At 34.2% G+C, this 288,358-nt stretch overlaps 18 protein-coding genes and 1 long non-coding RNA gene across 39 annotated transcripts; 13 read left to right on the forward strand and 6 right to left on the reverse strand.

The window, feature by feature from the left end:
- Positions 1-48,640: 48,640 nt before the first annotated feature.
- On the reverse strand, positions 48,641-50,283 carry LOC136270205 (uncharacterized). The gene is made up of 3 exons (XR_010707944.1): positions 50,125-50,283; positions 49,823-49,948; positions 48,641-48,740 (listed from the first exon to the last, which is right to left on the reverse strand). It is a non-coding gene; the product is annotated as an uncharacterized lncRNA (long non-coding RNA).
- Positions 50,284-50,306: 23 nt separating this feature from the next.
- On the forward strand, positions 50,307-53,387 carry LOC105324011 (tripartite motif-containing protein 3). Its single transcript, XM_066067104.1, has 2 exons — positions 50,307-50,622; positions 50,828-53,387. Exon 2 carries the CDS (start codon positions 50,828-50,830, stop codon positions 52,577-52,579), a length of 1,752 nt encoding a protein of 583 aa, XP_065923176.1. The 5' UTR covers positions 50,307-50,622; the 3' UTR covers positions 52,580-53,387.
- A 4,044-nt stretch (positions 53,388-57,431) lies between these two features.
- Positions 57,432-62,572, reverse strand: LOC117682873 (uncharacterized). The gene is made up of 2 exons (XM_066065162.1): positions 62,358-62,572; positions 57,432-61,697 (listed from the first exon to the last, which is right to left on the reverse strand). Exons 1-2 carry the CDS (start codon positions 62,401-62,403, stop codon positions 59,203-59,205), a joined length of 2,541 nt encoding a protein of 846 aa, XP_065921234.1. The 5' UTR covers positions 62,404-62,572; the 3' UTR covers positions 57,432-59,202.
- Positions 62,573-66,462: 3,890 nt separating this feature from the next.
- Positions 66,463-72,498, forward strand: LOC105334623 (WD repeat-containing protein 13). Its single transcript, XM_066065163.1, has 13 exons — positions 66,463-66,575; positions 66,680-66,735; positions 67,925-68,013; positions 68,142-68,196; positions 68,536-68,684; positions 69,012-69,094; positions 69,219-69,359; positions 69,732-69,898; positions 70,264-70,323; positions 70,792-70,934; positions 71,229-71,348; positions 71,620-71,738; positions 72,199-72,498. The coding sequence occupies exons 1-13, from the start codon at positions 66,497-66,499 to the stop codon at positions 72,393-72,395; spliced, it is 1,458 nt and encodes a 485-aa protein (XP_065921235.1). The 5' UTR covers positions 66,463-66,496; the 3' UTR covers positions 72,396-72,498.
- Positions 72,499-73,477: 979 nt separating this feature from the next.
- LOC105334622 (uncharacterized) lies at positions 73,478-85,298 on the reverse strand. Of its 3 annotated transcripts, none has more exons than XM_011438148.4 (13): positions 85,158-85,298; positions 82,401-82,531; positions 82,169-82,183; positions 81,750-81,960; positions 81,303-81,373; positions 81,066-81,193; positions 80,533-80,620; positions 79,995-80,128; positions 79,706-79,790; positions 79,258-79,376; positions 78,327-78,470; positions 76,198-77,827; positions 73,478-75,035 (listed from the first exon to the last, which is right to left on the reverse strand). In XM_011438148.4, exons 2-13 carry the CDS (start codon positions 82,506-82,508, stop codon positions 74,829-74,831), a joined length of 2,940 nt encoding a protein of 979 aa, XP_011436450.3. In that variant the 5' UTR covers positions 82,509-82,531; positions 85,158-85,298; the 3' UTR covers positions 73,478-74,828. The 3 variants fall into 3 exon arrangements, with proteins under 3 accessions (XP_011436450.3, XP_011436447.3, XP_011436449.3); XM_011438145.4 differs by having other exon boundaries at positions 74,844-75,035; positions 75,919-77,827; XM_011438147.4 differs by lacking the exon at positions 82,169-82,183 and having other exon boundaries at positions 74,844-75,035; positions 75,919-77,827.
- A 129-nt stretch (positions 85,299-85,427) lies between these two features.
- Positions 85,428-103,779, forward strand: LOC105334621 (cytohesin-1). 3 transcript variants are annotated; one of them, XM_011438141.4, is made up of 13 exons: positions 85,428-85,587; positions 89,901-89,974; positions 92,500-92,564; positions 93,131-93,197; positions 95,777-95,895; positions 96,988-97,068; positions 97,766-97,878; positions 98,182-98,330; positions 98,779-98,890; positions 99,314-99,328; positions 100,726-100,802; positions 102,193-102,349; positions 102,538-103,779. In XM_011438141.4, exons 1-13 carry the CDS (start codon positions 85,554-85,556, stop codon positions 102,678-102,680), a joined length of 1,206 nt encoding a protein of 401 aa, XP_011436443.2. In that variant the 5' UTR covers positions 85,428-85,553; the 3' UTR covers positions 102,681-103,779. The 3 variants fall into 3 exon arrangements, with proteins under 3 accessions (XP_011436443.2, XP_011436444.2, XP_011436445.1); XM_011438142.4 differs by lacking the exon at positions 99,314-99,328; XM_011438143.4 differs by lacking the exons at positions 85,428-85,587; positions 89,901-89,974 and adding an exon at positions 91,219-91,941.
- Positions 103,780-107,890: 4,111 nt separating this feature from the next.
- Positions 107,891-116,820, reverse strand: LOC105334620 (ubiquitin carboxyl-terminal hydrolase 36). 2 transcript variants are annotated; one of them, XM_066065658.1, is made up of 17 exons: positions 116,725-116,820; positions 115,847-115,957; positions 115,288-115,530; positions 115,083-115,193; positions 114,871-114,973; positions 114,697-114,764; positions 114,500-114,570; positions 114,302-114,384; positions 114,100-114,177; positions 113,214-113,307; positions 112,986-113,111; positions 112,765-112,854; positions 112,568-112,643; positions 111,016-112,419; positions 110,750-110,908; positions 110,429-110,640; positions 107,891-110,127 (listed from the first exon to the last, which is right to left on the reverse strand). In XM_066065658.1, the coding sequence occupies exons 1-17, from the start codon at positions 116,774-116,776 to the stop codon at positions 109,999-110,001; spliced, it is 3,210 nt and encodes a 1,069-aa protein (XP_065921730.1). In that variant the 5' UTR covers positions 116,777-116,820; the 3' UTR covers positions 107,891-109,998. The 2 variants fall into 2 exon arrangements, with proteins under 2 accessions (XP_065921730.1, XP_034312287.2); XM_034456396.2 differs by having other exon boundaries at positions 115,847-116,096; positions 116,725-116,800.
- A 6,140-nt stretch (positions 116,821-122,960) lies between these two features.
- On the forward strand, positions 122,961-130,593 carry LOC117684485 (mucin-2-like). The gene is made up of 6 exons (XM_066065827.1): positions 122,961-122,967; positions 123,290-123,909; positions 124,021-124,088; positions 124,222-124,376; positions 126,483-129,848; positions 130,589-130,593. Exons 1-6 carry the CDS (start codon positions 122,961-122,963, stop codon positions 130,591-130,593), a joined length of 4,221 nt encoding a protein of 1,406 aa, XP_065921899.1.
- A 5,636-nt stretch (positions 130,594-136,229) lies between these two features.
- On the forward strand, positions 136,230-153,062 carry LOC136269929 (mucin-2-like). Its single transcript, XM_066065828.1, has 16 exons — positions 136,230-136,263; positions 136,406-140,440; positions 145,708-146,132; positions 146,242-146,309; positions 146,794-146,939; positions 147,156-147,179; positions 147,451-147,567; positions 147,919-148,035; positions 148,257-148,376; positions 148,921-149,037; positions 149,736-149,852; positions 150,580-150,702; positions 150,979-151,095; positions 151,480-151,596; positions 152,540-152,665; positions 152,899-153,062. Exons 1-16 carry the CDS (start codon positions 136,230-136,232, stop codon positions 153,060-153,062), a joined length of 5,967 nt encoding a protein of 1,988 aa, XP_065921900.1.
- Positions 140,449-142,548, forward strand: LOC136270317 (mucin-22-like; the record flags this gene model as incomplete). Its single annotated transcript, XM_066067672.1, has 1 exon — positions 140,449-142,548. A coding segment is annotated over one exon (2,100 nt), but the record flags the coding sequence as incomplete, so codon positions are not given.
- LOC136270318 (uncharacterized) lies at positions 143,911-145,475 on the forward strand. Its single transcript, XM_066067673.1, has one exon. It carries the CDS (start codon positions 144,096-144,098, stop codon positions 145,473-145,475), a length of 1,380 nt encoding a protein of 459 aa, XP_065923745.1. The 5' UTR covers positions 143,911-144,095.
- Positions 153,063-153,129: 67 nt separating the features above from the next.
- On the forward strand, positions 153,130-167,548 carry LOC105334632 (polycystin-1-like protein 2). Its single transcript, XM_066066556.1, has 24 exons — positions 153,130-153,334; positions 153,438-153,584; positions 153,712-153,922; positions 154,048-156,657; positions 156,882-157,051; positions 157,147-157,317; positions 157,545-157,972; positions 158,062-158,388; positions 158,471-158,599; positions 158,731-158,833; positions 159,116-159,360; positions 159,492-159,731; positions 159,825-160,308; positions 161,483-161,646; positions 161,991-162,224; positions 162,341-162,514; positions 162,664-162,824; positions 162,933-163,791; positions 164,132-164,270; positions 164,566-164,792; positions 164,881-165,055; positions 165,216-165,896; positions 166,011-166,571; positions 166,816-167,548. The coding sequence occupies exons 1-24, from the start codon at positions 153,139-153,141 to the stop codon at positions 167,028-167,030; spliced, it is 9,051 nt and encodes a 3,016-aa protein (XP_065922628.1). The 5' UTR covers positions 153,130-153,138; the 3' UTR covers positions 167,031-167,548.
- Positions 167,549-169,064: 1,516 nt separating this feature from the next.
- LOC105334618 (uncharacterized) lies at positions 169,065-184,777 on the reverse strand. The gene is made up of 24 exons (XM_011438135.4): positions 184,630-184,777; positions 181,948-182,544; positions 178,728-181,762; positions 178,427-178,468; positions 178,151-178,282; positions 177,689-177,782; positions 177,144-177,553; positions 176,823-177,048; positions 175,987-176,078; positions 175,737-175,887; positions 175,084-175,446; positions 174,867-174,985; positions 174,503-174,733; positions 174,092-174,262; positions 173,697-173,857; positions 173,130-173,460; positions 172,650-173,037; positions 172,413-172,552; positions 172,184-172,322; positions 171,849-172,087; positions 171,548-171,725; positions 170,651-171,087; positions 170,289-170,547; positions 169,065-170,047 (listed from the first exon to the last, which is right to left on the reverse strand). The coding sequence occupies exons 1-24, from the start codon at positions 184,691-184,693 to the stop codon at positions 169,527-169,529; spliced, it is 8,520 nt and encodes a 2,839-aa protein (XP_011436437.3). The 5' UTR covers positions 184,694-184,777; the 3' UTR covers positions 169,065-169,526.
- A 1,700-nt stretch (positions 184,778-186,477) lies between these two features.
- Positions 186,478-193,512, forward strand: LOC105334617 (calcium-regulated heat-stable protein 1). Of its 3 annotated transcripts, none has more exons than XM_066067188.1 (5): positions 186,478-186,587; positions 188,189-188,321; positions 189,933-190,055; positions 190,446-190,662; positions 191,099-193,512. In XM_066067188.1, the coding sequence occupies exons 2-4, from the start codon at positions 188,191-188,193 to the stop codon at positions 190,612-190,614; spliced, it is 423 nt and encodes a 140-aa protein (XP_065923260.1). In that variant the 5' UTR covers positions 186,478-186,587; positions 188,189-188,190; the 3' UTR covers positions 190,615-190,662; positions 191,099-193,512. The 3 variants fall into 3 exon arrangements, with proteins under 3 accessions (XP_065923260.1, XP_011436436.1, XP_034312291.1); XM_034456400.2 differs by adding an exon at positions 187,024-187,049 and having other exon boundaries at positions 186,546-186,587; positions 190,446-193,512; XM_011438134.4 differs by having other exon boundaries at positions 190,446-193,512.
- Positions 193,513-193,650: 138 nt separating this feature from the next.
- Positions 193,651-198,165, forward strand: LOC105333674 (uncharacterized). The gene is made up of 4 exons (XM_011436761.4): positions 193,651-193,906; positions 194,857-195,056; positions 195,311-195,503; positions 195,853-198,165. The coding sequence occupies exons 1-4, from the start codon at positions 193,684-193,686 to the stop codon at positions 197,727-197,729; spliced, it is 2,493 nt and encodes an 830-aa protein (XP_011435063.3). The 5' UTR covers positions 193,651-193,683; the 3' UTR covers positions 197,730-198,165.
- A 747-nt stretch (positions 198,166-198,912) lies between these two features.
- Positions 198,913-204,381, reverse strand: LOC105333673 (ubiquitin-conjugating enzyme E2-17 kDa). The gene is made up of 6 exons (XM_011436760.4): positions 204,226-204,381; positions 203,533-203,599; positions 203,375-203,406; positions 202,530-202,607; positions 200,706-200,811; positions 198,913-199,218 (listed from the first exon to the last, which is right to left on the reverse strand). The coding sequence occupies exons 1-6, from the start codon at positions 204,247-204,249 to the stop codon at positions 199,079-199,081; spliced, it is 447 nt and encodes a 148-aa protein (XP_011435062.1). The 5' UTR covers positions 204,250-204,381; the 3' UTR covers positions 198,913-199,078.
- A 5,545-nt stretch (positions 204,382-209,926) lies between these two features.
- Positions 209,927-235,253, forward strand: LOC105333672 (visual pigment-like receptor peropsin). 2 transcript variants are annotated; one of them, XM_066065706.1, is made up of 6 exons: positions 209,927-210,074; positions 221,966-222,128; positions 229,500-229,627; positions 230,180-230,276; positions 232,569-232,791; positions 234,096-235,253. In XM_066065706.1, the coding sequence occupies exons 1-6, from the start codon at positions 210,050-210,052 to the stop codon at positions 234,357-234,359; spliced, it is 900 nt and encodes a 299-aa protein (XP_065921778.1). In that variant the 5' UTR covers positions 209,927-210,049; the 3' UTR covers positions 234,360-235,253. The 2 variants fall into 2 exon arrangements, with proteins under 2 accessions (XP_065921778.1, XP_011435061.2); XM_011436759.4 differs by lacking the exon at positions 209,927-210,074 and adding an exon at positions 216,106-216,428 and having other exon boundaries at positions 234,096-235,251.
- Positions 235,254-238,212: 2,959 nt separating this feature from the next.
- Positions 238,213-283,007, forward strand: LOC105348472 (immunoglobulin superfamily member 22-like). Of its 13 annotated transcripts, none has more exons than XR_010707508.1 (10): positions 267,101-267,316; positions 271,626-271,749; positions 271,956-272,123; positions 273,831-273,973; positions 275,357-275,473; positions 276,786-276,852; positions 280,684-280,979; positions 281,065-281,365; positions 281,636-281,919; positions 282,087-283,007. XR_010707508.1 is itself a non-coding variant. In XM_066065707.1 (8 exons), exons 7-8 carry the CDS (start codon positions 281,065-281,067, stop codon positions 281,833-281,835), a joined length of 501 nt encoding a protein of 166 aa, XP_065921779.1. In that variant the 5' UTR covers positions 269,837-270,000; positions 271,956-272,123; positions 273,831-273,973; positions 275,357-275,473; positions 276,786-276,852; positions 280,684-280,979; the 3' UTR covers positions 281,836-281,924. The 13 variants fall into 13 exon arrangements, 1 of the variants encoding a protein (XP_065921779.1); XR_010707507.1 differs by lacking the exon at positions 267,101-267,316 and adding an exon at positions 269,835-270,000; XR_010707512.1 differs by lacking the exons at positions 267,101-267,316; positions 271,626-271,749 and adding an exon at positions 238,213-238,301.
- On the forward strand, positions 240,279-251,903 carry LOC136269629 (immunoglobulin superfamily member 22-like). Its single transcript, XM_066065708.1, has 8 exons — positions 240,279-240,433; positions 241,078-241,220; positions 242,594-242,710; positions 243,776-243,842; positions 250,231-250,526; positions 250,612-250,912; positions 251,395-251,466; positions 251,634-251,903. The coding sequence occupies exons 6-8, from the start codon at positions 250,612-250,614 to the stop codon at positions 251,717-251,719; spliced, it is 459 nt and encodes a 152-aa protein (XP_065921780.1). The 5' UTR covers positions 240,279-240,433; positions 241,078-241,220; positions 242,594-242,710; positions 243,776-243,842; positions 250,231-250,526; the 3' UTR covers positions 251,720-251,903.
- Positions 283,008-288,358: the final 5,351 nt, after the last annotated feature.

Consider the following 288,358-nt stretch of genomic DNA (forward strand, 5'->3'; position numbering starts at 1 on the left):
GTATAAAAAAAAAATTAAAAAACATCTTCAGATCTTGGTTTTAAAATTACTTTATTTTATTTGAAATCTGCAAAATGTTTGACTAAGTAAGCTTTTAAAATCAAGTGTAAGCGTCTCTATAACATGGATTATTTAAGATGGAGGTCCGCCATGCATGGTTTAGCTTAAAAGTTTTGTTAATAGCAAAGAAAATGTTATCCTGAACAAGTTTATTAAGGTTAATACCAACTAGAGGTACTGTGAGCAAGCTCACAATTGATACCCCCCGCTAAGAAAAAAAATCATAACGCATGTAATTTTGCTATAATAGAAAAAATTGGATATAAATAACTGCTCTATTTTTTAAAACTGTTAATGCTAATAGGAGTAAACAACCAATTTTAATCCTTTAATTCCATTTTATTTCAAGTTAACTGTAAAAGAATGAGGACATTTGCATCCTTCCGTTAACAACCATGACTCGAATAAAACGAAATCCACATGTCAAGCAGCCATTTAAACATTTTGAATTATTGGTATACTGAGCCCGATTTTTATCGAAATTTTTTTCCACCTAAAATTTTTTTCATCGGGGCAGGCCATTTTCAGAAAAACGGGGATGAGAATCTAAAAATAATTTTATGTGGACTGAGACAAGCAAGCTTAGTGTCAAATTTTAGCTTCTAATATTTCCATAAATACAAGACATGACACACACAGAATTTAAAATTTTTGAAGTAATGACCTTGAACTTCCTCAATTGACCTTGGGTCAAGTCATGACACACCCTTTGGTCATAAGCAATATTTGTGTGAAGTAAGAACATGCAATGCTTCTCACTAAGGAAGATATGGACCGGACACGAATTTTGCACTTTTTCTGCCCTTAACCTTGCCCAAATGACCTTGGGTCAAGATCATGACACACCCTAAGGTCATAAGCAATCTTTGTGTGAAGTAAGAACTTAATATCTTTTTCCAAAAGAAAGATATGGACCGGACACGATTTTGGCATTTTTTCTCCCAGTGACCTTTACTAAATGACCTTGGGTCAAGGTCATGACACACCCTGAGGTCAAAAGCAATTTTTGTGTGAAGTAAGAACTTCCAATGTTTCTCCATAAGAAAGATATGGACCGGACACGAATTTGGCATTTTTTCTACTAATGACCTTGACCGAATTACCTTGGGTCAAGGTCATGGCACACCCTTAGGTCATAAGCAATCTTTGTGTAAAGTAAGAACTTCCAATGTTTCTCCATAAGAAAGATATGGACCGGACACGAATTCGGCATTTTTTCTGTCAGTGACCTTGACTGAATGACCTTGGGTCAAGGTCATGACACACCATTAGGTCATAAGCAATCTTTGTGTAAAGTAAGAACTTCCAATGTTTCTCCATAAGAAAGATATGGACCGGACACGATTGCACGGACAGACAGACGGACGGACGGACAAGGTGATTCCTATATACCCCCCAAAATTTGTTTGCGGGGGTATATTGATTGCATTGGGTTTTCTGTTAACAATGAACTTGAAACAAATACAAAGTACACCGTGAATAGTGTACATGCAAATATTTAATTTTGATCAATAAAAGTTTGCTCACTGTCTTTTTTCCCTCCTCCTACCCAAAGATTTAATACATTTTTACTGTATATTGGCCCCATCCTAGAGACAGAACCCCTGACCCAGGGCCATTAATTTCATATCATAACTATGCAACCAGTTTTTTTCCTTACATGTGTGGGAGAAGAGAAGACAATATTTGAAAATCTGGCCTTTTTTTGGCATATTTGGCCCCACATGTGGTGCCCCGGCGGTGGTAGAGCCATGTATTTCACAATTTAGATTTCTCTTACCATAGAGATGCCTCACACCAAAAATGGTAACATTTTAAGAAGAGAAATATATAAAATTGTTAACGGACGACGACGAACGAAAACGGATAGCAATAGGTCATAGTTTACTCAGGTGACCTAAAACATGCACAATCCAATAAATTTCTTATTGTTTTCTTTCAATCAGAAGTTTTAAGATTCTAGTTACCATGACTAAAAACAAAACTATTTTGATTCTGATGGAGACACAGATGAGAAAAAGGGTTCTATATCGTGCCAGCACCTACACCTGATACATTGTTGTATGAATCTTTGGACTTTTTCAATGGTAATTATTTTTTAACTTTTAAGAATGCATTTGGTTTTGTACACATCAATACTATGATATCCTTGAAAAAATGACAGATAAACAAGCCTCTCATTTTCTCTCTGCTCACATGCACAGCCAAGGTGATTAGGCAAAACTAAATATGCATGAATGTACTTATATGCACCAAAGCTATCAGTATTAATCAGCATAAAAGGACAATATATTCTAAATATAATACGAAAGTACGAATCTACAGCGCTTACAACGAGTAGAGAGAGGCAATATTTCGAGTGTATGATGAATTTGTACATGTAGTTTGTTTGTTTTGGAAGTTTGATTTTGATTATTGTATTGGGATTAATTTTTATGTTTGTGTGTTTTAAAACGATGCTTTCTTTGGTGATTCATGTGGGATATGAAGATGGTACCATTTGAGACCGACATTATCATGGTTATTTCGTGCAGTCCGTGATTTTTCTTAGTTCGTTCCACTTGGAGTTGAAAGATCTGCAATTGACCGGGTTCTTTCGTAACTTTATTGTAACTAAAAAGTTAGACATCAATCTTTTGGAAAATAAACACACGTGTGTGACTTTCGCCATCTGATCTGAAAGCACAAGCTGGTTAAAACTGACAACCGCCAAATTAGTTGTCAATTTCCATTGTTACATTCATCTCTTCACGCCCCCTATAAAAGGCCAAGAGCACAATTCGTGCTTCACCGCATTCAGGAATTTCATTTACCCGAACTCGTTACATTGAACGGGAGAAGTGTAAAAACTCGTTTCGAACAAATACGAATTTGACAAAAGGAATAATAAATAAAGCATGAAACAAAACAGACTGAATGATTATTGTACTTTGTAGAACTTTTCCTGTGTCGGAACTTCCATAACACCGCACATGCGCAACCCACATATTGTCAGAGATCGTGCTTTGACAGCATGGGCTTTGCAATACGGAGTGTTCTCACTGTTTTGTATAAACTATGTAACGTTGTTATTAGTCCCCTACCGGTTTCACCGGAGGGGACTATAGCTTTCCTCTGCGTCCGTCAGTCCGTCCGTCTGTCTGTCCGTCCGTCAGTCCGTCTGTCTGTCCCACTTCAGTTTTCCGCACTTTTTTTCTTTATGCATTTGAGGAATAATATGAAACTTGCTGAACAGCTTCAAAATGTCAAACTACAGATCAAGTTTACACTTTTGTAGCGTCTGATTGACATATTTTCGAGAAAATTAATTTTTTATATTCCAATTTTTTAATGTTCGGGTTCGTTATCGGGTTCGGTGTGTAACTGAATAAACGAGGTCAGTATGTATAATGTAGTCAGTAATAATATCGAGCGTTACTTGAACCATTCCTTTTCCTGTACCATTCCTTTAATCATTTCTAACAAACAAATAAATTCAATAAAATAGTGTCAAGCATTGTGTTGTAAATTTAATCGGCAGGGTTTTTTTATGAGTTTCTTAACGTTTTGATTTTACAACATTACGGAAATGTTTATTCTATTATTAGTAGTTTCGTCACGCACGAGTGACTTGGCGCGTAGTATAAATAGTTTTTCATGCGTGATTTTGGTCATTGCGACGTTCGTTACAAGGTTGTAAGGAGTTGATAGTAGCCCTCCCTGCCCGCCCTGTACACTGTATTGCACAATTTACATGCTTGTTTATATGGTATGCAATTATTTTATATATACGTTTGTGTCTAATTGTTATTAAATGCGATCTTGTAACGAACGCACCTAACCTATTTCATTTAGTTGTTGTTTTTAAAATTAGACAAGAAAAGATTTATTTTCGGAGGAGTGAAACGAAGGAGAAAATAAGTATTATTATTACAATCGGGTTCGTTGTCGGGTTGGGCTGTTTAACTGTGTGGTTTGATTCGGGGTACAGAAGACGGTAAGAAATGATATTGTGCATAACAGTGCATTGTTTTCACAAATTTTTACCAGCGAATACAGAATAGACTTGGCGAAATTACAGGAGATGAAATAAAGAGTATTATTTTACCTATTTCCTACTGTGGTTTCATCAATATTCGTTGAATACCAATTTTCGTGGATTTCGTTGTTAAGTTGATCCACGAAATTTAATGTTCATTGAAATTCAATTTCAACAAACATTTTGTATTGATAGGATCATTGGCCACGAAATTACGTATCCTTGAAACTGTGGTTTTCAGAAAATCCACGAAAATTGATACCCACGAAAATTAATGAAACCACAGTATTTAATTTCTATATCAACTATATAGTTTTAATTTCCTCTGTTCTTTTATCTCTGATTAAAGCATGACATCTCGTTTACAATAGCTCTGAAATAGTTGTGTGCTTGGAAGCTTTCATAGAATAATACAAACCGGTAGGGGACGTGTATTGCTTATGCAATACTCTCAGAATGCTTGTTTTCCTGCATTGTAAATGACGACTCTCAATCTCGATGTAAATTTAACATTCTTGATTTTCCGATGTCGGTAGCGTGCTCTGATGAATGTCTGAGGCAAGTTAAGTAACGATATCAGTAGTAAATTGCATGACGAATTTAATGGTAATAGTTGTTTTCACATAAGTTGCGTATAACTAAGAGTAATCAGTCTAAAACTAGCGCAGATTTTTGGACGCAATAAATATGCAATTTTTTCAATGACTGGCTTCCAGGTCGTCCATCCGAATTTTTTTTTCAGACCGGGAGCTACAGACCTACAGCTAAAACGCATTCACCTATTCTTTGCAAGTTTACACGTCTGTTCACGATTTATGGATAAAGGAAATAATATCTCAAGTAACTGTAAGCATAACCTACGATATTTATCGTCCTTTACTTTAAGCTCGTCGTCAATTATTCTTTTAATATTGGGAATTTGTTTTTATTCACAATGGATTTTTGGTTTTTCTGTCATTTGAGTTTATTCCCGATCACTTAGGCTGTGACTAACGATGAAGTCAAGAAATTATTCGCGATGTCGTAATAACTTTGCATAAAATTCCGTCATATAATTTTCCAATGACTCCCGTATAAAGGTGTATGGATCTTGACATTGAATGGAACGGATGGCCGAATGTGCGATTGTACTGTCTAAATCAATTTATTGTACATAAAGGAGTCATCAGCAACCAGATTGCAAATGTAGAGGGCAGTACCTACGTTTCTTTTGACCAATACAAGAAAGGCAATTAAAGAAGAACAAGAACAAAAAAAATGTTAATTTTTTTAAAAATACGATTATATAATAATTTCAATAGAAAAAGAAATAATAAACAAACATTCTGAGAGTATTGCATAAGCAATACACGTCCCCTACCGGTTTATAGAAATTTGTGAAAACAATGCACTGTTATGCAGAATATCATTTCTTACCGTCTTCTGTACCCCGAATCAACAGACCAACCCGATAACGAACCCGATTGTAATAATACAAAAATCCCTATCGATTAAATTTACAACACAATGCTCGACACCATTTTACAGAACTTATTTGTTTGTTAGAAACATTGAAAGGAATGGTCCACGCAATGCACGATATTATTACTGACTACATACTTTCCTCGTTTATTCAATACACACCGAACTCGATAACGAACCTGGACATTAAAAAATTGGAATATAAATAAAATATTTTCTCGAAAATACGTCAACCAGACGCTACAAAAGTGTAAACTTGATCTGTAGTTTGACATTTTGAAGCTGTTCAGCAAATTTCACATTATTCCTCAAACGCTTAAAGAAAAAAAGTGTATAAAACTGAAGACAGACAGACGGACGGACGGACAGACTGACGGACGCAGAGGAAAGCTATAGTCCCCTCCGGTGAAAACCGGTAGGGGACTAATAAAAGATATCCCTAAGTAAAACGTTAACGGAATGAAGCCCAACTCCCACCAAATAAAATGCAACGCCCTCTTCCCCATCAAATAATTCTGGTTCAGCACACGTATCATTTTTGTGTTTGGCCTCTATTATAAAATCACCCCCATCATCCTTGGCATCGTTGTCAGAAACTATGTAGGACCCATGTTGCTCAATAAACCCACTTACTTATTCTGGGGAATTGAGTCCTTTACATAAGACTTCATTTAAATGGCATGTTGATGTTAAAGAATACTGGAGAACACTTCGTTTTGGCATTGTTAGGGACGATCCCTACTCTAAATACATGGAGGGCAGAGGCAGTAAGAAAAGACTACCTCAGCCATAAACGTACGATTCTGGTTTTTTTTTTAACCCAAACATACCAAGAAGAGGCCATTGACAAAAGGGGAAATGTACTTGAATTCCTCAAACACATAAACAAAAGCCCTGCAGCGATGCATGCTAAAAATGCCATATCATATTATAAAATTTCGGACAATTTTTTTTATTATTCCTTTTAAAAACATAATACAGGTTTATTATCCCTTCGCCCAACTTGTTGCTAGGAAGATATAGCATCGCCTCTGTGCATATGTATGTTTGTACGTCCATTTTTTCAGTTTGATGGCTAAATTCAAACCTTCTCATGAATATGTAGACATCAAACTTTGTACACTTATTTGGCATGGGAAAAGGAAAAGCCCTATTGATTTTCAAGTCAATTAATTAAACATTTTTTTTAATTATTGTAAAAAACGAAATTAAAACAGGAATTTCATGAACTTGACTTTAGACATTACCGGTAATTTTATGTACGACTTAGTCAAACGTTTCACTACCATCAATCGCAACTTCTTGGGTCTTTCTGGCAAGCTCGGAAAAACACCTCGAATGTATTACCTAGGCGTCCATTACAACCCCCTTTTTATAAAACTTGATATAAATACAACACATTTTACAATCTGTTGAGATGTAAGCTAGACTTCATTAAAGTAAATGATTTACCCTAAAATATAACACAGAAGCGACTTATAAGGCTTTCTAGCCGATACTTATTTTAATGAGAAGCGACTCCATTTTGTATAAAATTCTAACATCCGGTAATGTTGATACATTCGAGGTGTTTTTCCGAGCCTGCCGGAAAGGCCCGAGAAGTTGCGATTGTCACTACCATATGGGGTTAAAATCATTAAAGCTGAACACCGCTCGTAAATAGGCACAATCACACAGGTACCTGCTATATATAAACCCTTTGATTTCGTTACACTCCAATGCACACATGAAACTCGTGGCCGACGGGAGTGTTCCTTTCGTTAAGATTGTTCTGCATTCAATTTTTATTTTACGTGCATATTCTGACGGTACTACAGTGAATAAGAAAAAATTTGAAGCAGGCAAGAGATTAATTCATCCGACTTGCGTTGAAACAAGCAGTCCACTTTGGGACAATTTCCCCGTATTACCTATAATAGAACTAGTCCAAAATTCAGAAGAGACTTTGACAGAGATCGCACATTTATCACCGGAAAATTGTTTCATATCAGTAGCTGCATATCTATTTCTATGGGTTGGCTTACCACAAACAACTAGAATTATCCATCAAAGCACACTATGAATCGGTAGTCAGTAAATCTTAAGCTACATATCATAACGTACGAATCGTTCATGTATAGTTATATGATAATAAAGCTAAAATATCAAACATTGAAGCATATGTCACAGTGTTTTGTGTCTGCTAGGAATAGGAAAACTACAACAACGTAAATGTACCCAACCCCCTCATTTATACACCACAAAGCTTGAGGATAGGGATAAAATAGATAAAAGAGATATATTGAATTCATAGTGGTTTTAAGAATACTTGTGTCATTTTTTTCTGATCTGGTACATTAACGTGTTTTCCTGTATTAATGCATCCTCTCGTAATAATTCATGTTGCGAGGAGTTGCTCCGCTTATCGGTGCCCTAGTTAACTAATGCACTCGTAAACGAGGCTTGTGCTGTGGGGTTATTGAAGCCTAAAACTATCTATGAGGATGGCATCCCAAAGCAGCTGAAGTATGGCTTTTATCATTATGACGAAATCCTGCAATTAATACTTACATATGGCATAAAGCTATACTTATTTATAATAAATTTGATATTTATCAAATACAAAGTCTGCAGATTTATTATCATAATGCAACGAATTATGTACAGGCAACATGACAATGTTGTTGTACTTTCTACACTTGTCTGTCTTAATGTTGTGTCTGTCAGATAGAACATTATGTGAAAATATTTTTTGTTTGTCATATTACACATGCAAGGAATCTTTAGAGCCTTTATTAAGATGCAAAGTTTTGTCAGCTTTAATGCTTCAAAGTTGGTTGTAAATGGCCTCAGTTTGTCACATTTGAGACAAACCCATACTAGAGACCCAGAAAACGGTATTCGAAATGTATTCACAGAACCATCGACAGAAAATCCCAAAGCTGCAAGAATAACAAAGTCAGCAAAAGTTATTCAGAAGGTTGTTGAGTATTTCAGTTTGTAAACATTCATGTGCATACATGTATTATAGTGTTATTAAATGTGTTTAATGAAACTAAACAGTTTTGTGGTTTTTTTATTTGGAAACTGGAGGATTAGGTTTGTGAAATTTGCATTTTCAGTTTGATTTATAAAAAGAGATAATTGTGAATAATAATAGGCAATAGCTCATTAGTTTTTTCTTATTGCAGGAAGAACATCTGATATTCTTGAAATTGCTGCAAAGTGCAAGGTAAAAGAATTTTCAATATATGCCATACCAACTCGTTGCATCAGCAAGGTAGCCTCTGAAGCAACATGTTTAACCTTTGATAGAAACAATCTGTGCTACAAGGGAGAGGCAGTCCTCCATGTGAAGCACTCATTGCATTCCTGAACTTTTTAGATTCTTTCAATCATCCAATTATAGTTGGACATATTATTCAAAGTTTTGACTTGCCTATATTACGCCACCATTTAGGAAGTAGCAATCTTCTTGAAAGATTTAGTGGTAATATAACTGGGTTTGTAGATACTCTGAAAATTTCAAAAAAATCTTTGAAAGATGTTAACCTGTCCAATTACAAGCAAGAGACATTAGTGCAGACTCTACTAGGAGAGGAATATGAGGCCCATAATGCTATGGCTGATGTAACATCATTAGAAAAGCTGTATTACTCAAAATTGTGACTGTCAGATAGAACATTATGTGAAAATATTTTTTATTTGTCATATTACACATGCAAGGAATCTTTAGAGCCTTTATTAGGATGCAAAGTTTTGTCAGCTTTAATGCTTCGAAAATTGGTTGTAAATGGCCTCAGTTTGTCACATTTGAGACAAATCCTTACTAGAGACCAAGAAAATGGTATTCGAAATGTATTCACAGAACCATTGACAGAAAATCCCAAAGCTGCAAGAATAACAAAGTCAGCAAAAGTTATTCAGAAGGTTGTTGAGTATTTCAGTTTGTAAACATTCATGTGCATACATGAATTATAGTGTTATTAAATGTGTTTAATGAAACTAAACAGTTTTGTCGGACTCTGTACATACGGGTACTACATGAATAAATAAGATAATAGTATTATATAATTCATGGTTTTTCCCACATTTCTTGATTATTTGTTGTGTGTTAACACAATTGAAGTTATTTGGAGTGATATGGCAATTATGTTCTACAATTTAGATAGTTGGAATCGTTGAATTCAATGAAAAACTGTATAATGGCAACCATATATAGACACCATTTTTCTAATTTTTTACCTGGCAAGATACTATTTTCTTTTTGAATTAAGATAGGATATCTAATGAATTACAAATGTACCAATTTTGAGTGGGTTTGAACCATTATTTAAAAAGTTATAGACATTTTGATTTGGTGTACTGTATTTTTTCAGTGTTGAAAACAGGAATCAAAATCCTTTTTTTTGTTATTATATACATACTGGTAAGTTCACATGACTTTAAATTGTTTAAAAACATAAATAAATGATAATGATTAATTTCTAGTAAGATTTGGTTTAATTTTTTGAATTAAGTATGGAATGTATGTGATGTTTGATTGGAGAGTTGTTGTCGCTATAATTTCTCTGATAGTGTACCTCTGTTAGCTCCTACAGCATGAACAATATATAAGCAGCATATCAATATTTTCGTTTGTTTTGATTGTTAACTTATTGATCTTCAAATTTAAACAACAATTTCATGGATTAAACCATAAAAACATCAAGGGTGGAAAAACCTTAACATGGTCTTTGAAATCAGGTTTACCAATTAACTCCATGTCAAAATCTGTATTTTTCATGACTTCGAACCTTGCTTAGGATTTTAAACTTGTTTTAAAAAATTCAAACATTGAATTTTTAGTTATCCATATTATATAAAAAATTCATTAATAGATATTGATATCAAAAACATGACAGATGAACAACATCAACCATCATTGTCAAGAGTTTTTTCTGCAACATCTGTTTGCTAACCTTTTCGTCTCACTATTTAAAGATCATTTAATAGAAAATAACATCATTTTATTGGGTCACAAACGCTCTAGATGTCCTGTAAAGTCCCTTTAGTTTCTTCTGATATCGCCGTTCGTTGTCGAAATCTTCTACCGTTTAGGATTACTTTTTCCTAGTATTTTAGGTATGACAGTTTCTTTACGTTTACCTACGTGATTGTACAGTCCTGCAACTTAATCCGAATTGAGCGCTGGGCATGTTTGATAGACTAGGACTAGTGGTCAAAGCATGTAATGTTAATTGAGAGCATACATTTTCTAAATAAAAAAAATTGAATATGAATAACAGTTTTAACAATATCAAAAATTTACATTAAGTATATCGTTTATAGCTTGTTTAACACATCTATCGAGTAAATAACATTTTCCGTATTTCATTCCGTTCCGTTTCGCGTTTTAGCAACACCCGTATCTATCCACAATGTAGTGAATTTGGCAGGATTTGCATTCCAACGCTTTAGCCAGGAATGGGTACACTTACCGTGTAAAGGGTAACTGAAACTCTGGCAAAGAAATATAAAGTCTCTTCACACTGCAGACATTCAGTCACTGGGGGATAAATAAATGCTAATATGGGTTCCCCGTGAAGCCAGGAAGCTTGCCGCAAAAATGTTAAAATGTCAGCTGAATTGTCTTTGTAGAAAATGGTCAGATTTGGGCATCTTTGAAGAATTCGTACAAACTGCATCAGTTTCTGTCCTTATCGATGCAAACAGAGGAAAAGCTTGGCAAATGTTTCTGAGAACATTCTTTGTGGAAAATACTCTGGCTCATGATTGATGATTGCACACAGTGTAGCCATTTGAGCAGGGAATAAGCACATGGAGAAGACATTTACAGCCCCAATCCCTATTTATACCCCCGCTCCGAAGGAGAGGGGGTATACTGTTTTACCCTTGTGTGTCTGTCTGTCTGTCTGTCTGTCCATCCGTAACAAAAATTTCTGTCGCATTTATCTTAGCAACTATTTATCGCAGATGCTTGAAATTTTAACACTGTGTTTGTTAAGGCATGCCATATCGTGGGATATATTTTTGTACCAATCGGACGTCAACTTCCTGTTAAATGACAACTTTGCTTATTTTTTAACCAAAATTTTCAAACAAATTTTTGTCAAAGATTTCTCAGCAACTGTTTATCGCAGATGCTTGAAATTTTTACACAGTATTTGTATAGGCATGCCATATCGTGGGATATATTTTTGTACCAATCAGATGTCAACTTCCTGTTAAAGGACGACTTTGTTTATTTTTAGCAAAACTTTTCAAACAAATTTCCGTCAAAGAATTCTCAGCAACTGTTTATCGCAGATGCTTGAAATTTTACACAGTATTTGTATAGGCATGCTATATCGTGGGATGTATTTTTGTACCAATCAGACGTTAACTTCCTGTTAAATGACGACTTTGTTTATTTTTTGCCAAAATTTTCAAACAAATTTCCGTCAAAGAATTCTCAGCAACTATTTATCGCAGATGCTTGAAATTTTAACACACTATTTGTTTAGGCATGCCATATTGTGGGATATATTTCTGTACCAATCGGATGCCAGCTTTCTGTTAAATGTCGACTTTGCTTATTTTGCATATTCACATCAGAGCGGGGGTATCACTAGTGAGCATTGGCTCACAGATATCTTGTTTTCCAAGGGTATAATGTGAAGTTCTTTCACGTCTATTTTCAATCTTTTGATGTCTGTCATAAGTTTGTCCGCTTCCTCCTTTTGTCCTTTTGATTTATCAGCTTCTCTGGTTCTCTTGTTGGTCATTGCCTAAACGTCTTTTGGTCTTTGGAGTAGTTTTGTGCCCACATCTTTCAGGGTGTGCCGTTTTTTAGGCGGTATCTAAATATAAGCAGTAGAAGGTGTATTATAGGAACCTGTTATGAGTTTTAAAGGAAGAAACTTTACGACAACAAAAATTCAATCGTATCTTAGGTTCTGTGGGCTGTTTCTTTGATCAAACTATAAGGTATCTGAAATTAACAGTTAGTTGCAGGCCTTTGAAGTATAATAATAAATCACTTGAAAAAACTAAAGTTAAATTGTATAAAGAAATGACAGGAGACACTGCCAACAGAAAATTGAATGTTTCATTTGCAATTATTTAATGTTTAATGTATCCGACTCATCATGCTTTCCTGTCAATATCTTTAAAAATATAGTAGTGCCGTTTTTTGTACTGTTTTAAAATCAATATATGTGTACAGGTTTTATTGAGTAAAGGAATATTATTAATGTATGCAATTTTTTAACATCTGTACGATTACAGAAATTATTTTGTGCTTTTATAGATTTTGAAAAATAAATAAATGACTCGCCAACTAATCGCTTATAATAGAACAGGGTTGTATAATGTTGATGGAAATGTTTAGAAATCATCACTAATATTTTCAGAGTTTAAAAGTATTATGTCAAAAGTGTCGGTTAATGGAGCAATATTCTGAACTTGACTGTATTCAAATATACACATGGAGTAAGACACGCTTGAAGTAAGGGTTATGTCTATCACCTTTTGTTTCATCAGAGCTAAATGACCTTGAGGAATTAATGCAAAAAATGTCTTAGTATATAAAGAAATAGGAAGATGATGATGAAAATTATCATAATAACCATAGAAAAAAAAGAGTTCCGTTAAAAACGAAAGATTCTAAAAACAATAAAGTAAATTAAGCAACGCTATAACACTAGGGTTTTTTGAATGAATATCTTTACTCTATCCTCTGACATATTTTAAATATATCAAAAGAAATATGACTTACGACTACTTTCAAGTATTTAAAGCCACTATAAAGTATTCATATAGTATATTTTTTTGCTAGAATTAAATAAAATGTCTGAAAAATTACTTCAAATATTGTTGATAGGGTTGAGTTGTATGCCCGCTGTCCCCTAAACTCATTTGCAGCCTTAACGGCTACAATCGTGTAGCGTGTTCTGACTTCTATTGAACACTCTTCCGCTACGGTCCCCCATATGATTGCGGATCTATTGTCGTATGAGGAGATTTGTACCTTCCTCTGGGGGTTGGTTATTTTGTAAACCTCTCCGATCTGCAAGGTTATTTTATGAATTCAAATTAGAAGTACTAGTAATACTGGAAAAAGTTTGCAATGATTTAGTTACTACTATTTATGTAATCTATCTAAGAACTAAACTTTTATTTAAAAGAAAGAGAAATATAAAAAGAAGGTATTGTATTATGTAACTTTGTAAGCATTTAAAACTAGGCAGATAAAATGTGCACAATTTCTACTTTAGTTATTTTTAAAGAAAGTTTGCCTTTAGATACATAAATACTTTTATATATATATTATATTTGCAGCGGCCTGTAATTGTTAGCATTAAGAGTTTCAAATTAGAGCTAAAAAACAAAAGATAAACTTGCATAATCCACAATGACTGGTCCTACGGAGAGTCTGTCGTTAATTAGGGGCAGAGATGCTGCCTCAGACAGACTCTGGACTTTTTGTCTATAAAGTTGGTAATCATGCATTGCTCCTCTTCTGAAAGGTTCCGTGACGTTTGCATGAGCTATAATTATTGGAAATTTAAATAACGTCAGTAGGCATGTAATGTCATGTGTTTCGAGCCTAACTTATACACATAAAGTGTATCATTTTAATGTATCGTAATAAGGAATTTATCAATAAATTTATAAACACAAAAATAATATTTTTGCAACAAATACTTAAATAATATTTATAATTGTTATGTTACACAAATATATCTATATATGAAGAAAGGTTACGTGACTTCTCGCTCTGTGTTTTTGACAGTATGGTCCCAATTTGGAACATTTGCAGATGGAATAAGTGTTTCTGTTGGGTCTCTGTTGTGTTTCCAAAAACAGTGAGTGTAAAAATTCTTATGTTTTTGGGTTTATAATTAGTATTTTGTAAATAGTGTACATATTGGGTCTATCTGTTTACCTGGTGAATAATTCTCGCCCCTTACCTGTGCTACCTGCGCTGACAGTAGTAACGTTACTAATCAAACCATGACGGAAAGTGACGTCGAGAGTTTAAACTCACTCACGGTTGACAGGACATGCAAACCATTATACCTCAAGAACAGTGACTTACGGTCAATTGGAGGGAAACAGTTTACTGATTATGATTTGATCGAAACTATCAAACGGGTCATTGGCGATGACCTGCTGTGTGTACAATTGGACAAAATCTGGCGTGTTATTTTGAAAAACACAGAAAACAGAAATTCAATCCTGGTGCAGGGAAGTTTTATGATACTAATCCATACACTTCCGGCGCCAAGACCGTTGACCTGAAAATACGTGTATGCGGCCTTTCGTTGTCGATACAACAGCTCTTGAAATGTTTGAAAAACTAGGGGTTAAATTAGTGAGCAAAATCTTATTAAAATACGACGTTCTGAGACTAAAAGAATGACCAGCATTCTAAATGGCACTCGGTTTATGTTTGTTGAACAATGGGAGTCGACAAAAATTGCGGTTATGAACGAAATTCTTGAAAATAAGTGCGTCCAAGTACTCGGAAAAACTGCAGACCGCCAAACAATCCATCTGCTGAAGTGCTCTCTCTCTCTGTGTTGGAAACGACACAACTAGTTCCTCTTCTACTCAAATGCAGTCCATCTCTGCTCATTAGTTCCCGCTTGATCTGTCCAAGGGTCATGAGGCAGGTGTGCCCAATGTAATGCAGCTGTTGGGATCTCTTTGAAATGGTAACAAATAGGTGTTTGAGACGATTGGCTTTCTGGTTTTAGTCTAGGAGGAATGACTCTGTCAGTATCGCTCCTGGGAACTGATTCCTGCCTCTTCGGAGAACTCCAGAGAAGGCGATGTGTGCCGTTGGTTTGGAATTCCAGATGCGTGTTGTGAGATCCCGAAAGTCCCGAAGCATGGTCTTAATTGATGATCCCCTCGATATGTCATTGGCTTCCACGTGCACAACAATTTTCACACAGAAATTTCATCTGTTTGTGAAGCACCTAATAAATTCAAAGTTTGCATGTCCGGAAGTCGTTCTTACAGCACTTCTTCACCTAAATACCTTTTGGACACTGACAGACCAAATATTGTCAGAAATGGTGGCAAGGTTGTTGTTTTAGGCACTCTTTGTTTTCATTAAGCACACATTAGCCGAGTCATGATAAAAAAAACATAGTGTTATCAGCTATATTGAGGATCACCCAATGTTTCTGTAAAATGTCTAACCCAATAATCAAAGAATGGGGTAACCTATCAATAACGTGCACAAAAAATGTAAAAGTTACACCTTTGAATGACAATGGTAATTTCAATTTCTCAAGCACATTTAAATGACCTTCATACCATTGACTAAATAAAAATCTGGTTTTTGTAGCACTGCATTCTCAAATGAGGTTTTGCACAAAAAAGAATGACTAATGAATGTAATTGAAGCACCTGTATCTACAAGAGCATTTGTCTTTACACCACTGATGAAAACAGTGTTTTTCACAAAATTTGTAGCTAAATTAATTTCTGCAGAATTTCTGAGGCGCCCACCCATGCTATGGGTATGCGTGAATTCCTATCTAGATTTAGAAAAATGTTGCAAAAATGGGCTATGTGGATTTTTAGAACACACTGATTCAAAATGACCTTGTTTATAAGGGTGTTGCTAAAACGCGGAACGGAAAACGGAACGGAAAGCGGAACGGAAGGGAAAACAGAAAATCTTATCTAATGTTATTTACCTCATAGATTTGTTAATCATGCTAAAACGATATACTTTATGTACTTTTTTTTTTTTTGCAAGATTAGCAATATTAGATTATTTATTCAAGAATATTTATTTCCTCAAAATTAACAGTACATGCATTGACCACTATATTCTGTCCCAAAATATCCTCGATTCACTTTTTGCTGTATATTTATATATACCTCAGGGTTCAAGCGATTCTCTTTTAGAAGCATTACACATTTTCATTATTCTTTCTTTAAAACGTCCTCTCTAGCTTATCAGCTGGTATAAATACACGGCTAAAAACAAAGAAGTCTACGGGGTTTTTGCATTTCAACAGACCCGGATTATAGTGTTGAAAAATTGTGCAAGGTCTTCTGAGTGACTTCCAAATGGAGAAAAGATGTCAACATTTTCCATTATAAATCGTCCAAATGTGCTGCATGAATATTTTGGGATCGACATACTATAGTCCCAATATATAATCGTAAAATCAAATTAGGCAACGTCTAGAGCTCTCTATTCGGATCATATGTATATAGCTGCTGGAATAAACAACTGCTTAGTAATGCAAACGTAAACAAAATTGCATTGCTAAAAATACTAGTTTCACAAATTACTAGTTTCACAAATTACCGGGTATATTTTAATTTTTTCTGTATTTTAATTTTTAATGTCGTCAGTCCTACGTTTTTTTTTTCTTCCATCTCAATGATACTGTATCGTCTGTATGATAAAAGATCGTCTAGAACACCGACAATTCAATTTTGATGTAAGTATATATACATGTACATCATCATTATATTTGAAATATAAAAATACTCAAAACACGCATAAAACGCTTTCACTAACTGCGTACGTTACGCTGATATGCCAGCAATACCATATAAGAAAAATAAGTAAAAAGTTATAGCTAATTTGCTCGTTTAATCATGTAAATGTTTCACAATTCGTATACATTTGATTTTTCCGTTTCGTACTCAACTAAAGCCGAATGAATACATTGCTATAATTGATAGACATTCATATGAATATTAATAAGATAACAACATGTTGATAATCATTCATTAAATATAAATAAAAGATACAAAGTAAATCGTTTCTGGCCAGGCTATACCCTTTTTAAGCGATAAACGTGATGATATTTTCCATTCCGTTCCGCGTTTTAGCAACACCCTGTTTATAACCATCTTCCCTAGCCAAGGGTTTCTGATCCGCACCGCTTCTCACGTTCGTGAAAAGCGGTGCGGATCAGAAACCCTTGGCTAGCGAAGATGTGTTTATAACATATTACAAACATGACTAAATGCCTTACAATTAAACTTTAAAAAACAATCATCACAGCCACAATTAAAGCACTGGAGCTGGACCTTGGGGATGTGATCGCACGTGGTTCGGCATTCGGTTTAATGTATAAGAGCCATCACATATATTATCCACGAAAGTTGTCAGTGTGCGGATGGTGTTCTTGCACATGAGGACGGCTCTCTTGGTGGGAATGTTCGAACTGATGTTTTGTAGGTTTCCGACGTCTAGGGCCACTTCTTGCGTACGTGTTGGGAGGTGATCTTCTTTCAGGCTTGGGTTGCTTTTGTGGATGGACATTACGGTTTATTCCAGCTGCGCAGTTAACTTGCTCAGCAGACGATCCTCCATCCCCTCAGAAGTAGCAACTACACTCTTATCAGATTTTGTGATTTTTCAGGTTGACTCTGCTCTCTTGGAGATTCGAAATAGATCATCGATGGTTTCCTGGTCCAAACTTTTTCTGCAATTTCGGGTTAAAATCCTTTTGCGATAAGGTTCACCAGCATTTTTGGAGGAATGTCTTCGTCACAAGCTAGCTGTTGTATCCTAGAAATGCTCTCTCATTTAGCTGTTGTTTGATGCCCAGTTCATCAATGGTCTTTCCAAATCTGTCCAGAAATGCTTCTTTGAGATTTTCAATGTTACTTTTGGAAAGGGGAGGCAAAGCAAAGTATTTAAGATGAAACACAAATCTACATAATATTTGTTGTTCGCTGAAGGCATGCAGAGTGCACCTTTGGATTAAAAATGTCCGCCACTGATTTGCACTATTGTTCGATTTCCTTCCCGAAAACTTATGAAGGTTAGCCGAAAAATTGTCCCGTGATCTGGTATCTGATGCTGACAGTGATGTGCAAGATTATGTGCAAGTTTGAAATTGATGCGCGCTGTCAAAATTTAGTAATTGGTCAAAATTGATTGCATATGTGAACATTTCTATACAGAAATGTGTGTCGTCTGATATTATCTAATGATACGTGTAGACTTGGACATTCAAAATAATAATAAGCTATCGAAGATCAGGGGGAGAATTTAAGCAAAAGTGAGCGTCTAAATTTTACACCAGATAGTGCTATTTCATACAGACACCGCTATGTTACTTGAAATTAAGTAATCTTATTTACAGAAATGAGAATTACTTCGAATTCTCTCGATGATGCAATAATACACAAAAACCTTATTTTTAGGTCAGTTTTTCTTCTTATCAGACCAAAAAGTAATTCTCTCGGAAAAAAGTTTACTAATGTATTTTGGAAAAAAAAAACAGAGAAAAATAGGCGGAAGATCATGGTGTTACGATTTTTATTTTCAAATGACAACGGGATATATTTAGTAGGATTTTGGGGGTAACATTGTACATAAAGTAAATTTGCCGCACGTTCCATGTTTTCGTTTTGTTTTATATATATATATATATATATATATATATATATATATATATATATATATATATATATATATATATATATATATATATATATATATATATATATCAAGAAATTAAAGTTCCGTAAAAAGATGACCGCAGATCGCCAGTTCCCAGGCGATGGATCTCCATCGCCAATGTTCGAAGGATGAGTTACGTAATTGTGTACACAAAAGGCAGGGGTCTATAGGTCGATTGTATCAGAATATATGCTCGATAGTCTTTATTTATAATTCAATTATCTGCATGTATAATAATTTTTAATAACATCTAAATCAATTAATGCATTAACAAAGATCGTGTTAATGCCTGTCATCGCACGTTGGAGCATCGCAGGTACATGTAAAATGTTAACTTAGTGAAAATACAGAAATAAAAAGATCTTAAAGAATTTAATAAAACAAAGGAGGAAAATTTAAATACAGTGCCTTATCATTGACGTCTAACGGCGACACACGTAAACTTCGCGTGCTTCTACCTCGCGTTCAAGGCGTGATAACTCTCCACGGCCAAGAGCGAGGAATGAGTTACGTAAATTCATTACACAAAGCTTACGTTCTAAAATGTGCAATAATTGTATGCTTATAATCATATGCTTAATCGTTTTGTTTTTAGCTCACCTGAGCTGAAAGCTCAAGTGAGCTTTTCTGATCACCCGTTGTCCGTCTGTCCGTCTGTCTGTCCGTCTGTAAACTTTTTACATTTTGATCTTCTTCTCTAAAACCACTTGGCCAAATTTAACCAAATTTATCGCAAATCATCCTTATAAGAAGGTAAATATAAATTGCAAAAATAAAAGGCCAGAATGTATTCAAAGCGGAGAAAACCTCGAAACTGTAAAAAAGGGGGATGCATTTTAAAAAATCTTCTTATTGAGAACTACAGAGTTAATCTTAACGTAATTTAGCATAAATCATCCTTAGGGAAAGGAAAATAAAAATTGCAAAAATTATAGGCGAATTCTGTTCCAAATTTGAGATAATTGCGAAAATACTAATAGAGAATGGCTCGTTATTTCATATATCGTAGACTGGCAATTCATTGCGATAGGCTGGTCTTATGACAGGCATCGCCAGTCTACCGCATCTCGAAAACGAGGTTTTTCGTTTGAAGCTGGCAGTTTGTTGTGCAACAGTTCATGTGCGAATATAATCTATGAAACATGGAAATAACAATGGTGCCGATTATTGTGAAGTAAATTGAGGTTAAATATTTCAACGCGTTGTCATTTTCACTTGTGAGGGTGGTTTTAGCTTGTTTTGATTTTTTCGTTTCATTTTGCTTTTTAACTTGGGAAACAATCGCCTTGTATTTGGAACGTAGACTTCGGTAAATAGGCAGTTGATTGTTTACCTGCGAAAATGATAAAATCTGATGCATGGACAACGTACTAAAGTGCATTTCCCTCTGTTTTTATTGTTTATTAATTTCTAATTGTGTCAACAAGGATCAAACAAGGGAGCGACTTTGGTTGAAATAATCGATTTTTGATCGGTAACTTCGCCGGAATTTCTTCCGAAAGAGAATTTAAAGTAGCCATGTATTTCGAGTTCATAATCGTGTAAATTAAATCCAAAGACAATAAAAAGATGTTTATGAATTTGAAAAGACGTTTTCACAGTCTCAGTTAAACCCTGTTGTGATTAATCACCCGCGACTGTCTTATCTTTAGAGGTTATAAATACGGGTGATGCAAACACATATACCGTGCATTGAAAATTACAATCGATAATCATTACATTTCTTGTTGATACTACAATTAGAAGGTAACTTGTAATTATTTAATAACTCTGCCAAATTAATGCAAAATCGTTTGTTTACAGTTATCTTCAAAACTAAAAACTGAACTGTTGTAATTGGGTCATAGGGTAGGACTAATTTCTCCAAAATACACAGTGCATAAACTGATTTTGTGTCACCTGTCTAACTCAATTACAAAACATTTTATCTATATGTATGAATGCATTTAAAAAAATGAAATTAAACAAATTGGATAAGTTTTTAAAAGTTGCCTATCATTCTACGACTGACGCTGAAATGTTTGTTGATCATTGGAATTGTCTTGCTAAACATTATATACTTGTGTACAGAAAAATCAAAAGGATGATGTGCTATAACTACTTTCTGGGGTCCTTTCTCATTTGATAAATTATTTGAAATCTGCAACAATTTTGGTATTTTTCAAACGAGTAAATAAAAACTTCTTTTAAACAGTTCTGACACATTATAATTATGAGGATATCCGTGCATTATCATTATTTTAAAGAAAAAATTGCAGCAGAAAATCTTCTTGGTTTGTAGCCGTTTGTTGTTTTTGAGGGAATATGAAATAATTAATGGGCCTTAGTACAGAACTGATACCTGTATGCCTGACAATACACTAAATTATATAGCTTTTTAACACATCATGTGACAACATTTTCCAGTCAAATATTTTCATTGATCAAGTGAGTAAGGATATAAAACGTCACACAAGTTTACATCAGGTAAACAATTCTTTAAGGGAAGACTAATTAAGTTTTTTACTGTAGCCTTAGCAACTTTTGCCACAGAGTTCTAACACTGCGTACTGCCTTCCAGACTAGCTGGCGATTCTCTGTCCGTCAATCTTTGTTAACTTTCACATTTGAGATATCAGCTGTGAAAATGAAATGTATCTCATCTGCATGGTATATTCATAGAGCTTGGCACACTAAAAATATTCACTTAGATGTGGAAAATGAAAATTACACTAATTTAAGTTCGATATTTTTTTTCATAAGTACCAATATACCAAACAAGAAATATTGCAGGTAAATGGTAACTACCTTTTCCAGTATTTTCATCATATAAAATAAATATGCATTGCATGGCCTCTTAAGACAACATATTAATGAAATAAAATGTTGGCATCCTTTAATTGTGTAGATTCAAAATGTTCAAATTATGATTACACACAATAAGGTAGGCCCACAATGGGTGCTGATTTTTTAACTGTTATACGTCTTAGGAAATGTATGATTTTTTTTATTTTAAATGAGCTAATACTGTTCACATATGTGCAAAAACTGTAGGAAATAATATACCGGTATTATATATATTAATATATCACCATTAATATATTTTCACCCCTACCCCTTTATAAAATATTGAGTTTTAGGTCAGAAAATTATCATGGTACTTAACTTTGCTAAATATTAAATTTTACTGTTCTTAATTATATTTAAGGACACACGAGACGTTCCTCAATTTTATATAATTTTCCTTGATAAATTATTCCTTATTTATTAACATTTAAACCTGTTATTTCTCAAAAATTCAAGGTTTATTAACAGGCTATTTTAGAGCTATAATATTTAGAATTTTCCTTAAAATAGCATGCAAAATGCATTTGAATGCTTATAAATAAAGTCATAGTATATATTTTCAATTGAACACTTTATATCTACATAAGTAAATAAAAAAAGTATCATATAACAGAAAATATAATTATGGAATTACTTGGTGGAAATCTTCACATTGATGAGATAGGAAAAAATAGAAAATAATGGAAGATAGGTCGCGTCTGACCGTAAAGTGTGTTAAGTCAATGTAGTTCGCCATTGTTGCTCAGGTGAGCGATGTGGCCCATGGGCCTCTTGTTTTCTCTTATGCTAAATTGATAAAAGAAAGCTAAACAATTGTCAACTTTATTTAATTAACCGCTTCCTAATAATTTTTATTTTTCATAAGAACATAACATATCCAAAAACGAGTTGTGAAAAAAAAGCACAGGACACTAAAAACGTATTTTGATAAATTTGTAGATTCCAATGTAAACAGGAAAATTATTGTTTGCGACTTTAAAACACTATTATGCAAAGAGAGTTCTTGTCTATTAGCTAAATGAAAGCGGGTGTACATGTTTTCATGTGAAGCTTTTAACTATCATATTATGCAAAATCCAAACAATACTAAGTTACAATTGGACTTATAAGATAATGAAGAACAGCATTTCCAGCGACAGCATTAATCGAAATTTTTACCGTTATTGCGTGGACCCTGAGGTCCACGCAGAAAATATATAAGCGAGGTTATTCCGGATGCTGTGGAGAAAATTCAGCCTGCGCATGAGCTAGCCTGGTTCCTGTGCGTAATGGGTAGCTCAGGGAACCAGGCTAGCACACGTTTATCGGGATCGGGATTACATGCCATATGTGCATAAGCATTCTCTCACCAGAGGTCGTGCTACACAAGCCTCGCTAAGCTAGTGTAGCACGCACGACCTCTGGGGAGAGAATGGTGCGTAAGTTCAAAGGCGCTGTAATTGTAAAGTTGTCGGTAAACAGTACAGAAACAAAGTATTCCTTTAAAAAAAAAAGATCGGCATGAGATATGAACTGTTAGTATTATTAGATAAGTTAATGTTATGTCGAAACTACAACATGCATCAAATAGCATAATTTGCAATGTTTTGTTGTTTTCCGAATACACATGTAACTGAACTTTACTTTTATGATATGCGAGGCTAGAGTACTTCCCGATTAACATTTTTATTTTAGAAGTATGAACCTTTTAAATTCTGAGATAAAAAGACGGGCTATACATGTACGTACATTGTAATCCAACGTACAAATTTAGTGGTTAAAAGCAGGGGGCTAGAGTCGGTGGAATCTCTGATAATCTTAAAGCTTTCACGTTATCGTTGGAAACACATGCAAATGGTCCACGTATTGTAGTCCTTTTTTAAAGGACAGCAACTTGTTTAATTATAAGGCAGAGACTTTCTAGGCGCGTAGATCCCTATTTGAAGGTACTAGCCCCTTTCGTATGGTCTCGAATGAAACCCCTTTACATAATGCACAACTTTTGTTCTCTATGTATTTATGAAATATTTCAATCAAAAAAATACCAAGCTAAAACATGACTAAAATTTAGCAATTTTTAAAAACATAGATTTCGTTTTCATAATTCAAGTGGTATAAATGGTAAAAAATCAGAGGACAACATTCAATATTAAAGATTTTTAACTTTAAATGATTTGCTACGGACCATTTCCGAGCCTTTGTCTGGAAACGAATGCCTCTAAAATATTAGAAAAAGGAAAATAACTCAGAACCGGGAGTTGCGATTTCAAATCTTTTTGTGGTATAGAAACAAAATTTTATTTACAATAAACACTGAAAATTTAAATGAAATCGAAAGACAAACAAATACATTTTTGAGGTTTTAAAAAAGTCTAGAAGAAAAATAACAATAATGAAGAATTACCATCGGAATCGGTACAAGGTCTTTCGCTGGCATAAATATCCTGATAAAAAAATGGATTTACGTGGTGCAATGCAGATACTGTAAACGTCTTTAATTCCACGTGTCTAAAATGTCAACGATTTCCTGTGTTAGTACATTTCATGTTGTTTTTAATTTCACGGATAATCGATTTCTTAATCAAGAAAGGTAAATCCTGACTTTAAAAAAATTTGAAGAGTGATGAACCTGCATCATGTATTTACATTAGTTTCCTTTGAATAACGTAAAAATGAAGCCTAATGCACGATAAGTGCTATGAGAATGATAAAACAAGTGTAAAACATGTAATCTGTTAAAACGAAATGCACCTTTAAAATCAATCATAAAATGAACTCAATATCCACGGTGGCTTAAAGTTCACGGAAAATTGTCTGACCGTGAACATAGTGAAATTAAAAACACCGTAATGTTTTCCACGGCTACAGTCTTCTTTCGAGCCTTATTGGAGTTGACCACGACGCCCCGATCAAAAATCACCTCACAATACTCAAAGAATAATTACTTCTTCAGAACTGCTATGCTTAATATGATATGATATCATCCTGTTACAAATAGGGCCTAAACAATAAAATTTCAAAATCCGACGTTTTGAAAACACCATTGTCAATAATTTTTGCATGTGTTCATTTTTGTGATAGAGGTGATAATAAATCTGTATTGTTGTCCAATGGTGCGGTTTTTTTTCTTAGATGTTTCTTGACTGACATATCGCATATAGTGATGTTATTTGAATAACACATAAGTGATATGTGACATTTTGCATACTAATGAAATACGCTCCCTCATGTTAATTGGTTAGGGAAAACACACAAGACTGGCAACAAACTTAATTCAACAAATTGTAAACATGAAAATAAAATACAATTTTAAATTGAAATGTTCTGTTTCTTTAACAGTTTGAAACAAAAGTTGAACAGTTCTGAAATGTTACGGTGTCATTACACACAATCGGCCAACTTGTTTCCTGCTTCAAAAATATTGACATTACAGTTTGTAATGTTGATCATGGGTTGCGCATTGGATCCACCATTAACTTTGGAAGTTTGCTGTTATTGTCTTCGAATTCTGCCGCGCACTCGTTTCTTCCAAGCCCAATTTCGGTGGATTTAGCGCCATGCTTACTGCACTAGGTTGCTCCTAGCTTGGTCGTTTGTATACTAGCGGAAAAAAGAAACTGTGCATTATAAAATTTAGTATAATTTTTCTATATCTATTGTTTGTATATATAAAATTTAAACAATCGATAATGGTAATGTTTTTGACAATATCGGATGGTAACCGCCCGGGTGCACGGACTTTTTCATGGTTAGTGAGCACCTGTTGTTTATTGAAGGATTTGTACGCACGAGTTTTACGGGCCAATATTGTTTGGAATAAGAACTGTAAAGGATTTGTTTAAACTTTTTTTGTAAAGGAAATCACTTTAGTTTCAACAAAATTTACCCCTTTGTCATGCCACGACTCAACGAAAACCAACGTAATCGTGCTGTTGGGATGCTGCAAGCTGGAATGGCACAAAATACTGTAGCAAGACACTTTGGAGTTCATCGGAACATTATCCAGTCATTATGGAGACGTTTTCAATAATCTGGCAACACTCAGGATCGACCTCGCTCAGGGCGACTTCGTGTGACGTCACGTCAACAGGACAACCACATTAGACGTGTGCATCTGAGAAATCGTTTCCAGACGGCAAGTTTGAGTGCCCGTAGCATTCCAGGGCTTCGACCAATTAGTCCAAGAACTGCGTAACCGTCTGCGCGAGCAAAACATCAGACCAAGACGTCCAGCGGTGCGCCCAGTACTGTTCAACGTCATCGTATCGACAGACTAGCGTGGTGCACACGACATCTGCGATTCAGAATACAAGGACTTGGCCAATATTCTTTTCACCGATGAATCCAGATTTCACGTGGATAGCAGTGACGGCCATTGTAGGGTGTATCGTCGAGTTGGGGAGCGTTACCCGGACGCTTGTGTTGTGCAACGTCGACAATTTAATGGAGGTAGCGTTATGGTGTGGGGTGGAATATCAGCACGTGGAAGGACCCCTCTACAAATTGTCAATGCAAGTTTCACCGGCGTACGCTATCGAGATGAAATTATTCAGCGTCATGTGATACCCTTCATACAGAGACACTCTGTAGAAAGATAACGCAAGGCCACACGTTGCACGTGTAGTCAGGGACTTGTTTGTTCAACAGAATGTCGATGTCTTGCCTTGGCCAGCTGTTTCCCCCGATTTGTCGCCGATCGAGCACGTCTGGGATTAAATGGAAAGACGTTATATACGCCGTTTACCAAATCAGCCAGTGACATTGGTTGATTTAGGCCAGGCTTTAACCAACATCTGGAACAACATCCCTCAAGTATTTCTGAACACTTTAGTGGCATCAATGAGGCGTCGCTGTCAAGCATACGTGAACGCAAATGGTGGTCACGCGCGTCATTAATTTTCTTAATTCAATTTCAAATAACAGTGACTTTGGGGTGTGCTGAAATCGACGTTATTCGACGTTGACATTAATGTGTTATGGGATGTTGTTACGAATTCATGTGTTAACAGTATAACAAAAAATAAAATTTGTTCATTTTAATTTTTAAATGTTTTTTCATATATTAAATAATGCAGTTTCTTTTTTCTGCTAGTATATTTCCGAACTGTCATGCTTCTGTGTCCTGTTCTGGACATTACCAGCTGTTACTCTATTCCTGACAAAAAAAAACAATAAAAAATATATGAATACAGAAACCAATCAGAGAAAGAGAGAGAGAGATTTACCCGATTGAAAAAGATTTGTAGTACATGTTCGTTTGCCCGAATGGTTTAGAGAAATTCCCATGGAAGCCAGCTCTGCTACACATATCCTTAATGATCTTCCCGAGTTTGTTTACTCCCATGACCTGCTTGGAATACTTCAGTCCTTCTCCTGCTAATGGACGACGGTACATGCTTTCCGGTCCAACTATGTCAATGTAAGTTTGGTACACATGAAATAAAATTCTGAGGTCCGTCGGGTCCACAATCATGTGTTCCTTCCTTGGCAGTTAGGCTTCGCTGATTTAATTTCCCCGCAAAGTTCTTGGAAGTACGACCGTAAAATGTAATAGATATTTTGTCACTTATCTTGTCGAGCTTAAAGCTGACATGAATTCATAAATACCCATTATTTCCCTTTTATCTTCGACTACCGCCATATTAGTTGTCGATTTCTATTGTTCTGGTCATCGCTACACATCCCCTATATAAGGCCGAGAGCCCTCGTCATGCTTCACCGCATTCAGGAATTTCATACACCCGAACACGTTACCTTGGACAAAAAGACTTGTAAAAACGCGTTTTGAACAAAAATAATATGACAACCACTTTACTGGCAAGATATATCCAATAAACAACGAAACAAGACAGGCTGAAATCCAGGCGCAGATACTTCAAAAATTCCTCGATAATTGTAGACCGTTTTCCTGTGTATGTTATAACATCGCACATGCGCAAACCACACACTGTGGCAGATCGAGCAATGTCAATTATTGCATGGATTTTATAAACGGGGAGTTTTGTGAAAAGGCTGGAAACGTTACTTTCTTGGATTTACTATCATTTAGGTACTGTGTTGGATGTAGTGTCGCCGGGGTTTTCAAGAAGATGCAGACGTTATGCACTCTGTATGAACGACACACGTGTTCGATGTGCATGCGAAGTAAAGCAGCACTGTGCAGAATAATACGGATACCTTGGAAATCGTTTCAAAGAATAAATATATTTTGTATTTCTTTGATTGCTTTTTTCTTTATTCTTTATTACTAAATTTTAATACAATGTGTAGTTCATGCATTTAGAAGTCCGTGCAACGTAAATGCCTCGATCGGAAAGCAACCGACCGTAACTTTCTCAACCGGTATATATACCCCAGTGGCAGTAGAGGAGCGATCGAAACTAATATGGCGACCACATGCTTTTATGAATTCATGTCAGCTTTAAACTGCTCCGTTACTAATGAACGATGTTCATCAAGACCTCTGAGTCCAAATAATTTACAGTTGTAGAAGAATATTGTGTTGGAATGTGCGACTGAAGTTTTCATACCCAGATGTTCGCCTTCCCGTAACGCGTTCTCCATTTCAGGGGAAACTGGATCCGCCTGTCGAATTGTGACACATATTCCCTCTGTGGCGAGTCGTTTCGTTCGGGCATCTTATGTTTTGCGGAAATTCCGAAAACCCATGTCTTTACCGTCCAAAAAATTTCAGTCGATGTCATTGTACCGCATAAACAACTGGTACAAGGTTTAAAGTGGATATGGGCTACCATCAGCCCCAAGGCACTCGATCACAAAGCAGGACCAAATATTGTCTAAATCTTGTGAGCTGCACGATAGTAAATCAGGAGGTTGCATTTCTAAACCAGAAATAGTGTTTATCGATTTTCGCCAGTCGTCAAACACTTTAACTCCCCAAGATGTATTGCGTCTTGTATTGGTGCTTTCCTGACTTTTGTGAAGCGCCTTTATTTCTGTAGAATTCACTGGTTTGTCGAAAAGTTCCGGGTGATAGGTTCTGACGTCATCTTGTTCAATTTTAATATTATCCTGTTCTTCTAACTCTTTTAAAAAATCAACGTCGAAAGTAAAGTTTCCAAATTCAACATTTTTTCGTCCAATTCATAAAAATATCACCGTATGGCGGGAAAATGTACCAAAACCATTGGACAAATCAGGTACATGATTGACAGCTCGAACATGTACGCCCCACTCGTGCAAAAAAATGAATCGATATATTCTGCACATGTTCTCGTGTCATCCTGTAACTATAACTTAGAATGCATATCCTTAATTTATAACTAGACTTTTCATGGGTGAGCCCTTTGTGCTCAAACTTCATTCACTATGCTATGAAAAATGTCCAGATTATCTGTTTTGAAAAGCCCTTTCTACCGCTTCAGGTTTCAATACACATCCAAAAATAGAAAGTCTACGGGGATTTTGCATGGCATCAGCCATTAATAAGCCCGGGTGATAACGTTGAAAAATTGCCCGAGGTATCCCGAGTACTTCTGAATGGAGAAAAGATGTAAACATTTCGCATTATAAATCTCTTTAAGAAATTTGTTTTCGTTCCTGTAAACTTTAATGAGTGAAAAATGATAATTGTTCAATGAAGATCATATCTTTTGGACAGATTTCCTTTTATCGATTTCAACTGTATTTCTCTCACATGTATGTTTATTTTTATAAAAAATCATCAAAAAGTGATGGAAGCGATAACGTAAGACAGACTTTAGTGCCGAACATAGGACTACATTAAATCCCCTTTAAAGAGTATTTTTATTATTCCTGTAAACTTTCCGGGTATAAAGCGGAAACTTGTAATGGAAATCTAAAGTTTTGCTATGTAATGATTCCAATCGTCTTTCACAGACAGGTATGTGCATATATTATGAAAATCAACGTATCTGAAAGTAGGTGCTGGCACGATATAAGATCCTGAAGGTGGTCTGTTGCAACCACTATTGAAATAAAACCACTATTGAAATAAATTATTTCAGTAGTGGTTGGGAATGTATTTCATTAGAAAAATCACCTTGCAACCACTATTGAAATACAACCACTATTGAAATAAATTATTTCAATAGTGGTTGGGGACGTGTTTCATTAGAAAAATCACTTTGCAACCACTATTGAAATACAACCACTATTGAAGTAATGATTCAATCGAGGTTAGGGATGTATTTCATGATAAGAACTACTTTACAGACACCATTAAAGTTCAACTACTATTAAATTTATTTTTCTTAATTGTAGATGGGAATGAATTACTTATAAATATAGCTATGTCATCACTATTATGTAATACATTTGGAAAGAAAGAAGTGTATATCATATTTGCAAATTATTTTGAAATGCAACAAATAATATCAATTATGGTACAATTGTCACTGCTGTGTAGAAGTAAATAACCAATTCTCGCAGATAAACATGCATATACATTTGTTTTTTTTTAACAAACAATTCAAATACACAATTAAGGTACTAAAGGCTTGCATATTTTATGGTAATAGTAATCAAGACTATGATGTAAGTGTACTTATTTTAGGATTTTCACTGTTGTGCAAAAATAACCAATCCTCGCAGATTAACGTATGAAATTGTTTTCATATTTATCTTTTCCTGTCTCTTTCTATAGATATATCATGTTTTATGGAAATTGTAAATTATTTGTACTAGAAGACAACGTTGTAAATTGCCAGAACTTCTATTCAAAACCCCTACATATTAAAAAATAATTTATAGCTTATATATCATTATAGATTTATGTAATAATGAATATCACTATAAAGATAAATAATTTCAATGATGGTTGGGGATGTACTTCATTAAGACCAATATTGAATGAAATATAAATTATTTCAATAGTGGTTGGGTATGCGTTTCATTATAACCACTATTGAAATAAATTATTTCAATAGTGGTTAGGTATGCATTTCATTACAACCACTATTGAAATAATTTATTTCAATTGTGGTTAAGGATGCGGTTCATTACAACCACTATTGAAATAAAATATTTTAATAGTGGTAGGATGTTATTCTAATGCCTATTATTCCGACTGTGCATAACACTTTCGGTACCAGATGACAGGTGGTATGGGAAACATGACCATATAGAGGTAAATCAAAGAACATCATAATCAAAAAGGAATTCATCATCTCATAAGACATACCTCTTTTCTTAAGAAACTCCCTTAGCAGAAAGGAAAGTGTTACAAACAGGTGTTACAAACAGACATAATAATAGACAAAACTAAAATGCATCATCAACCACTATTGAAATACTTTATTTCAATAGTGGATGAAATGAAAGGTATCCCCAACCACTATTGAAATAATATATTTCAATAGTGGTCGTAGTGAAGTAACCCCCAACCCCTAATGAAATAATTTATATTAATTGTGATATTTATCAATATATAATTATCAATATATAATTATTCAATATACAGGGGGTTTGAATAGAAGTTCTGGCAATTTACAAGATGTTCACAATTGTGCAAATAATATACAATATCACAGGACATATGTTTGTAGAAAGAGAAATGTAAGGGGAAAAATGTAAATTTTCAAAGAAAAATTAATGAAGAAATTCATTCTAAGCTACGATTGAAAAAATTGTTCTAATTGTAGTTGTACTTCAACAGTGTCTGTAAATTGATTTTCAAAATGGAATATATCCCGGAATCCTATTTAAATTTTTTATTTTAGTAGTGGTTGTATTTCAATAGTGGTTGTAAAGCGATTCTTCAGATGAAATACATTCCCAACCAGTATTGAAATAATTTATTTCAAAGTGGTTTTATTTCAATAGTGGTTGCAAAAGTGATTTTTCTAATGAAATGCATTCCCAACCACTATTGAAATAATTTATTTCAATAGTGGTTTTATTTCAATAGTGGTTGCAACATCTGTCGCTGTGTCGAAATGTTGACTATCTCTAAGGGTCCTGTTAAAATAATGGGCAATAGGTTGACTGGCATTTCAGAGGACTATGCTTTTACCTTGACCTACAATTAAGATATTTTCCTGCTGGCATAAACTTTTCCCCCATCTCATAACCCCCCAAATACAGTCATTTTTGCCGGGAGCATTATATTAAGCTAAACATCTGTACAGATGTACAGTTCACTATAATGTTCAATTTGGTTTAATTTTGAACATTTTTTTATAGAATAGTTTTGAAATACCAGTAAGTTTATAGTAAAACAAGGGAACTATAGTCGTTAACGCTGTCTTTTCATCTGTTTATCGGTCACTCTGTCCCGACTTGGTTTACAAGATTTCATATCATTGTTATGGTTTTGACAATTGACCTGAAATTAACCATATATACTTTTACAATGAGGTCAAGTTTGAGTTTTGTTATACTTAAATAAACAGGATGAAGAAACACATTTTAAACAACTCGTTAATTTTTTCTACTCTGGTACGACCTTAAAATTAGATTTTCACAAATTTTTATATTTAATAGCACTTAAATATTTGTGGGGTGTTGCTAAAACGCGGAACGGAAAACGAAGCGGAACAGAAAAATGCTATGACAGTTAATGCTTAAATATTGTATAGAATACACAAATCATATTTTGATTTGTATAGAATACACAAATATGTACTTTGTATCTTTTATTCATATCTTATGAATGATTATTATCAAAATGTAGTGTAACGAACCGAGGGTACGAGTAAATGCTTAAACTTAATTATGGGTCGCTGTTTAATTATTATCTTGCGTCAAGGTTCAAAAAGAATTAACTTTGGTCACAGTTTATAGAAATCGTTGATTCACTTATCATATTCAATTTGCCGAAACTAATATAAATACTCCGTATAAAGTTTTTACCATTTATTGCAACGAACGAATGGTTCTATATAAAAACACGTATAATTATTACTATTATACAGTACGGTTGGTACAACGTTATTAACTCCTATAAGTATAGCGACGAACCAATCCAGGACGCCCTAATACAAAAGTTGTATTACTTTCGTAATAGCAAAAAGACTTGGTAATGTCAATACATACCACTGTCAAGCGAGTTGCTCTTCACCGTCAACTAAACTTTGCTTTCAAAACACCGTCTTTTTATGCCCTAACTTGTTATGTTGATGCTGAGACGTTGACAACGTCAACGTCATAAGCGTCAACTAACTTGGCGCATTTTATCTCATTATAACTATATGATAACGTTGTACCGACATAAAATACATGACATTTAACATTTTTACATTATGATACAAAATTACAATTAATAAAGTTAAATAAAATCAATTATTATTGTTCATTTCGATTGTCATTATTTTTTTTATAAAGAGTTTAAATAGTTTTAAACATCGGGCTCAAAGTCCGTAATATACCGCAGGCATGGCGGTTAGTCAAAACGAAAGTTAACAAGTCTGTATTCTGATGGAATAAAAGGATTTATATAACCATGTAAATAAAACAAGTATGTCACAACATCACACAAATAATTAAAACAAATGATGATTTAGTTTCAACCCAGGAATCGTAACATTACCTCTCATCAATTGAAACGTCCTCGTTTCCACTTGGTTCACTCAATCAGCAAGTTGCAAATGGACGGAACACCGAGTTTGTGCATCACGTTTCACAGATGAAGATGAGTTGATGGTTTCCTCGTCTGGGTTGCTGTACATTGTCTTGTACGATACCAGAAGGAACGCAGTTGGTAGGTGGTTCCATCAGGTAGGGTGGCTGTTTCCTCCTTCCTGATGTGATCCAGGGTTGGTGGGAAAAATGACACTGCTCTGGTCCCCGTGAGAATGGATCTCTCCCTAACCTTGATAAGTTCTTCAGCACAATGTTCTTTTCTGTAACTGGATGAAGAAGAAAAATCTTGGGTCCAGATGGAGGTGGTCAAAGACATTTTTTCCTTCCTGTTCCTGGTCCATAGGTTGCGGATCTCTCCATTCTTCATTCGTCTCGTCCATCCCATCCATGGAGCCGATGATATTTGCTGGTGCGTTACTCTCCTGCATTTCTTGTTCCTGAATATGGTTTGGCTGTGGCGATTGAGCCAGGGGAGAAAGCAGAGGTGAGGTGGTCTTGAATAAAGCTATGCAGGACCTCGGTGACGGGGTGGTAGGTAGCTCAGCCAGTTGGATTGCAGGCCGCTCTTCCTTTACTGGTGTCCCTGGCATCTCTCTCTCAACTTGTGGATGAATTCTATGGTTTCTAGTCGGTCCACCATTGACTGGGTGATACATGCACTTTGCTTCATGAGCAAGTAATTGGCTCTTTCTTGATCTTGACATTGCTAAAACGCATCCATTATAGGATGTCCAGTAGAATCTCTCTCGGATTTTCTCGGTGGTTTTGGCTACTCCCAAGTGTCCACCTGTGGGGTTGTCATGCACTAACTTCATTACCTCAGTGACGCAGGCCCTTGGTACCACTATCTGGTGGTAGGTTTGCTCGTTTTCTTCCCATGTCCTGTAAATCACGCCGTTTCTTATAATTAGGCGTTTCCATTGCGACCAGTATGTTTTAACTTCTGTCGACTCTTTTGCAACAATCTGCCAGGTTGGTCTTCTATCTTCCAACTTCCACTTGATGATTTTGGCTAATGATGGGTCTGTGTTCTGCTCTTTTTGTAGATCTTCTGGTGACTTCGTCATGTACCAATTTTGAGTGCTCGTTTGATCTCTTAACTTCAGTATTGGATTACTTTCAGGTTCTATGCTCTGGTAATTTATTTCTTTCTTATCACAGTGATTACAAGGTGAACATGGACGACGACTTAGTCCATCACTATTACCATGCTGTTTTCCTGGTCGATGTTCAATCTTGAAGTTGTATGTTTGTAGTACCTCTAGCCAGCGGGCTACTTGTCCTTCTGGATTTTTGAAGTTAAGGAGCCAGGTTAGTGCTCCATGATCGGTTCTGACCAGAAAGTCTTTTCCATATAAGTAATGATGGAAATGTTTTATTGAACTCACAACTGCCAGAAGTTCTCGTCTAGTAACACAGTAGTTTCTTTCTGGTTTATTAAATGACTTGCTAAAGTATGCAATAGGTCTCTCTATGCTATCCTCTATCTGAGATAGAACTCCCCCATAGAAAATGCACTAGCATCTGTGTCTAACACAAAGGGTAAGTTCAGGTCCGGGTACCTTAAGATAGCTGCTGAAGTGAGGGCTATCTTTAGGTTTTTAAATGCTTCGTCACACTGAGGAGTCCAACTGAACTGTTCTGTTTTCTCTGTCAGTTTGTGGCGAGGTCGGGCTATATCTGTAAACTGCTTTATGAATTTTCGATAGTATGAACATGTACCCAAGAAACTTCGTACATCTGCAACTGATTTTGGTACAGGCCATTCCTTAATTGCGCTCACTTTATCTGGAGAGGTTGATATCCCTTCTTGACTAACTATGTGACCAAGGAAAGCTACCTGGTCTTTGAAGAAATCACACTTCTTGGGAGAAACCTTTAATTTAATCCAGCTTCTTGTAATCGTTGCAGTACTGCATCTAGATGATTTACATGGCTTTGGAAATCTTTGGAATAAACAATTGTGTCGTCGATATATAAGAGACAAATTTCGAAGTTCAGACCCGCTAATACATTTTCCATTAGTCTCTCAAATGTGGCTGCCGCATTACATAAGCCGAATGGCATGACCTTGAATTGGTAAAAACCATGTGTGGTAACAAATGATGTCTTTTCTTTATCTTTAGAGTCCATCGTTACCTGCCAGTAACCGCTTGCTAGGTCTAAACAACTAAACCATTGTGATCCTCTTAATGTATTAAGTGAGTCATCTATACGTGGTAGAGGGTATGAATCTTTTTGCGTTACTTCGTTGAGTTTCCGGTAGTCGATACAATATCGAATGCTACCATCCTTTTTGGTTTCTAATACGATTGGTGCACTCCAAGCGCTAGATGATGGTTCTATAATTCCTGCTTTAAGCATTCTCTGCACTTCCTCTCTTGCTGCTTCTTCCTTATGAAGAGGTATCCGTCTAGGCTGTTGCTTGATTGGTCTTGCGTCTCCTGTGTTAATTTTGTGGGACACAATATTTGTCTTCCCTAGGTCTGTCTTTGATTTTGCGAATACTTTAATGTGCTTCTGCAAAAGGTCCCTTACCAGTTCTTGTTGTTCCTTAGAAAGGTTCTTGGTACAAGAGTCCCATAATGGTTTCATGTAATTTGTAAAGCTTGTATCTACAGCTGGCTCTATGTTGGTGTCATTCTTGGTTTGTACTTCACTTACATTTGGTTCTATTTCAGCTATAGCTGCAGAAGTATCTTTGTAAATTTTCAGCTCTTGGTCACTAACATTTATGACACGAATGGGTACCTTACATTCTTTGGGTTTTACTAGACATCTTGCAACTAATAATCCGGACTGTTGAAGGTCGTGTTTTGTTCCATCTATGAGGAGTTCTTTATCATTTAGATTTGGGGGAAGTTTCCTTTCAATTATCATCTCACTTCTTGGGGGAATAGATAAGGTTTCTTGAATAGAAATTTTGAACACACTACTTTGATCACTGACAGTGTCGTATACTAGCTTCTGGTCACCAAGTGTAAGAGTTCCTTCCCCTAGGTGTAACTGACAATTATGTTCTCTGAGGAAATCAAAGCCTAGTATCATTTGTGCATCAATGTCAGCAACTATTCCTCTGTGTTCGATTATTTCTCCTTTGATTTTGAATTGTAGTACATCTATGTCAATCATTTAATACATTATTTGATAAGATTTCGTTTGGAATAAATGTGCAGATGTGTAGACATGTTTATTCAGATTATATTCTTTCAAAAAACGTAATGTTTTGATTAGGAAACGTACTTACGACTTTTGAATTGCATTCAAATAAATTCGAATTTACTCCTTTTTTAAATGTTTGTAGCGTATATCTAAATTGTTATAATTTCATATAAATTAATAAATGACATGAATAACTTTAAGTCTAAATATTGTAACTTTTTTCTTGATTTTGTTCATATTAGTCTACAAGCAGATTATTAAAAATATGAATCAGGGTTATTTACACCTTGTTGACACAAGTTGAATTCAAGGGTATACTTGTAATTTTCATATTTATAAAAGGGAAAATATCTTTCAGGGATCAAAATGAAAGAATACCCTCCTTTCAATCTAATGAAGCCGTTCCCAGAAAGAAGAGGGGTAGGGATATGAGTTCCCCTACGAAAGATACTCTTCTGCAACCATCGAAGAAACAGGAAGTTTGTGTTGGATTTTAAAACTTTAGCTTATTTTTTTCAGATGCAACATGATCATCGTGACTGCTCATATGGAACATTTTACACATATAACGAAACATATAATTATAGAGAAATTTATGATACTTATTTATGAAAAATATGATTTAAAAATTTCTGCTATTGTTTTATAGTCCCTTGAAAATAAAAGGAAAGCATGGACTTTAGAGGAAAAGGTGTTCCTAGAAACTTTCCTTAACCAAGCTGGTGGGGTTCCCAATGAGAGGTCAAATTTATTTTGGGAAAACTTTGCTGGAAGGTTAAACAAACATTGTGGAACAAATAGAACTGGTAAAATTCTTTGTTATTTGAAATGCAGGTGTTTATTTGATTTGTTTGCCATTTACTGATAATATCTCTATAACATATTTAATTTGTTTTTATACCCAAATTAATAATTAAATTTTTAGGAGAAATGTGCCGCAGTAGGTACAGGAAAGTGAAATCCCTGTTTTGAAGGTGCAGGTACATGTGGGGTGGCATCGAGATCAATCTGCACCCAGACAGGAAACGCAAACATTACCCGCATTACCCATCAAGAACAAAAAGTAAATTAATTTTTTAAATTCCTAATTTCTGAAGATAAACATGTTAAAAATATTTCATCTATATATAATCCTAATTTGTAATTTTTTTTCTTTTCTTTTTCAAAATTATCATAGGACATCTACCAGTTTCTGGGCAAGCTTAAATCCAGGAAACATATTTAAGAACCAAGAGAAATCGCCAATCCAAGACATGTTAAGGTCTAGGCTTGAAGTAGAAAGTATAAGTACAGATGACCGTGCAGAGTTACTAACATCAGTCCTACACTCTGATGCTACCACTATAGCTGATAGTATATTTAAAATTCCAGCTCTGAAATTGGCCGTACAAAACAGATTTCTATTTGACATAGAAAAATCTGCGGCATCTAAATGTGTTAGATCAAAATTAAGTTACCTGTTTCCAAAAGACTACCATAGTCTCAGAGACTTTTCTTTTGAGGAACTGTTTTCAGAGCTAATGGAGAAACAGCCTTTCCTGCTGAAATGTCTTCTAGCAGTGTCAGTCCCTACCACAAAGATGGAAGTATGCAGTTCAACAGAGTACCTGGAAGGTTTAATTCCTAAACTTTCATTTATTTACAGTAGCCTAATGGCAGTAAGGTTCCACGAGTTGTCTAGACTACAGAAAACTTTATCCATTGTTTTAATGGATGAACATGTTCATGAAAAGGTGTGTATTAAATCTTAAAAAAGAAAGATTATGATGTTAGATTGTGATGTTAGATTTTCTTTATTAAGTTAGGTTCACTGTCAAACAAAATCTAGAATAGTAATTGGTTTACAGCAGCCTACATTCCGATTAATAGGTATCTTAAATTGAAAAATATATTGTTTGTAGTATTAATGGAAGAACATGAAAAAGTATGGTTTTGTGCAATAGTGCCATGTCTCTTGGGATGTATGTTGTATTTACTGCTGCATTTCAGTGATATGGTAATGTTGTCACCTGTTTACTTCAAAGTAATTTGGTACAATGAAGGAGTCAAAATCAGTTTTATTACCCGTATTTGAAACAAACTCTACTGAAGAGTTGGTAAGGAAATACATAGTTGAATAGTAAATTTACAATATCTATCTGATATGTTGTAATATGGAAGTAAAAATCAATTTTCTTAAAGTAAATGAATTTATAGATGACCATTCAAATATAATTTCAAGATATACTGCTGGGTACTAGTATATCAATTAGATATCACTAAACAATTTAAGAACACTACAATCACTCTTTGCAGACATGCTCCATGGTGTAAAATTCATGCAGTATTTAGTCATTACATCATCTTTAATTCTTTCAAGGATTTAATGAAAATGAATCACATGTTTTATTAAAATTTACTCTTGTATTTCACATTAGGTATTTGACCGTCTTCAGGTTCTTGGAGTTACAACTTCGTATGCAGGAGCTCTTTCTGTCATGGAAGATATAGGGAACCACCACATGAATGAAGTTGTCAAAGGGGTCCAAAGCAACAATACTTTCAGAATTATTGGTGATAACTGTAATATTAAAGTAGGAGTAAAACATAAGCAAAGTAAACAACATGGCACAATGTTTAATTGGTTTGCATCGGCCATTATCATGCAGACAAAGTAATTTGATGATCTGCCAGATACCCCACAAGGGGATCCTTAATATCTGCCAATGACAGCTTTTCTTCCAACAGCTGAAGATGAGAGAAGAATTAAGAATGATTATAGATTTCTCATTTCTCAGGTTGCAAGAGACTTTTTACCCAACTTGAAATTTCTATTTGAAAATCTTCCATCCCACATTCTCGGAGAATACAACCAAGAACTAAGTAAACAAAATCTTGTTGTCCCACTCTAAGTGTTGCCAATTAATGAGCAGAAGTATGCAGAGGTGGTGCAAATACTTGACCATTATGAAGATAAAGTCAGTGAGATTTATGAAGCTGCTGGAGAACCCATAGCTCAAATACCAATAGGAGGTGACCAGTTGACTAGAGAAAGATTTTCAGGGGCCAAAAGTTTGAGGGCTGGATGTCTGACAGATAAAGGTCGCTACAGCCACTTATATCCCATCACTTTTGAACTTTGGCACACTGCAATGAATTTTCTTTTGTTGATCTTTAATACAATTTATAATGAGAAGTCTTTTGACAAAGGCACATTGAATGCGGCCAGAATCAAGCTCTCCAGGAAAACTGTTAAGAAGGAAGTGCAACACCACTATGACCATGACAAGGACGTTTTCATTAGTTTTCTCTAAGCGTACATAGTAGAGGCCTTGTGCAATTTCTTTGGCCTAGAAACTTTGGATGGAGAGCCAACAAAAAATATACCAAATGGTGTTCCTGCTGAAGAAATAGAAAAAGGGGTTCAAGATACTATGGACAAATTTATTGATGAGTATGTGTGGGCCAGGGATTCTGATGCCAGCACTGTTACTACTCAGGAGCATGAAGAGATTGTTTCCACGCCATTACAACTGAAATTGCCCAATGAATCAACAGTTGTTATATTTGTCCAGCAAAAACAGAAGAAGAAGGTGCAGAAAATTGAATTTGACAGAGTGAAGCACTACGGACATACAGTTCTCCAATTAGGCTTACTTTACCTGGAATTTCTTGATATTATCAAGGTACCTGACAGAGATAGATTGATGACAACTTTCAAGTACATGATGCAGGTATTTAAAGCACACAACAGCCGCAGCAAATATGCATTGGAGATGTTGAGATATTTATGCCACCAGCAATCATCCTACAGCTTACAAACTTCACACAAGGCAGTGTATGGGTTATTTGTAAATACTGCTGGGAAAGTAGATTCCCATATACCAGCAGACTTAGAGATGGAACATCTCATCAGGAGAATTAAGAAGCTTTTTAAGGCAACGGGGCCAAATAACCTGGAAGGATCAGTTGTGAAAAAATCACGAGCTTTGGCAGGTCAAGCTCAGATTGCTGCTCAGTATGATAAATGCAGTGGTGCAGAGCAAACAAGCACAAGAAGAAGTCTGCTCATGAGGATGAACTGAAACTTATTGGTGAAATGAAAGAAGCTGCTCCATTTACCAGCCAGATTGGCAGAAGTTATGATCAGTTTTCCACCATAATGGCACCGACACACAGCACATTAAATGAAGAGGGCTACATAGCCTGGATAAATTATCACAAGACAAAAATGCAGTTTGAATCTGGGAAATGAATTCAAGTTGTAATTTTAGCAGTTCAATATACGCTTTAAAATGTATGTGTTTGATTACATGCAAGAGTTGACATTTATATGTACATGTACCTTCATGTTAACTAAATTTAAATTTATAGCAAGCAAACAATGTAATTTTTTGCTTTTTCTCTCATTGAAGTCATAGGAAAATGTACCTTCTTTGTGATTAAGGGAACATAGACTTGTTAAGAAATCAATAACATTTTTTACTTTCAGTTCTGTTTATGGGTGAGCTCTAATCTTTGAAGATTCATTTTTTAAATTCCTTATTTTCTTAAGTACATTATATTGAGTAGAATTTGTTGAAATTTGGTAGAATAGCAGATTTCACTTTTTATGATTATTTTCTTTAATCAATCTAAACCGTACATATGGTACATTTATGTGTTGTTCCAGTTTGGACCAAACTTAGAGACGATAAAATCATTTATCCTTTTTATTAGAAGGGAATCATACATTTAGATGATAAGTTTTATAACATAGACAATACGTGACTTTTAATAGCATGAACTGATTGAGCAATGTTTTCTGGTGGCTTGACATACTTTGAAATTTGTTCAACTGTTTCAACATATTCAAATGTATCAGTGATGATATGAATAACATGCTCATTCAAATGATTTTGACAATCACTGACATGTCACTTAACCTATAGGCATTTAAAATGTCGAATAGTTGCTGTCTTTTGGTTAGTGTTGTTATTTTCATATCATCTCTGGACTTTAAGACTTGTGAACATGAATTCGAAGTATCACAAACATCGCAGCAATCCTGGTCTGGAACTGACGCCGTAGAATCAAAGTAGGATGAAATAAATGCTCTCCTGCAGGATTTTCTTTCTTTGCAGTATTCTTTTACAGATCTGTCAACATGTCGTTGAGCAAGATCTGTTCCATTATAACAGAGAATTGCTTCTGCTTTTGAGCCATCCCTCCCAACACGGCCGACTTCTTGTGTGTTAACTGTTAAACCATGTAGATAAAGTTTCTGTGTCATATGTCTTATAATTTTTTTCTGATGTAATAATCACATTTTTATTGCATAAAATTAATTTAAATTTGAATACTGTGTTTGTTATCATTCAGAAGATGATTGATATTACAATATCATGATCCTTATATTTAATGTATACCTTCAAGTGAACTGGGCGGGCCTGCATGTATGATTCTTTTGATGTGTCTAAGATCACAACCCATTCCTAGTGCAATTGTTGCATATACTAGTCTAATGTGTGAATCACTTTTGGATAGTGTATTAACTATTGATTGTTAAGCTGAAAATGTTGAGGATATTAATCACATGAATTTAAAAATTAGATTATATTCTGTAGTATTTAAAATCTATAACTGTAAACAGGTGTTAATGATGATATACTTGAATGTACATGTATATACATGCATGTATGAATTATGTGAATATACTTACATCATGTGGCTGCTGGGGCATGATACTGCACTTCTCTTGCATTTGCACAGCTTGATCTGTAGACTGGACCTAAGAGTCTTTTCGCAAGTTCTATTGCATATCCACACCACTGAAGTTTCCAGTAAACCACTGTTAAGGTAAAATCCTCCTCTTCAGAATACAGTTGAAGCAACAGTGTTTTGAACACAAAATTGTAAGCCTCCTGCACTGTATTGCACCCACCTGTAGATGGAATCCTTTCTTGGACAGCGAGTTTTACATTGTCATTTAGTACAGGGGTTGTATTTAATTTGTTGAAGTCCTTCATTCCTAACAGACTTGCAATTTCTTTTTGTGAATGCTTACTTGCTGTTGCTGTTATTGCAAGCAATTAGGAAGATGAGGCCTTAGCTCACATATAAGTCTAAAGTCAGGTCTAAAGTCTTCTCCTCAGTCCAAAATACAATGGGACTCGTCGACAACCACAAAAACTTTACCAACTGTTTTTCCAATTCTGTCCAAACTTTCAGCATGAAACAGGATATCCTCTGGGTGTCCAATGAAATGAGTAATACGAGTAAACTTCACATGTTTAGTTTTTAAAACCTGACAGACATATGAACCTAATTTGCTCAATTCTTGTTCAATTATAGCATTTAGAGGTGCAATGATAATGACAATAGATTTGATATCTATGCCTATTTACTTGTGAACAATGAAGGAGGGTTAAAAAGGAAGACATTTTGACCTATAGAGTATAGACCAATGTAGACATTGATGAAATATTTCATTTGATTACATTAGAACATGTCTACATACATATAATAAATGGCAAGACTATGAGTAAAAGCACAACTGCGCAAAAAAGGCATGGGCCATTGATGAAAGTATCAAACCATCTAAAGAAGGTCATAAAGCTAATCCACATTTGTTTTAAATGAATCAGTCAATACAACCCCTTTTTATCACATTAGATGTGAATGACAATACTGTCAGAACTATGAGTAAAAGCACAACTGCATGAAAAAGGCATGGGCCATTGATGAAAGTATCAAACCATCTAATGAAGGCCATAAAGCTGATCCACATGTATTTTAAATGAATCAGTCAATACAACCCTTTTTTATCACATTAGATGACTGACTGTTATGGTATTATCCAATACACACAGCTTCTTAAACAAGTTGAAATGAAATGGATTTTATTAAAAACAAAACATTTAAAGGACTAAATAATAATAAAACAAGCTGTAATCAATCTCGACGACAATATATCACAAGTAACATGGTGTTATGCTCGTTATTTTACAGTAATAACGAACGATTAGAAGACTAGGAAATTCGAGCTAAAAATGTGTGTTAAATTGTAATCAGTGCTTGTCTACAGTTACCAATCTTGATATTTTGAAAGTATATAACCTTAGAAGTCTTGTGGATGTGATGGTTAAGTTAAGCCATCGTTTATTTAGAAGCTTCAGACCAATTTATAATTTAGGGGTTCGTAAACAATAAATAAAAATCTCACAAAAATCCATAAAAAGAAGAATACGCTTACCTAATGTACATGTATATCTGATGAAGCGGAATAATCCTATGAACGTTTCTCACACTTCAGAGGTGCTTGTCTTGCCGTGCGAATAGGTGAAATTGACGATTTCTTTTAACCCTTGTGAAACATCCCTTTTTTCCGACATGGAGGTCGCCATTTTAAAATGGCGTCGGCCTTTACCTGACCCCAAACGCAGTGGGGGGGGGGTACCAGACTAAGTAGCGTCCCCCTTAGGATTAATTTTCAATCCGCGCCTGACCTATAGCTAGTAATAACATCAATAGTGAAACAGACTACTATTTTATGCAAAATGTCCCTTGAAATTGGCTCCATAAACTAAGTTTTAATTCAAAACAGACACCCATTTATTATTTAAAAAGGTAATGCACACCAAAAGCATCAAACATGGGTATGTTTTTATTAAGCAACCCAATGTTTATATTTTCAACCACGTGTAGAGTGATTGAACACGAACGATAACTCGGTTCTGGGTATCATCGTTTAGTTTAAATAACCGCTAGATGACGAAATAAGACATATATTTTAATTTATTTTCATGTTTTGACATAAATCTAATTCGGATATGATATGAAAAACGACTGGTTCTTACGTATTTTGAGAATAATATCTGAACACTTACTTGTAAACTTCCGCTCGAAAGTTCACAGGAACTGAGCAGATCTCGGGGAAATCTTGAGAACTTTCATTCGAGCACCTCTGGATTTATTACATACTTAGCAACGATTAAGAAAACATTCCGAACACATTCGCAGGGGTGAACAACATCCACCATCATTGTCAAGAGGTTTTGCTGCAACATCTGTTAGCTAACCTTTTCGTCTCACTAGTTTGAAAATCATTTTATCGAAAACAATCATTTTATTGGGTCATTAACGCTCAAGATGTCCTGCAAAGTCTTTTTTCTTTCTTCTGATATCGCCGTTCGTTGTCTACATCTTCTACCGTTTAAGATTTCTTATTCCTATTATTTTAGGTATGGCAGATTCTTTACGTTTACCTACGTGATTGTACAGTTCTGCAACTTAATCCGAAGAGAGCGCTGGATATGTTTTTTAGTTTGATAAACTGGGACTAGTGGTCAAAGCATGTTATGTTAATTGAGAGAAAATCATACATTTTCTAAATAAATAAAATGAATGACAATTTTAACAATATTCAATATTTACATTAAGTATATCGTTTATAGCTTGTTTAACACATCTTCCGAGTAAATAACATTTCATAACATTTTCTGTATTCCATTCCGTTCAGCCTTCCGTTCCGTTTTCCGTTCCGCGTTTTAGCAACACCCGTATTTGTGGGGTATATTAATTGTTTATTCGAAACACTCAGATTGTATGTTGAAGACAAATATTACAAAGTATACGTACATACCTAACAAACTCATGAGAACCAATAACTTTATAACATAAATCTTATATATTTAATGAAGAAAATCTATACTGACACATTAAGTCTCCTTCGAAGGAGGGGTTGAGAAGCAATCAAAGAATGAACAAAGACAGACAACAAAGCTTTAATGATCGTACCATCTCTTTTCCTTATAAATCTATTATTTAGTTCTCTATTACAATTGAAACAAACGTGCACATGCAAAAAAAAACATCTCTCAACTGTGTGGCTTTGGAAGTCATAAAAAGCTGAGTCTAGAGGAGTCGATGGGTAGAGAGTAAAAAGCCTCCTGTAGGAAATAGGACAGTTGCCATCTTTAAATTTATATAACCTCTTAAGACCCACATTCCATCGCCCAAGTTGAAAAATAATTCAACCCAAATTGTTAACGTGTTGTATATTTGTTTATCAAGATATTGTATCAAATTAGTATTTAAAACAAAAAAATACCTGTAGTACCCTTTAACTTTTTGATTCTTCTTAAAAACGTACAGGCATAGTAATCTATTCCTATAAAATATGGCATTGTATGTGTTACTATACTCTGTCCATTTAAATCCTCGCCTTTATATCATTGATTAACATTTGCTTAATTACTCAATATTTAGAAATACCCAAGGGTTCAAACGATGTTCATTCAAATTTTTTTTTTTAATTCCAGGATTTCTTATGTAAAATGCCTCATCTGACTTATCAGGTTTAATACCTGATAAAAAATGTATATATAACTACTCTTTGGGGCCCCCTCTTTATACAATGAATAATGTAAAATCTACATCAATTTTGATAGTTTTTCAGACACGAGTAAATAAACACTACACCGTTAAAACAGTTTCTATAGTTCTGACACATTTCTGTTGTGGGGATAAAGGAATTATCGCTATTCCTAAGAAAATATTACAGCAGAAAATTATCCTGGTTTGTAGCCATTTGTTATTTTTGAATAAAGATGAAAATAATGGGTGGGCCTTAGTAAATTAGAGTGATGTGCCTGTCAATACTGTAACATTGATTTTTAAAGCTCTTGTCACGTGACAACATTTTTCATTCTAGTGTATTCATTAATCAAGTAAGTGTGAGTTAAGTTATAAAAGTCACACGAGCTTACGCGAGGTAAACAACAGTCATTTAATTATAATGGAGAAGACAAATTAAATTTTTGAATGTTTTTAATTTGAGGAATTCAGGAATAGGATTTTCTTATTCTGGGTTAAAATAGTATTCCATGAAGGTACAATGTCAAAGATTACGCGTATGCAAAAATAAGTGTAAAATTCGAATACTTTACAATATCAAATTTTTGTTATTCTACCGAGGGGCCATATGGCACAATATCTTTTGAACGCCCATTGTTGCTCGGGTGAGCGATGTGGCCCCATGGGCTTCTTGTGTTGTAGGTCCTGCATCTAAGTTATTACTTGTCCTATCTTCACCAAACTTGCTTGGATGATGCATCTGGACCTACTTATGAACTTCAAAGTCTTGGATGCTGAATCTGGGCCATAAATTTCAGATGCTGGAGGAGGTTAAGGTTTTGGAGCAGGTTAAAGTGTTTGGTGTAGGTGCCCTCCGATGGTTATATCTTTATTGGTCTTACTTTATTAAACTTGCAAGGATGGTCTTATGATACTGATGCACATGACAGGCTTGCATGCCGAATCTGAGCCATATGTTTCGGATGGTAAATAAGTTTAAGGTTTTTTGAGCATGTTAAAGTTTTTGGAGCAGGTGCCCTCTGATGATTATATCCTAGTTATTACTGATCCTAACTCACAAAACTTGCATGGACGGTGATGTACTTGAAGGGTTTGAATGATGAATCTGAGCCATAAGTTTTGAATGCTATATGAAGAAAGGTTTTGGTGCAGTTAAAGTGTTTAGAGCAGGTGCCCTTTGATAGACAATTCTTAGTTGTTATTGGGTCAGTTTTCAAATTTGATTAGAAGATACATCATATGATTCTTATGCACTCCACAGGAAAGGATGCTGAATCAAAGCCATAAGTTTCAAATGCTGGTGGAGGTGTAGTTTTTTGTCCTCTACTAAACAGGTCACATGTTTAATAGATAGTAGTACTATTTCGAAATTGCATGGTTGATTTAACTATAATATAAAAAAAATCTCCGAATATAATATTGTATCATATGATACAATATTGTATTATATATAATATTTTATCACATAATTGTATCATTTGATGGTGTAAAATATAACATTGTATCATATGATCTGATATTATATTAAATAATATATAAAATTGTCACATGATGTTGTATCATATGATAAGATACAATATTGTATCAAATTATATTGTATCGAATGATACATTATCATTTTATGTATCATATATGATATAATATCATACAAATATCATATGATACAATATCATAATTTGTTTTTAAAAATATATATTATATCATACAATATAACATCATATGATACAATACTGTGTTGTATTATGTGATGTGATGTTGTATCAAATGAATGTTATGTTATGATATTGAACATTGTATCATATTATTTAATGAAATTAAAAAATTCACAACTCGATACAATACCATATTTTATTTTATGATACAATAATATATTTTGATTCAATATTATATTAGTTCATTATATATTACAGTGTTATATTGTATCATATGATATATTATATTACACAATATTGTATAGTATCATAGGATGCAAAATCAAACTTTTTATTACTGTATTGATTAAAATTGTATCTTCCAATAACGTATGAAATTAATGTTTGATTATCAAACAATATTTTAACATACGATATACGATATTTTGTTTATTAACTATGTTCATAAAATATCATAAAGGTGGTCTCATAAAGGTGATGTCCAGTCTCGGTGAGCTTTGTTATCTGTGATTACCTATGCTTTGCTGTTGTTGATAAAATGAGTGGCAGACGCGGCATGGTTCGACAATGTTGAAATGTTCTGTTCATCAAGCTTGCACAAGTTAAATCTAGTATAACCGAGAAGTGTGATTTGACCTCTAGCGTCTATTAAAACTCATTTTAAAGCTAGCTGTAGTCTTTTAGATACGGCTATTGATTATCGACTGTTTATCAGTAACTAGATAACCAAACACTGCGCCTTTAGATAAAGACTTAGTGAATTCTTTCAGCAATACGTGACAACAAAAGGCTGGATAGAATAGAAGTAAGTTTTAAGTTAAAAAAAAAATGATATCAATTCAAAGTCTCGGAATATTTTCCGTGTCTAACAAATGTAATATGTGAAGGAAGCCTACATGTTTCTTTTTTAACGGTATTTAAGGTGGGTCTCTACACCAAATAAGTGTAGGAGATTTTTGTTGCATGCATTTGTTACCAATACTAGGCACAGTATTCAACAATAATATACCTCAAAATACAATACACTATTTTCTAGAGAATTTTTAAAATATCAGTCTGGTCCAAGATAACCCCTTATTAATCACATTTTTAAACATTCCTGTTTTAAAATTCTTATGAAAGTGAAATGTTATTAAGTTTAGAAATGAAAACAAAAAAAATCATGAATGAAGTTTGTATGATATTTATTGGAATCCACATAAATATGAAACTAAAATATAAAAAAAATTCTTTTAAGGCAAACTGCTGGACAAAATCCCACAAAAACCTGAAAATATAAACAATATTCGTTGGTGAATGGGATGAAGAAAAGAAATTGAATGAAATTGAAAAATTAAAGGAAATACTTAATTATTGCAAAAATCTTGGTATGAAAGATCCTGTTTAAGAGTTGTCTTTCTTTATTTTACATGGTCTCAAATATCTTGGGATCAATTTTTTAATTAATAAAAATCACGAAGAAAAATTAAAAAAGGAACAAGTTTATGTTAAATATGTAGATATAAGATAAGTAGTGCTTATGATAATGTTTGAAGCTGAAAAATCATATTTTTGACGAATGCATTATATATATTTAACTCTTCAGAACAAAATATTAGTAGTTAATTATATTATAAATTGCCTTTTACTTTTTTTATATACAATAGCAATTATAAACAACAACCATACGCATATTAAGGTAAGGTTTGCGGTTACAGGGAGATAACTCACACATTTTCATTGTGACGTAACACCAACTACCCTTTATTTCAGTTATGACGTCAAAATTTATGACATCATAATTGATTTCATTTTTTTTTTATTTCGCGGGTTTTTTTTAGTTTTAATGAAAAAATAAGAGGACACAAGCATTTTCTCAATTTCCACGAAAACGAAATCCGCATCATATGGTTTTGAATAGTGTTTTAGAAACATCAGATTACACATATTCTAAGATACGTTTTTCCCGAAATCGGTGGACTTGGAAAGGTTATAAGATGTTTTCGTTTACATAATAGTAGTCCAAAATTAAAACTTTTGTTGCATTTTATTCTATTATTAGATAGTTCATCAGAAATTAATAAAAGTGAATCATGATATTAATAGTGATATTATTTTCGAACATTTTAAGCATAAATAACCCCCATAATAGTCACATATAAAATGTACATATTTTCACGAAATTGTTTACATTTCATCAAAATGAAAATTGGAAATCATGAACTTTGACCTTTGTAGTTATAAAACGGGACGGGCAAAATTCATTTGAATTTCATGAGAAAAAAGACTTTAGTATAGTGAACAAAATGGTATGTAACTTTGGTACAACCTCTAAAAAATGCAAGCCGCAAACCTTACCTTAATACATACATTAGATGTCCATAGTGATACACATGCATGTGTGGAAATGAAAAACATGCTCCTCTTCAGAATTCTGTCTTTCCCTCATTTGGCTTGCAAATCCGGGCTTCCACTGCTATTGCTACCTAGTTGTATCTATTTAAATCAAAATACATTAGTTTAATGTCAAAGTTTCAGTGAAAGTCTTGTACTGCAAATGTGTTTTTTTTAATTTGAGAAGTTAGGATCAATTCAAGAGATCGTACTACGGTACTTTCGTTTTATATTCATCATACATATATAGTTTAAATGAAAATTTGACATCTGCTTACCTATATCGATAATCCGCCACATATGTATGATCGTCTGTTGCAGATGACATGACAAAAATGTGTTGCCAATAGCAGCAGAGCAGGGAAACTGTATATTATTTAGATTCCATGTTTTCCGTACAAAACAGCTGATAATCAATGTTAGTTAAAGCTTTAAACAGGAAGAAAATTGACATATTTTCTAAGCGTTTTGGTGATTTCATTCCTATCTCACCTCCTTAGTTAGAAGAGTTCAATTAAACGGTGTATAGCTATTTTGTACCACGACATAATGTTATCAATCGGGAACACAATGGCGTTTCGAACGGAAGTCAGACATGTTTTGACGATGTAGCCTTCCACCTTAATATGTTCTTGACATCCTTTGACGTCAGTTTAAATCTAGCACCAAAAACAAAGTATTGATCTTGTCTACAACCAGGAAGTTAATAAAATTACCGGTCTCGTAAATTCCCGTTTTTTCAAAAAGTCTGATAAGCCATCACTTGTTATTGCCAGGTATGTTATTTATTCAAGACAGTGTTCCATATTTATTTGTAAGGCATGCGCGCAACCATACATGTCTTTTCTATACAGTGTTATTTTTTTTATGAGAATAACGTCCATTGTTATTGAACAAAACTTAACTTTCACTTTGGCGTGTTTTCATTTATATACATCTATGGTGGTTTTACATAATAAAAATCATTTTAACAATTTTCAGATGGCAATATCTAACCCAGTAGTGTCAGATACTATCCGGGATGAACCAGTGATTGCTCAACACTTCTTGGTGTGTGGCAATGGGAATTGTGAGGAAAACTGTCAGTTTTATTGCAATCCATGTCACTTATCAATATGTAAGCAATGCAGAGACGAACATCAGAAGAATTCAGACACCAAGAATCATGAAGTGGTTCCTTACCGACAACGCACGCGTGAACTTCCTGTAGAAAAATGCAAGGATCATCCGACAAAAGAAATAAATATTCTCTGTGAGGACTGCCAAGCTCCGTTATGCTACAAATGTGCACTACAAAACCATCAGAAACATAATCTGGCCGATTTAGAAACAATTTATTCTAAGGGATTTACTCATTGCCTTGATGAAATTCATAAAATTCATCAGCATTTTCTCCCAACTACACAAGATATACAGACAGAAATTAAAGAAGATGCCAAAAAAATAAAAGCAGTCATGGATAAAATAAGAGAATCTATGAAGTCTGACGCTGAATCCCTTAAAAGACTGGTGGACTCAGTAACATCAGATAATATAGAACAAGTCAACAAAATGGAAGAGTCACTAATGGAGAATCTCCAGAGTGAAGACAACACATACAGAGATTACATCTCCTTTCTTGAGGATTTTGTCAAAAAGATCCATGCCTACTTGTCCTCTACTAAAGTTCAAAACAATCCGATCATTTTTTCTCTATCTGAACATTTAAATATCCAACCAATACCAAAGACCACCAAACCAGTCCCTCCAGTATTTATTGCTGGTCAATACTGCAAGGAGGATGTCATCAAACTACTGGGTAGAGTAACTGTTCCTGACGCTAAGACAGAGAACAGAGAAATAAAACCAATGGAAACTGCATCTTCACAGTTGAAACCTACAGGGATTGAGGCGAAGCAGGTGAGAGAGAAAGCTGACTTGAAACAAACATTATCTCTGTCTTCCTCTGTCATCGAGGTTTTGGAGTACAAAGTACCAGGTGTTGGCCGAGTACGTCATATATCATTAGGTAAATCAGGCACTCTTTGGAGCAGTGATCATCATGGTAACCTTGTCCAAACAGATCTACAAGGGAATCGGCTACAGGATATACAAACCAGTGGATCTGAAGGCTACCACACAGTCACACAGGATGGGAATCTGATCTATACAGACACAAGGAACAAAGTCATTAATATGAAAACAGTGGATAATACAACCACTGAATTCATTAAAACGGGAGACTGGGATCCAATCGGCATATACTCCTCCAACATCAACGGGGACATACTGGTGGGGATGATAAAGGATGAAGAGGCTAAAGTCACCAGGTACAACAAGACAGGAGAAGAGATACAGAACATACAGAGGAATAACAATGGACAGGAGATGTATAAGTATCCACACTACATCACAGAAAACATCAATGGTGATATCTGTACATCAGACTTAAACAAACATGCTGTAGTGGTGGTGAATAAATCTGGACAACACAGGTTCTCCTACACAGGTCAGCGGTCGGTGTTTTCTCCCTATGGTATATGTTCTGATCTCCTCAGTCACATCATTGTTTGTGATAGTTATTATGCAAATAAGACGGTTGACATCCTGGATCAGGACGGTCAGTTTTTGTCTCGACTTACAACACAACAAGGGGTAGGGTATCCCTGTGGTGTATGTGTGGATGATGAGAACAATCTCCAAGTTGGACAATATAGCACAAACACAGTGACAGTGTACAAGTATCTACAGTGATTATGCCTCTATAAAAATTACTCGATTATAAGAAAAGCTCACCATCTATTATAAATGATGAATTTGAAATTAAGATGATCACAGTTACTAAATGTTTATGTTATGCAAGAGCTTGTATTAATACTTGTACATCAGGCTTGGGGTAAGGCTAAATGTAATGGTAATGCATTGCAATGCATTACATTTTTTCAAAGTAATGCTTGTAATGTGTAATGCCACAAATTAAGCATTAAAGTAATGGTAATGTAATGCATTGCTTTCCAAAATCTAGTGTAATGCTGGCATTACATGGCATTACTTTGCATTACTATGCTTTTCTATGCAAGTTCATTTATAAAACTGTGATGAATTGAATAATTTAAATTGTATTTGATTAAAAATTGTTTTATTAAAAGAAGAAAAATAATTATTGAGATAAAGGTAGTTTAGTTGTATGATTTAAAAAAATCCATTCTTAAATTGTCAATATAACTAGCTATAACAACACAATTGCAAAACATTTTAAGAGTGTTGTTATTAAGAATTTTATATCATTTGAAAAATTTACTCCAATTAGTTGGGCATTCAATGAATTCTTTACTGTGAAGAATGTGTTAACAACACACAATGCCCCCAGGATAATCTAAGTATCAAAACAAATTATTTCCAGTAATGAGTGTTAGTTCAGTTCAGTTCAGTTCTTTATTAACTTTAAGCTATACAGCTTATCAGTACAATAAATATAAACAATATACACGTACAGGTAGGTTAACAGGAGAATGTGGCAGAAGTGTACATATGATATCAACATCTAATTTGTATTAAGTAAATCTTGTCTTATTTTCAAACCAAAGTAAATAAATTTACCCAGATTACATAGTTCCTTTACATTTTCAACATTAAAAAGTTGCAGAAGTTTACACATTGAAGGTTTTTTCCAATAATAAGGCTTAATGTATTTTTGCGATAGCCATCGTATATGGGACATATTAAAATGAAATGAAATTCATCTTCAATAGAATTTGAACATAAAAAACATTTTCTGTTGTGTCTTTCAATATTATAAAATCGACCTGTTTCTATTGACAATTGATGAGAAGACAACCTGAATCTGGAAATACACTTTTGATATTTGTTTGGAATAGGTTTCCTTAAATAAAATTGTAAATCATGGGTTGCAATTAAGTATTTGAAAAATGAGCATTTACTAGAAATATCTAGTTGAAAAAAAATATACTGTGTAGCTTGGTCAAAAATACGTTGTTTAACAACAATGAGATCTGCAGCTGTTATTTTTTGTTTTTCCCACAATTCAAACATACCCGGATTGCATAAAAAATCTTTAACATGATACAACCAGTTTTTTGCATTATGTTTTTCGACACAGTCATATAGTGTATAATAGCAATGTTGAGTAATACAATTATTATGGTACAGTATTTTTTTTTCAGAACTTAACTATGTTGAACATTCTTTGGTACAGCAGAGGACAGCGTCCTAATTCAGAATAAACTGCTACATTACAAGTTGACCTTTTAACTCCCAAGATATGTTTACAAAAATCAAGATGAAGTTTCTCAATATTAGGTGCTTTGAGTGAACCCCATACCTCAGAAGCATAGTTAATGACACTGCCAACAAAGCAATCAAACAATGATAGCAAAGTATTCTGATTAAAAAGGATGTTTCTAATATTTTTTTTTCAATACAAATAATGCCTTCCTACCTTGCTCAGCAAGTTGTTTTTCGGCTTTAGAAAATTTATTATTGTAGTAAAAAATAATGCCAAGATAAGCAAACTGATCTACAATTTCAAGTGGTGTACCATAGATATACCATTATAGAGTATTATAACCCATTTGAAAATAATTTTACTCTCTCTCTCTCTCTCTCTCTCTCTCTCTCTCTCTCTCTCTCTCTCTCTCCATCTTTGTTGTAGTGTTGTATATATTAAAAAGTTTAATACAAGATTCGTGTATTTTTTTCTATTATTGCCTGAACACTCATATCTTAGATTTTCAAACCCGACAGGATGCAGTTAAAAGATGAAACCTTTGAAACTTTGCTGATCATAAAGTTCAACAGCAATCTTGTATAAGTCATTAAATTTGAACCTGATAGTGAACATGAACCTGTAAATATGTTTATTAATACACGTAAGCGTGTTTTATATATGACACATTTGCCAAAACTTTTTATTTAGCTTTTAAATTACTTTAAATTTTTTAAAACTTATTGTCGACTTTTCACAAAGTAATGGTAATGGTAATGCATTACTTTAATCATGTAATGGTAATGTAATGCATTACTTCAAGAAATTTAAGTAATGGTAATGGTAATTTAATGCCCAAATTCATGAAGTTATGGTAATGTAATGCATTACTTTACAATGTAATTCACCCCAAGCCTGTTGTACACATAATCAAGATAATCTGATTAAACTGGTACCTGTATGATAAGAAATAATAAGTTATGAATTTCATTAATTTTGACCAATATAATTTTAATTGGAAAGATAATTTTTTTTTACCACAATCATGACCATATGCCCTTTTAAGGTAGGTTAACGTTAGTTATTTGGTTAGAACGGTTAATTTAGGCACCAAATGGTCTCAGTTGACAATATTCTCACAATTTGCAAACTCCAAAAAACGCCGAATCGGCCCATTAAAATTTTGAAGTAAAACAACGATTAAAATAAAAATGTTCATTCATCTAAAATATGTAAGAAGTTTTAATTGATTAGATAATGTCGTATACACATTTTTGAATTATAAAGAATTCAAAAATTGAGTACACGACAATCGTGTTCTCAATTTTTGAATTTCTTATAATTCAAAAATTTGTATACGACAATACTGTGAATAGATGCTGGTATGATAACTTCGTTCTGGACAATGGGTTTTTTCACATTCTAAAACTCCCAAATTCATTTTTCGTATGGTAGCTTCGCCCCCTGAACCTCCCACCAGGGCTCTACCCTGGACCCGCCGGGGGCCTCAGGCGGCCCCAGACCCCCTGCCGCAGTAAATTTGCCTCACTAGAATATTATCTCAAGCTACGCCCCTGGTATGAACGGACTAAAGTATAGTGTGTTATTTAACACAGAGTTCTTAAGGAGGCTGGGTGGTCAACAACAAAAAATTAATGACTATGTGCATATAGTAAACACACTGCTGACACATCGTACATGTAACACCTAACCCTCTTTGAAATACAATCAAGTGATTTCAAGAAGGTACAGTTTATTTCAATAATTGCCCTGAAATTCAAAAGTTGTTTAAATCTCATGAAAATGCACATATACCATCTTGAATATGTGTGTATACAAAGTACTAAGTTATATATACTTTTATCTTGTTTCAAAAAATAATTACGATTTCAACATTTTAACATATTTCTAAGATTTAGTCATAAATGATAAAAAATGACGCATTTTCTTGACGGGGGTCATTATTCTACGTGGAAAAATTACCCCCGGTCATTATTCTACTGGGGTCATTATTTATATAATAGTGTTGTGTTGTGCATGTACTATGCCTAAATAGTAGTCAGGGTTTGATACATAGTGCACGCGCCGGAGGCGAGTGCACTATGTATCAAACCCTGACTACTATTTAGGCATAGTACATGCACAACACAACACTATTGTTATTATTATGCCGACTGTTGAATATACTGACGTGCTTTGCTAGTAGCTGTGACGTTCGAGTGTTGACAAGTCCCTAAAAATAATCACCGGAAAAGCAAGTGTTTGTTTTTTTCTTCAAATTAATCAATTGATTTGATGGTTTATTTAATCAACAAGTTGTTGTACAACGAAAAGTCAACAAAGGTTTATGTTCTTTTCAAGAAATGAGAGACGTTTTACCTTACCGAGAAAATTCGAAATGTTTAGCAGACGAAATCTCATTGAATTATTTTTCTTGTACATTCTTTATCAAGCTTCATTTAAAAAAGCGTTTTTGTGATTCTCATGTAGAATTTCTTTGTAAAATGTTCAATCAATTTGTTCAAAAGTTTATAAGAAACTTTAACTTTAAAATTCCGTCAATAAAGAAGTGTTTTTGGAAAAATGAATAATTTTAATTGCTTGATGTCAATCGTACATATCTACATTTTATATATAAAAATACTATTAGTTTTAATAACGGCTACTTTAGCGTAGCGGTAACGCTTTGGGCTACAAGTAGGTATGATTTTAGCGTCGTGAATTCGAATCCCGCTGTCGGCGCTTGAAAGATTTTCGTTGAAAACATGTGCCGTGCTCTATTTCGGCATATAGTCCAGTCAATTTAGCAAAATTTGGGGGATGACCTTAAACAAATTGCAACAGAAAATTTTTTTATGGCATACGCATTTATACTTTCATATTATACTTAAATAAAAAATCCACCTAAATCCTCTAGAGGGAAAATATTTTTTTTTGCTTGAAATTAATGATATTTTGGGTCACAAATTTGTCCAAAAATAATTCAAATGATACATTGTGACAAACTTTTATCTTAGAGTTTGCTATTAAAATACATACAGACATAAATGTATTTTAAAAAATTAATAAATGTTTAAAATATAATTTTTTTTAATTTGTTGATAGTTTGAGTAGATTTAAAGTCGATAAAAGTTCATAAAGTGATCCTCATTCATCATCAAAATTAATGTCTCCATCAATAGAATTAGAGCAACTCGGACCACGGCATTCCCCACAACTCATGGAACAAACAATACCATGTCGTTTACAATTGCAACGTTTGGATTCACAATTTGATTTGCAGTTACAGCGAATTATTTTCAATAATTCCTCGGGTGCAGGGGGGAGATGTGTTTTCGTTGGAACCAGAATCCCGTTTTCCAACTTCCATCCCCAGGCTCCAGGTTATTACCTATCCATTGTTGTACTTGATGGTATACTCGGTAAATGTGATATATTGCAGCTGCATATGTCGGTGGGAGACTGCATACTTGTACCTGTTTTTGAACACGGGATGTTTTGGTGACAAATTTCCGAAATCTCAGTATGTCTAGTCCTTCGCAAGGTTGAGCGCCAAACAAACCAGCTATAACATCCTCCCCTGTAGATGCAAGCATTTCTTTAGATGGTATCGGCGAATTTGTAAGAAAGTGAGAGGAAACCTCCTAGTAATAAGCTGAATTAGCTTTTACTTTCTTTAACATTTGTCCCTTACTCAAACCATATATTCTAGAGGTAGTGTCACAACCTGTCAATGCATGTAAAAACAAAATACACTCGCAAACTTCGTCTGTTAAATGTATCTTTGTCTTTTTAATGTCCCATATTTTTCCAGTTTTGTTAACTCTATCAGAAAGAAAATAAACTTCTTTGCTTTCCGCAAGATCCATGTGATGCAATAAAAGCACTAAAAGGTCTGTATCTTCTCCAATAAGAGCGACATTATTTTCTTTTCCTTGCGATAACGTCGTTTGAACAATCAGAAGGTCTGCATCACAGTCTGCATTTATTGTGCAACATCCTGACTTTTGTAGGTCATTCTGTAAGAGGTCGATAAATTTTTGTTTGTTTGATGGATTAGACAGAAACACTTCTTTTTTTGAACGAAATGGTGTATTTTCATTGAAGAAAACATCACGTCCTGTCAGCCCCTTGGAACGTCTGATGTGAGCAACATCTTTGGTTGTGGGGCCGTGTGAGTAACCATCAAAGACAACCATGCAGTTTGAAAATTTGGAAGCAACGTATCTTGAATACATTTGGGATATATCACCAAATGTTAATTTCCAAGTCCACGGTAATTTGTGCAATAAAGACCCACCATCTAGAACATATTTAGTATCGACTGGTAAGGCATCAATCCCGCATTCACCCGACGTCCAAATTGCATCTGCAAGGGTGCTTTTGTTCGCTTCTCGTGGCATTCCCGAATTATCAAACAGAGAAGAAGGATGACTTGACAGTTCAAATTTAAAAAGTTCACTCATTTCGGGAAATGCGTCTCGGGCTACAGTTGTTATCCTCTGAAATAAAAGTTGGGGATCTACTTGGGCAGTTTCATTATCGATTGTTAAGGCTTGTTTAGTGTGCATGGTTATGGCTTTGTTCTTTTTCTTGAAAGAGAAGGTGGTTGCATCATTTCCAGACAATGAAGAAATTACCTTAGATCCAATCTCATTGCATCTATCAACATTCACATCTTTTTCTGCTGTCATCCCTGTTTCGATACTTCGAAGTTGATCAACATTTCTATCAAAAGGGTTTCGCTCCGCTATCCGATTCACAAGCACTAACATGTCTTTATGGTCTCTTTCTTGTCTGCTTTTTGAAGTTTCTTTATGCTGCTCACTTGTGCTGTAGTTCACTTCTGTCAATATCTGTAGACTCTGAGTAATCTCTGCACATATTGGGCTGGACAATAACCACAACGCTCTTTGATACTCGGACATTCCTCTGCCTCTGGTTAGTCCACCTGTTGTTTTCAGACTACGCATCAAGATCTGTTCTATTGATAAATCGGTAGATAATCCTGCCCAGTACTTATTGGATCTGCGAACAACGTGATAGCCTGCTGCAAAAAGACTATGGACATCAGGATGTGTCTCTTCTAGTTCGCACATTTCAGTCAAGTAAATGTATGCAGATTTAACATATAGGTTATGTCCAGCAGCAGCTAAATATGGCAGCATTTTTTAACTGTTTGTAGGTGTAGAAACCAATCCCCTGTCCTTTCAGCTTTTATAAATGTGTGCAGGAGGGAAACCATGTTAAGGTATTCAAACCAAAGAGTAGCTGTGCGATTCGAGGGGAGATCTCTCATAAATCCTGACATTTTGTCTTTTATGCCCTTAAAAACGTCATTTTTACAAGCTTCATCTGCTGATAAATTTTCATTGCACATATCGTCATACATTGCACAAATAATTTGTAAGTCAGGATGCCACATGTGGAAGCTATCATCTCTGCCACTCAAGTCCTCATCTGCATCACCGCTGTCCTTCTGTGCAAGGTTGCAATCTGACGAGTTTTCTGCAGAATGATTTTCCATATCTAAATCTGTGTCATCAGGTTGAAGTTCCCTTGATTCATCGTTTGGATTTTTTCCCCCTCCATTTTCTTCATTTGGAATTTGTATTCCATAAATCTCAGACAGAATTAGGGCATAAAGAGTAGATTCGACCAAAAAATGACCTCTGACGGCTCTTAAAACAGCCTTCCCACTGAGCATATGTACAACGGCATTTGGAGCATAGACACATTCAAGAAGCTCTTGTAAACCTGACCCACCCATATTGTGACCAATGGCACCGAGGAAGCTCATCTGTAAATGAAAACCTCCAAGGCGTATTACTATTCTATTTAAGTCACTTTCTCTTTCATTTCTAGTAAGAAGCGCTTTCCAATACAAGGGTTGATCAAAGGTTATTACGGGCGTTTTGTTGTACCTCGAAGCTTCCCTACAAACAAATTTGAGTGTTGTGTAGATGCAAGACATGTTACTTGGATCAAGGTCTATCATTGGGAAAAAAACTGACGAAGACTGTCCAGGGAAGGTTCCACTATTAAACATCTGTAAAAATCCAGACCATGCAGGTTTTGGATATCTCAACGGCCAAATTATGGATGACATGAAGTCTAATTCCCAAAATTTATTTTTTGCTTCCAAGATTGTGAGTTTGGCAAATGGTATCTTTTTAGTCTTTGTTTTCTGCTGGTACAGAGATACATCAATTGTTCCAATGTTCAGTACTTCCTCTTTTGAAACATCTCTTCTTGGAACTTGAAAATCTTTTTTCACAACTGGTGTTATTGCTGCCATGATTCCCATTCCATGGAAAGTATTCAGACCATCAATCGTACAGGCATTGTGATCAACATTGTCTGCAACAAACTGCAAACAAGACTCCTCTCCAACATCAACCTGAAGTGAATTGCCCTGTACCACAGCAGCGGATGATTGGAACTTTTTAATTTCAGAGTAGGATGTGCAGAAGCCAAGATTATGCAAGGTGTCGATAAGGAAACGAGAGGCAAAGTGTTGATGCAGAACAACACCCAGACTGATTTGTAATGGTGAAATAATGACTCTTGGTCTTGCCGCCTGAATCATCGCTTGACCAATTGCTGCTATCTTCAGATTAGGATTTTTTTCTATGAAAATGCTATCTAAAAAAATTTTCAGTGACAGCGGTAAGAAATTTGTATGAAAATTCATCGATCCTACTTCTGTTGGGGATGGATAAGACTGCTTTGAAATGGACATGCACTTAATGTCACTGCGTATGATCTTGGATGCAGCGGTTATTAGAGCAAACTTGTCTGACTCAGGATCTTTTTTCTGTTGCATGTAGAAGTCATGAAGAATTGATTTAGCTGTGTAACAAAATGTGACAACGTCCAATTTGCCATTGACATCGGTGAAGACAATGTCTTTGTCATATTTTTGTCGAAGCTTTTGCTTCATGTACACAACACTGTAAGGAATTTCACAAAATTCTTCCATTTTTTTAACAAGATCTACTATGGTAATTTGCTCATCATCATTTGCTTCTAAATAATCAGTTATTTTCATGAATGCTTTTTGTTGTATGAGCTCTACTGGTCTACCTGAGGTACATTCCTTTTTTTGTTTCGCTGGTGTTGGAGAAAATGTGCTAGGAATGTTTTTTCTGGTACGGAAATTGAAACTACACGTTTGGTGATATAGAGCATCGGCTGCGTGTAAGTCATTTATAACTCCCAGCCTTCCTTTAACTTCACGGCTCCAACTGTCATTCCTTTCTTCGCAAATTTTTCCAATGGTCTTCTGAAATTCAAATGTTCTAACACTAAAGGCATCGTTTTCACGTTTCCTCTCATTTATTCTAGCTGGAAATCCACAGAACAAACAGTGGTCCCGGAAGTCAAAAGATGAATGAGATCTGAGTTTTGGAGGTTCTGAGGTATCGCTGTAGCAATTTGCTATTCTCCGCTTTGCTACAAGAATTCTTCTCTTATCAGTAAGGAATTTTCTGCAGTCTGTGTGAACGACATCCCCAGGGATACAAAGTATGTCCTGTCCTCTTTCTTCACTTGCTGCATTAATAGTTTTGCTTCCTTTCGAAGTCAAACATACAGTGCTGCTGGTAGCAAGGGGACCATGACATATTTTGCAGACTTCCATAATTGCTGAAAGTTTTGAAAAGAAAAAACATTTGTAGACATGTTACATTTGTCACTCTTGATTAATCAAAATAATTAAGTAACTTAAATCGGAGATTAAATTCTGATTTAAACTTTAAATCTTAAGCAATACACTGAGTAAATAATTATAGAAGATATATTTATATCAACAATTTGACTTTTAAGACAAAATTAATTTTAAATTGAATGAGATTTAAATCCGGCATACATTTAAAATTGAAATACAATTAAATACACTGTATTTGATAAATATAATCATCTTATTTATTCAAAAAGAAATTCATTATTCCATTGCGAAATGGGGAAAAAAATGAAGCATTATGCTGTATTTTGTTAATTTTTGACCCAAATTGCGTTCCATATTTTTTTCCAGTCTGCATGACCCCCAACGAATACGTTTAATTTCGAACAAATTACAAAAGATGGCTGTATTATCTTATGCAGGACAAAATAATTCTTAAATTAAATGAAAACTTTAATTTTGTCTAAATAAATCTTGGCATGTATAACATGTCATTAACTTCGAGATCGTACTACTGACCGATTCGCGTCTGGTGTGGATTTATTATTTTTTAAATGGAAGAAGATCAAAACATGTAAAAATGTTTAACAATATTTTACTGAATATATTCAATTATAACTTACCTCCTAGAAATACTGCAAGGTACAAAAAATTCTCATAAAATCTCATCTCTCATGATGTTGTTGACGTAAGATTCACCAATAATACGTCATAAACTTGAGGTACGGTAGCGCATAAAAGACATTGAACGTATACAAAATATATCGATTTTTTTTTTTGATAAAAAATATTTTAAATTACAATATTTTGAAGTGGATTTTTCTTATTTAGATTACGAACAAAACACCTTTGAACAGCTATAAAAAAAAAATTTGTTGCAATTTGTTTAAGGTCGATACTTCTTCTTTACTGGACTAAAATAGCGAATAGTATGCTTACGCTTTATAAAACCGTTAATACTATGCGAAAATCATCTTCGCTGGCCAAGGGTTTTCGGTCCACTTTGCTCCCCATAAACCCTTGGCGGATTTCATTACGAAAACTCGGTGATGTGGTGGCGCTATCTAGCGAGCAACTTTAGTTGCGCCCCTTGCATATTTACATTTTAATCGCATTAAACAACAGGTTATATACACACTACAGCATTAATACAACTTGAAAACATGTTGACTACCGAATATCGGAACATAATTAACGATGCTATTAAATACGAATTAAGTTATAACCTAGGAAAAGCACGGATTGTTTTATTCATAGTGTTTTGTAAGGACCTGTACCGGGAGTGAAAAAGTCGCCGATTTATATGAAAGCTTTCATGCTATAAAATCAGGTATCGTTGTGAATATTGCGGACCAAAGAAATTAAATAAAACGCTCACTGAACCTTTAAAAGCAATAACCATAAGCAGGAACGTATATACTAACGGGATAGGCAACTTCTACATTCGCCATGTTTACTTCCCGTGCTATCACGCGAGCCTTGACAAGTTTGTAGAACTATGGTCAATCCCAGTAAAATATATAGGTTTTTAAAGCGATCTGGTTAGACCATCGTTGGGGAGGCACTGTACTCGAGAACTTGTGTCTCAACTTGTTAAAAGCACCGAATGTTTTACCAAAGATCACACATGTGTTTTCTTTTAAAGTTTATATTTACAAGCACTGCGATTGGATCAGTTACTCGCAGCTGCAGCCAATCATAAAACGGAGCTTGTCACCGAGTTTTCGTAATGAAATCCGCCAAGGGTTTATGGGGAGCAAAGTGGACCGAAAACCCTTGGCTAGCGAAGATGTGCGAAAATAGATGAGTATTGAATATATAGTGACAAACTGCCAGAAGGCATAGCCTAATAATCTGCGTTACAACGGCTTGACGTCAAATCTATCGAGTATGATTCCCTCTATTTCTTACGGTTTATAAATAATTCATAGGTGTATATTTACATTCAGTGTATATTGCCCCTGAATTTGAATGTGCGACGTTAAATTTTCTATATTTACATCTACCAAGTATTATTTCTCTCTATTTCTCACGAAAACTTATATAGTTAATTCATAGCTCTATAGAAACAGCCAGACTGAAATCTACATCCCCCGTTTATCGATTGGTCGAAATCTACAGCGACCTACAAAATATCACGGACTGCACGAAATATCATGATGATGTCAGACTCAAAGTAACTTTTCATTATCAATTTATTGATTTGTTAAAAGAGAGATGTTAATATATTTACATTTACTTTCTTTCCCTCTATTAAATTGCATTGATTTATTTGAGTGATATTTACGCATAACACAGAAGACCCAATCACCAAATCTGGTGCGTATGAATACAGTCTTCCTTTAGTATTTCTCGAAGAACATGAGTCTACATGACTCACTCTCCTCGCGACTTCAAGCCAGATCACAACCTGATATTATACTTACCGTGGCTGATAAATACTTCTTGATGTAAACATATTTTAACAGTAAAATGAATTCAATTGATTTATTTATTAGAATACCAAAAGTAAATTCATCAAATTACAGAATGAACAAAAAAATTCTCTCATAAGTTATCAAATCTCTGTGCACTATTTTTGTCAGCATGATTCGGCTGTTCCAATGGCTCTTCCGTTTATTGCACATTACTCGTTGAGTAAGGCAGAGATTTAAAAAATTAAATCATGTTTTCGGAAAGAGAATTAATGTAAAAAAACGTAAATATAAGCATTGAATCATTATTTTTTTAAAGATGTGGTCTCATAACTGCAACGGTGTGTGCATACAAATTGAATAACGCGTGCAACGGTGTGTGCAAACAAATGTTCATAACGCGCTAGCGCTCGTTATTCAATTTGTATGTACACACCGTTGCATTAATGAGACCACATCTTTCAAAAAACAATGATTCAATGCTTAAATAAACAGTAAAATGCGGGTTATGAAGGTAGCGATCGTTGCAGAAAAAATTTACGTAACCCGCTATCGCGGGTTATGTATTTTTTCTGCAATGTCGCAACCTTCATATCCCGAATGAATCACCAAAGAAAGCATTTCATTGTTTAAATGAATACTTTTTGCTAATTCATGCACCATGAGCACAGATACAAACGTCTTCACGTGTTTTGAGTATATTTATTTTTGTAAGATTAAATGAAACGTAACTAATTTGATATGTACTTTTGAAAAACAATCGCTAATATATATCTACTCCTCATTAAAAAAGATTTTTCTTCACAAAGTTTCTGGCACTAAATTTTTTGTCGCGTAAGCTTTATAACTAAATAACATGTTAATATGGCTGTTCCATGTATGTTTCATATCCCTGACTTAAAGCGCAAATATGCAGACAAAATGAATACCGCGCTAGCTTGGTGTGTCATAGGACCGACGACATCCAAAAATAAGCATTCAATGCTTAAATAAAACAGCTAGACTGAAATCTACACGCCCCGTTTATCGTTGGTCGAAACCTACAGCGACCCATGAAAAAAGCTAAGGGGAAATAACTTGTTCTGAATGTAGGCCTATGTCTATAAAAAAATAATTGCTATAATTGTTCTTATTCCAACGATTCATTTTATTAAAATGTGTTTGTAGTTTTAGTTTTCTGACACAAATGACAATAAAATTAAACTGACAAGATAGACAAGTTTCTGAGATTTTAGTGTGATCAAAAAGTGTGATGACATGTATGTTTTGTATGATAATTGAATAAATTTAAGTCTTTTTAGTTTAAATCAGTTCAACTTTCATCAGAGAATTTTAAAGCTGACATGAATTCATAAATACGCATTATTTCCCTTTTATCTCCGATTACCGCCATATTTAGTTGTCGATTTCTATTGTTCTGCTCATCGCTACACACCCCCTATATAAGGCCGAGAGCACTATTCATGCTTCACCGCATTCAGGTATTTCATTCACCAGAACACGTTACCTGGTAGAAACGCGTTGTTTTGAACAAAAATAATATGACAACCACTTTACTGGCAAGGAATATCCAATGAACGACGAAACAAGACAGACTGAAATCCAGCCACAGATACTTCAAAAATCCTCAATAAGTGTAGACCGTTTTCCTGTGTATAATATAACATCGCACATGCGCAAACTACACACTGTGGCAGATCGAGCAATGTCAATGATCGCATGGATTCTTAGAAACGGAGCGTTTTTGTAGGAACGAATGGAAACGATGTTACCTTGTTACTTTCTTGAATTGACTATCATTTAGCTAGTGTGTTGGATGTACTGCCGCCGGGGTTTTAAAAATGATGCAGACGTTATGCATTCTGTATGAACGACACACGTGTTCGATGTGCATGCGAAGTAAGGCAGCACTCTATGTGCAAAATATTACGGATACCTTGGAAATTCTTTCAAAGAATAAATATGTTTTGTATTTTATTGATTGTTGATTCCTTTATTATCTAATACTAACATTTTACTACATTGTGTAGTTCATGCATTCAGAAGTCCGTGCAACTTGAGTATCATGGAGTTACCTATACTGATTACTAATTCATCTCGTTCTTTTTCAATAAATGGTCAGGAAAAATATGTGATGAAGTTTTTAATTCTTAATATTCTCTTCTGATTTCAAGACAACGTCTATATAAAAAAAATGCATTTCTTTCACTATGTGTATTTTTATTAAAAATCGTTCAAATGTGCAGGAAAAATATCTTTGGACAGAAATGCATTTTTTACAATCCCGACTAATTAAAGGAACAAGTTATTCGATACTGAACACCCGGAAGTAAAATTAAAATGTAAACATGACAGCTGTGTGGCAACAAGCACTCGCTTTAGATGCAAAGTTCAATGCTTATAGAACGCCGAGCAACCCCCAGTTTAGTAAGATCATTAATTATCTGTAATTGATTTTTAAAAAATAGAAGTTGCTTTGGTTTGACATTCAGAGTGGTTTACTTTAATGAACAATATCGTACATGTTTCAGAAACTTTGTACATTCGACGGAAAAGTCAGCTTCTACGCGAAAGTGCTAAGTCTGGGGTAAGATTACACGTGTCAATATGTTCAAAGGGTTGCCATTCCAAATTAAATGATAAATGAATAGGAATCAAACTTATAAGATATGTAAATTTAACGAGGCCGGGTGTAATATCATTTCTACTATAGATATTTTTATGAATTTTCTTACATGTACTCTTACTTTCATATGAATTATTTTTAGATCAATAAAATATTTATTTATCTCCCCGATTTTTAAGGGGTACGTTTCCAAAGTTATTAAATTTTACTATGGGACCCTATGGGCATTTGTTGAATATTTACACATTTCCCCATATTTTTTTGCCCTATTGATTTTTTTTCCTTTTAAATATATGAAAACGACTCTAAAATGTAACCAAATAATCAAATTTTCAAAATTGTTTACCTCATGGTTTAGTCCAGGGATAATATGAAAAACGACCCCCCCCCCCCCCCCCCACACAAAAAAATTGTTGTATATTATATTTACAAAATATGGGCAAAATAAAACTTGATTATTAATGAAATAAAACATTCAAATTGATAGTATGTTTCTCTTAATGCTCAGTCAGTAAATTCTTTATTTTAAAAATCTATTACTGTCTTAAATAATTGAGGGAATTATACTTTTTTCTTTGCCTTTATGCATTATTTAAGATACCAGGAAACAATGATGTGTAAGCACCATTTTAGCATTTTGCCCTATCGGAGTCATAATATCCTTATTTCTCAACCAATAAATGTAACATGTGTTATAAATTTTGCACAAGAACACATTACAAAAGGTCATAACTTTGCACCTACGGCTGCATGAAAGTAAAAAGATGTGCAAAGTCATGTGCACTCGAACTGTATTTGGCCTCTTTAATTTTTCAATTCTGTTGTTTAATAAACATGTAAAAATACAGATATACATGAGCCAGTGGTAGAATTTGGTATTGCCAAAGCCACCGAATACATTTTAGTTGAAAGGTAACCTATAAACATCACTATTTTTACCCTGCCAAAAGGATTAGCCACAGTTCAAATTATAAAACTACAGTGTGTAATGTGATGGTTCAGCTACCTGTGAAGATTAACATTCACCTGGCCTTTCGAGAATATTATTATTTTTGGGTAGCAAAATTATCTTATTTACCTCAAAAAAGGAAATACATGTAACTGTACAATATCTACTATGCTGCTTACATTTGATTAAAATGTTTGTCAGAGGGACCCTGCAGTGAGGAAAGAATTTCTTCCCATACGTGCTCAACTCTTGACAGCCAAATATGGAAGTCCTGCATACTCTGATCAAGGGTACAAAAGAATTCTTTTTTTTTGTTCTTTTTAAATCAAATATTCTCATAATGTTATTTTTGATAGCACTTGGGATTATGAATAGTCTCAATTGTGTCACTATTTACTTTTTAAAAAATATTTTGTAGGAGCATTAGGAGTAGATCCTTTAGTATGAGAAGTGTTGGTCGTAATACATTAGAGGTAAATAATACTGAAGAATTATACTGCACATTGTTCCAAATTTTTAAAAATTATTTGTTTCTTATTTCATAGGAGACTCAATAAAGAACTGTAATACAATAGCAATCCTAATGAATATCATTGAGAGTGCTGCTGTTACAATTTTACAATTTTCAAGCTTACATTTAAAAATGTTGTTGCAGAAAAATAGTTTTATTAATTTAATTTATAGAACACATACTGATCTTGTTTAAACAGATGTTCATAACCTGCAGGAATGTGTTCCAGAATATATCTTTTTTTATATTTTCTTATGTCTTTTTCTTAATTTTAAAAAAGTGCATTTGTTTTATGTTTTAGAGTTTTGATAATTTGGCAATTTCTGATGGGAAGAAGCACCACCGTCGCCACCAAAGTAGTGGTTCCATCAGAATGTCTTTTGATGGACCCATGAAAAGAGTGTTTGACAGCATTGAACTGGTTCCTACCAAGGAGGCAGATGCTAGCAGGTACTGAAGTTAAGATAAACTGCAATTCTTCATTAAAACAGGATGAAACTTTAATGCTATTCAGCCAACTGAAAAGTGATTGAAAGGTACGGTACATCAATCAATGCCATTGATTTTTACATGTAAACAAAAATTAGTGATATATATGTATGTAGTTTTTAATTTAGTTATTTGGGTATATTATTTATGTTCTTAGCTTAATGTCAATAACTTTTATATGTACAGCGCTGTAGAGTAATTTAATATAAATTATACATGGTGTTTTATAAATTTTGTATAATAATAATAATAATATTTCTGTAAACTCTCTTCTTTATATGCTTTAAGGGCAATGGCAGGGGGAAAGACAATCTCAGAAAACTATGCGTTTGCAGGAATGCATCACATTTTTGACCAACACACTGCTGCAGGTATTGCATGTACCGGTATATTATAGTTCAAAGCATTATGTTGTCAACATCCTGTACCTAACCATAAACATCTAGGTCATTACTTTTGATATTTGATCTCCATCTTGGTTTATTTTTCAACAAGTGAGCAGTGTGAAATTTGCCAATGATGATCGTACTCGAGTGGCCTGCTCCTCTTTAGATGGGACACTGTCCATTTGTCAAGTGATCCCCCCTCCCGCCACTGTGATCTGTATGTTGAAGGGGCACAAGAGAGGAGTCAAAGGTAATTCATGCAATGTTCCAAGAACCATAAACATTATGTCATTCACAATATGCAGAATTTTCCAGCATATGGCTACTAGATATTTGCTCATTTTATGTTAGATATTCCTTGGAGAAAGAAAGTTTTCAGATCATGAATTAGGATACAGGGGTAAACTTTTAAAACTCTATGTATTTATTTAATTTATTGACACCATGAAAAACTGTCTTCAAAAGAAATTACAATACATGTATTCATAACATTTACTTGACACACAAACCCAGCATGCTACCCATGTATTGGTTATATTACTGTAAATTTCAGAATCTTATAAGGTATCTAAAAAAACAGGTAAAATATTTTGTATTTAAAACACATATTGTTTCTGTTTAGACTTTGTTTGGTCCTTGTCCAATGACATTATTCTGAGTGTGTCACTAGATGGCACTGCCAAGCTCTGGGATGTGGCTGCAGGAAGTTGCATCAGAACTATTGAGGATGAACAAGGGGGAGAACTCTTGTGTTGTGCTTTTCAGCCTCTAAACAACAATATGTTTGTTGTATCCTTTATGTACGGATATTTTTTTACAATAAGAGTATTTATAGTTTATGATGGTTTCATAAGTTCTAAGGAAACCAATTTAAGTTACAGTTATATACATGTACCAGAAAATGACATTGAATATGAAGATTGAAATATGCTATATTAGATCCAGTACTGGTGCTTTCTATGATTTAGTTAAGAAAAAAACTGGATACACCTTAGTATTGCAAATACCGTAGTTCTATTTTTGAGAATAAAGTATACAGTAACTAGAAAATTGGATACCGCAAAAATTTGACAAAACTGGAAGATATCTAGTCATTTGGTATGGAAATGCAAATTCTAATGCTTCAGGTGTTATAAATCTTAACTTTTGACAAGACAGGCAGCAGTAAGCATGCTGTGCAAGTGATCAATGTATCTACAGGAAAGGGAGTCAAGGTATGTGCAGATATAACACTGAACTACAAATACTTGTAGCTGTAAGTCATTATATATATACAAGTTTCTGGTACACATACTTGTTGTACCTGCAAATGAAATACTGGGTACATGTACTGTGGAACTTTTACATCATAAACATCAATTCTCATTTCATTTTCATGGATTTGTTTCTATGTGTTTTTCAAACTCGGGTTGATATCCCAAAAGTTTTGTTCTATGACTATCCCCCTTCCCCACCCACCAATTGAGTTAATGATAGCAAGGTTTGACAGTGCATTAAAAGTTTGCTCTAAATGTTTACCCTCCTAGGATAGGTAGATGTATAGGATCACAAATATACATGTTTATGTACCATTCAAAATGTACTTGTAAAAAAAAACTAAAGATGGTTGCTAAATAATTAAACAATTTTTAAAAATTCCATATATTTCAACAGGTATATGTAAAGTTTAATTCTTTCTTCAGGGTGGCAGCGGCAAAGTTACAGGAGGAGTGATGGCCCTGACCTTTGACCCTACAGGTCATATTTTATGGGCTGGTGATGACAGAGGGGCCATCTTTTCATTCACTATAGATATAGCCACTGGAAAGTTGACTAAAACAAGAAGGTACCATTAACATAATGAAAAGCTCAATATCAATTAATAAAAAAACAATTACTCCATTTCTATGGCACAAAAAAGTGGCAGAAAGCAATAAAACTTGATTTTTAAAAAAATAAAAATTTGATTCACAAATTATACAAAACTGGTAATTCATGTGTTCTAACTGGTGTCATTGATAATGATCATAATTCAAAGGTTATTTATTTCATCGGAGGATGGGTAAATATTTTAAAGACTTTAAACTACATGATTATTAATGCTTCAATATTTTGCTACGATAGAGACTTTATTTTTCAGGATAACAGTGTCAGAGGGTCACCCAATCACCAGTATCTCGGCCCGAGCCTGGATCAGCAGGGAAGCCAGGGACCCTTCTCTTCTTGTCAACTCCTGCATCAATGCCATGTGTTTATTCAGGTGAGTACCAGTATATGGCTAATTTATTGTCTTAATGCATTGCAAGTGTTAGATCTTCTGTATTGAGTCTGTTGACTGAAAGCCATGTTTCTATTTTAATGAGTGATGTAAATGTTTTGGCCCCTATTTCACCTCTTATGAAAGCTATGAGGATTTATACGTGTACAAATGCATGTTTACTCTTGAGTTGTTTTTAGCTGAAGTGTTTATATTCTTTCAAACACGTTCAAGATGAATGATTAATGAATTGTTACTACCTGTATGCTTACAGGATTATCACAGATGATGGTGGCCTGCAACTGAAGAAAACTTTCCCAGTGAAGCAGAAAAGGTCACATATTAGGAGTACGTTCTGCCCTCTCATGTCTTTCCGACAAGGGGCCTGTGTTAGTGAGTACAAGTTTTTTTATTAAAAAATATATATAAATAAATTGAAACCATTAAAGCTGAACACCGTTTGTAAATAGGCACGACGTGTAGGATTCCTTTTGTGGTCTTAGGATTTTATGCATTTATTTCTTATTTTATTGATGTTAGTATTCTCTTGACTTGAAAAAAAGTTGATAATTTCATTGAGACCGATTACTGGTAACACAGCGAGGCAAGATGTACATCCACATAGGTGAGACATCTTCAGCAAAATACTTTAAACTGCTTATATAGGGGTTGTAGGGATAGCAGTGAGGAATATTGCGGACAGTGCCTATTTATGAGAGATGTTCAGATTTAATTTATATGAACATGGGCCATTTTCTACTCTAGTTTACCTTCAGCCCATATCTGAAACCTTTGCAAGTACGTACATGTACCTTTACCTTTACTCATTTATTTACTTTTATACATTTTGCAGTTTCTGGAAGTGAAGACATGTGTGTTTACTTCTTTGACATTGGAAAGGACAGCAAGCCATGTGTGAATAAACTTCTAGGTCATTCTGCTCCGGTTCTTGACGTCTGTTTTAACTGTGATGAGAGTTTGCTAGCATCTTGTGATGAACAGGGACTAGTCATTATTTGGAAACGAGAGGGAAAACAAGGAGCATTATAGCACATAACTTGTTGAGGAATTGATGAATATACACTTACCATTAATGTAGATTATCTGTGGTGCACATGCAGTATTGGTAAATCCATTTCAAAACTGTAAGAAGTTTGGCTTTGATCAGAATTAACTGCTTTCAAATTGAAGGTTTTGTTTTATTTATTTTTTCACACAAAATACGCACCTGTCAACCAGAGCTTTGCCTGGTTGCCTGACCATACTTGTGTGCAACATCTCATTCTAAGTAATTCTAATACAAGTGCTGATATACATGTATGTTTAAATCTTGTGCAAGTTATCAAGCCATCGTATTTGTACATGTATCAACATATGCTCTTAATATCTAATTATTAATGTACCATTAAACTTTTGAGAGAGAGAGAGAGAGAGAGAGAGAGAGAGAGAGAGAGAGGAAGCAGTTCATCAAAATGTGCAATATTTATTTACAAATAAATTGTATAAAGTTATTCAAACCTGTTCTTTTTAGTTGCGATGAAATTACACTCAAGACTAAAAGAATTGCCATGGTAAAAAATGGTTCATCAAAACCATAGAATTTTATGTAAAGACTATGCTTTTGCCATCATCATATCTTAGTACTAGTGCTACGTGTATAAATTAAGATACAGTATGTAACTATGTATTGAAAACTGTTGATGATGGAGAAAGGATCACTTAAGTCAGAGGTAAGTCATAAGTACTCAAGCCAAAAGACAAAGTTCTAACAAAGAATAATATCATATCATGTCTGTTTGTAATGAGCTTGTAGATGGGCTAAGAGAATTACCTTGTTTACATGTTTTGCCTATGACAGAATGATTGTATCTAAAACATCTTGATCTGTATGATGTACATTTTGCAATTAAGGAGCACAATTTCCATTTTATACCCATGAATTGAGAATTAAATTGCCCAAATATTAAAGATATTTATTTTATAGTTTTGTAATCATTAATACTTTTCCATAAACCAAATGGTGGTTTGTAAAGCATAAACTGTCTCGACCAAGCTTATATACACTTCCACTTGGTTATAGCTTTCAAATTCATTTTAGATAGAGCTGTTGGGGTTTAAAAACAATAAAAATGTGAAAATTAGTACATAAAAATATTCATTTATTCAAAAGCACAAAGCATGATAAATCTGTATAAAATTGTTCCTCCAGAACTGTTTGTACAAGGACATGATCAACATCATGCATTAATGTATTATAAAAAATGGAAAACTCTGTTAAATAATTATTCTCTGTGACAAATCAACAATACTGATATGTTGGAATATGAATTGGATTAAGAGTTCATAATTTCTTTATAATCGCTCAACATACCGGTAATACAATGGTCATAAAAAATATTCCTTTATACCGGTAATACTACAGATATCATATTTGAGTCTTAATTATCTTTATAGGAAATATTAATACAGTAGTTTAGAGTTAATATCACTTCCCTTTCCTATGTTGGTTTATTTTAACCGGGTAGACTAGATTAGATAGGAAACTGAATATAGAGTGGGTTATTGCACTGAAGTATAATCAAATAAATAAATGTACATGTATATATGCCAATTTACATGCAACAAAGCAACAATATTACATCCATGCTAAAGTATTCCGCATCTATTTTACAGAATCAGCACATTTCCTTCCTTAAGCTCTTATAAAACCCAGTTTTTATCTCGTCTGAAAATACTTGATAATCTGTGCAACCATAAATTTCTGTAAGAACATAATGTACATTATACACATACATTAATTTAATTAAACTGTTAATATTACATAATATAAAGCTAGCAACAGTTATTTCCTTTCACTCTACTAAGTTTGCTTAAATTTGTTGAGGAAAGTAAGAATGCACGTAAAATGAAAATACAGGTGTATTCGTAAAATATCAAAACTAGCATTATAACAAATGGTTCAATCTTAAAATACACAAACACCATCAAATCAAATTTGGCAAGACTTTTTGGGTTGAGTTTACAGACTGACTGAAAACTTTTTTGACAACAGAGCTTCAGAATTCTTCAACATATGTTATAATAATGAAGATTCATCATGTGTATTGTTAAATAAACGTACACATTTTATGGATATGTTATAAATAATATGTCATATATATCCATGCATACTACATTTTTTTGTTGTTGTTAAGTACACACTTGTTCATTACATATCAAAATACTGGTCTGAATTAAAGATTATTAACTCAAGCATGCAGGATTTCTGTAACTAATTTTTAGTTATTATAAATGCATACACTTTTTTTTCACATTTTCAAGAAACATTTACATGTATGTTCATTGGAAGAGTCAAAGTATTAAACAGAGAAAAATTCAACTTTGTCTCTTTCATAAACATCCCTCTAATATTTGTCACCTATAGAAAAGCATTAGCTTAAATTCATAAATTATCAAATTTTTAAAAGAATTGAAAGCTGTTTTTCATGGCAATGAACCCTCTTCCTCTTTATCTGCTGCCACAGCTGCGTCTTTCTCAAGACTTTTTCCAGTACCAGCTGTGCAATCAAGCGTGTCCGACACAGATTGTTTGGAGTCTGGGTCGTCTTCTACCAGCGTACTTTCTCCCTCTGTGACAGTGTTTTGTAGAGTACTAGTACTGAGATCAGCATCTTGGTCCCCATCAGAGTCCTATTTGGAAAAAAAAAGGACAAAATTCCAATTTATTAATCAGATATTCTTAGGATTTTAAGACGCATCATGATTTTATCTTTAAAGAATTATCCACTCAGTATCATGAACAGAAAATACACACATATGGGTAAATGTATTTAAAAAAGCCTTTGGAACTCATGATTTTTAAACTTACTCATCTAGTAACTACAAGAAAAAGAAAGTTTGTACCAAAAGACATTAAAACTATACATAATGTAACATGAACATACATGTGTATTGTATTTGACTAATACAATGTAATGTTAAATTTGTTATCAAGAGTACACATTGTATCCAGTGGTACAGATGTGCTATGTTAAGGAACATGCCAGTCATATATCACTGCATGGTCTCGAGCATTTCTATGCACATTACTGGTACATGTTCTGGGTACATACATAAGGGGTACATTTCTCATGCTTACAAATAAAATATCTTTATATATACATGTACATGCAAGTTTAACATGTAATTTTGTATTATTGTATACATGTATTTGTTGTTTATCTAATTGTTTACCTTCGCTCTCTATGAATACATGTATAACTACAATACTAGCAACATAAACACTGTCTTGTGCTCAGAAAATTATCATGATGTAAACTTTGAAATAATTAAAGTTTGTTTTAAAATATGACAGAGTCCATTTTTATTCAACATAATTTTTTTTTAAAAATTGTTTTAATTCAAAGCAAAACAAAGGTTTTCCAACTTCACTAATTAAGCAATGCAGTTATATTCTCAGAATTTTAATCTTGTTAATTAATCATAAAGCAATGTCAAATGAAACAAAAACAGTCAAACAAATGAAGATAAAAGAAACTTGAGCACATGCACAGTGCATTGATAGCTTAGTTACCTGATTACGTGATTAAATAGATTGATCAGTCATGGATTAAACAAGGTCCCAATCCTCTATAAATGCACCATCTCCATTGGATATGCTGACTGGAGAGTTGGATAGTTCAGTGTCTGATGGCACATGCTCAGACGAGTCTACGTCATAATTGTGAGATAAAGCATAGAAAGAGGATTTATCAGATATGTAGGAGGAGAGAGATGGCGAAGCACTTGAGCGTTTTTTAGATAGGAGATCTTTGACATAGGAGCGAGCAGCCAGTCCGACTGGACTTTTTACCTCCGATTCAGAGGTTGACAAACGATTACTAGTCCTACTTCCAGGCCGGCTGTCGGAAGCCTCACTTCCTGCTTTGGAATGATTCAACGATTCAGTTCCTGAATTAGATGAAGCATCCATGTCAAGAGTCCAGTCTGGAAAATCCATGGACTGTCTTGGAGAGTCTTGGAATTCTTCATCATTCACTTTCCCGACCAATTCGTCTCCTATGTAGTCATCCCACTCGAAAGTGTCCCCAGTGGAACTCGAAAAAATATTCTCATCAAAAGGATCCTCAAACTTTAAAGCTTTCTTCGTGGGACTAGACTTAGTGGAATCTGTGTTTGAATTACTGGCAGTTTCCACGATATTGACCTCTGTAGGAATGTCATCCTCAGGAATAGTATTAAGAGTTCTGGAGAATACATGATTAGTAGGAGGAATGGTTGTTCCTTTTGATCTGTAAATCTCTTTCGCAATGTCTAGATCGTCCATGTATGGATTTTCAGACTCTCTGTCACTATCTTGCTCATCCTCTTCAACCTGAGATTCATTTCTCTTTTGCCCAAAAGCACTAGCAATGCTCATTCGTAGCAGTTTTAATTTTTCTTCCTCATCCTCATTCCCATTGTCACTGCTCATAAAATCCTTCCTTGCCTCTGATTCATTTCCTATATCATCGTCTTCCATCATAAGGGCAAGTGCTCTATCTAGGTCACTTTCAGAATACCGCATGAGATTTTTTTCTTCATCCATGTCATCTGATAAGGCTCTTGGTGTCATTGTCTTTCCCGATTTATTTCCCCTTCCTGTTGGGCTTTCACCACCTTCCATCTCTTTATTTCGTACTTGGACCTCACTTACTTTATTCTCGTCTGTCTGCATTTCAGGCTCACTTGAAGAAACACTATCATTTGTTTTAGTGTCCCTGGCCACAGGAGTACTTGTCAAGTGATCTGAACTGCTAATCTTCAGAGGGGAGTTAAGCATTGGCATAGGGGACTGGATGTTTTTCATATCCTCTAACTGATTATCATAATTTCCTCCTAAGATGTCGAAAGAATCTTCTAAATTTACACTACTATTAGGAGAAGATTGTTCACCTGGAGGTTTCCCTTTTTCTTCAGTCAATTCTCTTTTTGAAGTTTCACTAACGGGACTAGCATCAATATTGTTTGACACATCTTCTGCCAAATGTCCATTTAATGTCAAACTCTCAACAACCTTTTCAGTGTTTAAAGGTACATGTACATTTGAATTAGGAGCTGTCACTGGCTGTGATTTAATTTCACTTTTCACTTGTTCATTAGAGAACTCAGAACGAGGTGAATGGAGACGGGGTTTCTCCACATGATCTTTTGGCTGAACATGAACGTCTGCAATGACAATAACAGGTGATGGCTTAGAAGGGGATCCCACCATCTTATGAACAACTTCTGGCTCTGATGGTTCAATTGGAATGTTTTCTTGAACATTGACAACCTTTGGCTCCTCTTTTACTGGGGCCTGTTCCCATTTTGAATCAAACTCACTCTCCTGTGCTGCCTGCTGATCTAGTCTGCTCCCCTGAATCTCGAGCAGACGTGCATGAACGTCTTCTAAACTGGGGCGCAGCTCAGCATTTACACAACATACACGAATGAGGTCAGATCTGTGTCAAAACAAAATAGATTTATATCAAACTTTTCATTAAAAAAAAACCAGGATAATTCAAGATTATAAAAATTTCTATACTCTGTCCTCAAAATTTCTTGTGTCAGTTTTGATTATTTACGAATATTTCAGGGTTCAACACTATTCATTTGCTGATATGAAATAATCCCAATTTTTTTTTTATAATGCCCCTTTAACTTGTAATGTTTAAAGAATGTGGTTTTGAAAAGTACTATTGGAATTTTGCATTGCAAATGATATGTAGGTACCTGAATGTCAATGAAAACGGTGAACAACTGTTAGATGTTTGTAAACTTTTGAATGGAATAAGAGATGTTCCTTTATAGATCTCTATAAAAAATCTTTCTTGTTATAAGATAAGAAATGAAGAATTGTCAGTGATGGTAAAAAAAGAACCTATGACAGAGTACAATAAAATTCTAACTAGAAAGTTGACATTTATTTATCTTTCCCTATCTACATCTACTTGTACATACAAGGCTTTATGGTCCTCTGCTGCAGTTGTATTCAGACCTACAGCCCTCAGTTTGACAACCTTCTGTAGAACCTCCTCATCAGACATCACATCATAGGGCTGCTTCCCAAATTCTAAAACTTCCCATAATGCAACTCCAAATGACCTAAAACAAAGGAGTTAACAGATGTACTTACATTGTAAAATCAATTAAAACTGAGTACTCAAGTTTTATATGTATATATAATTAAATTTTATTCAAAACACTCTATGTATTTGATTAGAATACTTTCGAAGATATCCATATACTAGAGAAATTCAATCCATTCACTTTAAGGTCAGACGACACGTTCCTCAATTTTAGATAACTTTTTCCAGGAATTTGTTAATGGTTTACTACTACTTGGACAAGCTTTCTTGCAAAAAATTAGGGTACCTTACCAGGCATTTCTACAAAATACTAGAGTAAGCAATTTCCTATATAGTCTTCTTGAAAATACACTTGAATTGCTGATATAAAAATAAATACATCTACAGCACAGCTAAATTCACTATATTAGAACTATATCTCCGCCGGGGCGGGGCTTTGAACTCACGACCTCTAGAACCTATACGCTTCTTGCAGTGAGTGGCCACGGTTCTAACCACTCGACCATCTAGACATATAACCAAATCCAAGTAAATTTTGATCATTTTTTTAAGTAATTATAAAATTATTATTTTCATTGGAACTCTTTATTACGAGGAGATACAAAAAAGATTCTCAAGGAATGTGTCGTCTGACCTTAAATCATTTATAATCAAATGTTTTCTTCAAGATATGGTTTATTCTGAATTATGTATAAGGTACAACTACATGTTGTACAAGTACACAACTATATTGTATGGATCAGTGATAAAAAGAAAGTAATACAGCCACTCTAATCATTGATTCAAAACAGTGTACTTCGTACCAGATATTGGACTCCTTTGAGAACTGAGTGACCTGCCAGATATGGTTCTGTAATTGTAAAGTCTCCGGGGCCATCCAACGGATGGGGAGTAAATTCTGTCCCGTGTCGTAGTAATCCTCCTACAAATGGGATCAAGATAAAAAGAGCACCTTAACACTGATTGTTTTTGTTATTTTTCAAATTCTTAAATATCTGATTATAACTAAGACATATATAGGGCTATTTTTTATAATCAACCAGACATTGTTTGATTATACATCAGCAAAACTAAATTACCAAACATTAAAAAAATTCCTGCAAAATAAAACAAAAATACATGCAAGCACACATGGGAGACAACAAGGTTTTACAAAAATCAATGAAAAACTTTATTCTGAATATTTTTCGTGATGAATGAACACAAAATAAATTAAGATTGTAATAATTTTTACAAAGGTTTAATACAGACCCTGTACTGGTCCTCTGCCACTCCATAGTCCCCAACCTTCACTGACAAGTCAGACATAACCAAACAGTTACGACAGGCAAAATCACTGTCGGAAAGCAATAAGTGTGTGTTAATACATGTATCACTGTCAGAAAGCATGAGAGTGACATAAAAACATCAATTACTGACAACTTTAGTAAATAACATATTTCCAATAAAATAAGTATAACATATATGAATCTTTACGGGCATATGTTAGTACATGTAATGGAATTGTTTAATCTGTGAATAAAAATACAAATATACTCACTGGTGGAGGTAGCCATGCCTGTGTAGTGAGGCCAGCCCCGCAGCCATGTCTACTACAAACTTCAGTGGAGTACCACGCTTCCTGAAAGACTCCTTCTCCGGAACACATCTCTGGAGGTATGACTTCACATCCCCCTTTTAACAGAAAAAATCAAATCTTGAGATACTGAAATCTTTTACCGGGGAAATTTTCATCCACACTTTCTTTCAATTGCATACTCCCCAATTGACAGCCAGCAAATTTAAAATGGAGTCTTTTTTACAACTCCCAAGTTTTTTGCTTTAACAAAAACAGTTTTTTAAAAGAGAGAGAAATCAGTCTTCTAAAGCTGTGGGCAAAACTAACTCAGGTCAAAATAACCCTGTATCAAGTACACCCAAACAAAACATAGAAATGATAATGGTAAAATTTTCATTTACTGTATAAAATTCTGATGGATTTTCATTATTGCTCAGATTGAAATGCATGTATGGAGAGGTACACTGTACTTTTAAATTCTCTTTTCATAACCTAACACATGTACCACAGAAAAACTTACAAATGGAGCTTGCTCCAAGATGACTAGGAGTGGAGGAGATTCTGTACACTGTCCCAGGATTGAAAGAACATTTGGATGCTCAATCTCCCTGTTGCGAGAAAAAACAAATTCTGGAAATAAGCTTATATAAAGCATAAATCACATGTATCTACAATGTTTCCAATTAATACAACGATATTTCATTTATAAAGCATAAATCACCTGTATCTACAATGTTTCCATTTAATACAACAATATTTCATTCTGATGTTCGGTTAAAGAACATTTTGTTTGAAATACAACAATAACAATAACTCAATAAATTACATGTAATTTTAACTTTGAAATATAAATCCAAGAAGTACTCTTTACAGAAAATTCAGTTCAATGGGTCAGTACATTTAACAGTAATATCCATATGCAGACAAATACCTCAACTGATCATCCTTTGAACAATTTAATGCTTCTCTACACAGCACTGAATAGGCAACGAAACAAAGATGGTTCTTAATATTATATGTATTAAACTAAATATTGGTCGAAACTCAACATACCTGTAAGCTACCACTTCCTCAAGAAACAGTTGCTGCTCTGAACTTGTGGCATCGTCCTTCAGTAGTTTTACCACCACCCTTGTCTTCTTGGAACTAACGCTGATTTTCTCAGCATCACCCACCAATACCTATCAGAGAAGTATACATTTAAAAATATTCATGATTCACCCATGGCTGTAGCATATTCTATGCAAAAATCTGCACTGAATTTGTTCTAAGTTTCAAAAGATTGGTTACCTGTCCGAACCACCCTAGACCAATTTCTTTCACATAAAGCAGGTTACCTCGAGGAAACGGTCTATATACAGCTATAAGTACAAAGAAAGAAAAAAAGAAATTACAAAATTGTCACACATGCTGATCTACATACCAGTAAACCGACAATATGGTTAAAAAATAGTGGAAAAATGCATCAATCTCTACAAAGTCATGTATTTTTCTATTCATGTATATTTATATCATATAACTGATAGTAGATGATAATTTTCTTTTGTACCATTCAAATATTTTCAAAATATTGTATGATATGTAACAACACTTTATGCTGGTAGACAAATTCTATATATTTGAGTTTGAATATACACATATTTAATATAGAATATGTGCATGATACATAGTAGTACACTTTAAATGCCCATACAAAAAGTTGAATCAAGAAAAATCTACAAAAAAGATCATGATTACTGATGTGTTTGGCGGTTATCCTTTGTTGTTCTTTCTCAATGCTAGAAATCCGAGGTCGAAGTGCGGTTGCTGTTACAGTTTTGGCAAGAATATCTGGCAAAGGCTCGAATGTGACCTGGTTGACATCCGTGGTGTCTTCAGCGGCACCATTTTGGGCGGAAAATATAGAAAATCCCTGACCATGCCCTGCCTCCACATCATTCTCAAACGTCTGCAATTTGAAACCATCAGTCAAATATTTGAAGTGTATTTACACTTAACATACCTTTTATGTAGGTGACTACATGCAAGATAAGATCTTCCAGGTAGTAGATTAGCTTTTTGTTGTCGCAAAGCCAATGAGAAATGTAAGTGTGAAAGAACCTTTATTTTAAGTGATAACAGAAAAAAGCTTTTATGTTACATAAGGAAATGCATACCGGGTCGTGTTCATTCTGTATAATATCAAAATAAGATTTAATATATAAAGTTTTAAATCTGGAGCAGGAACAAATTCAATTGAAATATACCTATATGATAATGAACTAGTATTGCAATTATATAAATTAGAATTTTTTTTCCTTTTAAAAATCTTGAATTTTTTAAAATCAAAAATTTCAAACTGTGCGTTACCTGGCACAAGTGATATAATGTAGGACAGAACAATCTTACCGAGAATCCCGGAGGAGACTTCTTGAAGAGTTGGCAAACGCATCCAAAGACAAGCAACACCGAGGCAAAACTCACACCAATTCCGGCCAGCACTGCTATGTCCAACATGGTTTATATCATGGGGGGTTTATCTGTAATTAATGAAAATAAGATCTCATGTTATTCATGTCATTAAATCTAAACTATAGAGCTTGTTGAAATATCACATTTCATACCAACAGCAGTTGTCATTATTCAGCAGATAGTGTATTTTTCTATTAACCTCGTAAATTTAATTGAAACTGTTCCTGTTGGGCTAAACTTTACTTAGTATGGTCTACATTTTGACAAAAGACAATTCAAAAGAAAAATGAATAAGGAAGATTTTTTTTACATCATAACTAAAAGTCTTTTACATGAATTAATTTTATGTATCACGTATTAGGTAATTCTACTATACCATTATATATAATGAAGTTTCCCTGTTAGGACCCCTTCATGACAAGATTTAAATAAACTTAAATCTGCCAGTACTCTATATCACAAAGCTAATAATAAAGTTTAGCCATTACTACAGGCTTTCTGGTTCTTGAGAGAAATTTTTAATTCTAATTCACCCTATTTTCAATCTTTCTTAATCATCTCCCTTCATTTCAATAACCTTGAAAGCCCTTCCCACATTAGTATGCTTTGGTTGAAATTGGCCCAGTGGTTCTAGAGGAGATGAAAAGTTAAAAATTTTCAACAACAATAACAACGACAACAATGGACAATGGACATAGGTCTATACATGATAAGGGCCTAAAATTGCCCCCTAAAATGAACATCATTTACTGTAATTTTTTCTGTGTATAGATATACATGTGAAGTTCAGCCAGCGAGCGAAGTGATCTATACTAGCAAGGCATGTGCGAATAGAAAATTCGGACCAGCTGCACATTCATTCTATGGAATTTTTTCTAGCATTAGTTACTCGGACCAGTAATGCCCTGTTTTTATCGAAATAGCAGTTCCCTGTAAATATGGTTTCCCATTTCAGCTTTCATGAGAACAAGCATGATAAAAATAATTAATGACTACATGTATGTACATTGTAAATATACTGCTGACACAACGCCCACAGATATGCCAAATTAAATGAGCTAATGTTACCAATACTTTTAAAAAGGAAAAAGTCTTTATTGAACTTTAAGTTAAAATCTTTATTATTCAAGTTGAACAACATTGTAGCGAAAAGTTTATGAATAATGAAAAGAAGATATATTTAATTTATATTCGAATTCATTTCCTTTCTTTTGCATCTATTTGCAAAAAGGTATTATTTTTTAATAAATCTATAATAATGATACATATTTACATATCATAGACTAATCATAAGCTGTGCTTGCCCCCAACGGCCGCACTGTAAAATATACATTAATATCCATAAGAGATTTGTTTTTATTCCTGTGAGTTGCTCCAAGTAAAATCAAATGATGTTTCAATGAAGAAATCTTGGATTTTTTTTTTCTTTTACCGATTTCAATTGTACTTAAAGGCCGAACATTTTTACCGGGTGGTAAATCTCAGGTGAGGGTGGGGCTTAATTATTAGAGGTGTGAAAGCCTCCGGGGCTTGCAGTCTACCTGTGGTCGTGAACGCTTCTAATCGCTATACACAGGACGCAAATTAATATCCAGGAAATAAAGAATTAGTCAGAATTGGTCTTAGTTTAAATATCTTATTTTTCAAATGACCATACGAAGCGATTTTATACCGAAATGTTATGTGTCGTCCAAATTTTCTCTAAGCACACGTGTGTAACAATTGAAAAAAATGCCGTAAATTAATTCTGCTATAAAAGTATAATTCAGTTCTTTGTGTTTAGCACTTGACATGGTTTAAAAAGTTAAATTTAACAATTATAATAGTATAAGAAAACCATACGATCAGTAAGAATGTGGAATGTAAAGACAGCCACTATACGTCGACAATTAATGGAGTTGGTTTTCCATGGAGTGACGTTTACATGCACCACTTCCAACTGAGTGAATTACCAGAAAATTTAGCTTTAGTAGCACAGTGTACGTTTGTTGTAAAAAGAAAATTTTATATGTTTTGGAGCTGTCCATGCATTTTCGTGGAATTTATTAGGTCACACACATTCAACATAATTCAAATAAAGATTGTGCATATTTTCAATCACTTAATAATTATTTTTCATCAATTTTAATACTGGTAATGTTTAATAATAAATTTTCAATTCCCCCTTTTTATTACATGACGGAAGTTATCAAAGATAACGTTGTTAATTGCTAGTAAACAGAAATCCAAGCAAGCTTCACGCTCGGAATATCACGTCAATCAAACTGGGTGCTTTTGTTTCAAACTTGATTGACAAGCGGCATCATTTTTAAGTTAATTGTAAAGGTAAAAAAGGGGGCGTTTGTAAAATGTTCGGCCTTTAATTGGCAGGTAACTAAAACAATAACTTGGGACAGATTATAGATAGATACCCACAAAATGTGTTGAATCTACTGAGATTTACATAACTTGTTATTAAAGCAAAAAAAAATGTCATTTCTGTAAATTAAATATATATTTTATGTGGATATCATATCTTGAATAAGATCTTAATTTATATTACCATAAGTGATTGGTTTGAGCAACCACTCTCAGGAGTGCAGTGGATCCAAATTAAAATCTTGTCTTGGTTGAAATACAAAATAAATCTCAGTATTCTATAACAAACAAATTATAAAACGAACAATGAATAACTTAGTGTGGATTAAAACGTACCCTAAACTTCTGTAAAATCGGCAACATCATATCGTTGGAGGCGTTTCTGTGGTCTCTGTTTTTTCAATGGATCTCCATCTTGATATTCGTAGCAATATGGGCGTTTTAAAAATGCTAGAGGGTATTCCGATTTATGTTTCTTTTTTTTTATTGAAAAAAAAGTTTTAAATTTGTTTATTTAATTATCTGGCGTTATATTTTAACTCATATAGGTATCTAAACAAAAACAAATTTCTTTTTTCGAAAAATATGCCGGAGAATTCCGGAAATAACCGAAGCAGTCGAGCGTGACAATGGCGCCGATGAGAGGAAGTTGATTTTCAGATTTGACGTAAAGCACCTGGGTCTTTTAAGATATATTTCTTTCCCACATTTTTGTATATTAGCGAGATAATCATGGAGACCAACACAAATACGTTTGATCTGTCTGGTAAGTAGATAATTTTGCATGTTTTATTGTTAAAAATGAGTAACACCTCTTGGTTTACAAACTGACAAAAGGGGAGGATTGTAGCCTATCTGAAAAAATGAGAAAATGAGTCCAAAGTGATTGAACTATAGGCTTACACCCTGCTTCAGAATGGTTTAAATCGTTCTTTGTTCATGCCCTTTGACTTATATCATTAATGTTCATCACCATCATAATTTTTATTCTTGAACACTGAACAATTTTAGAATCCTTGTAGTTGATAGTCAGATTGAAGTAAATAAGACATTCGATATAATTTAGGTACATGTAATATACCCATTTTTATAGGATGTACGCTTATAAACAAATATTTTTAAAAAGTGAGCAATCATGTACATGCAGGGATCTAAGAGGATGGGGGGGGGATCTGGAATACAAATTAACGTTACCATCCCTCCCCCCACTAAACAAATTACTCTCTGAGCGGTAACCCCCCTGGAAAAATATTTTTGATCTCCACATAAGGTATGATAAAATGATTTTAGCATATATCAATAAAACACCATTTGTACGGTGGTTTAAGAGGAGCACTTTAACCCTATATATTGGGTTGGTCAGTGTCATAGTAGGTGTTTGGACTATAAAAACACTGGTTGTTTGTGACTTCAAGCATGAGTGTAAATGGTGTCATAAAATGTGTAGGAAACTATTTTACAGGGATGTACAATAAAAGGTTTTAATGTGTCCCTTTGTTTACCTAATCCTATTTATGTTTTTGGATATGATAACTTGAATAATCATGAAATGAAGAGGCCAATATAGTGCAAGACAAAATCTAAAATGCTGGAAGAAGAAAATGAATGATAGTAATTATATACATGTATATTTTTTTATGAATATTTTATCATTTATATGTGGACTGGTTTGCTCACTGATCTTATTCCACTTGTGTCTGTCCAGAATGACTGATAAATAAAAGCGGAGTCTGGTTGTTAACCATACAGCATTGTTTGTTATAAATTATATTTGCACAACACAAAAATTATCTGAGTCCTTGAAGATATTAATCAAAACATTGTTGCATGTGTCCATATAAAATTATACATGCATGTATTTGTAAATTCATGACTTTCTAGAACAATTCATGACATAGTAATTAATAAAAAAAAATTATTTCAAACTGACATTCTATGTAAGGGTATAAAGAATGTAATTTTAGCATAGCAAAGGAAGAATGTGAAAAAAAAAATTCAAATTAATTGATAAACTTTTAATTAAATTTGCCGTTTCCTTGAAATGATCTCTGCAACATTCCCTTAAAAAAATTTTCCTTCTGTCATCAGGATGTAACAGGGACATTGATTATAATAATAAAATTCATACATTTTTGAGATTTTATGAAGCAAAACAGGTACTTATGAAATTGAAGGTAATTTATATAATTATACAGTTTATTTAATTGAAACCAATCAAACCATTTTACAGCGTGTATATAACATACATTTAAAACATATTTATAAATAGAAATAACTACTATTAAAAGGTAACAAACAGGACGATTTTCGATGAATTGTTTTGTTCTTAATACCGATATACCTATTTAAAAAAAAACAAAAAAAAACAGTAGTTACGGGTGATTGGGATTTATCATGATTTATGTACCTGGTACATGTATTATCAAATTAGGGAGGTATTATGAATTTTATAGTAAATTGGTTATTGATTTATTGTGAATTTTCTTTACATCGCTCACTTTAAAAAACTGCTGTTGATTTATGAAGCTTCTGAATGGGTGCCGGCTGCTATATTATGAATGCTTTTCATGTGCCGGTATATTGACTAGTTTTACTTTATAAGTTTATGGAAACTATATGAAAAGAAAGGACTATATGCAGAGTGATATGCAGTATTATGCAATTTTAAAGAATTTAAATTTAAAAAATTCAAGTTTTGTAAAAAGCTTTAAAAATGAGGTAGAAGATAGTTGAAATCATATTGAAAATAAGTGTGTAAAAGGTCATCAGCACAGTGACGTCATAATGTAGAAATGACATTGTGAAGATTGTCTTATTTTAATAAATGGATTTTTGGTAGCAAAATATGGGTGTTTTCCGATGGTTTTTTGATTGAAAAACATTGAGCGCAGGCTTGCCCAAGTGCCATTTTTAAGTATGATGTGTATATTTATAAGAACAAAAACATATGTAAAAATTGTACTTGAAAAGACCTGCACTTTAAACATCTAATGCAAAATACATGAATAAAGGAAAAATAACAATACGTGTATTTTCATTCGTTTGCAAAATTGTGGGAATTAGCTCATTTAGTTGACATCATAGATAAATAGCTAATGGATGGATAATGATGACTAATATCAAGATTAAAGTGATACGGCATTTGATTTTTTTTATACAACACTGTTTCAAAAATTAGTTAAAATTGGGGGCAGATATTTGACCATACCAAATATAGTCCTTTCCTGTTAAGTCCATGTCAGCTGTAAAGGTTAAACTTACTGCAAACAAAGTTAATGGAGATAACTGTTAAGGTGGAATAACACATCGTCACAAAATGGCTGACCTCTCATCGAAACGACATTGCATTTTATTAAAATTATTTTATCGAATGCAACATGTAACTTACAGTTGCTGCATAGCCAAGTGGATAACGTGTCAGGCTTGTGATCCGTACATCCCAAGTTCGAATCCCACAGGGACTTTTGCTATTACTTATTGTATTGAATTTTTAGATATTAGTTTTTTAATCCCCAAACTGCAAATTTTTTGCTTATTAGACATTTGTACAGTTTGTTTATTATCATATCTTTCATAATTGAATAATTTACTGTTAATTTGAGTGATTTTTTCCAGGTGTGTTATTCCACCTAAGTCCTTAAGATTTATATCACCATATGTGAAGAAATCAAAGAAGAAAAGTTTTATTTTGAAAATTGTCACCCAGCTTTATTTACAGTTGCCAGAATACAAAATATATCATGAATATATGTACTCGAATTTAATTTCCTGAGATCTAAAGGATTGTTAAATCCTTAGATATTTGACCAGGAACAAAAATGAATAAAAATATATATTAAAAAAGGTAGTCAAACAAAGTGCACATTTTTAATCATGCAAAAAATCAGCATTTTCATATATAGTTTAAAACAGAACTTAAATCAGACACTTTATTAAATAGGCCTTTATTGTCATGGCAGGTTATAGCATTTAGAATTTTTTTTAATATTATAGTTTAACAAATACTCTGGCAGCTGTAACAATATTTATTTTAACACTAACTTTAAAGTTAAGAGAGGTGTGTTTTAAAAATATATCTTGTCAAGTTTTTAATAGTTAAAAGAAGCCTCAAGAATTAAAAAAGTTTAATATCTTATTAATATACATGTAGTATATACATACATGAGTAAACGCATGTACGGATCGATATAACAGTGTATAAAAACAAATAAGACCATGTAATAGGTTTACTTCTCAGTAGCAAACAGATATAATCTTAAATTAATCATAAATGTTGTGTGTGTTTATAAATAGCTTTTGTATTCAAAATAACTTTTATATAGGAATGGACTGCAGACCCACATGGAGAACTTAAGCTTAAATTGAATAAGAAATTCTGTCAGTAGCTGGGAACAATTCACAGGGGATTTGATTAGGGGGAGCAGAAACTCATAATATCACTGATAAAGATTGTAAGCCTCTTGTTTTGATGAATTCAACATATGCTAGGTTTCTCATGGATTGTTGAGGAAAACTTTGGGGGTTCATATATATGCCTGGCAGTTTTATTCTATCCACTCGGTGCAGAGTTTTTCCATGTCGCTTCTCAGTGCTCATTCCCCTAGCTGTCAGAAGAAACTGTGAAAAAGTGTTAGATTTCTAATAGATGAGGGAAGACTTCACATATCTAAGATATATGTACCCCACATTTGCAGATAATTAATGGAGATTTCCTTCTAAGAAATTTATCACTGGAGCATAGTAGTGGTTCTAGCATTACATACGAAAATTAATGTATTTTCTGGGGTGCAATTTTCCTTATGACACCATATACATTGGATTAGCAATTTGTATTAGACATGCATCCCCTACTAGGAATTGAGTGGCAGACTTCATTAGAACTCTGATCAAGAAAGGGGGGAGGAAAACATCCAGTTTGTGTTTTGCGCGTGTTGGATACATGTGTTGATCATTGTTTGTGAGAGGGTTTGATGTTGGTGTGGAGTCTGTAGGAGGCTGGATGTTATAGGCCCTGATCCCCCCCTGGTCAGTGGAACCATGCAATTACCTCTAATTCTTCCTGGATGTTTGTTATTACAGATCTGACACTTGAAGAACAACAGCTTCTGGAAAGCATTCGAGAGAGGAAACAAAAGCTCATAAAAGAAATTCAGGTAGGTTTATAATTATTGCTTCAGTATTTTCTTTTACTATTGCTTTAAAACATCTGTAAGTTGTGGAGTATGCTCTTCTGTTTTTGTTTTCATTTATGTTTAACTTATCAAACTCATAGATAAAAATTGCATTGGAAAAACAATTTTGAAAAATATATATAGCAGTTAATTTTTTTTTAATCTATCATTGTACCATGTTTAATTTACAGTTCTATCTTTTATTTTGGCCCCCTCCCCCTTCAATTATATTGGATTAAAAATCATCTTTAAGTACCAGGGTACATTGTTAGGTTAATTGTTAATAATGTGCTTTATTTTGTAAATCTAGATTTTAGATTTATCATTTTTGTGATAAATATTGATTGAATAAATATTTTTAAATGGTTACTACTATAGGAAGTATGGAATTGTTGTCTCCTTTTTTTCTGTAATTGAATTTGCAAAATTTTATGAAATTCATCAGTTTGTGGTTTGAAGTGGCGACTACCAATCAGCACAATGCTTTGTGCTCTTCTCTGTGCTGGTTCAGCAGCTCTGCGGCTTTTTAAGATAATTAAAACAGATTAGAATAAATGGTGTGTGCGAGATTTTGAAGCGCCAGTATGCTGATTACGGTGGCTACAGAAGCTGACAGGCAATTCAATGAGACAAGGTCCAGATTAACCACAAGGTCACAGTGGCGGTGCTATTCTCAGATTCCTGACAAACAGAAGTTAATGATCCTAAAAAGAAAACAACCTGTCTTAAATTAGAAAAAGTACATTAAAGTTTAGGAGGTGTTTTTTGGGGGTTTTTTTTTCAGGTTTTGTTCGTGTGGGGGGTTTTTGAATGGTTTAGTTTTTGCTGATGTCTATAAAAAAAATTTATAAACATCTACCGGTAAATAACAACACCTTATTTTTGGAGGGGGGGGGGGGTTGGGTTGGAGGTTAATTAATAGCTCTTTCTTAGGAGTCATTATTGAAAAAAATTGATATTTTTTTGTTAGTCTTCAGACAAATTGAGAAAAAAATAGATTAATATTGTTCATATACATGATATTTGAATGCCAGGCCATATTTCACTTCCAATGTTTTAGCACTTTTGACTAGAATTTATAGAGATGGTAAACAAATTTCAAAGAAGAAAAATTAATTACTCATCGAAAGACTTGAAGATGCATGATGTATAATAACATGTGACTCATCTTGATGAAAAGAGACTTTTTCCTGCAATTAGAGATACAATTAGGTTTTTCCCCCGCTTGGGTCTCTTTCAGTGCCCACTGTGTTGTTGACATGCATGATGGTGCACAGGGCGAAGAATCGGAGTTATGGGTCAATAAGATTCGTCATCTCGTCCATTGTTTTGGGGTCACATCAGTATTGACAGTTAATTGCCTGATCCGTTAATCACACGGCTAGGCTAGCTGTTATAGTTTCACCAATAACCATTCTATCTGGGAATTAGACTCTCTTTTTTAATGTGGAGAGATTATTTCCTGATCAATGCTGTGATAGTGAACATTACACTTATTTGATTTCCTATGTTAGTCTCTATTGATGGGATTCTGAGGGGACGAGAGTTGTCATAAGAATGCGAATGTCGTAGGATGTGCACTTACTTGTGAATTAATTGTTTTATTTTGTTCAACTATATATTATATAGATGATGAAACAGATTTGAAGGATTTGTGATTTTGCTTTTAAATAATGTCTTAAATTTTGTTAAAACATGTACGTTGTCATTTCAAATTGATATTTGATATATCATGACTATGATGGGAAACTGTGTCATGGATTTTATGGACTGAGGAAAGTAGTTGAAATATATTAAACAAAAAAAGTGATGTCTTTCATCAACAATGTGAACATTGAAAAGCAGAAAATGTGAAAACAGGTTTATATATTCAATTTCCAAAAATGATGCTTATGGACTCTGGTGTGGTTTGTGATGGGACTCTGTTACACTGGGGGAATTTACTCAAGGTATACACACACAGTAAAACATGCAAACCTAGAATGTCTGGAATTCTTTTTTCGTTTGGAAACAGTCAATTTAAGATATGTTTTATCTTTATGTTAATTTTACTCCTCAATATAAGATTAGCGGTGAGACATTTATGGTCACCCAAAATGCTTGGCTAGAAACCGTGTATTGTTTGAATTAGAGATCATTCCTGATAGAATTAACTTAGAAAAGTGAGAAAGAAAGAAACAGGATAGCTTTTATTTTTACAGGGAATAATTAACACAAAGAAGAGAAGAATTTTAGTAATTTGAAATAGAATAAAAACAACTCAAGCTGATAGGAAATGAAGACTTTGAATAATAGGATATGTAATGATCTGTAAAGTGTAAAGATAATGTATAACACTACAAAGTTAAAAATGTTATGTATGTGATTCTTTTCATGTGGAGGGGGGTATTGATAGTTATTTTAATGGATGAATTTTGTGTTTTGTTCTATCAGTAATTGTTTATATATAACATTTGAAATATTAGTTTCATTTTTTTTTATAATCATTTTTTATTTATTATTTGCAGGAACTTAAAGATGAAATAGCAGAAGTCTCCAATGAAATGGAGACCATTGAGGTCTCAGATGAAAGGTAAATATCCTAATGTCAGAGAGAGAGAGAGAGAGAGAGAGAGAGAGAGAGAGAGAGAGAGAGAGAGAGAGAGAGAGAGAGAGATCTAAATATATCTAAGCCCCAAAATTTCTAATCAAGGGACAAGGGACTCGAAGAATAAAAGAGTCTTTTGTTTAAGAACTATGACAGTTTAATCTTTGCTTGAAATCTCATTGTATGCGAGCACAAATGCTTTCTGTTTCTGATTTAAAACACTATGGAATCGCACAAAGATGTGATACTCAAGGTTGCATTGCTTGATTGTAATCAAACAATGACATCATCCGCACCATCTGTCTACTACACAGGGAAAGCTGACATGCCATGTTTGCAGAGTTCCTGCTCTCAAACAAACTCACTATTAGACAAGATTCATTTGTATTGTGTATTGTAACTGGAAATGGCTAATGCATTAAGATTAATATAAATTGCCCACTGTAGTATCCATGATACATTCTTTGGACCTAGATGATAAAAGATGATAAAAAGGATCAGAATAGTTACTTATGGTTCTAATATTTTCTTTTCTTTTTTTTCATTTTTAGCAAAAACAATCCGAAGAATAAGCAAATGTCCATTGGGAAGAAGAAATTCAATATGGATCCAAAGAAGGTAAAGACAGAAAGAAATTTTGGAATAAAAATGAAATGACTCTGCTACATGCTGTTTTCCCAACCAAATTTCTTTCACCACCCCCCACCCCCCTATTTTTCCCCTTCATTCTCAGCTGGTCAGTTTTGAGTGTTTGATTACAGAGACCATCAGACTTTGTTTACATTTACAGTTTATGTTGGGACTTGTCAGAATTATGATTGTTTGTCAGAGTCCCTGTAAATAGTAAGCTGTGTACAGTAAACAGTGTCTTACTGTCTACATAAACAATAAACACACTGTTGATAAACAGGGGGTCTGACAAATGTTACAAAGGCAAGGGATTTTTTTAAAATTTGCATCAGATTTAGTTGCTTCTTTTTTTCAGCCTGATTCTAAGCAAGGATGAAACCAACCTGTATAGGATGTCAGTTTCAAGTAAAAAAAAATTACTACTGTAAAAATTGAACCAAAAAGTAAACTTCAATGAGATGCAATTTGATTAGTCCTTAAGGAATATTCATTTCAGACTGATGATTTCACCATAAGGATTACATGCCTTCTTGTTCAATCTTGAATGAACTGGCCAGTTGTTCTATAAATATGCATTAAAGATATGATACGTAATGATACTTAGTTAGGGTACTATAAACGTATTATATTTTGCGTGTACGATATTTGGTGTAAATAAGTTTTTGAACAAGTTTTCCTGAATGTGACTATTCTTATACATTTATGCATGGCATTTAGCGATGTACTTGATTTAGCAGAAGTATCGTTCCGCCAAAAGCGCTAAATAGAATACACAGCCAAATGTAGTACGTTTACAGTATTACCTTTTCGCCAGTAGTTAAAATGAATCTGAATGGTATTGATAAAAGTGAAGGTATAAATTATTGCAGTATAGACTTGATCTGGAACAAATTATTTCCTTGAACGTTCACTGCGGGTCAGTTGCTGATACTGTTCGATATGCTAATAAGGAAATGGGCTGTCTATTTCATCCAACACTTGAATTTCAGAGTAAATATAAATGTGAAGTTCTGACAAGGGTCAACTTTATTTTAAGGCATTTTAAAATTGTAATTATCTTTTTGAACCTCTGCCAGATAAATTATAGGCATGCGTAAGACTAACAGGGGCTACCCAAATGCAAAAACGGATATCAATGCTGTAACACAAAAAGAATTAATTATTTTGCTCAGCAAAATCTTGGTGAAATATCTCTAAGCAATAAATGTTTTCAAGAATTACAATATATTGTAACAAGAAACAGTTTTCCATTTCTTGAACCGTATTTAGGTATTGTGTTGATAGATCCACTCTTAAATATCATTACCAATCTGCTTCTTGTCTTGTTAAAACTCTTTTGCCAAGGAATCTCTCTCTCTCTCTCTCTCTCTCTCTCTCTCTCTCTCTCTCTCTCTCTCTCTCTCTCTCTCTCTCTCTTATTTATGTATTTATCATTTAGCTTACATTTAGCTTTATTGCATTTTTTAAACACAAGGAAGAAAGTACAATGTATAAAAGTAAGTAAGTTGTTTTTATTTGGATAATATATTAGGTAAAACATATACATATGTTAATTCACACCTTCCTGGTATGGTGTTTTAAACATTGGACATTATTTTTGCTTCCTACATATACATGTACTTGAAAATAGAAGTAAAAGATTGGGTTGTTTTTTAAAACCTGGATTACATAATGTTAATGCTCTTGCCTCAAGAGGACATCTCTTGGATTCAAAGGGCTCTTCTCAATGAGAATATATGTGGGAGAACACTTGAGTTGTGTATTTTCCACCATGAATGCAGACTCTAAGTCCTGCATCTGTTTATTTTACATTCATGTTCTTATTTTTTAAAGTATGTATTCTTAATATTGGAAAAATTTAGAGTTGCGTATCATTGACTAAATCTTAACTGTGAAAGTCCGAGTTTATTATACACATTTATATACCGGATACTAATACTTTATTATGAAAATTGTTTATATTTTCTTCACGACATTTAAAATGCCGTTCTGTCTATTACCTTTGTACCAGGATGCAGCCAGTAAATAAATTCATAACAGCATGTAAATGTTTGGGAACGCCCAGTATATACTGTCAGTCAAGTCAAGTTATTCAGTGAATTACAACCTTATGTTTACAGAGTTTTTTTTACGCAGTTACATTTTATGAGTACTACAAGAAAAATACTGTATACAGGTTCAATTTTCACCCCATGTTATTTTCACCCTTTTTCACTTGCAAACAGTTTTGCTCCTTCGCCCAGACAAATTGTGTTTAATGAGAGATAAATTGAGACAATGGAATTCGCCCTCAGACAACAAGGGTGAAAGGGGCGAAAATAAAACAGGGGCGAATATTTCCCTGTATACACTACACATTAATTCAAACCGTTATTACTTGAGAGCCCAAGTTCCCGATGTACAAAGTTGTGTTACCTAGAAAACAGTGTTTTGTAAAGTTCAAGTAGTTTATCAAATCTTTGCTATTTAGAGCAAAACTCAATTTGGACCACTTCATTATGATTAAAGTATCTATTAAAATGATAAAATGACAACTTGTTGAAATGTTCTTGTTATATATCTTGTAGGGCATTGAATACTTGATTGACCACCAGCTTCTTGTCAACGACCAAGAGGAGGTGGCCAAGTTCTTGTACCAGGGCGAGGGACTGAACAAGACGGCCATAGGGGACTATCTAGGGGAGAGGTATGCTATAAAATGTGAATTGTATTGTTGATTTTGCTTCTTGTCAGACAACCAGATAACCCCCCCCCCCCTCCCCTCCACACACACACACACAAACACACACACATGCACACAAGGAAAAATCAACCCTGAAACACAAGAGTTGACTTCAATGTCAAACATTAGACGCATGCTCTTTTATCCGTTACATGGTCACATGCTGCAAATTTGCAAATTTAACAAAATGTGCTCTACAGTACATTGTGTATTAAGCACATGCATATATAGAAGCAATGTAAACACAGAGCTCTAGTTGAGCCATGGTGATTACAAGGCAAGTCAGTTGGTGGCCAGGTGCACTGCTATAGCGGTCACAATAAAATACATATTAATGGTAAACCGAACACAGATCGGCCTCCATGACCTTTAACCTTCGGTAACTGTCACAATCTTCACAAAGGTGCGAGTGTATTGACAGAAACAGACTACGGCAATAAAATGTTGTGAGTCCCCATGCATACTTTAATTGACCACTGACATCAGGTATTGGTCACCTTGTCACTGACATGGACATGCATGACATCATTTGTTGACTCGATCATGCATGTTTACTGGTGTCCTGTAATGTGTGACTGGTTCAAACGACAGTGCAAACGATTGATTGATTGAGGAAGTAAAGAGTGATTTTTAAATTTTTTTTTTACCATAGTCTTTTGTTTGCAATTAGTCATGCCTTATTGCATGTATTCTGTTACATAAAATATGCACGTTTAATAGAACAAATATGAATTGAGGATAAAGACAACAAGATTATTGTCTGATTCTCATGTCTTCTTTGTGAACATAATAAGGAAATAATTCAGCAGTGCATTACACTTAAAATGTTATTTTGCATTTTACATATTTTATTTTCAAAAAAAAATCCCAGTCTGCTTAACAAATAGAAAGAGATTTTAAGATCAGAGAAAATTCAGATTCATATACAAGTTCTTGTCAACTTTTTGTATAGCGGTAGTAAAGAAAACCATACAAAATTTTAATTAGTTAATAGGATATTTTATCAATAATCAATTCAAATCAGGTACAACTTGAGCTGGTATTTTTTTCTTACAGGAATGACTTTAACATCGCTGTCCTGAAGTCATTTGTGAATCTGCACGAGTTCTCTGACATGATTTTGGTCCAGGCATTAAGGTAGGTTCATTGAGGTTGCTGTATACATGCAGACACAAAGAGTCAATTACTGTACCAGTACATAAACTAAACGAAGGCTTAGAAAAGCACAAAAAAAGACAGACTTGCATCATATCAAGACTTTATGCGAGATCTTTGCTTTGGATCTGGCAGAAACAATATAAAATAAAAAAAATTTAAAAAGGCATGGCAGTCTGATCATGAGTCAGATGTAATGATTTTATCACATGGAACTTACAACATGTGGAAGGATAGTTATCTTTTATGTTCCTCCATTCTGTCTGTGTTAGATAATACAGGGCAAGTGAAATGTTTTCAAGATAAGGTTAATTTTCATCTTGGTTGTTGTGAATAGATTAACACTGAATGCATACATTCCTGTACATTAGGCAATTAGCTGTACTGCTTTTGAATAGATAATGCAGGTATAAAAAATATGCTTTTTAAGGCTTTGACAGTAAGAAAAGATCCTCAGGGCCTCCCTTTGAACTACCCGTACCAAATTTTCTCTCTTGTATTGCATAGTAAAAATATTAAAAACTTCTTATATTAAAATAATCCATAGTAAGAATAAGGAATTGACTTTAAAGGATCAAATCTCATGTTTAAATTTTTCTTTGATATATTGCTATTTCATACTACATGTACCGATACTCTATTTGTTCACAATCTGAGGTATCTTGCTGTCTTTTTCCAGGCAGTTTTTATGGAGCTTCCGTTTGCCAGGAGAAGCTCAGAAGATAGACAGAATGATGGAATGCTTCGCCGAGAGATACTGCGAGCTCAACCCAGGAGTTTTTACCAGTACAGGTATTTTATCCATGCTTTTCTGCCTCAGAAACATTGAGAACTTTAAAGCTTACTTTGTTTCTGCTAAAGCTGCAACATGAAAGAGATCTTTGGACAGCTTGTTTCAGTTGGAAACATTAGTGTTTACTCTGCGATTTTATCATAGCTATAATCAAGTGAGTGAATTCGCTGACAGTTGGCAATGACATTTTATATCGAAATGCAACAAATTAATGAGTTCTTTGTTGCATAAAATTTGTTTGATGTTTTAATTGCTGATTCATAACATCTACATAGATCCGATTACCTTCTGTTTTGTTGCAGACACCTGTTACGTGTTGTCGTTTGCCATCATCATGTTGAACACTAGTCTCCACAACCCCAGTGTGAAGGATAAGCCCACTGTGGAGAGGTTCATATCCATGAACCGCGGGATCAACGACGGTGGTGACCTGCCACCTGAACTTCTAACGGTGAGTCACCTCCTACGCCTTATTAGTTTTTTTCAACTTTTTAGTTGGAGGAGGTGGGTGTCTATCGGCCATGCTTGTGATGTAAGAACTGTTTCTTGAATTGAGAGAGAGCAGGGAGAGAGTATGTAAATCAGAAACACACTTTTATAGTTAGTGTTAATGGATTTGATTGGATTATGGATTGGACTGTCTTCCATAGATATCTTGTATTTCTATTTTTATACATGAAGATGTTTAACTTTGGGGTTTCAAAATCTTCAGCTTGTTATAACTTGGAATTGATTGCTGAAAGGTTTATTTCCAAAGTAATAAGAATTATTATGATAAAATTTGAAAGGTTTTATAAACTTTTTGGGGGGAAGACTTAAATTTATGTGTTTTATCATCTGGTGTGTATGTCAATTAGGTATAAGAAATGTTTAATACTATGAATGTCTATAATTTGTAGAGTTTGTACGATAGCATTAAGAAGGAGCCATTCAAGATTCCTGAGGATGACGGCAATGACTTGATGCACACATTCTTCAACCCAGACAAAGAGGGCTGGCTGTGTAAACAAGGTATAATTCTCCCTTCCTTTAAAAAGGGGTCAGGGTCACTCTTAGGATTCTGGGAAGAGTCACATGGCTCTTATTTTCAGGCCTCTCTTAGACTTTTACCCTAATGAACCTTTCAATTGCATGTTAGAATGATGAATATATATATATTATACTAATAAAAATCAAATTAAAAGCTCAATTCTTGCATTGAAAGTTAGAAAAGAAACTTCAAGATATGTCTGTGCCTGCTAAAAGTATATTATAACTGAATCGTTCTTATACCATTGAAAATGTATCGGTTCATTTTTTGGTTCTTTTTTATTCTTTGTACATGTATGAAATTTTTGTGGTTAACAATGTCTCCAGGATAAAGTCTTCCGTTTGTTATATGGACTCACTGTGATGTGTTTGTGTATATCTCTTTTACCCCGTTTACTTGCACAGGGGCCAAAAAACTCAGTAAGTTTGGTGTATTCTGCCATGTTCATGTTGACTCTTTGTTTTATATTTCATATCAAAAAGACATTCTTTCCTGGTCAAATGTGGCAAAAGCTTTTTGGTGCTTGGAAATTTTTTTTTTTATGTATGTATATATACTTATATACACACACACACACCTTGGGGTGAACTACGTAGATGAGATGAAATTTGGCTTCTGAAATTTGGAAAGATGGGGGAATTGAGTGTTTTGTAGATATTTTTGATAGTGTTTAGAAAATCATGTTTAGAGTAAAATAAATAGCATGGAGAAACTATTTCTAGGTGGTAGAAATTCCTGTTGATTTCTTTTGCTCCAAATTCATGGTGCCTTTGACCAGTTGTTGCACAAAGTAACTCCATTCGAAGCATGTGTATTCCTGCTAATCAGCATTAACAGATCATTCCGCAGTACTAGTGATATCAAAAATATCTATAACTGATAAAATCTGATAAAATATGTCTAAACTTGTACATGATTTTAAATAACTAGTCTAATGAGGGAAAGGGGGATATTAAACTATTAGCATAATGTAATTTGCTACCGCCTTAATATTGCTATATACTTTATAGAATAGTGCTGAGATTGACCCACAATGCAAGAAATTTACAGAACTTAATACTAGCTGATTCTGTAGATTTCCTAATCATGAACCTCTATATTAATGAATATACACGTATATCTATAATATTGAAATGTATTCAAGCCTTCTTACTTTGTAACCTTGGCATTACATTTGTATACACTTCAGTTATGGAGCTGTTATTATGATAAGCTTTATAAATATGATACTTGGGATAGGATGTAGTGTAACTGTTGAGTGCTATTAGTGATGGTGGTGGCAGAAAAAAAAATGTAGTACTGTAACATAAAAAATCATCACTAGATCTTAGAATATTCAGAGCATATCAAACAGATATGTAGAGTGAAGATTTTTTTTTAATATTTTAATTGTATATATATATATTTATATTCTATTTTATCCAAGCACCTAATGGTTTTGTCTTTAAATGTTGAGAGTGAATTGCTAGTAAAGCTATTGTGAACTTTGATAAATCTGTGTTTCACAAGAAAGAATGTCTCCATTGTTAATATTTTTCATTGAATGTGCATGGATTTTTCAATTTATAGTGGGTAAATATTTGTGAGTGATAACTTTATGTTTTGCTAATTATCCTGCATTACATCACATTCTTAATTTTTTAGAGAGAAAAAAATGTAGAGAGATGAAATCTGTTGTGCAATTAAAAAAAACAAACTTAGAAATGGAAGAGTTAGAGTACATGTAGATTTCTTATCAGTGGTATTTCTTACGTAGAGTACAGAAAATTTAGCATTCTTCTTTATGGAGAATTAAATGTTTATTAATACTTTCCAGGTGGAAGAATAAAGAATTGGAAGAGGAGGTGGTTCATCCTTAACGACAACTGCTTGTACTACTTCCAGTTCACAACGGTATGTAACATTGCACTTTAGATTTTTTCTGTGTTTTTTTTTTCCTGTAAAAACAGTTTAGATATAATTTTTGCTGAACAAATGGATGACTTGTACCGGTATTTAAGGTCAAGATCTAGTAAATGAAAGGTGCCTGCAGGTTTATGAAGTTCAAGATATAAATTCTTTTGATGATGCTTCATAGCAATATCTTTGTTTCATAGGGTGTACCGGGGCTTAAATTTTTGGTAAACACAATGAAAAATCATGTTTTAAACAACCATTTTCTATGAAATATGAAGGATAAAAGTAACAAATCTTGGAGTTTTGAACATTTTTGACTAACGAAAAATATGTAGATTGCCTACAGTCTCACCAAGAACGACATCAAACAAGCTCTTGGCCTCCTATTTAAAATGATGTCAAATTGAATATAGGTACCAGGATTACTTTTCCCGTGATAAAATATAGAATGTCAAAATATTGTTTTATTTTCTATATAATTCCTTCAAAGCCTTAAAATACGGGAAAAGATTCATCAAATCAATTATGACGTAATAAGGTTCTAGCACCAAAAAGACAGTCGGGAATCATTTACTAGATCTTGACCTTAAATTAAAAAATTAAAAGGTCGCCAGATTTACGGACATATCTTGTATGACAAGTACTGTGAAATTGTTTACATTGTGCTCTTTGGCGTGACTGGGGAGAGTAAAATTTTCTGCAGCTTTGTGAAAGCACAGTTTTATGAACTCTTGTTTCCTTGAATATTATGATTGTGTGTCATTATCATAAATTCATAATTCAGTGAAGATGTTTTGTTGGTGAGGGGTTTAATATTAAGCTATCATTCAGACATTGAATTTGATTTATTCCATTGTGTCCCGTGTCGTCTGTTTGTGTTTGATTGTAGGGGGTAAGTTTTTTTCTACACAAATTTCTGGTTTAAGTGTTAAGTATACCTCTTATTTATTGTTTTGTTTTGAAGTATGTCATATACATGTTGAACAAGGAAGTATTAGTACCATACACTAAAAAAATTTTATTTTTCAAAAATTGAAATGAATATTTGCGTACTGCTGCTCAGGTACTTGAGCCGTTGGCTTTTAAGCAAACTGAAGTACATGCATCTTGATAATGTTGGTCATCATAAAATGTATTTGAGGTTTTTTTTCATATGCCTTACACAAACATTTTTATATGGAAGGGCTTGAGTAATATGAATGCTTTAAATTCTTAACTGTTTTTGATTGAAACCAATTTTTAAAAACTTTCTAAATCTTGTAATTTGTTAATCCAAATGCTCCATAGGTCTGGGCCGGTGCTTTTGGTTTGGAATGAAGGTGCCTGTATTATCAGGGATACTCTGTATTTAAGAAATGATCTTTTACGCATTTTGTTTCTCTTGCAGGATAAGGAGCCCAAGGGGATCATTCCATTGGAGAATATCTCGATCCGAGAGGTTCCCGTTGACAAATCTAACAAGCCCTTCAGCTTCGAGCTGTTTGCCACGGGGCAAGACATTATTAAAGCGTGCAAGGTTGACAAGGAGGGGAAGGTTGTAGAGGGTAAGGAGAATTCACATGACGAGAAATTTCATTATGCAAAAAAAATTATTGGAAAATGTGTATTTTTTTTTGCAAGTTGTGCTTGGGTTAAATTTTGCTCAGTTTCAATTTGGCTCCATTCGCCTTCATTTAAAATTATGTTGATTAAGATACTGCTATTAGAAATAGAATGTGATTTCATTTTTCAGGCAAACACAATGTTTATCGAATGTCTGCATCCACAGCAGAAGAAAAGGAGGAATGGATAAGATGCATCAAGCAAAGTATAAGCGAGAATCCGTTTTACGACATGTTGGCAGCTAGAAGAAAGAAAGCGGCTCATGTCAAGTGAAGAGCCCATTTTCTCAGATAACTAAACAAAAAACAAAAAAAATCAAAACAAATAACAGGACCCCGCATAAGAGTTGTGAACTGACATATTTCTGTATGTACTGTTCAAAAGGACCTTCGTATAATCACTCCCCACCATTGTGTACATACAAACTGGACCATACTCAGATCTTGTGTTTTATTTGCATTACATGTATTTTTGTAAACTAGTAATATTTCGTTATCTTTCGCTTTAATTCTTCTAATGCTTGTAACTAAGAAAGGAAAAAAGAAATTGTATTCCATAGAAATTATTTAATCATAACATTGGTTAATCTTTTGCTTTAATCCTTTTAATGCTTTTGACTAAGAAGAGAAAAAAAGAGATCATTAAACCAAAAACATTTTCTCATTTTCTTTCAGTAAATATGTTTTCTTGTAAGTATTTTATTGGGGGGGGGGGTGATTTTTTCTCAATGTACATGTGTTTTTCCATGAAATTATTTTGAAATTGGATTTGTATTGGTTATTTTTTAACTGCTCTATACTTTTAAGCACAGTTGAAGTTATCCTGGGTATGCATATTTTTTTCTCACATATTTATTGAAATATTCAACCATAAACAATGCTCATATTGAGAAGCAACTTAAAATTACATGTATAACATCACTGAAATATTGATTGTGCCATGATGATATTTCTTTAATAGATGGGAGAAGTTATTATTTATGGGGGGGGGGGGGTGTTCTGAAGAAAAAAAAAGAAAATCCTTTTCAGAGTAAAAATCTTTTAGAGATAATTTAAATACATGTATTTATTCAGGTTAATTACCTTTTAATTAAAAGGTGTCTAATATTCCTGTGTTCAGTCAGGGTTGATACATGTATGTACATTTATCTTGATTTATTTGCCTTACAAATATAATGATATTAATCTGTGATATTTCTTATGTGAACTGGTCCTCTCGTTGGACAATGTACTAGTCATGTAATCACAGCATTACTCCGCTTTATAATGTAAATATTCAGTTTTGTTTTAATATTCATGAATTTTCATTGTCATTGAATGTATCTGTGTATTGGAAATAGAAATAATTGATTAATAAACAAGATTGAAAGTTATTTTTTTATACTTTTTTATACTTTTTATTGGGCCCTCGCTCTGCGAGTGCCCTATAGTGATCAGTCTGTTCATCCGTCTGTGTGTGTGAGATTGTTTGTCCAGAGCATGTCTTCTCTTAGCTTGGCCAAATCTGGGTCATACTTCACCCACAGTGTCTTTGGGTAAAGGATGTGCAGTGACCTTAACCATGTTTCTAGGTCTAAAGTTAAGGTCATAGCAGAATTATAAACAAAATCCTTCTCCAGGCCATAACTCTCCCCTTGATCCAATTTGGCTCATACTTCACTCACAGAGTGTCCAGGGTCAAAGGTTGTGCACTGACTTTTAATGAAGTTCGTAGGTCAAGGTCATATCGGACCATGCAAAAATTCTTTTTTCAGAGTATTTCCACTAATCCCTATTTGGCTCATTCTTCACAAACAGAGCTTTTGAATAAATGGTGTGTTGTGACCTTGAACCAAATTTCAAAGTTAAATGTGAAGGATATAGCATAATTTGTCAGGAGCATATTCTCTCTTCCTTTGCTGCAATCTAGCTTAAACTTCAACCACATGGTGCCTTTCATCACAGGGTATGCAGTAACCTTAAATGATGTTTGTAGGTCAAGGTCATATTGGATCACACAAAAATCCTTTTTAAGAGCATGCATATACATGTGTATACTCTCCACTTAGCCCTATTTGACTAATATTTTACTTGAACAGAGCTTTTTGGTTAATGGTGTTCTGTGACTTTGAACCAAGTTAATTTGAAGGTAATAGCAGTACTCTTCTTAGGCCTAAGAAAAAGATTGTGTGTTTAGGGTAACACTGATGAAAAAATTAGGTAGGTAGGGATTTTTTTGTTGTATTTTTTTGCATGATGGCACAAATATAAAATCCTAAGAATGTTTGTGTCATATCTAAAAACGGGTTTTTAATGGAAATAATATGAAAATCACAATTGAATAAAAACAGATATCTAAAAATGGTAGGATTGGGGTAGTTTTGTAGGTTAGGATGGGCTACCCTAAACACACAATTTTTTTTTTTAGGCCTAATCGGTTTTAGACTAGGTTATTTCCCATTTGCTTAATCTTGCTCAGATTGAAAAAAAAATGCCAGTATGTAAGGGGTAATGCGATTGAATTTGCAGTTCTCTGCCAGCTAAAAAATTTCTTAGTTATAGGTCAAGGTCAAAGCAAACTTCTCTGAAATTCTTTTCATGCTATTGTCCATTACATCTGTATTTAAGTGGGGCCTTTTGAGACAGTCACCATCTCAATGTTCTAGTCTCGCACCTGCATTTCATTATTGCTTTTTTTATATATATACTGTAAAAGACTTATCCTTGCAAGAGTACTGTTTAGTGTCAGTCTCTGTGAGACTAATAATCAAATTTGTACATAGAAGGCCCATAAGCTAAATTGCTTACCAATGCAATTTAATTAGCAGTACTGTAACAATACCCAAATGTGATCCAGTCAGAGAGATAACTAGCTTTGATAAAGCAATAGAGTGAAAAGTATGTCTAAATTCATACAAATTCCTCCAAGATATTATTTGAAGAAGATATGCGCATTTTGACTTTCATTTGTAGCTCACCGAGACGAAGTCGGGGGACCCTGGCATCTGCAAAACTGGTTAAAGATTTTGGAGCAAATCCTCTACTGGTCCTATCTTCACCAGACTTGCATGGATGGTGCATCTGGATGTACTCATAGACTTAAAAGACTTGGCAATGCATGGATGCTGAATCTGAGCCATGAATTTCAGATGCTGGAGGAGGTTCATTTTTTTTCGAGCAGATTAAAGTTTTTGGAGAGGTGCCCTTTGATAGCCATATATAAGTTACTACTGGTCTCTCCTTCACCAAACTTGCATGGATGGTGTGTTTTATGATACTTATGCACTTGATAGGCTTGAATTAATGCTGAATATTAGCCAAAGGTTTTGGATGCTGGAGAAGGATAAGGTTTTCGGAATTTAGAACTGGTTAAAGTTATTGGAGCAGGTGCCCTTTGATGACCATATCATAGTTTCTACTGCATGGTCTCACTTCACCATACTTGTATGGATGGTGCATCTTATGATGCTGATGCTACTGACAGGCTTGAATGCTTAATCTGAGCCATAGGTTTTGGATGATGGAGGTTACGGTTTTTGGAGCAGATAAAATTTATTGGTGCAGGTGCCCTTTGATGATCACATCTACAGCTTACTCCACTTATATTGAAATCGCTTATTTTGAAATTCCGCTTATTTTGAAATAGAAATAAATCCCCAGTTTTTGCCTATCATTATATATCGTTGCATTGATTTAACGGATATAATGAAATCGGCTATTTTGAAATATCGCTTATATTGAAGACACTGATCGGTCCCCATAGGTGATAATTAGTTGTTTTTATAACGGTTATATTGAAGTACTCCCTGGCGGCTGTCGTCAAGGTTGATGACAGTTATTATGCCAGACTGACCGGTTGATATACAAAGGTGTGAATTGATAAGTTCTCATCATGTGTGTTTTTATACTTCTTTTAAATAGTAAAATTTATTCACTGTTGATTTTTTTACGTATACGGAGGTATTGAGGCTAGACGTAATATGGAAACCCCACGGAAAAGAAAAAAACTTATCTTCGGGCACTAAATATGAGCTAGTTATGGCTATTGTTAAAGGACAAAGCCTAAATTCAAAATAGCTAAGGATTTTGAGATTATCGCGAGTACACTTACGATGATATACAAGCAGCGTTCAGCAGTATTTGAAGCGTTTGAGCCGGGTGATTTTTTCTCTAAAGCGTAAAAGAATGCGACTGGATATTATGATGAGGTTAAAGATAGTAACAAAATGAAACTTACAAAACTTACGGATATAATTTTAATCAAACGTTCAAGGACTAATATTCCATGTAATCTGTTCACTGTTATAAATGAATGATGACCAAATAATTTGTTCGGGTTTGGTTTTCTATGCTTACATCGGGATTGAACTTTCAAAATTGGCTGCTTCATGTTAGTCAATTTCGCTTATATTGAAATATGGATATATTGAAATAATTTGCATGGTCCCCTTAATTTCAATATATCCGGAGTAGGATGTATAAGTTATTACTTTTTCTATCTTTACCAAGTTTGCATGGATGATCTTGTGATACTTATGCACTTGAGAGGCTTGAAGCTGAATCTGAGCCACAGGGTTTGGATGATGGAGGAGGTTAAGGATTTTGGAGCAGGTCACATGTTTATGTAAATAATAGTACTTATTCAAAACTTGCATGGTTGATTCAACTATGTACATGTAAATTAATCACAGAGCTTCAGATACAGTGATCTTTATTATCTAGATGCTTAGGCAGGTTCAAGTTTTAGAACAACTCAAATTGTGTTAGGGTTTTAAAGCTGGTTACAAAATGAAATAAATTCTGTTTATACCAAGTCAGACTTAAACAGTTTTTTTTACTATGGATGTTAAATAGGGATAGCCTTTGATACAGAACTTGATTTCAATTATCTTGATGCTGGAGCAGGTGAAAGTTTTTGTGAGTGGTTAAATGCAATAATGTATGTAAAAATGCCGTCCTAATTAACTTTCATGGTTCATGTAACTTAGGATTTTCAACATAAGGTTAGCCTCAGATACAGAGCCTGATCTCCATTATCAAAGATGCTAAGATACACTGTCCTACCATACTCAAACTTGCGTGGTAGATGTTACTGTGATTGTTGATAAAAGATGTATCATATGTTTTCATTTTATAATATTGAATCATACAAATTTAGTTTTTTCATATATCATGACATTGTACCATATGATATAGCATTGCACAGGTAAATGATATGTACAAGCTCAAGGTCAATAAAACAGTCACTTGATCTTCACAAGCTTTAACAAATGTTTTAAAACAGTATAGGGGTGATTTTATTTGATGATGATCAACAGTTTTAAAATTTATTTGCCTCCTTATTATAAACAGATAGCTTCTACTAAGTATTTGGACACATCCATAATGTCAAAAGTTATTTTACACACGAGATGCCAGTCTGTTCCAAAGATCTACATCTATCTTGAAGAAAACCAACTTTATTTTGGTTAAATTGCACTTATGGCTCTTATATAAAAACACTACTTCCATAATCATAACAATTTATTTGTAATCCATCTTGCATACAAAGTATAAATAAACATAATGTCTCTCAAACATTACAACTTTGCATGGACCATTTGATGAATAAACTTCTCCACAATATCTCAAAAGATGACTTTTTGCTACACTGCCAATTAAAAACATGAAAGAAGTCTTTCATTAATAATAATAAAAAAAACAAAAGAATCAATATTAAATGATCTACAGTTGATTTGATTTTGCTTTCATGTTAATTATTACACTGGTACATAAAAGATAACACTAAAAATGATCTAACAAAAACCGAGAACTGAACAAAATGGCACATTTTTTTTTTAAACATGACCGAGTGTCATTCCATATAAATAATGTACAGATTCATTAGAGAACCTTGAAAGTTCCCTCGATGAGATATCAATGAGAATTCTATGGTAGCACCTTTCAGTGGACATTAGAATGAAAAAAATGGGGAATTTTTGCCTGAGATATTAAATTATGTAATAAAATGTGAATCTTTTGAGAAAATAAGACCAGTCATAAAAACCAACCAATCATGTGTCTCCATGACCATTTTTTTGTTCGACAACAATTTCCGCAAAAAACATAAAACTCTATCTCTTAATAAAAAACAACTTGCCACATAAAATAATATACATGTATATACAACTCATTCATAAATCTTACTGGCAATATAAGTATATTGCATTTTCTTGTTTTAAATTTTTTTTTTGAAATAACTTAATAAACTAAAAAACTCCAACCATTCAATTGAGTAAGCAGTCTTCAAAATCACAATTAATCTTCAAAATCTCAGAATCATCTTTAATCAATCAGAAACTGCATGTAAGTTCTAACTGACCGTAATTATTAAATAAATCGGACACATAATGATAAATAAATATATCGCTTCACAAACATATTTACTTGTACACATTCATTCTTGGTAGTATTTGATAGGTTCATTGTAACAATTGCACTTGCCCTGAATTTTTATATAATGAAGAGACATTTTGAAAATGAAAATGACATTCATCCAAAATCTGTCTTTTTTTCCCATATTCCGTTTGATATGTAGTAAGTTAACAGTTACATGGACATACATATTCCATTTTTTATTTAATAACAGAAAACTGAACATACGAGTTGAGATATTGAAGTACAACAGTCTAATTTTTGATGCATTCATAAAATGGACAATGTACACATAACCTTGTGATGCACCGACGATGAACAGACTCTCTAATCGACAAACTGGTCCATTCAGTTCTCATCTGTGCAGAGAAATTTAAACAACAGTGAAATGTCCTTGTCATGCTAACATACAACTCGGCAAACACCTGAACATTCTAAAAGCACTTAATATCATCAACCAGATACAATGTACATGTATATCACATTCAAAAACTTCATCATCATACAACTACATCTTCAACAGTTTTTACAGAATATAGCATTCTGAAAGTATCAGGATTCCTCTACTTTTAATCTCTACAACACATACAAAAAAAACCCCAAAATTTGGAAATTTTACTTTTGTGGTTTTGTTTGAAGACTAGAAATATGTATTTACAGTCTTAATTGCCTTTCTTTTTAAAGGGAGCCAGACTTCTTTAACACACATACTTCATTAAAATCTTTAACAAAAAATGTCAACATATTTTTGTTATACATTATTGATTCCACATAAACAGTACATCTCTGATCAATTTTTTGTCACGATTCACATTACACAGAATTGTGCTCCGCCATATTAACATCAAATCAAAATGGTACATGTCTTAGATTTTGCTCTAATTACTCATTGATAAATGAAAGCCCACAAACTATATCAAGAAAATTATATCTTTTATTAACAAAACAAAACGAAATAAATAAATTAACTCTGAAACTTTAAAGTAAGATATAAAATCTGTTTATCCTTATTAATAAAGTTCATTCATAGTTTATGCACATTTAAAAAAAAAATCTCTTGAATCCAATTGTTGCTGCCCTGCAGCCAAATATGTTGACTTCCAACAGTTCATGATTTTAGCACACAAAAGTAGGCTCTAATATAAAGCAATTATTTTTCTCCCAACTGGACTAGCACATCCACATGCATCCAAGGAAAATTAGTTCTTGTACGAGGAAAATTTGGAAGAATGATTGTGATGTTGGTTGCGATGATCATCATGACGATCCCTGTGGTGAGTATTGGAGCCGTACCCACCGAAGGAGTGAGATCCATTGACACCCTTGTACTGAAATAAAGAATCAAAGTAGTGAAAATACTGACGGAAGTTAATGGTCTATAGCATTATTTTGTAAATTAATTTTTTTTGTGTGTGTCATTTTTCTGATATCGATATGAGTGCAGCGGTTAAGGCCGCTATGCCCCAACACTGAAAATTACACAGAATGCATCTGATATTTCTTTAGTCAATACCATACCTGACCACAATGGGTATGGCATGAATCATAATGAACAAATTTCACTCTACTTTACCTACACACTTATTTCACATACTATAGCTACATGTACTTGTCTATAACTATACTTACTCTAGGGTTGTCATAGTTTCGATGATCTTGGTGTTTCTGGAAGGGATTGTATCCTGAGTTAAAGCTATATTCAGCGTGGTATTTCTTGACTTTTTTGGTTTTGCCTTGGTCCAGTTCCTCCTCGTACTCATCAGACCAGTATCTCTTGTGGTTTCTTTTCTCGCCCTCGATTTCAGAATCCAGAACACTTTTGCCGCCTTCCCAAGAGTTCACTAAAAAGATTGATTTTTTTTCATTAATTTTTTTTTCTAGTTATCTAAAACTTTATCTTTCACTCACCCTCATTTCCAAATGTATAAAAATGAATATCAATGCATTTACCTGAGGATCCATAACCAATGGCGGAGGACTGTCTCTCAAGTTCTTCAGCCACTTTTGAGGATCGAGTGCCATCCCAAGTACTGAAGGACTTGGAATCACTAACGTTCTTGGACTTTTTGAAACCATCCTTTACATGGTGATCCCAGGACTGCACCAAGACTGCAAAAGGAACATAAATTTTGAATATCTCCTGTCACTTTCTTTACAAATAGACTAATAAGTACGTACATGAAAAACAAGATTCACTAATTTGTTTGAACTCTTACCACTGCTATCTGATTTGCTCTGCTTGATTGTATCTTTTGTTTTCTCCACCCAGACATAGGCCTCTTCATCAACCTTTTTCTTTTTATCTCTTCCAGAATCCTCATCACTGTCGTCATAGCTCCTCTTGTGTTTCTTGCTGCGTCTCTCCTCATCTGAATCATCACAGTGCTTTGAGTGCTTGCGTTCTTTCTTGTGCTTGTGCTTCTTCTTCTTGTGCTTTTTGCTGTGGGCTTCAGTGCTGGAGGTGCTCTCATTCACTAATTGTTCGTACTTCACATCCTTGTGCTCTTTCTTATGCTTTTTGTGCTTCTTGTGTTTCTTATGAGGCACTTTTTCTTCCACGTCTACTTCTGCCAGCAGAGGTTGACTTTCTGATGAGCCAATGTTCTTGTTTTGGTAAAAGGAATCCGAGTTTGTATCATACTTGGTATGACTCTCCTCTTTGTTGGCAGCAAAAAGTTTTTTCACTTGAGCAGACAGTGATTTGTCAGACGCCTCCTGCTTAGCAGCATCAGAAGTAGGTTTGGTTTCTGTTTCCTCCATGACTTTCCAGCCAGGATGTTGTCTCTCAGGAACCTTAGGAAAGCTGGATGCTTCCAATTTGTCTTTGATGTGCCAGCCAGAAGTGGAGTTGACACTTTCGCGACTTGAGCATGAACCAACTGAGGGGCTAGGAGCACAGTCTTGATTAAGCACTTGCCAGTTTGAAGATGTGGCTTTCAGTTTTCCACTGCTGGCGCTTACACACAGAATGGCACTATCGTCACTGTAGGTTTTTGCTCTGTCCTGAGACATTTCATGTTCTCGGGCTTTGTTGACCATCAAATTGAGTCCATCAATCTGTCGGTTGGAGCTATCATGTATGTCTCCTTTCTGCTTCAAGGTGGTTTCCAACAGATGTGTATTTCCAGGCACAGATGTGGTGGCATTCAGTTTCTGATCAAACACAACTCGGTTATCATTTCGGTGTCTCTCACTGTCTTTCATATTGTGGTCCTTGCCATTAACATAGGGGGATTTCCTCCCACCATTCACATATGTTCCTTCCTCTTCAGAATCTGAATCATCGCCATACGGCACCAGCTTAGAGTTTCCCATATCTCCGTTGACAATCTTGGATTTGCCGTTGGGTGACCGTTCGTAAGTAGTGACTTTTCCATTCTTGATCTGTATGACGATTCGCTTGCCATCTGAATTTGCGGGGCTCTTTGCGGCACTTGGTGTCTTGTTCAAACCAAACACAACTTTGTCTCGTTTTTCTGGTAGTGGAGTGGCTGTAGCTGCAGCAGCAGCAGGTGGGGTTGCTTTGTAAGGAGTTTCTGACTTGGGCAAGGATGGACCAATGATTGAAGATGAAGAGGAACTTCTGGCTACAGGAACACCGGTGTCTGTGCTAGGGTACTCTATAAAATATAGTAATGTATAAAATCATCACTCAAAATAGGTGTGATGGATAGTACAGTTCTAAATGAAAGTGAATATGGTAATTTTAATACTTTCAAGAAATCTGTTTGATGAGAAACTATAAATATCTACAGAGAGACTACTAACTTCTTAGCCCATTCAGTAGTTTGAGGTTTGCTTTCTTGTCTACATGGTTCGCCAATGATGTCATGGAACTCACAGGCTACAAGGAAAAATAAAGTTGGTGTCATTTTAAAAATATTTCAATAAAATTAATGATGCATGTCCATGCAACAGGACAAAGTGGCTCAATGTATGGAATAGCATTGTCAAATTAATTTTACCTTTGGTGCGCTAATTTCAGTGAATGCTTTGGTGTAAAACAGGACATAGGCTTCAGCTCCGAGAACTCGATTAACACTAACTTGTTGTACCTGAAAAATGACACAAAGATCTCTCATAAAACTTGACCAACAACAAATTCAGACACAAAATGAAAACAAAATTCCTGAAGTATTGTTCAAATAAGACTTAATGAAATATCCTGTATTGGAGGTTGACTTACATTGGAGTCATTCATGCAGTACCAGCCTCCACTAGAGGCCTTGACATAGCAGTAGTAATGTCCAGAATTAGCTGTGTAGCCCGAGTGTACCAACACAGCATTCAGATGGAAAAGAATTGGCTCACCCTGAAAAGTCAGGAAAAACATCAAAATTAGCTGCTTCTTACAAAAATTCTTTGCTGCAATTTAATGCTTAAAAATTATCAATTCAAGAGAATAGAGACCTACCCCTCTGTTGCTCATATACGGTCTCAGATTTAGTTTCTCAGGAAAGTGTACATGTCTTCCAATTTTTCCCTGTACCATTTTACTGTAATCAAATCTGCAAGGTACAAAAAAGTTCCAAATTGAATAACATTTATCTAAAACATGTTTGATGTGTAATGCAAGTTTCAATTAAAAAAATTAAGTTTACATTATTCTAGGATTAGTAAAGTTAAATGCAAAGGATAGATAAGAAAAAGAAATGAAGATGGATGATAGTCAAAATTAGTACAACTTGAAACATAGACAAATTTACACTTTGCATGCACAGCTTTTGCATTTTGATTTTAAAAAAAACTGATAACAAGAGAACATGGAACAAAACTTAAAGCTCTGCATCATTATTTATAACACAAATATTGTATCATCAACTTATTGAATTTCCATGTTCATATGCATCAGTTATTGGAATTACGTTGCAGCTGCACTACTGCGTCTTGTTTGTCGCAAGCCATAGCCTCCACTGTATTCTACCATCTCTGTATTTCTATAGTAGAATAAAGAGTGCAAGCTATACACCACTAGACAGAGTGCAAGATATAGGTAGAGAGCAAGGTTAGGGGGTGGGCTCTGTCCTTCCTTGAGTGGTATACTGTCTTAACCAAAACTACTATAACATGCACAGATAGTGAGCAAAAGAAAAGGAGGAAGCAGAGGAAGGATTGCATGCAATTAATAAAAAGCAAGTAATGCAAAACAAAACAATGTGGTTATGTGATAGCATGCATATTAATTTTGTGATCACAAAACAATGAAACAGGAAATGCAACGAAATGAGGAAAGCTTTACTCAAGTAATGAAAATAAAAGCAGAAAAAGCTACACATATATAGAAAAGACAGAAGTCCTACCTTTTCAGGGACACTGTTAAAACATTGGGAGGTTTGTGGACAGAGAATCTCTTCAAGGCAGGGACCTTTTGTTTGCATCTGGAAAATTAGGTTTTTAAAGTTGATATTTCGTTCACATTTGCAATGTACATGTATCTTTCAGATGTCAATGTCTTTGAGCACCAAATACAATGTATCGGTACTACACACTTGTATACCTTACCTATTGCACATGTAGGCATTGTCACAATCCAGCTTCTCTGGAAGTACATACTTTTCAAATGCCTTTTCAAGACTAGGCACAGTCTGGAAAAGCAGATAAAGAAACTTCAGAATAAGTTGGAAGTCTTTTGCAGAAGTGTACTATCTGGGGCATAAATTAAATTTTAAAGAATAAACAATTCAGAGATGCATCTTTTACCTTTATGTCTAAACTAATGTCCAAGAATGGGTCATAGGTATTGGATTTTTCTTTACATCGCAGACACTGAACTGAAAACACACAAACCCAAAATTAAAACATTATAAACTCTTAATTTCAATGATTCTATTGATGTTAGAACTTTCAATAGTGATTTTTCATTGAACCTTAAGCATGTCTTAAGTTGCATAACAAACCTTGACTTCTTAGATATCCTCCAAATATTTGGTTGACAACTGTTGTCTCTTTGCTAAATTTGTCTAACCTGCAAGTGAGATTGAATTCATAAAAGTACAAGGTATGCAAACCCTTGCTAAATAACACCCAAAAATTTCTTCCAGGAAAATCAATGTAAAATGCTGATCACTTACTTTGCATGACCATTCAGAATGGACTTCTGCATAGAATCTACAACATATCTCAGGAATTCATGGGCATCCTCCTGTCTACCCCAGTGCATGTGCTTTGCAATCACTGTAATGAAGTATGATTGAAGTGTAGAAAGTAATACATAGTAAAATCACACCTTTTCTTAAAAGATTTTTTATCTCAACACCATTGGGATTAGTCAACTAATTCTTACTTTTTAATTTCTGAAGTATTGCCTGAGGTTTGATGTTGGATCCTGAATTTTCATAGCATCTTTTGATGTGGCGCTGAAGTTCGCACATCATGCAAAACCCTGGCTGTTTGCCTGTTAAAAATATCAGTTGTGAAATCCTTAGCTCAAAATCCTTTATAAAACACTAGAAGAGACAACTGGAGAAAAATTAAAATTTTTTACTTACATGTCTGATTGTGTTCACCACTGAAGCAGTAGTTGACTAGAGGGGCAGTGTAGGCCAGACACTGGAGGGTGGAATTCAGGAAACACGTATTTCCCATATTGACAAGGCCAGAGCCTATCTTGTAGATTTTCTTCCATTGTAGTTTAATTTTATCCTCAGGATACAGAACAGTCTTAGGACTTGGTAAGCTTTCACCACTACTACTTTCTGTTACACTATTTCCATTTGTATTCATGTTTGCTTCTACAAAAAAAACAAATTTACCATGAAATACTTTTTGATGCTGCATATGAATTACAATGCACAATCAAATAATTCTTTGAAAACAACATCAAAAATATTGTAATTAAAGTCATGTTTGATTCAAAGTAAGATGACTCTCTGGATAAATAATTATTTCTTCATAAAATTTTCAAGTAAATTGGGTTTATGTCAAATATTGTGATTATATTTTTAAGACAAGCTGAGGTGTAAATATTGTGAACACTCCAATTAAAATTTCAATATTCACTTTGAAAAAAATAATCATTGCAAAACCATAGAGAGATGTTGCACCTACCAAAATGAAGTTCATGATCAGATCCAGATTTCTTGATTGAATTCAGCGGAATATACTTTGCTTTCAAAGTCTCTTGCTGTAGGGCGTAGGGCTGTCCAGCTGGCTGGAAGCCTATATGTGACAATAAAATCCTCTTTGAAGATGAAACAAGTTGGCTATCAATTGTTCCCTTATTTTTAAGGGAAGACTTTAAGGTCTCCCCAATATGAACAATGTTGTCAGCTGAATTTGCAGGCATATCATTAATTTTCTGTGAATGAAAGAGATTGCTATTATAATGAACAATTAGAGTTATTTTCTAACTACTTGTTTACAGCCACTACTATTAAATACCACCACCAACACAATAACAACAACTATACAAAGAGGAAATTCTAAATGTTATCAAATACACTACACGCTACACATTAACGGCATAATTTTTCACACAAGTTTCAAAGTTTACTGTAAATTTTAAAGAATGAATAAATGGCGTTTTAAACTTAGTAAAACACTGTTCTATGATATTTGCATATCAAAATACTACCATGCGTACAGTCTGATATTTAAAATCACAGGAATATTGCCAGAGTGTCAGAATACGAATATATGGCACTTATCCGAGGTCCTAAGACATTTCACGTATGAGAAGTATCATAAAACATAGTAAAAATAATATTTACAATGATAACTAGGGTTATTCTGCATTACACTTTGCCTGAAACCACATGGAGAATTTACTACACACCGGGGTCTCATCAAAACGTGGGTAAACAACGGAGATTCGCAATTGAAAGGCTATTTTTAAGGTTCAAATTAGGAAGTCACGTATACAATTTGATAGTTAACAACTTTTCAAAGGAATAATCATGCATAAATCATAGCAAAATGTTCATTACCTTTTAGAACACGATGGCCAACAACACACTTTCGAATGCAATATCCGGGCATTTCCGATTGTTCAATCAATTGTCCTGCGCGAGATTTACTTCCGGTGTAGAATTTGAATCGCCTAACTGACGAAAAGCCGAAAAATAAGACATTTCCACATTTATCATAGCAACCAAATGTTAAAACGAAAATCTAATGTTGAGAAAAATTTGTTAGAATTATTAAAAAAAATGAATGATAAGAAAAAAGAAAAAAATGTTGATAGATTTATCTTTAAAAGTCTTTTGGATTAACTAGTTTTTATGAGGACTGAACCCGACGTTAAAAACGTACCGTTATTGATCAGCGTTCATAACGCAATCATTACAATTATCCCACTATTACCTCTGATCCTTTTTTTAACATTTAAAATGAACAAATCAATCAATAATCAATCAATAAATTTTAATTAAAGGTCAATAAATAAATAGCAGCAAATCTAAATTTTATACATTATAGTGACTTGAATGAACATTCACAAACTGATTGAACAAGATCTATTAGACTGATTGATCATCAATTATTCATTCGACTTCATATTGGAGGAATCTGAAGCATATTACCTCATTTTGATTGGATCTGTATTATTTGCATAGTATCAAGATATATACAGCCTACTTTTATAATATCACGGTAACACGTTATCTAAACGGGGGCGGGGGGGGGGGGGGGGGTAATCTTATTCACTCGAATTCTTTTATAGAGAAATAGACTAGTGTAAAAAACATTTACAGATTATTTTTTTTTTGGTCACTTTTTATCATTATCATGAATATTTCTTCAACAAATTTTATATTTTTTTATTATAACATTATTCAAAATGTTCCCCTTTGAGAAAAGCCTATATATGTGTTTTTGTTTATTTCATTATTATTTTCTCTCTCTCTCTCCTTTTTCGGGGGGGGGGGGGGTGATTGAAGGAAGTGATAGACCTGGTGTTTTTCCTACATGTATCAAATTAATAACTTGAAAAAATCCCTGCAGAGGTTCATATGTAGGTCACATATAGAAATCCTCTATGAAGGAAAAACAAGAACGGAGATTGCATCGCTTACCCCCTCGAAGTGCATTTAGCGAGATTTGTCTTTCATCTGAGAGAACAAAAAGTCTTTTATATTGGAGAATCATAAAACGACGAAGAAACAAAATAGAGAGTTCCAGAACATTTTTCGGAAACCAGTCTTGCGATAAAGTGATATAGGAATGACGCAACTTCAATCATTTAAAGACAACCTCTCATATAGCGCCTCTCTAGCTTCCAGATTGACCACTTTTCTGAAAACACCAAGAACTGCATAATTTATTATATGAACTTTATTTTTGTTGCTCGTTTAGTTTCGTACACGGAGCACGATTAATTAACAATTGCCAATTTCAAATAGCAATGAAATTAAGGTGAGAGACAGAGGAGTTAGCAAGTGCCGTATTGTCACGAACGCGCTTGGATACTTCAAAGACAAATCGGAAAACGGCTCAATTACGACAATTTGACTGATCAATGCATAATGTAAGCACATTTCCTTTGTATCGGGTTAGAAACGCCGGGTAAGGTTTCTGTGCGCCAGTACAACAGAAAAACTTGAAGACATTATGACGACGACGATAAAATGAAAGCCTCAAGAAACCGCTCAATTAGTGCTGGGATTCTTATAACTTTCTGTTTTGGTGAGTTTATTAAATATACATTTATAAATTGGGGAAAATATTTAGGTAGTTCTACTTTTTTTTCAAATATGAATTATTATGATATGCATAGATATACATATTTGTAGCTATATAAATAATTGTTATCTCAGTTTAAAAAAAACGACGAAAATTTCGGCAAAAAATATTCTATCCTTTGTTACAAAAACTTTTTTTTATTAAATATTTTGGCATGATTGACGACACAAATTACAATACAGTGCTTTTAAAATGCGGTTTTATTTTAAGAACACAACTTTTTGATGTACATTTTGAATTTTTCCCGTGGCAGTAGTATACATTTAAGTCATTATGACACCCTTACACCTACAATGAATATGATTTACTTTTTGATTGAAAATCAGGCATATTTATCTATTTTTTATATGAGTTACATGTCATTTCATATCTTTTCATGATTTTAACATTGCTTAGTTTTTATATTCACATGCAAACAAACGCAACCTCGAAAGATAAATAGCACGTACCATGAATATTAAACTGTCGTTCAAACAAATTTAGTTTGAGCCTAAAAACTCTTCGTTTTTAATTGTTACTTGTGAATTTCTTTTCAATAGTGGAATTAATTTTGAAATATCAAAACTGTAAGGTAAAATTTATTCATTTCAGTTCTGAAATTTTTCTCTTCAAGAGTATACATTTTAGAACTGAATTCGAACTTCAAATGTTTTGACCATAACTTAAATTTATTAAAACTCAACAATTGTATTTGAATATCTTTGAATTTCATATCAGATAGTAATTAGAAATCATACAAATACACAAATTTCTTTCTTATTCAATTGTCAAATCATTGATTGCAAAATTTCGAACCGTGGACTGATTTCCCTAAAAAGCAATAGCTTCTATGAAAACAAATTTTTATGTTAAAAGAACATAATCGGCCATTTGCTACGGAGGGTTTTTTTGACCATCCCACTCCAACTTTTTCCATTATTCATTTGAGTGAAAATTCACATGGTTTTTTGACAGAAAATAAATAAATAAATAAATGAATAAATTAATATGACGTCAAGCTTCAGTTATTCATCAACTGATTTGATTACCTGATGATTGTTTCATTAATTGGATGAAAATAAGGACTATGCTTTTAAACTAGTTCTCACCCCATCATTGTTTGATAAGGGTAAATACATTGGTAAATATTCCGAAAAGGATACTGTTTGAAGTGATGACACAGCAGTTCAAGTTTTTTCCCTATGTGAGCAAAACAAGCATATATACACACAATTATGTGTAATTAATTATACATTTTCTTGATTCTGTAGAGACATGAGACAAGCTATGATGTAGATATATCAAAAAGTAATGATTAATTACAAAGGCTTGTTCTCTGACGATACTATCTTCTTTATATCTATTAAGATTCAATCTTAAAACTACTCTTCACATTAAGAAAAAAATTCTCTTTTTCTCTTGCCTTGAATTTTTTTGTGACGTTTTTTTTATCGAAAAAAAATCCGCCAACTCTCCCACCTCCTGTGGAAACAAAAACTGGTGGTGAAATCCCTTGATGAAATTTTTAGCGCGATTAACTTACGTTCCCTTTTATTAGACATCCAGTGCAAATATGGAACTTTCATTATTTTACAATAAAATGATTTTTAAAAATCAGACAGTCTTACAATCTACTCGTATGTCGCTCTGGGTCATTTGACATTTTTGCTCAATATTTCCGGAAATAATTTTATTCTTCGCTCTGGATTATAAGCATAAATGATTCATATCGTGGCTTATTATATACTGATATGCTGGATATACAGTGCATTTATGTTTGAGAGAGAGAGAGAGAGAGAGAGAGAGAGAGAGAGAGAGAGAGAGAGAGAGAGAGAGAGAGAGAGAGAGAGAGAGAGAGAGAGAGAGAGAGAGAAAGAGAGAGAGAGAAAGAGAGAGAGAGAGAAATTTTCTACGAAACTCATTTCGAATTGCAAAAGGTGTTAAGATAAGATTGTATTTCTTCTTTCAATTAACTTAAGTGCCAAAAGCATATATTTCATTAAATATAGCCATCGTCTATTTTTTATTCTACTCTCATAAAGATGCACACACTTCACAGAATTCTGATTTACAATGCGGAGATGTTGAAACGGCAAACAAACTCTACAGTGTCGTATAGTTAGACGTTTCCGGGCTCATAAAGGTTTAATGTTGACCTTCCAGTTACTCATTTGCACAGACCTCTAAATTAATTTTAATGAAAAGTTCATCTGACACACTACATAAAGTACTGATTAATACACTGTCTGTAAATTGTTATTCAAAATATTAGTACGCCTGCGTGGTTTGAGCTAGGGATCTATTTGGTCTAATTAATTGTTTGATTCATTTAACATTTATTGATCATCAGCAAAATGAAACTAAAGTTAACAGTCTTATTTATATACATGTATATATCTAGACATCTCTTGTACAAAGTACGATGATCGAAGTTCATGCATATACGCTAAAAATATGTTTTTTTGTAAAAACACAATATTTTGATAACACTTTTTGGGGTTTTTTCATTGTCGTATTAGATTCATTTGCGATATATGAATGACTTTGTTTTATTTTATGATTTGGTTCCCACGTTTAAACTACAGGCTAACTTTTTTTCGGAATAAAATAATTGAAAATCATTGTCCGATTCTCTTTTTTGGGGGGGGGGGTGGGGGTGGGGGGTATGACAGAATGTCTTCTTTGTGCTGTTTCGGCATTCATTGACAAGCTATATTGAACTTTAAAGAAAAGGCGGGGGGGGGATCTAAGGAAACTGTCATTCAAGTACCGCATCGGTCAACCCAAATATGGTGCAGAACAGAAGAGTAAAAAAAAACATCAACAAACAAACGAAAAAAACCCACCCCAAAACAGCATTATACCCGTCGACCTTCTAAACGCAGAGCAAATTATGAAATATTTTATGGGAGCTTTCAGTGTGTTGTATAATAGCAACAATATGGCGAAAGCTGTTGCAAATATTTGCATTACAAAATCATTTTATGAGCTATAAAACAACAACAAGCTAAACTGTTCAATTAAGTATAGACAAAATTGCGATAACCTAATATTGTGAAAATGACGATAACCTGATTCTGGTTTTTTTTCCATTTGTAAAAAAAATGTCGACCATGCGTAGAATTTTCCATCGTTAAAAAGAACTTCCGAATGAAGATTACCGGAGGCTGAGCCTCATTGATAAAAGAACGAAAAAGACCATTTGAATAAAAAATTACTTTAAAAATGCGGATTTTAAAAATATCAAATGATACAGTAACATTGTCTACGTAAGCTGGAGGTGTCTCAATAAGCAACTTGTACATGTATTTTTGTCATAAAAAAACAGCTGAGAAATTGACATGAAATTACGATCATAATAGATATTTTCAAAGACTTAGATAGGCTACATCCAATATTGCTATCGGACGTACAACGGCTCTGCATGGAAACCACAGGACTAAGGTGTCTAAGGGATCTGAGGTGTCTAAGAGATCTAGGGACCTAGACACGATTTGAGATCAACATTTTTATTTTGAATTTTTATATATTTATTAATTTGTTTACTTATGCATTTTGAATGATTGACCAAATTTTGAATGTTAGAAGTCAAGTTACAAGCGAGATAAAAAGGTAAAAGTTCATTATTACGTAAACAAAGTTCGAGTCTTGCTTACAGATCATGTATAGAAACTACAATTTCTTTGACAAAATGCCCCATGGCAAACAAGATAAACTGATTCAATGTGTTTATAGATAATATTATCAACAAATGAAAGCAACTTCTGTTTGAAATTTGTACCAATGCAACCCATATGTAAACAATGACAAGACTCGAGCTTTGATTATAACACAACAAATTTCAAACCCTGTATATTGCTTGTAACTCGATATTTGACTTTCAAAACATTAAAAATGGAAAAATAAAATGAGAAAAATTTGAACTGAAATCGTGTCTAGGTCCATTTAAAGTACGATAGCTAAGAATTTGAAATCGTTTTCTTTTTTCGGAATTCATGCGGGGTTTTTTTCTTGTAAAAGTCTGCCTCCGTTGGTGTCCGTTAGACCCGAGTCACAAACGAACACCACGGTACCGTTCGTGAAAGGGTTAAACTGGACCATTTCTGACGTAATTAGTACACAATTGTTAGACTAGCGCTTGATTGCCGTTTCGCCAGTTTCTCATTCGTTACGCGTTCGTTTTAACTGGTGCTTGTTCGTTAATCAAATGATCGTGTTTAACAGTTAACTGTTTCTTCTACGTAATGTTTCCTATAATCGCACGATTGTTATCTGTTTTTATACATATTAATACCCTAAAACAATGGCGAATTCATAAACGGAAAACAGAAAGACTGTGTCTTCAAGATTTTCCCCATAAATCTGCACAATCCGTGGTGATATCCGAGTGTGCTTAAGACCAAACCATGAGTTAATCAAAGTATGGCAAATTTGTAAACCGTTTTAGAGAATTTTTTTTGGAAATCAAAATATTTATAACTCAGTTTATAAAGTTTACAACCTAATGACAAGTATATCTCAAGCAACTGACTAAGCCTAGAAAAAAGAGGGGAAACTATGGAAAAAAATATTTTGTTTATCGCTATTGTTAATTGGTAAGTGCCCAAAAATATAGCTTAGGCCTTTTTTTTAAAATCTCCTTTTAATGTAATATTTAAAATTTCACATGCAATAATTCACTATAATAAAGTAACCTAAAATTCGAACCTTGCATTGGTAAAAACGAATGATTAAAGTATAACATAGGATATGCGGAATTGCAAAGTGTTTCAAACTCTTTGTTTTAAATAATTTGTGATAAAGAAATCTAATTTTATACTTTGTATATATTAGCAGGAATTCTTGTTTCCGGGGGATTTGTCTCTCGCGGATGGAATCAGACGCCTCTTCGAAAGGACGACAAAAGCAAAAATAGATTCGAAGACGACCGTAGTTCCAGTGAATTGGTCATCGATGCCACGCTCAGAGAGCTGTCACGCCACTGGTTGGAATGCTACTTCAACAAGACCGCTAAATACGATAGCGTCCATGTCCAGGCCAGACGGCTTTTTAGTTTTGAAACATATGATGTTTCTGAAAGTGATCGAAAACTTCTTGAAGAAACAACGCAAGAATACTTGAAAAACAAAAGAACATTAACTGGACATCGAGCAGATGACAATAAAAAACAAGAAAAGAATTCGGAATTCGATGTAAGAGAAAATCAAAGTGGTGAAAATGAAAAACGAACATCGCAAAATCTGGAAAATGAAAGTAAAACGGAAAAAGAACAACAACCCAACAGTAAAAGGGGATTTCAAAAGATGCGAAAGCGCATGCGTCGTGGTGTGACAGAATCAGTATTAGTGAGAGAGGGAATTATGAAAATCACAGATGGAGTGGAATGGAGTGACGATTTCCTGAACAAAACATCCGAAGCGTACCAACAACTTGAGGAGATGGTTCTGACTGTGGTATGACATTTTATTTAAATAGAATGGCAAATGAAACATGGACTGATTTATTTGGTTGATTGTTCATCGTCTAATAACGTTAAAATAACGACTTACCAATTTGTTTTCCAGATTGATACACTTTTCCAGAACAGCCCAATCGCTAGTTACTTTTACGGCTCCTTTATTAATGATTTTAGGTAAGTAAATTCAGTTTTTGCTGATTCAATATTTTAAAACAAAAAATTAAGTAATTGATGCAAAACAATTTGATTATTGGGTGTATCAGTGGAATCATTAACATTTTGTAACTTTTCTTGTTTTATTATGCAGGAAAGGAAGTGTGATTGTTCTTTTTACCATTGAGTTTAAAAACGACACCAATACTACACATACTGATGAAAGTATCAATGAGGCGTTTCACGAGGCACTGCTTAATGCCAGCGCATTCACAAATCTCACTCTGGATCTCAACAGTTCCAAAATAGGTAAATTAAAAAAAAATAGGCCTTTATGACAAAGCTGACTTAAACGTTTCTTCTTTTGTAATTGTTATGACTGCATCTTGAAATAAATGACAACTATATAATTTCTTTAAAATGTTTGCTTTATTTAACAAAGACAGGAAATATCAAAAGTATTCTGTTTCACGGCACCAAAAAATTCGTTAATAGTTTGATTATTTTGACGGCTCTTTCTCTCTCTCGTTCAGTTCTGCTGTAAATGATAAATGGAGAAAATTGGAACATATCGTATTTCAGAGCGTTATAAACGGTTTCCTGAAAAAGAGTTTAAATAATGCACTTTATATGTATAGTGTTGTTATATCAAAGTGCTTCATCCGATATCTTAAAAAAATGCCCGTTTCCATTGATAGCGTATACAGAAAAAAACACTAGTGAGCAACCATTTAGTTTTCTAAAAAAACGCCCAAGCCAAGGCTTTTTTTAATCTTTATTACATAATTCCATCGAAGTCAAGACTCCCGGAAGTGCAAGCACAGTTTTAATTTTGTGTTTGTTTCACAGGAAAATGAACTTTGGCGTCCATTCTTAAATGGAGACCACTAGCATCGGAAGCTGGTGTATAGAGAGTAACTCTAGACATGCAATCATCAAGAATAGCGTTTACTGGTTTTTCCTTTACGACTAGAAAAAATCGAAAAGTATATTAAAAATAGTCAACGCTACTTAACAGTACAATATTCCAACGAAAATTCGTAGGTGATTAAAAGACGAATGGTTGGGGCAGATGGAAGGGGGAGGGTTATTGAAATTTTAAAATTATCATCATATTTCAAAAGGTAATAACTAGGATTTAAAATTCACAACACAAAATGTTACACTAGGTATGTTATTCCGTACAAAACGGTTTTGATTATATATATGTAATACGCCAGTTACCTGATATGCTATTCCTTACACAATGGTGTTTAATACGCCATTAAAAAGCATTAATTGTTCGTGCCCTTAATTATAATGCTTACATATTCTTTGATAGGCGACCGAAAAGTGATCTTTCAATTTATTTGACAACTTTTGAATACGCTCGATCTGTGTAGAATACAATTGTATTCTGTATCAGTGACTAATGCAGTAAAAGTTGCTAGCAATGACGAATAGAGCTCAAGGTCCATGGTCTACTTTAAAAACAAAGCCCACCAAAATGTCTGTTTTCTTTCTGGACAGAATTACAAAAGATATAAATACATTCACAATTACTGATAACTTTCTCAAGAAAGGAAATAAAAATACGACACCTTTGTCAATAGTCTGCTGTCACTTCCAGCAAAAGACATTATGCATCTAATCATTCACATTACATTTTATTTCTTTTTCGTCTATTAAGAGTAATTTGCTTCATCGGATAGTTCTTTGGCAGTTCGTAATTACCTGTTTTGATTTCGATTAAATGTTCGATACCACCCACAATTTGCACTACCTAGTTTCTTTATCGATAGGAAGAAAAATGAGCAATTCTCTTTATTTTCTTTCTCTTTTTTTGTTTGTTTTTGATTGATGATGATCTTTTATTTGTTATGAGACTGTGTGTAATCATCTTGATGACGTGATTGCTATGTTTGAACTAATAGATATCACCAAAAAAAGGGAAAACAAATTTTCATGGATACTAGATAGGCATACTTGTTTAACAAACCTGCAAGTAATGTAATGTTCTGATTTAGTCAGAATCCTTTTGGCCCACCCTATACTTATATTCTTTGTTGTCGTCATTTTCATGGATATGTACATGACCAATTTTTTTTTTAACAAATGACGAACAAAAGAAAACACCTATCTGGATATAATGTGTATCATACCATTAACTAGATTTCTCTGCAAAGTGACATTTTAAGGCTAAATTTGAAAAAAAATAATGTGTTATTTTTAAAAAGGAAATAATCAGGTATCAATTCATTTGTTGAACAAAATATCTATTTTGAGATCAGACCGAAAAAAATCCTCCGCTGTAAAATACCAGTTATTCAGTATAATTGATACAATACTGATAAAAATGACGTTGCAAACAATACTTGCTGTAGTTCATTGTTCTTTCATATCTAATTCCAACTTTATATTTACCAATATCTACAGGTAACGTACAAGATGAAACAACAACAATTCTCACTACGACTGGTTCAACCGTCAACTCAACCAGCACCACCGCCGAAATTGGTGACACCACTGCGACCCAAACACAAACAGATGACATCGATACTACGATTGGCACCACTACTGTAAAAGAAGACACCACCGCAACCTCGAATCAATTAGAAAACACCGACACTACTATCGTTACCACCACAGACACAGGTGTTAACACCACCACGCCAACTGTATTAGCTGACAATACCTCAATGATCGGCACAATCATAGAAACAGGTGACACCACCACCTACACTGAATTAGCTGACACTACCTCAATGATCGGCACCACCACAGAAACAGGTGACACCACCACCCACACTGAATTAGCTGACACTACCACTACGATCGGCACTACCACAGAAGCAGGTGACACCACCTCCTCTCCAACTGAATTAGCTGACACTACATCAACGATCGGCACCACCACAGACACAGGTGACACCACCACCCACACTGAATTAGCTGACACTACCACTACGATCGGCACCACCACAGAAGCAGGTGACACCACCTCTTCTCCAACTGAATTAGCTGACACTACAACGATCGGCACCACCACAGAAACAGGTGACACCACCACCCACACTGAATTAGCTGACACTACCACTACGATCGGCACCACCACAGAAGCAGGTGACACCACCTCTTCTCCAACTAAATTAGCTGACACTACCACTACTATTGCCAAAACCACAGAAACAGGTGACACCACCACCGCTACCCACACTGAATTAGCTAACACTACCACTACGATAGGCACCACCAAAGAAGTAGGTGACACCACCTCTTCTCCAACTAAATTAGTTGACACTACCACTACGGTCGGCACAACCACAGAAACAAGTGACACAACCACCGCCACCTACACTGAATTAGCTAACACTACCAGTACGATCGGCACCACCACAGAAGTAGGTGACACCACCTCTTCTCCAACTGAATTAGTTGACACTACCACTACGGTCGGCACAACCACAGAAACAGGCGACAGTACAACTGCCATCCATACTGAATTAGGTGACACTTCAACTACGATCGTTTCTACCTCAGGTGACAATACTGCATTCCCTGCCACCACAAAAACAGGTGAAACCACTATTGCCACCCATACTGAATTAGCTGAAACCACCACTATGATTGCTACCACTACAGAAACAGGTGAAACCACCACCACTAAAATTGAATTAGCTGACACTACCACTTACACTACGATCGTTCCAACAACAGAAACAGGTGGCACTACCGTCGTCCCTACTGAATTAGCTGACATTACCACCACGATCGGCACCACTACAAACACAGGTGACACCACCTCAATTCCCACTGGTTTAGCTGATCCTACCAATACTGTCATTACAACCACGGAAACAGGTGATACCACCGCCACCAACAATGAATTAGCTATCACCACTACTTCGATGGGCACCACCACAAAAACAGGTGATACCACCTCTATTCCCACTGAATTCGCTGACACTACCACTACGATCAGCACCAAAGAAACAGGTGATACCACCGCCACATCAACTAAATTAGCCGATACAACAACTAAGGTTGTTACCACTACAGAAGCAGGCGACACAACCTCAAATACTATTAAATTAGCTGACAGTACCAATACAATCGGTACCACCACAGAAACGGGCGATACCATCACCTCCACCCATACTAAATCAGCCGACACTACAACTTCAATCATTTCAACAACAAAATTAGCTGACACTACGACTACGCCCACTGATTTAGCTGACACTACGAGTACGTTAGGTGACACTACCACTACAATCGTAACCACAACAGACGCAGGTGACACTACCGCCTTCCGTACTGAATTTGCTGACTCTACCACTACGATCGACACCACAATAGAAACAGGTGACACCACCGCCACCTCAATTGAATTAGCTGCCACTACGAGTACGATAGTTACCACAAAAGAAACAGGTGATCCCGCCTCTACTCCCACCGAAGTAGCTGACACTACCACTATGATCGGCACTACAACACATACAGTTGATACCACCGCTACCCACAATGAACTAGCTGACACTACCACTAAAACTGTCACCACCACTGAAACTAGTGCCACCACTACTACTGCCACTGAATTAGCTGACTCCACGAGTACGGTCGTTACCACAACAGAAACAGGTTATACAACCGCTACGCCAACTGAATTACCTGACAGTACAGTTACGATCGATACCACAACAAAAACAGGTGACACAACCCGAGTTCCCATTGAATTAGCTGACACTATCACTACGACTGGCACACCTGAAACTGACACATATATCCCCACAGAAACAAGTGACACCACAACCACGATCGATATCATCACCACTGAAAAAGCAAATACCCAAACTATCACCCAAACACAAGACACCACAACCCTAGCATTTGACACAGCAACAACAACCCCCCTTTTGAATACCAACCAAGCAGCAGACCCTACAACTACAACCCAAAATGTGAACACACCAACAACAAAATACACTTTGGATTCTGCAACTACAACCCAAAAAGAGAGTTCCGCCAGCACAACCCAAACAGGTGACACCGTAGCAACCACCCAAACAGGGGATACTGCCATCACTCAAACAGTAAATATTGCTACCACAACCCTAACAGATGAAACCGCGACTACCACCATAATTGATGATACTGCAACCACAACCAATACAGGGGACATTCTCAGTACAGCAAAAACAATGGACACCGCTACCTCAACTAAAACAGAAGACACTACCATAATAATTCAAACAGCTGACATGACCACCACAAACAAAATAGTGGACGCTACCACAGCAACCCAAATAGTGGACAAGAGCACCACAACCCAAACAGTCGACACTGCCATCACAACACAAGCAGGGGATACCGCCACAACAACTGAAACAGTGAACATGGCCACCACAACCCAATTAGAGGACATCGCAACCACAACCCAAACAGAGGACATCGCAACTACAACCCAAACAGTGGACACCACAACCCAAACAGTGGACATCGCAACCACAACCCAAACAGAGGACACCACCACAACAACCCAAACAGTGGACACCGCTACCCCAACCCAAACAGTGAACACTGTTGACACCAGCGCCATAATCGACAGCACCACCAACACAGCTTATACCGCCACCATTACTCCAGCAGGTGACACCGTCACTACCATGGAAACACGTGATTCCTCCACAGTTACCAGCACAGAAACAGACGAGAAGACTACAACGACCCCGATAGTTCCCACTTCTACAATAATCGGCACAATTACTGATTCAGCTGACACGACCTTCATCACACAGACAGGTGAGTTTCTTCCAACATCAACGCTTTTTTCTATATATTTACATTATATATATGAATTAATAATATACTCTGTCCCCAGATATCCTGTATTTACATTTTGCTTAATTGCATGATATTTATAAATACCTCAGGGTTCAAACGATGTTCATTCAAAAGTATGAAAAATTTCCAAAATATCTTGGGACAGACTATAGTATGTAAATCATACAAAAATCTGAAATTGAAGAAGCCATATTCATTCGCTACATGTATATATAAGAGTGTTAAATAAATACCCGGTAGATAGCTATAAATTAATTAGTATAAAAAACGTATATCGATGCAAAATGCCCACATCTTTAGGGTTTCCAACTGGGACACAAATCGTTAATAAGGAACGATAATTCTTGCTCGCCTTGTGCCTTTATAGACTTTTCCGCCAACATTATCGGTGTTCTACCCCAAAGCCTCTCAATATCAAGGTTTTTTTTCACTGTCACTGTCATAAAAACATAATGACAAGTAATTACACGAATTATGACTTGAATCTTCTCTCGGGAGGATATCCGTTGATTTCATTCGGTCTTGGAGATCAATGCTGACCCTCTCTGATGCTTTTTGGAATTATCTAGATTATTACGATTTAAATGGACAAAAATCACACATCTGATGTCATTTCTAAACATGTCGTATTCATCAAATGTGTGCCAAGTCTGGTTGCGAAGTGTGCAGATATGTTGATTTTTCTGTGTTTGGTCTAGATTAAAGGTTTGCATAGCAAATTTTATTGCTTCAAAATTGCCAACACTTTGGCTTTTTGGGGAAATACATCCATTAAATGACGACATCTTTTCAAATGAAACAACAACAGCAAAAAGGGGATTAATGTTCGATCTTTAATGCACGAAGTATACCACTTTTTTTCTAGATACATTAATTTTTATCACATTGTAATCTGCAAATGTGATTGTCGAGGTATATATTTAAGCATTGAATGCTTATTTTTGGATGTCGTCGGTCCTATAACACACCAAGGCGGTGCAGGAAAATTGAATACTGTGCGTAAGCATTCAGTTCAATTAAATATATACACAATATACTGACCTTTGGTATATAAAAAAATAATAAGATAAAGCCCCATGCCAATGCGTATAACATCTAAACGATGTCAGTTTTGTTTTAACGGGTGGTCCAATGTTTGTACATAGGCCAGAATTTTGAAATTTCTGTCTTCTACAACAGTCAAGATAAGAAATGAAATAATGATTAACACTTGATTTGTATGCAAATCTACCAAATAACCATAGAATGACATTTGCAAATTTGAGCATAAAGAACATCATGACTTTTTATTTCCATTTACACGAGATCTGTTGTCTGCTTATCCCATATGTTTTAGAGAGGTATGCAAAACTGTTAGATAATGAACACTCACTTATTGCGTGGGTTATCAGAAGAACAATTGTTGCTAACGGCACACTGAATATAAAGTGAAATCGTTTACCTTAATGAAATCTTAAGTTTGGAAATAAAAGATATGACGTAAAAGTGACGTCAGAGAAAATTTTCTTTACTCACAATACTTGTCACTTCATTACTAAACATGTTAAAAATTTATTGTTTGTAGTTGTCTTGGGATTTGTTTATATTTTTTTAAGGGGGGGGGTGTTATTTTTTTGTTTGTTTGTTTGTTTTTTTTTTGGTTTTGTTTTTTGTTTTGTTTTTTATTTTTCTATTGTTGCTATTTGGTTTTTTTTTACCTTGTTTGGAATTGTGGTTTTTTTTCAGTCTATCAGCCAAACATTTGCAAGCTTGTTTTCAATAAATATGTCAAAGATACTAGTAAAATCTCAAGGGAAGAACAATAATTGGCTTGAAATCCCCCCCTCCCCCCAAAAAAAAAATCATTTGGAAAAAAATCAACATGGTCGTATTTAAGATTCCATTCTATTTGAATTATTTTTCACGAAAGGGGTGTTTGAAATAAATTGCCCTAAGATTCCTACTTTATAGAAACCTTTCGCTTGTTGCAATTGTGGTCATAGATTCCATTCCAACTTGGAACAAACGTGATTGTGTCGTATTACGGAAGAAAAGTGATCGAAAATAATTGAGTAAATGGAAATCAAGTTTTCTCTACCCGGGCTGTATTACTCAGAACACAATAAAAAATGCTTGTACTATTTGCGTGGAATGACAGCGATAAGCCTCTCAATTTTGCTGCATATTTTATCATGGCACTTACAATAACGGAATTAATGGCAGTTGATGATGACAATTAAGCTTATCATTTGCATATTTTTCTAGGTTTGATTACGACAAAGTACAAGCTACTACAGTTTAATGTAAATTCAAGACACATAAAAGCCAAACCCATTTATTTTTTTTAATAGAATTCTTTTTACCATCGTATTGTAGATCTTGCCTTATTCTTTAAATGCTTCATGTTTTGCTGCTGTGTAAATGATTTTTCCCTCCATTTCTTTTGTCTGCTTTTTCTCCCGTTGGCACTACACGTGTCTCGTAATTTGAAATGTATTATAAGAAATCAAATGATAAATGACACGATTTTTTTTGTATAACATTGTTATGCAATATAACCATCGTTATTGTGATCGTTTTGGCCTAGAGATCGTTTCATTCGATACAAAGTCGCGATACAAAGTCGCGTTGTGACAGATTTGTAATAGGTAACAAATGATAAACAAATCCACAGCATTTACATTACTAAACTCATACCGAAAAACGCCCCCCCCCCTAACCCCCCCCCCCCCCCCAAAAAAAAACCCAATCGATTTCAATATAAAAATTTGCCAACGCAGACAAATGAAAGTAAAACTAGGTAAGCATGCTTATTCACGATTGCGAATTAACCAATACAATTTAGAACAATGATTGGCATGTTTGCCTTATTTGAATTCATAGGGAAATTAAGTGCCATGTATAAATGACAACACGTTCTCCAATGTTTACACGATTTTATTGCAAGATTAATTTGATTAATTCTATACTAAATATGATCATTTAGAAAGAGGAAAAAAAGATAAGATATATCTAACATCCAAGATAATTTCAAGGCAAATATAATATTTCCTGAATCCATATAGGCGTCCTTTCATATCACTGCAAATTCTTTTATGCTGATTACATTCCCATAAATAAAACGCAATACTGCCGTTTGCCTATGTTTCAATGTTTGTAGAATTCCAAAAGCCTATCTTTTGTGTTTCTCTTGAGATATACATTTGTCATGCACATTTATTTACCCACTATTTTTTTTAGATACAAGATCTGTAACTCTTTTTCTTTGATTGCGCAAATGTTTGACCTTCGTTCGGCCATTTTGTTTGATTTGTCTTTACCGTCGAGTTCTTAATGCGACCCAGCATGTATAATAAACGTACAGAGTAAATCGAATAGGTACTAGAAACTTCGCCGCTTAATATCGTTATATATAATAGAGAAATGGCGTATTAACCCCCATGGAGAACATCCGTTCCTTTTATCATAGTATCGTTTTTCAGACAATAAAAATAATGGTTTCTTGTCATGGTGTATTCAGATACTATTATTCCAGGCCGTGGATCAAATTCCCAGCGTTGAAAATCTGATATGATAAACTTTGATTGAAACAGAAAACTACTTACTTCTATATTTTAGCTTAATCATGATCACCCCCGTGGGTTTGAATAAATAACATTTAATACATAATAGAGTTCAACAGTAAAAAACATAAGACCTTGTTTTATTTAACGACAGGTCTTATTTTGTGTGCATTTGCAATGAAATTGTCAATGAAATGTCAAAACGCTTATTGTAAAAAATAAGACTTTTCGTGTCAGTTTTATCAGAATTTTTGGTTTGTTTTTTTTTTTGATAATCATTATGTCATTTCCATATAATAGTTACAAAATCGTTACATATTGAATGCTGAGATTAACAATGCAGAGAGAGAGAGAGAGAGAGAGAGAGAGAGAGAGAGAGAGAGAGAGAGAGATTTGTATATTTGTTTGAGGTTGAAAAAACCTTACAAAATAACCATCAAGAGATCAATAAGTCTTAAGGTTATACTGTAAATAACACAGACTACAGCTAAAACCGATATAAATCTTCTAAACTTTTTCCAAAAAATGAAAACTATTTTGATACTTCACCTTTCACGCCCTTCTAATTAATACTGCGTAAACAAATTCTCATGAAAATAGTTTTCAAAAGGTAGTTCTACACTATTTGGTTTCATTTCTTCCACTTTGTCATTACAAACAATAATAATTACACTATTTATATAATTTTTGCCTGTATCTTATGAAGGGACGAAGTGCCGTTGTTCGTTATCAGAGTTCGTTAATCACTCTTATAAATGATTGTGTGACAGTCACTCTTATTAGCAATTTTACGCAATCAACCACGAGCTAAAAAAGTGAAACAGTCAAATAGGTCAAGACGCTGAAACCGGAAGTAGCGTAAATAGAAGATGGCGGAAGCAAATGGCATCTGAATTCCTCTTTTGGGCCATAGTTTATCGAGATGCGTGTTAAGTGATATATGACGCTAATTATCTTAAAATCGTGTGCAAAATATTTAGAAATGGAGGTTTTAAACTGAAAGAGATTTTTTAACGTCTTCCTGTTTCATTATATTTCTTTTGTACTTCCGTCGTTTCCCTAATTAAAATCACAACAATTAATACAATAACAATGAATAGAATTATAGCTTTAAAACCAAATGATCTTACTTCGATCTTGAAAGTAGGTTTCAAGCTTTAAACGTTTATGACGGAATGATTCTGATGTCATCGATAAACTATGTCTATATTTATATATGTCAATATAACATGTTTTTCTTATTTTAATTGCATAACAGCTGAATAATGTGAAGCTTATATATCATAGTATATATATCTCTTTATTTCCTGGGATTGAAATGACCAAGCAGCTCAAAACAAAATTTCATTCAAACACATGTAATCTAAGACTAGGCTTTCTTTTGATAGCAGTTATCAGTTGTTCTTATTCGGCCCCTATTTAAGAACAAATTTGGCTGAATGATAAAATTCTTAAACAAAAAATACTGTTTGAAATATGATTATCACAGATCTCCTTCTCAGAGCAGAAGGATTTCGTGTTATAGGATATCGTGAGCTCACTTTTTTTCCAATGCGACAATCTATTTTCCAAACGTCATTTTCTTCCGCCAATTTAAATGATTAGTGATGCTATCTGTTGTCTGAAATCATTATTTCTAAGGTAAAAGTTCTGTACGGTGGACCATTATTTCACCATCTCAGTGGATGCCGGGTACTTTTTGTGTTCCTTTTTCTGTTATTATTTTGTTTTTGTTTTTTAATTCTTTTTACAATTTTGTGACCTTGCCCACTGTTGGATTTTTCTTTCATTTTCACCCACGGATTTTTAGTAGCATGGTTAACCATGAACACCTTCCATTTTTTTTTTTCACAAGTTTCTAGAAAGGACACGTAAAGGAAAAATCCAAGAGCCATATGAAAGTATACATGTAAAACTTCTTTGAGAAAAGAATGTTTCAAAATTCTGCAGTGTATGAAGGGGTTACCAGCAGACTTTGAAAAAGTTTCTGTCATTTAGCCACACTGCCGTATTCTATAGTTTTGAGAGAAGCAACACATATTTAGGAATACAGTTGCTATGTTTAATAAGGTCGTCAGCTTCATCCTGGCTATAAGACGACGATTTTATTGTGTTTTTTAAATTGTTCTTTGAACTCTCCGTGTATTTTAATCAGAAGTCAAATCAACTTTAAGAAAAATCCCCTGTCTCTAGAGAGTCAGTTTTTAGCATGTGGACGAATTAAACAATACCTTTTAAAAACAAAATACTTAGTATCCAGAATATCGCACACATTTTAAAGGGATATGGTCACGAATTTAGACATTTTAAACTAAGCTTCGGTTATGTTGTTGCTTACATAAAGAAAGTTTCAGATTTAGACCTAAAATGGATGTGACAAACACTAGGAACTGTTTAATCATTTATGTTCAAAACGAATTAGCAGACAAAAAAAATCAGCTTGATAATACCTTCTACCAGTATACTGAACCAATACAAAATCATGGCACGTAATTCGTTTACATAACAAAGAATAGTGAGATCGGTATCTTGCTCTAATTTAGAAAAACATCCCTGAAACATTACAAACAATGACAATAGAAAATCAAAATTTGACCAAATTATGACCATGTCCCTTTAAGAAAAATCATATTACTGTAAATATAATTACTATAAATAGTTGTCGTGGATTTTAAGTATTTACCATCTCACTTACTCTTTAAGAGAAAAACTTTTACTATCTCACTTATTCTTTAAAAAAAATACATTACATGTTATTACTTTAACATAAAATAATATATTTTCAACCAAACGCGTCATGTGGGCATTGGCTTTCTTCCTGATAGCAACGGGTGAAATATTAAATAAAAACATACGCACAAACACGTTTAGTTTATAGGAATGTTTGAAGTAACTTCCCGGTACAACTCTTTATGTATCTACCACTTTTCCTTGTAATAGCCTCAAATGATATTTTATATAATATTTTAACAGCTTCGTCTGAGGATCAAACAACAACAGGTGCAGGCCTCAATGTGGATACAACAACCAAACAACAGTCAACTGAATCATCAACTACAATACAATTTTCTCCAAACATTGATAAGACAACACAACAATCTACAGAATCTTCATCAGCATCGTCCTCCGAGGATCACAGATCCACAGAGTCTCCATCCACATTGTCTTCTGGAGATCAATCTACAAGCACGATAAAAACTTCTCCAAATGTTGATACAACAACAACACAACAATCTACAGAGTCTCCATCCACATCGGCTTCTGGAGATCAATCTACCACCAAAATACAGACATCTCAAAGTGTTGATATGACAACCACACAACAATCAACAGAGTCTCCATTCACATTGACTTCTGAGGATCAATCTACAAGCACGATAAAAACTTCCAAAAACGTTGATCTGACAACAACACAACAAACCACAGAATCTCCATCCACGTTGACTTCTGGGGAGCAGTCTACAAGTACGGTACAGACATCTCAAAATGTTGATCTGACAACAACACAACAATATACAGAGTCTCCATCCACATTGACTTCTGAGGATCAATCTATCCACACAATACCGACATCTCAAAGCGTTGATATGACAACAACACAACATTCAACAGAGTCTCCCTCCAAATTGACTTCCGAGGATCAATTTACAAGCACAATAAAAGCTTCTCCAAATGTTGATACAACAACAACACAACAATCTACAGAGTCTCAATCCACATTAACTTCTGAGGATCAATCTACCACCACAAAACAGACATCTCAAAGTGTTGATATGACAACAACACAACATTCAACAGAGTCTCCATTCACATTGACTTCTGAGGATCAATTTACAAGCACAATAAAAGCTTCTCCAAATGTTGATACAACAACAACACAACAACCCACAGAATCTCCATCCACGTTGACTTCTGGGGAGCAGTCTACAAGTACGGTACAGACATCTCAAAATGTTGATCTGACAACAACACAACAATCCAGAGAGTCTCCATCCACATTAACTTCTGAGGATCAATCTACCACCAAAATAAAGACATCTCAAAGTGTTGATATGACAACAACACAACAATCAACAGAGTCTCCATCCACATTAACTTCTGAGGATCAATTTACAAGCACAATAAAAGCTTCTCCAAATGTTGATACAACAACACAACAATCTACAGAGTCTCAATCCACATTAACTTCTGAGGATCAATCTACCACCACAAAACAGACATCTCAAAATGTTGATATGACAACAACACAACATTCAATAGAATCTCCATCCACATTGACTTCTGAGTATCAATCTACCACAACAATACCGACATCTCAAAATGTTGATCTGACAACAACACAGCAATCCACAGAATCTCCATCCACATTGACTTCTGAGGATCAATCTACCAGCACAATAAAAGCTTCTCCAAATGTTGATACAACAACACAACAATCTACAGAATCTCCATCCACATTAACTTCTGAGGATCAGTCTACCACAACAAAAGACACATCTCAAAATGTTGATATGACAACAACACAACATTCAACAGAATCTCCATCCACAACGACTTCTGAAGATCAATCAACCACCACAATACAGACATCTCAAAATGTTGATATGACAACAACACAACAATCAACAGAGTCTCAATCCACATTGACTTCTGGGGACCAATCTACAAGCACAATAAAAACTTCACAAAATGTTGATACAACAACAACACAACAATCTACAGAATCTCCATCCACATCGGTTTCTGAGGATCAATCTACCACCACAATACAGACATCTCTAAATGTTGATATGACAACAAGACAACAATCCACAGAGCCTCCATCCACATTGCTTTCTGATGATCAATCTACAAGCACGATAAAAACTTCTCCAAATGTTGATACAACAACAACACAACAATCAACAGAATCTCAATCCACAACTTCTTCTGGGGATCAGTATACAAGTACGACAAAAAGTTCTCAAAATGTTGACATGACAACAACACAACAACCAACAGAATTTTCATCAACATCATCCCATGTGACTCAATCTACAAGTACAATACAAACTTCTCCAAATGTTGATACAACAACAAAACAACAATCAACATTCTCTTCTGGATCTTCTGGGGATCAATCTACCAGCACAACACCCACCTCATCAAATATTGATACGACATCATTACCAATAGAATCAACATCAAATTTGTCGTCGGAGAATCAGTTTACAAGTACGATACTAACTTCATCAACTATCGATACGACATCACACCAATCGTCTGAAGTCCATTCTACTAGCACAGCAAGAACGTCTGCGAGTATTGAGACAATAACAACTGAACAACCCTCAGAACTGTCGTCTGCTGGTCAATCTATAACAACAATACAAACTTCTACAAGGAATGATGCAACGACGCTACTACAATCCACAGAATCTCTATCTTCATTGTCGTCTGAGGTTCAATCTACGTCCCCAGTACAAACCTCTTCAACGATTGATACAACAACATCACAACAAAAACTAACAGAAGAAACAACACAACAACCGACTGAAAATATATCAACAATGTCCACGGAAAATCAATATACAACATCTGATATCAACATAACAGAAGCACACCATCCCACAGAATCTTCATCAACGTTGCCGTCTGAAGTTCCTTCAACAACCACGAGAGAAATGTCTTCAACAACAACACAAAATCAAACAGAACCTTTGACAACATTGTTGTCTGAAAATCAATCGACAACAAGGATACAAACTTCTTCAAATATAGATACGACAACACAACAACCAACCAAATCTCCATCTACATTGTTGTCTGAAGTTCAATCTACAACCATGACACAAACTTTTCCAGATATCGACTTGACTACAACACAACAGTCAACAGGAACTTTATCAACATTGCCTGATAATCAATTTACAACCTCGACACAAACTTCTGCTGAGATTGATACAACGACAGTGAAACAAACCACAGAACTTCCAACAACATTCCCTTCTTCACCTATCGAAACAACAAATACACAACAAACAACAGATTCAACTCCAGCAATATCTTCTATAATAACAACAACAGAATTTCCAGCAACTCAGCAGTCGGTAGAAATCTCAACTCCCCAAACAACAAACACATCAAAAGCTTCTACAACTGTGCAAACAACATCGTCATTCACAAAAGACAATACTTTGATTACTTCTCAGTCGTCCCTTAATATTGATTCAACAACAACCGAAGCATCCACAACATATTTACCATCAACAGTGACCAACGAAAGCCCCAGAAACTCTGTTCAGATATCTCAAGATACAACTACAATACCAATTACATCATCTGAAGACCAAGCCGCAACTACAACACAAACCACTACACATATCGATTCGACTTCTACAGAGCAGCAAGCGGAACCTACATCTACATCCCTGAAAGAGTCAACCAGTTTTATTCCGTCATCATCAACTAAAGATATAGGCGGGTCATCAACAGTATTGCCTATACCACAATCAACATCAACGATTGAAACTGAATCAACTACAAAAGAAAGTTTAATTCATACCTCAACAGAAATGTTATTATCTTCATCAACTCTTGCTACATTAGGCAATACTGCTGACACGATAAAAACAACGCAAACGACAATGTCAGAAGAAGTTTCATCAACAGACTCACTTACACACAAAACTGCAGAAACCACACCGCCCACAGAAAATTCTACAACTCTTATTTCACAGTCACAAAATTCAACACCATCTTCAGAATCATCATCAACAGTAACTTCAAATACGATGGGTTTACAGACAACAACATTATCAAATGAATCCCCATCAATGACACCCACTAGTAAAACAACTGATTTACTAACAACTTCAGCAGAATATAGCTCATCAACGACTCTTATAGATTCTTCCACAGAAATACCATCAACCATGATCATGACAGAATCATCATCACAAAATAAAATGCCATCAACTACAGTTTCAACGACACAAATGAGCTCAACCGAAACAGCTGCAACATCAGGTGAGTTATTACAAACAACATCTAAAATAGTTTTAACAACATTATTAGAAACATCATCCATCGTTTCATCTTCGAAAACACCATCAACCTTAACCTCTTCAGAATCAATCTCAGACTCAACGTTTGAACAATCGAAAACAACCAAAACAATTACTACAACAACACACAAAGAAGACTCATCATCAGAAAATATTCAATCAACAATTTCAAATATGTCGCCCTCGACTTTAATAGAGGAGATGTCAACGGAATCACCAGAAATTACGTCTACATATAACTTAGGCTTGTCAACGTCAACAGAGTCAACATCAGCAAAATCTAATACAATGACAGCCTCAAAAGAATCCCCTTCAGTAACAACACTATCAGAACAATCCTCCCTTGCCTCACTTGAAATGCAACCAATAACAACATCTACTTTGGCAGAATCCTCAACTACTAAAATTGCCGACGAATCTTCTACAGATTTAGAGAAACCATTAGAAACAACATCGTTAACAGGGATGCAACCAACTGTGACTTCAACAAAATTGCCAGAACTTATTTCATCAGAATCGAATGCCGAAAAAACTTCGCCGTTTTCTTTAATAACCACAGAGCCAACATCAACAACAACGGTAACAGATTCAACTACTGCGACGATTTCAGGGGATCCATCCACACCAACAAACGTAACCACAGAAACAGTCTCAACTGAAACAACTACAAAAACACCATCATCACCCTCAACAGCTATGTCAGGAACATCATCCACAGGGCTTTTTACACCAGAAACGGTTAAAATCACTACATCGGAAGAGTACACAACCACCAGAGAATTTGGTCTTACAAGTGGATCAGCAGAACATATTACTACATCAGAAAAATCTACGACCACATATTTAGAGCAATCAACTGCAACGCCCTTGACCACTGAATCAACAACTACAAAATCACTAATGACAACAACAGATGCAACGATAACTGAAACAACAACTATTCTTCAGTCTGAAACGTCTACTTCAACAGAACAGCCCACGGCAATGAATACAGAAACGATTACCTTATCTACGAATTCACCCACACCTACTTCTATTCCTGAGGTCGATCCAACACATACAACTGCATCTAAACCAGAAGCATCGACAGATGATTTCAAATCTTCAACGTTGATTGAAACATTAATTACGGTGACAGAATCCCCACAAAGCGACCCCTCAACGTTAAATACAGAAGAAATGACTTCACAGTCCCCAACAGATAATCCTTCAACTCTGAGCACCACAACGATTGAAATACTACAAACCACCCGGAAAAATGAAATGGAAGAAACCACAGTAAAATTTGTGAATGATACTGAATTATCAGAATCAAACACAACAGTTTTGGATGGATCAACAACCGATATGGTGACAAAAGAACCGGAAACCTTTGTTTTACATACAGAACAAACAACAATATCAACGGCAGAATTATCATCTACAACAGCGGGGTTTTCAACAGATACAACTTTTAAAGAAAATTTAACAACTAAATTTTTGAATACCTTATCGGCAACAGAACTGTCGACACCAACAGCACATTCACCATCTGCTACAACGACTCCAGTTTCAATTGAAAATACATCATCATCGTCAACTATATCGGTATCATCGACACAGTCGACGATCGATATGTCAACTTTAAATCATGAAATAACAGCAGAAACATCGACGATGTCAACAAAGTTACTTGAAAATACAGAGGAAACGAGTACCATTTTGTCAGAATATACATCAGCTGGAACGACAGCGGAAAATAAAACTCTATCAAATACAACTGTGGCAGGGACATCGATAGGAATCTCTATGGAAGAAACAAGCCCATCCACATCGACAACATATAAGATGTCAACACTAAGTGATACTAGTTCATCTGCAGAAGATGTCACCACATTACATTCACATTCAACGGCTCCATCTATGAATGCTTCACTAGATATTACATCTATATCAACAGTTACAGAATCCTCTTCTACCTTAACACCGATAAAAACCTCAATAGATATAACAACTGTAGTTTCTACAACCGAAGATACAGCTTTAACTACATCGACGACTTCTATTTCAGGTAAGATGGAAACTTCTTGAAGTTACGTAAATGATAGCCTTAAAGCTATATGTTTGACCAATTTAATTTAACATTCATAATAACAATAAAAAGCACGATGTACGCATTTCACAACAAATCAATACATATGAAAGATAAGTAAACCATGATATTTTAGTATGTTTGTTTTTGTTACTTATGAAAATCTAATCAGCAAAATAGAAATTGAACACAACTTTTTAAATTGCGTACAAATTGAGAACTTCATCGACAGAAACAACTCTTTTGTTGGAGACAAAACACACATTTCAAGAAACTATTATATATCCAGGTTTCTAGTATCATTGCATACAGTTTCAGTATTTTTTTACGACGTCTTCCGATCTAAAAGTTAACACTGAAACATATCACGCACCTACAAAAGACATTAGCCAATAATGAGTAAAACCTACAGCCAATGAAATAAATAATATATTAAAATCCAGTGTTACCGAAAAAAAACTTCCGATGAGACTGCATAATTAATAAGGGATTTTTAAAAAGCTCTGGTAAGTCTTTTTCACAACCCAAAGTAAGTTTGAATTGGACATGTTTGCAGATTCTGTAGTATCTTTAAAAAGTGAATTACAACTTCGATTTATTTTTCAAAATTTCTCCAATTGCTTATCATCATTTATTGTTTCAAGTATCTATGTCTTAATCAATGGACACTTATTATATATTGATATTTTTAATGTTACCTGAATATAGCAAAGTAGCGTAAAAATTATTTTTATTTTTAGAGAGCACAACAGAATCTACAGACATTCCTCAAGTAGAAATTACAAATCCAATGATAAGCTCCTCATTAAAAGAAGAAAGCACACTCAACGATCTAATATCTACAACAGAAACAACAAAAAGTGCTATCAACAATGTCACTGGAACATCAAAACAAAATGAATTTGTTTCCTCTTCAGTAAATAATGCAGAAATGTCAACTTCTGACATTTTAGCTACAACAAATGAAATAAGTCCTAGTACAGGAGAAACAGTATCGTTATCGACATCAACAAGCGAAAACATGCCATACTCAACCTCTGTGGGAGGAGAATCGCAATCCACAAATACCCCGTCAAAAAGTTTAGACAACTCCACGTTAACTAAAACAGCTGTTTCTACGTCAACTGCTACTACAATTGGAACATCAACGCAAAATACTTTTTCAAATTCAACAGATAACACATCATCATCATCATTTTTATTACAATCAACAACTGAATCAACGATGACCACAAGTGATAGCATTGATTCACATTCAACCGAAATTCCATCTAATTCAGCATCAACGACATCAACAGTGACATCGGAGACGACAGCAGATATATTGAAACCTTTTGAAGAAACAACAATGTTAAATACACCATCAACTTATTCATCAGTTACTAAATTTCATTTCACAACATCAACACAAGGACCAACAATTACAGAGGCATTATCAACAAGTTCAACGCCAACAGACCATTTTTATTCACAAGAAAGTACAACAGTATCAGAAACTATTTCAACTGATAATACAATCTTAAATATTGAGTCAACAGGGGATAAAATGACAATTAGGGACGCATCTTCAACTTATACGCCTGTGTCAACTATAAACGCAGTGAATACGGTTACCAGCCTTCCTACATCACCGCATCAACAAATGGCAACATCAAATATGAATGATGCTCTAGAAAACCAAACTGTAACAGACGTAACGTCTACTTTTCAATCACTACAAACGAGAGACACGAGAACAAACACAGTTACCACAATTCAAGAAAGTACAACAAATGAATATACGCCAACATCAGGAAAAAGTTCACTTAACACGGATATACCAAGAACTTTTTCAGAAACTGATACGACAAGAGAAGAAACTACGACGGCCTTAGAAGATTCTTCGATGCACTCAATATTTACCACATCTAATATAGAGACGACAAATAGTATGTCAACAAAAATAAATCCAGAAATCCGAAGCACGACGGACACAGAAACTACATCAACGATTCCGTCAACATCGACAATGTATACTCAAACAACTGCCGAAAGTACAAACGTTATAGAGAGTTCATCAACACTTCCATCAACTTCAGACATAAATGTTAAGACGTCTCCGTTATCAGTTACAACAATGGAAACACAACAGACCACAATAAACTTAAGAGAAACATCAACGGAGGTTCTTAGTACGTCAGAGACCAATCCGACCTTAGAAAGCACCGACGACGCCGAGAAGACCCCGACATTAACTTCAAGCGTTACAACTAGCACGTATCCTTTATCTGATGTACACACCTTAGCTACGCAGACAATGGTACAACGCACGACAGACGAAAAAGATAGTTCATCCACATTAACAACAATGACAGCATCGGCCCCAAGGACATCAGGAGAAAGCATGACTGTCACAGAGGAAGTATCAACAATTTCAACAGGAACACTAAATGATGAAACAAGAAGAACAACTTCAGAAACAATATCGAATACGGAAAGCTTATCAACTGTTTCTACGGACACAACTGAAAGTACACTGGTCGCAGAAAAGACTATGGCATTTTCAACGATTTCAACTTCAAAAATAGAAGCAACAGAAGAAAGTACAACGTTGCCTGAAAGTACTTCAGTGTCTTCATCAGTGGCAACCCCAGATAGAATAACAACGACAATTTCATCTAAATCCACACTGGAATCTCAGTCTCAATTACCAACTTCAGCTGAGAGCACGACCATGAGTTTGAATCTAACTACTGATTTTTTGGATCCTGCATCACAAAAAAATCAAAGTCGATATGAAAATGATACAACAACACTTATTATAAGTTCAAGTCTATTGTCTACATCTGTTGCTAATGCAGAAGAAACCACCAATGGCAGTCAGATTTTAACCACAGAAACTTCTTATACAAATAGTTATGAAACAACTAGTATAAGAGGTACATGATCGATATTTGGGTGATTTAGCTGCAATGTTGTTTCAAAAATGACGTATCGTACAGTCATGTTTATTTATATTCATCATAGTTTTCATGACACGTTTGTGAATTATCGTTCCATAATAATGAAAAAAAAACTTTTTTCTAACTTTGAAACATAATTTTTCATAACGAAATAAAAAAAAATCACTTAATTGATATATGATAATTTTTAAAAATTAATAATTCAATCTTTTTTAGAACCTACGACGTCAAACACTGCCATTTCAAGTCAGAGAACAACGAATATTGTTCCCCCATCATCAACGCAAGATATCATTGCTACGTCAGATGTTACGTCACAGACCACTAACACTTCTACAACAGCATTACTATCAACAATCAAATCTACCAGTACCACCCCCTCTACTACAACCAGTACATTACCTACCACGACGATCGGCAGTATTCTGTCAACCATGGTTGGTAACATTTTGACAACCACGAGTAACGCTGGAAAGTTAACAACTTTAGGAGTGTTGTCGACCACAACAACAACAGCACCTGCCGTAATTCCGGATGAGGAAGTATCAGGTGTAATCAAGATTGAAGAAGAGTTTGACCAATCTTTACTTGATCCAACCTCCGATGCGTTTAAAAAGAAAGTTGCTGAGATATTACAACTGGTAGGTTTTTAGAAGCAATAAGTTAAGATCATTTTTTAATACAAAAATCGGAAAAAGATTTTTTCAAACATACATAAAATGTATCACTTTTAAATTAAATGTTTTTCAGCTGGAGAAATTATTTTCAATTGCTGGAATGTCTGATCAGATTGGAAACATCAAAATAGAAGGATTTGTGTAAGTATCTGTAGACATACAAAATTAGCAATCACAATAAGGTAATCTTTGATACCACGTGAAAGTAAAGAAGAAGCTGTGTTTCTACGAAATTATTTAAAACTCTTGCCCAACTGGATGGTTTGCCTTCTCAACGCAGCTTTGTTCGGAGATTGGTTCGTTGAACAAGACCAAATATGATAAAATAACCAAAAAATAAAATCTATTTTTGAAATAACTGGACATACGGTGTATTCTAATAGTCGAGCTTTATTCTTAGTCAATAGTACACACATTTGTTTATATGTGTGTAAATTGATTGTAACATTATATTCAAAAACTCGTTTGTTTTTTTTTTGTAAACTTAACATTTTTTTATTTTGTTTAAAAAAACAAACGGTTTAGAGCCGTTCATTTACCGCTTGAGTCAATTTTTTCTTTCGTAATATATGTTAAAATAATACATCAATTAATATTAAAAGATGTCATTATTATCTATTTTTAGAGAAGGCAGTTTAATTGTTATGTTCAAGGTAGCAATTATGGGAGAATATAATGTCACAAAGTTGAAAGTGGAACTTAACACAGCTTATTATCAACATCGGGCAGAATTGCAGTACAACTTAAAGGAAGAATTCACACAATTCGCAGGTAAATGTACGAAAACAAAGCGCAAAAACACCGAGAAAAAATTACTGCAGATAGGATTTTTGAGTTGGATAATGAAATGGATACTGAAGACTTTGACTCAATACTCAGAAACAAAAAAATATTTTGTTTTGGTTATAACATATTTATTTGTGGTACTTGAATAAAAAGTTTAGTAAATGATGTAAAAAAATTTACATGTGAACTTTTTTCTTGCAGAGAATGGGACGATAATAGGACCGGGTAAGTTTAAAAGATAATACAAATAATTTGTATTTTGATAATAATATATGCAATATGCATTCATACTTTTGAATTATTGATATATATTTATTTTGTAAAATGAATGAACATCATTTAACACATTATCGCCAGGCAAGAGTTTCTGGTACACCCCGCTCCGAAGTTATTGGGAAACGTAGATGACCAAAAACCCTTGGCTAGCATCAAAGAGATAAGCCTTGCAAAATAGCACACTAGTTAACTTTTCTGTTTTTCCTTTTCTTTCTGACAGTTATCAACAACTGTATAGGTATCTCTTGCCCACAAAACACTTTTTGTAAGAGCCGTGAAGACCATTATGAATGCCTCTGTAAGGACGGCTACGTTCTCGACAATAGCGAATGCCAAGGTAAATGACATTGCTTTCGGACTCGGAAGACCTCAATTCCAAACATTGCTCAATAAATCAGTGATGTAAAATGCAACTGAAATTAAAGCCTTTAATCTAAATGAGTAATACAAAGTTTTTAGATTTTAGAGTGCTTTTATTTTAAAAGGATAAAAAGATAGGATATTAGTCATTTTGACTTTCAAACATCGAAATAAAATTTAATTTGCTTTTGAAAAAGCTAAATACATGTTCTGGAAAAAAGTCAATTATAACGCATTAGACTAATGCAAAGATTTCAGCGTCTTAATTAATTGTATAACACACACACAAAATATATATAAAACAATTATATTGTTTTGTTGATAACAGATGTCAACGAATGCCTAGGATATCCTTGTTCAAATCATTTCATCTGTGAAAACACTATTGGGAGTTACAATTGTTTTTGCGAAGAAGGATTTACCCTTGTAGGAGACAGTTGTCAAGGTAATATGTTGATAAGGTTATGAATTGCTTATTTCGCAGACTGTGGATAGAATTGCATTTGTTAAACATATTTCTAAATATTTAACAATGTTAAAATTTGTTTAAATATGCAATAACAACCTAAATTTTTCTCAGCTATTATGACCCCGACCGACCTCATAAATCTTCAATAAACATTCCATTTGAGATATTTATTAATCTAAGATATCGGTATGTTTTAGATATTGATGAATGCAAAGTCCATGACATTTGTCCTCCACATTCAACCTGCATTAATTTTGAAGGAAGTTATATTTGTGCTTGCAATGATGGTTTCGCCAAGAATGATACCATATGTTCAGGTAAAGATACAGTCTTACAAACGATACATAATACAGTAGATGAAATATGTCAAAATTAAGTAAACATTAGAAGACGGTCAGTTATATAATATGTAACTTTAAAGTTGACAGAAAGAGTGTTGTTGAACTAGAAGAATTCCTAAAATAGCATATCAAAGATAACAAAGTAACAAGTGTTTGTGAATTAAATGGTTTTAAGTTTTCTCGCATTAATTATACCCACTTTCATAATAAATGGTTTAAGTTTCCCCCCCATTTGATGATTTTTATATGCAGTTGGTTAATGTACCTACCTTTATCCATTTGTCTGAGGTTGGGTTTTGTCATGAAATAAAGAAAATTGATCATTTCAAGTAATTTTTATTCAGAATTTAACAAATGTTTGTGTTCGTTCATTTGATGTTTGTTCCTTTCTTTTTCTTGATTCTTACGTCTTGAAACCTATATACACCCAATTTTGGAAAAGTAAAAAGAAAAAAAGCCCACATCTTTAATAAGAATCCATAAAACCACACCTGTTTTACCTTTTCTTTTCTTTTTTTAGATGTGAATGAATGTGAAAATAACGTTTGTCCAGAACACTCGGACTGCCGAAACATGGAAGGAAGTTATACATGCGACTGTCAGCGAGGTTTTCAAAGCAGTGGTGGAGTATGCATTGGTAAATGATCAATTATTGTTTTACTAAGCTTGAAAAGTGTAAGACTGTGAAATCGATTGAATTTTTAAAAAAGCTATCCATGTAAAAAAAAACAGGCAAAGCATTATTTCGTAGCATAAGGGTTATTCTTAATTTTCATGAAATCTCAGCCTTAACTATTAGACCCATGTTTTTTTATCTGACCCAAATGAAGTAAAGCAAATCGATTCAAAGAGGGTTAAAAAGAAAACTGTGAATAACAACGGATGGCAGATAACAGTTTCAGTAGCTAACGAGTTCGAATAATGAAATCGGTTTTAACATTATAGAGTGGAAGGAAAGCATTTTTATATTTTAAGATGTATTGGTAATCAAATATTGGCCGATTGTTATTTGTTAAAAAACAAAATATATGAAATTTTCTAGATTATTGCATGCAAATGATGACAAAATTTGAATACAAGTATTGTCCAAATTTCCAATAAACACTTCTTAAAAAATTTAACGTCTTCAACAAGACGCACATTGAAAATTGTATCAACAGTTAAGACAAAAAGTATCTGATTTTATCTTTTTTTAATCCTAAATCATGTTTAGAATGACAAATGCAGTAAAAAATATTATTGGCTATATAGAAAATGATTTAATTGCAAAACAGTAACTTTGACGTAGAAACTATGAATTATTCGTATATTATTTTTAATGTATATATTTTTTAGATGTAAACGAATGTTTATCCAGTGTGTGCCCTGAAAATTCTCATTGTGAAAACACTCTTGGAAGTTACATCTGTTCTTGTCAGCCTGGTTTTATCAAAAATGCAACGCAGTGTCAGGGTAAGACAAAAGTGTGAAAAAGTGAGCGAACTTCAAAAGAAAAGATTTTTTATGAGCTATATTCATATCTTGGTCAATCTATGCAATATCCGTAAATATTGATTCTCGTTTATTAAGGTATTTAATCACCATAAATGGTTACCTTAAATTGGCTACTATCAGTTACAGCTGATTATAAGAACCGTTAATTTTGTGAAATCTAATAGGAGTTTTCCCATTGATAAGTATATAGGAAAGTGGAGATTTTGCAGCAACCCGATAATGCGATGAATGTTTAGATTTCTGTCTAGGTCAAACGGCCTCACAATATGAACTGCAATTAAATTGACTATAAAAAACATTAACGACATCCGAAAAGAATTACGACAATCAACAAAACATTCGCCCACCATTGTTTGCTTAAAAGCAATTGCTCTTCAAAGATCGTGCTCTTTTTTATTGTCATAATAACAATTTGTGTAGTTTTCATAAAGAGTTAATGAATGTTTTAAAACATGGCAAGGTTAATTTGTTTTGTTAAAAGGTGTAGTATTTTAATGTTTTAAATAACATTTTCTCTTTCTCTCTTTTCCAATAAAAAAGAATCATTTCTCTATTATTTGACATTAATAAAAAGAACTTCTTGTTTCTAATAGTTGAACAAAGTTTAAAACCGGTCGCATGGAATTTAAATTATTTTATTATATATCAAATTTCCTATTTTTTTCTTTTTGTCTCAATTTCACAGATATCGATGAATGTTCGTCCATGTCCAATCCTTGTATGGAAAACAGCGTCTGTAGTAATACCAAAGGCAGCTATGTTTGTACTTGCAAACCTGGATATCTTGATATTGGCCATTCTTGTAAAGGTGACACTTTTCAACCTATAAATATGCTTCAACTAGTTTTTTGATCAAGTATTTTTAAATAAAGGCATTGCCATGTGACCTACTAGTATACAATAAAATGTGTTCGTTTGTACTTCAAAAACAAACAAGTGAACGAAAATGCGCAATAGCTTGTTTTCATGATAAAGGTATGTTGTGCGTGATTCATTTTCGCTTTTGTTTTATCATATTTAACATTTTATTAATGTTGTACAAGTAATCAAATAATTTAAAAAGAAATTTTCTTCGTTATAACAGACATCAATGAGTGCAATCTTGGAATATGTCCACCATATTCGATATGTAATAACACAGAAGGAAGTTATATATGTTTTTGTATAGATGGATACCAGATGGATAATAAAACGTGCATTGGTGAGTTGACAGATATTTTGTCCTCTTGAATTTTTGAATCTCATGTACAGTATTTCCATGAAAATTCAGACCAATCAAAAGTAAGCCCCTTTTAGTGCAAATACAAGAATAATTAGCATTAAAGCACTGATCTGCTTTCGATTAGATTTATTTATTGTTGGTCATGCAGATTTCAATTTCTATAAATGTCTGAAAAATTAAACAATTTACAAAATTGTTCGATTATGTTACATATTTGTACATGAAATATTATCTTAACCAAAACTAAGTCAATAGATTGTGAATATCGAGATAGAGACATTAAAAAGACACATAATTACAGTATGTAGAAAAATATTTTATACCACAGACATAACTCTTTGTATGAATACGTTTATTATGTAGATGTAAATGAATGCGACAGTAACGTCTGTCCGGCTCATTCTGTATGTGGCAACACCGCTGGAAGTTACACGTGTGCATGTGATCCAGGATACAAAATGTCGAACGGAGTTTGTCAAGGTAAAATAAAATTTAAAAAAAACCCAAAATCTTGTAATTATGAAAAAAATCGTAGCAAAATAAAAAAGATTGTTATTCATGGTTTTTACTATCACTTGTAGAAGTAATACTTGTGTTTAGTGTTCATATAAATTAAACATTAAATCTCTCTTGAATTGATGATCCAACATTTTCAAACATTGTAGCTTTCGTGAACAAAATGGATCATTTTAAGCATAAACATGTTAGAGTAATCAGTTCATTTTTGTCTAAAAAGAGTTTATTGTCCCTGGAGACTGCAACTATTTCAGGAGACAAAGCTGAGGGAAATAATCGCTTCCGAAGGGGCAATAAACTTGCTATCGGCCGAATACTGTTGAATCATTTTTATTCGTGGGGGTCAATGTTCGTGGGTAGAAAAATTTGTCCTGGTTCATGGGGACGTAATTTTGTAGGTATTGTAATCGGGATAGTTTTAATAAATATTAAACAAGTTATTAATTGTGCATAGGTTCGTGAGGATGTAAATTTGTGGGCAAGGGTAACCTAAGAGATAGACGAGCATTAGTCCGTCACGAACAATGATGATAGTCACGAAAAAGGTATTTTATTATACCGAAGAAAACTAGTTGTCGGTATTGCAGATTTTTTATAATGGTAAACAAAGTAGGGTTATCGGACTTCGAATTTTACGTTGCTACGCGAATTACACCAGAGGTGTTTCGAGTTTAAAAACGAGGGAAATCGAATGCCGCCCGTGAATAGTTTTGATGACTATTCACCATGGGCAGATAAATTGGAAACTGTTTCACGGTTAGATAGATAGTGTGGTTTTTTTTGTTGTAATTCTACAAAAGAAAATATTCTATTATGGAGGTATATTTAAATTCTTTAACTTCAGAGACGGGGTATACATGTATGTTTCATCAAGTGCTGTGTATGTTCATTTTATTTTTTAACTTAGATATTGACGAATGTACCAGTGGTCTCAATGTATGTCCAACGGTGTCGACTTGTATCAACACTGATGGTTCATATTACTGTAAATGCAATGAAGGATACTTCCAGTCTAACTCTTATTCATGTTCAGGTAACTCTTTAGTTTCTCTCTGGGAAAAATAATTCTCTTTTTTCTGTACGAGTCTATACATCATACATTCATTATTGCAACAGTTCAATATTTATTTTTTGTCATTTATATTTTCTATTCAAAAAGTGCGCGTATAATCCCTCGTATGTCTTCGTATGACGAATATAAGATAACTTCATATCGCAAACGTTTAGAAAACCAGCTATCTGATTTGGACTTTGTTTGTTTTTAAGAGAGCAGTGTTTATGGCATCGACCTGCGTATACAGAAAATAAATGGAAGTGACACAACATATTCTGTTGAATTAAATGATTCCAGCACATCGGAATTCCAAACGTTAGCATATAACCTCAAACAAATAGTATGTGTGTTTTCTTTATTTATCCCAAATTTCTGATCTTGTTTATTATATATGTCATTGTTACTGACTTTTTCAAATTTTCCCCTCATACTTATAGACGCAAGTAGTAGTAATGGAATCGTCAATAAGCGAGGGGTTTCTTGGATCTACGTTTCACAAATTTGAACCAGGTAGCATTGTGTCGTCTGGCAATCTGTTTTACGAACCGGAGGTGACGCTCTCATCTGATGATGCAGATATATTTTCTTATAACTCCACTTCAGCATATATGGAGAATTCAATTCAAATATCTGAACTCAATCTCACTGGTAAAGTTTGTTTACTTTTTGCTATCCGATTAAACAATATTTTTTTTTTGTCAAACGTTTGATTGAATTTTTTTTGATAATTTATTTAATGAAAATATTTTAGATGTAAATGAATGTCTTGACGAAAATTGGAATGATTGCTCACCGTATGCTAATTGTACAAATGTACCAGGAAAATACAATTGCACATGTTTTCCGGGTTATTTGGATATCTCAGAAGACCCATTAAAACCTGGCAGGCTCTGTGCTGGTATGTGTGCATGATTTTGACATGAAGTAAATGTTAGTTAAACATTCATGCATGTACAAATTTTTTTTTTCAAATACTGATAAATTCAAGGTTTTTTTAAAATAAAATTTCTTTAAAAACCTTACAGCAATCAGTGATCAACATAAAGACACAATACAAGGACTGTCTGTGGAAACCAACAACACCCATTACCTTGTGTCAGAAAATGCCTATTTCACAATCCGCTTATCACGTGGCTCACACGTGACATTTAATATTTCATACGGGGACGGATCAACCGAGCAAATTGTTTACACCTATGTTTTGACTTTTCTCTCAGTTACTGTATTCAGTCACAAGTAAGTATGACATAGGAAGTGAATATTGTGATAATGTTTTCTTATTATTTCCGACCGATTTTTTAAAATAAAAGACTAAATATTTAGACGAATTTTTCTTGTGGTTTAATGAATTTACTTTATAGATATACAGCGAGAGGAACATATAACGTGTCTGTGTGGGCTGTGAACGAAATCAGTAAAGAGACGGCAACAGTTATCGTTGACGTTGTCAATGATATAAAAAATTTGAATCTGACCTACACATCTACAGATTTGTCTTACGATGGACAGAAAAGATTTGAACTCAGGACACAAGAGACACTAAAAAATGTCAAAATATCTTGGAACTTTGGAAATGGATTTGAACAACCAACGCTGATGTCTTTGTTTTCATCTTCAGTACCACTGACTGTTGATCATTACTATGATGTCGGTAATAAATTAGTCAGAGTTAATGTGTCGAACGAAAGAACCTTCCAAGTGATAGAGAAGACATTTTATATCGAAGAAAAACTGTCAGGTTTGGAAATTGATTGTAGTTCAAATGTTACCGAGCCTCTAAAAACTTTGTATTTGTTTGTACGTTTCCAGAAAGGTTCCAATGTGACTTTATTTATAAGTTTTGGTGATGGAAATAAATTACAATCTGCGTTGCAAAATTACAGACGAAACTCATATTCGAATTATTATCCAACCGTTTTCTCAAACAGTGGAGTGTATAATATCTCAGTGCGAGTCTTCAACACATATTCCGAAATGACAGCATCACTGACAATTTACGTTGAAACCCCAATCAGGGACCTTATTTTGTCGACCGGAAGTGTTGTTGATTTGCCAGAAGGCAAATTTAAATTGTTGTTATCGTTTACGGGAAATGGATTGGAGCCGTGTTGCATGACATGCAAGACATACATAAAGGGGTTTTATCAGCAATCAGACATGATAACTCTTATTAAGAAAACCAGCCCCGTAGAAATTCATACTGTCTGGCGAAATGAAAGCGATGTCGGTTTGGCAGATATCGAAGTTTTGTGTATGAACAGGTTAGGTAATCAAACCTTTACAACTTGGACGACTTTTCAAAGAAAAATTGAGAATGTTTCATTGGAAGTAAGTCAAACATCTATTGTTGTTGGTGGCGCGATTAATGTTACCTTTAATATCGGAGTTGGATCACACATTGAATATCAATATGATTTAGGAAACGGTGTGAAGGATATTGTTAAAATTTCAAATAACCTAGTTAAGAACCACGCGGTTAGTGTTGATAATTACTACCAGCTAATGGGAGTATATAAAGTTAATCTAAATGTTAGCAATCAAGTCTCGACGGTTATCAAAACACTTGAAGTCAAAGTCCTGGAAGAAATTAAGGGTTTAAAATTATCAAAATACTATATGACTTCTGATAGTAAGGAAACTATACATAAAGGATATGGATCAAATAGTGACATATTCCCAATAGAACGCCCGGTAATTTTCGACTCCTCTGTCAGCAGTGGAAATGAAATCGTGTACATTTGGAAGTTTGGGCTTGAAAATGCGTATGTCACTAAAGATGCAAAAGTAACATACAAATTTAAAAATATTGGGACCCATCTGATTTCTGTTAATGCAAGCAATGGAATATTCTTTGCATACAAAGACTTTAATATAACTCTGCAGGAAATTGTTAATCCATATTCTTTAAGTAACGATGGGCCAAAAAAGGCTTATGAAGTCATGACGTTTCTATTGAAGTTGTCAAACCCTGGAACAAAACCATGCTACGTCTGGCAGATGGGTGATTCCCAACCTCGCACTATTTACGGTGATACCTTTTGTGAAGAAAAGGCAAAGCTCAATGCGTATGTGTATAAGCCGTGGAATGTTTCTAACGAAATTCGTCATCAGCATATGTACAGATCAAATGGAACACACAATGTAAATGTTTTCGGATTTAATTTGGTGTCCACCCAACATATATACGACATTGGTGTTATAACGGGCGCAAATTGTTTTTATCCAAATGTTCATATAATTGGAGGAGGGCAACGGATAGACGAACCCGTAAATAGGTTTAGATCAGAATGGATAAATTTAGAAAGTTCTGCAGAAATCAACTGCCCAGCGTCCAAAGGTCCCGAATATCATTGGAAATTCTTTAAAATTACGGAAGGAAACACCTATCTGGACAGAGTCTTCAGTCCATACAATATAAGTACCAATGCAACCGATCACTTTAAAATCTTATTCGAACCAAACACATTTCAACCAGGGCTGTATAGCATTAGTTTAAATGTTTCAATGAAAGATATTCCTGGAATGTTTTCCGAGCATTATACGTATCTTAATATCACAAAAACTCCATTGGTTGTGAGAATTTCTGGTGGGACTGCAAGAAACATTGGATATGACTCCAAATTGATTTTAGACGCACATCAGATGACCAAAGATCCAGACTCTGATAAAACATCTAATTTTACATTCGAATGGAGATGTCGACAGGAAAATGAGGTTTATCCTCCAACGTTAAACTACATAACCCTGCCAACTTTAGACGAGGCCTTAAATCAAACGAGACGTGATGGTTGTTTTGGCACAGGTATAGGAAAACTTCCAACTTCATCGGGATCTTTTGAGATATCTACACTGCTTCTTGAACCACATTCAATAAATGTATTCGAAGTTTATGTAAGGAAGGACACTAGAGAAGGGTTATTTCAACAAACTGTTGAGGTCATTGACGGTGATCCGCCATTGATTCAGATTGTGTAAGTAGATATCATATTGTAATTAATCGTCTATCTCAGGTAAAGGTATCATAAAATTCAATTAAATGAAACAAGATAGAGTATTAGATTAATATATGACATAAATGATGCATCTAACGTATGTGCAGTTTTATTTTGCATTCTACATGCAGTAATTAACCAAAACTCATTTTTAAAAATTGATTTGTCAATAAACTATAGTTTTCTCTCTGGTAAATTTTTAGATGCGTGGAAAACTGTAACTCTAAAATGAATCCATCAAGCTCCTTCAGCGTACAAGGAAAGTGCTTGTCGTGTAATCTCTTTGAAAAGGTGCAGTTTGAATGGTCGCTGTTTATAGAGGAAATGGATGAGTTCAAAATTGTTCCTCATTTTGACTCGTTTTTAGTTACAGGTGAGTTTTAAGTTTATTGTGTATCAATTAATTAGTATTTCCATCACTTATGAATATTTGTTTGAAATAGAGTCCCATTATATTTTATTTTGTAGACACAACATCATCCGTTCTTGTGTTTGAATCTTCCACTTTGACTGGTGGGAAAACATATCGATTAAGGCTGGCTGCAAATATTTATGGTTACTCTGGCAGTTTTACGGAATACGAATTCATTACCAATCTTCCCCCATATGGAGGAACATGTGGTATAAATCCAAGTTCAGGTAATGATAATGTATATCTATGAAGCGGTCAGATTATGTTTGAGAAAGAGAATTAAAAAGATCTATAATATATTATATGCATCTTATATACGGTACTTGCAAATTAAAATAGAACCATGTAGACTGGTCTTTGTTTGAAAACAACAGTTGTACGCATAGAAAAATCCAAATGTTCTTAATGAAAATTACGTATCTTTTTTCTAGAGCAATTTTTTTTAATTTTACAGGATATGCTCTAGAAACTGAGTTTGTTATAAGCTGTAATGATTGGGTAAATCCTGGGGAAGAGGAAACCAAAGGAGCTGGGTTACTCTATAGATTCTGGTCCAAGCTTCGAGGTCGCCAGGATACGCAGCTTTTGTACTATGGCACGGATCCTTACACCCCTGATACTACGTTTCCGTTAGGGCCGGAAGAGAGTGATTTCTTGCATGATGTAGTTATCCGAATAGCAAATCCTATTGGAGAGTTCGTAGAGACGTGGCTGAGTGTTAAGGTGTCAAAGCCAGTAGTAAAGAGTGACGTCAATGAGTTAATTACTCTCTCATCAGGGCAAGATAGCACTCTAAATGGACTTCTTTCTTCTGGAAAAACACAGGAAGCCAAACAAGTCATTGTTGCAATTGCATCGTTAATAAACACATCTCCCACAGAGGTAGGTTTTCTTCAATTATTAACATTTCAATTCAATTTCATCATTTTATATATCATGTTTGGTACTGACTTCTGCTTATTATTTTTAAGATTGGAATTTCGAGGGCATCAGTTATAAAAGATGTCGATACTGTTCTCACAACAACAACAACTACTACGACTACAGTTCCGTCAGCCTCCTCGTCACTTTCCGATTTATCAACTTTTGCTGAATATGACAATTTTACAACATTTATGCCAACTGTGTCGAGCACCACAAAGAAGTCAACAACAGGCAAAGTAACAACCCCAATAACACAATTGCCAACAACAAGAGAATCCCTTTCCACTTACTTTGTGGGAACAACTTTGGATCCAGCTGAAGTTGAGGCAGAAAGACTAAGAAAGGAAGAAGAAGAGAAGCAAAAAAGAATAAAAGTAAATAATTGAAATATTAGAAGGTTGATTTATCAGAAATATACATAACTAATAATTAAATAAATCTATATTTTCTGTATAGTTACGTGAATCGCTCCTAACTACGCTCTCTAATGAGACATCATCCTTGACCTTGGATTCTTTGCAACAGACGGCCCTTTGTTTTAGGGTTGTCACTCATGAATCCTCAGAGTTATCGGAAACGTCACAAGTAAGATTTCAATTAAACTGCTGAAACGAATCTTTTTAAGGGCATTTTGAATCTGAATATTGATTTATCTTTCTTCAATATATTTTTCCTATTTGGCTTTAACAGTTATTTACATTTTACACCGATTGCAGAAATTGGCGGTGGATGCAATATCGGATGTAGCTAACTCGTTCCAGAAAATTATTCGTCAATCCCAAACCGATTCTACAGTTCAGACGTACAGTGCAGCAGAAGGTAGATATTGTTAAATGGATTTTTTTAAATTTTTGTTTAGGAAATCGAAATATGTATTATATGAATCACTGCTTTTGGAAAATAGGTTCATATACCGACAAGTTCTAGCATACACGTTTTAATTATAACTTCGTTTAGATTTGAACCAATGCGAACTAATGTGCATGTTCTAAATCAGCTTATTCGTGGTAAAAGAAAACATGTGCTTGGTGTTTTTTTATATTAAATTATAAAATTATGATTTGATTTTATAGTTTTTGGTAACTTTTATTATTGCTACAGATATTCTGGCCACTTTGAGTTCCGTCATAATAGCGGCAACCGGAAAAGAACTGGCAGAAATTCAGAAAATAAATGAGGAAGATGGATCATTGGGAGATGAAGGTAGCTCTGATCAAGTAAGTGCAACGACAACAATAACAACTACAACAACAACTACTGAAAAACCATCCACAGTTAATGGGACAACAAAACCACCAACGGCAACAAAATCACCCGAGGAAGTTAAAGAAGAAACAAAGCAGAGAGTTAGTATCAGTGAACTAAAGTTCGTTGCTAATATAATTCATAATTCTTGCATTGCTGTGATTTGTAACTGTATTGTTGCCTTTCAAAGTCATCATTACTGATATATGTAAAAACCAATATTGAATTTAAGGTTCGTGCGCTGGCATCTAAAGTATTTGATGTCGCGGAAGTTGTGTACAAGACTATCATACAGGATCGCGTCCCAGGGGAGCCACCAGTCGTTCTCGAGTCCCAACTTTTCACTATGGTAGCTGAACGGTTGACAGTCAGTGATGTGAACAATACTTATCTTGACACAACGACCGGATCCTTTCAAATGCCTACAATGGATTCTATATTATCTGAAAATACTTCTTTCGTCGACTCAAAGGTTTGTTAATGGTAACCATTAAGCTTTGATATTTCTTGCTTTATCTTCCATGATAAACAATTAATTATATCAATCATAATTTTTTTTCTGCAGGTTTTGAGTTCTAAAACAAATCCTTACGTATGGGACTATTCAGCAAAGTTTATCAATACTCCAGTCCTGACTCTGAATCTTTACGACAACGAAGGAAAAGAAATTGAAGTGAAAAATCTCACTGATACCATTACGATAGATATCAGTGTTGACTCTTCAAAACTTAAAATATCTCAAATAAATTTTCCTCTCACATCAAAAGAGACTCTTTCATACCATTACTTCACAGTTAGATCGAACATGTCCTCCGTTCACGTTGTCGTAAAACCGGAAGATCCGGAAACTAAGCTAGAGTGTTATCTCGGGATAGGGAGACAGCCAACATTACAAAGTTATGATTCAAACTTTACAATTCCACATAAGTTGACGTATGAGGTGCCTGACCTTCACCTAAAAGAAGAACTGGAACATACCATATTTTTGCCTCCCGAGTTTGTTCAAGAAAAGGGCATTGGAGCATATTATCTGGGAGTAAGGCCAGTGTGTGAGTCATTTTAAGTTTAAAAATAACCCTACGACAACTACGACACTGACTTTTGGAAAGCAAAATTGATGTTTGTGGCGAAGCCTTAGTAAATAATTTTTTCATAACGTAAATGAAACAAATATCTCGTTTCGTAAATTTTTTTCAAACTGTATCAATTTTCCACTGCAAAAAAGAACTTCTGCATTTACTGTAAAGAAGTTTATTACAAATTTGAAAATGGAACTCATCTTCATCGATTACGATTTAAAACTGCTCAGATTAGGATATGTACTAGACAAAATCTCTAACACCCCAGGCAAGCGTTTGCATTACACTGTTCCTAATTCTAATTTGTTGACCATGACAATGATTAAATACTAGTACCAAGGATTAAAAATAAGAAAGCATTTTTAAAATCTCAATTTAAATTTATTTGAATACTTTATGAAAAAAATCAAGAAAGCACGGATACCCTACGATATAAAATTTACTTCATTAATACCACGTGATTTTCTCATTCGCGCTAATAACAGCATTTCAAAGAAATACCACCACTGAACAAAAAAAAACCTTTGTGAAAGGTTATTCCATTTGTTTCTGTCATCTAGTTCTGCAAAATTTAAGTGCTGAGAAACAATCTCACTCTTGGATTTACCTCGTCTCATCCGTATAGGCCATTAATGTGTTCTTAAATATGTTGCGCAGTTGCGCGTGTTGTGCGGTGTTTCATTGGATTTCCGGTCACACCGTAAAATGATTAATTGTTGTCTGAAAAAAAAACAATCAGTAATCTCTGATGAAAATTTATATTCAGAATAGATTTTTTATTGTTTAGGACATCATAAAATAAAATTTATTTTATGTTTTTTAAAAGCAGTTAAAGGCTGGGAATCGATCGAATCATTTTGAAAAACAAATCCTAAAATCCTATCGAACACGCGCTCCACGATTTTCAACAGATAGGGTCATTGTCAAGTAATTTCTTACTCGATTACAATTTGAGATGAACAGTTGAGTTTTTTAAACAGCAGTCTATAGCGACAACGACTTAAAAACTGTTAAAAAATGTTAAAGACTAGTTTTCTAAATAATTTTAGAAAATGAAAGTGGGGCGCTAGAAATTTTTACCAGTATACAATTGTATAAAATTGTTGTGAATAAAATTAAGTAGCCACTTAATTGTTTTTAACAGACAATGAGACAGATGAAGAGGAGTATATCAATTATGACGATTATTACGTTGACTATGGAATTGTAACACCACCTGATCTTCTAAATTATACCATCAGCTTTGTAACTTCTGGTTGTTTCTATTGGAACATCCATCTTGAACAATGGGTGACAAATGGATGTCAGGTAATTATTAAAAAGAAAATTAATAAATTGTAACGTAATCTTAATGAGTTTGCTAACTTTTATTTTAGAACTATTTTTCGGTTGACGAAAAAGGATATGAGTTAAATCCATTTTATAGGAAAGAATTTATGCTGCTTTTTAATTTTTTCTAATAATCTAATTTTCAATTAGTTAGCACTTGAAATAAAACACCAATCAAACCGGTTATTCATATTCCCGTTCTAATAAAAATACTCAACTTGCACTCATACGAGGACCCATTCATAACAAAATTACTTGCAGTAAATATATCGAACACTAACACATTCAAAACTGTTTCAACAGTATAACACTTTTTGTTTCAGATAAGCTACCTATCTAATTCCAACTACACCAGATGCCTTTGCAATCACTTGACATCATTTGGATCCGATTTTTTCGTTCCTCCAAATACTATTAACTTCATGACAGTTTTTAACGACTTTGAAGCGAAGTTGAGAGACAACTGGGCAGTTCTTGCGGTGCTTTGTTTCATGTATTTAATGTATATGATAGGATTGATTTGGGCTCGTTTTAAAGACAAAAGAGATGTCATCAAGGTATGTATGCAAAATACCAAAAAGTTCAATATATTTTATTTAACAAAATTTTGTTAAACTTATAATTAATTTCCTTTTCATCACTGATACTAATTTTGTTATTGTTTTCTCTTCAGTGGGGTATAGCACCACTGGCTGATAATGTTGTGAGTGACAAATTCTTCTACCAGCTGACTGTCTGCACGGGCATGCGTCGAGGAGCTGGAACGAAATCCAAAATAAGCTTTGTTTTGGCGGGTGACTCATTCGACACAGGTGTTAGGGAGCTGATCGACGAAAAAGGAATAAAAGTGAACATTTGTTATCCTAATTTATTACTCAATAGAATTGACTTGAATCACAAAAAAATCTGTCGAATTTTCCGTTTTTGTTCGATTTCTTTCTCCTTTATGAAAAACAATTTAATTTATAACAATTTTAATGTGTTTACTTTCAACAGACCTGCAGTCGGGGTAGCATTAACAATTTTGTCCTTTCTACCTCTGAATGGTTGGGTCCATTAACATTCATTAGAATTTGGCATGACAATTCTGGGGAAGGAAAGTTTCAAGGATGGTATCTCAGCAAGGTCATTGTCACTGATCTCCAAACATCTGAAACGTACGTACTTTTAAAATGATTAACATTTTCATTGTCATTTATATATTATGATTTATTAACATGCTTGTCGCTTTCAATTTATGCTGGATTTTATTTTGTTACTTACAGATACTGTTTCCTATGTAATCGTTGGTTGGCAGTCGAAGAGGACGATGGAATGATTGACAGACTACTTCCGGTCGCAAGCAAAGAAGACATGACCAACTTTCAGAATCTGTTTATGACAAAAACAAAGAAAAGCTTCACTGATTCTCACCTATGGATCTCTGTGTTTAGCCGTCCTCATCGCAGCACGTTTACACGCGTGCAAAGATTATCGTGCATCTTATCTTTGGTTATGACAACTATGATGGTTAACGCTATGTTTTATCAAGCCGAAGACAGAGTTAAGAACAAGGAATACATCTCGTTTGGACCCTTTGAATTCTCCTTGAGTGGAATTTATATAAGTTTCGTCAGCAGCCTGATAGTTTTGCCCGTCAACATCATAATTGACCAGTTGTTCCGAAAATCAAAACCCAAAGTGAACCGAATCACCAATGCGTTCATGGGTAAAAATGTTCAACCGTTAGCAGCACTTTCTCATATAAAGCTCCGTCCACGGTCACCACCGGATAGCACAAAACTTGAGGACTTTGTTGAGAAACCATCAACGCGTCCTGACAGCGCTAATAGTACTTACTCGATGCATTCTGAATCTGCCCTAATTGAAAAAAGGAAGAAAAGTAATGAAATAGCAATTATAAGTCATCCACAGACAAAGCCGCAAAAGAAAAAGACCAAGAAATTCATGCTTCCACATTCCTGTGTGTACTTGTCATATTCTTTAGTGTACATATCGGCACTTTTGTCCTCTTTCATCACATTCTTGTACAGTATTGAATGGGGAAAAGAAAAATCTTTGAGCTGGCTATCATCAATTTTGATGTCTATCTTCGAGTCAGTTATAGTGATCCAACCTTTTAAGGTATTGTTAAAACTGAGTGAAAATTATTCGTTAAAAATTTTATGCACACAAAATATGGACGATGTAAGTTAAGCTTGTTAATGGTTGTAAGTTTCTTTTTTAAGTTTTCTACATTATCAAAAACAAAATTGGAAAGTACAAAATAACATATGGTACTGTAACAGACCGTTTGAGTGCAATGTGTAATTTTTCGGTACCATTAATGGATATTTCGTTATCTGCGTAACGCCATCGTTAAAATATGTGCAAAGGCATCATTATGTGTTTATTCAGCAACTTCAATGTTAATTTTTGAGATTATTTATGATACAATAATAAGTATTGGGAATTTTGTTTGCAGATTATCATTGTTGCTATGCTCTTGTCGATTATCCTGAAGAGACCAGATATTGAAGAAGAAACTGAAACTAGTGAAGATTCTCAGATGACAAATCAATTATTACCGGATGAAGAAATGTTGTACAAGAATCCTGTCAAATGTATTTATACTTTGTATCTCGCAAGACTGAGGAAATTAATTAAACATCTTGGTTTAAAAACGAATATTTTTTAAAGGGGGGGGGGGGGATTGCATGCTTTATCCATCAACCGAAATTTTTTAATCTGTAGAAATTGTTCTCTAAGAGTTCATTTATTCAAATTATTTTTAATAGTATAATTTTATTGCATTGTTATGATTTTGATACCTATTTAATACATATGGAATAATGGGAGTATTAAGGTATATTTTTAATTTGTATTGCATATTAAGTTTCTTGGCAATTTATTTTGCAGCTGAGAGGCCAGCGTTGAAAATTGAACCACCAGACAAAGAAAAGTTGGCTGAGGCTAGAGAAAAACGAATGAAAGAGATTGCCATGTTCGATATTGTTCGAGAGATTGCGTTTTATTTTGTGTTTGTCGCCTTGATTGTGCTTGTTGCCAGTCACAACAGAGACAAGAAAGCATACAGTGTCAAAGAGGCTATTGATAATATCATCGATATCAAGAAAATAAACACTGTAGGTGATGGAAAACGACTTTTTCTGGTTTTATAAAATTGTCATTATAATAATATACTCAACAACTTCTGCACATTTCTTTTTACAGCGAAACCATGTTCCTGACTTTTGGAAGTGGTTACTTGAAATATTGCTGCCACGGTTATATATTTCTAAACAGTGGAACAATATGTCTGTGGATGATACTGAAAAGCGAATGATAGCAACCAGAGTGGCCTACCGGGTTGGTCCAGTTCGGATTCGACAACAGCGCGTTCGACAAGGTTTTCGATTTATCCTATAATTTAGAAAGAGTGTACATATTATTTCTTGTAAATCGTTTGTTTTATACAACTTCTGGTCATTAAATAGCGCTTTCATACAGGATTTAACGTTAATTATAACAAATTCTTAAAATTATTCTAATTTTTCTTCAAATTTCAGAGGAATGTAAAGCCGTTCCAATGATGTATAAGTTTGTTGAATCGTGTAGCCAAGAATGGTCAGTGACTATGGAAGACGATGCAACTTACCTCGAAGGCTGGAACGCCCCAGTAGTTAAAAATTCCACTATGCTTATAAACTATCCTTGGAAGCACCGATCACTCTTTGATGACGCGGGACTCCCCTTTTCAGGAGAGTTTGGAGTTTATACTGGGGGAGGATACGTCGCTGATTTGATTGGGGACCGAGACAGGGCGATGAAAATTGCCTATGGATTGATGTTGAATAACTGGATAAATCAGTACACAAGAGCAATTTTTATCGAGTTTACCGTATATAACCCTTATGTTAACATGTTTTCTAATGTTTTTATTGCTTTCGAAATGCCAACAATGGGGAAGATGTTGATCAAGGAGTCTGTGAAAACATTTCGGTTATTTTCCTATCTAGGTGGATATGGAGTATTTGTCGTTCTTTGTGAACTTGCAACCTTAGCCATTGTAATTTATTTTATAGTAAGGGAAGTTAGAATTATAAGACAACAGAGGAAGAAGTATTTCAAGTGTTTCTGGAATTGCCTTGAGTTGTTCAACATGATATGTGCAGTAGTGTCTGTTGTGATGTATATTGTACGACACATGATAACACAACTTGCAATGCAGTCTGTTAAAAAGCTAAGAGGTAATGAAAAACGGTTGAGCTATGATATTTTCAAATGGTTTTAATGTGATTGTAATAAATTTCACTGAAATTTGATTTATTATCAATTATGCCATGCGTTATTTTTACTTGCAGATAAATTTTACAACTTTCGAAAAGTTGCCATGTGGGATGAAGTCTTTGGATATTTTATGGCTTTCACGATATTTGTATCTATCATCAAGCTACTTCATCTTTTCCGATTCAATAAAAGGATGTCGATGATAGCAGGAACCTTGAAGTACTCCACTAAAGAGCTTTCTGCTTTTTCTGTGGTTATAACCATTTTGATTGTTGCTTTTGCATCTTGGGGATACATCATGTTTGGACCGAAGATGCCCGAATACAGAAACATGTTCCAGTCATTTGAAACATTGTTAGCCTTTTCTTTGGGAGACTTTGACTATCTGGCTTTAGAGAGAGTGAACCGTGTATTTGGACCAATCTACTTCTTCACATTTATTCTATGCATCATGATTATTTTGTTGAATATGTTTGTTACAATCCTCAATGAATCGATCGCAGCTGTCAAATCCGATGTTTCCAAACAATCCAATGAGCATGAAATCGTTGCATTTATTTGGTGCCGATTTAAAGATTGGGTGGGCATTGACTTCGATAAAATCTTCGCGGAAGTGAAAAGGAAATATATGCTTGGTGAGTGTAAATGGTCTGATTTTATACATTGATTATCGACACTTTGCTAAAACATTTTTTGAAATGTTTAAAAGTATTTAATGCCATTCTATCAAAATGTTTATAATTAAGAATAAGTTTGGTTATGCTTACATTATTAATATTGATGGGATGTTAAGTTACAAGAATTGAAATGTCAATTATATTTATACGTTGATGCTTTGATTTACACACGCATAAGGTAGATTTTTTTTCTTCTGTTTAGATGGCAATAATGGATCAAAGGACAAAGAAAAGACCGAAGACATTGAAGAAAGACTACGCGACATCTCCAAAAGACTTGAAAAGCTTGGTAGTTGCAACTCTGCGAAGATCCACCATCCCCCTCCTGATATGAAACCAATGGACGACACCACAAAGGAAATATTGTTTACGCGTTTGTTTCCGACCGTCAGACACCAGGCCATCAGTTTTCATTAAGCTAAGCCATCTTAAGAGCAACGGGTTACTTTTTCCTCAAGAGATGTTTAGAATAAATATGAGGAGGAGTACTGCTTCATGATTATTGCTCTAAAAATGATTCAGTTGTACAAACTTTACAAGTTTAGTTTTAAGTGGTTAACTTTAAACTTTGTCTGTGATCGCATTTGTTGCAAAGCGAGGACTGCTTAGGTGAATGTTATATGTATATTCGATAAACGACTGTCAATCAAATAGTGAAATGTTTTATCATTAGTATTAATTTATGCATGCAACTATAGTAATTTACATTTAAAAATTCATAGCCCAAGCAGCCCCCGCCTACATACCTCTCAATGTTAATGTTATGTCAAAAATAGCAATTTGATGTTTATATTGTATTAATACATTGTAACTGTTAAAGATGTATATTTTTATGCCGAACATCCAGTTATGAAAGCCCAATCGTTTATCTGATATATTCTACTGTATTTCAACAAGTTTGCTTGTACAAAAGAAAGAAAGAAAAGCATTATAATATGTGTCAGCTAACTACTGAGTTTTTTTATTCCATTTTTAAAAAAAGATAGTAAAGCCATGTGATGAATCAATCTCATTTTCTTTAAACGTAAGCTGAGATAAATTCATAAATATGCATTGTTTCCTCTTATACCAGACTACATATACATGTATTATACTTGACATGTATTGGTTCTTAATTTCAATTTTTCGACCAATACGTAAATACACCTGTTAAATGACAGTGACAACACTCGGGAAGCTCATTCAATCACGTATTACATATATTTGTACAACACGAAAGTTTGTATAAACCGGTTTTGAAAACAAAAAGAATACTACCATGCAGTGGATTTGCAGGGAAAATTCATCGAGATACCAAACAAAACAGACCGACATCCCGGCTCAGATATTTTAAAACTCCGTATAACAACACATACAGTACTCTGTATAGTACTGTTTTTCCTTCGCATATGCGCAAAACAGTCTCTGAAGTAGATTATGCGACGAAAGCAATTATAACTTTTATAACGGATTGTTTACAAGTAAATGAATTACCACAGTTTGTCAATTTCTTGGATTTGTTATCACCTATTTACTTTAATATAGAGAGTCCAGAGTTTACAATACAGAGCAAACATAATGTCATTTGTGGAAACTGCTTGCGTGTTCATTGGTCATGGACACCTCTGTGCAGTATAATTCTTTATTCCGTCAAATCTTCTATTTCAAATTTTCTAGTATGATTTCTTTATTCCCTTTTTAAAAAGTTGGTACATAATTTCGTGAATCTAGTTATTTATAAGCCCGTGCAGTCTGGATGCCTAATTCGGAAAGCAGTGACCGAAAGTTGAGCAGTTGAGGAATGATCAAACATTAAATGCTTATTTTTGGAGGTCGTCGGTCCTAATTAACACACCAGGCCGTGCGGACAAATTATCATGCTGCGCTTGACCGACAAAATCCAAAAATATGCATTCAATGCTTATATTATATTGATGTTAATGTTTGTTTGTACGAATATTTGTGTATCGTCGCTTTAAAGTCATTATATAAGCTCGTAGTCAGGTCAGGAATATAAAACATACATGGAACAGATACATGTATATTAACATTGTCTTTTGGTTTGCTCCCGCGACTAAAAATATGGTGCCAGTAACTGTCGAATTTATATATATATATATATATATATATATATATATATATATATATATATATATATATATATATATATATATCGAATGGGTATGATTTAACGATTATTTTTTATAAGTTCGTATCAAATTGGTTATATAAGTTTAAACGTTTCATTTAATCGTACAATAATAAATATACACAAAGCGCGTGATGACGTTTATACGTGTGCTCATGCGCCGTGACATGGCCAAGTGCGTTTACAGGAAATTGAACATCGCCGATTTCCAATGAAAACACTGAATATAAATACAGAAATATGGTGATTAACTGTTTCATGACCTTATACCAGATTCCGGTATTTTGTATTCATTAAAAAAAGAAAATATGCACATTGTGAAGACTCTTTGATTTTATTGAAACAATAACGACAACAATAACCTGATATGTGATGAATATCATAACAGCTATATATTTTCTTATACAAAACTGGTAAACAATACTGAACATTTTCTTCGGCAAATAGCCTTTCGTCTACGTGAGTCGGTGATAACAGGGAAAGGTGTGTTTAAACTACATTCAAAAAGAAATTAAACACAGCTATGACTTCCAAAGAATGTAAATATTTTGTATCAATTTAGGCTTATTGATCAAATTAAAAATATTCAAAGATGATAAATTATATTTTTATAAATTTCTAAATTAATACAGCTTAGAGTATAACCATCGAACCTGTTTTAGAGATCAAATGTTAGTTTTATAACATATTGACGAATTATTTACTTGCTGCGTACAGCTACTTGACATCTTCAAATATTTAGAAGCAAATAACTAAGAACAATTAGTCTTAACGAGGATGTCCGTTTAGGCAAACCCCATGACTTGTTTAAGTCTTTTGGTGAAGTAGTCAAGAAACTCGTAATCGTTTTGTTTTCCCTCCATATTTTCTTTAACTGTGGAGAAAGCGTCAGCAATGATGGTCAAAAAGATACTCATCAGACCAACGTACACAACCAGGATAAACGCGAAGAAAAATATGGGACCCAGCGTAGGCTGAGCACTTTGCATGGCCACGAAATCAAAGCTGCCCAATGTGAATGCGAACATGGATTCTGCCGCACCCACAACGTTACTGTAAGAAATCATAGAGTTGCTAAAGAGCAGGAAACCTGTTGCAGTGAATGTCCAGAAGTAAAGCAAGAACGCGATGCTGAATACTTTCAGATCTTTGGTGGCGTACTGTACCGTCTCGCCGAGCATACCCATTTTCTTGTTGAATTGTAACAGTTTCAGGAACTGGACTGTGGCAAGAAATACTACAAATCCGCACATGAATCCATACAACTCATCATAGAGGGCAAGGGACTGGAAATTGACGTAATCAGCTGAAAAAAGAGCATATTAATGTTTCCAAAACGAACTTTTGTACAAGTCTTTGACTATGAATTACGTTACTCAGTAACATGGAGTCAGAATTGTTTGTCTTAAAATTTTACTTTACTTTGTACCGACGAAAATAAAATTTTAAGATAACAATTGAAATTTCAATATATTTTAAAATTCTGTGAGATATGAATAAAAAAAAATACAGTCTCAACATATGCCGAACTGGTAACGTTGACTTACCTTTATCTGGATCTTTTAACGCATTCATTGCCAAAGTTGTAAGAATGTGTTTTAAAGCATACATGGCGATGACGGAGACGCAAAAGCAGAGGAGTGCAAATTCAAGTTTGTTCCAGAATCCCTTAAAGTACTTCATCTTTTCCTTTTTTAATTTTTTGATACACCGTATAAAGAAATACAAACTGAAAATTGTATAAATAACTTCGGCAATAATGACCATGACACCTAGACCTCCAACGTAACTCAGCAACCTAAACACCTGTAGAAATAAACGTAAGAAAACTGTATATTATCCGTACTATAAAAAAATAAAAGTATTGCACTGTTTTAATGAATTCATCAGAGGAATGTGAAAAACAAACCTTGCACTCCAATCTTGGAATCGCTCCTCCGGAGTGTAAAAACTCGATCACCATGATCATCGAACCAAACAAATTGATGTTTGGATTATATACTGTGAATTCCAAAAATATTGCTCGTGTATGCGCATCCATCCAGATCTGATTTTTAAGTTCACTCAGCTTTTGCTTGGTTCGATCTACATTTCTCTCAAACATGTACACATATCCACCGCCTTTATATGTGGACATAGTGGCCATGTACGGGGCATTGGCCAGCTTGACTGAACTTTGATACACCCAAGGTCCCGGATTCTTTGGCTTAGTGAGTTCAGTGATGTTTTCCTTATCTGGTTTCTGCCATCTTGGTAAGTAGATTTTAGCATCATCATCTGACCATCCATACTCGTCGCGGCAGTGCAGGATTACTTCACGCATATACTTATTGACTGTACAGGTATCTATCAAAACAAGCAAAAGTAAACTATATATTAAACTATTTAATTTTCAATGTTCTGGCTAATTAACAAAAATCACAAATCGAGATAATAACTATTGGTAGATATAAAACAAGTGAATTTTATGAATTTTAACATTTAATATTGCCGCAGAAACTCTCGATATATGTTTGATCCTTGGCCTTTTAAGTTTCAACTATATTTCACATTTTGTATAATTTTTATTCAATTAGAAATGAGATTTTGTTGTTATCTCGGAATATGTTGTGAGAGTTTGTCTTTGTTTTCAGACTATAATATTAGAATATCATTATAATCATATGCGGCGAGGTGCAACACATAATAAAAACATTTCCTAACATAGTATCTTGTTATAACCAATGAAATTTCACGTTACAATTACTTATAACAGTAAATCAACACACATAACGGTAGGATTGGTTAATTATATCAATAAGCAAACCTGGTTTGACCCTGAGCTGACGTAGGCGAGGGATTCCCACTCGTCTGGAGGCCATGTCATTGATACATCTTTTCTCCCACCACCGTTTGATTTCTGTTCCGTTGTGGTAATGCGTTGCGTATAACGATGGAATCAGTTTGTTTTCGAGCCATACCCAATACTGGTCAACAGTAGTAATCTAAATGCAAAAAATCTGGAGCTTTTTAGAGTTAAATTTTAAACTTCTAGGTTTCAAATTTGATATTCTAATATTTTTTGAAAAGTGTTAGTTAGCCATGCATATTATTAAAGAGTTATTTACCGATTCAAAATTGTGGGTAAATGTGTTTTTAAGATTTGTCGCATATGTGTAGGAGTTTGAATCCCTCTGTTGATACGAGAGAAAGAACAATATGATAACAAAGAAAATATATGAAGACAGTTCTTTCAAGACTTCTTCCATCTTAAGTTCTATAAGACGTTGTTGTCTCGCCTCCTCCAGCGTTGAGGGATCTGGTGGTTGGAATTCTGCGTTTGCCTCTTTACGTTTTGCAGCAATTTCTGCAACAAGAGATGGATGAGCACGACTACAATGTATTTATTTGATACATGACATTCAACAGAATGAATTTTTATTGTATTGGTTTAATGTCAAACCTTCTATTGTTCCATTATCCTTCCCGATAAACTCCTCATCATGTGCTGCAATAACATTGTTCAAGTCTTCATTTGTGTCTTCTTCATCCAAAGCAGGCTTTTTTAGGATACAGGCTATAAACGCCACCAGGAACATTACCTGTAAAGACATAAACAACATTTTAGAATCGATGGTCTGATTTAGAGTTGTTGATAAATGGTTTTGGTTGCCCCCCTACTCTTTCCATACCTTAATAGGCTGCACAACAATAACAGATTGGAAGAATGATAAAAGGAAAGTGGTCAGCCATTCGTTTGCCTTTTCTTTGCCCCACTCTAAACTGTACAGGATCGTGAAAAATCCTGCGGAGGTAATGCTGAAGAAACATACTGAAACAAACGTTATATGAATGATTAAATAGAAAACAAATATACCCATGTGAAATTCAAATTCTTGGAGAAAGAAAGATGTAATTCGATTACTTACAAACCCAAGCAATGTAGATACACCAATGCGGTAGAGTTCCAGGCTTCTTTTTCTTCTTCTTTTTCTCCTTTTCATCCTCGGGTACTCCAACTATTCGAGTTTTTGGCGCATCGTCCTCGTCAATGTCATCATCTGCGCCATACTTAGCTTTTTGCTTGAAGTTTATCAGGTCTGAAATATAGTCCTTAAAGCGCTTCCATCGACTTGGCATCACTGAATCTCCCCAGATCTGAGAGCCGTTGGTAACGTTCTTCCACTTCCCTCGTTTTGGTTGCTGCTGGTGTTTTTGTATGACGGCATTTTGTTTTGGGCGACATTTTTTGAAAAATGTGATTAAGATAAAGTTGACTGGGAATACGAGCATTGTACTGGCAAAGCTCACAAAGAACTGAAAGGAAAAGAAAGTGGATGTCAAAAATTTTTTGTCGAGACAATATTGATACAGGAAGTAGTTTTCCGGCGTATGTGTTGCCTACTTGCCTGCTGCACTGTGAATGACAACGGGCCAACTTTCAGAGCCTGCGACTGCTTTGCATTGTCGTCCGATTTGAACCACATGGCATTTGTTATCATTGTCATAAACAAAAGCGACATGCAACATGAAATGCGCTGTGCTCTTGTAAAGCTGCTCTTGGTGGGCCTTGAAAAGACGGAGAACCAGAGGTGTTCATTGGAGAGCTTCTTGCGGACGTTGGCAGAAAACAGCTGTTTGAAGGCCACTAAATCCTCAAGTCCAGCCACAGGTAGGATCCTGTCTACCATCCCATCATCCTCCTCTAAAGCCAGCCATCGGTCGCACAGGAAAATATATCTGAAAAAGTGTACATCTACCACTAACCAATGCCTCATACCCCCCCCCCCCCAAAAAAAAAAAATTAATACCTTTATAATGCGCAGATCTGAAAGAGGGTCTTAGAAATTAACAAATTTATCAGAAAACGTGCCTCGGACCGCCCTCCCCAATTTTTTTTTTATCCACGCATGGCTTTGTCTCTATTCTTCTTGAAAACATTTTCTATTTTCATGTTTAACTCAATTATAATATACCTGTCACCAGTCTGTAGGTCCGTTATTTGAACTTGGTCCAAGAACCAGCTCTTCTGTTTTCCTCTGCCGCTGTTGTCGTGCCAAATCCTCATGAACGTTAGGGAACCGAGTGGTTTTTCTACACTGCAAATGTAATTCAAGATGCTTCCACTCTCAAGGACCTAGAAAAAAATGAAGACTTTATAACCCATGAGCTGTAGCCTGTTACCAGTTTTCAGAATATACGTGCCTGAAAGAGGGTCTTGTATATTAATATCGGTATTCTTGGTATAGCAAAACAAGAAAGTTCCACTTTCATGATGAAAATCGTCATTATATTTTGACCAACGATAGAAAACAGGAGCGGATCTGGGATCTGATATAATCAGATTGTTTGTCAGATGTGCTTTTGCTACCTTTCTATGACCATCGTACAGTCGTCTGACGCCGCTGTCCCCGTTCTCTCCCGACACGATGAAGCTGACTTTGGACGTGGTGCTGGCGTTCTTACGGACGCCCGTCTGTACCGTCATCTGGTAGTGGTAGTTATCTGACGGCAGGTTGTCCTCCAGCGGTGTGGCTCCCCACTTATAAAGAAAATCAATTATCAACTTCTAACGAAATATGTTTTATAAATTGTCAAAACTGCAAAGTAAGTAAAAGAAATATTTTTTAAAGAAAACATGAATTTAATACTATTCCTTGATCAAAAAGTATCAAATATATTTTTTTTATATTTTGGTTTTTTTTTATTAATTTTTTTTCTTTCCTGGTATTATTTAGTACATGCAATTAAAAAAACATAGATTATGAGGTGTCTGTGATACCTTTATTATGTCTCTTTTATCCATATAACGGGACCAAATTAGTAACATGATATATACACCAATTAGAGCGACGACGGTAGAGAATACAGCAGCATTCTCGTTCAGATTTGCGAACTTTGCCCAGACGTTAGAAAAGTCAATCGTGTTTGGGGGCACTGCAAAATCTCCACCAAAAGATGTCAAGTGAGTGCACAAGCACTCGGTATTCCATTTTGTTGTACCGTTACCAACCTAAAACACGACATCATATTATAATTACTAGTATAATTTATGATTACTTTGGGGGTTTTTTCCGAAGCCACTAATCATAAACGATAGGCCTGATAAAATTCATTTTATTTTCGTTTATTTTATTTCATCTTACTTTACACCCATCTCCTTTCCACGTTTGCGTTTCATCGTCCCAGAATTTACAACTTGGAACAAACGTCTGCGTGGAATAGTTTAAGCACGTCTCACTGCTACCGAAATCTACGTCAGTTTCTAGATAAAAAATAAAATGCCAATTAAATATCAAGAATGGACATATTTCGTAATTTCTGATAGATTTCCGCGTATCTATTGACGAATACAGAACTTACTTGCGATTCCAATGCTGACCCAGTATGTTCCGTTGAGTTTGGTCATGTTCTGGGGCGGGTAGAAAGTATGTAGCAACTGATTCAACACCTCGGGATCCTTGTTTTGATAACCGGGAAAATCGGTCGGATCGTGCGGCATCATTGTCTTATAATCGTAATGGGTGGCGTTCGGTCGGTCTTTAAACTTGAAATAGACGTTAAATTTATCACCTTTTCTATCAGGCCACAACAGGAAGTGGAGCGCAGTGTCGTTTTCCGTGACCGGAACTGGGTGATTGTTCCACTGGGTGGCGTCTTTCGGAGACACGCCCCTAGGAACACATAGCATCCACTGACTTGGCTCCGGCACATCTTCTGCTTTTCCTAGAAACATTGGAAGCATAAAATTTTAAAAAGATATATCTATCATATAATCATGCTAACTTTAATTCAATAATGTAATATCTTATAAAAAGAATTTTTGCATCAAATATATGAAATACTGTAAAATTGGGTATTTTGAGGATAACGTACCGTTTCATATCTTACGTATACATGCTAAAATATGGATGATGTGGGAAAATTCTTCTCAAATAATTTTATGTATGAATTTTAAATCTTCATATTTATGTCAATCTCTTTATACATGTATTCGTCTGATGTTGTTCACGTACCTTGAATCATGAGTCTCATTGGTGCTTTGGTGTTGTTCACTTTCATCTTGCTTCCTCCCCCGCTGCCGGTTAGATCCAGTGATAACACTGACGATTTTATGCCATTGGAGTTAGAGCCCCACGTTTTTGGATTTCCTTTTGTGGTGACCAACTTAATTAAAAGGAACAAAAAAGATTTCAGATGATAAATTCTACTCTAGGGCATCGATATCCGTCTAATATAGAAACAGCCAGAGAGGAGATTACTTACAGTTGTACCGACTCCGCCACCGTCTGAAGATTTCGGAATGACTCCCTCTGGTATCTCAAAACTACCAAAACTCGAGGACATTTGAGCAGGTCCTGAAAGACATTTGAAATCAACCATTCAAAGATATCAACCTTACATTTTAAAGACTAGTTGCCTTTTTGAAAAAAACCCCATAATAATGAATTATTAAATTAAATGTAAGTGTTATACAAACTATTGTTCGCATATTGATGTGCAAATGCCTAGCAGATATAATGCATGTTTTATTTAATATTTATTTTATTTATTTATTTAATATGATTATGCTTTCTATTTTGTTTCACTTATAAAAAGGTATAATACTTAGTGATACAATAAAACTAATTCATACCAACACAGAGATAATAAATACAACGGGAAAATTGTTGTGTTTTTTAACATGATATACTGAATTGGAGTTTTACTAGGTGCTGTATTACCAGAAAGGCGTTCAATATTAATGTACTGGTAAAGTACTACAGGCAATGATTTAGTAATATACACGACAAATTCCTCACTAACAGCTAAAAATGAAAATTATATTGAATGGCTATTAGATTTTGTAAAAATAAAAACGTTCATTAAACAGTCGACAAGGGGTATAAAGATACATAAAATAGAATAGTATTGTCTGCTACCATCAAAATAATAAAGTGATTCAGGTATTTCGAGCGAACAAAATTTTATTTTTAAAATCTTTTCAAACTGACTTGCATTATGTATACGCTTATACCAAAGTAAACACAATAAAACAACAGCGTTTAGTTTTGCATGTACTTTGCACAAATAGAGTCTGGGTTTGTCACAGATTAATATACCTGGTTGATCGGGATCGATATTTTTCAATCCAAGACCCATTCCAGGGGCATTAATTGCGCACTCCTGTTCCAGATCGTCCTCTCCTTCTACTTCCGCTTCCGCTTGCGTTCCATTTCCTGGAAGCGATCTGCGTCTTCTGCGTCTTCTAGAGGCTTCCATCTTTCCAAGCAGCAATCCTGATATGGAATCGACGGCCCCAGTACTAGCAGATGCAACAGATTTATCCTAAATGTAGAAAATAATAATTCAATTAAAAAAGAAAAATACCTTAATTCTTAAAAAAGTAAATTTAGAAAATATCAATAAAAAAATATATATACCGCCTCCAACTTATCCCTATCGAGCAGGTATTTTTCATGTTTGCAGTACTTCAGCAAATACCTCTCGACATCAAACGGCTCCCATTCAATAATGACCTTCCGGAAAAATTGCTCTGCATCAGCTAAAGTAGCCTCCTTATTAATCCACATTATACTATAATAGTTTTTGACGGCACGTCGAAAGGCCTTCTTGAATATGAACACATACTCGTACAAGTCATCAAAGAACCGATGAAGATTGGCGTCTTCTTCCTTCATTATGAGATCATAGGAATCGGTTTCTTCCTGGTTGCCTTCTGTTAGACCATGGTCTGGATTTTGAGCGGCTTCTCGCTTCTTTCTCCGTTTCTCTGCTTCCACTTCCGCCTTGTCTTCCTTGGGTAGCAAATTACTCATCCCCGTTACAGCGCCTGTAAAGGAAAAATCATAAATTGTTCTTTATTTTTTAATGCATTTATGATTGGAATGCAACAAGATTTTATAGGAGCGTTGTGTAAAAAAAAATATTCTTTTTTATTTACACTAATTACTTCTGGACTACTTACTAGCAGACGCATCTCTTACAGAATCAAAGTTGGCATTCCCAAACTTTTCCTTCATTGTAGTCATGCTCTTGTTGACAGCACTGCCTCCAGATGACTGTGATTTAATTAAAAATTGCATAAGACTGGATTGTCCATATCAGTTTATCTTAAAGTATTATTTAGTTATTAAATAAGCTCTTTCAGATGCCTCAATAAATACAGTTTGAAATTTAATGCAATTCAAATATTTCCAATTTATCACATTTTAAAAAGACAACATTCTAGATACAGTATGATTTCTGTAAAATTCTAACTTTATCTCATATTTGTCAAGTACTTGTAACTTCTTACACCAAAACTAATTTAAAGTCTAAAGATCACACAAAAAATGAAATTTATGCAATAGGTGGGGATCAAAAAAGGTGTAAATCTATGAATGAACTTGCAATTAACTATGATCAACAAGCAACACTTAGTACGTACTCGGGAGGAGGAACTGGTCTGGTCGGGGTTAGACGTCAGGTCAGCAACTGCGCTTGCAACTCCTTTGCATTGGTCAAGATTCTCTGTTTTATCGGCCAAATTATCAAGAAGGCCTGTCATAAATTCGCGAACCTATCATTTAAAAAGAATTATTTTATTAACATGTCTATTGTTACAGAAATTTCAATACACTGTCTTTAATCTTCAGTGGGTTTTTTTTTTTTTTTTTTTTTTGGGGGGGGGGGGGGTTTACAAAATGGATAACGACCACTTTACCTCAGTCAATTCTTCTTCTTGATCATCACTGGTGTCGTTGCCCTATCGAAACATTTAATGATATACAATATACTTAAAAATTATAAATACTATAATAATGATTGTTTTATTGCCGTATGTTTAAAATGTTTGGTTTTGTACATACCAGTATGATATATTTGAAAAAAAGAATATGGAGTTTTTTATAAAATTCTTTGAGACTTCTTCTTTTAACTAGCTATAGATTAATAAAAAATCCTCTGATAAATTTTAAGAGATTTGAAAAAACTTCATACTTTTGTGGCCAACATGAGTTACATACCCCTGTTAGGAACTCTCCAGAAACCACTGCTACAGCTCTTAATAAACTCCCACAGTCTTTGATACTAGACATCGCGTCCAGTTGTCCTTTAATGTCTGTGGAATTAGTCAGCTTGATTTTTACCCTCTGGGTAGTACTGTTTACCCGTCCCTCTTTGGAGACATAAAGTTTCATTACAAATTCTTCCGCTGCAAAATATTCCGCGGGAAAAGACACACGGCCATCAAATGTAGAGACAGATTTTGTCATATTTTCAACATTCATGAAACAGTCTCCGTTGTCGTAAAGCTTTACAGGATTGGCCGTGCTTTCTTTCAGCATTTTTTCTTGAAAAATCAATGTTGATTTAGACTTCAACTGTTGAAAGGATAGTGTGTTTGCTTGGTCAAAATTATCGCTTTTTATGCAAATCAAGTCAAATTCTAACCCAGTTTTGCTTTTCGTCACCAAATCCGGATCGCGGGAAGGATTCAAATCAAAAACTGCGTTTGCGTATATGAGAAAATCCGTCTCCTGCTCGCCTGCTATTTCGGCGTATGGGTTTGAGGCTTCTATTGACAAAAACACCTGCATTTCTGTTGATCTTAGACTGTGCCCCAAAGGAGCGACAGAGACTGTGAGTCGGTACAAACCATAGGAAAGGTACACTGCCGGAATAACCAACACATTGTTGTTGGATTCCATGGAACAGACCTCGCTAATTGGTTCCAACTTGCCCTTGTTGAATTTCTCGGCTTTCCAAGAATATGTAAATTGACTTCCTGAAACGCAAGACGATTCTGAAAGAACAGTTATGTTGAATTCTTCCGAGCGAATTCTTCTTATAGGACTGTTTACAGAAGACTTAACATTTTCAAAGTCTATTTTTGGTTTTTGGCATTTTTTGTCATCCAAGTCGTCCACAATGATGGTTTGGCAAAGTTCTGTCCGAACAGCAGAAAAGGCATTCTGTACCCTTGCTTTCACTCGAAACCGTCCACTTTTTGGAAACAGGTGTGCAACAGTGATAATCTCTTCTGTCACTCGAAAAGCGTAAAACTTTGGACGTGGTGCTACAGATCTTCTTTTTCGATCGTTTTCTACTTCTGCTGTAGCTACTGGTTCCGTCGCAAGTAATGTGGTTGGTGTTGTTGTAGTTGAGTTCTGGTCAAACAACAAAGAAATGATTGTTGTCAAAAGACCTGCACTACTGTCAGATTCATCTGGTACTGTTTCATTTGTAAGTGTATTGTTTGAATCATCTATAAGTATTCCACTTTCAACTGTGACATTGCCATTCTCTAATTGTTTATCTGTAAAAGTAAAATTTTCGCTGCCAAAATACACATCATAAGTGACGTCAGATCCGGTATAACTTGTAATGTTAACCTCTGCGTAATCATTTTGAAGAACACGGCCTGACGTAGATGTTTTTAAGTCAACATGAGTTAGATTTTGCCCGACTTGCACTAAACTGCACTGAAAAACTTCACTTATTTGATTTTTTGCAGTGACGCATATTCTATATATCCCCCAGTTTTCGTAAATATACTTATTTTGGAAAGTTGTAAACTTCTGTGTCGTCGGACTTCTGTAGCTGACGTCATCAGCATGGCCGTCTCCGTGTCGAATGTTAAACTCCACTTTGTCTGGTCCTGGCGAATCACCATTTAAGTCCACTTTTAGAATCACAGGAAGGGTCTTATCCGTTATGTTACTGGTAGATAGCTTGATGGTCACAATGGGGACCTCAACTGATATGAGGTCTTCTTTCCGGGAGGTACTTATGTCGTTGGTCATATCCACGATAACAGGATAGTATCCCAGGGAAGGATATTCGACTTCGAATAGCATGCCTAATGGTACGTCTGACTTGTCAATGTAAAACATATAGTTATCTCCAATGCCAAATGAGCAATTGATGAAAGTTTCCAAACCAGCGGGAATCTCTATAGTGATGTTCGTTGTAAGGTACCAAGCGTTGCTTCTTTTGATTGGCGTAATTGTTGCTTTCTGTACAAGATGCTGAACGTAGAAAATGCGTTTAATAAGCGTGATGTCTCCATTTTTTATAGTAACAAGGTTTTCATAAGGTTGCAAATCAAACGAATTGATCAAAATTCCATTTGCTCGAACTGTTGAATTTAACTCTTGTACGTCGTTGCGAAAAATATTTAGATTCTCAAGATAACTCTCAGATCCATGAATTCTAAATAAAAAGGATTCCTCCGTGTTGTGGTAAAGAAATGGTATGTCAAAAAACCGAGATACAAATCTTGTCGAATTTTTGGTTTCCCCATATGCATTTGAACAGTTGTAATCTACGAGATATTGTCCATACAAATCGTACGTATGGTTAACGTACAACGCGTTCAAATAGCCGGATTTATGCGATTGGTGGAAAATGTTTCCGTCTCCATATCTGACGGAACATTCTGTGACGTATTCACCAAAGGACAAAAGCTGATACTCTGCTGATAGTTGAACTTGCAAATGGTTTGCTGAAACTACTGACATCTCAGGGGGAATGCCCTCATCCACGTCTTTTACTTCGAAATCTACAGTTTTTCTCAAAAGAATGTCACCAATAGTTGTGGTAATAGTGATGGTGAACACACCTTCTGAAGCCCAAAAGTGACTGAGGACTTTCTGTTTGGTACTCATCGACAAGCCATCTCCAAAATTAACATCAATGTTATTCATTACCACAAAATTTGTTTCAATTTCAACGCGAACGGTTTCCAGTGGTTTGGTATACGGTCTGTTGTGTAAAGGGTTTACTGTAGCGTTAAAGTGATAACTGTGTGTTGTTGTGCGTCCTGATACAGAGTAAATTTTCCCGACCTCCGACCCGGAAGTACATCGATCGTCTGCTATAACCAGCTGCAGAGCATCAAGATTCAAACATCTGCATTTATCATTTGAACTTATTTCCATGAGAGGACTGTCGCAATGCGTCCTGCAATCGTGAACTGCATTTTTCGAAGTTGACAAATCGAGAGATGAACCTTCATCTGAGCTTTGTAATTTGCATCCTAAATAGTAACCACGCTCGTCTGGAAAGAATATTATAATTCATCACTATTTCAAATTATGTTTTTATTTATTTTGTTTATATTTATGTAATTTTGTGAGAGCACAAGAAAAATTTAATTTACATATGAGAATAAAATGCCGAAATGTATGTAAAATAATAAACATATAGAATAGATGCATGATAAACCGAAAATCAAATGGTTACCTATAGAGTATTCTTGTGGGCTTTTAACTGAATTGAAAATTACAAGGTTATCAATATCAAACAAGTTTGTGCTGTTGATGGGTAATCCTTCTTGATCTAGCCCGATGACAATCTCGGAAAATGGGTCAAAACTGTCGTCATCATATTCCCTCTTTTCGGGGTCGTCCCTCTTCATCAGATAACCATCGACGTAGAGTTTCAGTCCGGCGCTGTCATTCCATGAAGCAAAGATGTTGGTCCAAAGATTGGGAAGCAGTCTGAACTTTTGTCTCCAGACTTTGTCTTGTTTTGAAACTCCGAACTCATACTGGTCGCCATACTTTTGCAGAAGATAAAACCCGTCGGAGAAGAAGGAATGGCCACCGGAAGTAATGATGACAGCTTCCGGTGATGTTTGGTCTGCTTTTTTCGGTTTGATGAAGAATGAGACAGTTATGCCATCGGAGCATTTGTTGATGTTTCCCAGACACCAGTGAGGGTAAATTCCAAGGTTGGCGTTGGAGCCCACTTTGGGGGATGTTCCGGTGATAAACGTGGCATCATTCTCAAGATACGTCAGCTGGACGTCATTTGCAAGAATAGAAGGGACGATTAGGCCTGAAAAAATATTCGATTTGTTTCTTTATTCCGATTCCGATTGTTTGAATTTGAAATTAAAAGACAATTTATCATCATGTGTTCAGATCGAGAGTATACAGACTATTACATTAATTTACTTTTATTTACTTTGACAAAAATGAATATAGTTTTCATTATTATACATGCATATCTAGTTGTGTCTTCATGAACCATGGCATTTATAAATGTTATGGATAAAAACACATCGAATATTATGATAAGCATAACAAATAATTCACGATAAGTACTTGTGGTCATATAGAAGATGTGTTTATTGGACCCACCTCAAAGGAATTTGATAGTTTGATATTGTATTACTATTTGGAAATATCTTCTTTCGTGACAACAAAATTATTTTAAAAAGAAAAGCAAAAGTAACTGTTTCCGCACCCAAGTATATTAAGATATTTAGGAGGCCCCCTCATTGAAATCTTGAAAGTTTCCTCTTAAGACAATCTATTTATTTTTGTGTTTCCAAAAGTGAAAATCAATTTAATTTAGTTACTTTATATATAAGAAAATTTATTGAATATCATAGATGAAAATGATTACTGGAAATAATATTGATTTGATTTTCATATTCAACCTTTCATGAATCATGAAAACCGTTTATGTATTTTAATGATTATACATAAATGTATTACTTTTTTTAAAACGAAAATGGAAACAGAAAGTTTACATATGTTTAAAATGGCATAAGCATCGCCTTCTCCTTTTAGCTACTTATCATGATGCATTTAATGCAGGAACGACATGATGAGTTGCACATCCTGAAAACTTCGATTTTTCATCAACTAGATCAGAATGGACTTAGTGAAATTGTGTTTTTGAACAAGGAAGTTGAGATAAAACGACTTAACAATCTGATTAAGACGGAAGTTTTTGTGGTATATATGTATTTTACAAACACTGGAGATATATGCATTTATGCATCAACCATATACATATATATATCCGGATAATCTTTGGGAGTATTTTTTAAATTCCTTTTAAAACGCTTTTCGTTTAAATTCTGAGGATTTTTTTCATGGAATAAAACAATTTCAAATGAAGAACCCATGAAGTCATTCTTAACAGTTTATTGGGCGCATATTATTCAAATCTTGAACCAGTCGTCCCATATCGTAGTCATCTTTACATACATACATACATGCTTACTTACTTACTTATTTGTATGTACAGCATATGAAAAAAAAACCACTAAAATTATATGTATAATCACCCCCCTACCCCCCCCCCCCCTCCCCTTTGAATATGAAAATAGAATTCATTTGCTAACCTTTTCCTCCTTTTTAAAATAATTTACTTTTCAAAAAAAACATAGTTTTTAATGGGGTTTTATTTTTGTTTTCGTATTTTTATTATTCATTTATTGTTTAGTTATTTGTCTTTTATTCTATTTCCTTTTTTTTAATTTTTTTTCAACTGTTAATTAATCTATGAATTTAAATACTGTGGTTTCATCAATAGTCGTTGAATACCAATTTTCGTGGATTTCGTTTTTAAGTTGATCCATGAAATTTAATGTTCATGTATTGATGGGGTAATTGGCCATGAATTTACATATCCTTGAAACTGTGATTTTCATTTTATCCACGAAAATTGATACCCTTGAATATTAATGAAACCACAGTAGTTTAAGCTGTTTGATTTGTTTTGGATTTTTTTAATATTTTGACTTGTTCACTTTAATTTTTCATATTTTTTTCTTTGTAGAATATTGAAACATGATTATTTTATACATGTTTCTGATTATTTTATATTGCTTATGCTCAACCTCTGATAATTCGTCTATAATATTATTGTAAATATACAACATGTTTTATATTCTACCTTGATATTAATAGCGTTATTGAAATATATGTGTCCCAAATGTAGGAAGCTAAACAATTTTTAATGTAGATACGGAATAGTTGTTTAAAAAAAAAAACAATATAAGAACGAAAATTTTATTATTAATTTTTAATATTGATAGTTAGAATTAAAACTTTATCTCTAGATTTTGTTGGTCTTATCATACAACTATGAATCTCTTCCAGTTAATAAATAAAATGAACTACTTACCGGAAATACAGAAAACACAAAGTAAAATAAACCTAAGTCTCTTTGTCTCGTACTTGTTGTTCATTTCAGATACATAATCTTACAAATAATGAACGTTTTCTCCAAAAAGTGTACTTAGGTCTGTGCTACCTTTAAAAAAAAAGAGAGTCTTGAAAGAAAATCTACCTGTCTGAATAATTCAGGACTTCGATATTCGCAAGCTTGATTTGATTAGACCAAGAAATCGTTGAGGAGCCACTGGGGAATGCATAAGAAAACTTTGGTATTGTTTATTTTCCCCTGCAAATTAATTATGCATGGCTGATTAGTCACTTCGACTCTTGGCCAGATCCGCGGTCACTACCTGTAGTTTGACGCAAGAACAATCACCAGAGGTTTTTAATTAGTACCCAATACCCCAACATCACGAAATACGGGCGTATAAAGCGCCGATTGAAGGTTTTTCGCTGATGAATTTTTCAGGAAAGTGTATTGGACTTGTTCTTGGATAACAAATTTATAGTCCGGTATAACCGAAACATACGGGTACATGTAGCAAAGCAAGAACGTCGATATATATTATAAAAAGGTGGGCGTTATGTATACATGTGAGTGCAGATAGACCCATGCATTGAAGCATTTTAATCCAGTATCTCAGATTCGTTTCTTTGGTTTTTTTTTAAAAATTGGAGAATGAAGGGAGATTAAAGATTCATGGTCGATTGCTCTGAAGTACCCCGTAGCAAAATACAGATTGGTAAAAACTGTACTCACAAATTTATAAAAATTAGATCAAACTTATAATGCACATGCAGATCTAATAAATCTTCACAAGAATCAGGAATTCTTTCAAATGAAACCATAAAGCATACTGCATGCTGATGTGTTTGCCCGAGTAGAGAATGTGCGTACATGTCATGTCATGTTGTATTACGAGCGTGTCTCGAACTCATGACTTGCAGCAGGGACGTATATACTAGTGTATAGTCTCCCTCACTACGTTCGTCCGAATATAAACAATAAAATATACTAAATGAATAAAGACAACTAGAATTACAAAGGAACGCTGTTCGCTAACGTTTATTTAATTTTACACAAAAACATATAATCACCGCATTTCATTTCGTCTGCCATTTTACCTTACTTTTAAAAATACGATTAGCGAGTGAACTTAGAATGCCTAGCCACCGCATGGTCCTACTTTTTATATTATCTGATCACGTGACCCGATACCTTTTCGAGTACGTATGAAAACCAATCACGCACATGATTTATACGTCCCTGTTTGTTGCTTTGAAACTGACGGTTTTTAATTGTATTAATCTGTTATTTATATGTAGCTTTATAGGCTTTAATTCAGAAACAATTCAATGATTAGTAATTTTATTTTTTATTTTATAAAATTATGGCAAAGAAAATCATACGCGGATCTAATGTGGGACCCCCCCCCCCCCGAAAATTTTTAAAATTTATCAAATTCACATAGTAAATTTACCAAAAAGCCCTCCCCCATTCACTGGCAGACAGTTATATAGCCCCCGGAAAAATGTTTTGGATCTGCGCATGGTAATAAAGCAAGTTTTAATGACTTTGAATAGCTATGTAATTTGTAAGAACCTAGTAAGTTTTAAGTACTTGTGTTCGAACTATTCGTATGAAATTATGTTTATACAATAAAATAAGTTAAAACCAACAACCAACTTCCGAATAGTAATACCGTGAAAAGACATTGTAAAGAAATGTTTTGTCTACAGAAAGTGGGGATGGGGGAAATCCCTATAATTTTGTTGCTCCAGTGCTAAATTTAATTGTTTAACATTTAACATGAATTTACAAAACTAATTATAAACCCAATTTCTATTTCCTTTTCATCTTATTAATGATCGCCTTTTATCACGAATAATTATTGATCGACTTACTTACAAAGTGTTCACGTACGAGCTAACAAGGATTTGGTACCCGCCTGTGTATTGAAATAAGTGAGTTTTTGTTCGTTTTATGTAAATCATTTGTTTAAAAATTTTATAAAGAGTAAATAAATGTATTCTTTAAATTACGAAAAAACAAATTAACCCTAAGTAATGAACATAACATCGACAAAAACACAAAACAATTGTTGAAAACTCGAATTTTCTCGCTTCTCACAAAGTTTGGTAAACAAGGCATTTGAAATGCTTTCATTGGTGACATATTGCGCAGTTTTATGTCAGTTTGAGCAAACTACAATCGCTATAAATAGCGAATGTCTTCGTCAAAGCCAATTTCAAAATAATATTTGAAAAATTGATGATGTGCATAATAATCATGTAGGCCTATATTAATTTAAAGAGGTATCAATATTAAGATTGTTTACTGTACAAGAATATATTGAATGTTCTAGTTTTATATAAAATTGCATGTTTATTGACTAAGCAGCTGTTTTAAGAGTATATTGGCCTCTGGTAAGTGGCAGTAGTTGCGATTTGATTAGTTCTACTTAACTCCTCGATTAGTATTCTATAGTGACTGTGTTTTAGCATTCTCTTTTGGGAAGTGGATGAAGGTTATGCCTGTCAACTTCTCTAAAGGGAATATCTTTATAGCTATTCATTTAACTTCATTAACTGTTTTCCTGTTACTATAACCTTTGAAGAATATTTTAAGTGCATTTTTATGCAGTGTTTTCAGTGCATAAGCCAATGAGGCAAGGACAGTTTGACAAATGAATGTTACAATTGATTATCTTGGTACAAGGTAATTTTTATGTGTTGATCAGAGTCTACATACTGTACAAGCATTGTTAGCCATCTAGTAGGAGATAAAGCACAATATATTCTTCTACCATTTCTTGTACCATTTCACAGTATTTATGGCTATTAATTTTTTTTTTGCTCACATAGAATTGCAAAAAAAACTAATTTGAAATTTCAATAGATTTAATTGTTATTCTCTCAAGCTATGATTATTTTGTGATCCTGGACTCCAAATGTTAGTAAAATGGACTCCAAAATGTCGGTTTTACACAGAATTAATATTAATGTTTAATACATAATACATGTACCTTGCAAGGTGCCATGAGATTTTTATAGTAAGAAACAGTGCTTACAGAGGTGGAATTTATATAATGGATATAGTATAAGAGGTTTCATTTTGGAACTGAAAGTTACCAGCTGTATTTCAGACAACAAATACAAGCAAGACAATGAATTTTACATGAACTTGTGCATTTCTTTGGAATTACATGTATGGTTAGTTTCGTGGAACTTCAGTTATTCAAATATTATAAATTGAATCATAACATGAAACATAGAACTTAATTTCAACCAAGAGAGAATAGAAAAATGAAAATACTTAGGGCCTTTTACATTGTTTATGTTAAATATAATGTTAAAAGAATGTGACTCCAAATCAATTTCAAGTCAATAAATGAACCATAAAATCATCTATTTATTATCTGTAAAAAGTTAAAGTTTTATATTAACATGAGTAAGAAAATGTATGAATGTAATGGGAATGGTGAGAAGGAGATCTAAATCAAGTTTTATTTTATCATTTTCATGGCTACTAATTAATGGTTTTATGGGTTGTGTTATTTTTTCAGACATGAGTTCTGCCAAGGATATTCCTCAAACTCAGGCTATGAACAATGCGGTGATATCGGGCTCGCCCAGCAATCACCATCACTTCCTGATCCCCAGCCCCATACCCACCCGCAGAACCAGGACCTTCTCACAGTAAGTCACACCCACCTCTAGCTGAAAGGCTTTTTACATGTGTAGTGGTACATGTATATAAACTGTTGATTCACATGTAGTTTGGGCTTTTTTGACTGTGGATGTAGTGAAGGCTATATGGATTGTGGATGTCGACTGTGGTTACTCTGTGGTAGATCTGATAATTCTGAGATTCATGGTTATAGAATTACAAGGGTCTTGGGTTTGATTCCTGGTCCAGTATTAACTTATTTCATTTTGTGCTGTTGACCAGTGTTGTGCTGTTGACCAGCACACTGAAATTTAATTACAGAAATAGTTCCTGTTAAGGGTATAGAACCTGAGTTGTGCTTTCTTTGTGGTTGAAGGGGAGGAGTGTTGTAGTTCGGGCTCTATGGACTTGATATTGGCCCGGATGGTTAATTTAAGTTAAGAATTCCAGTCAAGAAATACAGGTTCTCATCTAGCCACTAACTTTTTCTTGCCTGTAATACATGTATCAACAGTAATGTGTTCAGAGGAATTCATTTCAGGTTCCAATAATTGATGTAAGTAGTAAGTCACATGCATCAATTGCTATTTTTTAAATAAAGCTTTTGTCAACAGGAACACTCTCAGGCGAGTAAATGTCAGGATTCAGATAAAAATTCTTTACATTTTTAGCATAAAATGAATGTTACAAATATTAAAAAACTGGGTTTTAGTACTTTACTAGCAATAGAATGATCAATTTATGTAGTAATTTCGTTGGCAGCCAATTTCATTCCCTATTTTGACAGGAAGACAGTCGGTCAATTGGTCTGCAATTTTGTTATGTCTGTATTGTCAGCATGCCTATTATTTTCTATATCTCCCATTGATTTGCAAGTGGCAACCACATGAGGCAGATAAGCAATTATGAATAAAAGATTCTTATTGATTTCCAGGGCATAAGGTCAAATGTTTAAGGGTTGATTAGTCGTCAATGTTTTAAGTTCACACTTTGTTTTGTCTTCAAAATTGGCCAGAGATTATGATGTATTGTACACATCCAAAAGAAAGTGTTGATACATCAACAAAGATGATGTACAATGCAAAATTATATAAATCTAATCTAAATGTAGCTAATATTAAATCTTATCAACATTTTGTTATCGAGAAGTTGTGAGCTACCAGTATTTTATTGAAAATCAAAATGTTGTTAAAGGAATTTCTGAAGATTTTCAGCAGAAAACATGAATCTAGGTAGGTAGGTAGAATCCCAAATTGACATGGCTTTCATCATTTGTGAGAATACACTCCACATGGTTGGAAAGGAAATCAGCTTCAGACTGATTCCAGTATTGGAACAATGATTTAGATAACTCTGGATTAGCTTGACCTTTAAAGACCTGTCTTTATCCAGGATGTTTGAGAGATGTCATCAAAGTTACGGCCTTGAGAATGTGAATATAATGTAATTTGATTGAGATGGTTGTCATGAAGTGTTTATACATGTACTGATACCTGTAGTCTCGAACATTAATGCCATGTTATGAAAAGATTATGTGCTCCATTGTTATTGTTGAATTACATATGTGTAAAGAGGGGGGAGCTAGGGGTCAACTTTAATTTTGATGATCAAAGCCTTGAAATGAATGCTGCTATTTTTAGGTCTGAGAGAGCTAAAGAAGGACCAACCTTTAAGGGTAAGGTGAGGGAGTTCTGCCGACAGAAAGGACATGGCTTTATCATCCCAGATCATGAGAAGAACCCCATCTTTGTTCACATCTCAGAGTATGTATTTATACTATAATAAGAACTTTATTTATAAATGGGACCAGTATCTGTCTGGGGAAAAAAAATTGCAAGGAATTTATGTTTGTTCTTTTAGTAAGGATTGTCTTGCTTTGACTAGTTTTTCATTATTCCTTGGATTTGGCAAAGAAATACAAAATAATTGTTTTCATGGTTTTGGAATTAATTCTTTAAATGTCTATATGTTATGGATTTTTGAAAAATGGCCAGGGTAAAATCAGTGTTGCTGTCACCATGCTTGTACGATGTACATATTTAATGTTTTATGAAAATAAAGAAGAGGATTATTTTTTATGCACAATTAGTGACTGTCATAGTTTTAAAATTTGTATATACAATGTACATGGCTCTAAATTTGATCTCTTACAGCATCGAGGGTGAGTATGTGCCCAAGGCAGGGGATGAGGTGACTTACAAGGTCATTCTGATTCCCCCCAAGATGGAGAAGAGGCAGGCTGTGCATGTCAAAATCACCCACCTGGCACCCGGTGTCTCCCACGAGAAATGGGACTCCACCCCCGATCTGGAAGCTCACTAGGAGCATCCTCGTCTGAGCGAGCGAACCCTCCAGCACTGAATGATAACAGTAATGACTTCATTATAATGTTACCCGCAGCATTGACTGAAGTGTTATATATATTATTGAACCTCTATATTGAAATCACAATTATTCTTTACTGTGCACCTTATTAGCCAACGCATAATGAAAATTGGTCTTTCTTGTCTGTTTTTTTTTTTTTTCAATTTTTTGGGGGGTATTTTTTGGCAGAATTTTACAACCTGTAATATATATTAATCCGGTCTTAGTTTTATTATAGAACACTAATGTTTGCACTCAGAGTTGTATGTAAGATAGCTAGACTCTGTAATTATTGCCTGTTTTTAGCTTCATATAATTTATAAACATGATAATTTTACATGCTCATGTAACATTTACTCATTTGGACAGAACTCATAGACAACTGGTAGATTAACATTGTATATCTAATCTTACTTTTTTTGTCATTTTTTTCTCATTTCAGGTTTATGTCAAAATTTGTCATTATTTTTTTTAATGATTCAGAAGATGATACAGCCATTTAGGCATTTACAGACAACAAGTGCATTTAAAGAATTTGATTTGCTTGACCAAAACATTTGTGATAATTTGTCTATTACCTTTTTATATTTTTTCCCTGCTCTTCCACTGAGTTATTGTATTTATTGTTTTGGTTGTAAATTTATTAAAACAAAATTCAATTTTGTGTAAATGGTAAATATAGTAAAGTGTTTTGTTACGTTGTCTTTTATCTGTCCCTGGCTTATGGTAAAAAAAATTTTTTTTTTAAAATGAAAAGAAAGAAAATTGTGAATAAAAACGTAAATAGCCATATGTTTGTTTTCCTGAAAAAATGTGTAAACTTTATCAAAACAGAGGCACTTGATCTATTACTGGTACATTAGACTTTGAAATTGAATCATTTTCTATCAGTGTGTGTACGATTGAAGTGTGCGTTATTTATTGAAAAGTTTGAGGGGGTTTATCGTAATCATTGAAATTCTAACTAGTATTATTCTGGTCATGTTTATTTGTGCCATGTGCCTTTTGAAATGTTAATATCATTCGTATCAAGATTTTTTAAGCGTAAAACAATGTTTGGCCAATAATTGCAAATGATGAATATATCTGTTAGATTAAATTATTATGAAACGCATAAATGAAGAAAGAATCGTACTTTTGACCTTGATTTTTATTTTTTTTGTTAAGTTTTTTATCAATGTTAATATTAATAGATTTTTTTCTTGCTTTTCCAAAATATAAAGCTTTATTTTCAAATTCGTGCTAAACAAAAAGTTTGTATATTACTCAAATAATGTAGATAATTTGAATAATGTTTAATGCATTGTAATTTGAAATAAACACATACCCAGTAGTAAATAATGAATATTCAAATGGCTATTTTTGTGTATACAAGATGATGTTGTGTATTTCTTAGATGTCTAGGTGTAATTTTGAATTAGAATTCAGTCGATGAATTGATTTTTATGAAACAGTGTCTTCAACTTGTGCTTAAGATTTGTTGAGGTTTGTCAGTTTGAAGGATAATATTTTCAACAACAACAAAAAAAACATGTTAATTAAAAACATAGTGCTGGAGAACCATCAAGTTTGGAAATGAAGTTCTGAGTAGTATAGACTTTTTAGGTTTGTACACAGTACTCTAATAATGTAAACCAACTTTTATTTGCGTGCGAGATTTTTATTTATCACTCATATATTTCGAGTATATTTTTTTTTAGATAATCTGCATCTTCATCACGAAAATTAAGTTGCTGCGAACCGGTTTATTTCTTACAGATTGCGAAATTAACTTGCAGTGAACCAGTTTATCTCCGATAAATTGCAAAATAAAGTTGGCGCAAAGAAAAGTTGGTTTACACAACCTCATGCTCTATTCCTATATTATGTGTAGTGATCGTAGAGTTACTGTTCTTGTTTTTTTTTTTGTCTGTTAATCACATTTTGAGGTATAAAATTTATCATATTGAAATTAAAATTAGAGATCAATGCATGAAGTTTTATTTTTTATTTATATATATTTTTTTTTATTCTTTGGTCTTTAAGAAATTGGTCTGAATACTTTTGTTATATTTTTGGAATTTTAAGGATTTGAGTTTTGACTCTGGTATTCAAAGTCTTATTTGAAGGGGGGAATCTAATTTCTATTCATCTTTTATACTTTAATATTTCTTCTGGAATTTTGCTCCGCTTTGGTAGAAAGTACAAAATTTCCGATTTTTTCAAGGAAAAAAATTCTTGTTATGAGTTTTGTTTGTTGAATGAGTTGCATTTACATTTTCCTTCCATTTTCCAAAATTTAATTATATGTGCCATATTATACAAGCTATAGTTGTTCTGTTATCAATACATAAATACACTGTATCAGTGGACATTTCTCTCTGTACTGGTTAAGGAGAGCTGTTCGTACTTAATGTTTCATAGTTTAAAACCCACAGAAAATATTCATGTTTAATTTGCACTGCTTTTTAAGAAACCTCAGAGCAGGAAAGATAAATTCCTTTTGTCTGAAATTACCATATACAACTCAGTCCTTTTTGCGGTATTTTTGCATAAAATCAAATATTTATGTGTTTGGTTGACAAGAAAAGTGTGCTACATGTATATTATGCTCAAATCCTGAAGGGGGTCTTATCCAACCAAGCATTCAGTGGAACAAAAATATTTTTACTTCATTCAAAAGATGCAATTTCAAGGGTTCTGTTAAAATGTAAATGTAGTTGGTGATTGGTACATATTAGGTAACCTGAAGGACTGTTTAAGATGTTAAAATGTTCAAAGTTGTCATGATTATATTTTTCATAATAGCACTAATAGTTACTATGTTGTAGATTCTGTTGTTTTTGTAAGCAAAAATAAACTGTATTAACAAAATTATTAGTATCCTTCTCACATTAATCCGGATTGCATGCTCTTGCACGGCCGTGATTTTAGTGTACCGGTATTTATGACGTCATAACCTTTGTGTACATATTTACGTAATAAAAAGTTGACGTCACAATACCAGTTCTAAATGATGTTATTAGCCAAGTAAATAATCATAACAGGATGAACTACGAAAAGCAAGATATTTTCTACAGCCAGGCACGTAATGTCCTGAATTATAGCGTCAAGAGGTTATGGTTTAAAATTAATCCATTTCTTGAGACCAAAAGTAAAAATGAGCACGATTTGCCAAATAAGTTTATTCAACCCCAGCAGTCGACAGTTCTATGTGAAAAACTTAGTTTCAGCGGACACATAGATCGGAGAGAGCAAGGGGTGCCGGTCGGTAAGTCTTTCAAAAGCTAGTACTCTAATCAACAAATTTTAATTTTTATTAATTCGCAGTCCTTTTGATTAACAGTTTTGTTGGGATGTTTTTTGTTTGTTTTCTTTTTTGTGGGGTGGGGGTTTGTGTTCATCAAAGAGTTATATTTAAGAAATGTATATATTTTTCGTCTAATTCTTTTTCATCATTAAACATTAATTTAGTTTAAGAAATATTAATAAAAAGGCAGGGATAAAAAAATCCCACAAGATTTCAGTCTTAATCCTGATATGTTATTTTTCATGACAAGTACATGTAGTTTTTAATTTGAATTACGCACATTTTCATATGAATTTTTGGACTTTTTTGACAAGAATGTCGAGAACCCCCCATATGAATCATGTTAAATAATATTTAAAGATAAAATTAATTCAATCAAACTATGTATCAATAATAGAAATATTTCTCGAAAATTGTATGGATCCAAGCAATATTGAACTCTCGTCTCGTTCAACCCAACGCTCGGCTGACACCGTAAATCTCCGACAAGGATTTACGGAGACAGCCGAGCGTCGAGTTGAACGAGACTATATTGAAATCTGGCGTAGGAATACAGACGACTACAAAAAATATTTAAATTGTTCGTACCATTTAAAACTTACTATTTCCAAAGTATTTATAAATAAGTTTCCTTGAAAAACAATTCTTTAGCATACATTACATCGAATTTATCAATTATTTTCAAGAACTTTAAGTCTTGTCAGCAGCAATGATTTGTGCTAAAGTCCAAACACTGTTTCACTTTCGGTTTGTCTGAGTAACTGCATAGGAAAGTTGATTAAAATCAACTTCCAAAAATGAAATCAATACGGCCAGACTTCAAATAGAATAGAAAAAATTCTAGCTAACTCACGCGTTAATTTTTTTATTGAAGCGTATTCATTATTATCTTCATTGTATTTTGACTTCAGGAGAGTTTTGGGACTTTCTTTATTCGGACAAGTGGGATCATGGGTGTTCGATAAGAATTCTCGAGGGGCAACTCTACGACTTTATACAAACCAAACTTAACGTATTGTTGAGGAAACAAGCCATAGTTCAACACCGAACGTTCGCGTATGCCAAAAATAAACGAGAAAAAAGAGGGTGCTACAAACCAGCCAACGAAAAGGTTGTTAATTTTTTTTAAATTTTTTAGTTTTCTTATATCTTTCTTACGCCATGTTTATAAAACCCTCACATAAAATGAAAAAAAAAATCAATTGGCTGAAATGTATGCATACTTTTCTAAGACATATGAATAAGATTATTTGTCAGTAGCATTTCATACGGTTACAAACATGCTGCATATCAACGCACTTATGCTTCTAAATGCCTCACTGAGTGTAAAAAAAAAAATCTTGGATTTACGTCTTACTACTCTAGGGATGTGGAGAGATTGAGGAGGTTCTTCTTTTGGAGTTCATTTACTACGGTTGTAAGGTTGAACCCGTACGCCCCTATGGATCCACCTGTAGTTCTTACCCAGGGACAAGCACCACCACTTCTGGCTTCACCCCACGGAGAAGTCCACCTAACAGCGACACAGAGGAAGATTACTTTCCTCTTATACGGAGAGGTTGGTCAACATAACAAATCGAGATTAATAAGGAAATAGAATTAGTTCTTGATAAAATTTATTTTTTGTAAGTGCGCATTCACATATAGGAGTTACAAAGCTGCTAACTCGATATCACATGTATATACTCTTGGATTTGTATGTTAATTTTAATCGCAAAGTTATATTCATTTGACCGTCGGTTTATGATTTTGTTGTTTCACATTTTTCCCTATAGAATTAGAAATTAAAAAACGCAAACAAACTATTAGTACCTCTATAGAGTCAGTAAAATAATGAGAAAGAATGATTTAAGTACTAGTTCTATTTTTTCAATTCTGAATGAACAAAAAATGAATTTTAATTGTAGTATCCTTAGAGGGTAGGACATTGCCTCGAGCATTGCCGCGAGAGAATTCTATGGTCGCCCCCAACAGAAAAGCGCCGAAAGCAGGAAAGACGTCAGGGGCCAAAGAACGGAGTAACAGTCTGGAAAGAGAGAAATATGGAAACAAGGGAGTCAAAACGGTCAACCAGTTGTTTGAGATCATTCCAAAACAAATCAGCACCGACAGCTCGGAGAGTGATTACAGAACCCAACCCCCAGCCCTGAATCTGAAGCAGTTCAGATGTACGGAGAAGATTGTTTATGGAGATAATCTGGACGTGATTAGCGAAGAGACTGAACTCGCCGAGGAGGATCTAGGTTTTGGCGAGGAACTCTACCTGTCCAACAATGTGAGAGAGCCAAGAGCACATGATGCCGTCCAATACAAGTCTGTTGTCAAGAAGTTAGCGGCTTGCAAGGTCGAATTACAAAAGTTGAAGGAAGAAAAGAGAAAACAAGAAATATTTTTAGCTGGTAGACCAGCTACTTGTCTTCCACCTATGCCTAGCTTTGATATCGATAAGATCCGGTTGGACAATGTTCCAGAGAAGCCAATGTTCAAATTCAAGTTTTTGCTTCAAGAAGTTCCCAGTTTCGAGCGTCTGATCACCATATTGGAATCGGAAGATCGTTGTGATGCACGATATCGCCGCTCAAAGCTAATGAATAGGAAAGTCGCCAACAGGTACAACCTCACTAAAGAAGCGCTGCATCAGAGAACACTGGAAACAACAGAACTCAATACGAACATAAAGAAGAGAATGGATATGTTGAAAAAGATCCAAGGGGGTAGTGGAGGTGGAAAGAGAGATATCAAAGATGCCAAGAGCACAATGTCGTCTGTTGCTGGTGCGAATCCAAAGCAAGACAAGCCTGTCATTACCACTATCATCAACTTGGATGACGCAGTCGGGACCATGGCAGCAAAAGTTAGAGGAGTGACAGATTCCAAAGAATGCGGGAATTATATTTTGAACAATATCGGTAAAAAGAAAGGGGTTAAAGATAGAAAGAAGAGCAAAATGAAGACGGTGTCAATATCACCAAGTATTCCCACCACCATTCCTTTAGCGTCACCCAAAACCATCCCAGATATCGTCTTAACGACTTCCTCTGGTCAGAATATTACACTGTCTCAAAAACCGGAGCCTGCTGTTCCACTAGCCAAGGAATCCGTGCCTAGACCACGCGCTGCCATGCCTAAGGAACAGAAGGCTGTCGCTTCTAAAAAGTCGATCCGAAAGAAGGAGAGCAAAGCAGGCGCAAAGAAGTCTGCGTCTAAGGCGAGGTCTGTTTCCGGTGGAAGTAAAGGCAGAGGAAGAGCCAGTGTAGCTCCATCATACACAGAAACCGATACATCGGAAGAGGAAGATGACACCACTGAGTCGTCATGTTTTGATATAAAGAAGCTGAATTTCCGGTACAGCTTCGAAAAGCTAAAAAACACAAAGAATCCAAAGAAGAAAAGGCCTGCATTCTATGACGTTCTGAAAAAGTATTATCGAGTTCAGAAAACCCTTGACGCCCTAACCAAACCAAAGGGCTCTAAAGGAAAAGGGAGAAAATCCATATTTGAAAGAATCCTGCAGAAGCATCCAATCAAAACCGAGCCCGACTTTGTCATTGGGAAGTTGAAGAAGTTCCCGTTTTTACAATACAAGAAGAAGTACATTTTCCCCACCGAGATGGCTAATTTTGCGACCGTTTCTATGGCTGAGTTCGAAGAGAGGCTGTATCAGGCTTTAAATGACTTCATTGTTAGAAAAGAGCATGTGGTCTCCAACATCAATGGAAAATCGGTTACTACCATTACCTTCACAAAAAAATCAACCTTTGATCAAAAGAATCGGCACCTTTAGATTACAGCATAATGAATTTTGGTGAAGGACTTTCAGTCAGAAGCCATTCACATTCATATCAAATCATTTTAAATATATGGATTTTAACTAAATTGGGAATAATGATATAAATAATGTATACAAATAAAACAAAGATATATATTTGTTCAGTTGATGATTTATTGAAAAATCATTGACAACAAAGGGTTTCTTACATAGAAATGAATTGTTGTCCAAATCAATATTTAAAGTCAACACTTTTTTTCAAACACAATAAACATTTTTCAGAGAGCACTTACCCTGTGCACTTTCCATGCAGTCTTTTTCAATAATTATGTCATAACAGTTTACCCATATCAATACTATGTATGATTAGATTTTCTATTCTAATTATTAAATTTTATTTAAAGGCTTGGTTGTAATTCTATACATTTTAAAATTTTACTAACTTCATCCATTTACGTGAAAAAGTAGAAAAGGGTGTTTAAAGTTAATACAACAACATCCGTTAAAAAGTAGACCAAGAAGTTAAAACTCAAACACACAAAAATTCAGTGGGTTTTTTCTCCCCTATTTTGAGCAATTTATAATTTTAAAAAACCCTACAAAACCAAAAGAAATAGACTGTGACCCTTCAAGTACAAGTATGTACAACTTAGAATGTTAATTAACTCAACTGTGTCAAAACTATCAACATCAACTGACTAAGAAAGAAAACACACCTCAGCAATCAAACTACAGTACACATACAACCATACCGACACAGAATTGTACACCAAATTTGCTTCATTAATTAATTATTATGCAGGTAATATTTAGTGTGATATAAATGTATACTGTAAAGAGAAAAAAAAAATAATTTATTAATGTTGAACTTGCACAATGGATACTAAATACTTCAATGTTTGATGTCAAAATGACATACATGTAATTTTATAATGAAGTTTCAATTTTCAAAATTAAATTTTGTCCCTCTTACCACTTCCCTCATATTTATGATAACAATTGTGTTTCTTACACATTCAACTTAAATAAAAATCAGTATTTTAGATTTTTAAATCACTATTTAACATAGTAATAAATATAATTCAGCATGGAGGGTTTTTTTTTACCCCTTTGAACAAAAACCATAGATAGTGTCTACATATTGCCAGACCAATCAAGAAAAATAAATGACCATCAATGAACAAAACAATAAAAAAAATTTTTGTCAAATAAAAAGGACAACACATTACCATACTTTTAAAGTAGACACTGTTAGTCAAGTACTTGCTAAAAGACTACACAAATACTTTCATCAATCTTCCAAGAGTTTTTCATATCACAGTTAAAAGTTAATGTCCTAGGTGGCTAGGCTAGTCCACTGTCCATTAACTGGCGTATTTCTTGGTCCACTCCATGGCCATTTTGTTATACTTGGCCCTATCTGTCTTGTACAGTTTCGCGATTTCTGGCATTAATGGATCGTCTGGGTTTGGATCTGTCATCAAGGCATTTATGGACAACAGGACTGCAATTATAGAAGTCATTTTTTTAATTAATTTTCTAACAAACCTCTATAGAAAAAAAAACTATGTTTAAAATTCATCACTAACTTCAAAGATTAACTATGTTTAAATTTCATCACTGACTTCAAAGATTAACTATGTTTAAATTTCATCACCAACTTCAGAGATTAACTATGTTAAAGTTTCATAACTAACTTCAAAGATTACCTATGTATCAATTATGTTTAAACTTCATAACTGACTTAAAATCATTACCATACACCTTATATATATTCATTCTATGCAGTGTATAAACAGTAGTCAAATTTATGGACAAACTAGGAATGTTATTATAAGAAAAAGCTTTTATATGACCTCCCCCCCCCCCTCCCCTGAAATACATGTAATAAAACCCACAACCAGATCTGCATATTCATATACTCCGATCGAAAGACTGCCAAGTAATTACATACCTCTAATCACATCAATTAAGATTAATTTCTGAGATAAACTAACATCTTTTCAGGATTAATGCCATACTCCAACATGTTCACTTTCAATATGGAGCTATAACCTCTAGATTTCAATAAGAGCTAGGCAAACAGTCCGATTGATTTCGGTCATATCTGCAGACTTTTACTATCAAGTCTCACCACAAACAAATACAAGGGGGATGCACTAAACGAATGGTAAAATTAAGACAGAGATTATGGCCTTCTGTGAACACTTGTCTTTGGTTGAGTTGAATAATAATCTTTCACCAATACAGAATACTCTGAACAATCGAAACAATTTTTCCATCACATTCAAGGAGGAAGCATTGCCTGGTTATTTTCAAAACGAATACATGTGCATTAGAAAAATTTTCTTTTATAGATATTTTTTTGCACATAGGGACTGTAAAGTAACACCTTTTTTTCTTTTTTCTTTTTTTTTTGGGGGGGGGGGGGGCAAAATTAACAATGCAAGATTTTTCATGTGCAAACCCAATGCAGTGAAAATATATACATACACAAAATGGAGCCAGAATTGCTTTAATTTAAAAGATCCAGCAAATTCACCAATTAAAGCATGTCAAATATCTATTACAAAATATTGAACAGATGGCCACTTCAAAACTATTTTTTCTCTCGAACATCAGTTAGGAGAGATAAAGGCACTCTTGAATGCAAGATGGTCTTTTATAGGAGGGTATTATTGACCTTTAGAAACTGTTATCATGTGCAGATCCAGAAAATATTTCTGAGGGGGGAGGGGGAGGGTCTCTGACAGTTATTTGAGTTATCCAGGGGGGGGTTGAGGCATATTTTTGGTAAATTTATAATGTAAATATAAGGAAATTTCAATTTGCAGGGGATGGGGGGTCCAGACCCCCTCTGACCCCTCCTCTTGATCAGCGCATGGTTATGGATGGGGACCACTGATGGCTCTTTAATGGAGGTTGCTGACCTTTCATAGAAACATCTAAGGCTGGGGGTCATTAAAAGTCCTATTTTGGGAGGGTACTGACCTTTAGAAACAGTTAGGGCTGGGGACCATTGAGATCGGAGGATATCCAAACAAATACTGCCATTGCTATTGATGTTTGGGTGGTAAATCTTTGTTGTGAATGAAACCTGTAAAAGAAAATGTAGTTTATTAGTATTCCTTAAAAATATGAAAGCCTCTACTAACTTAAATGTAAGTCCCATCACTGGTGAATATAGTAGAATTGATTTAGTCAACTCATTTTAATTATTTCATATTATTTCCCATACAATGTAGTTGTTTCTATAAATTAATTCCTTTCAAAATCCTGCTTGCAAAAGAGCCAATATGACATCAATGTACGTCAGCTGGTACATGATGATGTATATAAACACAAGGAAATGTTGGTCCCCAGCATAATTAAGTTTGCAATGATATCTTTTTTTTCAACCCTTATCAATACATGTATCAGTATGTCGACAGTCTGGCAACTTGCCAAAGCTCATCCACTTACTCTCATCTTCTGATACAATATTGTTTCCTGAAAAATTTTCCTTTACAGACGCAAATCCCAGTCTGACTGACTACACTACTTTTCCAAAATCCAAGATGGATACACTTGCACTTGTAAGATCAGATGTAATTTAAAGCAGTTTATCATGAAAAAAAAAAGACAGCACTAAACACATAAAAATTGATCACTACAACACAAAGGACAAGTACCAGTACTAAGTCAGGAATAAGGAATCTTCACTAGATATGTGTATCATTGCTCCTCATAAACACACAAGATCACTTGCAATTTAATTGTATCCCAAAAACAGCTACTATAAGAAATAAGCCTCAGCTGAGAGACATCTGTTGCAAAATCACAACCTGAACCTTTAGAACAGCCAATAACTCCCAACATGAATATTTTCAATAATTCTATGTATATTAGTTTATTTTCTTTGTAAATATAACATGAGTCTTACATGAACATCTTTTTTTAATGTTAATTAGTGTTAGTTTAGCATGATGTTCTGTGTTTGTTTTTCTGTGCTTTCATTCTTTGCATCATTATACTTTAAATGGGTAAACATCATTTATTTAGAAATCCATGCCCAGTCTCCCATATATATTTTCTGACCAATGGCATACTGGTTACTGTAGATTCCTAATTTAACGAGAGGAATTAATTTCCGCGTAAAATCGCGAGAAGCAATCCTTGCAGATTTTAAAATCTCGCTTTTATTTTGCAGACAGTTTTGAACTATAAGAAATTATAACAATCAATTAGTGATCGCGATTTTATATTCTCTTTATTTCATACATAACAGGGGAATCGCTGAAATAAGTACTCTTGTAAAATAAGGAATTTCCCATAATCAATCCAACAACAAGAAACAAATTTTTTTTCTAAAGGTACCATATGCATATGAAAATCAAAAATCAGGTTATATGAAAGTTTGCTTGTCTTGTGTTTACAATTTTACCCTACTGGTGAGATTTCTTGCATGAAAGTGGAAAGAAGCAAATCCAAATGGAACATACATCATTCTTGTAACAGAAAAGTTCAATGATTTGGACAAAAGTCAGTATTAGTGACACAACACTTGGATTCCGAAATGCTTCATACAAAACTTTGGTAAACATACAACATTAAAAACAAAATATATAACATATGATTCTTGAAATCTTAATTAACAAGAATAAACTGTTAAAAGAGTGCTAAATCTTTTAATACCTTTTCAATCTTTTCATACCAAATTCATAAAAACTGATTCTCTCATATAATTAACCCAATTATCAACAACATGAAACTCTTAAACTTTTTCTTGCATTAAAAATTCTCTCTTGAAGCTCCCAAGTGCATGAAAATTCTCACCTTTGGAGGTTTAAATGGGTAATCTGTTGGAAACTGTATCTTTAAGAAATAAAGTCCACCAGAGTATGGACTGTCTTCCTATGAAAATATCATCAAAATGATAATATAATAAAATAAAATCATAAATATCTTATATTTTCTGGGTAACTCTTGTATGTATAATTGATAATACATGTAATGATGCTATTAAATTCAAAGAATAGTCTTGTATACAAAAAAAAAGACTCTTTGGTTTCTTTTTGGTCATTTTGAATCACATAATCTTCTCATACTGACAAGTATTATCAAAACATTTGAGTAATTTATCGTGTTCAATGCAAGAAAGAGCACAACTCATCCAAATGTTACTTAGTCTGTGAAGTTTGCATTTGTTAATACTGTGGAATCATTAGAATTTGTGGTGGCTTAATTTTCGTGGCATTCTTGGGTAGCCCTCGCCCACTAAGGACTATGTGCAATACAAATGTATAATCAAATATCTGCCCCCAATTTTAACCAATCTTTAATTAGTATCATATAAAAATCAAATCAAATTTCTACATTATGACGTCACTGTGGTGATAACCTTTTACACCCTTATTTTCGATATGATTTTAACTATCTTCTACCATATTTTTAAAACTCTGAATAAAACTTTATTTTGGGGGGCAAAAAATGTGTAATACTACACCTAGTCCTTTACACCTTCAATGAAAGCAAATTTGGAAAGAGTTATCCTTGTTACTGAAACCAAAAACCAACACATCCACGAAATTGTATTCCCCTGAATAAGCAAAAAGCCCAAAATCCATGAAATTTGGCCCCCGCAAATTTAAATGATTCCACAGTAACAGATTAAAACTTACTGGCCCTTGTATTGTTGCTTTCCAGTTGAAAACTGAAAGAGAAAGGACATTAAATGTGTTAAATAAAATATTTTACATTATTGGGAAATATGTATCTTTTTTTTCCAAGTTTAAAGTAAAGATATCCAATGGTACATGTAAGAAGTTCATGTACTTACGATCTCCTTCTGTTTCTGGACCCGCTGAACAGCCTGCGGGTGGGTCTGATGTAATATCTTTAAGTTCCTGGAAACAAAAATTGTATAAAGTAAAAGGAACGTATGTCGAAACTTTTCAGTGCAATCATATCGGAAAATAATGTACATTTCAATGATTCTATAATGATAATGAAGGCTCAATGTATACTTTTAAAGATCTTTACATCTTTCAAGAGAAAATGAAAGCAAAAGTTGGTTTTTTTTAATGCTTAAGGCTTAAGTTATGAAGATATTTGACAACTTTGAATCAGTTTTTTGAATAGAATTCTATTTTTACACAAGGAAATTAGTTTTATAAATATTTCACCACAATGGTGTGCCAAACACTAGGCTATCGCTCGTAATCATTCCAGGAAAACGGTTAACTATACTATCTTTACAATGGCGACAATGATAAAGCGATAATAGCGTGCCATTAACATGATTAATGTCCATTAGGTTGAGTGGGTATTAAAATAGCCATTCCCCTGACCTCTAAAGAAAATGATTTCAAAATAATTATTCCTGGTCACTTTTTTTGTAGGAGACCAACAAATATACTGCTTACCACACAATCTTAAAATAGATTATTCAATGTGCATACATGACAAAGATCGATTTCATATCATAATAAACTTTACTATTACATTTCATAATTGAAAAAACAACATCTACCTTAGATAATCTTTTAAGAGCCATTGTATGTCGTTTGGATCAATATAAAACAAAGCAACAAAATATTTCACTCGATGATCTATAACTCTTGAGTCCGACTTCCGTTTCGCTACAAACACTACTTCGTGACCTCCTATTGACCCTTATTCGTAACAACTCGTTCTTCTCCGGCGTTTGACAAAGAAAATCAATGCATATTTTATTTTCATTTTAGTCCAAAAAATGAGATTTAACAAAGACTGCACTGTTTTAATTAACTTGGCATGTAGCAACACGAGGAGGGGTGGGGGAGGTTCACTGTTTATTTCCTTATTTTCAATTCACAAAAAGTGGGGGGGGGGGGGGGGGGGGGGGGGGTGGTGCTCTGCTGATGCTACATGTCTGCATATAAATAAACCACTGTACATATATGGAAAAGAAAAGCTTTCTCAAGGTTAAACCTATTAAGAATGCTGAAACATGTATTAGATAGGAATGCATTAATTTAATTTCATTTATTCGGCTAATTTTTGAGTATGGTAGTATTGTATGCGATAATTGTTCACAAGAAAATTTAAATCCTCCAAGAAAATGTCCAGATGGAAGCACAGCTAGCTCAAATGTCCAGATGGAAGCAGAGCTCTCTCTCTCTCTCTCTCTCTCTCTCTCTCTCTCTCTCTCTCTCTCTCTCTCTCTCTCTCTCTGAGAAAAGGGAGAGAAAACCTCAGGTCAATGTGCCTATAGGCCTTCGTATTTTGCTTTTATTCGGCCAATACTGGAGGTATTGTATTTAACTCTCCCAGAAGATGTCCATTTAGAAGCAGGTAAGAATAATCACCAGTATTCGAAAAAACCCTTATCTAGCTAGGAATGTCTTGTAATCAGAGTTAGGATGGAAACCATTATGTATACATAAGAAAAGGGAAAGACAAAACCTTTTATTGTTCTACAAGACTGTTTATGGTATAGCCCCTGTATATTTACAAGATTTAATCTTACCTCTCAAACCAACGCAGCATGGTTAAAATCTTCGTAACGTTGGTAACTTTAGCTTTTTTACACCACAGTCTAGGACAGTTTTATGTTATTACAGCTTTTTGCCATTAACTATTCAGCTATGGAATAACTTACCATTAAAAACAAAATGGAATGAGTCATTTCCATATTTCAAATATGTACATAAAAACAATCTGTAGAATTAGCAAAAAATGCCAAAACTTACAATTATGGAAATCGCAGAGAAAAATATTGCTCACTGTCAACTTAAATATAAATCCTGTAACTTACAAGCCGACCTTTTTATCCTACATTTAAGTGAGACTTCAAATTGCAATTATTGTGGACACACATGTGAAGATAATTTTCTTTTTTTTTCCCTTACTTGTCCAGCTAACATTGATCAAAGATCATTGCTCATTAAGGTTCAAGTGCAGATAAATTTACAGTTTTGCTGAAATTCGCATTTCTGTTATAATGATTTTGTCTTTCAATGAAAAAACGATACGTACGTCAATCAGACAAATTGTGGTTTAATTTTTTTTTCTTTTGGAAAATAGAAACTTTACTTCAATGTGATTGTTTTACTGCTAGCTGGGGAATGTAATGAAACTCATATGATTAAATGATTCCACAGTTTATAATATTCATTATCATTATAATTTTTCTTATTTTTATTGTTTATATGACTTTTATTTAATATAATTTTTTCTTGTTTCTTTTTTTTCATTCTCTTTTCTTTTTTTCCACATTAATTTCAATTTTTTTTTAATGTTGCAATGACATGTTGAATGTTCTATTATATACTTATTATTATATTACATGAGGAATAAGGAATCATTCTTTGAGTATTATGAGGTGATAATTTTGGTTGGGGATAGATTTGATAACGCCCAACCGAAATTATTACCTCATAATATTTAAATAATGATTCCTTATTACTTATATTTATAATTTCAAGCCGTTGTACGATTGAATTTTTAAATATGAATAAGCAAACCCCGCTGGCGCCTCAATTTGTACATATAGTACAATACATTAATACATTAGATTTAATACCTCAGCTATGATATTCAAATTGTACTCACAGAAAAAGCTACATTAGATATTCATTTTGTTCTTTTTTTCTTTTGTCTATATAAAATCCAAAATAATCGAGCAAAAAAGTACCCCCCCCCCAAACAAACAAAAAACACCAAAAAAAACAAACAAAAAAACCAAAAAAAAAACCAGTCAAGACACCAACAGTTTACAAAGAATCAAGAAAATACATCTCTGAAAAAATAAATCAAGTCAACAACGACTGACAATATGGTGAATGTTGGATTTTTATTTCACTAGACTCTTCGATTACAAGTTGCAGTATAACTATTTCTTAATCAATTTTATGCCTGGTATATTTATCTTAATACGGAATACAAGTTGGAATTCAAGGTTACCATATGATGCAAAAGCGTATGTTATGCCTGTTTGTAAATTTCATATTACTCTGACAATTTTTACTTTTCCCTTCACCAGGTCGAAGCACCCTTCACTTTTGGAGCTTATATTTTCCGTTCAAAACCGGAGGATAGATACTCCCTGATACAAACTGTTCCCAGAAAAAGCAGTGCTGCTTCTGTTCATTTTTGACATGGATTGATGCGCTGACCAGTTGATTGTAATGAAATTATTTGTGCCATATGGATCTACATGTTGAACTTTTGACTCAGTCAAAAAGTGTATTACTACATGTAATTCGGGGTGCTTCGGGAAAAGTTTGACCGAAACGCAAAAGGTTGTCGGATTTGCAATGAAAATATAAACCCCAGAACGTACGATGGTTTCTGCTTGGCATATGGATCTGCCGTGGGCATATAAAATGTGGGGTTTTTTTTTTTCGTTTTTGTTGGTTCCTTTCTGTGTTATTTTGTTAATTCGTCAAACAAATTACAAATGTTGAAATAATTTTTATTGTTCCGTTTGAAAATGGTATGTAAGATATTGCACAGATGACATTTGTGGATGTTTTACAAATTGTAATAGCATATAGATATTAAACATAAGTCACATTTTTTAATAATAATTTAACATTATTTGCAAATACCGTAATTCAGAATCTTTCTTGTTTAACGGGATGGTTTTTTTTCTATGGGATTCTATTTTAAATAGAATATAATGCTGAAAAAAATGAAAGATTATGAAAAAAATCTATTTTTGAATTCATCACAAAGAATATTTCAACTAAAAAGGTTGTTTTATATCAGAATCTCCTTTTCAAAAGAATTGAATTGACCAGTTGTCATTTATCAAAGTAATTCGATATATTTTCACATACGCACGACGCGTCGAAAATACTATTATAATAGTAGGTAGCGTAAGAGTACACAATATCAGCTTAGACTTATAAAAAACATTCAAACTCTGTAACCATTTTAACCGATCAAAAGGGTATACATGTACTGATCACCAACTACCCCACCCCCCGCCCGTATTGAAAAGAACTCTTTTTCGTTTTTCAGTAAAAACAAAAAGTAAAGTTTTAAAAAAAAATAAATAATATATAGAAGGAATCCAAACACACCTAACACTGAAATTGATACGTATTTTTCTGGAAAGAGCTAAAATTTATTTTATTACCATATAGCTTGTGCAAAATAGGGGGAGGGAACAAGTGAATGAAAAGGCCCCCATTTGGAAAAAAAATCCTGAATTTGCGCCTTAATGTGTTAATAACGCATGTATTCGTTTTGTTTTAATTATAAAGTACCAGAAAACTGTTCTGGATTTGAGACATATCTAAGTCTTTTACGCTTTCTTGTTTTTTAAATCGCCTATCATTTTCAATCATGAATATGAGTTTCCTTACCTTCCCCAGCTAACTGTAAAACGATCGCATTGAAGTAAAGTTTATATTTTCTAAAGAAAAAAAGAAAAGAATCAAATCACAATTTTTCTGATAAAGGTACGTATTGTAATTTCATTGAAAGACAAAATCATGACAAAGATGCATCTGCCGGCAAAACTGTGCTTTTATCTGCACTTAAACTGAAACTGAAACTTGCAGAAAATTGCCTTTCCTTCAGCCAATTTTTATCTGATTTATTCATTTTGCACCAAATACAGCATTTTTTTTTTACAAATGAATGTAAAATAAGTACATTCAAATTCATGACAAGTAAAATACTCTACGCATTTTCAAGTTGCCTATATGCGCTTACAGAATTCAACTTTTCTTGCATTTGAAAGTCCGAAGATATAATACTGAATTTCATACATGTACAAATGTCTGCATTGGTTAGAGTAATCTTTTATATTCGGAAATCACACATATTATATAACAAACATGTTATATTTCTTCTCATAATAAAAACATATAACAGGCACGCAGTATCGGGGGGGGGGGGGGGGGGGGGCAGGGGGCAGGGGGGCCCCCTTTTTTTTTATTTTTCTTTATTATTTTTTTTTTGCTTGTCAAGATTTTTTGGATGTGTCTGCCCCCCCCCCCCCACTTTCAGAAACGATGCTACGTGCCTGTATACTCCCTACCTAAGAATACATCAATAGGTAGGGGGTATATATACGCTAGGTGCCATGTGTCAACAATTAAGGACTCAGCAAATTAACTATGAGATCTACCTTAAATTTTAAGATATAATTTGCTAAGCTGTAAAGTGTTTTTTAGTAAAGAAATTATACATTTCTTTTACCTTTAAAATTTGGGCATTTCTCCTATATTTTTATATAGGGCTTTCCTTTTAAAAGTGACCAATACAGTCTAAAAATAGCCAAAGCAATCGAGCCCTCTTACAGAAGCATGGATAGACGATTCAAATATTTAGATACGGTAGAAAATCAGCTAAATTTACGGTAACAGTTCAGAGTTTGTTTTCTAGATATTTACAATACATTTGCTTATTATATTAACAACTATATTTATTATACTTTCATGTTAAATACTAAAATCTGATTGGTTTGGACGCAGTTGGTAATCCGTTCTATTACCCTCAGCGTTAGCAACACACTTGGCAACGGGTAACACAACGAATTGTTACATGCGCGTAAACTATGCGCGTATGGCTCGCCGTAGAATTCACTTCATTCTATATAAGAGCAGCAAAATTTTCTTTAAAATTAGACATTCAGTACAATAAAATAAATAATGCCTGTTTGGGAGGGTAACTGTTGAAATTGACACCCCGAGAAAACCATTGTCAACCTTCGCATCGGTTGACAATGGTTTTTTCGGGGTGTCAATTGCAACAGTTACCCTCCCAAACAGGCACTATTTATATAATACATGTAGATACAATTTTTATGATAGATTTGACCACGCTCCGACCGAAATTATCACCTCATGATATTCAAAGAACGGTTCCTTACTACTCATATTTATATTATTTCCAATTTGTACACTTTAAAACAACATTTTAAAACCACTATTTTGTCATGTGGCACATGCTATGTATTACTACGCAGCGCACCAACTACCGTTTTTCGGTTATGCTACAAAACGCCCATTTTGTGTCGCTCATGTAGCAATGGACAGTTTCGGATAAAGTAACATTTTGTAAAATTGAGAGTTATTGTACTTGAAGGCTCATGAGTGTTTCTTGTTGAAGTTGATATGCAATATGTAGGTCCCATATGTTAGGTACATGAGAATCACTCAATCAGAAGTAAATGCTAACCTGCGGCTATGACTGTTGTGTTGACTTTACACAGTGAAATTGCAAGTTACAGACGGGAGGTGAAATCACTCGGAACTACTCGGATGTCTCGCGCACTCGACATTAACCTGTTTGTATGGAGCGCAGCGGAATCAGCCGAGGGTTGCCGATTGAGGTGAAATAACACGAAAAGTAGGTGGATGGGACATTGTAAACTAGACACTGGTAAGTTTTTGACATGTGATGGTGCAACATGCACACGATACGGAAGGTCAACCCTTTGCAGGGAATTAGCTTGGGGAGGTCTAAATAGCTGAAAAATCATCAAAAATTAGCAAAATATGAAAGGGTCAAAATCTCATAAAAACCAGTATGTAGAGAATTTTACAGGTTTTGACGAGTAATTTTGTTCAGAAATTGGTGATTGGCCTTATAAAGAGTGAATTAAAGGTATTTGTGCTGAATGGAAACTGAGGAAATTCTAGCTACAGAGTTCCAAAGACACGCATCCCCTGGCTACAATGAATTGTATAAAAAAAACTGTCCCTTGCCACCTCATCTTTTATGAAATTATTGGGCTAAAGGCTTCAAAATTGATTCGTAATGTTACCACAGACAAAGATATTTGAAAATGTAAATAAACTCATTTCATTACATGTTGCTCCTTAAAGAAGAATGAACATACATGTAAACAAAATCAGAATATGACGTACAACTTCTTATATATTCCGTTTTGGGGTTTTTTTTTGGTTTTTTTGGGGTTTTTTTTTATTGGGGGGGGGGGTGTGGTTTTTAGCTCACCTGAGCTGAAAGCTCAAGTGAGCTATTCTGATCCCTTTTCGTCCGTCGTCCGTGTGTCCGTCCGTCCGTCTGTCTGTCCGTCTGTAAACTTTTTACATTTGAACTTCTTCTCTAAAACAGCTTATCCAATTTCAACCAAATTTGGCACAAAGCATCCTTATGGGAGGGCGAATATAAATTGCAGAAATAAAAGTCCGATCTGTATTCAAAGCTGTGAAAACCTTGAAACTGTAGAAAAAGGGGGGTGCATTTTTAAAAATCTTCTTCTCAAGAACTACTGATTCCAATTCAACGTAGTTTAGCATAAATTATCCTTATGGGAAGGAAAATATAAATTGCAAAAATTAAGGTCTAATTATGTTTCAAATCTGAGTTATTACGAAAATAATAATAAAGGAAAGGCGTGTTTCAATCAGTTTAATAGCTTCGGATTCGGCATCCGGTAAAATGGGTAGACACGACTTGGCCTGGGCAAAACAAAAGATTGGCAGTTATTAATCTGCCAATCTCATTAAAATTTCAGGATATTTGATGGACCAGTATATTTGTATTTGCTGTAAAAATTGCTGCAAAATAATGCGTATTTGGAATTGACGATTGCCGATCTGCCCCGGCTTTTATTTTGCCACGGCCCGGGTTTGCGTACCCATTTTACCAAGACTCGTATTCCATACTTCTAAAACGAGGTTCTTTGTTTAAAGCAGCCATGACATTATACGAAAAAGGGTCGATCTGACTATGATGAATTTGCTTGTGCAACAGTTCGCGAATGAAGGGAAATTTTTGAAACATGCAAAATATATTGGTGCCTATTTTGTGAAGTAAATTTAGGCTAAATATTTCAATGCGTTGACAGTTTACACACATGACGTTGGTGTTAGCTTGTTCTGATTTTCGTTTTGTTTTCATTATTTATGCTTTGTAACCTGGGAACTATCGTCTGTATTTCGTGATTTTTACGTATCAAATCAAACAGAGACTTCGGTAAATCAAACAGTTAACTGTTTACCTGCGCAAATTAAGCAAATCTGATGTATCAAAAAAGTACTGAAATACAATTCATTCTATCGGTAATTCGGCATTATCTTTTGCGTAATGGTAGATTAATGCAATAGGTTTTGTTGAGATGCCCGGCGTTTTCTCGAGTTTATTCAGTTTAAATAGAGTTTGATATCGCTGTCGGAAATATGTAGGTATATACATGTACATGTACATATATATAATTCATTTCGAAAAAATAAATTGTGTTCTTTATTTGTTATATAGTGCATGTTTCTTGTGTTTAATTGTTTACAATTTCTATTTACTAACCATATTTGAGTGTTAAGCTTCGAATTATAAGCAAGATACATGTACAGAGATTTGCTCACAATTCTATGTTTGTACACAGATCTTAAAAACTAAAGATTAAAAAAGTAAAAATTGTCAATATTTATTAAGAAAATTTTCAAAGTCTGTTCTTCCAGAAACCAACTTTAACAACTTATTGCATTGTAAACTTAACCTTTTTTAGCTCACCTGAGCCAACGGCTCAAGTGAGCTTTTCTGATCACAATTTGTCCGTTGTCTGTCGTCGTTGTTGTCGTCGTTGTTGTAGACTTTTCACATTTTCATCTTCTTCTCAAGAGCCACTGAGCAGATTTCAACCAAATTTGGCACAAAGCACCACTAGGTAAAGGGGATTCAAGTTTGTTCAAATGAAGTGCCACGCCCTCTTTAAAGGGGAGATAATTGAGAATTATTAAAAATTGGTTGGTATTTTTCAAAAATCTTCTTCTCAAAAACTATTCGGCCTGAAAAGCTTAAACTTGTGTGGAGGCATCATTTGGTAGTGTAGATTCAAGTTTGTTCAAATAATGATCCCCGGGGGTAGGGTGGGGCCACAATTGGGGGATCAAGTTTTACATAGGAATATATAGAGGAAATCTTTTAAAAATCTTCTTCTCAAAACTATTTGGCCAAGAAAGCTCAAATTAAAATGGAAGCATCCTCAGGTAGTGTAGATTCAAGTTTGTTCAAATCATGGTCCCTGGGGGTAGGGCGGGGTCACAATGGTGGATGAATTTTTATAGATAGAGAAAATCTTTAAAAGTCTTCTTCTCAAAACTATTAGTCCAGGAAAGCCCAAATTTGAGTGGAAGCATCCCCAGATCATATAGATTCAAGTTTGTTTAAATAATAGTCCAGTGGTATAGTGAGGCCACGATGGGGGATGAATTTTTACTTAGGAATATATAGAGAACATCTTTAAAAATCCTCTTTTTAAAGACTATTTGGCCAGAAAAGGTTTAAACTTGTGTAGAGGCATCCTCGGGTAGTGTCAATTCAAGTTTGCAAAATCACAGTCCCTAGTGGTAGGGCGGGACCGTGATGGCGGTTTGAATTTTTACATAGGAATATAAAGAGAAAATCTTTAAAAGTATTCTGGGAAAGTTTTCGGTTCAAAACTCAGTACTTAGTGTGAAAGCACAGGTTATGCAGATTTAAGTTTGATGAAACCATGATTCCCTAGAGAAAAGTGGGCCATGAAATGGGGGGGGGGGGTATATAGGAATAGAGAAAAATCTTCTTACAGGTACAACAACAAAAGGGGCTTGGTATTTACCAAAAAATAAGAGGTGGATAAAAATTAGCAGATTTTCAATTTTTTTTTAGCAAGATCTACTGTACTCAGTTGTCAAGATATTTTGATACTGTAATGCTAATTTGATCAGAATTAAGGCAATTGTTGCTCAGGTGAGCGATGTGGCCCCTGGGCCTCTTGTTTTTTGTTCTTTTGTGGGGGGTTTTTTTTGGGGGGGGGGGTGTTAAATCTATGAACTAACTTCAGTTTGACTGCTTACCCACACACAATATGCTCCAATTAAAGGATTAACATGGTAACATTTGTTAAAGCTATGATCAACTTGATGTATGGTTGGAATTATCTGAGGATAACAAATTTTTTTAAAATAGGATGCAGCTAGCCTGTGAAAACTAGATTTGGGTTAATATGCCGTGTTTAAATCTTTATTAAAACGTTAACTAAATGTATAATACATTAAACTTGACGTATAATTGTGCATTAAGAAAAGGAAGAACAAAATTTTGATTATAGAAGGCGATTATCATAACATTGTAGCTGATCTTAAATTAGCGGTACATAGAGACACATAATAATATTAGCCTACTTGGCCACACAAATTGACTATGTGGCTATCATGTCATAATTGTTTTTAATATAATCAACTAGAAAAATATCAAATTTTATATAATTAACTTGTTCTTCTCGTTTCTATGGTAAATGGCTTGAAAGAATTGAACGAAATTTCAATCTCATAGCTCCTAAATGCAGGAAATGGATCACTGTCCCATATCATTTCCTATGGGAAATCATGTAAATGAATCTGATGATCCCAAACAGAATATTATCATCGCCTCAGTTTTGCTAAAAAAGTTTTTGTTGAATTTTTCAAATAGAAAGATTTTTGCAAAATATTTCATGATTTCTTTTTAGAGCTCGGGCCCAAAACCTTGGAAAACATTTCGCTCCCCCAACATATTCTCTCTCTCTCTCTCTCTCTCTCTCTCTCTCTCTCTCTCTCTCTCTCTCTCTCTCTCTCTCTCTCTCTCTCTCTCTCTCTCTCTCTCTCTCTCTCTCTCTCGTTGTGTGAATGACCTGTAAATGAGAACAAGGAAACCGTAAGTATTAGGTTCAAATAACAGCTAGCGTTATTATCAGGTTAACGTTAGAAACCAAATAATTTGCAAGTGTTAGACGTTTGTTTTTGTTTGTTTGTTTCTTCTTCTTATTTCGTTATTCTTTTTTTCTATCCCTTTCTTTCATTCCTTTGAGCCAAATATAAATGAATAGAGATGGAAGGGTGATAACAATATTTACTATGTGACCTTTATAGCGTGAAACGGGTAACTGTTAATATTATCATAGTATTTGTTCAATTTATCGAAAAATCGAGAAAAGGGACGCAAAAAATAACCAATCCCACTCGCTAGAACAGGAAAAACAATATAGACCAAAACTTTATTAATCGGTGAAATTAATTTTGTAAACACGATGAGAAAAAAATTCTATGGTATGGTATTTTTGTTTTCAAGTGTAAAATACTGTTATTTCACCTGCTGAAGTTTGCAATTTACGACATCCGGCACTGATTATTAGCTTTTGGAAATCGGCTTTTAATAAAAGTCGTATATGAAAAATTATCTACGCATACTTTAGCTGCAGAGCTTATATGTACATATGTGTCTTCATTTTATAATTTGGATTCGTTCACTGTTATTTACTCGTTGTTTGTATAATTCTAATCTCCATCATGGAGGAAATAAAAGATTAATTAATGAACTAAAAGCATTAATTTGTCAGAGTGAAATTTCCATTTGATGTGCGACATTCTACGCATAAAATAAGGAAATGATGAGAAATCAATAGAATCATAATTGTGTACAATTATAAACTTGGGGCTAAGTGGAGCCGAGGACTTTCTTATTTTGTCAAGGAATCAAAACTCACAGCTTGCCAGAACTTCACGCTGTTATAAAAAAAAAAAGACGAAATCGATTTTCCCTCAAAGACTTTTGATCGATACTAAAGAAGAGAAATCGGCAAAATAAATTTTATGAAAGATAACTGCATTTAGAATATCATCTGCATGCAGACTATTAATTGGATGACCAGATGAAATCTTTTCATCTGGTTCTAGTCCAATCATCGCTCGCAAATCAGGGCCAGTAAAGCCCGCGATGCTTTACTTTCTTTTCTTCGTTTTCTTAAGATAATAAGAGGGTTTGACTGATATGGCCACTTCTAGATTCTAGGAAGTGAACATGAAAAAATTAATTGTTGCTTAATAAATTTTAAAAGCCTTTTGAAACTTAAAAATGAGGCCTGTTACCTTTTTGTTTATTTCTAACAAGAGATTTTATGAATTTAACAAGTGTCTCACTGACGTCAGCATCAGTGCTGCCCTCTCTTCTGTAGATGCTTAGAGATAACCCAGGAGGGAGGTAATGATTTTAACAATATGGCAGCGCTCATGGGTTGCAAGAATTGGTTATTCTAAGTGGTATATCTTCTTACTGAGGAAAGTTCTGTCTAAACGGTTTTCAGTTATCATTATATACATCAAAAAGACAAATTTGAGCCCTTGATCATTTTTTCATGTTCACTTCCTATTTAATAATCCCCTTGAGAAGAAATATGAAACCATTTGAATTCTAAAGCGAAAAAATATTCGGATTTGTTCTTCCTAAATGATGTTTTACGGCCTAGCTTAAAATATATATGTAGGTAGATCAGATAGATGATTTGTTCAACAAACGTCCCTTTCTTCAGTATAAATCATTCAAAGGATTTTGAAAAGGAGGGGGGGGGGGGGTTGGTATCGAGTTTTGATCGGCAAATATTAAGATGATTTATCAATGATTATGAGATACTAGCAGCTTTCAATGAAAATCGGTTTACGGGGACAGGTAACGCATCTTGTTTGAGCTTAGCTGTCAACATTGTGCGTGTCTCCTTTCTGACTAGCGAATCGATCACACAGCAGAAACGGTAAAGAGCTACAGAGTGGTAATTGCCACTCCTCCTGGCCTTTTTTTAAAGAGACCTAAGGATGCGATTCAAACCCGTAGTATACCTCTCGGAGAGGTGAGTGACAATGGACTATTCGAATACCACCTGTCTGAATGTGACTGAAACTATTGTCCTGCATCCTCCCCATCAACCCAAGCTCTCGACCCTACAGGGGAATATCATTGCGATTTATTTGACGGTTGTGGGTAAGTTTCTGACATCTTGCTATACCCCCCAAAAATTAATTATCTACGGAAGGGTGATGAGGTATAGCATTTTTTTTAATTTCATCTTCAAATTCTAGGTTCTTGAACAACAGGTATTTGATTAGCATAACAAGATTGAGATTTCCTCTTGTGTTGATTTGATTTGTTTTGGGGTTTTTTTTGGGGTTTTTTTAAATTGATTGTTTTTAAGGGGTAAATTTATGGCCGTGTTCGGTTGCTTTGCCTTTTAGGACTGTCAAAAAGTATAACTTTTAGTAGCTGCAGGCCTGTAGCTCCCGGTCTGAAAAAAAAATCGGATCCGATTTTTTTCCAGACCGGGAGCGAAAGACCTGCAGCTGAATTTCTAGCTTTGTGAAATATGTTTATTTTTTCATTTGTACTTCTTTTAAAGAATTACATAATTTTATAGATTAAAGCATTTTACATTTGTTATGATACTTTTTTTTTATTTTCCACGTATACAAAAAGAGAGTATAAACTTTTACATACAGTATAAAGATATTTTCCTCAAAATTTACCTGCAGTGTTAACATCAATGTATTGGAGTGACCTCATTTGTTGATAACCACCTATACAGTTGATGCGATATAGTATCGGCTTCTTTGCAATTAATTAAAAACTATTAATGCGATAGTTTACTCTCCAGGTTAACTAACACCTATTTTCCTTTTAACCCATGTCTTACATATTGAATTATGTTTATTAATCTTGAACACTTGTAAACGCAGTCAGGAAAAAAAATGACCTTGTACTTGCCATTGAATATCAACGGATTGATTCCTCTGAAAATGTTTGCTGAAGAGAACGCTTCTATAATCAGATGAAATCGTTTAAGCTGTGAACCCAGCATGGAGACTGAACAAACACCGTGCACTGACAGCTATAAAACCATGCAAAGGTGCAACCGGATGTAGAAATACCCCTTTCAACTGAACCAAAAATAACAATTCTGCTATAATTTGAATACAGGTCCTTTTCCTTCTCGTGAAATTGAAAGAAATGAGAATATTTGAAATAATCGTCGTTTATGGGTCGTATCCAACTATATTTGATGCAATAAGAAAAATTACAAAAGTGTCGATGAAGACATAAAAGCCATATTTTATCAGTGACCCGGCCATTTATGGATCTCATTCTAAAGAATAACAGGCCACAATTTAGAATTATACCATGACGTGTTCAACAGAAATCAAATGAGTGATTTCCTTCCATTTTTTTTTTAAAAGATGCATGTAAAGTTTTGCAGACGACTCATTTCTGAAAACATATAGAATTACTGCTGCGTACAACTTTTAAAAATCATAACCACTTGCGTTAATACCAATATCGATCATTATGAACAAGCCCATGATTTCTTACTGAAAAGCTTCAAAACTTCCGCCATAGCTGCACTGTAGAATGCTGTTATGGTAATCCTATTATAACGTACTATCTTCATCTTGCATCAAGTTAGAAACTCTAATGTGGATTGGAAATACACTTCCCATAACTACGATTTCAATCCAACATTTTCTCAGACTTCCGCGTTAATTTGACCCGTCCATTTCAAATGTGTTGACTATAATAAGTGAAATTGACGTAGGCTGTGTATTTCTAACTTTGTCATTTTATTATTCAGCGGTCTTTTCGTAAGAACTAAATATAAATGCCATGACTATGTATCGTCTTACATTGACCAGTTAAACACCTATGTAAAAAAAAAACCGAACTATTGACAATCCAATATAAACCAACACAAGAACTCCTTAATATACTTAGAACCATTTTAAAATAAGACCTTGGACTTTCGGTAAGAGGAACTATTTATTACTTGCATCAAAACCAGTAAAAACTGATGCTGGTTTCGAGTGAAATATGGATGAACTGCGTAGTCATAGCTCAAAAGCCAGACAAATCTTGTTCATTTTAAAGAACCAACGATAAAATACTAGTACACAGGCCTACGCCACATTGGTGTTTGGCACAACTACCCAAGGTTCAAACTCTTGTTAAAATGGTTCTAACACTGGAAGCAAATATGATATTTTAGGGGGGGGTATCGATTTTAAGTTCGTTGGCCTCGATTCAATTTCTTCAGACTTGATGAGATTGAACCACGTGTTTTTTCTTTCTTGGAGAAAGATATACCAGCGGGAGATGGCAACTTCATACCGATACCATATTGAATTTACATTCTAATGTCCCACAAATGAGAGAAAGGGACTGAGACTTTCGATCTCCAGCTTTAGAGTAGATTTTTGTCTATAATAGGCTCTGTTCTCAAAATTCTTAGTTATGATTTTTAAATTCGAACAATAAAGTTACCTGCAATTCGAATTGCCGTGTGGCTACATAACTTAATCATCATTTAGAAATATATCATGAAAATCATTTTGCAAAACGACATTACTTCCAAAATCCAACACCTTAAATCGACTCTTAGAGTATTTGAATCTACTTACCAACAAAGAATGAAAAAGTACAAACCAATAAAAATGAATTCAAAGAAAGCCTAGCAAAATTTTGTTCTTTCGTAAGGGTATAACTATATTGCGCACTTTTTTTTTTATTTGCGATTTTGCCTATACCATACTAGTATCCCATATGAAACAACTAAGAAGGCACGTTATTGTTTATATCGGGGTTTTTTTAAATATTGATATAAAATGATTTGATTTGAACATATTTTATTACATAAATGGATTAGGCAGCAGGCAATGCCTTTATAAGCCTTCTCCATAAAGGGAGTGAAAGTTAGTAAAGTATCATATTGATCAGAATGTTGCATATGTATATTTGACCTTTGACATTGTACCATATTTGGTCATATCATGCAGCAAGCTGGTTGTGTTTATCGAGTTTTTAACAAGTTTGCTGTTATGACTGTATAACGAAAATATCTTGCGAAATAATGTTAAACAGAAATCTTATTCTAATCTTACTAAAAAGAATTTATGTGGTGAATTAATTGAATAAAAATTTTAGTTTCGAAATTTCGAATTTCTCAAATTTTCGAGGAGATATTATGCAAAGTTATGTACAATGTATTAGAATATAAGAGCTTTGGCATTAAGTAAACGATATGACGATTGTGTAATGTTAACTAACAATGAAGCATTGAATCATTGTTTTTTGAAAGATGCAACGGTGTGTGCATACAAATTGAATAACGAGCGCTAGCGCGTTATGAAAATTTGTTTGCACACATCGTTGCAGTTATGAGACCACATCTTTCAGAAAATAATGATTCAATGCTTATATTTACGTTTTTTAAAATATATTTCCTTCCCGCAAGTATGATTTGTTTTCAAAAAGCTCTGACTTATTATTCAACGAGTAATGCGAAATTAACGGAAGAGCCATTGGAACAGCCGAATTATACTAACAAAATGAGTGCACAGCGTTTTAAATTCTAATTACACAATTTTATTTTACTTTCTGTGATTTAATGAATTTACCTTTGGTACACTAAGAAATTGATCAATTGAATTCATTTAACTGTCAAAATATATTTACATCAATGAAATATTAATCAGCGTAAGTATAATATCAGGTCGTGATCCGGTTTGAAGTCGCGAGAAGAGTCAGTTCATGTTCTTCGAGAAATACTGAAGGAATACTGAATGTATTCCTACGCTCCAGATTTGGTGATTGGGTCTTCTGTGTTATGCGTAAATATCACTCAAATCAACCAATGCAATTTAACAGAGGAAAAGAAAGTATATGTAAATATGTTGTTTTGAGACTGTTACGATGTACATGTATTTGTAAAGCAAGGAAAATCTGGAACCACGTATTTTGTGAATCCAGAACTTCTTACAAAGACATTGCACAACAACAAAAAACCATGTGCAAATTTCCTAACTATACTGTATTCAAAAATTTGTTATGAACTTACTATTGGTTGAAACGTGTTTTCCCCCCAGAATCAATGTTGAATCAAATCATGTTTAAATGTACAATTAAGTTTCAGCAAGATCAATTATCGCCACTTCTCTTTTCTGGGCCATGAATTTTTTTTAACCTTTTCCCTAATTATCAGATTGGAATAAAGTAAGGATAGAGGAAGAAGCGTGGCTAAAACACTTCTTAAACCAAAGCCCAGGAAAAAGGATTTGCTTGTCGTATTGCGTGTTAAAGGATACCATGGCTTCGATGTTATGTGTAAAGTTTAATGTTTAGCGATGCATCAACCCAAACAAGCCTCACGAGGTGCTTTGTCATTATAAATCATGTTGCGGCATGTACGCATCCCCCTAGTCGCTAATTACATCACTTGCCGTTTAATTCCGCTTATGTCTTGGTTAAGCCATATAGTCTGGTGTCGTATCCCAATCAATCGCAACTTCTCGGGCCTTTCCGGCAAGCTCGGTAAAACACGCTTGCGGTAAAAGCCCGAGAAGTTGCGATTGGTATCGTTTTATAGAAATGCACTGGCTCATTTGCAATTGTGGTTTGAAAAGGGCTCTTTACTAAAGAAAAACTACTCTTAATATAAGAAATGTGATATTGCCCCAAAATTCAGTTTCGACGGAGGACAGAGTAGAAACATTATTCTTTCCATTTCAAGATTCGACCTACAGTTAGTTGTATTTATTTGTTGTAAATTCTAGAAACTTTATTTCTGACAATACAATATTTGTTCTGGGAGCATCTGATATACTTTATCCATTTTGATTTGTCTGAGGGAATCGATGAAAACCAATAAACTGTCTTCATAATTCTTTCATTTTTCATTTTACATCGGAAGCACCAAATGAGATTATAAATGAAAGAAATAAGAAAAAAAAGAAACAAATGTTTGCCAATTAATTAAGTTCTATCAGCTCGACTCCAAATGTCAAAAGTGGTCATATGATGTAATCTGCAGATACAATAACTTGCTTTTTGCAAAAACGCAGCTGTGTTAGAGCACTTGAAAGCGTGAGTTCTCAGAGCGTTTGGTAAAGACAGTGGCTTTGTATATACAGTCAGGCTCCACCGTCACCAAAATTTTCGAATCCCTCAACTTATTCCTCAACTCAAATCCTTAAAAGAAAAGTGCATAAACCTGAGGTCAAACTTCAGATTTGAGGCTGAGTATTGACTTGAGGAAAGTTGGTGACGACGGAGCCTGGTCCTACATTTCAGGAATGTTAACTCCTGCTTGGTAAATAATCTGTTTCTATGGATATCAAAACATAGTAACCTCTCCCTAGTATTCGAAGAATCTTTTTTTCAGATGTTATTGTATTCAGACTCTGGCGCGGCTTCAAAATGTACTGATCTTGTATGGTCTGACCATTGGTCAGTAACGCGATTGCTGCATGACTATAAAGGTTCCAATGGATAAACTAAGACCTACAATTGCTTGTGGTTTATTTTGGGTATAATCTCTTCATTTAAACTCTCGAACAACAGATTGTATTCGCACAAGATGTCAACTTCACACCCAAATTTGAAATACTATTAACGAATACTTCCTTTATTCGATCGTCATAATTCCCCAGAAAGTTGTCATTTTCTGTCTTTCTTACTCGATTTTTCTTTGGTTTCAGGGATTTTTTCTCTCATTGGAAATGGCATTACCATTGTGGTCATCTGTCGATTTCCCAAGCTAAGAACTGCAGCCAACATCTTCATCGCGAACTTGGCGGCTGCGGATTTGGCCATCACAATTCTGACGTTTCCATTCTCCGTTGTATCCCATTTCTATAACGGGTAAGCTGGACGAATCCATCTGGGGAGGGTCTAACCATAATTGTGTAAAGGACTACATTTAATGATACTATTAAAGTGACAATGACCATTTTGCAACCTCACTGTATTGTATACCATTAAAAAAATATTCACCGAAATTAACCAAACAAAACATGGTAAAAATAACTTGACTTTTTAAAATTCATTATATTAATTATTATTCTTGTCAATTGATCGTTCATTCTTGTGTTTTTAAATTCAAAGTTGGCTGCAATAGCAGATTTTGTTAAAAGCACGCGGAAATTCCATCCGTTATTATGATGACGTTTATTGCAGACACGTGATAAAAACGTTTTCTTATGAAAGCACCAACAAGCGCAGTATTAAAGTAAGAGCCGTGATAAATGGGTGAAAAGTGGGTGGTCTGGTTATATAAGCTGGACGATTTGCGTTTCATAACAAAAAACAATACCAAGTTCAACAATTCAACGTTTTGGTGCACTAATCCGGAGGAAATAAAAAGGGATGTGTTCAATTTGTAGCTCTTAGGAAGTAAGGTGTCAAAGTAAAGAGACTTATTGTCATTGTTATCGATTAACTTCAGATACTCCAAGAACCCATCCTCTCTATCTGTCTGTCTGTCTCTCTCTGTCTGTCTCTCTCTCTGTCTCGGTCTCTGTCTCTCTCTCTCTCTCTCTCTCTCTCTCTCTCTCTCTCTCTCTCTCTCTCTCAATATTGTTTATCTAAAGAATCTAATTGCCAACTTCATCAGACAGATAGACAATCTCAAAACGCACGTACATGTATGTAATTTTCTTCGCGTTTACTTTTGATTGAGACCTGTAATCCCGCGGAGATCAGGAGAGCAGTCACCGAGCGGATGGACGATATAATAACCGCGGGAAACTAATGAGAGAGTTCCTTTGGTGAAACATTTCCTATTTTTATTAACGGAAATTGTTGTTGGTGGTTTTGAAATAAGAAAAATTCCAACCGAGAAAAAAAGAACTTAAAAAAAAAAATCTGAAAGAAAGCGTTTATCCACGTATAAACAATAAATCTGTGCCGATTTTTAGCGAACATCAATTAAACACATGTGTTAATTTCAATACTGATAAAACTATTGATAAAACTACACAAATTTTAATGATGTATTCATGGAAAAGTTAAGTTAGTATTTAATTATTGCAGTACCTTCGAAACGAACATAAATCCAAAATCAATACACAAAGATGTTTTATACGGGATGTAATTTTTCGTGCTGAACAATTTCTGGAGGAAATTGATAAAATGCTTTGGATTTAAAAAAAAAAAAGGATGAGTCGTGTCTACAATGATTCGTTACTTTCGTAGCCCGTCTGAAATACCAACGAACCAACGAACGCATTATTATGTTAACTGCCTCCCCCCCCCCCCCCAATTACTCATGTTAAGTGAGTAAGAGCAGCTAATATGTTGAGCTGTATGTAACAGAGAACAGCAAATTCAGTGTCCGATATTTATCATATAGGTGAAATTTTACTAAAACTTCTATGATGTCTGAATTCAGCCCGTTATTTTTGTGAAGCTCTTGATATCGCTTCAAACAAAATATAATCTACGCGAAGTCAAACCTCAAACATATATACATGTATATCAAAAATGCATCAGTAAAAGAAGTAAAATGTACAGTATTTATCTAAATACCCAGTCTGCATACAGGGAAATATTTGTTTTATTTTCGCCCCTTTCGCCCTCGTTGTCAGAGGGCGAATTAAAGACTTGGCGAACTCCTATGTTTCAAACTATCTTTCTTTATTCACAATTTTGTCTGGGCGAATTCAAGAAGAGACAAAACCGCTTGTAAGTGAACAAGGTCGAAAATAAAACGAAGCGAAAAGAATTCTGTATACAGTATCTAAAAAACAATACAATAAACTTTAGAGCAGATTTTAAAAATGAAATGGATTCGTGTATGTATGGACGGCTGTATTCATACGCATACTTGTATTTTTTAAACTGGTTAGAACTGGTTCATGTACATTGTCAGTTTCTAAATGAACCACAATCGATTTTCTTTTGAAATAAAGAGGAAAAACATTAGTGGAAGCAGTATTCTGCTTTGTGCAAAAGTACTTTAGCGACAAATTTCATTCGTGCGAAAAATTGTATTTTTAGTTTTAGCGAGCGATTGGATTCTAATCTATTTCAAAACAAGTTTTAAAATATCTGAGATGTTTATTTTAGATCACAGGGGCCAATCCCGTTTTCACATTAATTTCAATGTAACCATAAATAAAGAAAGGGGTCGAACTCTTACCCAGATAAAAAAAAACTACCAGCTCGCTTCAAAAGCCTAATAAATCAATTAATTTTTAAAACACTCGCAATATGCATGTATATTTCAGAAAAGTAATGTCTGAGATACACTCATGCCGAATTTCAAGTTGATAGGTCTTAAAATAGCGGAGATATACGTCATTATTCTCTCGAAGTCACCAGTTTATTTTTACTCTGACATTTACCGGTCCAGGGCTTACGATGGGATTTTGCCTATGACAACAGCAGTGTTGCAACAAGTCGAGAAACATTCGCACTAATCTTTTAAAATCTCACATCAACTGTATGCTACTTACATCCTTAAATTCCGATAAAATTCTTTTAATACTCTCCAAACTGAACTTTTATTCTGCAACCACATTGACTTCTGACAGGCCCAGCCATTTTGTCGTCTTCGAGAAAGACTTTTTCTGATTGGACCATCAGGAATATTAACCAATGAAACTGAGTTTAACATCAGCTATCACAATGGCCGGTCTGGTCAGAAGTTGATGTGGCTGCAGAATAAAAGTTCAGTTTGGAGACGTTACTTTTCTGAAAAATACATGCATATTGCGAGTGTTTTAAAAATTAATTTATTTATTAGGCTTTTGAAGCGAGCTGGTAGTTTTTTTATCTGGGTCAGAGTTCGACCCCTTTCTTTATTTATGGTTACATTGGAATTAATGTGAAAACGGGATTGGCCCCTGTGTTTTAGATCAATTGCATTTCGGCGCAGAGGGATAAACTCTGACCTCCTTCATTTTCTTTTTGTTTTTTGTTTTTGATTTTTTTTAAGTACATGTACTTTCTCTACAGAAACCAACTATATATTTCGCAAAGAATTCTTTATATAACTATATTGAGGGATGGAGAAACACTAATTAAAAGTATTATTTTGTTTTACTATGCTGCAAAATAGTAGCTAGCAATTTTTTTCCAAAACGTACTTATTTCAGCGTCTGAAGTGAATATATAAAAAACGAGTTACTAAATTTTTTTATTAAAGCTTCAGATTTCTTTTAGATTCATTATTTTTTTCGATGAAACAAAATAATAAATCATACCGTCAACCCCATGTAAGCGAAAAAAAACAAAACAGGCGAGTGTCGGATTTAACACACATGTCAATCAGATTCAATTACTCTTTTATGAACTTTTCAAGCAATCAAAATCTAAAGTCTGCAGCACCTATCCCTCTTTATATTTTCTCAGGACATAAAGATATGTGCCCGAATTTCCGAAATTACCACAGGGAAATATAAAAGTCGGGAACCGATTTTCAGAGACTTTTAATTTTCCTCAAGGCAATGCTCTCTAGGTTGGTTCAAGTTCAAGCAAGTTTTCTTAATCAATTGTAACATTTTTTTTTCGGAATCGATGACCACAAAAAGTGTAGCATATATAAGATTTTGATTTTGAGCGACAACTGATTGTCTACAGCGTATAGCTATGGCTTTTAGACGGGGTCTGCTGAAAGCAGAGTCCTGGCTTTAGGCATATTACTATAAATAGCACTGAATATATAACGCTTCTTGCAAAATTCAACGCAGCAACCGTTGAATTTTTTTTCTACTAGACAGACATATTTTTGTTTATAGCCACTTACAAAATTTGGTCGCTCTTTGACGCTTTGCCGACATTAAAAGCATGAGAGAGAGAGAGAGAGAGATTTTGAGATTTTTTCAGTCTTTACTACACAATATGCATAAAGACATACCAAAAGAGCCTGGCTTTCAGTACCTGAGTACTTTGATTAATAACATGTTACTGATCTGAACACAAAAAAGTTTTCCTTTTAATATGAGAATAATTTCCCGTACTAAAATAAACAAAGGATAGGAATTATGCATAGATCATCCACTTTTAAAGCAGGCACGTAGCATCGTGGGGGGGGGGGGGGGGGGGGGGGAGGTCTGCCCCCCCCCCCCCCATTTTGTCGTAAGTTAAAATAAGAAAATGAACAATGACAATGAAATTGAAGTTATAGGTGTACTAACCCCCCTCCCTCGGATTAGGATTTTCATGATATTGGAACATTCCTTTTTTTCTACTTGTAAAGATTTTTGGATGAGTTTCAAAAACGATGCTACGTGCCTGAAAAGAGCGTCTTTTCCTTATAATTAGTAAAGAGAAATAAATGTACGAGCTAAACAAATAAAAAGTTTTTGTAAACTAATTAATGTACGGGCTGATTGGCCCCTTTGCTTTTGAAATAAGGTAATGATAAAATAAAATGTTTTGAATGTCAAGTGCCTTTTGGTGTATACTAGTATATTTAATGGGTGTGTGGATTGGACCATTAGGCGCACTTAAGTAGACCTCCAGTCCCAACCCATCCACATTTATTTTCTTCAGTCTGATGTTCAGTTCTCTGCTTTTGGACTATTTACTCCGCGCATCGGTATAGAGGTAGGTGTCCTATGCTTAATGATGGATTTCCATTATCAACATAAGTACAGATAGGTAAACAGCGTTAGTAACATGACCATACCCTCATTAAGAACCACCACAGGAACCATAATATCAATGTTACACTGCATTTAAAAGCTATCGTTAATTGTTATTCACCGTCGGACGTGAAATGTTAGAGGAAGCTGCTTCTAAAACGTATCTGAAGAAAAAAACATCGAGCTTGATGGGCTCATTAGTATTTCTTTTTATGTTCAATGCTGAAATAACTTGAGTAAAATTACACCAATATTCGTAACAATTGAATGATAATTTGATCTATCAATTGGAACGTGAGAACTGAATTTTAAAATTACAAGTTCTTTTTCACACACAAACACTTTATGTAAAGAGCAACCTGGTTGTCCGGGATGTAGTTTGATTTAATAGCTGGAACACGTTTTATTTTATTTTTTATTTGATTTGATGTTTTAACCTTTTTCATGGCATCCATTTGGTGAAAACAATTTTTTTCTAGGAATGATAGATCAATATACGAAAAATTATATTTGTTACTATGCAATTTAAGATCAATTCTATGTAAGAATCAATGATTTATAAAAGGGTCTGGCCACGCATAGTCACCAATTTTCCTTATATTTCATACATGGACACACCTAGGTGTAAAACGCAAAAAAAAACACCAAAACGCTGGGGGTAACCGTTGCCATGTTAATCCAGGCTAAAGATGGGAAAATAGCAAAACTTACCTACTTTGAAGCCATATTAGAAGGTTTTGCCCACTAATGTAAACTATCAAAAACATAAAACAGCCTCTGTCCTACTTTCAATTATTTAATTATATAAGAAAATTGATGGAGACACCAATACTTTTAAAATGTTACCATGGAAACCGTTATAAATTTTTGAAATCAGTCTTCTGCGTTTTTTAATAAGCCCAAATGGGAAACTGTTAAATTTTTACATCTATATCAATGCCCATGCAATATATATATTTTATCATGAAAATTGACATCCGTTGCTATGGCAACAAGGCCAAAAATTACGAAAAAATGAGAAATTGAAGATTATTTTGATATGCTTTCATTCCTGATTTTAGAATTCATTTGCAATTGTTTTAGTTGGAACTTGTAAAAATATATCTAAATTTTCATTATACACCACAAAAAGCTTTGTTATGCAACAGAGAAGAGTTGTTGCTATGAAAAATTAAGTTGCGTAAAAAATCGCACAGAAATTCTTACTTTTTGAAAAGTTCATAGCAACGGCAGTTATTTTTAGAAAATTTCACATTTTTTTTCAAGTGTCATTAAAGTTAAGGACATACTTTATTTTTTCTAACCATTTGATTTTATATATTTATTTATTATAAGTGAATAATATCCATTTAAAGATGTCTAAAAATATTATTATTTTTTCTTATCTTTAAGCTTGTTACTATAGCAACGGTTCTCAATTTTCATATTTAAATTTTTAATTGCACAATCATAATAATGTTTACCAAAAAATTCAAGATTTGCTCTTTTCATTCAAATTAGATGAAGAAAACAGATTTTAAAATTTCTGTTTAGTAACCATGGAAACGCTCTACAAATTTGGGTTTCTCCATGATTTTTGTTCTTTCTTTTGAAAAATGACAACTATTTTTAATAATATATTTACCCTGGAAACCCCAAGTTCTGCACATTACTTACAATTTGTTCTCAAAAAAGCATTAAAATGCCATTTTGACATCTTTACCCTCGGTTACCATAGCAACGGGACCACGTAGCAACAAAAAAATGGTGTTAGGCTTTTTTACTCACAAAAGTCTATCAAATTGTCAAGTATGAAGAAAATCCGTGACTATGCGTGGCCACCGAATTTTGATTCTTACATAGAATTGATCTTAACAACTTTTCAAATGACACTGGAGCAGCTTATTAAAGTGTGTTCTTTGTACAGAGTTGTGATAAAGGCATGTGTCGTGATCTTAGGATACAAATGTCAAACCATAGGAATTCTTGTAAATTAGAGTGAGCACCATATTCATTAACCATAATAAAGGGGTACGCGTAGTAAATTCAATTAGATAGCATGCTAAGATATAATTTATCTATTATGTGAAACTCAGAATGTCGGATGTTCATCAAGGCGATGTACCATCCAAGTGGAAGTCCTCATTTCGCCATGTCGAAGAAAATGAAAATTGCTACGAGGTCGTATAGTCAAAGGTTTTCAATTTATCTATGTACAGTTCTTCTGGTATCAAGAACAATTTGTTAATCGCCCCACCCCCCAAAAAAGCAACAATTTAAACAAGCAAACTTTAACTGAGTACACACAGTTGCTATATTTATAAGCAAATGCAAAAGAAACCAAAATTATATATAAAAAAACATAGGATTCTACGATGGTTTATAAATAAAATGTTTAGTTTCTTATTCATTTTTGGAAATCCCAGGATACTCATAGGGTGGGTTTTTTAAAATTTTTTTGTTGCTGTGTGATCTATCAATAGACATCACGTGATCACAAAATGTGGAGGTTTGCAATGTCATTGCATTGATGCTTCCAAACTAAGAAAACACAAATAACATCCAAGTTTTGAGTCTGAATTAAATTTAAATGCAAACTGTTTGAATTAGATATCCAAATATGTTGTGTGCCTCGTTAACATACCTATAAACCTTCTATCTTCAGATGGCAGTTTGGACAGGACGTTTGCCGATGGTATGGTTTCAACTGTATGCTATTCGGCCTGGGCAGCATTGCTTTTCTGGCGGCCATCAGCTGCGATCGCTACCTTGTGACCTGCAGACACGAGTTATGTAAGTATAAATGATGCAGAATCCGTTATTGTAATGATTTCCTCGTTTGTCGGTATCAGATATTATATAATGATGTATCAGTCATGTATTGCTTAACGAATAGAAATAGAAATTAAGGTGTTTGTCGGTCATCTAATTGACGACAATCAAACTGGCCTAATGGAAAATGAAAATGGAAATAACCTACTGGCATGATTTCTTAATAAATCGATTGCTTACTTTCATAACCATACTTACATAAACTTAGAATTAGTGTATTTAGACCTTAATTAATATAAATCACTGATATATGTGTAGCACGTGGAATTGACATGTATATAGATATATGGCAAACTTGCGTCTTCTTTCTATCACAATCAAGACAAGATATACGTATTTACAATCTGTGTATGTCCATCTTTTAAGTCTTTTCATATACAAAAAGGAAGTAGATTTTAATCATGAATACAAGTATACTTGAACTGCATCTGTAAAAAAAAAAAAAACCTCGAAAATAGAATTTTTGCAAATGCATTATTACTTTTTGTATGTGATTATTTCTTTTGATTTCAGATTGTAAATTTAGCAAGCGCCATTACTTCATTGTGAGCGTTTTACTGTGGACGAATTGCATGATCTGGGCCGCAGCCCCGTTCATGGGGTGGGGATGGTAAGAGTATAAAGGCAACTTTTGAGTAACTACATGTAAATACAGGGGCATGGTCTCAAGCCACTGCCAGGTGTTCGCAAAGTATCATACATGTTGGTTTTGCGATCATTAATATGCAAACGGGGTGAAGAATATATAAACTAAAGTGGTATTTGAACTCTTTATTTTTTTTTTACTCCATTATTATCAAGGTTTTTTTTATTAATTGCTCCATTTTCGTTAAATTTTTGGATAATTGATGCATAATTAATGTCGCGTTAATATGCGTCGGTATGTTTTAATTACTGCGCAGTGCGGTTTCATCAACACCAGTATTCATTGAATATTAATTTTCGTGGATTTCGTTGTTGAGTTGATCCACGAGAATAAATGTTCATTAAAATGCAGTTTTTAATAACACGTTTCATTGAGAGAATCATTGTCCAAGAATTTTGGCATCCTTAAAATTGTGATTTTTATTAAATCCGCGAAAATGTATGCCCACAAATATTGATATAGACCACAGTACACTTGTTGTGTCACACAATATTCAGATGACTAATCCCACGAAATTACTGGAAAAAAATCATGTTCAATCACTGCTTTTTTTTAACCTGAGTGAATTATTTTAAAAAGCAGCGAAGAAGTAAGATGATATGACGTCATTATCCATTACTACTTATAGTTCATGTAGTATCAGAAAATTTTTCGGGGGGGGGGGGGGTCGAAGGTTATTTGTGTTTGCCAGGGGGGTCTGAGGCATTTGGGGGGGGGGGGTAGTTTTATAGTGTAAAATTCAAGAAATTATAATTTACAATGGGTTTGGACCCCCCCCCCCCTCCATTAGATCCGCACATGAGTGTAATGACCCCAACCCTGATATCGGACTGTCTACACGGATGCGACCCTTGCCATTTAGATGATCCGATCTTTGTGAGACTATCTTTATAAACATTAATTTTTCACTGGCTAAACCTAGGTTTGAGTCTTTTGTTCACAAATATTTAGATTACTTTTAATTTAATTATTCAATCCTAGTTTCAATTTATGACTCTTTTTTAAGAAATAGAACGGAAGCCTTCTTTTATCCAGTCCCAAAATTAGGAAATTAATTGGTTTTATGTAATTAATTGATGCTAGGTCGAAAACCGGTCTGTGATTGGATTTTTTCCTGTTATCAATATTTTCTTCGAAGCTTGTTATTTTAATCAAGACTTCTCTTTTTTTCATAAATTCATTCAAGTTACCCTCACAAACAGGCACTATTTATATAATGGCCTCCTTCATCACTCCGGATTAGGAAGAAACCTTTTACTTAGGATGGGCATTTGGACATAAAGAAACTTGTCAGCACATAACAGGATTATGAAATTGAAAGAGCGTTCACATTCATATGCATTAACAAAAACACATCAAGTGGGGTTCCTATGAAGGAAAAAACCTTTTCATTTCTCATTGCTTATAGAAACAAAAAAGAGGTCTGTCATTTGGACATACAAGAGAAGATAGCTTTTTCACCAGAGTAGCTGTAATTGTGCCTCTTTCATGCGCGGATCTAAATGTGTATAGTGTGGGGGGGGGGGGGGCGGGGAGGGGGTTTGACCCCCCCTCCCTGGAAAATCCAAACTTCTTTAATTCATAAAATAGGCCTTGGAACCCCCCCCCCTTTATCCCTTTGACTTCCTGGAAAAATTTCAGGATCCACGTTTTTTTAATAATTTTTTTTAACTAATAAAAAGAATATAAAAGATTTTAATAAGTTTAACAGAATTCTCTAGAACAACCTTGGCGGGGCTCTAAAGGGGCATGGTCACAGTTTTGGTCAAATTTTATTTTTCGATTTTAATGTTTACAATGCTTCAGTAAGGCATTTTAATAGGCAACCAAAATTTGAGTGTCATTTGTTGAGTTATTAGCGAGTTACAGAACTTGCAATTCTTCGGTATGTAAACAAAGCATTTGTTTACATTTTGAATGTTGAAGTGAAAATTCCAGTTTTTCACCTAAAATTAATGTATTAATGCGTTAGAAACTGTATATTTATGCTTAAAATGAATAAGAAGATAGACAAATCAGCTTGGAAAAGATTTTATACTGGTATATTGAACCTATGTAAACAAAAACATGGCACGAGCCTTGTTTACATGACAAAGAATTGTGAGCCCTGTATCTTGCTTAAAACTCATCTACTGGCCCCCAAATTTCATTTGATCATTAGAAATGCATTCCTAAAGCATTGTAAATAATAAAAGCAGAAAAATAAAATTTGACCAAAATCGTGACCATGCCCCTTTAATGTTTTGTGTTTTTCAGCTACGACAATGACGTAACGGGTGTGCTATGTACTATAACCTGGACCTGCAACGGAAGAGCGGCGTTTGCATCCTTCATTTACGCATTATCTGTCGTCTGCTTCATCTTGCCGTGTTGCATCATCACCGTCAGCTACAGGAAGACATATCAATTCATTAAAGCAGTGGGGGCAGGGGGATCGCAGGAAAACATCGAATGGACTCATCAGAAACAAATCACGAAGGCAGGATTAAATGGAAATATTTAGTTCAATTAATTAACTTAGATAGAAAGTCAACAATCTATTTACGTATCCAATCTAATGATTTTCGGATATCACCAGTAGTTATTTCATTGTTTGGTAGACGCGATTTACCGGAGTAATAATACCGCATGTGTAAAGGATTAGCAATTATTTTTTTTTAAGTATGCAAGTTCTTCGTGATAAACATTCAAAACTGCAAATACATGTTACAAGTGACAGAATTGGCTCGATCTCCGATAATTGAAATACTTTCACCCTTTTGGAATTTTTAAATTAAGCAATATTTGACTAAAAATAGGTTTTAAAAATTGTTGGAAAATAAAATTGTTAAAGTCCCAGCAGGATTCGAACTCATGAAATATGTAGATTCGTAGTTAACGCTCTTAACTATTGCACTACGCTGTTGAGTAACAGTCTTGGGATATAAAAAAAATAAGAATTCTTGAATTTATTGTTTATTTCGATAGGAAGTACGTCACAATATGGAGGTGTCTTATACCACCAAAGTTTGCAACTCTCACCAATATGGTTTGGTAAAGTCGAAGTTTGTTTAAAATATGAATATGAAAAGATATTTTTTCTAGACCGCATTAGCTTAAAGACAGGACCGACCCATCCCCATATTGTAGACCCCCGGGTCTTTACTCCTTTTTTTAACAATCTTTTTATTGACATATTTCTAATCTGATGCATTCCTCAAAATTACCTTGTAAAAAACCATACCCATTATATATACAATACCAGGCACATTCACCCGACATTTTTTTTAATATTTTTTCTGTAATAATTAATAAATACTTAGTACCCTCTACCAAATAATACTATTATTAGATGAAGGGTATGTGTTCTAGACATGATAGAACCATTTTAACAAGACCTTGGACTTTCGGGAGGATGTGACTATTACTCCCTTACGTCACAACAAGTTAAATATGACGCTGGTTTCAAGTGAAATATACAGATTGCGTGGTCTTAGCTCAAAAGCCGGACAAATCTTGTTGATTCCAAAGAGCCATGGCTGAGTGGCCAGAAATGTAATAGACAGGCCTACGTCACAATGCTGTTTGACACACCTACCCAAAGTCCAAGCTCCTCTTAAAATGGTTTAAATGTATTTTGTTCATCATTTGAAACACTTGGGTCTAATTTTAAACTTTTGTCACTTCAGGCCGTTAGCAGGAGACTAATTATTGGTGAAGGATGTTAAAAAGTCTCCATTCATTTAGCATCCATATTTCACAAAATGAAAATAATCTCGTATTGTTGTTGTTTTTTTTCTTCAGATGTGTGTTGTGGCTGTCATTTTATTCCTCGTTGCTTGGATGCCATTTACCATATACTTCCTGATTATTTCCATCCAGGAAGCCAGTACACTTCCTGCCTTATTCCACGTTGTGCCAGCAGTGTTTGCCAAAACCTCCACTTGCTACAATCCCGTCATTTACGCTATTGTCAACAAAAGATTCAGGATTGCCATCCAAAAGACAATTCTTTGCGAGAAGAACGTGAATGATTTGGACTGTATGCCCATGCGAAGGGTGCGATGAAAGCATATATATCTAATACAGAAGGAAGAGCACGAAAGCTTACTTTGTCTCTCACTGTTGAACATGCGCAGTGATGAATATTTTTGCTGTTGTCTTCGGCCATTTCATTTCGTTTCAAAGAAAAGAAAACCCATCTGAGTATCAAAACCTCGTTATTTTATACAATCGTATATTTTTGGGGAACTGCATCGTTAATTAGCTTTGTATTGCCTTTTTCAGACAATCATTTTTCAAAATAAAAAAATAAGATTGTTCACACAGTCAAATTTTCCCTCTGTCGTGGATTTCTACACTTTTTGGAGATTTATTCCGAAAATACCTGGGTATCTGAAATGTGTTTTGTGTCGGTCTACTTGATGAATGACGACACGTAATTAGGCATTTATTTATAATCACTGAGCGGTTTAATGATGTTGATAGGATTGTGTATGCTATTAGTGTTAACTTTTGATTCGGTCCGCACGAAACTACCCTATCCGTTTCTGTTGGACGCATTTCCTTTAGAAAAGAAATTCTTGGGAAAATTTAGATAGTTTTATGGTCTTCCTCTTTCTCCGGTGTTGTACATTTTTTTTAACATTCTGTGACCACGAAGCCATTTTCATTAAAACTTTGTAATTTTAGTGTGTGAATTCAACATTAAGTTTAAATATTCTATGACCCGGACTCTCTCTCTCTCTCTCTCTCTCTCTCTCTCTCTCTCTCTCTCTCTCTCTCTCTCTCTCTCTCTCTCTCTCTCTCCAGATGAAGATTTTGCATATATGAATGTTTTCAAGTTAGCTTGCAGCCTATAATTACTTTCAACCTATATTTTGTTTAGAAGAAAATTTTTCACTGATCTTCACAATTACAATATCACCTAACTTTATTGAAAAACTCGTAATGCTATACATGTGTGTGTGTGTGTGTGTGTGTGTGTGTGTGTGTGTGTGTGTGTGTGTGCGTTCGTAAACACTGGCAACTGAGAGCCGACGTCAAGTTACACAGCAACAACTGAGAACACAAAATTCAAGTGAGGACAAAAATCTGGTCCTCAGTTGAATTTCACCTTAGAAATGCTTAAAATCATGCCATAAACCATATATGTGAAAATTGGTGCATGGACCAGTTGGAAGTATTTTTCCGTTTTGTGTATGCTGTGTGTGTATAATTATCAGCCCGTCAGCATGGCGGTATACACACCACGAAGGGTAACACGCATGCGCGGGTTAAAACGGAAGTTTACATTCTATCTGGATCATATAAGCGCTTGAAAACATACAGATATCAAGGACGATCAATGTCGCGTAAAAAGATAAAGGTAAGTACTATTTGTTTTGGTTTTTAAAAAATATTTTATCGCATAGCGTGTGTTATAAATATGTTAAGGAATTTATTCAACAAACGGAAATTTACATCCATACTTGTTTTTTCGATTAAATTGAATCATACCTTCAGTTACAAATACAGTGCAAGAATCCGTGTATGATCGATACAAACTGGTATAATGGTAAATTATTTCCAACAGTATAAGTCAGTATTTACTTAAAATCGTTAATATTATACATGTACATAAACCATCACATACAATTTCATACAACTAACTAAAGACGTCACAACAAAAATTGCTCATTATCCTCTATAGGCATCCATATTAACAGCCATTGTCTTTGCAGGATGATCATTGTATTCATTTATTACATACAGACGATGTGCAATTTTCAGAGCAATATTAATTAATGTGTTATCAAACGAAAAGCTAGATATGCACAATAAATGTGCCATACAAATATTAATTGCATGGCGTTAAAGAAAATATCCAATGGCATGTAAACATGAAATCAGCAAGTACTGGGGAAGTGTAGAGGAAAATAAAAGCAATAATTTCATTTTAATTAAGAAGTTGCTAACCTAGCTATTATGACATGAAAACGTGTTATAACCATTATAGTTTGTACATTGTTGATTTTGAAGTAGTTTGTACTATGTAAACACAATAAATCAACATCATTTTCCCCCAACACCCCTCCCTTAAGTAAATTTTAGATCCGCGCCTGTTTGCATATCATTACATCATACAACTTATATATGAATTAATATGAAAATATATCAACGAATCAATTTAAGCTATAAATGCACAATCAATATAACATACCAATTGCAAGGCGTAAAAGATTATTAAATGAAAAGATACCAACGAATTTAATACACACATATAAATATAAAGACTCAACAAAAAAACACACATTGTAACCGCTGGCAATTGGAAAAAAATGAAGGCATTACAATTAGCGTCAATTATCAAAATTTAATTATGTAATGACTATAAGTATCCATCATTATATTTTTTGTGAAATATATCGTTGTGTATGATTTTAATTTTTGTGATTGATTATTTGTGGTGTATCTTCTCGTCTGAGGCTTTAACTAGGGTTTTAATGCGTACAGTTTTTTAAAACACAATTTAAATAAATCATGACTTACCTTTAATGTTACAGTTTAATTTATATAATATTATAATAATAATTACGTTTAATAATATTGCTGTTTTCATTTTTATCTGTCTAAACATTTGCATAAATATAATAACATGTGCTTTAATAAATTATATTATGCCAGGCGCGGATTCCACTAAAAAAAATAAGGCCGTGAAGGATCGTAGCGGCTACGTGGGGCTACGTACATGTACATGTAGCAGCTACGCTGTTGAACAGAAATCTAGACAAGCCGCTACGTGGATATACCTAGCTTACATTTTTAATGCTAAGCATCAAACCCGAAATTGCTACCTCAGTTACCACTTTGTACCAAACTTGATATTTATCCTATTTAGTTATATTTAGTTCATATGATAAGTTATTATGAATTTTAACTTGTACTGTACGTTATATTTCCGCTTGAAATTAACAAAATATGTCGGTTTAATAAGTGGTTGGCTGAATTTAAAGACCTAGCGGCTAGGCTGGTAGCTTATAGTAATGTTCAATATACCTAGATATCCATATATATCCATATCCATATGTTCATTCGCCCTAAAACGCGTTCGCCCTTTGACGCCGTTCGCTCTAATTTCCGTTCGCCCTGAAATGTGTTCGCTCAAGGCCCGTTTGCAATATTAAAATATAATTTTAAAGCGATTTTTTGTAAATAAAGTTTCAAATTATATAAGATAAAAAACCGCATTCAGTGGATTCAACACATATTATAGTGTCCAGATTAACCTACGTGTAGCTGCATGGCCAACTTAGAAGATTAATTATTAATTATAAATAAGATTCTTTTGATAAGATTAGGGCTATAAAAACTTTTATTCTGAATCAAAAAAGCCGCTGCTCGTATCCTCATTGGATTAAATTGTTTTCAAAACAAAGCGAACATATAGAAAAAAGCTTTCCATAATTTTCAGTTTAAATTATTAACCATTAATTAACATTATCCACTGGTAAAAGAATTACGTCTTAAACATTTAAAAAAAGAATACTTTGATTTCAGTTAAAGTCAGTTATTTAAAGAAAATTTAGTTTTATTGAACAATTGTAAACATTGTTAACGGAATTAAAAACATAACATCGATGATAAATGTTGGATGAAAAAGATAGAAAAATGAAAACTTTATTTTCTTTAACTGACTTTAATTGAAATCACAGTATTCTTTTTTTTTTTTTAAATGTTTAAGACGTAATTATTTCAACATTGACAGGCAAAAAAAAAAGACGTAATTCACTAATCGTTATAATGCCTATTTTGTTGATTTGCACCCCCCCCCCCCGATGCTACGTTCCTTTATGGCGAACGGACTTGGACGAACAGGTAGATGGGGCGAACGAACCCGATACCTTTTTTTTTGCGCATGCGTTAAGGATCATCAAAATGGCGAAAGTTGACTGCATGTCATCTTTCCAACTAGTAAACACTAGTTACGAAACACCTTACGATACCTTTTGCAGCTAGAGCCGTTGGAAGGTATTTATCCTTATGTTTGCCTGTGTGAAGGGAGGTTTAATCTATTTTTGCCGAAACGATCAGGGACGTATATACGTCCCTGAAACGATCGATTCGGTAGGGGTACTACCATCCTGTCATGGGTCCTGCATGAAGTCCACTCGTTGACGTTGAGAGGATGTACCCAATCCTTCGTCGTTTTTAAACCCTCTCTCTCTCTCTCTCTCTCTCTCTCTCTCCTCTCTCTCTCTCTCTTCTGCTTTTGACGAAGCTCCCACTGGACACATTAAAACATTGAATGTTGTGATGCTCTAACCGTCAGGATTTGCTATACACAATTTTGGTGTAAATTAAAAAGATGATGTTTGAAAAAACTTAATTTTTAGCTAAAGAAAAAACCCATTTTCACAATAATGAGGCTTATTGTTATTTCTTGCATAAACCCTTGACAAAAGTTGAGCTCATGAGACACATTACATCATCATTAAAAATAAAACACCCAATGAAATCGCAGTGTGTATTTGTTCTTTACATTGTTAAAGTTTAAAGGCCGAACATTTTACAAACGCCCCCTTTTTTACCTGTACAAACTTCAAAATGATGCCGCTTGTCAATCAAGTTTGAACGATAGCACCCATTTCGATGGACGTGATCGTCCGAGCGTGATCTGGCCAGGTCCGCTGATTTCTGTTTGCTAGCAATTACCAACGTTATCTTTGATATCTTCCGTCACGTATAAAAAAGGGGAATTAAAATTGAGCTTTTAACATTACCGGTATTAACATTGTTTTATAGAAAATAAAAGTCAGTAATTGAAAATATGCAATTTATATTTGTATGTGACCTACTAAATTCCACGAAGATGCATAAGCAGTTCCAAAACATGTAAAAAAAAAAAAAAAGATTAAAAAATTTAAACAATCTTATGAGCTACTAAAGCTGTATTTACTGGAAATACACTCAACTAGAACTTTTTGCAGGAAAACGTCACTAAATGGAAAACAAACTCCAATAATACTGTCATCATAAAAAGGCTGAATATAGTGGTTTGAATTCTTATACAATTATATTTATTAAAATTGACTTCCTAAAAATGTCAAGTGCTAAACACAATGTACTGAGTTACATTTTTAGAGCAGAATTAATTTAATGATTTTTTTAAATTGTACTTTACACACGTGTAATTCGGACAATGCGTAACATTTCCATGAAAAATTGCTTCATATCATTAGAACAACAACATATTCAAACTAAGACCAATTCTGACTGATTAATTATTAATATTTATTAGTCCCCTACAGGTTTTCACCGGAGGGGACTATAGCTTTCCTCTGCGTCTGACAGTCCGTCCGTCTGTCTGTCTGTCTGTCCCACTTCAGTTTTCCATACTTTTTTTCTTTATGTACTTGAGGAGTAATATGAAATTTGCTGAACAGCTTCAAAATGTTAAACTACAGATCAAGATTACACTTTTGTAGCGTCTGGTTGACATATTTTCGAGAATTTTTTAATGTTCGGGTTCGATATTCTGCATAACAGTGCATTGTTTTTACAATTTCCACAAACCGGTAGGGGACGTGTATTGCTTATGCAATACTCTCAGAATGCTTGTTTCCTGTGTATTAATTCGCTTCTTGTGTTTAATGATTAGCAGCGTTCACGACCGCTGGTAGACTGCAAGCCCAGAGGGGCTTCTACACCTCTAGAAATTAAGCCCCGCCCTCACCTGAGATTTACCACCCGGTAAAAATGTGTGGCCTTTAAGGACAGTCAAATGGTATAAACATTATTATGTTCCCCCACCCATAACTACTATTTAGACTCATCTATAAAAGTTATCTAACAGTTTCTTGTTATTCGACAGAATGATAAGGGTTTTTTTCTGTTTACTTTTTTGATCATCAGTTTAAAATTTGTGATTATACACAGAGAAAACTGTTTTATAAACTACTGGGATTTACTATAATCTCTCAATCTTTGCAGTGTGGAAAACCGTAAACAAAAAAAAAAATGGATGTACGTGCTTTAGCATATTGAAAACCATATGTCAAGAAAAGATCGAAAAAGAGTTAATCCCATTGAAGAGTCAAGGAAATGGAGTGAAAAGAATATTGATCCACCAGGATTTAATAGAAGTTTATTTGAGAACAAAGGTAAGGAAAAATTTTTGAATTGCCCTAAATTAAACTTCTGAATTTTGTTTGGAGACCAATCTAGTTGGTATTATTCCTCTATTGTGAGTTAAATATTTCATGAATCCTATTACTTTTGCGTGCTTCATGGTTATCAACAGGTATTTCTCCATATTATCAATAAATTCTGCTATATGGCCCGCTGATAGCTGCACAAATATATATATACATTAAATTTAAAACCAAGGAACTTCATTTTCCAAGGAAGTACATGTAATATTGAATAAAAAATTCAGTTGACTAGTGACTACTGTGGATTCATCATTGTTGAAGAACATTTTCGGTATTAAAAATTTTCACAGAAGATGTTCCTAAATTAGTTTAAATAGTCCAAAACCATGTGGAACTTTTTGTGTGCAATAAATATACAATTTTTGCATGGGTGGAACTGTAGCTCTACGGTCTGTCAACCTGAATTTCACGTGGAGCTATACTGTTCTGCAAAAATACAAAAATTTTCTTTTGTACAAATTCTTTGACATGATATCAGTGCAATTCATCTAATAGTATATACATGTACATATGACAATAACATATAAATTGAAATCAACAATTTCTTTATAATTTCCATGTAGCTTCCTGGACACTTATATTATATATTATAGGCAGAGGAGTCAGAACAACTGGCCGCAGAAATGCAGGCGACTTTTTGTTAGTGTATACAGGAAAGGTTATAACAACGAAGGAAGGTGAGAACTTGGAAGAAGGGTTCTCATCTGGCTACAGATTTTGTTTACAGAGATTTGTGGTAAGTGTCTAGATTCTCATGAAATACTTTTTTGTTTTCTTACGTACCTAAATATATGGATATTGGTTTAATGCCAGGCCATGGCTTAATCAAGTATATAGCTAAACATATTTGGCTGGTTTTATGGTGGTAGTCAAGGGTTCCAGCAGTTGGAAAATTCAACATTCAAAGATTTTAGAAAAGTGAACACCTTTATTTGTATGGACTAAATAATGTTGTCACAGAGATAGCTGTCATTTCTCTTATGGTAATTAATTTAAAACATATTTTTCCATCACTGAATCTCGCAAAGACAAATGAATCTATTTACAACTTTTTTTTACATCATCCCAGAGGGAAGTCAAATTACATACTTTATTCCTGTGCACTGTTTGAATCCTAAATAAAAATCCCCTATCTGTTATACTACTCTGGCTCCAATTGATGACTATCTCAGATCATTAGCTTCAGTTAATCTATATATTGATAAACTAGTTCCATTTCTACATCACTCTAACTCTATAAAAATCTTAAAGGGCCTAAAGAAAAAATAGGTTTGTTTCCGCTTTCCCAACCGACCCTGAAAATACTGCTATCTCAAAACTTTTTTTTTGCCATTTTTCAGTGAGGGTGTTAAATTTTCGTTTTTTTTTCAGATCATCAATTTTTTAAAAATTTAGTCAGAGAAACGTTTGGACAAGTCTGTTTATTACATCAACGTTGAAAAAACGCTTGAAATTAAAAATGGCAGGACATTCTGCAAGCAATAGCACCCATGCAAGGCTGCAATTATCAAAAGCTAACTCATAAAACTTGACCACTCTAGACGTTAATTTGCTTCATTCTTAATTACCCTAACACGTACAGCTTGAATTGTCTGAATAACGCATTCTAAAATCACTATAATAATTACAACTAATACACTAAAATTTACTCCTCATCACATACATGAAGAAACATCACAACTACTAGTATACAACAGTCTGCATAATATTATAATAATGAGAGTGTTGTGTTGTGCAGTACTATGCTTATATATAATAACCAGGAATTATTTGCATGCACTTGCTTCTTGTTTGTGTGACAGAGAAAGAAAAAATATAAAAACATTGTCATCTATCTGAAATGCATGTTAGGCCTTACAGTACTTAAGTACTGTAAGGCCTAACATGCATTTCTGATAGATGTATATATTTTTAAATTTTTAACATGTCTTAAAAAAATTAATCTATAATAGTTTACACAAGCCTATATTATTTTTATTTCTTTGATTTAAACAAAGGCTCTATCCAACTTTTTACTAAAGAAAATGAGTTCTTGTAGTATTATAAACATATATTTTGGTATGAATCTTTTATTAATGGAAGCAATTAATTTAACTCGATCATTTATAGTGTTGATGCATCAGAAGAAGATGGTAGATTGGGAAGGCTTGTGAACCATGGGAGCAAGAAAGAGATCAACTGCAAAATGAAATTAATAGGGGAAGTGCTATGTCTTTTTGGAACCAGGTATTTACAAAATAATTTTGCCTGTTTACCGTGTACTATAGGCTTACTGGTACTGATTTAATTATCATGATTAGGCCAACATTTTTTTTATTTTTAAGTTTATGAACCCAAAAGTTTTAAGTCCCATAGGAGGAGAAAATGAAAACAAAAAAATATTTTTTCAATACATTATCAACATTATTTTTTCATGTACATTAGGCCAAAAAAAAAAATATGTGTGTTTCCGGTTTCCCGACCGACCCTATTTTTTATGCGCCGACCCTAACACTTTTTATTCCAAATCCAGATTACCAACAACAAATCACAACAAATACCGAAAATAAATTTCTCTTCAGCTCATCCTGTAGGTGCAGGAAGTAATAGATAACTTGAGATACATGGTAAAAACTGCCAAATGTATATATCTTCCTCAAACTAATTTTTCTGGATTCGTGCAATAAAAGCAAGTATCACTTTGCGCCGCCGTTACTGTGAATAAGCTGAATAAAATGAACAATTTGATTGGATGCCCTGAAAAGTCATTATAAATAAGCAAGTTATGTTGAAGTTAGCTAAATCTGCCCAGGGGGAGATGAGAATAATGAATCCGACATTTGGCTAGCGAAGATGCTATGTCTTCCATGTTATGGTATTTTGATATCATTTCAAACTGGTCTAAAGTGGTAACAATTAAAATGTTAACAATATATCAACTCAATTTTTTTATCGGTAAATTATAGTACGTGTAGTAACATTGATGTCCATTCTAAAGGGGCATTATGTTGCATGAAATTTGATTGTATTATTTGACAAACAGTAACCAATCATAATGAATGTCTTATACAGAAATATGTTCACTAATTTTGAATTGAATTAAATCGAAATTGATCTAGAATGAACCGAATATCAAAATTAATTTTGTCGTGAATTGTAATGCATTTGTATCATGATATTTCACCCCTATTGTCCTTATACATGTTATACCCTGTCAACAAGTGTATAATGAAATGTACTTGTTTAAATAAATTAAAGTAATTGGTTACATAACTTTAGTTGACTATCAAATTTTACTATTATTCACAACAGAGATATACATGAGGGAGAAGAGCTATTATATGACTATGGACTCAAGTCTTATCCATGGAATTCTAAGGTACAGTGAAAATTTGCTTTTAAAAGTTGGATTTTGATAACTTATAGGTAAATCCTCCATCACAAGGAAGCTGGTGGCCGGCATATCAGCCATTCTCCAAAAATGGTTCCAATTATGATATAATGTTGTCGCCTGCATTCATCACAAAATTATTATTTGCCGTTTAATGTATTTGGCTGATACATTTCTCAGGAGATATCTACAGTAAAAATTACAAATTTTGATACCAAACAATGTGCATTTGAAGTGTCAAATAATGTCAAATTATTTCAATGAAAAATCGATTTGTGTATTTTTCAGCATGTCGCACGTGAATATTTCAATTTTACTACAATACTAAATAGCATTACGGTGATTAAAGAGACAATTAAAACTCATTTTTTATTTCAACATCACATAGCGTGTTTTGTCAGTAAACACCTGTTGATAACAATCTTTTCTTTCTTTTTTCCCCCCGATTTATATATTGTCGCTGAAACAGTCCTGATTTCCGTAACACGTGTTTGACTTAAAAGTAAGCGATGATATTCAAAACAATATCTATTGATAGTATTGTAATTGAATGTCATAGGCATATTAAAAGAAAAATATATACAATTTACAGTCGAAAATCTATGTGTTTTTTTAATCATCGATTATAAAATTGAAAATTGAGTTTGACGCATTTCAAGGCCTGACTTCCGTAACGCCATTTTCAACTAAATTCATGGCATTTGAAAAACTTATTCATGATGCCTTTGGAGAACACAGTGTTCCAAAGCTATCTATCATCATTTGTAGAAAAATAATGTAATAGCATGGTACAGTGAGAGGAAAATTTACCAAAACCCCTGACCGGCGTAACGTATGACATCCGTAACAGTATTTTCAATCAGTGATATATGGCTCGGTTTTCCATCGATAATAATTTGGATTATTCAGCGAAGCAGAACATGAGTTTAGAAAGTAAAGGAACTTTGATATTCTTAACTGAAGCAATTAATATTTTGATACAAAGTGCATTTTTGAGAAAAATATGATGAGAGTGTGCTAAACTATCGAAAAAATATTAATCAATATGTGTGGATTTATCTGTTTTAGTTTATTTTTATTTGCAAGAGATATATCAGTTGCAGATTAAAACCAATTCACCTAAGACAATTTATCATTTGACAATATTTTTTAAATATTTGCTGCAGCGTTACGGATATCAGGGGAAAAAACAGATTCGGCATCTGTTCATTCCAGTGCTTCTTATGTATATTTTCCACGACGGATAATCTATTCTTATGTTTTAAAATCATCAAAGTGGTCATTTTTCATGTAATATTAGCATAATATGCTATTTAAAGTTTACTCTATTGAAATATAGTGCATCAAGCTTATTGTTTTCTACAACATGTGATTTGATAAAAAAAAATATCAGGTGACCAAAATATATTTGGCTTTTCAAGGTTGTATTAATATGCATGCATGTTTATATCGAAATGGTATTATTCCCGGATCAGAATATTTGATAAATACTCTGTTCATGATTTTTTTTTCTAAACATGATTAGTTACGGATGTCAGTTTTTTTTAAGAATACCCGAAACTTAAACTAGTAAGAGTTTATATATACTTGCGAAAAACAGACCTTATTTAGTTGACTTATTAGTAACAATACATATACATAATTATGTATATATATGCATTAATACATTATATGCGTATATACATACAATGCAAAGCAGGCAAACATGGAGAAACATAAGTGAAAATCCGAAAAAGGTGAGATGTGGATTCAGTCAACCCATATTTTAATGGGGATAAGACCCCAGTTCCTCCACAAAAAAAGGAAGTTTAGGAAGATATAACCAATAAATTTCATGACTATTTAAAACATCATAGGAGTAGATATTTGTGAAATGATAATCTCTGACATCCGTAACGAACCATCCAAGCTTTTTATCAAATATAAAAAGACAACTGATTTATATGTTTGAATTTTTACCGGTATATTTCATAATTGTGTTTGGTACATCCATCAGAGCATGCAAGTTTAATACAATTAGGTATTTCACTATTTTAGACAGATATTTCATGTCAACATTTTTAAATCTATGTAATGTTGATTACATACTTATTAAAGGAAAGAAATTTTTTAAAAAGTGTGCTTATTAAGTTAAAAATGTATTTTCTACAATGAATAACCTGTATTTGATTTTTATTCTCTAATATTTGGTTGTAAAATGTATTGGAAAAAATAGTCTCCATGAAAAAGGTCATTTGCTAACTTCCGTAACTTTGGATCATTGTCTTTAAAAATCCCTCTGACATCAATTTGTGATGTGCAATTTCTCAACATCTCTATATTAATGTTCTGTTGTTTCAATATTTTAATTAAAATCATTGAATATATGAAATTGTTCCTAGTTTACATTTAAATTTAAATGAAAGACGATGCATTATTTTTTTTTTTTTTGCTGAAAATAAAGATTTTCTTAAAATAAAGATATTTTTGAAAATATGTTAATTCCCCTTTAATTTAAATTCTTCATGATTCTGTCAAATATATCACTCGTATTCAATATGATATCAAACAAAATGGCTAGTGATGTTTACTGTTATTGTACAGGCCGAGGATTAGTTGCATTAATTCACTTCTGACTTCCGTAACAGGGTTTTTAATATGGTCTTCAAAATCAAATATTTCGTGAACGAAGAAATTTTGGTGAGTCAAATTTCATAATTATATCGGCGAATAGTTGTACTTCAATATTATTACAATTAAAACACGAATATCAAAAGTTCATTTTTCACTGAAAGCAATCCCATATTTGGAACCATTTCTAGAGAATGGCTGATATGCTTTAAAAATAAATAGTCAGATTTTGTATTATTCATTGAATGCAAATAAATTTATTTAGGAGAAAACAAAACCTAGTAAGTCTAGCTTAAATTGTAATATTACAGTGGTCTTTATTACTGACAACATTCCTTTTTAGCTCACCGAGACGAAGTCAAGAGGAGCTTGATTATGCTATACCCCCGGCGTCGGCGTCCCGACCTGGTTAAAGTGTTTGTTGCAGGTCCTGTATCTAAGCTATTACTTGTCCTATCTTCACCAAACTTGCATGGATGATGCATCTGGACCTACTTATGGACCTGAAAGACTCGGATGCTGAATCTGGGTCCTAAATTACAGATGCTGAAGGAGGTTAAGGTTGTTGGACCAGGTTAAAGTTTTTGTTGCAGGTGCCCTTTGATAGCAATATATAAGTTACTCCTGGTCCTAACTTCACCAAACTTGCATGGATGGTGTGTCTTATAATACTGATGCACCAGACAGGCTTGAGTGCTGAATCTGAGCTATAGGTTTCGGATGCTGGAGAAGTTAAGGTTTTAAGAGCTGGTTAAAGTTTTCGTTGCAGGTGCCCTCTGAAGATAATTTCTTAGTTACTACTAGGGCTGGGACGATTCTGTACTTAGCCGATTCGGTACATATCACGATACATGAGATGCGATACGATACATATCACGATACATTGCAACTAAATGAAAACATGAATAAGGGTTAAAAATTTATTCAATCTGTGGATGTAATACCACATGTCCAAAGTTATTTTGATATATTTAAATTGAGCGTTGCACAATTTACAAATTACTTAAGTCTCATATACACTACTTTTTCATAAACAAGTATTCCAAAAGTTGTCCACACTCCAGATTTAGCTTCCTAACAGTTTTGACAACTTTACGAAGTTTTCCGCCATCTTTGTACTTTCATATTAGGCGCGCAGACTAAAAATAGCCGATATATGAAGCTCAGATATTTTTGGAAAATAAAAAAAAGTTCGCTTAGGTATCGTTGTATTAATGGTAAATGTATCGATCCAAATATCGTCAAAATAAATATCGTGATGCACCGGTGCATCGGTGGATCGTCCCATCCCTAGTTACTACTGGTCCTTACTTCACCAAACTTGCATGGATGGTGCGTCTTATGATACTGATGCACCTGACAGGCTTGAAAGCTGAATCTGAGCCATAGGTTTCGGATGCTTGAGGAGGTTAAGGTTTTTGGAGTTGGTTAAAGTTTTTTGAGCAGGTGCCCTCTAATGTTATGTCTTAGCTACGCCTAGTCATAACTTCACCAGACTTCCATGGATGGTGCGTTTTATGATACTGATGCACCTGACAGGCTTGAATGCTGAGTCTGAGCCATAGTTTCAGATGCTGGATAATGTTAAGTTTTTTTAACAGGTCACATGTTACATAGATAATAGTACTATTTCAAACTTATATAGTTGTTTAAACTGTAATATGAAAGAATCGCAGAGGAAGCTTCAGATGCAGAGCTTGATCTCCATTATCAAGGATGCTAAAAAATATATTAATAATTAATAATAATTAGTTATTACAGGTCCTAACTTCACCAAACTTGAATGAATGGCGTCTTATAATACAGATGCACATGATAGGCATGAATGCTGAATCTGAGCCTTAGGTTGCGGATGCTGGAGGAGGTTAAGGTTTTAATTCCTGGTGCCCTCTGATGATGATATCTTAGTTATTACTGGTCCTAACTTCACCAAACTTGCATGGGTGATGCGTCTTATGATACTGATGCACCTGACAGGCTTGAATGCTGAATCTGAGCCATAGGTTTCGGATGCTGGATGAGGTGTAGTTTTTTGGAACAGGTCACATGTGTAATAGATGATAGCTTGCATAGTTGATTTTACTATATTATAAATGAAACGCAGAGGTTGCTTCAGATGCAGAGCCTGATCTCCATTATCAACGATGTTAAAGAAATCTCCTACCTCAATTAAACCTGCTTGATAGAAAGATGAGGTTGTTATTAAATGATATAACATGATTCCTATGATTAAGTATTGTATGATATGAAACACTATTGTTTAATATGATACAAAATATTATATGTTATATTGTAAAAAGTTATATGATACAATATAATATTGTATCAATTTTTTTGATATTTTATGATATGATATTGTATCATGATATTGTTCTGTATAGTATTGTATATTATGATACATTCTACTACAGTTATTGCCGAGATCAAAGAGATGCCGCGGACATTATTCTTCAATATACCACGAACGTCATCAGTAAATTATCAGATCAGAAATACCCATTTGTCTCGCACTGATCATGGAAGAACAACTTCAAACCGTAAAAGTTTTAAAACCATGTCAATTTCACGTGTTAGTTCCAGTCAAAACAATGTGTATTGCCTCAAATCTTTATTTTTAAGAGATCAATGCGGCTGTTCCTAGGACCTCCCTGGCACATTTTCACTGCGTGTTTTTACATAAAATATATAACGTGTAGTAGTAATAATCGTATTAAATTGCCCTTAAAATATTAGGAATGTGATTCAAAGATTTTTATTAATAAGTGAAGAGTATTAAAATCCTAAGAAAAAAGTATGTCGTCTGCATGTGATTCCTTTGATCGATACACATGTAAACATTACTAACAAAACCGTTGGGGTTACACAGAACAGCCGTCAAAATGACCTAGATCATCTCTCTATAGGAGAAACGATCTGTAGAAATACTGGGCTGTTAGTAGAATAGAAATAAAGTTCTTGTTTTCGTGAATGTTGCAGGATAACCTCCTCGGCTTTTATATTTCAAAACAACATTTCTCGACCTCGGAGGTTAATCTGCAACATTCACGAAAACTCGTACTTTATTTCTTAATCCATGAATATCCAAGATCATAAAGTATGATTTTCATATAATATGATAAAGGTGGTCTCATAAAGTTGATGTCTCATAAGGGTGATGGCTCATCTCGGTGAGCTTTGTAATCTGTGATTACCTATGTTTTTATATTCTAGGCTAGGAACATCTGCATTTTTTGCAGAATTATTGGTTTTTTCGTATTGTTTTACTTTTAAATTTATTTACTAACCAGTGAGATGCCCCTAATTCAAACGAGAGGGGGATATACTGTTTTATCCATCTGGGTCTGTTTGTTCATCTGTCTGTATGTTGGTAACAAATTTCTGTCACATTCTTCTTAAATTGGCAACTATTATTTATACAGTTGCTTGAGATTTTAACACACTCATTGTATAGGCATATGACATATGGTGGGAGTCGTTTTTGTACAAATTAGATGTCACTTTCCTATTAAATGACAAATGTATTCTTAGACTTGAATTTAAAATAAATTTTCATTACAGTTTTCTCAGAAATTGTTCATCGCAGATGCGAGAGATTTTAACACATGTACTCTTTGTTTAGTGGTAGGCATTCCATTTAATGGGATTCATTTTTGAGCACATCTAATGTCCACTTTCTGTTACATTATGACTGTGTTTATTTTGTATATTCACATCAGGGTGGGGTATAACTAGTGAGTATTGACTCACAGATTTCTTGTTGTTTTAGACAAACCATCTGCCCGTAAGGGACCATTCAGTGTGTCCAATCTCACTGCTTCATCTGCTGACTTGAATGGAAGCCAACAACAAAAGATAACGGTTCTCCAGTCACAGGCTATGTTATTGAGTCCAGACCTAGCACCAGAGCAAGATGGAGCAAAGTGGCCAAGATGGATGACAACACCACCAAATACTCTCCCAAAGACCTCATTGACTATCTGTTCAGGGTGTCTGCTGTTAATGAGGAGGGACAAGTCTCACCACTAGAGACCAACGAACCTGTGAGACTTAGGAGGAAGATAGGTAAGAGCCTACATATGTTGAAATGTATGCTTAAGTGTGTAAGATAATGTATGATTACTGGTTAAATATCTTTGTTTCTCTTTAGATGTTCTATCTTCAAGTCAAAGTCAAAGTGTCTAAACTTGGTCCCGATTTTGTGACACTGGATTGGAAATCACTGTCTTCAGATGGAGGCTCCAAGGTGACAGGGTATGTGGTGAAGCAGAAGAGAGGCTCTGATGGTGACTGGGAGGAGGTGGCCACTCTAAAGGCCATTGAGACGTCTTACAAGGTCCCCAAACTTGATGAAGACCAAGAGTATTTCTTTTCTATAACTGCCCTGAACCAGAACGGACAAGGAGAAACCTGTGAACTGGACACGTCTGTTGTTCCAAAGAGACCTCCAGGTAAACTTGAGCTAAAACTCATTGTTTAAGCACTTCATACACTGTATTTACAAAGCTTGGTGTATGAATAAGGCTAACCAAATGTTTGTATTTACATGATCTTTGATTAGGTCTGCCATCAAAAGCACTGGGTTTATTTTGTCTGTAACAATGCCATTTCATGAAAACGTTTTCAATACACATCATGTATTTTGAGTATTTTGATTTTTTTCTGTTGTTGAGATTTCTTTTCAAATGCATATAAAAAGTGTATTTTATGTGCATTTTCAGAAAAACCATCGCCACCAGTTGGTCCAGTCATACTCTCGGGCATTCAGAAAACCTCTTTGGTGTTAGCCTGGAAACCCAGCAAGAATGATGGCAGATCTCCTCTAACAGCTTACTATATTGAAATGAGGGACCCTAATAATGGATCCTGGTCTGCAGTCACCAAAGTGACCCGAGACATCAGCAGCTACTGTTTCTTATGATTTTGTTTTAAGATTGTCTAGAAATGGTGTTTGGAACTGGAGATAAAGAAGATCCCCCAAGCAAAGAACTTAAAAAGCAAAGAGGTATTTGTCTGAATTAAAACTGAAAGTAAACAAAAAACTAAAGTATAAGCTTCTGCCATACAAAATAGCAATGCAGAGAGTAATGCATGTTTATGTATTTTTGAAGCTGGATTTTATGTCAATATGTTATTTGATTAAGGCAGTTGAACTTGTTGTGTTACTTTCAGGTTTTAAAAGAATAAGTGGAGAAAGAAAACCTAATGGACAGCAGCTGAGAAAGCAGCAGTTAAGAGGCAAATGGGCCAGTTTTTAAATCTAAGGACCCTGCCAAAAAAACATGACTGTGACCTGGCTCTTCAAAAAGAAGAGAGTTTGAAAAATGGAACCTGGAAACAAGTCAAAGACTTTGTTAGAAATACAAACTTGAAGCTACTTAAACAGTAGGATTCAAAAATGAAATGTATGAAGTGTTTAGTGTAAATTGACTTGTTTCTATAATGAAAAGAAATTTTATAATATTCAGAACTAGAGACAGATCAGAAATGTAGTATATGTGCATTGATTTACTTGTTAGTTTTCTAGAGAGAGAGACAGAGGAGCTTTTGCTTTTGCTTTAAAAGTAATTTTTAGTATCTTTATAATGATTTTGAATATTCATTGTAATAGTGGTTGTCTTATGAAGAAATTTTTATGACAAGTAAAATAAAGCTGTAAGCTCCTGTTAGCCTTCATGATACACATAAACCTGATAAAAGCCTTTTTATAGTGACAGACTTTGTGTCTCATGTATATCATGTTGGACTGCCTAGTGACATGAATGCTAAAAAATTGATGAAAATAATGCCAGATCTTAGCTGTTATATACATGTATTTAATGATCTTTCCATATGAAATATTTACTACATATATGTACAATATCCTTAAGGATTTAACCATTTCATGCTCTGTTTTGCATGTACATGAAGTTAAAATGAAGGTGAATTTGGAATGATAAAGATCTACAGCAAGAGCATAGTTGGCTAAGCTATTGTTAATAACGGTAAATGAATTCAGTCAATGTTATCTATTTTATATTAAGAATGAATTTGCTATGCTTAGTGTTCAATTAGCTCTTGTTGATAAAAGAAATGTTATTAAAGATGTATTTTGCCATTTAGTGTGATTTTCGTTTTGATTTCTTTTTAGGTCATTCTTTTTAAAACTAGTAAAGAAATGCATTTATTTATAATAATTTTTAGGTATAATAAAGTTTTGGGGATATAGGAATGACCTTGTCTGTCCGTCTGTCTGTGCAATCATTTAGGTCCATATCTTTCTAATGGAGGAACATTACAATTCCCCACTTCACACAAAGGTTGCTTACAACCTGAGGGTGTGTTGTGATCTTGACCAAAGGTCATTTGTGCAAGTACAAGATCACTGGAAAGAAAATTGTATAATTTGTGTCTGGTCTTTATCTTTCTTATGGAAAAACAAGGGAAGTCCCTACTCCATAAAAAGATTGCATATGACCTGAGGGTGTGTCATGATCTTGACCTAAGGTCGTTTGTGCAAGTTGAAGGTCACTCCAAAAAATTGCATAATTCATGTCTAGGCCATATATTTTGTAATGGATAATGGTTAGAAGCTGAAACTTGACACATGGATTGCCTGTGACCTGAAAATGTGTCATGACCTTGAGCTTTTGTCATTTGTGGTTCAAGGTTACTGGAAGGAAAATGGTGTATCCATTAATTAAAACTTTTTGATCAAGACGAGTAAATTCATCATTAATACATTAGGCTTTTGATACCCCGCAACTTTGGTAAATCATATTTACCGAGTTCCTTCCCATATTGAAACTGCCGTTACTATTCCATAACATTATATGATTGCCTAAAATGTCCTGCTTTTGTTACTATACCTCAGGGGTGCGTTTTACTACAGAACTAGCGACTAAGTCGTAAATCTGTTAAGTCTCACAAAATGAATCTCAACAAATGGAATTGTTACGTTAACACTCCTGTCAAACAGTTTCAATATTTTAGGTACAGTGTATTTTTTTCTGGCATTAACTTAAAAGTCTAAATAAATTTTGCATTATGTGCATTTTTAATTTTGGTCATATTTTTTAAGTTCTTTTGTTAAGCGCGGCCTTTTATATTTCTATGTAAAACAGCAAAAAAAAAAAATTCCTAGCGGGGGTTATCATTTGTGAGCTTGCTCAAAGTATCGCTAATTTAACATGAAACTGTCATGCGATCAACTATATATCAATGCGTAAATTACAAGAAATTTAGAGATTACGTAATATAATTTGTATTGTTTATAGGCAGATGACGACCTATTACAGACTCTAGTCTCGTAAGTTTTGCCCCACGTTTTAATCTAAGTTAAAGGAAATCTTTTATGAAAATATATATATTTACATACATGTACATGTATTATGAAAAAAGTACTTGGGTTTACAAGATAGTGCAGATGCCCATTGGTTTAATCACAAAATGCAATTTTTAAATTTCTATTTAGATTTACTTCTATAAATTCAATTGCAAACCTCTAGGCTCTTCAGTGGATTAAAAATTGTAACAGTATTAAATATAATAACCACATTTTAATGTGCATGGTCACAGCTCGGCTGGGTAAAGAACAAATAACAATTTTTTAGGCAAAATTCTTTTTGCCTGTGTGTGTATGTGCAATGAAGTCCTCATTTGTCCGCGTGTGTATCAAATTGGCCTTATTTGACTGTGAGTATATTAAAGTCCCCATTTGACAATTTGTGTATCAATTTGAGTTCCACCCATGACTCCATGAGTGATCATAAAGTTACGCATGTTTATGTCAAACGAATTAAATCGACGCTGTCGATCAAACCGGTACTTAAAATGCATGTACATGTTGTACATGTACTTTTCCAGCACACAATAGAAAAACTATTCCGGAAAAATAAGTAAACTATAGGACCAAAAAATAAGCCATGGTTTGATTCAGCTTTGCGTAATGAAATTACATTTACAATAAGAAAAATCTTCTAAACGTCAACACCCCCCCCCCCCCCCGTAATTTGCAAAAGAAATTAAAGATTTTCTACACATTGAGGTTTTTAAATTCTTACTTCCATGCAGTGTAATAACGTGTTTAATGTTTAATGTTTCAAGTTTTCGTAAATATGGTTAATGAAAACAGTAACATTAATTATTCACATCCATGGAATAAATTGAAACAGCCGTGCGTTCATTTGTTTTTTATTTAAAAAGTGCAAAATCTTGTGTGCGTGTCTCTATTAGGTGCCTTGTTTACGAATTTCAACCCGTTTTGCCCTCATGAATAACATTCACGTGCACGTGATTCAACTCTATTCACATTCACGCTTTTAGCATACCTATTCCACATCGTGATCGAAAATCAAATCACGTCATGTCTCGTCAAAATCCTTTTTGTGGGTGCAGTTTGATGCATTGGACAAGGAGGACCCTATCAAATATTGGTACTGCCAGTTCAAGTCTGGAGCACGCTTAGTGAGCAGCTGTGCGCATGTTGCATAAGTACGCATGCTGCATCAGTACTGTGGTACACAGAAATTCAGAGACATGCAATTTACTTCAGAGTCAAATTATGCCCGTTAGTTTTCTGGACTGTACCTACACTGATTTTTTTAGAAGTGATAATACTGATATTCAATTACAATTTTTTAAAACGATTTATTCCCTATACAAAGAGCGTAGTTCAATTTAGCCGCATATTTGTCGGAACACTCAGATTTTTCAAAATTATATGCTTAATAAAATAAATTCTAGAAATTCACGGAAATATAATAAGATCTAATTATCTCTTAAGAAAAAAGGGTTCTGTAAATTATGGAAAATATTGTATCCATTGTCAGGCGTTCTGTTTACATATTCGATTTGCATTTTAAGCGTACATTTTAATCCAACGAATTATTTGCCGTTAAATAATTTCAAAGACATCTCGTAAGTCAAGCAGTAAAAACAAAATCTAAATTTCTATTATACTCTGTCGGTCTCAAGCTTAGAAAAGGTGAGGTCGGTTTTAGATTGCTTTCTTTGGTATCACTTAAAGAAGTGATACATGTATACACCTCGAACACACGCTAATATACTCATGCATACTATTCGCACGCTTGAATGACGCCCCGACTTTTTTTTCAAATAATACAATGACCTACATAACCGTAACGGCTAAGTTTGCACTGAAGTATACAATTTTTGTGATCGGCTTCGGTCAATCACAGTGCATCCGGCAAACTTAACTATCTGCGCATACATAACGTCTCGCGCTACTTTATTAACTATGCTATGTCAGCTTCGTATTAATCCTTATTCGATACTTTTATAACTAAGGAACATTATTTTGATGCATTTATCTTGACATTTAAACATTTATCAATTTACACAAAACATTTATCAAGTTATACACAATGATTCAGAATTTCACTAAATGTTTATATTTCTTTCCATGCGTAAGCCGAAGCACGACCTTGCTATTTCGGACCCCCCCCCCCCCCCAAAAAAAATATAAAAAGTATTGGCGTTTAAAAAAGGGAAAAGATCGCAGTGTTTAGAGGATTCATTCTTTGCAAAGAAATTCGTGTATGAAAAAACATTGTAAGAAAACTATGATTTTTGTTATGTTATTATACAGCATAACTTTTAAGCCGCATTATGTTCTTTTATAATTCTTTTATAAGACACTAAGTTCAAAATAAGAATAAGATTAAAAAAAAAAATAACATGAATCCAAAGGAAGGAGGATCGCTCTTCTGCCTTCGACTTTCACTCTTTCTTGTATAGTCGAGCTTAATTTGCGGTCGCATCTTTGCAATATCGCAAATTCATACCCGCATGAATCACCAAAGTAAGCATTTTATTGTTTAAGTTAAGGTGGTATGGGGCACCTGGCGATATTAATGTGAATAAAAGTACATTATAATCAAAATGCTTTCATCGGTTTAGAATTTTTAAATTGTACAATATTTGCCAATACGTTAATTTTTTTGGAAAGGTAAAAATTGTAAAAGCCTCGAAGGATACGAACTCATGACGTACAGATTCGCAACCGACGCTTTAATTGATTGCGCTAAGCTGTTAGGTACATACTTGTGAAAGAAAAATTATATAGAATTAAATTGAATTTTTTGTTTATTTCGATAGGAAGCACGTCGCAATATGGAGGTGTTCCATACCACCTTAAAAGAAAGATGTAAATATAACCACGCGGGTTATGTATTTTTTCTCCAATGTCGCTTCCTTCATTCCCGCGTAAATCATCAAAGACAGCATTATATTGTTTAAGTGAAAATAGTAAATAAATGTTTTCACTATTAATGCACAGCGACACAATCTATTTTGACAGCTGCGACGATTATAATAGCCGCCCCATGACCATAAACTTAATCACTGGTGAAATCCGTGCATCATTCACTGATTGGTTGCAGTTATCAAAGTTGTGCGAAAAGTACCGATGATATTGAAGTGATAATAATCAGCTGCAGGCATATAGCGGGGGGGGGGGGGGGGGCAACAGAGATTTTTTAAGAAATATATAAATTTGAATTTGGAGGCATCTGCCCCCCCCCCCCCCCAACACACACATACTTTGTAAAAAATGGTATGCATTTGGAAATGAACAAAATAAGCACTATAATGCAAGTTTGAGTAACTTTCAGACCCGATTGGCGAATTAGCTTTTTTTTGCTTGTGAATTGTTAAGTCTGCTCCCCCCCCCCCACACAATTTCAAAAAAACAATGCTACGTGCCTGAGCTGTGTGTATATTTTTTACCGTAATTTAATGTGTTTTTCAGTTATGTACTCACGAAGCGATTGGTAGTGGACTTTGGTTACTAAATTTGAGACAAACTGATTCTCAGTTGGCAGTGTGTGTACGTATATTAAAGTCCTCATTTGACGGTATATGTATCAATTTGACCTCATTTGAGAGTGCATATATATATATATATATATATATATATATATATATATATATATATATATATATATATATATATATAAGAGTTTTCATTTTGACGATGCATTCTCTAAAAAATTTACGTTCGATTTCCGTGCGTTCAGTCGAGCGTCGCTAACCGTGCGCTCTCCGTTCACAAAGCGCTCGCGCTTACCGTTCATAAGGCGTTCACCATTCGCTCACCGTGCGTTCAACTTGTGTTCTCAAATCGTTCACTCAAAGTTCATTAGTCATTGTCATTCGGAACTCCAAGTGAAAAGATCGTTCTCAGAAAAAAAAAGAAGATATGAAAACAGTTGTATGCACGCGATGAAATCAAATTGAATTAATTCAGCGAGATCATCAGAAGCTGGAGTAACTATTGTAAAAACTAAAAACTTAAACCTACTACGAATTGTGCCGATGTCATATAACATCAAAGCCTGCCTTCAAAATACGCTAAATGCACATGTATCCGGGAATTCGTTACACGATTGACGAGGTACATTGTTTTGTTTTTATCTTCATAATGCTTTATTTACATTATCATCTGCAATACAAATGAATGTAAAATGAATCAAGTTTTCCAGTATGCCCAAGATCCCAGCGTGTTGTTAATTTTTAATAAATATGACGCAATAAAGAACACGTAAAATAAAAAGCCGTGAAAAAGATACAATATTTTTATAATTTATATTAAAGAATGATATATGTTTAAGTATATTTTCATATACAATAATATGCAATGCAGTTTTAAGATATTTTTAATAGCTCGCAAACATATATCGGTAAATAAAATGGGTTTTTTTCCGTGATCTTGTCTGTATTTACTTCTTTGATATAATTCAAGGCCCGATTTAAAAAATAATTCTCATAAAGAATTTAAAGTACAATACATGTATTAAATTTATATTTTCTAATATTTAATGTATAGTCTAAAAATGTGCTTCTTTTTAAAAATTGTTCCCTCCCACGACAGGAGAGATATAAAGAAAGAGAGAAAGGTGTACATGGAATTTAACATAAACGAACATGTATATCAATTACACTATCTCATCACAATTCATAAAATTTCAGTTTACATAAAATTAATCGTTTAATGATAATGCTTAAATTCAATCAATTAGTTACAGGCGAGTCCACGTACTCCAGTCAATCAAAATCAGTTGTTCATTCCACAACAAATTACCACGTGCTGTTTGAAGTACGAGAGAAACTAAAAAAATACGTAGAAAATGTCGCTGTCTGCAATTTATCCTGCAACATACATATATAATCAGAAGTCAATTCTCTCATGTATGTTACTTTGGTATTATCTACTGTGCATATTTCTAAATTTTTCAAAATTTGTATTTTGAACGTAAACTTTCATATAAGCAATGTTTAAATTGACCTTCAAAGGTTTTTGCATGAAAAATGGCCTTAAAAACGCAGTTTGAAAACAAAGTGCGTTGATTTCGTCCCAAATATAACGCACTTTGAAAAAAATTTTCATTGTGCTTAATTTTTTCAAAGTGCGTTGCCACAAACCAACGAACCGGAAGGAGGGGGTACACTAAGTTACATCTAAAGATGTTACTAATGCAACAACTCGTGCCGAGCAAAACTGTTGAATTTGTCTTTAAAGAACATTACTTGGAAATAATACTTGAGGAAGATGCTGCATAGAAGATGCAGCTATTTCTTTATAAGACAATACCATATACCCTGATCAGGGTTTTCAGCTGTGGGGCTACATTTCAATAACGACACTTTATTTCTTAAGTTTCATTTCATAATATGTATAATTTACTCCAATGGCTCTTATTATCCAAAGAAATGAGTTGTAAGTAAACGCATTTGAAGTAATTGCATTGTTAAAAGTGAGCTGAGAAATACAAGATGATTTTTTTAATGATAGGAACTAACATTGCGTCCACATATCATGTTGCTCAAACAACGACTGTGACATAGTTTATTCTATCTTTACATGTTACGTGTATTGACTACAGAACCAAAGCGATGCATGAGAAACAAATAACAAGTGGCTTGAAGTCATTGACCGGAACGGAAACTGACATGCTTTTTGTAAAGACTGAGACCAATGCCAGTCCTATATTTCAACGATATATTTACATAGAAGTGTTCTTGTACGTCTTATCAAGGAGGCTGGGTGGTCAGATCTTCCTTTAGTTTTTAGATATGATTTGTTCTGTTGTAAACTATCATTTAGTAAAAAAATCCATAAATTTTAGCTTTAAAATTTTAATATTTTTCTATATCTTTATACATAGCTCTTCTTCCTAGAAAATTAATAAAGTATAAAAATTGCCACTACCATCCAGCCCTCTTAAATTCGATTTATCTATCTTTTCATAATTATAACATATGTACAATCAATTAAAACGCCCGATGTATTCCAAATCAATCGTTCATCTAGCGTTTATTGTACGGTGACCGTCCCTAGCGCTAGAGTCTGTCCTTCGTTCGCGCGCTCCGTATAATCATTGTTCACTAAGCGCTCACCAAATTCCGTTTAGCGTTCAGATACCGCTCACAGTCTGTTCGTTCTCCGTTCGTTAAGCATTTGTTAATTTTAGTCCCCATTCGACGGTGTGTGTATCAATTTGACCTCTGTTGACAGTGTGTATATCAAAGTCCCCATTTGACGGTGTGTGTATCAATATGATCTCGGTTGACAGTGTGTATATCAAAGTCCTCATTTGACGGTGTGTATATCAAAGTCCCCATTTGACGGTGTGTGTATCAATATGACCTCGGTTGACAGTGTGTATATTAAAGTCCCCATTTGACGGTATGAGTATCAATTTGACCTCTGTTGAAAGTGTGTATCAAAGTCCTCATTTGATGTGTATTAGTTTGACTATGTAATTACAGTACTCGTTAGTAGATGATTTACGGCGTATTTGTTACTTTTCTTGCACTGTATTAATCAACTGTCTATATATTATTTTGTTTTTATTACAATGACTGATGAAAGTATTTCTGAGATTTGTTCGAGTTGCTGGCGTTGTCAGCGGACGACTTGTGATACAGGGTTCGATAGTAGAGCGAGGCACAATCTAGCACTAGATGATCATTGAGTTTTTGGAAATTGCTTGTGTTATTTTCATCTAAATGCGCACACGTTTTGCGACCGAGGGGTATCAAAATCAAAGTACTGAAAGTACTGAAAAGCGCTTACCTAGCTTAGTTCTAAGAAAATTTACTGTGTACAAGCGTAGACGGAAATGAGCCTTATTGAAATTTTGGTTTATGTTTAATGAATATCAATTTAAAGTATCGAAGGCCAGATTTCTTTAAATATATGTTACTTTCTTAAGATGATGTGAATTAAAGCTGAACACGACTTGTATATGGATACTTGCCTGAAAAAAGATATGTTAAAATCACGAATTATACCTTTTGAACAGTAATTTATCACAGTTTTTGATATTTTCTTGCAAAGAATCGATTTTATTTTTCTATATTTTAGCTTCTGAATATGCACTATATTTTTTCATCACTGCGTAGCATCCCGTGCTGATGTACGTAAGCCCCGCAAACCAATCGTATCTACTCGGCCATTTCCGTCACCCAGATAACTGGTTCCCTATACCTCTTACCAGTTTAAATGATGTATATTTCTGCTCATAGAGGGCAGTTATTTCTTGCACCGGAAATAGAAGTCTAACGACAATAAAGCGCTGAGCTATGCTCAGCGCTTTAAAAAGGTCATCGTATGAGAGAGCACAGAGTTCGCTGCAGAGATAGACACTAAATAAGTTCGAGATCTCTGACCACCAGGCATTACGGATTGCGTAGGTTACAGAACAGGAACATGTTACATGAGTGAAGAAATCATAAAGTATGGCGCCACATAATTGACATGTATCTAGGTTTTTGTAAGGTTGATCCGAAATTAATTTGCAGATAAATTTACACTGAGAGATTTCGTAGCAATTTGTAGGGAAACGCCAATTTGAAAACTTAGCTGGATCCTTGTCTTGGAATATAGCTAAAAATCGTGAGAATCCGGGATCAGCGGAAATGCGGGATTGTCGGAGAGTTCTGTGACGTTGATTAAATGCTTGATTCACGATTATTTTTCAGGTTTGCTTATTGGGAAATGTTACAGTATCCAACCACTGTTGTAAAAATTCTAGGAGGTTATATTCTGTCAGCAAAATCAGAATGTCGGTATAAATCCAAGTTGATATTTAGATAGGTTTTCTAGCAAGGAGAAAAGGCGGGTTAAGAAAATCCTGTTTGCTAGAATCTCGTAGTTTAGAAGACAAAGTCATCCCAAGAAGATGAGCTTTCTTTTGTCAATTTCAGAACTGATGGGGTACACACCAAAGAGGCTTTCGCAAATATCGGACCTTGTTTGCGCCGTTTTACACACCGAGCGTTGGAATACGTGTAACCGCTGAGTATCTTTCGCTGACAAGTTGTTCCAAAGCTCGCATCCGTAAAGCATAGAGGGTCTTACTACGTCAAGTCGTTAATGTATACTAGATAGAAAAAGGTCGTCAAAACACCCCCTTATCTAACACCTTGTTGCACTGGAAACCATATAGACTGTGTTTGATTTACAAGTGTCCATATTACAGTCATGTAGGATAGACCACAATTGTCCCTTTATACCCATGTTAAAGAGCTTAACTAGGAGCCCATGCCTCCACACAGTATCGAAAGCTTTGGTACTGTCCAGAAAGATGACATACACACGATTTCCTTGTTCCAGGTTATGATAAATAGTTCCATGTAAATTAAAGGAGGCTGTTAAGCAGCCGAGTTTTCCCTGGAATCCCTGTTGTTGCGTACAAGGAAACAGACTGGAGTCAATAATATGTTGTTTTATACTGTTGTTGAGAACACTTTCGAATATTTTGAGGAAACACGATAATAAAGCGACCAGTCTGTAACTATTACATGAAGTTTTTGGTTTGTCTGCTCCTTTGAATAAGGGGACTATAAAGCCCTTCTTCCAAGAAAAAGGGATTCTACTATCACCGTGTGAAATGTTCCCGTTGGACATGACACCTTTTCCCCTGTCACTGGCGTTGAGTGACTTTGATCCGGACACCCTTAATTGACTCACAGTTTATCTTAGTAATCCGTTTATTGAAGTAACGCTCTATAATTACTTTTCTATTATTATCTTTTGTTAAAAATGTTTCGTTATCTATATGTAATTGGTTGCCATTTTCAATTATTCGGCAGTTGGAGAGCGACGGTCAAGGCGCTCGTACCACCGACTCCCGACCTCGCGGAATAGTGTAATAAGTTTGCGGAGTTTTAATAAATCTTGTAAAACGAATACTGATCGACTTATACTTTTTCCCTGGGTCACACTACTTTGGATGACGATTTCGTTAAATAGTTTGACAACGACCTGGGTTGCTAATTCTCCACCGAAGATGATATGTTCGTACGTGATCTTGTTTAGGCCAGGTGCTTTCATTCGTTTGAGGTTCCGGATGATTGGTAGCAGTTCGTCGGTTGTTAATGGTCCGCCTGGAAGTTCTCCTTTCAGTTCAGAGCAGTCTTTTTCGATTTACGAGAATTTAGTTTCAACGCGACACCGAAATGCGTCATCAAACGAATCGTGGTCCGAAAGAGAATATATATTTTCGTAGTATAAAGCTAATGCTTCTGCAACTCCCGAAGGGTCGTTGTAGATATTTCCATTGTCGTCGCGAATTTCCGGATAGGTGCGAGAGTTTCTATTCTTCTGTCGTTTTACTAACTTCCAGAAAAGCCTAATATCACATTCGGCTGCGTGTGTCAAGGTCATGGTATACGGATTTCATATAGTTGTTAAATTCGTTGTCTAGCGCAACTCTAAAGTGTCTCTTTGCGCGCTTGTAGTTCCGGTAGAATTCGAATATCATGCCCCTTGGTCTACCTTCCGCCAGCCAAATCCGGCGCATTTCTCGCTCTTTAGTGTGGAGATGCTTTACATCTTTTGTCCAACCAGGACGGGTATGGGGATTGTAGCCAGAATGCGGAATGTTATGTGTGGCTGACTTTGTAAATGTTGAGACGAGATCGTCTACAAAGTGTTCATGTCGGCCAGTGTGTGTACTTGACGGAACAGTAATTTCTCTAACACGTGGCGCATACTTGTCATGTAGGCTACAATAGCGTCTGCAGAAGCTTTGTGCCAAGCTGGGAATTTTGCGTTCGAGCGGTTCAAAAACTGATGTGTACATGAGAATCTAAATTCAGCAAGCACTGGCAAGTGATCTGATGTAATTGGTATCAGACCCTCTTCGAAAATTCTGTACCTAATAAGATTACTTACAAAAATTTTGCTAAACAAGATATAATCTAGCATTGTACATTTGGGAATAAAAGTATGTTTTTCACCTTGGATGTTAAAATCTACACTAGGCATACAACTACAACATCTTGTGATAAAGGCCGTCAAGGTCTGTGCTTTCGTAGTGTTTGTATGGTTTCTGCTAATACAACTACTATTTAAGTCACCAGCTATTAGTACATCACTATATGTACTATAGTAATTATACAATGATTCTACAGTATTCAGCTTATACATATATTAAGCATCAATATTGTTGTCAGCAGGCATATATACACCAAAAATATACAAATTACCACCTGAGATTTTAACCTCGACACCAATGACACGATTTGATTCATGACAAGGTGTTTCTTTGACTGAATACATAAGATGGGTTTTTTAAAAATAAAAAATGCAACACCTTCCTTACCAATGAAACAAACGTTGTTAGCAGTGCTATCAGTATTGTTATCCACTTTTACAATACTAAAATAGTTTTTGTGTATTGAATCAAAATACATTTTGACATTTTGAATGTCTTTCAACTTGTGTTTTGTTACAATAGCAACATCGCATTGTGTGTCATCTAAGAGATTTGACAGACATATTGTAGACGACATAGCGCCCCTTACATTCCAAGACATAATGCGCAGAGTATGAGAGGATACAATATACAGGCAAAGAAGTAATGCAGGAAACACAAGTGTTACTAAATATCTACCCATAGTTGTAATATAACAATGTCTAAGGAGATTGTTTTATAACAGTTAGTCTCGATAATCGTTTTTTCCGTAACGACTGGCGGACCAATCACGGTCGCGCATTTCACGTCGGTTTTCACTCCGGGAGTTTGACTCGTCATCATCACAATCGCGCGCGTTCCAACGGGCTTCCCAGTCTCGGTTACTGAGCAACTTGCGACACCTTACCCCCGAAGGCCAAAAGTCTCTATTCTGTCTGCCGGGCCAAGTAGAACGTTGATCTTAGCGGTCAGCTGTGATCGGGTAGATCGGGGTTTGAATAGAATCATGTGCCTAACTTTGACACATTTGCTTTCAATGTAGTTAAATATTCCATCCTTTGTTGATTCACTATTAATAACGGAGAGGAAATACCTCGCATTGCGTTTGTAGTTGACCCCTTTAAATACGTCGTTTTTATTGCTAGATTGAACACTATCATTAAGATGAACGGAATGCAGGTTAACATCAGCTGACAGAGCACTGCGAACTTGATGTTGCTGTGGCTGTGTTTGTGTTTTTCGGGTACCGTGTTTTTCAGTCTTGGGTGGATGCTTTAACTGATTTCCGTGATCAGTGCATGGTTTACTTTTACTCGTGGGGATTTTGGGATTTTGCGCATTTCGGCAGTTTTAATACGATTTAATTTATCGTCACCAATGGGCAAATGTGGAGGGTACTCGGTAGATTGCTTTGGTTAAACGAGGTTGGACTTGATGTAGTCCGAGGTGCACTATTTGTGTCTACTCTGAATGGTGAGGATGGAGCGAGGGTTTCCGTTTGTTGACTGGCTAATACGCTTGCATATGATTTCAGTAGAGGCTGGGTGGTCAGATCTTCCTTTAGTTTTTAGATATGATTTGTACTTTTGTAAACTATCATTTAGTAAAAAAAAATCCATATATATTAGCTTTAAAATTTTAATATTTTTCTATATCTTTATATATAGCTCTTCTTCCTAGAAGATTAATAAGGTCTAAAAATGGCCACTACCATCCAGACCTGTTAAATACGATTTATCTATCTTTTCATAATTATAACATATGTACAATCAATTAAAACGCCCGATGTATTCCAAATCAATCGTTCACCTAGCGTTTATCGTACGTTCACCGTCCCAAGCGCTAGAGTCTGTCCTTCGTTCGCGCGCTCCGTATAATCATTGTTCACTAAGCGCTCACCAAATTCCGTTTAGCATTCATATACCGTTCACAGTCTGTTCGTTCTTCATTCGTTCAGCATTCGTTTGTTTTAGTCCCCATTTGACGGTGTGTGTATCAATTTGACCTCTGTTGACAGTGTGTATATCAAAGTCCCCATTTGATGGTGTGTATATCAAGGTCCCCATTTGAAGGTATGTGTATCAATTTGACCTCTATTGACGGTGTGTATATCAAAGTCCCCATTTGACGGTATGTGTATCAATATGACCTCTGTTGACGGTGTGTATATCAAAGTCCCCATTTGACGGTATGTGTATCAATATGACCTCGGTTGACAGTGTGTATCAAAGTCCTCATTTGATGTGTATTAGTTTGACTATGTAATTACAGTACTCATTAGTAGATGATTTACGGCGTATTTGTTACTTTTCTTGCACTGTATTAATCAACTGTCTATATATATTTTTTTTATTACAATGACTGATGAAAGTATTATTTGATATTATTGTAAAACAACGTTGATAGATTGCAGTTTGTGCGTACGAATAAAGTCCTATTTATACGACAAACATGATCCAATGCAATCTTAGTAAATGACATAGGTGTTTACATATCATTATTTAGAAAGAAATGATTTTATCAAGAATAGGTATCAATAGTTCTGTCAAAATATACAGATATATAATGTTTTTAAAATTTGCGTTGATAAGTAAAAAGATTGGAAGGCCAGTAAAATTCTATTGTTTTTACTTTTATTTATCATAGAATATTTAAAACGCGGATATCATGACAGATCAAAATTTTGCATTTTGACAATGATAACCTTTGCGAAAATAGAGGTCAAACCGAGAAAACTTAAGTCATTTCATTGACATACACTAGCTGTATATAAAACCATTGGTTTTATTTGAAAGTGTATTTCACGGAAAGCAACACATTTAATTTTTATTTTGTTTGTTTATTTTGCTCAAAGACAGATACGTTGCTCGCACTTTGTCTCATTTATAAGACATGGCCATTATTAAAAGTACAACTAATAAAAGGCCAAATAACTCCACAGAAAGTATCGTTCCTGTAATGTTCTCAGTTACCACTGTGTATAAGGTGTCCTCAATTGATCTTGTGTATCTTGTGGTCTTTAGTAGGCAGGATGTATCTGAACCGGAAATCCTCACTTGCAGGTGTTTTGTCTTATTATTAAATGCTTGTGAAATCAAAATTTCAAATAGCACATGTCAATAGTAATAGTAAAATAAATACGTAGCAGAAAAACCATTGCAAAATACCAGCTAGAAAAGGGGGTTCCCATTCGCCTGTGTTACGTTAGAGGACCCAACTTGAAGGTTCTTACGCGTATGTGTGTGTGTGTGTGTGTGTGTGTGTGTGTGTGTGTGTGTGTGTGTGTGTGTGTGCGTTCGTAAACACTGGCAACTGAGAGCCGACGTCAAGTTACACAGCAACAACTGAGAACACTAAATTCAAGTGAGGACAAAAATCTGGTCCTCAGTTGAATTTCACCTTAGAAATGCTTAAAATCATGCCATAAACCATATCTGTGAAAATTGGTGCATGGACCAGTTGGAAGTATTTTTCCGTTTTGTGTATGTTGTGTGTGTATAATTATCAGCCCGTCAGCATGGCGGTATACACACCACGAAGGGTAACACGCATGCGCGGGTTAAAACGGAAGTTTACATTCTATCTGGATCATATAAGCGCTTGAAAACATACAGATATCAAGGACGATCAATGTCGCGTAAAAAGATAAAGGTAAGTACTATTTGTTTTGGTTTTTAAAAAATATTTATCGCATAGTGTGTGTTATAAATATGTTAAGGAATTTATTCAACAAACGGAAATTTACATCCATACTTGTTTTTTCGATTAAATTGAATCATACCTTCAGTTACAAATACAGTGCAAGAAGCCGTGTATGATCGATACAAACTGGTATAATGGTAAATTATTTCCAACAGTATAAGTCAGTATTTACTTAAAATCGTTAATATTATACATGTACATAAACCATCACATACAATTTCATACAACTAACTAAAGACGTCACAACAAAAATTGCTCATTATCCTCTATAGGCATTCATATTAACAGCCATTGTCTTTGCAGGATGATCATTGTATTCATTTATTACATACAGACGATGTGCAATTTTCAGAGCAATATTAATTAATGTGTTATCAAACGAAAAGCTAGATATGCACAATAAATGTGCCATACAAATATTAATTGCATGGCGTTAAAGAAAATATCCAATGGCATGTAAACATGAAATCAGCAAGTACTGGGGAAGTGTAGAGGAAAATAAAAGCAATAATTTCATTTTGATTAAGAAGTTGCTAACCTAGCTATTATGACATGAAAACGTGTTATAACCATTATAGTTTGTACATTGTTGATTTTGAAGTAGTTTGTACTATGTAAACACAATATATCAACATCATTTTCCCCCAACACCCCTCCCTTAAATAAATTTTAGATCCGCGCCTGTTTGCATATCATTACATCATACAACTTATATATGAATTAATATGATATCCCAGAAATTTGTCCTTTTTTAAATGAAAATATATCAACGAATCAATTTAAGCTATAAATGCACAATCAATATAACATACCAATTGCAAGGCGTAAAAGATTATTAAATGAAAAGATACCAACGAATTTAATACACACATATAAATATAAAGACTCAACAAAAAAAACACACATTGTAATCGCTGGCAATTGGAAAAAAATGAAGGCATTACAATTAGCGTCAATTATCAAAATTTAATTATGTAATGACTATAAGTATCCATCATTATATTTTTTGTGAAATATATCGTTGTGTATGATTTTAATTTTTGTGATTGATTATTTGTGGTGTATCTTCTCGTCTGAGGCTTTAACTAGGGTTTTAATGCGTACAGTTTTTTAAAACACAATTTAAATAAATCATGACTTACCTTTAATGTTACAGTTTAATTTATATAATATTATAATAATAATTACGTTTAATAATATTGCTGTTTTCATTTTTATCTGTCTAAACATTTGCATAAATATAATAACATGTGCTTTAATAAATTATATTATGCCAGGCGCGGATTCCACTAAAAAAAATAAGGCCGTGAAGGATCGTAGCGGCTACGTGGGGCTACGTACATGTACATGTAGCAGCTACGCTGTTGAACAGAAATCTAGACAAGCCGCTACGTGGATATACCTAGCTTACATTTTTAATGCTAAGCATCAAACTCGAAATTGCTACCTCAGTAACCACTTTGTACCAAACTTGATATTTATCCTATTTAGTTATATTTAGTTCATATGAAAAGTTATTATGAATTTTAACTTGTACTGTACGTTATATTTCCGCTTGAAATTAACAAAATATGTCGGTTTAATAAGTGGTTGGCTGAATTTAAAAACCTAGCGGCTAGCTATAGGCTGGTAGCTTATAGTAATGTTCAATATACCTAGATATCCATATATATCCATATCCATATGTTCATTCGCCCTAAAACACGTTCGCCCTTTGACGCCGTTCGCTCTAATTTCCGTTCGCCCTGAAATGTGTTCGCTCAAGGCCCGTTTGCAATATTAAAAATACAATTTTAAAGCGATTTTTTGTAAATAAAGTTTCAAATAATATAAGATAAAAAACCGCATTCAGTGGATTCAACACATATTATAGTGTCCAGATTGACCTACATGTAGCTGCATGGCCAACTTAGAAGATTAATTATTAATTATAAATAAGATTCTTTTGATAAGATTAGGGCTGTAAAAACTTTTATTCTGAATCAAAAAAGCCGCTGCTCGTATCCTTTTTGGATTAAATTGTTTCAAAACAAAGCGAACATATAGAAAAAAGCTTTCCATAATTTTCAGTTTAAATTATTAACCATTAATTAACATTATCCACTGTTAAAAGAATTACGTCTTAAACATTTAAAAAAAGAATACTTTTATTACAGTTAAAATCAGTTATTTAAAGAAAATTTAGTTTTATTGAACAATTGTAAACATTGTTAACGGAATTAAAAACATAACATCGATGATAAATGTTGGATGAAAAAGATAGAAAAATGAAATCTTCTTTATTTTCTTTAACTGACTCTAATTCAAATCACAGTATTCTTTTTTTTTTTAAATGTTTAAGACGTAATTATTTCAACATTGACAAGCAAAAAAAAAAAAAAGAACGTAATTCACTAATCGTTATAATGCCTATTTTGTTGTTTGCACCCCCCCCCCCCCCCCCGATGCTACGTTCCTTTATGGCGAACGGACTTGGCCGAACAGGTAGATGGGGCGAACGAACCCGATACCTTTTTGCGCATGCGTTAAGGATCATCAAAATGGCGAAAGTTGACTGCATGTCATCTTTCCAACTAGTAAACACTAGGTACGAAACACCTTACAATACCTTTTGCAGCTAGAGCCGTTGGAAGGTATTTATCCTTATGTTTGCCTGTGTGAAGGGAGGTTTAATCTATTTTTGCCGAAACGATCGATTCGGTAGGGGTACCATCCTGTCATGGGTCCTGCATGAAGTCCACTCGTTGACGTTGAGAGGATGTACCCAATCCTTCGTCGTTTTTAACCCCCCCCCTCTCTCTCTCTCTCTCTCTCTCTCTCTCTCTCTCTCTCTCTCTCTCTCTCTCTCTCTCTCTCTCTCTCCTGCTTTTGACGAAGCTCCCACTGGACACATTGAAACATTGAATGTTGTGATGCTCTAACCGTCAGGATTTGTTATACACAATTTTGGTGTAAATTAGAAAAATAATGTTTGAAAAAACTTAATTTTTAGCTAAAGAAGAAACCCATTTTCACAATAATGAGGCTTATTGTTATTTCTTGCATAAACTCTTGACAAAAGTTGAGCTCATGAGACACATTACACCATCATTAAAAATAAAACGCCCAATGAAATCGCAGCGTGTATTTGTTCTTTACATTGTTAAAGTTTAAAGGCCGAACATTTTACAAACGCCCCCTTTTTTACCTGTACAAACTTCAAAATGATGCCGCTTGTCAATCATGTTTGAACGATAGCACCCATTTCGATGGACGTGATCGTCCGAGCGTGATCTGGCCAGGTCCGCTGATTTCTGTTTGCTAGCAATTAACAACGTTATCTTTGATATCTTCTGTCACGTATAAAAAAGGGGAATTAAAATTGAACTTTTAACATTACCCGTATTGATATTGTTTTATAGAAAATAAAAGTCAGTAATTGAAAATATGCAATTTATATTTGTATGTGACCTACTAAATTCCACGAAGATGCATAAGCAGTTCCAAAACATGTAAAAAAAAAAAAAAAAAAAAAAAAGAAAAAAAAATTTAAACAATCTTATGAGCTACTAAAGCTGTATTTACTGGAAATACACTCAACTAGAACTTTTTGCACGAAAACGTCACTAAATGGAAAACAAACTCCAATAATACTGTCATCGTAAAAAGGCTGAATATAGTGGTTTGAATTCTTATACAATTATATTTATTAAAATTGACTTCCTAAAAATGTCAAGTGCTAAACACAATGTACTGAGTTACATTTTTAGAGCAGAATTAATTTAATGATTTTTTTAAATTGTACTTTACACACGTGTAATTCGGACAATGCGTAACATTTCCATAAAAAATTGCTTCATATCATTAGAACAACAACATATTCAAACTAAGATCAATTCTGACTGATTAATTATTAATATTTATTAGTCCCCTACAGGTTTTCACCGGAGGGGACTATAGCTTTCCTCTGCGTCCGACAGTCCGTCCATCTGTCTGTCCCACTTCAGTTTTCCATACTTTTTTTCTTTATGTGTTTGAGGAATAATTTGAAATTTGCTGAACAGCTTCAAAATGTCAAACTACAGATCAAGATTACACTTTTGTAGCGTCTGGTTGACATATTTTCGAGAATTTTTTAATGTTCGGGTTCGATATTCTGCATAACAGTGCATTGTTTTTACAATTTCCACAAACCGGTAGGGGACGTGTATTGCTTATGCAATACTCTCAGAATGCTTGTTTCCTGTGTATTAATTCGCTTCTTGTGTTTAATGATTAGCAGCGTTCACGACCGCTGGTAGACTGCAAGCCCAGAGGCTTCTACACCTCTAGAAATTAAGCCCCGCCCTCACCTGAGATTTACCACCCGTTAAAAATGTGTGGCCTTTAAGGACAGTCAAATGGTATAAACATTATTATGTTCCCCCACCCATAACTACTATTTAGACTCATCTATAAAAGTTATCTAACAGTTTCTTGTTATTCGACAGAATGATAAGGGTTTTTTTCTGTTTACTTTTTTGATCATCAGTTTAAAATTTGTGATTATACACAGAGAAAACTGTTTTATAAACTACCGGGATTTACTATAATCTCTCAATCTTTGCAGTGTGGAAAACAGTAAACAAACAAAAAAATGGATGTACGTGCTTTAGCATATTGAAAACCATGTCAAGAAAAGATCGAAAAAGAGTTAATCCCATTGAAGAGTCAAGGAAATGGAGTGAAAAGAATATTGATCCACCAGGATTTAATAGAAGTTTATTTGAGAACAAAGGTAAGGAAACATTTTTGAATTGCCCTAAATTAAACTTCTGAATTTTGTTTGGAGACCAATCTAGTTGGTATTATTCCTCTATTGTGAGTTAAATATTTCATGAATCCTATTACTTTTGCGTGCTTCATGGTTATCAACAGGTATTACTCCATATTATCAATAAATTCTGCTATATGGCCCGCTGATAGCTGTACAAATATATATACATTAAATTTAAAACCAAGGAACTTCATTTTCCAAAGAAGTACATGTAATATTGATAGGGCTGGGACGATACTGTACTGAGCCGATTCGGTACATATCACGATACATGAGATGCGATACGATACATATCACGATACATTGCAATTAAATGAAAACATGAATAAAAGTTTAAAATTTATTCAACCTGCCGATGAATTACCGCATGTCCAAAGTTATTTTGTTATATTAATAATGAGCGTTGCACAATTTACAAATTACTTTATTCTCGTGTACACTAGTGTTTCATAAACAAGTACTCCAAAAGTTTTCCACACTCCATATTTAGCTTCCTAACAGTTTTGACAACTTTACGAGGTTTTCCGCCATCTTTGTACTTTCATATTATGCGCGCGGACTAAAAATAGCCGATAAATGCAGCTCGGATATTTTTGAAAAATAAAAAAAAGTTCGGTAAGGTATCGTTGTATTAATGGTAAATGTATCGATCCAAATATCGTCAAAATAAATACCGCGATGCACCGGTGCATCGGTGGATCGTCCCATCCCTAAATATTGAATAAAAAATTCAGTTGACTAGTGACTACTGTGGATTCATCATTGTTGAAGAACATTTTCGGTATTAAAATTTTCACAGAAGATGTTCCTAAATTAGTTTAAATAGTCCAAAACCATGTGGAACTTTTTGTGTGCAATAAATATACAAGTTTTGCATGGGTGGAACTGTAGCTCTACGGTCTGTCAACCTGAATTTCACGTGGAGCTATACTGTTCTGCAAAAATACAAACATTTTCTTTTGTACAAATTCTTTGACATATGATATCAGTGCAATTCATCTAATAGTATAAACATGTACATTTAAGAAATAAACAACGTTATTTAGTGAACATGGCGTTATGAATAGCAATTGCTCTGTTGGCATATTCCATGATGCGCGCTAGCGCTTCATGGAAAATATGCCAGCAGAGCAGTTGCTATTCATAACGCCATGTTCACTAAATAATCATTGTTTATTACTTATATTTGCATTTTACCACTAGCAAATACCCTGTATTAGCCTAGACCTTGACTTTTAGCTATTACGTCAAAAGTAAACATTCAGACTGTAATGTATCTTTTTAATTCACATAGATTTGTTAACAGAATCAATGATATGTTATAACAGTAATTCCTTTAAAATGTTATCAAAAACATGTTTTAATATTACATGTAAATACGTCAATTTTAATGGAGTTGGAGAAAAACACATGATGTATCGTATAGTGGTTTAAATCTATAACGTCATGGAAAAGTATATATAACGTTACACCTTTATGACGTCATAGTATACTGACAGAGCAATTGCGAATATAGAGAAATAATTGTAGCTCCTCCGTATGGGCTTACAGTGGGAAAGAACAATTGAAATGCAAATACACGTATATGACAATAACATATAAATTGAAATCAACAATTTCTTTATAATTTCCATGTAGCTTCCTGTACGCTTATATTATGTATTATAGGCAGAGGAGTCAGAACAACTGTCCGCAGAAATGCAGGCGACTTTTTGTTAGTGTATACAGGAAAGGTTATAACAACGAAGGAAGGTGAGAACTTGGAAGAAGGGTTCTCATCTGGCTACAGATTTTGTTTACAGAGATTTGTGGTAAGTGTCTAGATTCTCATGAAATACTTTTTTGTTTTCTTATACCTAAATATATATATGGATATTGGTTTAATGCCAGGCCATGGCTTAATCAAGTATAGCTAAACATATTTGGCTGGTTTTATGGTGGTAGTCAAGGGTTCCAGCAGTTGGAAAATTCAACATTCAAAGATTTTAGAAAAGTGAACACCTTTATTTGTATGGACTAAATAATGTTGTCACAGAGATAGCTGTCATTTCATAATTTAAAACATATTTTTCCATCACTGAATCTCGCAAAGACAAATGAATCTATTTACAACTTTTTTTACATCATCCCAGAGGGAAGTCAAATTACATACTTTATTCCTGTGCACTGTTTGAATCTTAAATAAAAATCCCCTCTCTGTTATACTACTCTGGCTCCAATTGATGACTATCTCAGATCATTAGCTTCAATTAATCTATATATTGATAAACTAGTTCCATTTCTACATCACTCTAACTCTATAAAAATCTTAAAGGGCCTAAAGAAAAAATAGGTTTGTTTCCGCTTTCCCAACCGACCCTGAAAAATACTGCTATCTCAAAACTTTTTTTTTGCCATTTTTCAGTGAGGGTGTTAAATTTTCATTTTTTTTTTTCAGATCATCAATTTTTTAAAAATTTAGTCAGAGAAACGTTTGGACAAGTCTGTTTATTACATCAACATTGAAAAAACGCTTGAAATTAAAAATGGCAGGACATTCTGCAAACAATAGCACCCATGCAAGGCTCCAATTATCAAAAGCTAACTCATAAAACTTGACCACTCTAGACGTTAATTTGCTTCATTCTTAATTACCCTAACAAGTACAGCTTGAATTGTCTGAATAACGCATTCTAAAATCACTATAATAATTACAACTAATACACTAAAATTTACTCCTCATCATGCACATACATGAAGAAACATCACAACTACTAGTATACAACAGTCTGCATAATATTATAATAATGAGAGTGTTGTGTTGTGCAATACTATGCTTATATATAATAACCAGGAATTATTTGCATGCACTTGCTTCTTGTTTGTGTGACAGAGAAAGAAAAAATATAAAAACATTGTCATCTATCTGAAATGCATGTTAGGCCTTACAGTACTTATTAATAAGTATACTGTAAGGCCTAACATGCATTTCTGATAGATGTATATATTTTTAAATTTTTAACATGTCTTAAAAAAGATTAATCTAAAATAGTTTACACAAGCCTATATTATTTTTATTTCTTTGATTTAAACAATTTAAAAGGCTCTATCCAACTTTTTACTAAAGAAAATGAGTTCTTGTAGTATTATAAACATATATTTTGGTATGAATCTTTTATTAATGGAAGCAATTAATTTAACTCGATCATTTATAGTGTTGATGCATCAGAAGAAGATGGTAGATTGGGAAGGCTTGTGAACCATGGGAGCAAGAAAGAGATCAACTGCAAAATGAAATTAATAGGGGAAGTGCTATGTCTTTTTGGAACCAGGTATTTACAAAATAATTTTGCCTGTTTACCGTGTACTATAGGCTTACTGGTACTGATTTAATTATCATGATTAGGCCAGCATTTTTTTTATTTTTAAGTTTATGAACCCAAAAGTTTTAAGTCCCATAGGAAGAGAAAATGAAAACAAAAAAATATTTTTTCAATACATTATCAACATTATTTTGTCATGTACATTATATAAGTTTCACTGAAAAGATTTCTTATAACTGTGGTATTTCTCAACTTGGTAAACATATTGAGTAAACATATATGGAAACAGGCTCTGTATATTGTTGAAGCACAAATTTTTGTGGGGTTGAAATTTCATTGTTTTATAGCAAAATAATGTTTTATTAAGATTTAATTTCGTCATTTTAAGAATATCTTAAATGTTAACTATCTGGTTTAAAATTCTCATCTCCCCCTTGGCAGATTTAGTGTAATTCATATAATGCCATATAGCGGTTCTTCTGAGTTATTTATTGTTCTTGAAAAAACACAGTTGTGTTTATAATGGCAACAGCAATACAGCATCACTTTAAAGTATGTCACAACAAATACCGAAAATAAATTTCTCTTCAGCTCATTCTGTAGGTGCAGGAAGTAACAGATAACTTGAGATACATGGTAAAAACTGCCAAATATATATATCTTCCTCAAACTAATTTTTCTGGATTCGTGCAATAAAAGCAAGTATCACTTTGCGCCGCCGTTACTGTGAATAAGCTGAATAAAATGAACAATTTGATTGGATGCCCTGAAAAGTCATTATTAATAAGCAAGTTATGTTGAAGTTGGCTAAATCTGCCCAGGGGGAGATGAGAATAATGAATCCGACATTTGGCTAGCGAAGATGCCATGTCTTCCATGTTATGGTATTTTGATATCATTTCAAACTGGTCCAATGTGGTAACAATTAAAATGTTAACAATATATCAACTCAATTTTTTTATCGGTAAATTATAGTACGTGTAGTAACATTGATGTCCATTCTAAAGGGGCATTATGTTGCATGAAATTTGATTGTATTATTTGACAAACAGTAACCAATCATAATGAATGTCTTATACAGAAATATGTTCACTAATTTTGAATTGAATTAAATCGAAATTGATCTAGAATGAACCGAATATCAAAATTAATTTTGTCGTGAATTGTAATGCATTTGTATCATGATATTTCACCCCTATTGACCTTATACATGTTATACCCTGTCAACAAGTGTATAATGAAATGTACTTGTTTAAATAAATTAAAGTAATTGGTTACATAACTTTAGTTGACTATCAAATTTTACTATTATTCACAACAGAGATATACATGAGGGAGAAGAGCTATTATATGACTATGGACTCAAGTCTTATCCATGGAATTCTAAGGTACAGTGAAAATTTGCTTTTAAAAGTTGGATTTTGATAACTTATATGTAAATCCTCCATCACAAGGAAGCTGGTGGCCGGCATATGCTTTAAAAATAAATAGTCAGATTTTGTATTATTCATTGAATGCAAATCAATTTATTTAGGAGAAAACAAAACCTAGTAAGTCTAGCTTAAGTTGTAATATTACAGTGGTCTTTATTACTGACAACATTCCTTTTTAGCTCACCGAGACGAAGTCAAGGGGAGCTTATGCTATACCCCCGGCGTCCGGACCTGGTTAAAGTTTTTGTTGCAAGTCCTGTATCTAAGCTATTACTTGTCCTATCTTCACCAAACTTGCATGGATGATGCATATTGACCTACTTATGGACCCGAAAGACTCGGATGCTGAATCTGGGTCCTAAATTACAGATGCTGAAGGAGGTTAAGGTTTTTGGAGCACGTTAAAGTTTTTGTTGCAGGTGCCCTTTGATAGCAATATATAAGTTACTCCTGGTCCTAACTTCACCAAATTTGCATGGATGGTGTGTCTTATAATACTGATGCACCAGACAGGCTTGAGTGCTGAATCTGAGCTATAGGTTTCGGATGCTGGAGAAGTTAAGGTTTTAAGAGCTGGTTAAAGTTTTTGTTGCAGGTGCCCTCTGAAGATAATTTCTTAGTTACTACTAGGGCTGGGACGATACTGTACTGAGCCGATTCGGTACATATCACGATACATGAGATGCGATACGATACATATCACGATACATTGCAATTAAATGAAAAAATGAATAAAAGTTTAAAATTTATTCAACCTGCCGATGTATTACCGCATGTCCAAAGTTATTTTGTTATATTCATAATGAGCGTTGCACAATTTACAAATTACTTTAGTCTCGTGTACACTAGTTTTTCATAAACAAGTACTCCAAAAGTTCTCCACACTCCATATTTAGCTTCCTAACAGATTTGACAACTTTACGATGTTTTCCGCCATCTTTGTACTTTCATATTAGGCGCGCGGACTAAAAATAGCCGATATATGAAGCTCGGATATTTTTGAAAAATAAAAAAAGTTCGGTAAGGTATCGTTGTATTAGTGGTAAATGTATCGATCCAAATATCGTCAAAATAAATACCGCGATGAACCGGTGCATCGGTGGATCGTCCCATCCCTAGTTACTACTGGTCCTTACTTCACCAAACTTGTATGGTTGGTGCGTCTTATGATACTGATGCACCTGACAGGCTTGAAAGCTGAATCTGAGCCATAGGTTTCGGATGCTTGAGGAGGTTAAGGTTTTTGGAGCTGGTTAAAGTTTTTTGAGCAGGTGCCCTCTAATGTTATGTCTTAGCTACGCCTAGTCATAACTTCATCAAACTTGTGTGGATGGTGCGTCTTATTATACTGATGCACCTGAATGGCTTGAATGCTGAGTCTGAGCCATAGGTTTCGGATGCTGGAGGAGGTTAGGTTTTAAAAGCTGGTTAAAGTTCTTGAAACAGGTGCCCTCTGATGATGATATCTTAGTTATTACTTGTCCTAACTTCACAAGACTTCCATGGATGGTGCGTTTTATGATACTGATGCACCTGACAGGCTTGAATGCTGAGTCTGAGCCATAGTTTCGGATGCTGGATAATGTTAAGTTTTTTTTAACAGGTCACATGTTACATAGATAATAGTACTATTTCAAACTTATATAGTTGATTAAACTGTAATATGAAAGAATCGCAGAGGAAGCTTCAGATGCAGAGCTTGATCTCCATTATCAAGGATGCTAAAAAATATATCTTAGTTATTACAGGTCCTAACTTCACCAAAGTCTTATAATACAGATGCACATGATAGGCATGGATGCTGAATCTGAGCCTTAGGTTGCGGATGCTGGAGGAGGTTATTAATAAGGTTTTAATTGCTGGTGCCCTCTGATAATGATATCTTAGTTATTACTGGTCCTAACTTAACCAAACTTGCATGGGTGACGCGTCTTATGATACTGATGCACCTGACAGGTTTGAATGCTGAATCTGAGCCATAGGTTACGGATGCTGGATGAGGTGTAGTTTTTGGAACAGGTCACATGTGTAATAGATGATAGCTTGCATAGTTGATTTTACTATATTATAAATGAAACGCAGAGGTTGCTTCAGATGCAGAGCCTGATCTCCATTATCAACAATGTTAAAGAAATCTCCTACCTCAATTAAACCTGCTTGATAGAAAGATGAGGTTGTTATTAAATGATATAACATGATTCCAATGATTAAGTATTGTATGATATGAAACACTATTGTTTAATATGATACAAAATATTATATGTTATATTGTAAAAAGTTATATGATACAATATAATATTGTATCAATTTTTTTGATATTTTATGATATGATATTGTATCATGATATTGTTCTGTATAGTATTGTATATTATGATACATTCTACTACAGTTATTGCCGAGATCAAAGAGATGCCGCGGACATTATTCTTCAATATACCACGAACGTCATCAGTAAATTATCAGATCAGAAATACCTATTTGTCTCGCACTGATCATGGAAGTACAACTTCAAACCGTAAAAGTTTTAAAACCATGTCAATTTCACGTGTTAGTTCCAGTCAAAACAATGTGTATTGCCTCAAATCTTTATTTTTAAGAGATCAATGCGGCTGTTCCTAGGACCTCCCAGGCACATTTTCACTGCGTGTTTTTACATAAAATATATAACGTGTAGTAGTAATAATCATATTAAATTGCCCTTAAAATATTAGGAATGTGATTCAAAGATTTTTAATAAATAAGTGAAGAGTATTAAAATCCTAAGAAAAAAGTCTGTCGTCTGCATGTGATTCCTTTGATCGATACACATGTAAACATTACTAACAAAACCGTTGGGGTTACACAGAACAGCCGTCAAAATGACCTAGATCGTCTCTCTATAGGAGAAACGATCTGTAGAAATACTGGGCTGTTAGTAGAATAGAAATAAAGTTCTTGTTTTCGTGAATGTTGCAGGATAACCTCCTCGGTCTCGAAATGTTGTTTGAAATATAAAAGCCTCGGCTAGCGCCTCGGCTTTTATATTTCAAAACAACATTTCTCGACCTCGGAGATTATTCTGCAACATTCACGAAAACTCGTACTTTATTTCATAATCCATGAATATCCAAGATCATAAAGTATGATTTTCATATAATATGATAAAGGTGGTCTCATAAAGGTGATGTCTCATAAGGGTGATGCCTCGTCTCGGTGAGCTTTGTAATCCGTGATTACCTATGTTTTTATACTCTAGGAACATCTGCATTTTTTGCAGAATTATTGGTTTTTTCGTATTGTTTTACTTTTAAATTTATTTACTAACCAGTGCGATGCCCCTAATTCAAACGAGAGGGGGATATACTGTTTTATCCATCTGGGTCTGTTTGTTCATCTGTCTGTATGTTGGTAACAAATTTCTGTCACATTCTTCTTAAATTGGCAACTATTATTTATACAGTTGCTTGAGATTTTAACACACTCATTGTATAGGCATATGACATATGGTGGGAGTCGTTTTTGTACAAATAAGATGTCACTTTCCTATGAAATGACAAATGTATTCTTAGACTTGAATTTAAAATAAATTTTCATTACAGTTTTCTCAGAAATTGCTCATCGCAGATGCGAGAGATTTTAACACATGTACTCTTTGTTTAGTGGTAGGCATTCCATTTAATGGGATTCATTTTTGAGCACATCTAATGTCCACTTTCTGTTACATTATGACTGTGTTTATTTTGTATATTCACATCAGGGTGGGGTATAACTAGTGAGTATTGACTCACAGATTTCTTGTTGTTTTAGACAAACCATCTGCCCCTAAGGGACCATTCAGTGTGTCCAATCTCACTGCTTCATCTGCTGACTTGAATGGAAGCCAACAACAAAAGATAACGGTTCTCCAGTCACAGGCTATGTTATTGAGTCCAGACCTAGCACCAGAGCAAGATGGAGCAAAGTGGCCAAGATGGATGACAACACCACCAAATACTCTCCCAAAGACCTCATTGACTACCTGTTCAGGGTGTCTGCTGTTAATGAGGAGGGACAAGTCTCACCACTAGAGACCAAAGAACCTGTGAGACTTAAGAGGAAGATAGGTAAGAGCCTACATATGTTGAAATGTATGCTTAAGTGTGTAAGATAATGTATGATTACTGGTTAAATATCTTTTTTTCTCTTTAGATGTTCTATCTTCAAGTCAAAGTCAAAGTGTCTAAACTTGGTCCCGATTTTGTGACACTGGATTGGAAATCACTGTCTTCAGATGGAGGCTCCAAGGTGACAGGGTATGTGGTGAAGCAGAAGAGAGGCTCTGATGGTGACTGGGAGGAGGTGGCCACTCTTAAGGCCATTGAGACGTCTTACAAGGTCCCCAAACTTGATGAAGACCAAGAGTATTTCTTTTCTTTAACTGCCCTGAACCAGAACGGACAAGGAGAAACCTGTGAACTGGACACTTCTGTTGTTCCAAAGAGACCTCCAGGTAAACTTGAGCTAAAACTCATTGTTTAAGCACTTCATACACTGTATTTACAAAGCTTGGTGTATGAATAAGGCTAACCAAATGTTTGTATTTACACTATCTTTGATTAGGTCTGCCATCAAAAGCACTGGGTTTATTTTGTCTGTAACAATGCCATTTCATGAAAACGTTTTCAATACACATCATGTATTTTGAGTATTTTGATTTTTTTCTGTTGTTGAGATTTCTTTTCAAATGCATATAAAAAGTGTATTTTATGTGCATTTTCAGAAAAAGCATCGCCACCAGTTGGTCCAGTCATACTCTCAGGCATTCAGAAAACCTCTTTGGTGTTAGCCTGGAAACCCAGCAAGAATGATGGCAGATCTCCTCTAACAGTTTACTATATTGAAATGAGGGACCCTAATAATGGATCCTGGTCTGCAGTCACCAAAGTGACCCCAGACATCACCAGCTACTGTTTCTTATGATTTTGTTTTAAGATTGTCTAGAAATGGTGTTTGGAACTGGAGATAAAGAAGATCCCCCAAGCAAAGAACTTAAAAAGCAAAGAGGTATTTGTCTGAATTAAAACTGAAAGTAAACAAAAATCTAAAGTATAAGCTTCTGCCATACAAAATAGCCATGCAGAGAGTAATGCATGTTTATGTATTTTTGAAGCTGGATTTTATGTCAATATGTTATTTGATTAAGGCAGTTGAACTTGTTGTGTTACTTCCAGGTTAAAAAAGAATAAGTGGAGAAAGAAAACCTAATGGACAGCAGCTGAGAAAGCAGCAGTTAAGAGGCAGTTTTTAAATCTAAGGACCCTGCCAAAAAAACATGACTGTGACCTGGCTCTTCAAAAAGAAGAGAGTTTGAAAAATTGAACCTGGAAACAAGTCAAAGACTTTGTTAGAAATACAAACTTGAAGCTACTTAAACAGTAGGATTCAAAAATGAAATGTATGAAGTGTTTAGTGTAAATTGACTTGTTTCTATAATGAAAAGAAATTTTATTATATTCAGAACTAGAGACAGATCAGAAATGTAGTATATGTGCATTGATTTACTTGTTAGTTTTCTAGAGAGAGAGACAGAGGAGCTTTTGCTTTTGCTTTAAAAGTAATTTTTAGTATCTTTATAATGATTTTGAATATTCATTGTAATAGTGGTTGTCTTATGAAGAAATTTTTATGACAAGTAAAATAAAGCTGTAAGCTCCTGTTAGCCTTCATGATACACATAAACCTGATAAAAGCCTTTTTATAGTGACAGACTTGGTGTCTCATGTTTATCATGTTGGACTGCCTAGTGACATGAATGCTAAAAAATTGATGAAAATAATGTCAGATCTTAGCTGTTATATACATGTATTTAATGATCTTTCCATATGAAATATTTACTACATATATGTACAATATCCTTAAGGATTTAACCATTTCATGCTCTGTTTTGCATGTACATGAAGTTAAAATGAAGGTGAATTTGGAATGATAAAGATCTACAGCAAGAGCGTAGTTGGCTAAGCTATTGTTAATTACGGTAAATGAATTCAGTCAATGTTATCTATTTTATATTAAGAATGAATTTGCTATGCTTAGTGTTCAATTAGCTCTTGTTGATAAAAGAAATTTAATTAAAGATGTATTTTGCCATTTAGTGTGATTTTCGTTTTGATTTCTTTTTAGGTCATTCTTTTTAAAACTAGTAAAGAAATGCATTTATTTATAAGAAATGCATTTATTTATAATAATTTTTAGGTCTAATAAAGTTTTGGGGATATAGACATCACCTTGTCTGTCCGTCTGTCTGTGCAATCATTTAGGTCCATATCTTTCTAATGGAGGAACATTACAATTCCCCACTTCACACAAAGGTTGCTTACAACCTGAGGGTGTGTTGTGATCTTGACCTAAGGTCATTTGTGCAAGTACAAGATCACTGGAAAGAAAATTGTATAATTTGTGTCTGGTCTTTATCTTTCTTATGGAAAAACAAGGGAAGTCCCTATTCCATAAAAAGATTGCATATGACCTGAGGGTGTGTCATGATCTTGACCCAAGGTCGTTTGTGCAAGTTGAAGGTCACTCCAAAAAATTGCATAATTCATGTCTAGGCCATATATTTTGTAATGGATAATGATTAGAAGCTGAAACTTGACACATGGATTGCCTGTGACCTGAAAATATGTCATGACCTTGAGCTTTTGTCATTTGTGGTTCAAGGTTAGTGGAAGGAAAATGGTGTATCCATTAATTAAAACTTTTTGATCAAGACGAGTAAATTCATCATTAATACATTAGGCTTTTAATACCCCGCAACTTTGGTAAATCATATTTACCGAGTTCCTTCCCATATTGAAACTGCCGTTACTATTCCATAACATTATATGATTGCCTAAAATGTCCTGCTTTTGTTACTATACCTCAGAGGTGCGTTTTACTACAGAACTAGCGACTAAGTCGTAAATCTGTTAAGTCTCACAAAATGAATCTCAACAAATGGAATTGTTACGTTAACACTCCTGTCAAACAGTTTCAATATTTTAGGTACAGTGTATTTTTTTCTGGCATTAACTTAAAATTCTAAATAAATTTTGCATTATGTGCATTTTTAATTTTGGTCATATTTTTTAAGTTCTTTTGTTAAGCGCGGCTTTTTATATTTCTGTGTAGAACAGCAAAAAAAAAATTCCTAGCGGGGGTTATCATTTGTGAGCTTACTCAAAGTATCGCTAATTTAACATGAAACTGTCATGCGATCAACTATTATATCAATGCGTAAATTACAAGAAATTTAGAGATTACGTAATAAAATTTGTATTGTTTATAGGCAGATGACGACCTATTACAGACTCTAGTCTCGTAAGTTTTGCCCCACGTTTTAATCTAAGTTAAAGGAAATCTTTTATGAAAATATATATATTTACATACATGTACATGTATTATGAAAAAAAGTACTTGGGTTTACAAGATAGTGCAGATGCCCATTGGTTTAATCACAAAATGCAATTTTTAAATTTCTATTTAGATTAACTTCTATAAATTCAATTGCAAACCTCTAGGCTCTTCAGTGGATTAAAAATTGTAACAGTATTAAATATAATAACCACATTTTAATGTGCATGGTCACAGCTCGGCTGGGTAAAGAACAAATAACAATTTTTTAGGCAAAATTCTTTTTGCCTGTGTGTGTATGTGCAATGAAGTCCTCATTTGTCCGCGTGTGTATCAAATTGGCCTTATTTGACTGTGAGTATATTAAAGTCCCCATTTGACAATTTGTGTATCAATTTGAGTTCCACCCATGACTCCATGAGTGATCATAAAGTTACGCATGTTTATGTCAAACGAATTGAATCGACGCTGTCGATCAAACCGGTACTTAAAATGCATGTACATGTTGTACATGTACTTTTCCAGCACACAATAGAAAAACTATTCCGGAAAAATAAGTAAACTATAGGACCAAAAGATAAGCCATGGTTTGATTCAGCTTTGCGTAATGAAATTACATGTACAATAAGAAAAATCTTCTAAACGTCAACAACCCCCCCCCCCCCCCGTAATTTGCAAAAGAAATTAAAGATTTTCTACACATTGAGGTTTTTAAATTCTTACTTCCATGCAGTGTAATAACACATTGCCTTGATTAGTATAGCAGGGGTATGTTGTTTACATCGATTTCTCATTGCTCATTTTGAGAGCTTGTTTTCTACATGTATATGAGCGCATTTATTTTAATGTTTCAAGTTTTCGTAAATATGGTTAATGAAAACAGTTACATTAATTATTCACATCCATGGAATAAATTGAAACAGCCGTGCGTTCATTTGTTTTTTATTTAAAAAGTGCAAAATCTTGTGTGCGTGTCTCTATTAGGTGCCTTGTTTACGAATTTCAACCCGTCTTGCCCTCATGAATAACATTCACGTGCACGTGATTCAACTCTAATCACATTCACGCTTTTAGCATACCTATTCCACATCGTGATCGAAAATCAAATCACGTCATGTCTCGTCAAAATCCTTTTTGTGGGTGCAGTTTGATGCATTGGACAAGGAGGACCCTATCAAATATTGGTACTGCCAGTTCAAGTCTGGAGCACGCTTAGTGAGCAGCTGTGCGCATGTTGCATAAGTACGCATGCTGCATCAGTACTGTGGTACACAGAAATTCAGAGACATGCAATGTACTTCAGAGTCAAATTATGCCCGTTAGTTTTCTGGACTGTACCTACACTGATTTTTTTAGAAGTGATAATACTGATATTCAATTACAATTTTTTAAAACGATTTATTCCCTATACAAAGAGCGTAGTTCAATTTAGCCGCATATTTGTCGGAACACTCAGATTTTTCAAAATTATATGCTTAATAAAATAAATTCTAGAAATTCACGGAAATATAATAAGATCTAATTATCTCTTAAGAAAAAAGGGTTCTGTAAATTATGGAAAATATTGTATCCATTGTCAGGCGTTCTGTTTACATATTCGATTTGCATTTTAAGCGTACATTTTAATCCAACGAATTATTTGCCGTTAAATAATTTCAAAGACATCTCGTAAGTCAAGCAGTAAAAACAAAATCTAAATTTCTATTATACTCTGTCGGTCTCAAGCTTAAAAAAGGTGAGGTGGGTTTTAGATTGCTTTCTTTGGTATCACTTAAAGAAATGATACATGTATACACCTCGAACACACGCTAATATACTCATGCATACTATTCGCACGCATGAATGACGCCCCGCCTCTTTATTCAAATAAAATAATGACCTACATAGCCGTAACGGCTAAGTTTGCACTGAAGTATACAATTTTTGTGATCGGCTTCGGTCGATCACAGTGCATCCGGCAAACTTAACTATCTGCGCATACATAACGTCTCGCGCTACTTTATTAACTATGCTATGTCAGCATCGTATTAATCCTTATTCGATACTTTTATAACTAAGGAACATTATTTTGATGCATTTATCTTGACATTTAAACATTTATCAATTTGCACAAAACATTTATCAAGTTATACACAATGATTCAGAATTTCACTAAATGTTTATATTTCTTTCCATGCGTAAGCCGAAGCACGACCTTGCTATTTCGGACCCCCCCCCCCCCCCCCAAAAAAAAAAAAATATTGGCGTTTAAAAAAGGGAAAAGGTCGCAGTGTTTAGAGGATTCATTCTTTGCAAAGAAATTCGTGTATGAAAAAACATTGTAAGAAAACTATGATTTTTGTTATGTTATTATACAGCATAACATTTAAGCCGCATTATGTTCTTTAATAATTCTTTTATAAGACACTAAGTTCAAAATAAGAATAAGATTTAAAAAAAAAAATAAACATGAATCCAAAGGAAGGAGGATCGCTCTTCTGCCTTCGACTTTCACTCTTTCTTGTATACTCGAGCTTTGCGGTCGCATCTTTGCAATATCGCAAATTCATACCCGCATGAATCACCAAAGTAAGCATTTTATTGTTTAAGTTAAGGTGGTATGGGGCACCTGGCGATATTAATGTGAATAAAAGTACATTATAATCAAAATGCTTTCATCGGTTTAGAACTTTTAAATTGTACAATATTTGCCAATACGTTAATTTTTTTGGAAAGGTAAAAATTGTAAAAGCCTCGAAGGATACGAACTCATGACGTACAGATTCGCAACCGACGCTTTAATTGATTGCGCTAAGCTGTTAGGTACATACTTGTGAAAGAAAAATTATATAGAATTAAATTGAATTTTTGGAAGCACGTCGCAATATGGAGGTGTTCCATACCACCTTAAAAGAAAGATGTAAATATAACCACGCGGGTTATGTATTTTTTCTCCAATGTCGCTTCCTTCATTCCTGCGTAAATCATCAAAGACAGCATTATATTGTTTAAGTGAAAATAATAAATAAATGTTTTCACTATTAATGCACAGCGACACAATCTATTTTGACAGCTGCGACGATTATAATAGCCGCCCCATGACCATAAACTTAATCACTGGTGAAATCCGTGCATCATTCACTGATTGGTTGCAGTTATCAAAGTTGTGCGAAAAGTACCGATGATATTGAAGTGATAATAATCAGCTGCAGGCATATAGCGGGGGGGGGGGGGGGGGGCAGGGGCAACAGAGATTTTTAAGAAATATATAAATTTGAATTTGGAGGCATCTGCCCCCCCCCCCCCCCCAAACACACACATACTTTGTAAAAAATGGTATGCATTTGGAAATGAACAAAATAAGCATTATAATGCAAGTTTGAGTAACTTTCAGACCCGATTGGCGAATTAGCTGCTTTTTGCTTGTGAATTGTGAAGTCTGCTCCCCCCCCCCCCCCCCCACACACACAATTTCAAAAAAAACGATGCTACGTGCCTGAGCTGTGTGTATATTTTTTACCGTAATTTAATGTGTTTTTCAGTTATGTACTCACGAAGCGATTGGTAGTGGACTTTGGTTACTAAATTTGAGACAAACTGATTCTCAGTTGGCAGTGTGTGTACGTATATTAAAGTCCTCATTTGACGGTATATGTATCAATTTGACCTCATTTGAGAGTGCATATGTATATAAGAGTTTTCATTTTGACGATGCATTCTCTAAAAAATTTACGTTCGATCTCCGTGCGTTCAGTCGAGCGTCGCTAACCGTGCGCTCTCCGTTCACAAAGCGCTCACGCTTACCGTTCATAAGGCGTTCGCCATTCGCTCACCGTGCGTTCAACTTGTGTTCTCAAATCGTTCACTCAAAGTTCATTAGTCATTGTCATTCGGAACTCCAAAGTGAAAAGATCGTTCTCAGAAAAAAAAAGAAGATATGAAAACAGTTGTATGCACGCGATGAAATCAAATTGAATTAATTCAGCGAGATCATCAGAAGCTGGAGTAACTATTGTAAAAACTAAAAACTTAAACCTACTACGAATTGTGCCGATGTCATATAACATCAAAGCCTGCCTTCAAAATACGCTAAATGCACATGTATCCGGGAATTCGTTACACGATTGACGAGGTA

This window comes from Magallana gigas, chromosome 7 (assembly GCF_963853765.1).
Source record: "Magallana gigas chromosome 7, xbMagGiga1.1, whole genome shotgun sequence".
NCBI lineage: Eukaryota > Metazoa > Mollusca > Bivalvia > Ostreida > Ostreidae > Magallana > Magallana gigas.

Bases quoted from the DNA above. Each gene is read 5' to 3' on its own strand.
- LOC105324011 (XM_066067104.1), top strand. From the start codon at position 50,828: ATGGCAATATCTAACCCAGTAGTGTCAGATACTATCCGGGATGAACCA.
- LOC117682873 (XM_066065162.1), bottom strand. From the start codon at position 62,403: ATGAGATTTTATGAGAATTTTTTGTACCTTGCAGTATTTCTAGGAG. The intron at 61,698-62,357 runs GTAAGTTATAAT...CAAAACTTTCAG, and splicing joins CCTTGCAGTATTTCTAGGAG to CAATTATGGAAGTCTGCAAA.
- LOC105334623 (XM_066065163.1), top strand. From the start codon at position 66,497: ATGACAGCTGTGTGGCAACAAGCACTCGCTTTAGATGCAAAGTTCAAT. The intron at 66,576-66,679 runs GTAAGATCATTA...TACATGTTTCAG, and splicing joins GCCGAGCAACCCCCAGTTTA to AAACTTTGTACATTCGACGG. The intron at 68,197-68,535 runs GTAAATAATACT...TTTATGTTTTAG, and splicing joins TTGGTCGTAATACATTAGAG to AGTTTTGATAATTTGGCAAT.
- LOC105334622 (XM_011438145.4), bottom strand. From the start codon at position 82,508: ATGTTGGACATAGCAGTGCTGGCCGGAATTGGTGTGAGTTTTGCCTCG. The intron at 78,471-79,257 runs GTACGAAGTACA...CCTTTGTTTTAG, and splicing joins TCAAAGGAGTCCAATATCTG to GTCATTTGGAGTTGCATTAT. The intron at 77,828-78,326 runs GTATGTACAAGT...GTTTTGACACAG, and splicing joins GCAGAGGACCATAAAGCCTT to ATCTGACCTCATTCGTGTAT.
- LOC105334621 (XM_011438141.4), top strand. From the start codon at position 85,554: ATGGAGACCAACACAAATACGTTTGATCTGTCTG. The intron at 97,879-98,181 runs GTATTTTATCCA...GTTTTGTTGCAG, and splicing joins AGGAGTTTTTACCAGTACAG to ACACCTGTTACGTGTTGTCG. The intron at 100,803-102,192 runs GTATGTAACATT...TTTCTCTTGCAG, and splicing joins ACTACTTCCAGTTCACAACG to GATAAGGAGCCCAAGGGGAT.
- LOC105334620 (XM_034456396.2), bottom strand. From the start codon at position 116,084: ATGCCTGCAAATTCAGCTGACAACATTGTTCATATTGGGGAGACCTTA. The intron at 110,641-110,749 runs GTAAATGCATTG...CAATCTTTTTAG, and splicing joins CATTGGTTATGGATCCTCAG to TGAACTCTTGGGAAGGCGGC. The intron at 110,128-110,428 runs GTAAGTATAGTT...TCTTTATTTCAG, and splicing joins GAAACTATGACAACCCTAGA to TACAAGGGTGTCAATGGATC.
- LOC117684485 (XM_066065827.1), top strand. The intron at 123,910-124,020 runs GTATGACATTTT...TTTGTTTTCCAG, and splicing joins AGGAGATGGTTCTGACTGTG to ATTGATACACTTTTCCAGAA. The intron at 124,377-126,482 runs GTAAATTAAAAA...CAATATCTACAG, and splicing joins TCTCAACAGTTCCAAAATAG to GTAACGTACAAGATGAAACA.
- LOC136269929 (XM_066065828.1), top strand. From the start codon at position 136,230: ATGTGGGCATTGGCTTTCTTCCTGATAGCAACGG. The intron at 136,264-136,405 runs GTGAAATATTAA...ATATTTTAACAG, and splicing joins TTTCTTCCTGATAGCAACGG to CTTCGTCTGAGGATCAAACA. The intron at 150,703-150,978 runs GTGACACTTTTC...TCGTTATAACAG, and splicing joins TATTGGCCATTCTTGTAAAG to ACATCAATGAGTGCAATCTT.
- LOC136270318 (XM_066067673.1), top strand. From the start codon at position 144,096: ATGACAATTAGGGACGCATCTTCAACTTATACGCCTGTGTCAACTATA.
- LOC105334632 (XM_066066556.1), top strand. From the start codon at position 153,139: ATGGAATCGTCAATAAGCGAGGGGTTTCTTGGATCTACGTTTCACAAA. The intron at 156,658-156,881 runs GTAAGTAGATAT...GTAAATTTTTAG, and splicing joins CCGCCATTGATTCAGATTGT to ATGCGTGGAAAACTGTAACT. The intron at 157,973-158,061 runs GTAGGTTTTCTT...ATTATTTTTAAG, and splicing joins TAAACACATCTCCCACAGAG to ATTGGAATTTCGAGGGCATC.
- LOC105334618 (XM_011438135.4), bottom strand. From the start codon at position 184,693: ATGAACAACAAGTACGAGACAAAGAGACTTAGGTTTATTTTACTTTGT. The intron at 175,447-175,736 runs GTACGTGAACAA...CAATGTTTCTAG, and splicing joins AATGAGACTCATGATTCAAG to GAAAAGCAGAAGATGTGCCG. The intron at 173,858-174,091 runs GTAGCAAAAGCA...ATTTTTTTCTAG, and splicing joins TGTACGATGGTCATAGAAAG to GTCCTTGAGAGTGGAAGCAT.
- LOC105334617 (XM_011438134.4), top strand. From the start codon at position 188,191: ATGAGTTCTGCCAAGGATATTCCTCAAACTCAGGCTATGAACAATGCG. The intron at 188,322-189,932 runs GTAAGTCACACC...TGCTATTTTTAG, and splicing joins AGAACCAGGACCTTCTCACA to GTCTGAGAGAGCTAAAGAAG. The intron at 190,056-190,445 runs GTATGTATTTAT...GATCTCTTACAG, and splicing joins ATCTTTGTTCACATCTCAGA to CATCGAGGGTGAGTATGTGC.
- LOC105333674 (XM_011436761.4), top strand. From the start codon at position 193,684: ATGAACTACGAAAAGCAAGATATTTTCTACAGCCAGGCACGTAATGTC. The intron at 193,907-194,856 runs GTAAGTCTTTCA...TTTTGACTTCAG, and splicing joins AGAGCAAGGGGTGCCGGTCG to GAGAGTTTTGGGACTTTCTT. The intron at 195,504-195,852 runs GTTGGTCAACAT...TTTTAATTGTAG, and splicing joins CTTTCCTCTTATACGGAGAG to TATCCTTAGAGGGTAGGACA.
- LOC105333673 (XM_011436760.4), bottom strand. From the start codon at position 204,249: ATGGCTCTTAAAAGATTATCTAAG. The intron at 203,600-204,225 runs GTAGATGTTGTT...TTTTGTTTCCAG, and splicing joins CTCTTAAAAGATTATCTAAG to GAACTTAAAGATATTACATC. The intron at 199,219-200,705 runs GTCAGTACCCTC...CTATAATTGCAG, and splicing joins AGCCCTAACTGTTTCTAAAG to TCCTGTTGTCCATAAATGCC.
- LOC105333672 (XM_011436759.4), top strand. From the start codon at position 216,308: ATGGACTATTCGAATACCACCTGTCTGAATGTGACTGAAACTATTGTC. The intron at 216,429-221,965 runs GTAAGTTTCTGA...CTTTGGTTTCAG, and splicing joins GATTTATTTGACGGTTGTGG to GGATTTTTTCTCTCATTGGA. The intron at 230,277-232,568 runs GTAAGAGTATAA...TGTGTTTTTCAG, and splicing joins CCGTTCATGGGGTGGGGATG to CTACGACAATGACGTAACGG.
- LOC136269629 (XM_066065708.1), top strand. From the start codon at position 250,612: ATGTTCTATCTTCAAGTCAAAGTCAAAGTGTCTAAACTTGGTCCCGAT. The intron at 250,913-251,394 runs GTAAACTTGAGC...TTTTGTTTTAAG, and splicing joins TGTTCCAAAGAGACCTCCAG to ATTGTCTAGAAATGGTGTTT. The intron at 251,467-251,633 runs GTATTTGTCTGA...TGTTACTTTCAG, and splicing joins AGAACTTAAAAAGCAAAGAG to GTTTTAAAAGAATAAGTGGA.
- LOC105348472 (XM_066065707.1), top strand. From the start codon at position 281,065: ATGTTCTATCTTCAAGTCAAAGTCAAAGTGTCTAAACTTGGTCCCGAT. The intron at 281,366-281,635 runs GTAAACTTGAGC...GTGCATTTTCAG, and splicing joins TGTTCCAAAGAGACCTCCAG to AAAAAGCATCGCCACCAGTT.